This window comes from Danio rerio, chromosome 13, assembly GCF_049306965.1.
Source record: "Danio rerio strain Tuebingen ecotype United States chromosome 13, GRCz12tu, whole genome shotgun sequence".
NCBI lineage: Eukaryota > Metazoa > Chordata > Actinopteri > Cypriniformes > Danionidae > Danio > Danio rerio.
This window is the reverse complement of record NC_133188.1, coordinates 12,657,161-12,873,716: the sequence shown is the minus strand read 5'-3', so window position 1 is coordinate 12,873,716 and position 216,556 is coordinate 12,657,161. Positions and strand designations below refer to the sequence as shown.

The following is a 216,556-nucleotide window of genomic DNA, read 5'->3' as shown; positions in this document are numbered from 1 at the left end:
TAGTAAATTCATCAACACCTGGAAATGTTGCCTGGACCTTAGAAATATAGGCTATATAATAATATAATAAATATTAGTATATGTCATATTCATAAATAAATAATTTTTAATACATTTTGAAATATATGTAGCATGTACATATGACATTTGATTCCTCTGCGTACCACTAGTGGTACACGTACCACAGTTTGAGAACCACTGGTCTAGACAATTCGCTGTAGTTCACACCTATCATCAGAATGGGAAAGAAAGGTGATTTAAGTGACCTTGAATGCGGCATGTTTGTTGGTGCCAGATGGGCTGGTCTATGTATTACAGAAATTGCTGATTTTCTGAGATTTTTATGCACAACCATCTCTAGGGTTTGGGGAGAATAGTCAGAAAATGAGAATATATTTAGTGAGCGGCAGTTTTGAGGGCGCAAATGCCTTGTTGATGCCAGAGGAGGATGACCAGACTGGTTCGAGCTGATAGGCACCAGTAACTCAAATAACTACTTGTTACAACTGAGGTATCCAGAAAAGCATATCTGAACGCACAACACGTCCAACTTTGAGGCGAATGGGAGCAGAACACCACACCAGGTGCCACTCCTGTTAGCTAAGAACAGGAAACTGAGGCTACAATTTGCACAGGCTCACCAAAACTGGAATAGAAGATTGGAAAAACTTGCCTGGTCTGAAGGGTCTCGATTTCTGCTGCAACATTCAGATGGTAGGGTCAGAATTTGGCACAAACAACATGAAAGCATGGATTCATCCTGCCTTGTATCAACAGTTCAGACTGGTGAATGTGGTGTAAAGGTATGGAGGATATTTTCATGGCACACTTTGGGCCCATTAGCACCAATTGAGCATCGTGTCAACTCCACAGCATAGTTTAAGTAGGCTACTACTGATGGCTACTTCCAGCAAGAAAATGCGCCATGTCACCATCTCTGACTGGTTTCTTGAACATGACAATGAGTTCAGTGTACTGAAATGGCCTCCACAGTCAACAAATCTCAATTCAATAGAGCACCTTTGGAATGTGGTGGATTGGGAGATTCTCATGCACGTGCAGCCAACAAATCTGCTGCAACTGTGTGATGCTATCATGTCAATATGGACCAAAATCTCAGATGAAAATTTCCAGTAGCTTGTTGAATCTATGGCACGAAGGATTAGGGCAGTTCTGAAGGCAAAAGGGGGCCAACCTGGTATTAGTAAGGTGTACCTAATAAAGTGACTGGTGAGTGTATATTAAGACATGTATAGCAGGTTTGTATGTTCATACTCATCATGCACAAGTTAAGTTTTCAGTTTTGTTTTATTGCATATTTGACAAAAATGTACATGTGATGTAAAATGACTATAAATAATGTTTCCAAGTGAGTGACTTCAGCTCATCTTAGATGATCATTCTGAATTAACAAATCACATTTTCAATATTCAAGCATTCACATTTTCTGCAGTAGAAATACAACTTTTTTTTAAAAAAGTTTATCATTCTAGCTTTTATCATCAAATACTGAACGTGTCCACTTGCAGTTATTCACTTTCAGACTGAACACAAAAATGAACATCAAGGACCTCAAATACATTCAAAATAATGTATTAGTATAAAATTAATGAAAAGTCTTGAATTCAAAGGCCTCATGGTGTCAAAGTTCTCCGTTATTAGATATTAAAACAGTAATTATGAGACTATGTTTACACATGTATTAGTGTTGAAGTGTGCAAGCTCATTTTTTAAGGCCTACGCAAGTATGAAGCTTTTTTTACCCATTATTGGAGTGTTAAAGTTGGAGCTAAGTAGCCACATTATCTTGGTCACACCCTCCAAAACAATTCACCCTTATAAGTTTCAGTGTTATTCGGGAGTGTGTGTGTGTTTAATTCTATAAAAGTGTCACAGGCACAGCCATGTGAAATGTAAACAGTTCTCGGCATTTCTTTTGACTCCAAAAGCCAGACTCCAAGAATCCAAATCGTTCTGCGATCCGAGAACGAGAATGAGTTTGCGATGCAGTTCATTCTGAAAACACTCTTACTGGGCAGAGGAAAGCCAGCTCTGGATCCTAACTGGCCAGAGAATCTGCCTATCATTAAAGTGCAAGCATATATGGCCACTATTTAATTGAATGACCATGTTTGTATGATCAAAGGCGACTTTGTTATTGGTCACGAGAGAACGGCGCCTCCCTCAGCAGCACATTCTGTTAAACTGGGGATGTCAGCGTTCACACTGAGGTTTTGGGGGACGGGTCTTGAGGACACCCTTTGAGTGGCTTTGTTCTCCTTCCACTTCTGTAAACTGGAGGAATAGTCTTGCGCAGAAAGTCTCTCTATTTTCTGTGCTTTCACCAGGTCAGACGGACAAATAGTGTTAGAGAAGGCACGAGACAGCATCCTGTGACACAGAAAGAAATAAAAAATATATTGCACCATCATTAACAATCACACGTCTGCAATAAAGTTAGGCTAAACTCAAATTAAATGTGTAGTTCACCCAAATATGAAAATGTCCTCACCACTTACTCATACTAAAGTGATTCTAAACTTTATGCATTTATTAGCACGAAACAATGTTGGAAAAAAGCAGCCACTGACTTGAATAAAATTTAACAAAAAAAAAAAATTTAAAATGCTATGGAAGTCAGTGGATGTTTTTTCCCCAGCTTTCTTGAGTACATATATATTAATAATAATAATAATAATAATTTGTTACATTTATATAGCGCTTTTCTGGGCACTCAAAGCGCTTTACACAATGGGGGGGGGAATCTCCTCATCCACCACCTGTGTGCAGCATCCACCTGGATGACGCGACGGCACACCGCACGCGACCGCACACCAGCTGATTGGTGGAGAGGAGACAGAGTGATGAGATGCCAATCATGATATGGGGAGGGTTAGGAGGCCATGATGGACAGAGGCCAGTGGGCAGATTTGGCCAGGATGCCGGGGTTAAACCCCTACTCTTTTTCGAAGGACATCCTGGGATTTTTAACGACCAAAGAGAGTCGGGACCTCGGTTTAACGTCTCATCCGAAAGACTGCGCTCACTGAGCAGTATAGAGTCCCCGTCACTATACTGGGGCATTAGGACCCACACAGACCGCAGGTTGGGTGCCCCCTGCTGGCCTCACTAACTCCACTTCCGGCAGCAACCTAGCTTTCCCAAGTGGTCTCCCATCCAGGTACTGACCGGGCGCAGCCCTGCTTAGCTTCAGTGGGCGACCATGTGAGAGTTGCAGAGAGCTAGCTGCTGGCAGTGTTTAACAGAAGAAGCTCAACCAGGTCTGCAACAAGTGAAGAATAAATAAATGATGACATCATATTCATTTCTGAAAATGTGATCTCTAGGGAAAGACAATTAGCTCTACAGTTGTCATGGTAACACAAGTACAGATCTTATCTATTTAGTGGAGAAAGACTGAAAACTTGTTTGACAAGGATACATTTTAGTAACATTTCTCAAATGACAGAGGCGTACCACTGCTTTTTTAATCTCTAATCATGCCGAGTGTTATTCAGGTTCCTTCCTTTACTGTGAATGATGCATGCAGCACTTTCTTAGAAAGTAGCAAAAATGAGAGACGCCAAAAGTGTCAGGCTATTATACACAACATGAATTTTGAGAATTTAAGAAATTCTGTGAAATTTATCATACAACTTTATTTAACATTATAACAGTAAAGGAATACAATCCTGTCGATATTTACTCTTCCTCTACTTGTTAGAAACCTGTTTGTGTTTCTTTCTTCTGTTGAACACAAAATAAAAAACGTTGGAAACATTTCTTCCATAGTATTTGTTTTATCGACTTCCATAGTATTTGTTTTATTCCTACTAATTAAGTCAATGGTCAAAAGTTCTTATCATTTTTCAAACTATCTTCTTTTGAGTTTAACATAAAAAGGAAACTCCTGAACATATGGGGTCACTAGAGGGAGAGTACATTTTCAAATTTGGGTGAATTGGGTGAATATCCTTTTAAGATAAAAAAAGCCTGGCAGAAGATTTAAAGTTTGCTCAATACATTTTCAAAATTCAAAATTTTATAAATATTTATAATTATAAATGCTGCTCCTCTGATGTGTGAAATGTACATCTGGTTAACATTTATTTAATAAAAAGCACAATTTAAATACAGTATACTTTCTAGAACTTTAACTAAGGAAAAAATAAATAATCATGTTCACAGATTTACATTTTTCAGGATAATCACTGATAATAACAGACATAAACTATATATATGTATATGTATGTGTGTGTGTGTATAAATACACACACACACACACACACACACACACACACACACACACACACACACACACACACACACCAAATTTCTACCTTGCAGTCAAGAGAAATCTGCAGATTTTGGCAAGAAATTCACTGAACTTTATATTTATTACAACAGTGAAGGAATAGTTCACCCCAAAATACAATCCTCTCAATATTTACTCATCCTCTACTTGTTTGAGTTTCTTTCTTCTGTTAAAAGCAAAGGAAGCAGCTATTGACTTTCATAGTATTTCTTGTTCCTAGTATGAATGGTAATGGCTGCTTTTTTTTTTTTTTTATAAAAATTCTTCCGAATATCCCGTTTTATGTTCAACACAAGGAAGACATTCATAAAAGTTAAAGTTTAGGACTATTTGATTGTGAGTAAATAGTGAGGACATACTGCTTTTAAAATAAATAAATAAAAACTTTAATTTTAATGGGAAACTGTTATTTTTTTATGTCATTTGATATGTGCTTCATTATCCACTTATTAAGTGTGACGTGTATATATATATATTTATATATATATATATATATATATATATATATATATATATATATATATATATATATATATATATATATATATATATATATATATATATATATATATATCCATGCCTAATATGCGATGGCCAGAAAGTGATTAATTTTTTATAAATTGTTAAAATGTTGGTGTTTGAGATTCCAGAGACTAAAGTGTACACCATGATTTTATATCAAATTCAATTTAATGTGTGATTACTATGACTAAAAAGTGGAAACAGTATTCCATACGTTACGACTTAACAAGCAGATAAGTATGGAAACATACAATACTGCACTCTTGGTGCATGCTAATGTGAGCAGAATTGTAGCTGTTGAAATGCAGCCTTTACTGCAGCCACTGTGAGCCATGCTTCACTCTGGTTAAATATATATTATAAATAGTCTTTATGAGTTAATAAATCATTTAGTAATTTTGGTTTTATTTAAATTAATCGGCCAGTCAAGTGTGTCAGAAGTGAGAAGTCAGAGGTGAGTTTTTTGCAATGCTACTGTGGTCATATGACTGGTATGCGAGTAAACTATTTCCAGGATATGTGTAATACCTTGGCAGCAGGGCCAGGACTGTGGTAAGCACGCATACTAAATAGTAAAGCGGCTCAGACATCATTTTTGTCTCAATGCCGTAAGGGTTTGTTGGAGAATTGCATGTGACGCATGTAATGCTGAACAACAGGACGAACGCATAATAGAACAGGCCACTGAAGATCAGCAATGAGGCATGTATCCAAGTCTGCAAAAATCACATAAGACAAGCATTAGCAGAACATTCACAAACAAAGACATTGTTACAGTGGTACCATTTGCAAATTGCTTATGCCAAAGTGTCTAAACAGCATTTGTTAGAGTGGTGTGCAATGGGCTATATGCACAGCTAGTGTTTTTCAGCCAATGATGAACTTCGGGTGAGAGCTTTATGTGACTATATTCAATTTCATAAGGTTCCTTTTACAGCATAGATGTTTTAATGTAATTTAAATATAATCAGTTAAATAGACTTAAGCATTCATTTAGCTGTTCAAGCGTAAAACAAGACAAAAGACTGTTTAAATGAAAGTATCGTCTTTAGCAGCAGGCCAGCACGGAAACTCCATTGAAAATACAGGGGTAAAATTAATTTCCCTATTTTAAAGACATGGTGCGGAAAAATATAATTTAATGCAGTGCTTTTTGTTTGGTCTGAGACCCGATTTATATCGTATCTCAGTCAGGCAGTGATGACAATTAAACGCATATAGCCCATTTGGCTGATGAGGAATACAAGCAATCAAAAGATATTTTGTCTTTCATGTACAGTTGTTAGGAAATTAGTTTGTAGCAATAAGATTTCACCATGGGTGAAGAAAGATGTCAGATTTACAATATTGGTCAAGGGTTTTCCAATAACTACATGGTAACAGTTTAGTTTGGTAAACACATTCACTTAAATCTTTGGCTTTCGATTAAATAAACTCTTTATTTGAAATAAAGCTATTAATTTATTCATTAATAACTAGTAAGCTAGATGTTATAACAGTTTGCTTCATATATATATAGATATACTGTAGGATAAAGTTAAAAGATGTAACCATGATCATGCCGAATAAGTAATTGTCGAACATGTGCTTTATCAGAACTAATATATAATCGGGCTGCACAATATTGGAAAAAAACTAACATTGCAATACTTATTTTTTCCTGCGATATTGAGTACAGTTTCACCAGATGAAATGGTTTGGTAGCAGAGTGCATCTGCATAAAATACAATAAACCAATTACAAATATTGATAAACACAGTAAAGCAAAATACAAGTGAATAAACTTTTTGGGAAGTCTAGCAATATTCAGGAACACAAATTGAATAATTAAATGTCAAGTATAAAAGAATTCAAATAAATGTTTTTATAGTTACAAACAGTATTTCTTGTGCCTGAATGATTTACCTGACTTGAATTGTTCACACAGTCACAAGCCTCTAAAAACACTTGCAAATGACAAACATTTAAAAAACTTTACAATTAAATGAACGTTTTCAACTGTGGTTCCTGCTCAACTATATTCTTGATTCGACATTGCAGATCCTATGATGTGACTATTACAGATGCAAACATTGCGATATCGATGCTGAAACAATATAATGTGCAGCCCTAGTTTATATGCAGCTACTTTATATGCAACTAAAGTTATAAGTGAACATGTTTTCACATACTTGTGTTACTAATTAAATAGAAATAAATAAATAGTCTTTTATGCATGCTAACTTTGTATTTTTTAATTTATTATATTATATATTGATTATTACAGTAAATATGCAGTAAAAACAGTCATATTGTGAAATAGAAATGCAGTTACTGCAATACCTATCCAGTCTCCAGTCTAATTTGATCTTCAGAAATCACAGATTTGTTGCTTAATAATTTTTTTTTATTATATATTAAATTGCTTTACAGATTATAAACAAATCTGGAAATAAATAGATTAATATTATTCCAAGAGCAAGTGTGACTGACTTACCAATGTGCGACTCTCTATGACTTGATGCAGGAGGATGATGAGGAGAGCAGAGCCATTGATTGGAGAGGCAAAGGAAAACACCCCAATATCAGACCCTGCATACGCCTGCATAGCATATAAAAACAATACGATGTGTTATATCTCAGTAACGCTCTGAATGGAACAGAATTACTCGAATAGATAAGCAAGAATTACAAATACAAAACTGAAACAAAATCAAACAAAAACAATCTTAATGTACATTTAAAATAATACAATCTTCAATTTAATTCGGGAACAATGCAATTAAAATGGCAGAATTGGTGTGACGTCAGATAGAATTTCATTTCAGGAGTTTGAAACTGTTAGTACAAAAGTTAGCTTTTTTTTTTTTTACTGGTAAACATCTTTAGTCTTAAGTTTAATCTATAAATAGTCAATGCTGATTTTGGGACTTGTGGAGCTGAGCATCAAAGGATTTACTCTTCAGTGTTTGGACTTTCAGCAGTGAAAATTAAACCACACCGAACTGAACTTCAACTCTTAAAAACTAAACTGACACAGTTTCAATCTACTAGATGTTAAGCTGCTTTGACACAATCTACATAGTAAAAGCGCTATAGAAATAAACAAAGATGAATTAATTAAGTAACAGGTAGGTGTAGCTCTGAGGCTCTGCCTACTCCAACCTGGAATTATTCTCTGGTTGATTTCCACTATTTGTTCTGATGACATCACACATAACTAAAAACATTAAACAAAAGTGATGCATTTTAGTAGACACTAGTGTCATTTTAGGTATAAACGATACTGGCACTCTAAATAGTCCTTTATGATGCACTCTTGTCAGACTGCAGAACATGAACCCCATTTCACACTGAAGGATCTCAGCAGTCATAATGTCAGTCGACAATCAAGACACAGCTAAAACTAACATACAAAAAGACTCATCTGAACTTGTCTATCCGTTATGTATTCTGAAATGGTACTATATTGTCAAAATTATTTAAAAATTAAATGTTTAACATTAAAATTTATTACAGAATCTGTCAGTAACTTTTATATGTATTTGTTGTGTATTTGCTCCATCGTAACATCTAAGCAAGTCAGTTTGCTTCAATTATACAGCTGGCGCAATAAGGTGCAAGGGGTTTTTGGTGCGATGTGTTGCTACCTAATTTTCCTGTTTGTGCCACGTTGTTAAGATAGTAAATCCATTCGCACCGCTTTGTGGACTCATGGGTGTGTCGGTTGAGAAAGGGGGTGTGTTAAGGCACAATGTTGGCTAGTGTTGCTATTTTGAGGAACTAAAATGTTACAAAAATTATTATTTTCTACATAAAAAAAAAAAATCTACCTCCATGCCTTCATCTCAGGGGCTTTTTCAGGTTATTCATGACAATTTGTATTCGTATAATGTTATTTTATTAGCAGTGTTAGTTATTATATGCATATTTATATTTAATTTAAATAAAAAAAAGCTTAGGTTTGTCCATCTGTTGGGTTTTGGACCATATGAGGCATAAGAATAGGACATGTGTTTGATTATAGCTCCACACTTTGTTATTATTGTTCATTTATTTGTTTGCTGGAAACTAAAACTGAATATAGAAATGCAGATGGTTTGTTTAACTGTTTTCTCACTAGTGAAGCATTCAGTTTTTCCACTTACAAAGTCTGCCATGTAAATAGCAAATGCGCCATGACTTTTAAAGGGAATAGGAGATGAGACTCTGACTAGAACTACAGATAAAAACTTTAAAAAAGTATATCAGGGCATTTAAATGAAGAATTTGACAGTGACTTACAAAGTAAGGTATGAAGAAACAGACAAGGCTTTGGTAAAAGGCATCGAGAATGTTCAGCCAGAAGGTTGTTGGAAGATAAGCCTGAAAACCACACAAAAGTCATCAATATTTTCAGACCATATCTAAAACACCTGATGAGCTGAACATGAAAAACAGAAACGCTGTGTGTGACAGAATGACCACCTGTGAGTTTTGTCCAGACTTGTAGAGATCGGGCAGTTTTAGGAGCGTCTCTGCAGACACATCTTTATCCAGCACACCGTATACGAGTGGAGGAACAGAGGTGAAGAGCAGGTTGAAGAAAATTAGGACCCAGGAGTTGGTCATGGTGCTGCCTGAAAATCCACAGAAAAACTGGTACCAGAACAGCAGGTTCACGTACATCTACATAAACAGAGAGGAAAAAAAGAAGAAGAGGAACGAGTCAGGACTGCAAGATAACGGCTGTATGAGGAACTGTGTAAATTTGTGCATTACCCACCACATTCTTATAGAAGAAATAGAGGATCATGTTAGCCAAACGGGCGTAGCACCAATGACCATGAACCAAAATCAGCTTTCTCAGGAACTTGAATCGAGAGATGGCAAAGTCACTGGACATCACTGCCTATATATGGACAGAAAAGACAACATACACAGTTAGAGATGCTTTAACTATAAATGTAACTGAAAGGATCCAAACTAGGTAGGATGGTAAGGTAAAGTGCATTTTGTTTCTCTTTAAAATAAGAAAATGAACTCATATGAACTTATATGAATTCATATAAATAAACAGATCACCCCCCAAAAAGTGCTAAGTGAAAAACCTAAGTGGTTTCAAACCGAAGATATTTTGAAAAATGTTTCAAAAATGGTACAGAGTACAAAAAATATTAAAGTTAATGGTTACCAACATGCTTCAAAATATCCTTTTTTTGGGTTCAATTAAAGAATGTAACAGTAACAGTTAGGCAGTAAAATGTGATTTATTTAAATACATATTATTAATTTAACATCTGGATAATTTCCTGAAGAAAAGTAGAGTGGATTCTTCACAAATTAATTTTCTGCAACTACAAAGAAACAAACATGTTGTGTTGTGTGTTTGTTTATCAAGAAAATATATACAAATGTCCAGTTAATTTGAAGACTTCATAAAGAAATGCAATTTAAAATGAATTTATGAATGTGGAAATGCAGTGAAACATCAACATTATTGTATGCAACACATTTGTTTTGATCAAGAATTACAGTAAGAACAGTAGTGTGATTCAAGCTCAAATTATATTATGAAATCTATCTATATAAATCTTGTTAAACAAACATTTAAATGTCTTAATAAAATAAGTTTAAAAGTTTATTTGCTGGTTTTAATGGTTTTGAAAAATTTCCTTTTTGCTTTTGCTTTTTTTAAAGTAAGCATCACTAATAATGAATGCATTAAACTTTAATCCATTAATCAAGCAGTCTCAAAAATTCTCAAAAGTATTGTATATCACTCAAAAAATCTGAGTTGGTTTTTTATAATGGTTTAAATTAAATTAATCTTTATTTCTATTGAGCTTTTTACAATGTAGATTGTGTAAAAACAGCTTAATGTGGATGTAGAAAACTGAATAAAACTGCATAATATAATATGACAATAATACAAAATATTTATGTGATTTCTGAAGGATTATATATTACAAAAGATGTCATAATATTTCACTATTTGTTGTATTTTTAATCAAATAAATGTTGACTTGCTAAATAGAAGAGATTCTTTTAAATATGCTAAAGCAAGAGATTCTTTTAAATATGCTACAGCAGTCTTACCAACTTCTGAACTGAATTTTGTCATAATTAGCCAAGATTAATAATGCAATTACACATTTATACATCATCCTGTGGATTGAGGTTTATCCAGCTCAAATTAACCATCATTAATTGCAAGGTATTAAATTCTTAAAGCGATAGAGCACCTAAATATCTAAATTTACTCACCGTTTATTCATTCTAATGTCTGATGAACACAAAAGAAGATATTTTGAAGAATGTTGGGAACCAGCAGCCATTGACTTAATAAGAAAAGGAAATACTATGGAAGTCAATGACATTCTTTGAAATATCTTCTTTGGTGTTCAACAGAATAAATAAAGCCAAAAAGATTTGTGAAAAGTGGAGAGTAATAATGTTTATAATATGAAACTAGTTTTCAGCTTGTACCTGCATGCCCTCCTGGCCTGAGATCCCAACGCCAACATCTGCCATCTGAATCATACTGACGTCATTAGCTCCATCACCTACACATCAGAATCACACATTTCGGTTTGTCCCACAATTTACACCGCCAACCTGATTTCGCCAAGTAGGACATGTTTCTAAATAAACATCTATGTCAATCAACCAGAATTAAAGTATACTTTACCATTTATGTTAAGTTTAGGCTTAAGGTTAGGTTTATGCACTTCTACGTGAGTGTTCTACAACTATTATAATAAATAATTTGCAGCCTTTGTTGGGTTTAGGGTTAGGGAATAGGTATGGATTACATTTTCAAACAAAACTGATGTTCCAGGATCAACATCGATCGCGTCGTACTAGGCAAAATCATGACGGGCCAATTTACACTGATGCTCAACCTTCATTAGACCCCTCGCTGCCCTCTCTCACCTATAGCCAGGGTCATAACCTCAAGCTTGTCTCGGACCAGCCGAACTACTTGGCTCTTCTGCAGGGGAGTCGACCTGCAGCAAATGACTGAGCGACAGCAACATGTGAGATCCAGGAACGCCCCCTGCAGCTCCTTCTGCAGAGCATAGTCCAGCGTACGGCCATCGATGACCAGCACACAGTCAGAGATACAGTCTCCTTCAGGCTCGTCTGCCTTTGTGACCTGCTGGACCTCAAGCTGCAACTCCTGAAGTCGAGCCTCACATGCTTCCTGAGGGACAAACAACACAGAGGAAAAAATATAGTATAATATATACAGTTGAGGTCAGAATGATTAGCCCCCCTGTTTATTTGTTTCCTCAATTTCTGTTTAACGGAAAGAAGATTTTTTAACACATTTCTACACATAATAGTTTTAATAATTCATTTCTAATAACTAATTTATTTTTTTCTTTGCCATGATGACAGTAAATAATATTTGATTAGATATTTTTAAGTCACTTCTATACAGCTTAAAGTAACATTTAAAGGCTTAACTAGGTTAATTAGTCTAACTAGGCAAGTTAGGGTAATAAGTTATTATATAATGATGGTTTGATCTGTAGACTATTGAAAAATTTTGCTTAAAATAATTTTGACCTTAAAACTGCTTTTATTCTAGCTGAAATAAAACAAATAAGACTTTCTCCAGAAGAAAAAATATTATCAGACATACTGTGAAAATGTCCTTGCTCTGTAAAACATCAATTTGGAAATATTTGAAATAGAACAAATATTCAAAGGGGGACTAATAATTCTGAATTTAACTGCATAGTTGAAGTCAGAATTATTAGCCCTCCTGAATTATTACTCGTTACCCTTTTCCCCAATTTCTCTATAACAGAAAGAAGATTTTTTCAACACATTTCGAAACATAATAGTACTAATAGGTAGGGCTGGGTGAAATCAAAATCTCAATTAATTGAACATTTTAATTGGGTTATGATTAATGAATGATTATTTTCTTTTTTTTGCACATATTTACTGAAGTTTTTTACAGTAAAAATTCTCACTTTAAATAAAGGGTGCATTGCTGGATTTTAAAATAATTGAAGGTATCACACACTGCCTATATTCTATGATTATTTATTAAACATCAATGTTGAACAACTGAAATTAAAACAAAAATGGCCTAAAACGAGCAGTCACTTTTCTTACAAAAGGTAAAAAAATAACTTGTACCTTTGGAAACCAAACAAAATATTTTTTAATGTTTTAATGAAAATTAAAATTAAGCAGTATCATTTCTAAATAAAGTAACCCTTGTATATCCTGTAATTAATATTTTATTTTATAACATTATAATATAACAGTGCATTTCTTGCATCTTCTGTAAACAAATTTAAACATTTTCTGTAAATATTTTAATGTAAATAAGAATTTTAATGTAATGGAAAATATTCCTTCTTAAAGCATCTCTGGCACAGCTTCCAATCACCATCAGTGTAGTGCAAAGTAAGGCTTGACTAAAGATCTAATGTGGCTTCAAAGTGGATGCAGAAGTGTAAATTAGCCTTAACTGCATGCCTTCTTTGTGAGGTTTTGAAAGTGTCGGCGTTGGCCACGGTGAGGCGTATAGACCGCATGAAGGACCATATGCTTGACCATATGCTTGCGCTTGACGCAGAAGTATAAACAGAGCGAGGTCATAGGACTCCACACACAGTAGGGAAATAATAATTGACAAGGAAAAATTTGATCGATTATAGGTTCTCAATGCTAATTTAGATTATTTTTAGATTAATTGCCCAGCCCTACTTAAAACTAATTTCGGATTTCATTTATCTTTGCCATGATGACAGTATATAATATTTTACTAGTTATTTTTCAACACACTGTTCAGCTTAAAGTTACACTTAAAGGCTTAACTAGGCTAACTAGGTTTACTGGGCAAGTTAGGGTAAATAGGCAAGTCATTAGCTGTTTCCATCGATGTGCATAGATTTTGAAAATGAAAATGTGCATAAATACATTTGCACGTAACTGATAAACTTTTTGTTCAGTAAGAAAAGATGCACATAAACTAGGATGGAAACACTTTTACCGAAAAAATTCCAGTATGTAAATTCAAAAAAAGTGATGTGATTTTATTATAAGAGATCATGTGATATGTGTGAATGAACAAACCAGCAGGCTGAGCACACTGCAAAACATCTGAAACGTTGTTTTGGTCATTCTAAAAAGCCTTAATCACTTCACTATTAGTGTTAATATATCATTCATTGTTCATTACTTGTGCATTACCTGTCGGCAGTGTCTTCTAAGGCGCAAGTCATTTATTAAATAAAGAAAAATTGATGCAACTTCTCCTATCGTAGCAAATTCTGTTTTTACTGATGATATTTGGCGCCAGTTAATTAGAAAGTGACGATTTAGTTCTCTTGGACTTATTGGATGGAAACGCAGCTTTATTCACACGTCTTTTATGCAATATTCCAGTTTTGCGCATAAATTTAATTAGCATCTTTGGATGGAAACAGCTATTGTTTACACGATTGTTTGTTCTGTATACATTAAGAAATACTGCTTAAGGGGGCTAACAATGTTAAACCTTGACTGCATAATAATGTATTTTTTAGGGGGTTCACTTTTATTGATAGGACAGTGGAGATTTACAGACAAGAAAGCGTGGGGAGCAGAGAGAGGGGAAGGATTGGCAAAAGACCTCGAGTCAGGAATCGAACTCGGGTCTTCGTGAGCACCCAGGTGGCATGTGCTGACACACTAACCACTAGAATATTGGTGACGACGGACAAAATGAAATAAATATAATTTATGTAATCGCTAATTTAAAAAAAACCTTCTTGTTAAGTGTTTTCAGCCCTGTAGACTGCTCTTTATGTTATTGTTGATGTTCTGAAATAGGGACTTTCGACTACAATGCGGGACTATTGACTGTATCGTTTGTTATTATTTTCTTGGTTCTGTTCACTTTCATAATTTGAAAAAAAAAAGTTTAATGCATCTCAACAGTGAGTAAAACGGTTCACTTATTGGTCAAAGTACACCTGTTCATGTTCTTCTGCATCACCATCAGCAGTTTATCTGTTGTCGTGACACTTATGCAAAAAGGCATGTAGTCAACATTCCAGCACAATCTGATAAATGATGTCTAAAATGCAGTTTAAGCGGGAATCAACATCATCAGTGCATAATTCCTGCAAAAACATTGACGAGCAATTGCACAACATTTTAAGATGAAGAGGGTGTTCTCTTTGATGTTCAACTGATTATTAATGTGCTCACTGAAAGAATCATACACCGCTGCTTTATGTAACATATGCAAATTTCCTGTTTTGTATTATGACACCGCTTGATTAATTGGGACAGACAGCTTTCTCACCTCAACTAAACCACTCCTGACTTTTATTTACCAACTTATTCAGATAATCTCAAACACATTTATTTATAGAAAGGAAGAAATAATAAAATGCTAACACAACACTGCTTTAGTATTCATACAGTTCTCATTAGTTTTAAAATTCTGAACTTTAATTTTTACCATTTCATCAAGTTTTATTTTGTTTTGTGCTGTCAAGTAACTGCACTGAGTGGCCAATGCTATTTATAGCAGGGTAAAAATACAGCTGTTGCATACTTGTAAACCCTCCTGTTTTCCCAAATATTTTCCTACATTGTACAATTCTATCACGTTCTCATCCCGTGAAGTATTTTTTTCTCTATTTCTCCCATATTTTATCTTTCTACACTCAAAAAAACATTTTTTTTAGTTGTTCAAACTACTTATTAAAAACTTAAAATAAAATAAAAAAAGGTTGAAAAAACACAATTCTTGAGATTTCATTGGGACAACCTAAATTTTTTATGTTCAATCCACATAAATTAGTTAAAAGTGTTAAGTTAACTTAATCGATTTGCGTTGGGACAACATTAATGAATTGTGTGGAACCCTGCATTTTTTACAGTGTACAAAGAGTGGCAAGAAACATTACAGAGCCAATACTCCCTATATGCAACCCATATCGCTGAACCACCAGCGGACGCCCTTTGTTCTTAAATGTAAATCTTTTCAGTGCTTTAAATTTTATTTAGACATGAAAACACTTAAAAATAAATATAAAAACATTGGGATTTCCTTTCTTTCTATTACAGACACCGTTGCCCTTCTTAACAATCCACAAAACAGTCAGTTCATGTAGCCGCGTGTGACTGTTTGAACAGACATAAACACCTATTAATAATAATAATATCTGAATATGTCAATCTTGCTGGGTTTTCTTTTAAAGAAATGAGCATAAAAAGTTAGGAAAGCAATCGAATACTTTCATCATAGATGTGTGCATTTTTAAAGTGACACCTCTGTTATTTAATGTAATCAAACGAACAATCAAAGTAAGATATTAATTTGCTGCTCTTTAATCAGAATACATTATACAGTGAAGGAAAGGTTAATGAGATTTGATAACTTGATTCAATTTCTTTATATTAGCTATTAATTTTAACTATTATCTAATGCATAATATTTATTCTATCCTTTGTTTATAATAATAATAATAATAATAATAATAATCATAACTAACCGTTTCGCCTGGGGGGTATCCCATATTTTTTATAGTGTAAAAGCAATTAATTTATGAAGCAAAATGTAAACATGCAAACAATGACGGAATATTGCAATGTCAGATGCTGAAGGATACATCAATGCTGACTTCAAAATCAGTTGACCTTAAGAGATGTAAAGCAGAATTTAGATACGGTTGTGCTATGATGTGTTTCAGCTTTGGAATGCTTTCAGATGCAGCCATATTTTTGTATTAGTACACCACAAAGACACAAACATTTGAAACACATTGTACTGTATAAACTTCACATGTCTTGCTTTGCACTAGTCATGAATCTCCATTCTCAAGGAGCTGAGATGGTTAACTACCAATGTGCCATTAGTAAAAGAAAAAGTAAAAGAAATAAATGTTGGATAAATCCAATGACTCTCTAACTTCTGTTTGTTCCAACTTACATTTTTCAGAGTGATGCTCTGTTCTCAAAATATAAGGTATTTGTTGTGGAGTGAATTAAAATATTATACATGTTTTACTGCTGGCAGTTAGCTCCCTGCAACTCTTACATGGTCAACAACAAGTACCTGGATGGAAGACCACATGGGAAAGCTAGGTTGCTGTCGCAAATGGTGTTAGTGAGACTAGCAGGGGGGTACTCAACCTGCATTCTGTGAGAGTCCCAATGCCCCAGTATAGTAAAAGGGGACTTTATACTGCTAAGTGAGCGCTGTCTTTCGGATGAGACGTTAAACCGAGGTCCTGACTCTCTGTGGTCATTAAAAACCTCAGGATGTCCTTCGAAAAAGTCTCGGGGTTTAACCCCAGCATCCTTGCCAAATTTTCCCACTGGCCTTCATGGCTTCCTAACTATCCCCATATCATAATTGGCTTCTCTTCTCCACCAATCAGCTGGTGTGCGGTCTGTCGCTATATGGCTGTCGTTGCATCATCCAGGTGGATGATGCCCACTGGCTGGTGGTGAATGAGGAGATTCCCTTAATGTGTAAAGCACTTTGGGCCCTATCATACACCCGGCGCAGTGTGGCGCAAGGCGTGACACAGTAGTCTTTTGGTAGTTTAAGCTTGGCGCAAGTGTCGTTTTGAGGCTTTGCACTACGCTGTTTAAATAGCAAATGCATTAGCGCTCATTTTTGCGCCCATAGGCGTTCTGGTCTAAAAAGGCGGACCGCTGGTGCGTTGCTATTTTGAGAAACTATAATAGATTTTTCATTAGACCAAAACTAACCCGGTCTAAACTCCGGCGCAGAGTTGCGCCTCGCTTACGCACTGCTTAATACGCACAAGAGAGCAATAGGCAAATATCTTTACATATGAAAAATTTAAATATTAAGAATATATATATAGGATATAATAAGAATAGATATAGGATATAAATATAAAGGATTAAAATATTACAAAACATATTATTTTTTTAACTTACATACATATATAAAAACCACTGCTTTTATGTCTTATTCATCTCGGGAGGCTTTTTTAGTTCATTCATAACAATTTGCTTTTGTATAATGTTATTATTATTAGCAGTATTATTTATTATATCCATATTTATATTTGTTTTATTAAAAATAAGCTTAGATTTGCCCACCTGTCAGGTTTTAGACCATATGGGGCACAGCATGTGTTTTAGGATATAACTCAAGTTTTTGAGCACATTTTGCTATTATTATTCATTTATTCGTTTGCTGAAAATTAGAACTGAATTTAGAAATAGTTTTGAAACGAATATTTGCGCTTAACAAACAAAAGTAATTATTTATAGACTAATTGATATCTGTGCGTAAAGGTTTCCCTATCCAAGAGCGAAAGTGAAAGTGATCCATTATCTCTCATTCTAACGCAATAAATGCTCTGTTTAACAGTTTTCTTGTTTTCTTTGGTTTCTAATCTGTTTGCTTGTGAAATGCTCATTTTTTCCACTTAGACTTACTTTACGTCCTGTAAATAGCGAATGCGCTCTTGGCGCAACGCAGCTGACTCTTAAAGGGAATGGGAGATGAGACTGTAATTGGTTTATTCTTAAAACACACCTATAACTCATTAAGAAAATGAACTCAACCCTTTTAGACCATGCGCCAAAGCGCAAGACAGATTTCCCGTCCTTAAATTAGCAAAAACACGTCCTGACACGCCCTGAAAGCATTTGCGCCCTGCGTTTTGCGCTTTGCACATGGACCGTCAAAATAGAGCCCTTTGAGTGTCAAGTTTTATTTAAAGAGTCACCTACTTGACAAATGTTGCACTAGTCTGATGTGTTTATTTTACAACAATGTAATTTTAGTCTGGAACAAGTGGTCAGTTTGTTCCAACTATTTATAAAAGTAATATATATATATAATTTCCCTACAGTTACCTTCATCCAACATGTCTATTTACCTTGCTGTCACAGTTGGCCATCAGTATGTGGTCTGTGGGTCTGAGGAGTTTGCAGGCAAAAGCAATATTAATAGCAGTCTCTTGTTTGTCCCCTGTGAGCACCCATACTTTGATCCCAGCTTCCTGAAGAGCCTCAATAGTCTCAGGCACTTCCTCCTGCAGGCGGTCTACAATACCCGTCGCCCCTGTAAGTCAATAGTGAGTTAGCCTAGGACAAACAACATATTAAAAGATTCCATTGATGTCCTCATTGTCTTCATTTCTCACCCAACAACGTGAGATCAGTTTCCAGTCTCTCAGCAGATTCAAGCAGAAGCTCCTCTCTGTTTTCAATGCTGGTTTCAGCATACTCGTGTCTCTTCATCCAGGCTTCGTATTCCTGCTCTCCCAACACCTGTCCATAATATCCCAATGATTACCACCAAAATTTGATATCATGTTAGAGACATTTTAATACATGCTGTCTATGCAAAAAAGATCATTCAAATAAGAGAAGTGAGAGTGAAAGACGTACTTTTTTAGCAACACAGAGAGTGCGCAGTCCCTCTCTTGCATACTGGTCCAGGTGTCTCTGCGTCAGTTCCATAACCTCCCTGGAGAAATCATCTTCAGCTGCACGCACGCACGCACAGGCACATACGCACACGCACACACACACACGCATGCACGCACGCACACACGCGCACACACGCACACACGCACACACACGCACACACGCACACACACACACACACACACACACGCACGCAAGCCAAACTAAATATTTATGGTTTAACAATGGTGGGACAATATTGCATCTGAATGTTTAACAAGCATGACAGGACAATAAACGATATCGATAATAAAGGCAAGATAATTCTCCCTCAATAAAACAATAACCCATGTTCTATGAATGTTCGATGTAATGTTTACACACCAATGCGGAACTAAACAGCGCAGCTATTTGCGTCATCATTCATGCAAACAAAACTGAGTTCAGGTGAGTTGGCGGAAGTTAGGGCTGCTCGATTAGGATTATTAAAATCATGATTATATTGGTCATAATTGTAAAAACGATTATGTATTGATTAAACAATTAAGTCAAAATTATTAGCCCTCCTTTGAATCTTTTTTTAATAAACATTTCTCAAAATATGTTTAACAGAGCAAGGAATTTTTCACAGTATTTCCTAAAATATTTTTTCTTCTGGAGAAACGCTTATTTGTTTTATTTAGGCTAGAATGAAAGCAGGTTTAAATATTTTAATTATATTTAATTATATTTTATTATTTAATTATATTTATATTTATATTTAATTATTTATATTATAATTTTGATTGTCTGCAAAAGAAACTACTGTTATACAATGACTTGCCTAATTACCCTAATTAAGCCTTTGAATCGTAATAAATGTAATTTTAATGCTTGGTTGTGTTTATAAGATGCAAAGCAATGTGTGCTCATATTTCACTTGAAGGAAATCAGGTTATTTTTTCATAAATCTCACTTTGATTATACACAGCTACTCAGCGTAACGTGAAAACGACTGATATATTTCCTAGTTCCTCTGAAATGCCCGTCCTCAATTGACTCTGATTGGTCATGTGTCATAATGTGCTGCGATTTGCAGATCAGCTCCACGTCATGCCCACTCTCTAAAATAAAATCTGACAAGTGTCTGTAACGAGTGAAAATGGGGTGCGGCTCCTTTAATAGAGTTTGCAATTGTGTGTGTGTGTGTATGTGTGTGTGAACTGTCCGTAGACGCGTGTAACATGAGAAGCGCATGTGCGCGGGAGCGATGTTTATTTTTATTTTTCTCTAATGCTTGGATGAGGTTATTTTCTTTAATATACAGTGATGCTGTTGACAGAAGAATAAAGCACAAGATGTGGGATGCGACCTGTGAGAGCCTTGATTGATTTTTCTGCTGCTACACGAGTTAGGCGAGCTCTCCTGTATTTTTAAAAAATGTTACACGATGTCTTTCACATATATTTGGAATATGCATGTGTAAGTAATATGAATCATTCACATATCTTTTGTGAGTTTATTGTCTGAGATGTAAAACGCATGAAAAAGCTGCCTATAGAGAGACATGCACGCACTGGTAAAGTGTGTGTGTGTGTGCACAGCAATTTGACTGATAAATATGAATTTGTAGCTAAATTGTTATCGGTGCCAAACAGTGTTTACCATTGTTTACATCTTAGCTACAGCATACCGTTAAGGCTAGACACTGTACATGTCATAATCAATTTTAGCAAATGAAAACACAAACAGATTGTGGCTCAGAGTTTACAGCTTCTGCTTGTTGGAGCTGCTTATTCTTTGAAGAGATTTTAACCGAATCCAGCACTGAACCAGCAGAGATTCTGGAGCTGTTTTGTTAAATCATGCTTGCTGTGTATTTTATAATTCTCTGGAACATAATTAATATTGAACTGTAAGCACTTCTGTCTTTGTGTCGTGTCCTTTGGAAGCCCAAATACAGAAACAGACGAAGCTCTGTGGAAACAGCAGCATTTGGACGTGTTTTAGCTCCCTCTGCTATAACATTACAGCGCCTCTGGCCACGGCCCTTAGCTGCGCAGTGTGTGTGCGCGGTAAAGGTACGTTTGTGATCTCACAAGGCCCGGAAGTATTTTTTTGTAGTCCCCAAAATTCGTTCATTGTAGGCTTTGCTAAGCTAAATCTGTAAAAACCAAGATCTTTGCATTGAACTTTGAGCATTTTACATTCAGAGATGTTGTTTATGTTTACACAGCTGCCTTACACATCAACTAAAGTTTAAAATATGATATCGTAGTGGACTACCCCTTTAATCAGAATACTGGTACCTTGAAAAATATCTAATAAAATATTATTTACTGTCATTGTAGAAAATCTTTGTGACTTGCTCCCTGAAGCCCTGCCCACTGTTTCTTGAACCTCTCTGATGCACACATTGAAGGCCACCCACATGGTCCACAGCTGCACCTTATCACTCCAATCATCAGCCCCTTTAAGTAGTGTGGCTTCAGAGTAGCAGTATGCTCTGGTCTTTCACTGCTCTGGCCTCCTCATGTGTTGGTGTGGCTGTGCGCAAATTTGAGTTATGCTTTCTAGTGTTTATTTACGAAGTATTGCTTGTATATGCAGTTTTAAATTAGTTTATTATCAACGTTGAGGAGAAATGGCTAATTCCCTTTAAACCCAGGTGAGCAAATATGTACATTTTCTACCCCATTAAAGGTTTCTTTCTCATTATGTAGTTAATAACAAAAGATATACTACGTGTTTTTGGCTGTGAGACGTAGTTTGGACTAACTTGTCGGCGATTCTTCCTATAGTAAAGTCATGCAATGTGAAAGTCCCTGTTGCCGATCCATCTTGCAGTGTAAACAAAGCAGCGACGAAATGCCAGCCCAGATAGTCATGCAGTGTGAAAACATCTGTGACAGGACTACTTTGAAAATCATGCAGTCTGAACACATGCGCAACAGCATGCCATCTTTCACGCTTTTAAAAACATGAATGACTTGAATGTACATCAATGACTGATGCGCATCCCATGCTGCAAACGTTACATTACAGTACATGCTTTTAGTAATATTCACGTTAACCTGAGATTTGCAGATTAACAAATGTAAAAGGGGCGGTATATGATGCAATAATCGTTTTATCTCGATTAATGATTTTCATAATCGTTAGAAGCCGAAATCGAACTTTCGATGAATTGCACAGCCCTAGCGGAAGTCAATGATTTTAGATTATAATAAAAAATAAAGAAAGAAATATATAACACATCACTCTCCTCTATAAACAAGTATATGGATTAGCATTAAGACTATGGAAGCTTCAGAAGAAGAAATACTACACAATGCCATAATACAGCATTACAGAATACAGAATAAAATATAAAACTACTCTGAAAAAAGAGAGTCATATACACAGAGGATGGCTTGAAGCTGAATAAATTATAGCGTAATTTACATTTTGGGGTGAACTATTTTTTAAAAAAAGGGAGCATCTTGATCAGAGATGCCCAAATTAGGGCACACAGGCCAAAGTTGGCCCATGGTAACCTTTGATTTGGCCCACCATCCCATTTAAGAAGAGAGCAAGGACAACTGGGATGGTTTAGAGAATGTCATTTCATATTTATTCATTCATTCATTCATTTTCTTTTTGGCTTAGTCAATTTATCAATGTGGGGTCGCATATGTCCAGCATATGTTTTACACAGTGGATGCCCTTCCAACTGCAGCCCATCACTGGGAAACATCCATACACACACTCATACACTACAGACAGTTTAGCTTACCCAATTCACTTATACCACATGTTTGGACTTGTGAAGGAAACCAGAGCTCCCAGCTGCCACCAGGCTGCCCCTATTTCAACTTTAATGTAACATTTTATAAGTTTGTTTTATTGTTAAGCTACAAATAAGCTAACCGTTTAAATTTAAATGGTGTAAATAAGTCAGATTTAGTTTAAAATGTACATGCTGCCACTTGACGGATAGAGGACAATTCAGAGACTTTGGAGAGCAAATTAAGGCAAAGGCAGATTCTGCTTTACTAATGTACTCAGCATTGAACTACAATGTGTGATAAATGTGATTGTTTATTTTTTTTAATGCAATAATATATAATAAAAATTTATTAATTAATTAATAGGATTCAAAGTAATGTTTTCCCTTAATTTATAAATGTTTTTAAATTACCCATGGCAACTTTAATGTAAAATAGTTTATTATATCTATCTTCGGCCCGTGGCTCTCAATGACATTTGGTGTTTGGCCCTTTATGCTAAAAAGTTTGAGCACATCATTGCTGCCCTTTAAACGGAACGCACAAATGCTCTTCCTCGTGAGCTTTTGAGTATACAGTTCGAATTGAATTGAATTGAATTATACAGTTAAAAACTAGCCTACAGCACCATCTGCTGTTAAAAACGAAGCTCAGAATTGTTTCAAGAGAGAATAGTGATGCATTTTTAAAATCTCTAAACTGAATTCTCAAACAATCTTGCGCCACAGCTCTAAGTATCATATTAACAGATGACGTCATAACTGCTGTTTTCCTTTTTTATGTTGTTTTTGATCTAAACCCACTTATTGTGGGTGGTGTCAAGCTGCTAGCTAAGAGTATACCCCTGCTCAAGTATTACATCGTTTCTTAGAGTATTACCAGTATTACCTTAAACCTAACACTTGGCAACATCGAAAATGCTGATGTTTTTGTTGTCCTGTGAAAAACTATTTTAGTAAAGCAAGAACATAACCTCACTTACCTTGTTTAGCTAGCTCCATAATGACATTATCTGCTCCTTTTGTATAAACCACCACCTCTCCAGTGAGGGGATGGCGCACCACCACAGACATCCTCTTGCGGGCAGAATGAAACGGCAGTACGTGCAGCAGAGAGATAGACAGCGGTCCGGTGCCAGGAACGGCCACGAGGACTTGCTCTGGGGACCGGCCCAGCAGAGTGCATCCGTAAGCCTTTGCTGCTTGCACCAATGCCGCCTCATCGGGACTCTCCGCCTCGTACAGCAACTCTTCTTCCTCATCTTCATCATCGCTCTCAGACTCATCTGCAGCGTTATCTTTGGCTTGTTTTTTGTCCTCCGCATCCTCGCCCCATGCCCCGCTGGACGACAGAGCAGGAGGGATGAGAGCTGGCGGAGTGTCTGATGGAGTGCCAGAGAGTTTGACAGGAGACTCTAAGGGTGTGACGGGGGTTTGTGGGTTGCTGTTTGGGAAGTAGGAAGCCGAACGCCCCCGGGCGAAGAGTTTTTTGGTAAGGCTAGGAGGAGTATCTGTGTTTGTATTTGGAGAATGGGGAAAGCGGGGCAGACTCAGCTTCTGAAACATGGCCTTCATCTCCTCTAGAGAGCGCAGCGGGGTGCGAACCACAGGCATCTGAACCTAGTATTACAAAATAAAATACACATACAAGGATCACTTTTGCAAGCCATATACAAGGCTACACAGGATCTCTATGAATACACTTTGACCATTTAATAAAAGCACAGTAATTTAATTGTTTGGTTTTAATTACGAGGTTGGTGCTCTTGGTTTGCTTGTTCTGAATCAAATCAAAATAATACATTAATACAAGCTTACGTAGAGCTGGCATTGGCAGCATTGGCCAAAGTGCTAATGAGGATGAATTTTAAGATGCATTCTTAAAAAATCGTTTTAAATTTCCTCCAAAAATCGAGGACTTACCAAACTCACTCTAGTTCAAAAAATGAATGAAACAGATGCTAGTTTGATAAACTAAATTCCTGAGTGTCAAATTATCTATTTAATAGTCATTACAATCACATAAATCAAATATATTTATTTAATTAAAGTGTTTGCAAGTCAAAAAATGCATTTACAATTTCATTTAGACCAAAACTAAGGTTAGAATGAGCTTGTATGCATTATTATGCAAACTGAAAATCAGCATTTTATGTGTACTAAAAAATATAAAATAAAATCACATTAAATTATTATTCTTTTTTCAATCTTTACACTGGTGTTGTTGCAATTAATAACGAGATAACCAAAACTGAAAAGTCTGTCATCCTCATACTCACTCTTCACTTGATGTTTAACACAAAATAAAATACATTGAAGCAAGCTGGAAACCTGTAACCCTTAACTTCCATAGTACTTGTTTTTCCTACTATGGATGCCATAGTATTTTCATGCATTTTCAGCATTCCTCAAAATATCTTCTTTGTGTTCATCAGAAAAATAAAACTCTTAAAGGTTTGTAGCAACATAAGGGTGAGTGAATGGTGAGTAAATTATAATTTTCTATCTGCTAGTTTTTTTTTTTTTTGTCTTTGAACCAGTTACATTAAAGGATATGACCCCTCCTTTAGTTTACCCAACTGTAACTTCATGAGGAACATGGTTCTTTCGGCTGGGTCACACCTCTCGGTTTTGGTAGACCATTTAGGTCTTTAGGTTTTGTTTGCATATGAAACAAGCTATACAATTCATTAGGAGAAAGATATGTTGTTAAAGAAAGTTAAATTAGGGGTCTCTTTAAAATAGTTGGAAACTACCGCTCTAAAATATGTTGAGGTGTGTAACACTGTGTCCTAACTACACAAGACCCAATGTGATGCTGGGATGTGTAATATTTCTCTGGTATAATGTGTCATTATGCTTCTATTTTAGAAAATGTTTTTTTTCTGTGACGTCACAGCTGGAACAACAAGTCAGAAGCATATTTTAAGTGACATTCATAGCTATACTAATAGTGGAAGCAGATAGTTTAACTTTGATCTTGAAAAAACTAGCAAACATGAAATACTTAACTTTTATTATATTAAGGAGATTCAACATTGATTAATTAGATTATAAACAGTGTTGCCAGATTGGGCGGTTTTGATTTTGTTATTGGGGGTAAAAAATGACATAGGCGGGTAGTGAAAATTTGGGTGGTCAGCGCCAGCCCCGATCTTCACTTACAAACCTATTATGATCTCCCAAAGAGATGCCATAGCCCCGTTCTTCACACACAAACGCTTACAACAGTTGTGATCTCCCAACGAGACTACAGTAGTCTACAGATTGTTGGGTGGTGCTTTTTGGTTTTCAACAGGTTTTAGATTTTTGTGCTGGATTCAGTCAGCTACATCTGGCAACACTGATTATAAACCATTTCATTGAGAATGCAGAACGCTATTCTCAGGTATTTAAATGTTTCTGTTATCTGATGCGAACTGGCAAATTGCTTGTTGCTGGAATCTTGTCACTTGTTGTTTGGACATGGTGTAAACCATGAGAGGTGAATGATTCACCACAATTTCAAGACTATAGCTGAACATTAGGAAATATATGTATCATACCACATGTCTTGGTTGAGAGGGTGAAGAAACGACTACGGTGTTGCAGACTGTCAGAGCAAGAAAGAAGTCCAGGATAAGTGAGATTTCAGCAGCGTCCGGTCGGAGAGGGGAACGCATGGGAGACGACAGTGTGCTGAGCTTCATATGAAGCTGAGGGTCTGGTACAACGGCACACTCCTGAGGAGAAAACCACAATTAAATACACCAATGCACATCCATACCAGTAGGCACATGTCACCTGCTGCATCATGTACAAGAGAGCCAATTACTCCTAATAAACACATAGCCTTATCTTTAAAGATTGACATTTACTTGCGTCATGTGATCTGCTAATACAAACATTTGTTTCTAGTAAAAGATCCACTGTAGTTGTGTGCAATAATCCTTTATACAATGGCAAGGAAAAACACATAAAGGGAGAGCAAAAACATTTTTTTGTATGCAATGTATACAGGTAAAGAAGGTACTGAGGACGTCATTATTATGTTGGCTTGAACAAGCTAACTTACTGATATATTACTTAAACATATTATTATTATTATTCTGTCTTCTGAGATAAACTCTATCTCCTCCTAAGGCTTTAATGCTACAGTACAAGCCCCAAATTGCTGTGTTCTGCGTTGCAGTTTGTGCTATACTTTTTCAATTTTGGAGGTAAAAAAAAAAAAACCTGACCTGCACTTGAAGCCCTTAACAGATATTTTATAAGCTGCTGCTTCTTGAAATGCTTTTTTTTTTTTCATGCTCTTACCCTTTCTGCTCCACCTGGGTGCATTCTTTCAATCCTCACTTTGGCAGAAGCACAGAGAAGACATAAATCAAATGCAAAGTTGTTGGTGGAGCTGTGACTTCTGCTGCCACTGTGCTTCCTGCTAACTGCATTTGGCTCTCAGTGCTGCCATGGTATCTTTCTTAAGCTAACATCAAAGTTCGTCAATTACTTTAGCTAGTTTTTCCTGATAATATACTTCTTAAGTAGCTGTTGACGTGAAATTGACCAAGGTTATTGTTAAAACAATTCTGAAAATTAGCTATGTGTGATAACATGCCTCGTGGTTCCATACCAAAGAGGGAAGAAATTACTTTCGCGAACGCTCACGTTTAATCTGCCCAGTTGGTGGAATGAACTCCCTAACTGCATCAGAACGGCAGTAACTCGCTGTTTTCAAGAAACGACTAAAAACTCAACTATTTAGTCTCCACTTTACTTCCTAATCTGCAATTGCCTCTCTGGATATACCACTAACTGTACTCAAAAAAATAAAAATAAAATAAAAATAAAATAAAATAAAATTTTTTACTAAATTACTAAAATATTACTAATACTTTCCTTCTTAGTCTGTACTGACCTGAAACTTGCCTATAGCACTTATTCATTGTTGCTCTTATAGTTGTGTAAATTGCTTCCTTGTCCTCATTTGTAAGTCGCTTTGGATAAAAGCGTCAGCTAAATGACTAAATGTAAATGTAAACATGCAATGACACAAGGGGAAAGTAATGAACTACTGAAATGACTTTAACAGTCTTTAAATCTTGGCTGCTCTGTGGCTCTCCTTTATCAGCTTTGATCTTTACATGTTTTTTTCCATTGGATTTAGGTCAGGTGATTGTTTGGGAAATTCGAGCAGCTTTATTTTCTTTTCTGAATGCAGTTAAGAGTTTCCGTGGCTATGAGTGGGATTATTGGCTTGCTCAAATGTCCACTCTTCTTTCATCTTTAACATCTGGGCTGCGTCCGAAATCACCAACTACTCAGTAGGTTCTGCATTTGAATTTAAACAAACTACTCAGCTGTTCAAAAAGTATGTTCAATACAGTGTGAATGTCAGTAGTATGAATAAAACTCGGGACGTACTACTTCTGCCATTTTGTCATGCTCACATGACCTACCCGTGTCACCTGGGTCACTTCACTCCCATTCATGAATTCATGAAGTAGTAGGTCATCCAGGTACTTCGCGCATATTGATTTTCGAATTCTATGAATTCGGACATACTGATTTTAGCGTACTGAATAGTATGGAAGTATGCAATTTCAGACGCAGCCCTGGTAATGTAAGTGTTGAGACTGAATCAGCTAATACTCATTTACACTGACGAGAATAAGGATTACTTTCTAATTATTGAGAGATTTCAGCTGCTGTCTGGGATTTCCATGCATTTTTACACCTTCCATTCTTCATGTGTTCAATACTTTTTCTTGTTGTCATTTCATTTTATTACACATAACTTTATTCATTCATTCATTCATTCATTCATTCATTCATTCATTCATTCATTTTCTTGTAGGCTTGGTCCCTTTATTAATCTGGGGTCGCCACAGCGGAATGAACCGCCAACTTATCCAGCAAGTTTTTACACAGCTGATGCCCTTCCAGCCGCAACCCATCTCTGGGAAACATCCACACACACACACTCATACACTACGGAAAATTTAGCCTACCCAATTCACCTGTACCGCATGTCTTTGGATTGTGGGGGAAACCGAAGCACCCGGAGGAAACCCACGCGAAGGCAGGGAGAACATGCAAACTCCACACAGAAACGCCAACTGAGCCGAGGATTGAACCAGCGACCCAGCAACCTTCTTGCTGTGAGGCGACAGCACTGTCTACTGCGCCACTGCCTCGCCACATAACTTAATTTCTAAACAAATTAGTTTACTTTTATTTGTATTCGTGAATTACTTTAGTTGTTACTGAAATCTGGCGAAAATTAAAAAGCACCATTAAAATATATATTTCACTCTCATTCATTCAATACTTTTTCAACACACAAGTTTTTGATAAATTGCCACGTTTCCATTAGGGCTATTTTGAATTTATAATTTTAATTTGCATAATTTGAAGGGCAATGGAAATACATGTGCCTGTTTGTCTGTGTAGCTATAATATTAATAGATGACTAATACAGAGAGTAATAAAGCAATAAAGACATGGGAAAGTACACCTGCACAGTAAATGTCTCTTCTCACCATGGTGCTGCTGAAGGCTCCAGTTGTGTGTCTGCGGAGCGTGTCGTGGACTGAGTGTGTGTCAGACTCCGCTGTTAGGGTATTGAGGGACACCGAACTGCGATTACAGCTGAGTGATTTACAGCTCAGAGATTTCTTGCTAGTGCGTGACCTCAGGGTGAGAGAGCGATCGACGTCCCCACAGGCCTGATCCTCATACTGTTCCAGAGATACAGCTTAAGAGTAACACACATACATAAACAGACATGAGCATGAGACTATTAGAACTGAAACCCTACACCACTCATATCTGATACTAACCGGATCACTAGAGTGCAGGGGTTTCTAAACGCCCTCAAAAATAATGATTTTTAAAAAATTTAATCTACATTTATTAAATTGTGAATGGATATATAGGAAAATAAACATAACTATTGGTAAATGTTTAAAATGTAATATTTTATGATTATTTTAAATCATATTGTTAAGTTTGACATTGTCAATATCAGTTTTAAGGGTAATGGAAACACTTGATGTGTTTGTGTGTCTTTGTAACTAAGTAGTAAATTAATAAAGACATGGGAAAGTACACCTGCAACACGGAATGTTTTGAATATTTTATATCATTATCGGTGTTGCACATTGAAATTGGTAATGTCAAAATTAACATAACTAATAAACAACATAATAATAAACTATTACAAGAATATTAATTTTTAACACATTTACAGAGAGTTGTGATTATAGTATGATATTAACAACCACAATTAACTATGCAATTGAATGTTTTAAAACATAATGTTAAGTTTGACATTGTCAATATCAGTTTAAAGGGTAATATAAACTCTGGATGTGTTTGTCTGTCTGTGTGACTATATTATTAGTAGATGACTAAAAAAGAGAGTAATAAAGTAATAAAGACATGGGAAAGTACACATGCACCACGGAATGTTTTGAATATGTTATATTATAATGGGTGTTGCACACATTAAAGTTGGGAATTTCAAATTTGACATAATCATATAAATTATTAATAAATTATTACAAGAATAATAATTTTAAACACATTTACCAAGAGTTGTGATTGTAGAATGATATTAACAACCACAATTAACTATGCAATTGAATGTTTTTAATCATAATGTTGAGTTTGACATTCTTAAAAAACGTTTTGGAACATATTTGACCACATAATAATCACTTCAGAAACCATTAAGGTAAACGTAATAATAATAATTAAACAAACTACATAATTTAATAATAAATGATCAATGACATCAATGTTCATTCACATGTTCAATTTACATATGACAATGCATAAATCAGTTAAAGGTGCTGTATGTAAGTTTTTGACTCTTCTAAAGCATAAAAATACCATAATATGTTTGCAGATATTTAAGAAACATGCCAAGTGAACATTTTTCTTTATCTGAAAACCAATACTCAGCTTATAAGTCAGATATCCTGCTTTGAAAATGTGTTTTCCGTGTTTAACCTGCCAAATGCCAGTTTAGCCAATTATATTTCAGCACCCAGGTTGCCTTGGTGGAAAACCGCAAATTTCTTTCTTTCTTTCTTTCTTTCTTTCTTTCTTTCTTTCTTTCTTTCTTTCTTTCTTTCTTTCTTTCTTTCTTTCTTTCTTTCTTTCTTTCTTTCTTTCTTTCTTTCTTTCTTTCTTTCTTTCTTTCTTTCTTTCTTTCTTTCTTTCTTTCTTTCTTTCTTTCTTTCTTTCTTTCTTTCTTTCTTTCTTTCTTTCTTTCTTTCTTTCTTTCTTTCTCTTTCCAACCAAGGCTCTGGAAGCATGTATCCGTGACCTCCAGAGGACAGTAGCAGACTCCAAAATGAGAATGATTCAGTTCAACATGAGGTTATCAATTAGTAAATAATATACATATTACGAAAGTAAAGATTAGCTGAGCAGGTTACAGTAACCCTGTGTCCTAACAACACATTTTAGTGACATGATATGCAGCAATTTGGCTGTTTGCACCAGACGAAACACAACAGAAATTTAAATACAGCCATTCAGAAGCCATTTTAAAATATCAATTCGAGGTGTTGGTTAAGACAAAAACTCATTTTAATATGGAAAATATTCCTTCTATCGCGTGCTGTTGCTTTTATTTAGAACACGATTTATATCAGCCTTTAATCTCGATCATCAGACTCGCTCCTTTCCTCAACCTGGCAACTTGCACTTACGTTTGTTTTGATCCAGGAGTGCAATACCTAGTTCAACCACTGGGTATCAAAATTACATACTGCACCTTTAATCAATGCAATCAATCTGATTAATCAATTTATGAATGTTAAGCTTGACAGCAGAAAAAAAGCATTCTGTTATAACTTTAAATCAACTACATTTTGTAAATGCATTCAAATGTATATTCAAATTAATCAATAAATAAACCCAACATTCGATAATTTACTCATTTTTAAACTTATGAAAAAAAATATCAATTTATGAATGTCAAGTTCAAAAGCTTTAACATCTTTAAACATAAACTACAAATACAAAATGGTGTATGTCAGGGTTCTGCCACTCTTTTCATATAAATTCTTGTTTTGGTGGCAGAGTCTGGACACTAGTCATGTCTAGTCCTGTCCTGTAGAGCTCGGCTCCAGTTTTCTGGGGTCGAGCACTTGTGCCTCGGACGCGCGCGCTCTTGTAGTCGTGTTTGTGTTGTTCTATCAGCGTCGCGCTGCTTTATTCTCAGCGTCTTCGTCTAGTTGCTTTCGGTTTTGGTTGATGCTGAGATGAAGCATGCGCGTTGCATATGTGTGAGCGCACAGTAAGGTGTTTCTCTATCGTGCGCTCGTGTCTTGCATCTGTTGTCAAAGCACGTGGCTCTGTGTTTACATTGTGGTCACGTGCTTTTGTCGTGTGCTTCAGTGTTATGCTTGAGTTGTCATGAACATGCGGTTAATGAGTTCTCTCATTGGCTGCATGTTCTTGTCCTGTTTTATGTGAGCTCATGGCTTGTCTTGTCTCTGTCATGCGCTCTCCCGTCTATTGTCTTGTCCCACCCACCTTGTTATCCTGTTTGTAATTATTATTTTCACCTGTCCGCCTGTCTGTTTATTGGTTTGTCTTTCCTATTTATTCTACTAGTGTGCTCTGTTCTGTGCTGGTCTCCTTCCCTGTTGTATGAGGTCTGCTGATTTCTGTTCTACAACATTGGTTTAAAGTAGTGTGTCTTGCCAAGTTCCAGATCAAGTCTAGTTGAGTGTAAAATATAATGTCGTGTTTTTCCACACATGGGGAGATTTGAGTTTTGTTTTTGTTTTATTTTTCAATAAATTCTTCATTTCCTGCATTTGGGTCCTCGCCTCCTCTTCATCCACCCCCATACCCTGACAGGTGTAAATGTGTTAATATTACTATTATAATAAATATTTGTTTACTTATGCATCTATTTATGTAAATCTTAAACATGGTAAGTTTAACTAAACTAATTTACATAATTTAAAAAGTTAAAATTATTCATATGAAAACAAACAAACAATACAAACAATTATATAAATTTTCATCCATTTATATAATAGATTGTTAAATCAATTGCAGTTTTACATCAAATTCTTTAAAAAGTATGCATCCTAAAACTCCGCATTTATAATGCCTTTAGTCACTGACATTATCTTCAGCAGCTATTGCTCTAAAACTCTAATGCTGGATGGCTGCTTCTCCCTCAGGGCTGTCTATGCTAATGAAGGTGAATAATGGGTGGGAATTTCCCTCTTTAATGCACGTACAAAGAGAGAATATCAATCAAAGTTTTTCTGAAGAGTGATTATAAAAATAATAGAATTAATTTGTTTTTACCATCAGAGGCTGGCTATATTCACACACTGCATAACAGGTCCCCTTTAGAGGAAGGCATTCACCTTTTTTTTTTCAGAAATGGCACATGCACAAGATCAGTGTGGTGTATTTGAATGCTGTTGTGAAAAGCACTGACCGTTCTCATGGTGAGGATACTCGGTTCCTGCAACGGTGCAGCGGCGGAACAGCATGCGGTTCTCCGTGAGGGTTCCTGTCTTGTCGGAGAACAGGTACTGGATCTGCCCCAGGTCTTCGGTGATGTTCAAAGCTCTGCACTGCACTCCAGTGTCCAATACTGGGTTATACAGATCTAAATCATTCTGAATAAAATAAATCTGCCCCAGCTTCACTATCTCTATCGACACATAGAGGGAGATGGGAATCAGCACCTAAAACACAGAGAAAAATGTCAGATACTCTAGGTACATACTTCAGTAAGCTTATAACTAAGGCAAGACGTTTTGTGGTCCAGGGTCACATTTTTTATATTTTAAAGCGTTTTAGTTGCATAGACTTCTTCAGTCCTGAAACACAGAGGAGACAGAGCTGTCTGTGTAGCAGGTCTGCATTAATGGAACACTTTGTCCCTTGTTAGAATGGCTCCATCATTATTTATTTTGAAATCACTGCTAAAAATTTACTTGTTCAGCTTGGCCTTTTAATATTTTTATGACAGTCTTTTCTATTGCTTCATTTTTAAACATATTCAGTCATTTCTCTTGTATTTTTATTTTTTTATTTTTTTTATTTGCCTCTATATTTTACTCTGTCTTATGTACAGCACTTTGGTCAAAATGTGGTTTCAAAATGTGCTTTATAAATAAATGAATTTAAACTTGACTTCCAGGGCGATTACTGATTACAGAATTTAAATATTGGGGTGAAAAATGCTTTTATGTTCAAACCTTTTTATTGAATTTGAATAACGTATTATTAGTAATAAAAGTTGACTAAGATTAATACATGGAATGTCTTGCTAGCTTATGAAGTAACTAATGCAAACAATCTCAACCTGTGTGGAAACGCTCCTTTTGAAGCTTTTTTTAAATGTATTTTGTCTGATGTTTGAGAAAATATAAGGGGTCATTACCTTTATCAATTATTTTATTTTTTTATACTTTTTTTACTGAACTGTACCATAAAAAAAATTCAATAATGTGACAACACAAAACTACTTTTAATAATATTCAAATAGAGTGAGAGCGATTTATCTTCGTTGGTGAACATTTAGTTTCATATAGGTTTTCTTATTTTATATGAAATTATGAATAATATTATTTTCTAAATGAACTTGATGGACATTTCCAACAAATGGGGCACTGAAGCCTTTCACCCTAAAGCCTGATTTACACTCGATATATTTGCTAGTTTGCTTGAGTGTGTGCGGCTTGTGTGACGTCATCGTGGAGTTTGCGGAAGTTTGCTTTGGGTGCGCGCAACATGATTTTGGTTAGCGGAGTGCACAAGATTTTTTGAGACTGGAGTGAACAGTTTGCAAAATATAAAACACTTTGAAGAGATTTTATCTGAAACAATTACAACTGTACAGACATCTTTATAATCCGTCCATGCGTGATCATACGGAAAATATGACCAATAATTCTTGGCTAGAAATTGCAACAGTCGTGGGAAAGGAAGGAAGTTTTTGTAAAAAAGATAAGAAAAACTTGAGGGATAAGTCTGTTAAAACCAAAAAGAGAGGTCATGGCAAAAGTGGAGACCCATGTGATTTTAATCAACAATTACAGAACATGTTTTTCAGACATTTATAGGTTTGACACTGATGTATATATTACAATTTAAAATAAATACAAAATTTGAATAGCTACAAAACTAAAATGAAGTAACAAAATTATTTCTTTGGAAAAGAACTGGAAATAACTGGAAAAGAATATTTAAACCTCTGTAAACCATCGGTTTACAATATATTGATGCCCTGTTTTTCTAGACTTTTTGTTTGTGATAATGGTCAAGAATGTAAAACCATTATTGTCTTTTTAGCATATAAGTAGAGGACAAACTAGCCAGACAGTAATATGTGAATTGTTGAGTGGGCTAAATCTATATAAAAAAAAAATCATCAGTATTTTTTAGTAAGTGTACTTTTTTGGATTTTATTCTTGCCATAATTAAAATATATTTGTAGAGCAACCCATGTTTTGTTGTCTTTAATATTTAAGTTATATGATATAACAAAATTGAACAAAAGAAATATGAACAAAAGCAAGTGAAGCATCAAAGTTTGATTTTTAAAATCTTGAACGGTTATAAAATCTAATCTAATCATTAATATAAATAATAAAAATAATTAGTTTAAAAATCTTGAATGATATAAATGATTTGAGGTAGTTCTGGAAACTTCTTTCCTCTGTTTATCCGTCTGATTTTACGGTGTGTTCCTTTTGACCACCTCCTGTTCTTTTAAAGCAGTGGTTCTCAAACTTTTTTTACCAAGTACCACCTCAGAAAAAAATTGTCTCTCCAAGTACCACCATAATGACCAGTATTGAAATAAAGTAGCGTAGTTGGCCAAATTAAGCAGCTACAGCACTGCACAGTTCGAGACATATTCATTCAACAAATTTATATTCCATACAAAATATGAAGCTGATCAGTCGGTTCTTATCAAATGACTCGCTGTGCGGCATTCTGAAAAGTTACGATGTTTTCAACTGGGGACGTCTGGAATATGCAAGCGCATCATGCTGCAGTTCTTACTCATTTTGCTAGCCTGTGGGTTAAATTTTGCCACTTAAGTGGCACTTAAGATGTAACACGAGAATGCGGTCATTTTTCAAAATAAAAGATTTTTCAAAATAAATGATCGTTCTGACTCAGATCATCAATAAAATGGAAATAATTCATGATTTTTTTTGTGGGGCCTGGTACCAATTGATCTATAAACCGGTGCCGGTCTGTGGCCCGAGGGTTGGGGACCACTGCTCTAGCACGAATCTCCTCTGCAAGCACCAGGCACCTCTTTCTCTAGTTCTGCGCCAATTGAATTGATTTTTAGCAGCTGATGGCACGGTGCACTAAAGTAAACATTTCAAGCACAGCGCGTTGATTGTAGGCTTTAGAGAACAGCCAATGTTGATCATATCAGTGTTATCGTACGCATCAAATTATTCAAATTGTATTATTATTTTCTTTCATTACTCAGTGATTCCACCGCGTACCACTAGAAGCAAGCCTGCGTACCGTCCCACTAGTGGTACGTGTACCACAGTTTGAGAACCACTGTTTTAAAGAATATCACATCGGTGAACGTGTCAAGTATAAAAGCCTTGTCTATTTCGTGAGGTGCGCGCACAATCAGTGAAGGTCTGCGACAAGGCATAAGGCAAAAGTCTATATCAGCCTTAAAAGATGACAAAACTTCATTTTATAGTTGTTCAAAAAATTAAACATGTACAAAAATCTGAGACATAAGCTTGCACAGCTTCAGTCACATGATCTTGAGTTTTAAAACTAAATTTTCAGTGGAAACACCATAGTACATGGTGACAAGTGACAAAATGTTGCAGTGACAAAATGTTCCTATGTTTGTAAAAATATGTAGTTAAAACCAGAAGTTTACATACACTGTATAAAAAGCACATAACCATTTAAAAAAAAAGTCTGATGTTAATGTGACTTTTCTCTTTTAGGTAAGTTAGGATTATCAAATTTGTTTCTGTTATGCTTAATAGCACAATAATGAGAGAGATGTTTTTTGAGAAATTGTTATAAGTTTCTTAAAAGTCAAGTTTACATACAATAAGATTATTATGCCCTTATTTTGACACCATCTTAACTGTGAAGTATGGGGGCGGCAGCATCATGTTGTAGAGTTGTTTTCCTGCAAGGGGGACTGTTCTACTTCATAGCATAGATGGCATCATGAAGAAAGAATATTATGTAGAAATACTGAAGCAACATCTTAAGACATCAGCCAGGAAATTAAAACTTGACCACAAATGGGTCTTTAAAACAGACCATGACCCTAAGCATACTGCCAAATTAGTTAAAATGTGCTTTAAGGACAACCGAGTGAATGTTTTGGAGTGGCTATCACAAAGCCCTGAGCTCAATCCAATAGAAAATTTGTGGGCAGAGTTAAAAAACTTTTGCGAGCAAGACCAACAAATCTGACTCAGTTACACCAATTCTGTCAGGAGGAATGGGCCAAAACTACTTCAAACTATTGTGAAAAGCTTGTGGAAGGAAACCCAAAACATTTGACCAAAGTTATACAGTTTAAAAGCAAAGCTAAAAAAAAAAAAAACAAGGAAATGTATGTAAACTTTTGGCTGTCTAAAAATTTATTTAAAAATTCTCTAAAAATTTGTCTCATTTCTCTGCCATTTAGCAAATGTAAATAATTTAGGTAACCCTAACAGGCCTAAAATAGGTCAGTGTTACTGACCAGGTAACCAGGTCAGTGTTTTTACACGTTTCATTTTTTGAACAACTATAAAATAAAGTTTTGTCATCCTTTAAGGCTGATATATACTTTTGCCTTATGCCTTGTCGCAGACCTTCACTGATTGTGTGCGCACCTCACGGAATGGATGAGGCTTTTATTCTTGACGTGTCATTTATCATGATTTACCATCAGACAAAAATGGCTATGTTCCTTTTTTTTAAGAGTGTACTGTAAATTTCTGGTTTTAACTGTATATGGATGAAAATAAATGGTCATATACTAAAATAGCCACTTTTAAACTAGGTCTAAGGTATCATTAATGGTATTTTTAATTGATAAGAGCTGTAATACATTAAAAATGTCACACCATGGGACACTTTTGAGTTTTGGCTCAATAATGTAAAAAAAAATCTAATAACAAAGCAGCATTTATAACAATAGATCCAAGAAATGTTTAACCATTTACTGCATTCCAAATGATGACAATACTAATTACATTTATTTTTGTCCTGTGTGACCGTGAAAAATGCACTGTCATGACAACATCAACAACCCAGTATGATGTTTGTGAAGATGTCAGGAATTCCTCATTATCACTCACCTGCAGAACAATGATCATAGTCCAGAACATGTAAAAGGCCGCAAGCGCAGGGTGTGTGTTATCAGGAATCATGAAGATGGGATCCTCCAGCTCACTTAACCAAAGACCGTGACCTAAACATCACAACCACATGTTCACTAAACCCAAGAAAAGTTTATTCAGGTTTAAAAGCTGTATGTGTATGTCGACCGTAACACTGACCGATAGCAGCAATAAAGCACATGAGCAGCAGTAAAGCGACGCTCCAGAGGACGTCCATGTTGAGTCTGCGCTCCAGTTTACTTCTTTTATAGCGTGGCCCGCTGTTATTCTGCATTGCTTTTGTCTCATGACCTGCAGACATGCATATATAAGCTCTTTTATTGCTCTTTATCTTTTAACAATAGTCTTATATCATATCTGAGTTTGATCCCTGAGCAAGAAGATGGAAAAGTGACCTGCATAGACCACAATGCCGATGACAGTCTCAGTGTTTCTCACAGTGCAGCTCCTCAGCAGAAGGTTTTCGCTGTGAAGTCCAACACGAACTTTACCCGGATGCTCCCTGTGTATACAGGAAACAAAATGTCACTATTGTGTTCGTTCAAATAAGCTCAACAGAGAGTATTGGGCCTCGTGTTTATCACTTACAGATTATCACTTACAGAGATTTTTTGTACTCACATGAAGCCTCGGAAACGTCGCAGGTCATTGTTGGGATTTTCACACTCAATGCGGCTGCTGAAGTTTTCTGGAACAAATTCGCATCCCTGAGGGAGATCACATGGGCATAGACTTTACACAAAATTTGCTCAATGAGGGCTTTCACTAAAGTATTTATGCTAAACCATCTAATAAGTAATTATGAAATAAATCAAAAATTAACCACTGGCATTTATGTAACACAGCAGTTTTTATTAAAAATTAGCTATGCGAGCAAGATCTTATTATTTGTTAGTTTGTGTGTCCCCAATTTTTCAATAAAATAACTTAGTCTCTCTAAAAAGACCTCTTTTCTTCTCTTGTATGATGTATTTACTTTCTACAGGTTTTCTCAAGTAAAATTTCAGACCTTTAAGACCATTATAAATGAAATTTCAGACTTACACAAGGCTAAACGCTTTTTTAAGGCCCAGTTTAAAAATTTAAAAACATTTTTAAAAATGTTATTGTAAGGAAGATAATTAAACCATATTGGTAAATAATTAAAAGTATTGGTAAAAATGCTTTTGTTAAAACTTTTATTGAGATGGAACATTAGTGATGGGATGGGTGTTTGCCTGATTGGGTGTAGCATTAAACCGATATAGGAAAATTAAGACCTTTTTAAAATGATTTAAGACCAACAAGACAATATTTCAATAAATTTAAGACTTTTTAAAGCCTAATTTTTTTTTTTTTCAAAATGTATGACTTTTTAATACCCCTGTTACTAGTGAGGGCTAGCAAACAAAAACCCTCCCATCATTTCCAAAAGAGAAAATCAAGATTCACTCGTTTAAAAAGCTGTTTCTTTCACATGTACAGTACATCACAATAGGAAAGAAGGTTTTTGCAACTTTTGTTTGCCAACTTTTAGAATGTCAGTAATTATTAAAACTATATATTTTTATTTTCATAATGAGCGCTCTTCTTTGTGCCTGACATAAAAAAAACTAAAATTATCTTCTACATGAAGTACTGTACACTATTTTATATATATAAAATCAACAGATTTAAAAACAAAACACACTGACCTTATAAATATAACAAAAAAGCAAGTCACATCTGACTGTAAACCACACACTAAGGGCCCTATCATACACCCAGCGCAATAAGGTGCAAGATGTGTATTTTTCCATCCTTAAATTAGCAAAAGTGGATTCGGACATGCCCGTTATGCTTTTGCACCATGCGCTTTAAGCCTGGTTCATACTTCTGTGTCAAGTGACTGGCGTAACCCATGGTGCATGCAGCGCGCGTAGCTTTGCATTTATACTTCTGCACGCTGTTTCGGTTGTTCTGCAATAACACTTCCGAAACACTATTTGGCAATGAGGTGTTAATGTTCCTCTGTGTCGAGTTTCTTCGCTGGTGTTTTGTTTTTTCTGAACGCTTCCTGAATGTACAAGCGGCTCAAATTCGCTTATTTTGAGGCACGGACTGCTTTAACACAAAAACTCAAAACAAAACTTTCCATCTGGAGCTCCTTCACGGGACTCCACACTTGTAAACAATCGTTCCATCTGGCTCGCGCAGCTATCGGTCCCAGACTCGTCAGCGCTACCAAGCCGACAAATCACAGAGCTTGCACTACTTGTCGTTGCGTCAGCTTTGAAACGTCACATTTTGATAGGCTAGATCACAGGTGTCAAACTCAGTTCCAAAAGGGCCGCAGCTCTGCACAGTTCAGTGCCAACCCTAATTAAACACACCTGATCAAACTAACTGAGTCCTTTAGGCTTGTTTGAAACCTACAGGTAAGTGTGTTGGAGCAGGGTTGGAACTAAACTGTGCAGGGCTTCGCCCCTCCAGGAATTGTGTTGTACAGCCCTGGGCTAGATCATTAAAATAGAGCCTGGTATGCTTGGATGGGTGTTTGCCCGATTAGATAGCTTTACATGGATAAAGGAAAATTATGATCTTTTTAAAATGATTTAAGACATACAAAACAATATTTAAGTGAATTTTACTTTTTAAAGCCTACAATTTTTTATTTAAAACTCAATTCAGACTTTTTAAGACCCTACGAATACCCTGTAACTAGTGAGGACAACAACAATCTAATCAAAATCAAGATTCACTTGTTTAAAAAGCTGTTTCTTTCACATGTACATCATAATAGGAAAGATGATTTTTATAACTTTAGTCTCATGTCGACGTTTAGAAGTTCTGCAATGAGTAAAATTATTTATTTCTCATTTTTATAATGAGCCCCCTACTTTATACCTCACATAAAAATCATCTTCTAGAAGAACTACATTATTTATATGTATAAAATTAACAGACTTGAAGACAAAACACACTTAAAAATCAAAAAACAAGTTGCATCTAAATTGCACTAAGAAAATAAACTAAATGAAAAACACACACATATATATATATATATATATATATATATATATATATATATATATATATATATATATATATATATATATATGTAGTTTACTTTAATCCTTAGGATTTAGTTGACCTATATTTACAAATGTAAGTGAAATTTAAAACAATTAAGCTGTCCCCAAAACACCTCAAGAATTTTGTTGTTTCATGTAATTTTTAATAAGTAGTTTGAAGAAACAGCAAACTTAATTTTTTGAGTGTATAAAACAGCAAAATATTGTAGATGCATTTATTTTAATAAACTTTTTAATGAAAATAGTCAGGTCTAAAGTGAAACTAAAAGTAGCAGCCTATGTGAAGTGCACTACACAAACACACATTTAGCATGTTGACTGAATAAGACACTTTAAATAGCCAGCAGAACATTTCAAATGATCAGAAATGCTACTTTTAAACTGTAAAATTTGGATCATTTATGGTGCTGAAGTTGCTCACCTGTTGTGTCAGGTCCCGGACCACCTGCCTCTGTTTGAGGTTGGTTTCTCCATCCAGGTTGGCCGTCTCAATGTGACACACTCCGTTCGAATCAGACGAGTGCAGCAGCACCATATCAGCAGGAATGATCTCATTACAGCAGAGACGAACCAGATCCCCGACACACACCTCTGCCCAGCGACGCTCCACATATCTCTGCTGCTTTCTTCAAAGCAAACACATAACACAGTTTAGCTACTCATATTTGAAACATTATATAAGATGTGTCAACATAAATGGCTCTACAGAAAAAAATCTGACTGTTTACCAAGGATGCATAAAGTGAGCCATAAAAAAATGTTAACAGAGCACTACTTCCGTAATTGTTCTGAATTTCTCAAAAGTAAATTTAATAAAAGGATATCTTCAATATTAGGCATTTCATCAAATATACAGCGATTAAATGTTAAAAGTATGATGGAAATGGTCCAATTTATGGTATGACTTTACTTTTGTTAGTTTAAAGGTCCTGTGATGTGCTTTTAATTGTGCATTTTTTATTCAATGTTTTACGTAATCTCAACTGAAAGTTGAAATCAGGGCTGGACATATTGTCCACCTTCACCCTTTTGAAAAACAGCCAGTAGCATATGTTTTATAACAGCTCTACCAGTGAAAGTGAGATCATTTTAGTGTGTGTGTGTGTATACTGTTTATTCTATTAGAGCTCATTTTATATAAAAAAATTAATGGATGAAAACAATTTACGATTGAGCCATTAAAATGTCATTCAGTGAACAAAAGTTGATATAGAAAAGAAATATTACAATATTCAATCATAATTTAATGACATTTAGGGCTCTATTTTTACGATCTAGGTGCAAAGTATAAAGCGCATGGCGCTGAATTATTAAGGGTGTTTCAGAATCCACTTTTGCTATTTTAAGGATGGAAAAATATGCTTTGCGCCAAGGCACATGGTCTAACAGGGTTCTGTTTATTCTCTTAATGAGTTATGGGTGTTTTGAGCATCACGTGCATTAAACCAATCAAAGTCTCATCTCACAATCTCTTTAAGAGTCAGTTGTGTCGCACCATGGCACATTTGCAATTTACAAAATGGACTTTGTAAGTGGAAAAATTGAATGGAGAAACGGAACACTTCACTAGGTGGAAAACAGAGACCATCTGCACGAGGATAAATAATGAGCATCCTCCATTTGGCCTCTTTACTTTACAACTACTCTTTACATTTTTACTTTCGTAGATAAGGAAACTATGTAAACTCACTCCACTGAATACATCCATTAGCCTATATATTTAATTTAGTTTGTTAAGCACAAAGATTTGTTTCAAATCAGTTTCTAAATTCAGTTCTAGTTTCCAGCAAACAAATAAATGAACAATAATAACGAAGTGTGGTAAAAAAAAACTGAGTTATATATAAACACCTCCTTTTTTGTATGCCCCATATGGTGATGCATACGTCTCCAAACAGGTGGACAAATCTAAACTTGTTATTAAAACAAATATAAATATGCATAAAATAAATACTACTACTACTACTACTACTAATAAAAACATTATACAAATGCAAATTTTCATTAAAAAACTGAAATCCATCTCAGATGAATGCATGAAAGTAGTGTTTTCATATATGTAGTAAATTATTAAACATTTTAATCCTTTCTTTTTTTCTTTTGTAAAGAGATTTGTGTATTGATGTACATCCTGTGTGTATTAAGCCTTTGTACCTGCATAAGCGCATAACTAACATGCTCTGCGCTGGACTTTAGACCAGCCTTTACTATTTCAGTTCTTCAAAATTGTAACGTGCCAACAATGCGCCTTAACACACCTCCTTTATAGACTGGCACACGCATGAGTCCACAAAGTGCCCCATATGGATTTACTATTTAAACAACATGGTGCAAAATGTGAAAATTGTGCTGGTATATAGGTATGGATAGCGCTGTTCTGAAAATAACAACAAATCATTGTGTTGGGTGTATGATAGGGCCCAAAGAGTTTATAAATTGTCACTATTCTTTAAACGACAAGTTTTTACACATTTGGCAGATTAGAAGTTTTTTTTTAACCATTTGAAAAAAATATACAAAAATAAAATTTTATTATGGTCAATATGATTTTATATTTTTTAATAAGCACAGGTCAGAATAAATATAGCATTTTGTGCAATTACATATCTTGATATATTGTGCTTAATAAAGACAACTAATTATTTTCACATTATTTTTAAAAGATCAGAGTTACTTGCATTTAATACGCTTTGTTTTTTTAATAAGTACAGGTCAGAATATGACATTTCATGCATTTACATATCTTAATATATTATGTTTTCCTTTATTTAAAACATCATTACTTTACTTTTACTATAATGTAAAACGCTTTATATCTATTAAAGAATGCATTTAAATTTAAATTCATGCAAACACCAAAAAGAAGAAGTTATATAAAGGCTCAGAAGGGTTTATTTTGGGATAACGATTGGCTAAATATTATTCTACAAAATCTGCATGGAGCATAAAAAAAACATTAGAAAATGTGCCAGGACCAACAAATGCAGTTTGAATTATTTGATGTTTGACTGCATGTCTAACCAATTCAATACAAATCCCTAAAAACTATTCTATTATTATTAAAAACAGCCCTCACATTATTGATGCCACTGAAAACCGGTCTTGCCAGTGATATAACTGGCTGTTTGCAGAACCATTGTGAAACAAAACAAAAAGTGTTCGAGGTATACCAGTAGCATCACACTTGACAAAAACATTTATGCATTTCCAGTAACGCTTTGTTTCTGTGCATTGATGTGCGACTTAAGCATGAAACCCATAGAAATTCTAATATTACAGCATTATGCCTACTGAACTGAACACATGGGCTTGACTGCCATAGTAATCAAGCAAACGCTGCGCTTCATTGTCACCCATAGCAACAGCTCCATAACAGTAAAACTAATATGACCCCCTGCGGCAAGACAATCACACGGGAGCCTTTTAAAACGGAGCCACGTTAACGGCTTAGTTACAGCCAGATGTCAGATAATTCAACATTGTGGTATAATATTTGCCGGGACATTAAAGCAGGAAAGCAAAATATAAACACACACACAAACACACAAGCACATATGAAAGTTCACACTCTTTGCTGTCTATAGTAGCAACATGCGACAGACCCAAAACTATTCAGGCTATTTTGTGTACAGCAAAAGCATCGGCGTTGATATTTGCACATACAGTACCATTTTTGTCACTTTGCACCACAGTTTTAACATAAACTAAAATGATTGTTTTTATTGTTGTTTAAATTAAACAGGTAAGATGTCCAATAAATCGGTAAACTGAAACGCCAGACATTTTAAATGCCAGATTCATTTCTGTGTTCCATTAATAAATCCAACGTTACAAACTCATATATTTACATATTATTACTTACACATTTACATATTGCTTGTTGCTAGCCATAATTTAGCAATGTTTATCATTTTTGTATTGATTATATGCAATTGTTTTTACAAATGAACAAGATTTATACTAAAGTTTATTGTGGACTGTTTGAATAAATGCTTCTTAAAATATGATTTGATCAAGTACTGAAATCATATTGGTTTCATTTATTGATTAATATGGCAAAAATGCACATTAAATGTGGTAGTTTCCCACCAAGCAATTTAAAAGACATTCTAATAGCCGTCCAAACACAGGCATCTTGGCTAAAACGAGGCTAAATTTGGGCTGTCATTGAATATCTTATAGACACCTACCAATAATCCAAAAATAGACAGGAATGACACCTGTGAAGCCAGTTTAACTTGTCTATTTGATGACTAGTCTATTTTGGGACTAGATGTTGATTACATTTTTACTGATGGGCCAAATTTAATGTTTTAGCTAAGGTTTTTACATTTGATTGACAATTACTTACTTACTCTCATGGTTGTTTATATCTAAGCTGATATTTATCAGCACCAAATTGCTGTTTCATAACATCAGATTTTTTTTTGAGGTGGGTCATTAGCCAAACGCTCAATCCCCAACCAAATAACCAGGACATACACACATAGACTATGAAGAATTTAAATTACCCAATTCACCTATAGCACATGTCTTTGGACTTGTGGGGGAAAACGGAGCAGCTGGAGAAAACCCACGCAAACACAGGGAGAACATCAAGGCTCGAACCAGCCACCTTCTTGCTATGAGCCAACATCATCATGTCACCCTTGATTGGCTATTGTACATTTTAAACTGTCCAATCCAAACTAGGCATGGGACGATAACATTTTTTAAAGTATACCGCAGTTTGGAAAAGTCAAGGTTTTAAAACCGTCAAAATTTTCTGTAATATCGTTTCTAGTTTTTGTCTGCAAAATATATATAATAAAGAGAAGGATGAAGTAATGTTATTACCCGTTAACTGTAAACGTTTCTGTTCAGAACAGTTAAAGTTAATATTGTTTTCTTTTTTTTTGTTTCTGTTTCTGCAAAATGTCAATAGTTTCTGTTTTTCACTTCTATTCCTTGAACTGGTTCAGAGCCCTGATTAAAATATTCTTAAACATACATGGTAAGAGTATATTTTTATATGGGGACATTAGTTTGGTTGTATTGTACCTTTGTAATTTGCAAAATAGTCTTAAAAAAACAACTTGAAAGAGAATCGGGAGAAAAATCGTGAATTGTGATTTCCCCAGAAAAAATTGTGATATGATATTTTTTCCATATCGCCAACCCCTTACCTAAGGTATGTGTAATATTTTTATTTACATTTCTGGTTTGTTTTTTTAGGACAGCAGCATCTCCAGCAGAAAAAAAATAAATCAAAAAATCAAAAGATGCCGTTATAAATTGATTCATGATTCATTTGAATTTTTTAGCCTGACATGTTTACTACTCCAAAATATTCTAGATTTTTTTCAAAAAATAAAATATATTGTTTACCCAGACATTTAAAAAGAATGTATTTTAGAGCAGTAACCACAATACTGTGATACCGTGAAACTGTGATGTTTTTATGCAATATTATCATACCGTCAGAATCTTATACCGGCACATGCCTAATCCAAACGGATAGAAACTGAATGCAACTCAAATGCATACATCTTAAATTTACACCCAAGTATCGTTTTGGTATGTCAATGTAATTCTGAACAAATACTCACTTTTCTACAAGTACACATTACAAATCAATCAAACCGAACAATGTGCTATTGTTCACTATATCACACACAAAATATCCAAAGATCAGACCTCTGATTAAGAGATTTTTCTTCAATTATAATAGGCAAACAGAGTTCAATAATAACTGTACTTCAAGTTAACCATTAACCAGAGCATACATTAATAAAAAGATGACGTGTGTGGGTTACAGCCCGAGATACGGGTTGGAAGAAAAGACACACGCGAGGTAGCCTGAGCCCAACAGCTATGCTTTAGGCCACACAATTTCAAGCAATGCAAATCCAAATGTCCATCTTTAACATGCAAATCCAAATGTCTATATTTGAAGCCAACATTTCTTTCATTTGACACAATCTATGAAGTTACAGAGCCACACTTCTTTTAAGACTTGTTTCAACACTGATTTGAGAAACAAACCCACGTCGGGATCAAGAAACTCAAAAGAAAAATACCTCAGGCACAGCTTAATATGGTGCTCAAAACAAAAATCTACATACTGTATAACCACTAGATGCATATATGCACTGCCATGATTCACTTACAGCACATGGTTAAAGCCCAAACTGATGTAAGCAGCTACAGGTTGTGTTTGTTACATCTATATTCTCAATTGTTTTACCTGTCATACACATCGCAAAAGCGGTTATTGACCTGTTGGTCAGACTTCCTCCGACGCTGGTCCTCCCAGAGGTCTTTGATAGCAGTAATAGACATCACAAAAATAATAGGAATGATCGAGATCTCCGGCTGGAATGCATTCACAATAGGCACAAAGTTCAACGCGCTCAAGAAGACGAAGTATACATTGGCAAAACGATGGAGTTGCTCGAAAAGATTCTTAGGGATGAACGACAGGAAGGTGTATTTGGTCGTCCGGACTTTATTCTTGCTGTATGACTGCTGTAATTCCCTTAGCTGTTCGTCTTCAGTCCAACTTGGCAAGATAACCCTTCTGCTTTTGGTCAGATCTTTAGCTGTACCTCCTTGATCTCCGTCCACTGATTGAATCATGGCAGCTGGACTTTTCCGCTCCAAAGACACTGTCTTTAAAAATGGTCCAGCCAATTCTGGCAGTTTCTCAATCCCAATCATGTCCAACAGGTCTCACCATCACTAGTTAAATTCATGTTTTTGATTCAGTCCAAGCCAAGATGTGACACCTGAGAAGTGTTATGCTCTTAAAAACCTTTGTCTCAACTCTAGTGTATGTGTATGTGTATGTGTGTGTGTGTGAGTGTGGCTGAGAAACCTGTAATGATCTATAACATACAGATTGGCCGCTCCTTATCCAGGAAACACTCCCAAGCATCATAAACAAACTAAACTGAGACTTTTATGAGTCAGAGGCAGCTTTCAGACCGAGAAATCCAGGAGCTAGTAAATAAATGACCAGTTTGTAGTGTGACGTTTATCTCGGATGGAAAATGCAAGCTGTACCTATAATTTGAGGATCTCTGGACTTTTGAAGCCCAGGTTGATATTGTTATTATTATTATTACCATAAAATTGAATGCATTACTTTATCAAGGCTGCTTTTATTGCATGTTGTAGCTATGTGAGATATGAGATATTTTAGTATTTTACAGTGGCCTAAGTCAAACAGAGACAGAAGGGAAGCAATATGTCCAATGTCAGAGGTCTTTTTACAAGAAATGCTTACTTGTTAGGGGATGGGAGGGGCTTAAGTATGACTTCACAGACTTTCACAACTGCGTTTGAAGTTTCACATCAAGACACTAGAGCTCATTAAAAAAAATACCAAAGCACTGTTCCAGACACAGAAATGTCTTTACATGGAAGACGGTAGAAGAGTACAATCCAATCCAGCTTCTGTAAAGTCAACATTTTGGATAATTTGTTCCAACAGACTTCTAGTGTTTCTAGTGAGGTTGAAGACACTAACCCTTACCCTACTGTGCAGAATAGTAGATCTACATGAGCAAACGTTAGCTCATTCGCAAATAGTAACTTAAACCAGTGGTCGGGGGGATTGGAGAGGTGGTTGCTTGGTGATTTCCAAAATTCATTTTATTAAATTATTACAATTACCATGTTTTGATTTTATGGCACAAGGTTAAAGTTTCTCACACCTTTACGGCACTTACATACATTAAAAATAAATACAGGCCACAACTGAACATGAAGGATGGTCTCCAAGTGGCGTTCTTGCAATACACCCTTCATCCATTCAAAGCTCTTACTCTTTAGGGTAAAATTATTGAAGGGATTAGGACATTTCATAATCAAACAGTGACATAAGGCTCTTCTCAGTTGTCTTGGCTAAAACAAGGATAAATTCGGCTGTCCATGAAAGCCTAATAGATATTTATTAATAGTCCAAAAAGTGTAGACTAGTCAATAAATAGACAGGGATAAATTACTACAAGTGTGAAGCCTGTCTAATCTCTGTATTTGATGAATATTGCTAGATTTTCCCTGACAGCCTAATTTAAGCTAAGAAATGTTTGGATGGCTATTTTATATTTAAACACAAAAACAAGCTTGCCGGGACAGCTCTTCTGTCTTTTTTACCTTTTGTAAGAACTAACCATAAGGGTTAGGTGCCTGCTGTCTCAGTCTCATCAAATGGTGGTCGCTTGGTGATTTCCAAAATTCATTTTATTAAATTATTAGAATTACCATATTTTACCCATAACCTCCAGAAGTAAAAAAGTAGTTACTAGTTAAATTAAAAAACAACAACATGCGAATAAATAGCCACCAGCCTTTCCATTTTTGTGGCCCCTGTGGTGTTTACGTTACATTAAAGACACAGCACATTATTTTTATGGCACCAAGTTAAACTTTCTCACACCTTTACGGCACTCACATACATTAAAAATAAATACAGGCCACAACTGAACATGGAGGATGGTCTTCAAGTGGCATTCTTGCAATACACCCTTCATCCATTCAAAGCTCTTTCTCTTTAGGGTAAAATTATTGAAGGGATTAGGACATTTCATAATCAAACAGTGACATAAGGCTCTTCCCAGATGTCTTGGCTAAAACAAGGTTTATATATTTATAATCACCTCAGAGGATATTGGGGGTCAAGAGACATTGGCATTGTAATTTTGGGTGTCGTGGGCTGAAAAGTTTGGAAACCCCTGATTTAAACCCATACTTTCTTAATGGAATGCTACTACTTTGACTGTAAGTTAGAAGTGTTTGGCACTTGGTATAACCCTTTAGAAAGTTAAAATGATAAATGGGTTAACCCACAGTCTTGAGGACATAATAGACAAAGGCACACTGCAGCTAGTAATTCTTCAACAAGTCAAGTGCAAAATAAATGTCGTAGGGGAAACAATAGGAGCAAAAGAGAATCATTAATTCTAACAGTTAAAGTCCTCAAAATCATACAAGGAAGTTTTGAATAATATGGAAATTATGCAATGTTATTGGAAATGTGCTCCTTGTCAGGGAAGGGCAGTGCTTTGTTAGTGAATCTGTGTCAATAGAAAACACTTAATTAAGACAATAATAATTGGATGTTCTATATGTTGACTACTTATAAGACAAGTTTTGACACATAACAGATGTCAGCTGATAACATATCATCGCTGGTCTGATGAGCAAGTATGTCAAATTAGCACTGGAGCCTGTCAGGAAGCTAAGAGAACCAGTGTGAAGTAAAAAAAAATGTGATGAAAGCAAGGCAATAATTAAGTCAAGAAGCCTCATGTGCTGAGCTCCAAACAGAATAAATCCTCATCAGAAGACCACTTCAGAAATAGAACACTCATGTCCGCCTTTCTGAAGAGTCGTTCTCCAAAGTGCTTAAAACTGGTGACTTAATCAGCCCTTCAGTATGAAGGATGCACACTACTGACATGATTCTTCAAATGTTTTAGGGCCCTATCATACACCCGGCGAAATGTGGTGCAAGGCGCGATGCAATACTTGTTTGCTAGTTTCAGCTAGGCGCAAGAGTCGTTTTGAGGCTTTGCGCCACGCTCTTGAGTCTTTAAATAGCAAATGCATTTGCGCTCATATGTGCGCCCATAGGCGTTCTGGTCTGAAAAGGAAGGCGTTCTGAGGCGCACTGCTGGCGCATTGCTATTTTGAGAAACTATAATAGATTTTTCATTAGACCAAAACAAACCTGGTCTAAACTCCAGCGTAGAGTTGCGCCTCGCTTACACACTGCTTAATAGCCTACACACAACATGTAGAGCTATACGCAAATATCTTTACATATGAAAAAATTTAAATATTAAGAATAGACCTATATATATAGGATATAATAAGAATATACAGTTGAAGTCAGAATTATTAGCCCCCCTGAATTATTAGGGCCCCTGTTTATTTTTTTCCCTAATTTCTGTTTAACAGGGAAGATTGTTTCAGCACATTTCTAAGCATAATAGTTTTAATTACTCATTTCTAATAACTGATTTATTTTATCTTTGCCATGATGACAGTAAATAATATTTTACTACATATTTTTCAAGACCCTTCTATGCAGCTTAAAGTGACATTTAAAGGCTTAACTAAGTTAATAAGGTGAACTAGGCAGGTTAGGGTAATTAGGCAAGTTATTGTATAATGATGGTTTGTTCTGTAGATTATCGAAAAAAATAAATAGCTTAAAGGGGCTAATAATTTTGTCCCAAAAATGTTTTTTGAAAAATTAATAACTGCTTTCATTGTAGCTGAAATAAAATAAATAAGACTTTCTCTAGAAGAAAAAATATTATCAGACATACAGTGAAAATTTCCTTGCTCTGTTAAAAATAATTTGGGAAATATTTAAAAGAGAAAAAAAAAATCAAAAGGGGGCTAATAATTCTGACTTCAACTGTATATAGGATATACATCTAAAGGATTAAAATATTACAAAACATATTATTTTCTAGCCTACATAAATATGAAAAACCACTGTTTTTTTGCCTTCTTCATCTCGGGAGGCTTTTTCAGTTTATTCATAACAATTTGCTTTTGTATAATGTTATTATTATTAGCAGTATTATTTATTATATCCATATTTATATTTGATTAATTAAAAATAAGCTTAGATTTGCCCACCTGCAGGGTTTAGACCATATGGGGCACAGCATGTGTTTTAGGATATAAAGATTTCCCTATCCAAGAGCGAAAGTGAAAGTAGATCTATTATCTCTCATTCTTGCGCTTTAGATGCTCTGTTTAACTGTTTTCTGTTAAAAAAAACAAACAAACTGTTAACTGTTGCTAGTGAAATGCCCAGTTTTTCCACTTCCGCTTAATTTACGTCCTGTAAATAGCAAATGTGCTTATGGCACGACGCAGATGGCTCTTAAAGGGAATGGGAGATGAGACTCTGATTGGTTTATTCTCAAAACACACCTATAACTTATTAGGAAAATAAACTCAACCCTATTAGACCATGCGCCTCGGCGCAAAGTGGATTTTCCCGTCCTTAAATTAGCAAATATAATTTATGACATGCCCTGAAAGCGTTTGCGCCCTGCGCTTTCCGTTTTGCGAATGGACCGTCAAAATAGAGCCCTTAGAGTCATAGCTAATTTAGTTGAGCTTTAGCTTAATCATGATTTCCTAAAAGTTTCCAGTGAGTCTGAAGACCATGATTAGTTGGTTTTCCAGTGTTAAATTTAGAGCTAAATTTAGAGGAGCTAAATTCTGGAAAACAATGGTCCTCAAGGAACAAGTTTGGACAGCCCTGCAATACACCTTTCATCCTTTAAAAGCTCTTATGGGGTAAAACTACTGAGGGGATTAGGACACTTCATAATAAAACAGTGACAAAAGACTCTTCTCATTTTTTTTCTATGCCACCAAGCAATTTTGAATTTAAAAGACATCTAATAGCATCTAAACAAAGATGTCTTTGCTAAAACAAGGACAAATTTGGCCTTATATACATTTATCAATAGACCAAAAAAATGTAGGCTACTCATCGAATAAACAGGACTAAATTACTACAATGTGAAGTGTCTAATCAGTATATTTGTTAGACGTGTATTAGAATCTCACTGACAGCCCGAATTTTAGCCAAGACAACCATGTTTAAATGGTTTCTTGACATATTTTAAACACAAAAATATGCTTGCCGGGAAATTCTTCTGTTTTCCATTTTCCGATATAGAGTAATGTTTATATCTTTATAACCACCTCAGAGGATATTGGGGGTCACAAATCACTGGATTTGTGTACAGGAACTGAAAAGTTTGGGGACCCCTGACTTAAATCAATACATTCTTAATGGAATACTACTGCTTTGACTATCAGGTAAAAGTGTTTGGCACTTGGTATAACCCTTCAGAAAGTTAAAATGATAATAAGTTAACCTTCAGTCTTGTGGATAAAATGGACAAAGATACACTGCAGCTAGTAATTATTCAACAAGGCTCTCTTGTAGGATCTAAACATAAGGGTTAGGTGCCTGATTGCTCGGTCTCATCAAATCTAACTAACTGAACTAGCAGCAGGCATCTTGAGTTTCCAGTTACAGTTGTGATGCTTCTTCATAGAGGCTGGTTTAGTGTTTAAGTAATTAAGCCCAACCTAATTTTAGTAATTAAGCCCAAATTAGAGGACAAAAAGATTTCGTATTTCTTCTGAAGGACAAGCAGACTGGTCTAGTCTACAGGTGCAACACTATGCCAGAGAAACACTAAGTTCATAAATGTTTCTGTTTTGTTGTTTAGAAATAGAAAAATGTATCCTCTATTGTCCTTTACTGGCTAACCATTACTCTGTAGGTCATGTTTCTAAAAAATACAATAAACATCACAGATGTGCATGTGAGCGATCATGTCATGGGTTTCTGGATTACACAATGAACCATTTTTTTCAGCTCAGCTTCAATAAAAGATAGTGAAGAAATTTGGGCTGAAAGTTACAGTAGGTTTTCATAGTCCACTGAGTTCCTCTAACTCTAACTTCTCTAAAAAGATGAAGATGTTTTCTCTAATTATATCACCACTCTAAAATGCCACTGTCACAAGACGCAAATAAAGCTGAAGCCATTCCATTTTAATTAAAGCCAGAGGCTCAAAAAAACAGCATGGATTAACTATGGATCACATGGGCTGTTACCCACATGGTTTTAACCATGAAAATTTATTTGATAAAAAAAACAACAGCTGCGCTTGAGTTTGAATAGAGTGAACTGTGATCAAAGTAACAAAATGAAAAATACCTTACTGATGGCAGAGTGTTTCTACAAGCTTGTAAACTTTGCCGAACTATAAATAGTATAGTCATAAAAGCATTGCGCAATAAGAAAAACACAATGTATTCACTGGAATTAACAAACACTGCGCATCAGTCTATGAGCCTCTCAGTTCTTAATCTGTCCTTGATTAGAAGAACACAAGCTTCTCCCACATGACATTTAGTAGAGCTGTTAAATACATTCAAGAAATTATTCTGCACTAAATCTGAGATTTTCCAAATGCATTCAAATTCTTTCTTGAACCAAATTTGAATCGATCTGATTCGATTGCATGACAGTAATCAGTTTGTTTCAGTTTATACCGCCAGACAGGGCTTTATGCTTGCATATTCTGCTTGCCTTCCATTCCTTATACATATCACCTAAACCTAAAATAATAATTAATAAAGTTAGAAAGGGTTTAAGTGAATTCCAAGAGTCCTTATTAAGAGCTGTATTTAAGTTTACAGCAAATTTGACAACTTATGACACATTTGATTTCAGAGATGCTCTTTTTTTTGAGAGTTTTAGAGTACAGTTAAAATCTAATTAAGAGCGCCATCTGCATAAGCTAGAATTTATTCCTGAAAGATTCGTTTAGGATTAAAATCCTGCCAGATGTATCATGGTCGCAGATCAAAAAATAATAAGAGTAAACATTGCAGGAAAAATTCTAATACGCAAAAGCGAAAACTAAATGCAGAATAAGAAACTTTTCCCCCTCTTTTCCCCTTCACTCTTATTCTTACATTCTCAGATTGCGTTTCCAAAAGATTCAATTCAAGCTTTATTTAAATCACGTTGAGATTAAGTCCCAATCCCCTCGATTTGTGCCTTCAGATGAAGAGGTATGGGTGTCCCAATTCTACTTAGCTTGATGGCGTAGGGCTAAATGGAAGGGCTAGATACTCTTTAAAACTGAGATTTTTAAGTACCACACTTAAAACCAAGGGGTATGAAAATTTCCCAAAATACACCATCTAAGGGCAGCATGGAAACAGACAAAAGTAAGGAGAAGCACAAATTAGTATTTTGCGTCATTATCACAAATTTTTAAAACAAACTAGCATTGGTTTTAATACATTCACAACCAAAAAAAAAAAGCTAAAATAAAAAACGCTAAATTTCGCTAGCTGTAATCCATAATAATAACCCCTTTATATAGTAGTCCCACAATATTCTGACACTTGAACACCCTGTCAGAAAAGTCTGATGGCTGGGAATGAGCTGTTTACAGTGATTGCTATAATGTTAAGGCTGTTTTCGAGTGTTTAGATGAAAATGGCCAGGGTGCAAATGCACAGTACAGTTACGATCTTATTGCCACATTAGATCATTATGATAACATAATATGCCTTCAGTGATTTCCTGAAGATAAATACCAAAAAGAAAGTTTAAAGCAAAAGCTCACGATGACATATGATGACATGTGCACGTGTTGTAATGGTGTCCCATTTCTCAGGGGTAAATTTTGAAACCCTTCCCTTTCACACTCACTTTCAAGGACTAAGTGCAAGGGGAAGAGGTAGGGGTACAAAAATAGAATTGGGCCTAACAGTTGCTCCTTTAGCCAATCAGATGAATGGGGATTGGACGTTACTCCAATGCAACTTGTGGCTGTTCAGTGTGGCAGGCAGGGATGCATTTGTTTCCAGGAGTTTCAGATAAAATAGACACCTGTCAGTAGCCCCTTTCACACAGTGATACCGGTAAATATCTGGAAAATTTCCAGAACGACTTTACCGGTATATTCAAAAAAGCGCTGTTCACACAGACGAGGACGTTACGGAAATTTTCCGGAAAAGAGCATTCACACATCCATTCCAAAATACCGGTAAATTCTGACATCATTCACCACAAATGAGCTTTAAACGGCTGCGCTTGTATTTGTAAACATTTGACTACATTACAAACTCTGTGGATGATCAATATTGTGAACAACTTTCGCAGGATCACTTTCGCATGTCGAGATGTTCATAATATGTGCGTGTGCAGACGCTCACAGGCTGTTTCACAGGCACACGCAAAGCTTGAAGGTAAACAAACAACGGCTTATCGTAAGCATCTCATCGATGATTATTTACACAGTTGGCATTAAGAATAACATATAAACGTGATCTGACTAACTTCTAGCAGCTAAATGTGTCTGGAAAAATATTCAAAGGCTTTTATTCACACAAACCGCGCGGACGTAAATGCGTCTGACTGTTGTGATTGGCTAAAGCAGGCGTCTCACGTCAGCACGTTCTAAACGTGCACGCGCTTATTACGGCAATCTTCCTTCTGCGTTCACACAGCGCAGCATTCCGGCAAATTGCCGGTAATGTTACAACTTTTCTCTTCCGGAAAATAGCCAGAACGAATTTACCGGTATTTTCAAAATGGACCTGTTCACACATACAACCTTTCCGGAAAATTGCCGGCAATTTTCCGGAAAGGTCTGTATGTGTGAAAGGGACTTGTGATTGCTCATTTGGCAGGAGTTTGATCCCATGGATTTGCATTCAGAAAATCAAAAAAATTGATACAGAATGATTTATCGCCACAGGTCTAGTATTTAAACCAAAATGATTGTTTTTAAATGAGTAAGGCTTGTGGTGGGAAAAAAAAGAAAAAAAAAGGTATTATGTGTAGTGCAGTAAAGGAAGTTGAGAAACTCTACACTGAAAACCCCCACATGGAAACAGAAACATGCATTTATAAAACCGCAGATAACCCGATCACACCAGATAAACATGAAAGAACAAATACTGACCCGCTGTAGACATGCGTCAGCGTGTTGTTTATTTTCTTGTCATAGCGGTATCGTCTGTAGTCCTCCATGGCATCTTTAAAGGCAATAACGGTAAGCACCACTGCCAGGGGGATCATGGTAATCTCCTTCTGAAATGCTTCAACAGCTGGGACCCAATTGAGCAGCACCAGGAATAGGAAGTACAGATTTGCGGCTCTGTTGCAAGAAAACAAAATGTGTCATTAACTCTCACACACAAAAACACACAATGAAATTACTCAGACAATGATGTATTCAGCTCAACATCTGACCTGTGAAACTGCTGGAACAGATTCATGGGGATGAAACTGATGAGGGTGTATTTGGTTGTCCGGATGCTGTTGTTCTGGAAGCCTTTGGAAAAGCTGCGGTACTCTGAATGGTGCGTGTCCCATCGTGATACCACCACCCTTCTCTTCCCACTGAGCCGCTGAACCTGAGGGTCCTGAGCATCCTGGCTACTCTTAGGAGGAAGTGATGAAGGAGAAGAGTACCAGCCTCTCCGCCTGTCTGTGGATATCAGCTGCAGGCATCGGTGTTGAACCCAGCGGAGCCGCTCCATGAGGACAGCAGCAAGACGAAATAGCGTAGTCCACGTCTGCACTACAAACAGACCTAAACAGGCAGAAAATTACTATAAATTTGAAGAGCATTCAACCTGATAATTCTCCATTTAAAAACAACAACACAAACAATAACAGCTGAACAGGTTTAACTTGCAATAAAAAAGTGAAGGCAGAAGTTCATCTTACTTCCCTGTGCCAAGGGAAGAGGAAGGAGTTGAAATAAATGAAATCTTATATATCACACTGGACAAAAACCATGAGGTTTAGCTTGTCTGAAACGGCTGGGTTGGACATGAACTGAAAGAGGGATATGGTCTGAAATTGAGGAAACAAAGTCACCACTCAAAAAAAGTATAGCAAACAAAAATGACTACCTAAAAGAAAAAGCATGAAAGAAAAAGTGAATAGAAGACAGTACTGTACATATGGTTTGTAAACAAGCCTTAGTTGAAGACCTTTCTAGCTTAATCTGTAACTATTACATTATTTGCTAATTACAAGCTTTAACCAAGATTCAGCATGCTTTACAGTAGATAAATGTGTAGGATTTATATTAAAAATAAATACAGAACAAGAATTTCATCGAGACATTGTGGTATTACACACATTCATTGAGACATTGTGATATTACACAAACGCATACAGTTAATTTTTGATTTAAGAAATTGTGGTGTCAATAACTTACTGTGCCATTGGCATAAATACTGATAAATATTATAGTTAGGGTTCGGATAAGGGCTTGGTTAAAAGCTACTGCATGTAATTATGCATAATATACTGTTACTACTAGGGCAGGGCAATATGGCAATAATGCGATCTCAATAATTATTTTCCATATTGAACGATACCAATATACAGTTGAAGTCAGAATTTTTAGCCCCCCTGAGTTATTAGATCCCCTGTTTATATTTCCCCCAATTTCTGTTTAACGGAGAGAAGATTTGTTCAACACAATTTTCTAAACATAATAGTTTTAATAACTCATTTCTAAGATAACTCATTTATAAGACACTTTTATACAGCTTAAAGTGACATTTAAAGTCTTAACTAGGTTAATTAGGTTAACTAGGCAGGTTAGGGTAATTAGGCAAGTTACCGATGATTTGTTCTGTAGACTATCAAAAAAATATAGCTTAAAGGGGCTAATAATTTTGACCTTTAACTGGTTTCTAAAATTTAAAAAAAATGCTTTTATTCTAGCCAAAATAAAAAAATAAGACTTTTTCCAGAAGAAAAAATATTATCAGACATACTGTAAAAATTTGCTTGCTCTGTTAAACATCATTTAGTAAATATTTAAAGGGGGGGGCTAATAATTCTGACTTCAACTGTATATTTCAATGTAAGTTGTTAATGCTTCCAGATTTAAAAGTGCATCCCAACAATAACTGAAGCCACAAAAATTAAGAGTCCATTAAGCGGCATAATGTATTTTCGGACGATATATTTTTGGTGGGCAAAATATCAACACACTTCCAGATTCTATGTGGTACTATGGTAGTATCGCAATCCTATGGCTACAAAATACTGGTAGTGCCACTGTAGTTTGTAAACAGTATTATGATTAATGGTTTATCTACCGTAGATAATGTTGCATGTGGAAAAGTCACTAAGTGCCCATGTTTGTGCAACAATAGACCACAACAATCACTTTAAAAGAAAGACTCATAAATCAACATTTTTAATTACTTTGGATTGTTACCTGATAAGACTGAAAAAATAGATGAAAAACACAAAATAGCAACAGGAAACATTGAAACAATTTTTGACCACTTCATATACAGTAGCCTAATTTTGTTGGAAAAATGCTCTTTTGTAACAAATTTCATTTGGTATAATTTGTATCTTTATTTTAATGTATTTTTGTTGGTCAGTTGTCTACAAAATAAACAAAAAGACTAAATAAATTTTTGGTGAAGTGGGGTCAGGTGCAAATAATACTTTTTAGCCTTAAGGGAATAACGAATTACATTCAAGTAGGCCTATTATAACATAAAATATTATATTTCTGACTTATAATTTGAGTTATGAATTACAGTATCACAGTACTACTTGTTATTGTGATACTTCAGCTGGTATACCGTAAGATCACTAATGGTATAGTGACAACCCTACCAGATTCCAATTTCTGCACATTTCTGCTGTTTGATTGACTCAAAAACAATACAGGGTAAAAAAAATCCGATCATTAATATTGTTATTGACAAATTTGATCATGATTCAATATAAGTATGTTTATAAACGCAGCCCTAGTTATTACTAAACTATGTGAGATGTGTAACAAGGACACTAAATTAAAGTGTTATTATTTATAACTGAAACATATTTTCTATTTCTAAATAATTAATTAGTTCACATGACACAAACATATTTGTTAGCGATAAATGCCAAAATGGCTTTATAACTGACTATGATTTGTTTTCACCAAATACTCTCATGGTTAAGATAAAACAGAGATTGTGAACACTTTCCAGCTAAGTTTTACCATGTTTTTACCATTTTACCATGTTTTTAAATTTTACCATGTCTTTAGTTTTACAGCATTAAACGCAATATCAAAAAAAAAAAAAAAAAACTCTATATAGCTTGTGCAGATATCTAGTCAGAATTTTTCTACTAAAACATTTCTCTGGCTAGGTTTATTTTAGTGTCAGCTTCTGAACATGCACATAGCTTAGGGTCTTGCCTACAAAAAGGTATTATACATTTTTACATTTATTTACAGTAAGTAATTGAAAGCGTGAGGGTGTTGTCACCTGATCTGGGCTAACCTTGATGTTCAGTTGTCACAATGGAACCTGTCTAATTTTAAACAGATAGTTAACAAAATATTCAATGGTTTGGGTCAAGAAAACGTGTAATAACGCGACCCTATCACGTGCTACTTGTAAGACGTTGTTAAAACATCGTAATGCTTCAAAACTTGAGTTGTTGGAAGATAAAAGTTCCATCCGGTAACGTTAACGTGCACAATAGATGTGAATCTGACGTTAACCTCGAGAGAGCAAGCGAAGTTCAAAGGAGTGTAAAGCCATAAAACCGCTGCAATCATAACTTTATATGAGATGCCTGGACAGAAAGCAAAGCAGCAGCAGCCAGTACATATTTAGGAATAATACAGCCGTAAACTCACCGTTGTCTCATGGAGTGGCCACATTTCAAACTAAACGTTAGGCTCCTGTACATTAATCCTGCATCAGCTTTCCGGTTAACGGTACACTGGTCACATTAAATAAATGGCCTACAGCGACCTAAAAAGGAGAACTTTTTGCTAACGTTACATCTGATCTGACGACCGTACAAGAACCGCGCGGGCGGCAGCCACTGACAGTCACCTACCACCACCCACCAAACATTACACTACTCATAACCTAATCTTCTGTGTGCACAATCATATTCAAATGAAGTAAACAAATAAAATGTTTTTACGTAAACATATACATTTTTATGATAAATAAAAATATTATTACAGGTTAGTTTTTTTAAGATAATACGACATGTTGGAAACCTTTTTTCGTGGAAAAAAAGTGTTCAGGTGCCTAAAATACACAAATTAATTTAAAATAAATGAACATTATTTATATAAATATATTTTAAATAAAGTCAGACAAGTTTCTAATATTAGATTAAAATCTTTAGGTCATAACAGGGCTTTGGACTTTTATTTTGAAATTTTAGTAGTTCATGTAGTCATGTAGTTCCGGGTGTCGGTAGTAAAATCTAACTGTGACAGCTCAGAAAAAGCCAGTTATACGTTAACATGTACATTTAATAGACATGTGAAAATGTTTATTAATAATTCCCAGAACGCACACAACAATGTGCAGTCTGAAGACGATTGAGAAGATGATAAAGTCACGTGACGCTTGATCAGCTGACATCACTGACGCCGAGGGAGTAGTCTGACAGCACAATGATCAAATTGCTCGAGAAATTACCGTCTGAAGAATGCCCTAAAGTAAGTATTTCATTTGTTTGTTCGAATTTACATTTCATGAAATGACAAAAATGCACAAATAGTAAAACTGAATCTGTTTCAATTTCAGAAGAAGCAAGCTGCGATTGATATACATTCGCTTCTTCATCAATGCAGACATTAAAGTTTTGTGAAAAATTCTTGCAGAGTTCGTTGTTCATTTATTATCAATTTACTTGTAATGCTATTATAAATGTTCCCCGTTTTTTAAAAGCTATAATTTAAGGAACAATTTACCAGAAGCGTACATTACCTGTCCCTGAAATAAAAAAACATAAATACAGTGAATAAAGTATTTCATACCAAAAATGTCTAAAATGGACTGATGGTTGATTTCTGTGAGCTGTTCTGTACAGGAATATGTCAATCATTTGTTTCTCAGAGCTTCGTTCTTTATTAAAACACTTTACACTGTACAAACCCTGGCATTGTCCTTGTCTACAGCTACAGCTTGTCTTACAGCTTTAAAAGTTTTGTTATGCTTATTAAAAAAAAAAAAGCTTCAGAAAAAGGAAGTTTAATTTTTTATCGTTCACATCAACTGATTAAAACATTAAATCATAAAATAATTCCACAAATAAACACTACAATTACCTAATACAAATAAAATTATAAGTATCCATATGTTACTGTCAGTCCTGACACATTTGCATTTAATTTAACATAAAATGCAACGTTTAAGGGTATGACTTAAAGGAAGTGACATCATCTGACAAGAAGCTGACAGTGATCATTCTATCATTGAATTGTATGATTTTATGCTTGTTTTTGTATGATTTTTTAGGACACGCTTAAATCAGGCCCTGTCATGTTTTTATAAGTGAAAACGTAAATTTTTGGTAGAACCTCCCTTAAGTAATTCTGATCTCAATCTAGAAACAGGATTGGACAAAACTGGCAGATTCGTAAAGTATTGATTTTGTTATAAATCCTTAAGGCAGCTGAAGCAAAGAGCACTTCAACATTAATGGAAATACACTTTAATCACCCCACTTTATTATTGTAATTATCCCTGATGATTGTTTTCTGTGTTTTTTTTCTTTCTGTTTATGTCGCTTGGATTTATATTGTGTTGTTTTTGTGAAGTGCTTTAATTAACTATAATACATCCAGACACTAACAACAATTATCAATAGAGACCTCCTTAAATAAAACAACCCTTTTTTTTTTGCATCAATTATATTCATTCATTCATTCATTCATTCATTTTCCTTCAGCTTAGTTCCTTTATTCATAAAGATTCGCCACAGTGGAATGAACTTATCCAGCATATGTTTTACATAGCAGATGCCCTTCCAGCCGTAACCCATACACACTCATTCACACTCACAATGCGACCAATTTAGTTTATTCAATTCACCTATAGCGCATGTCTTTGGACTGTGGGGGTAACCAGAGCACCTGGAGGAAACGCGAGCACGGGGGGAACATGCAAACTCCACACAGAAATGCCAACTGGCCTAGCTGGGACTCCAACCTGCGACCTTCTTGCTATGATGTGACAGTGCTATCCACTGAGCCATCGCACCGTCACATAAACAGTTGTATTTCATCAACTTACAGTTTATATTAGTCGTGTTTAAATATTAAAATTGAAATGTCAAGCATTCTAGATGAGCAAAGAGTGTATATTATGATCTCTAGCATCTTGACTTTAAACACTGAAGGCCTCATTTGTTTGTGTTTATTTGTGTTGCCAGCTCATACACAGGGTGGTGGATGAGGTGTGTGGACGCAGCGGGCCGAGTAGATCAGACTACAGTGACCGCTGGAGTCTGACAGAATGGCTGGAGTTAATGAACAGTCTCTCCTCTCTCATCCGCTTTGCTGTAGGAAGGGGCTGCTCGGATCAAGAGGTAACAAACACACAAATATATCCACCTTTTTCCACTCATGACAACTCAAATTATTTAAAATTATTGGTTGTGCTTTTGATTTGGGAAACTTCCATTTAAAAAGAAATTTAAGGAAAAGAAACAAATCACTTCCATTATCTACTATCACATGGTTGTGCTCCAATAATCCATATACATAGAGTGATAGGTACTGTATGTTTGGATTTTGACTTTTTATCTATCGTGAAAATAATGTTAAGCTTTATGTTTTAAAATGAGATCAGTATCACAAGCACATCTGTGGCCAAAACTCTTTTGTGTTCACTTTGTTTTTGTTCCTTCAGATTAGTTTCTCTTTATATTGCCTTTATCAGATATTCAACTTTTCTTTAATATTGCTGCAGAAATGCTTGTCTTGCAGTTTTGGGGTTATTTACACTCTGCTGAAAGTATGAAGCAGTGTTTCTTTTAAACACTCAGTAGATGAACTGTAAGGATAATGCCACTTTATTGCACTGACTCCCACAACTCTCACAAAGAATTATTGGTTCCCAATTATTATAGGTGGATACTCAGCAAAAAAAAAATTCCTACTTGGATTTTTTGTCTTTTTTCTAGCCAAAATATCTAAAAAAAATCCTTAATTAAGTAGCATTTTCTTGATAAGGAAAGCATATTAATATGTTTTAAGAAATAATGTCAAAATCCAGTGAGCTTTTCCTAAAACAAGCTTGTCAAAGAGAAAAACAAGATTATTTTGCTTCCCCTATTGGCAGATTATTTTGCTTGTTTTAAATAAAAACTTCATTTTGACATTATATCTTAAAACAAGACAATAATTTTGCTTTTCTACAAAATGTTTCTTGATTTAAGAATTTTTAGATATTGTAAGTCCTGTAAATGTTGAATTAGATTTACTGGTCGTCTGACTTTTCTTTGAGATTGATTAGGTTTGGTAGATGGATGAGGAACACACCCAACAACACATGCGGGGCAGAATTAGGCCAGTGTTCTCTACTCATGCACATTGAGAAACGAGCCGTCAAATTTTGTAAACACATAAAAATGAGTGACCCCACCTCTTATCATATTAAGGCCCTCAAAACCAAGAAATGGACATTGAAAAAGTCCTCTGATTTAGATAGTCCTGAAGTTACAAACCAACACAACAAACATGACTAACATCAGGCAGCATCAGGACATGAAAATGCTCATCCACAAAATTAAGCCCAATCAAATGATGAATGCACGAAAAGAGGAGTATCTGATTTACTGGAATAAAGCAGCCGGAAAACAAAGTAAACTTCAATGTTATTTAGACCTAAATAGAGATTATACGGCCGCAACATATCTGAGTGCAGTTAAGGACAGCCAATTAAGAATTACAATGACCAAATACAGGTTGAGTGCTCATAGCCTGACTGTAGAGACGGGCCGATACGGACAGAACTGGCAACCCAGAGAGCGTCACATCTGCCCACACTGTGCCCAAGCAGAGGTGGAGACGGAGGAATACTTCCTCACCCGCTGCACAAACTATCAGCACATCAGAGAAACATTATAGCCCAAACTACAGAGCATTTACCCACAATTCACGGAGTTAGACAATGAAACACAACTGCAATATTTACTAGGGGAAAAAAATTATTGAATCCTTCTAGTGGCTTAATACATTAATGCCTGTCACAAAAAGAGAGAGCAGACCAATTAAAACATCAGTGATGCGCATGTAAACACACACTCAGACACACACACATTATTTATTATTACTGTTTTATTCATAAATGTTGACTGTTAAATGTACAGTTTATTCTGATTTATTATTTTTATTTAGTTGTTATTATTATTATACTAACATATTTTATAATACCATACTATTAACTGTGTTTACTATGTTTTTTTATTATATATATATAGTATGTTCTTTTAATGTAAACTTTATAAATGCTTTGGCAATACATTTGTAACATTTGACATGCGAATAAAGCAAATATTGAATTGAATTGATTGTTTTGTGCACACGTCTGAAGATGCAGACACTGCTGAGTGATTTGGACCCGACACACACAGAGGCTGTTCTCCAGTGTGTGCGCTCCAGATTCGAGGAGATCCGACGGGCTTTGGTGGACAGAACCAATGGCATCTCTAGCACACAGCTACGTGACTTTAACTGGCAGTTAAAGGTACACAGAAAGCCATGCTTACACAAATCCATTAATGATAGCGATAAGAGGAGATAATTGATTTTTCCATTTGGTAGTGTTCCTTTCTTATTTCTTCCTCTCTTTACTTCTATCTTATTCTAGCTGGCATTATCAAGCGACAAGCTGTCGGCTTTAAACACCCCTCTGCTAAATCTCAGTCTGGACCTGAAAGAGAACGGCATTCAGAGATCGGTGAATATAGAAATGAATAAAGAGGAGCTGCAGACTCTCATCAGTGCGCTAGAGGCGGCTAATAAGGTAATGCTTAAAGAGTTACTTTGTGCCAAAATTATATAAATATATATAAAATATAAAATTTCTTCTTAGTTATATTATTTTATTATAATATTATATTATATTATTAACGGTGTAACGATACGCGTATTCGTATTGAGCCAATCGATACGAGACTTTCGGTTTGGTACGCATTGCAAACTGAACGTTTCAGACTAATATCTAAAAAGATAAAAGAGAATTAGTACAAAAATTCTGCAACGCTTGCCCAGCCTTCAAGCTCTTGTTATTGGCCCACTCTGCTAAAACAGAACGCAAATCCATTGGTTCATATCAGCTGTCAATCACTCAGTTTCGATGACAGGGTGCCACAGCTGTGAAAATGTAAAGGTGTGGATCCGAGAGAATGAAAACAACACTGACAGATTTAGTTTTAGAAACCAGCTAGAGTTACAACCAAGCGGCAACCTCCCGCTCTCCCTCAGGAAGCCAATACGGAAGTAACTAAAACTGCAATTCATCCGAAATTCCGCTAGTCCTGGCCGCTCCTGGCTCCAAAACAGAGCAAATTTCAATTGAGCCCACTGTTAGAATGGCCAACTTTACAGCAGAAAAAAAGGTGTTTACAGCCTGGTACAAAAAAAGATTTTGGTTAATACAGGTAATATTACCCTTCATGACAACCGTGAGGGGGGTGAATTTTTTTTATAACTCATCTGTTTCCTTTATATTAAGTTATATTAAGTTTGCATAATTAAGGGCGAGGTCACTTGATTGACAGCTAGGTCTCGCTGGTCGCCGTCACGTCACGTCACGTCACGTCACGTCAATCCTGCAGATTAGCCACTGAACTCGGCATATTTATCGTATTTCTGTGTTGTTTTATGTGGCTTTACACAGTCAACTGCCTCTGGACTTGTTTCCCACAATTATTAGATGGCATGGCATGCTGAGGGCACTTAATTGTGCTCACAAACCATTCACGTGGCCTCCGTTTCCCATGTGAGTAAAGTTATATACTTATATACCATCTCTATACATGTATTTGTTTTATTTAAGATCATTTATCGTTTATATTTATATTTAGAGCTGTAATGCACTCCAGAATCTGTCAGATTGATTAGCTGTAGGCTCTAGAACAGTCATCTGAAGCGTTGTCATACAGTGTTATGCTGGATTTTATCAATAGTCTTACAGTAACTAACACAGACTATATCTGATGTGTTTGTAAGTAATTTGCGTTTTCCTCCTGTTGAAAAACGTCATAAGAACAATGTTTAGTGGCTCAATGTATTACAGCAGTGTTTTTAAAAGTCTAAACACTTTATTGATATAGTATACAACCAAGCACAAGTGGTCAGAATACAAACGAGTCACAGGTGATAAAGTATTAAGCGTTCTCCCAAAGTAAAGTGTGTCTGAACCAGGTCCAAGCTAAATGCTAGCAGGTGTCTGTAGCTCCGCTCACTCTCCGCCTCTTTGCCCTTGTTTGGTATCCCGCCGTGGGTGTGATGACGCGTGACCAAAATGGCGACGGTTGGCCGCGCCTACTTGTGGCTTCTTTTGTGCTCTTCAGAAACCTATGGGTGTCGTCACGGATACTACGTCCATATATTTTACAGTCTATGGTTACAACTAATGACACATATGATTAGTGATCATTTGCTGAATGTCAATCCAGCATTTACACTTTTCGAAGAATGGATAAAAGACTTCCAGTGGTTAAAGTCCGCTGTGACTAAAGCATTCACCGTAAAGCCAGTGGGACGGAGTTTTCAGGTAACAGTGTTTGTCCCTGAATCTACACATTTTAAGCACGAAATGTTCTAATGTTGTTTAATCCTTCATTTAATCATCACGATGCTGTCAATCGTGCGACTGATACCGCGGTCACCATCCTTAAAGAGTATGCATTCACTGAGATGAAACTAATATTGCAGCTCATGAAAAGACCTGTTTTGCTATTAAGATGACGTATGCAAATAATAAGTTATTATATCGTCTGTGCAATATCAGCCACCACCCGTGAGAACAGCACAGTTATTATTGTTAATTCAGTTCATCTCATTCACGTCAAGCAGTGCGTGCAGGGTCGGTGAGCCTATGCAGATTTTTGTTTATTTGTTAATTGTGATTAGAGTGTTAATATATAATAGAGTCTGGTACTATAAAACGAGTAGTAACGGTGCTGGTCATTTTTTAGGTGGTTGCGACTAAATTTTGTCTGGTGCGCCTAAATTTTTGAAGTTATGAGCACCGATGCTACCAAGAAAAAAGTTCATTTCGAGCCCTGTTAGACCTTAATTGGTAGTAGTAATTTCGGGTTTTGAGAAAATGTTTAATGTAATAGAGCCACGTTACATTATTCCTTCATAAGCCCATTTCAGTGAGATAATCCCTGCGTTCAGATCCACTAAAATGGCAGGTGACAGTCAAATCCAGCAGATCTGTGCTGTCTGATGAAAAGGTGGACACTCATCTTTCTGAAATAAAAAAAATGACTTAAACATTGATTGAAACTGAGTTCCATATAAAAACTAAATAGTTATTTTCTTTTTATTTGTTTAACTGCTACATTATTACATTTATTTTTTATAGAAAGCTTTTTGGTTTTGAGTATAAAGAAGGATTTGTTTTATTTGCTGCTAAGCAGAAACCCCAGAAGTATACAGTAGCTCTATCACTGTTTAAAGTAAAAGAAAAAAAAACAAGATCATACTTTTATGATGTTAGTTTTAATACATTAAAAAAATAAAATCAGAGAAATCTTCTGGCTTTTTTTTTTTTTTTTTTTGCTGTATCAAAACATACCGAACCGTGACACCACTGTATCGTATCGAATCGAACAGTGATTTTTGTGAACCGTTACACCCCTAATATATATGAGCAATTCCATGAAAATGTCAACCTTGCCATGAAAAGAAAAATGTTTTCACCAAAATAGCGAAACCGTTCCTACATTTTTTGCGCAGGCAAGTGTTTTACAGTACTTTAAAAATACTTAAAAATGTCTCTGTCAATGTTTTCAAACTAATATATTTGACTTACCAAAGTCAAACAAATGGCAATTTCACATCCGTCACATCCATAACGAAAAAGTGTCACATCCATAACAAAGATTTTCCCTCAAAAATGCAAAAATTTCAAAATAAAATAAAATAAATCAGTTTTGTTCTATAAAGAGCCAACTCTTATCCTTTTGTTGAGAATTATTTATTTTGGGTTGTGCAGTTTAATTCACAGAATTTTTTATGAAACATGTTGTATACTGTAAACCCGCAGACTTTTTTTGTCACATCCATAACGCTTGTTTATTTTCCTCATTTAAAGTATAAAAATGTTCACAGATTGAATTTTTTTGATCCCATAACTCTGTGGTTAGTTGTTTTGGAAAATATAAACAGATGATTCAATATAATGTTAACGTATACTTTCTCTGCAAATTTATGTTTTGAATTTTTACTGCAAATGTCACATCCATAACGCTGGAATCAGCCATATATAGAAACCGAATTTCACAAAATTTGGGGCACTGTACAAATTGTGAATAAAATCTGAGTGCAATGATGTGAAAGTTCCAAATTTCAATATTTTATTCATCATAGAACATAGACGACATGTCAAATGTTTAAACTGTGAAAAATGTATCCTTTTAAGGGAAAAACAAGTAAATTTTATATTTCATGGCATAAAGATATTTCAAAAAAGTTGGGACAAGGCCATGGTTAACACTGTGAGGCATCCCCTCTTCTTTATACAACTGTCTGCAAACATCAGGGGACTGAGGAGACAAGTTGCTCAAGTTTAGGAATAGAAATATTCTCCCATTTTTGTCTTATACAGGCTTTCAGCTGCTCAACTGTCTTAGCTCTTCTTTGTCTAATGGGTAAAAGATCTGGACTGCAGGCTGACCATTTCAGTACCTGGATCTTTCTTCTACACATCCATGATGTTGTAATTGATGCAGTATGTGGTCTGACATTGTCTTGTTGGGACATGCTAGGTGTTCCCTGAAAGAGGCGACATCTGGATGGGAGCATATGTTGTTGTAAAACTTGGATGTACCTTTCAGCATTGATGGTGTCATTCCAGATGTCTAAGCTTCATATGCCATACACACTCATGCAACCCCATACCATCAGAGATGCAGGCTTCTGAACTGAGCCCTGATAACAACTTGGGTTTCCCTGTCCTCTTTAGTTTTCAAAAAGAACTTTAGGTTTTGATTAGTCTGACCCCAGAACAGTTTTCCACTTGCCACAGTTCATTTCAAATGAGCCATGGACCAGTGAAAACACCTGCACTTCTGGATCATGTTTAAATATGACTTCTTTTTTTACCTTAAGTCGGCAACGATGAATAGCACAGTGGATTGAGTTCAACGACAATGTTTTCTGGAAGTATACCTGAGCCCATATTGTGATTTCCATTATAGTAGCATCCCTCTTTGTGATGCAGCGCCATCTAAGGGCCCGAAGATCATGTGCATCCAGTATGGTTTTCTGACCTTCACCCTTATGCACAGAGATTGTTCTAGATTCTCAGAATCTTTGGATAATTTTATTAATTGTAGATGGTGATAACTTCAAAGTCTTGACCTCCAAGAGACACTGCCACTCTGAAAGGCTCTTTTTGTACCCAATCATATTGCCAATTGAGCTAATAAGTGAAATATAATGCAATTGCTTACTGCTACCTGTCCCAACTTTTTTGGAATGTGAAGCTGTCTTGAAATCCAAAATGTGCCAATATTTGGCCTGAAGTTTTAAAATGTCCCACTTTCAGCATTTGCTATGTCATCTATATTCTATTGTGAATAAAATATAAGTTTATGGGTTTGGTAAATTATTGCATTCCTTTCCAAGAGACACTGCCTCTCTGAGAGGCTATAAGTATCCAATCATATTGCCAATTGAGCTAATAAGTGGAATATTGGTCCTCCGGCTGATCCCTATATGTATATTAGACTTTTCTAGCCTCTTACTGCTACCTGACCCAACGTTTTTGGAATGTGTAGCTGTCTTGAAATCCAAAATGAGCCAATGTTTGGCCTAAAATGTAAAATGTTTACTTTCAGCTTTTGATATGTTATCGATATTCCATTGTAAATAAAATATAGGGTCACACTTCTATTTTGCATCTACATCCCAACTAATTCTCATTGGATTAAGGGGACTGTTAGGTTAGGGTTAGTGTAAGTTGACATGAACTTGCAAAATTCTTTATAGTCAGTTAAATGTCTGTTAAAGGAGCAGTATCAGCAGATATTAAGCAGACAGTCTACTATTACTCAAATGGACCATCAAAATAAAGTGTTACCAAATATAAGTTTATGAGATTTGTAAATTATCGCATTCCTTTTTTATTCACAAATTGTACAGTGTCCACACTCTTTTGGAATCGGCTTTGTGTTTAAGAAAATACACGAATGAATGATAAACTTTATTTATCCCAATGTCGTTCCAAACCTACTCAAAGTTTGTCTTCAATATACAAATGAACATCAACAAATTTGACAGATTTTTGTCCTTTGTTGAAAGTCACTTCACCCAAAACACCTGAAATGTTCCTAAAGAGATCAAAATCCACTTTTAAGAACTGATAAATGTGGAAGATTGAATAAAAACATTAGCTTAATCATAACGCCTTTACATGTGAGAACAAACATCACTGGAGAAACTCACTGGCTGCCACACAATAAGCAAGTGTGCTTATTTTGAGAGGGAGAAATAAAAGAACAGCATTCAGACAACTAACGGCTTTCAGAGAGAGAAAGAAATAGTTCAAATTAAACTGAAGAATCAGTCATAAAGTTTGTATTGATATTATTAGAATTAAGCTGGTCTGTAAGCTAACTTAAAAGAATCATACAGATCTATTGTTTTGTTGCATTGAAATGCTTTTGTTGATCTATCTATCTATCTATATTGTTGATCTTTCCATCAATTTAGATGATAGTTTCTTAGGTTTGTGCTTTTCCCTTCAAAGTGAACATACTAGTGCACCTCTTTATGTGCATATAACATAAACTTCAGAAGCAAATTAAGTCAGTATATTTTGTTATACATAACCTGCTAGGCATGGTCAAGGATTAGTCAAGGTTTAAAACCTGCTAGAAACTAGAAACCGCTAGTTGTTGTTTTTTAAATCCAGACATTTGAAAAGAATTTATTTTAGAGCAGTAATCTCAATCCTATGAAACCGTGATATTTTTATCCAAGGTTATCATTCATTCATTTTCTTGTCGGCTTAGTCCCTTTATTAATCCGGGGTCACCACAGAAGAATAAACCGCCAACTTATCCAGCACATTTTTACGCAGCGGATGCCCTTCCAGCTGCAACCCATCTCTGAGAAACAAGGTTATCATACCATCAGAAACTTATATCAGCCCATGCCTACAGTCTAACCCGCTAAATTCGACTATGCTGTTTCCATAAATTTTTAGACGCATTTTGGAATATCACACCCTCATTTACATTTATAAACTTTATCACATCGCAATTGCTTTCCCTAGAAATCAAACCCACATCCTTTGCATTGCAGCATATTTGAGCTACAGGAAGGCCAACACTTACCTTTTCTGAAACTGTGTCTTATTTTAGGTGGTGCTGCAGTTGAAATGACGATACCAACAAGTGCATTTCCTTACAAATGTGATTCTGTGCCATCAAACTTTCATAGAGAGGATGTCCTATCTCTGTATTAGGAGACAATATCTTTATGTGGCAGAACTGGGAACTCGTGAGGAGATAATGAACAGTTCAAAAGACTGAAGGTCTGAGGAAAAGCTCCATCAATATGAACTAGTGCTGACTCGGGAATTGCCTGTTTAGCCTTTTGAAGCTGAGGATTTTGGACACAAAAGAGAAAGTAAATAAATGTAAAAAAATCGTGGTTTCACCCCACAAAATGTTGCATCGTATTTCTAAATAAAGTAACTAAAAACAACGCACATGTTGGTTGTTGTTGCTTTTTTTTAATACATTTTTTGCAATGTACAGTACTGCTGTAACACATCTAATACCAGATCAGCAGATGCACTCTTGCCGTTTCTTTCATACAGAGTTAAGTGAATCTGCATTCTTTAAGTATGTTCCGTTTGGATCGAGCTTCAAGATATACTACACATGAAATCTGGTGTAGAGTTGCACGTTAAAGTGGATTAAACATGGGTGTTATCTTAATAATATGAATGTGATTTTGCCTTCATTACTGTCACATCACACCAGTAGTTCCATTCCCAGAAGAACATAAGATCATTGTTATATATATATATATATATATATATATATATATATATATACATACACACACACACACACACACACACACACACCGACACACACTAACACACTCATCAGCCCAGCCACTTTATTAGGTACACCTGTCAAACTGCTCGTTAACGCAAATTTCTAATCAGCAAATCACATGGCAGCAACTCAACGCATTTAAGCCATGATCACACTACACTCTTCTCCCCATAGACTTTACTTCATATACACACGCGAATGCGCCAGGCCAGAAATGCCAGCTTGCGCAGCAAGCTTTCGCAGTTCGCTGCGTTGGAAAGTTCAAGCTAGGTAAACTCTGACCTGTGAAATCGCATCACATGATTGCGTGAGATCAATCGAAGATCAAAACATGACCTCTCTGGACAGAAATTTTAAATATAGACCACCTTTTTTAATGTCTAAGCATTTTGTTTAATCCCGCCCCTTTTCGCAGCGGCATACAACAGATTTCCGCATGCACAAACTCTTGTGTGACCGCAGCATTAGGCATGTAGACATGGTCAAGATGATCTGCAGCAGTTTAAACTGAGCATCAGAATGGGGAAGAAAGGGGATTTAAGTGAATGAATAGTTGTAGGTGCCAGACGAGCTGGCCTGAGTATTCCAGAAACCACTGATCTACTGGGATTTTTTTACATCTCAAGGGTTTACAGAGAATGTATCTAGTGAGAGGCAGTTCTGTGGGTGCAAATGCCTTGTTGATGTCAGAGGAGAATGGCCAGACTGGTTTGAGCTGATAGAAAGGCAACAGTAACTCACATAACCACTCACTACAACCAAGGTTTGCAGAAGAGCATCTCTGAACGCACAACATGTCAAACCTTGAGGCGGACGGGCTACAGCAGCAGCAGAAGAAAACACTGGTTGTCACTGCTGTCAACAAAGAACAGGAAACAGGCTACAATTAGCAAATTATCACCAAAATTAGACTAATTAAGACTGAAAAACATTGTTTGTTCTGATTTCTGTCTTGATTTTTGCTGCGACATTCGGATGGTCGGGTTAGAATTTGTTGTCAACATGAAAGCATGGATCCATCTTGCCTTGTATCAACAGTTCAGGCTGGTGGTGGTGTAAAGGTGTTGGGGTTATTTTCTTGGCACAATTTGGTCCCATTAGTACCAATTAAGCATCGTGTCAATGCCTAAGCCTACCTGAGTATTGTTGCTGACCATGTCCATCCCTTTATGACCACAGTGTATCCATCTTCTGATGGCTACTTTAAGAAAAATAATGCACCATGTCATAAAGTGCAGACTGGTATCTTAAACATGACAGTGAGTTCACTGTACTCAAATGGCCTCCACAGACACCTGATCTCAATCCAATAGAGCACCTCTGGGATGTGGTGGAACAGGAGATTCGCATTATGGATGTGCAGCTGAAAAAATCTGCAGCAACTGCGTGATGCTATCATGTCAATATAGACCAGAATCTCTCAGGAATATTTCCAGCACCTTGTTGAATCTATGCCACAAAGGATTAAGGCAGTTCTGAAGGCAAAGGGTACTAGTAAGGTGTACCTAATACAGTGGCTGGTGAATGTATACAGTATATACAATTCCACAAATAATTCAGTCCAGCTTGATTCTTAAAGGGTTAGTTTGCCCAAAAATGAAAATAAAGCTATGATTTACTCACCCTCAAGGCATCCCAGATTTGCATGACTTTCTTATTTCAGTCAAATCCAAATTGAATTATTAAAAAAATAATAATAATAATCTCTTTCTTTTTAAAGCTCTACAATGATTAAATGAGAGTGCAGCTCAACATTAAAATATTTTTCTTACAAAAACGGATGGTTTTTCTACTTATTCACTCCACTATGGGCGGATGTGGTTTATTGGACTTGTTTTGGACTTCTAAAAAGACACACTCACCCCATGACATGACTTCAAAGAGCCAGAAGATTAAAAAAACTAACTCGGATTGAACAAGAAAGTATATAGGAAGCCTTGAGGGTGAGTAAATCATGAGTTTATCTTTATTTTTAGGTAAACTAACCCTTTAGGTCTAATATCTAATATCACATTGCACGAACAATGAAAACCTCCAGATTACAGCATATCACTGAACAACTGAACCAACCAATGCTAACAGGGTAACAAATCGATCCAGCAACTGGAATCTGAATTGACGTCACAAAAAACACCAACATGTTGTGCTTGGTAAGATATTTTATTTGAATTCATTCAAAATGTCCATGACTTAAAATAAAGAATCCTTCAGAACAACTGTGGTTGTAGTCTTGGACTTGCACACATACAGTACATACATACAGTCATTCAGTGATGATACATTCTCCTTCAACACACTACAGCTGAACAAGTGCACTGATCAATAGAGTGAGTGTAATTACAGAAATCATACAGCGATGACAGGACACTGCTTAGAAAATACTTGTATGTGTTTTTCTTCTTTTTTGGCATTTGCTGTTATTGGCATTCCCAATCCAAACACTATGTATGAGTGGTAAATAGGCAATCAAAACTTAAGTAATGATTTGATTGTGTTTGTGTATTCATGCTGGAGTGGTGCGAATATGCTTGGATTTTACATCGCCACTCATGAGATTGGCTTTAATGAAGTTAATTCACTCAATGACAACAACTGAGCTGCTCATGTCCAAGTTAGATTGTCACACTGAGACAATAAAAGAGCTGCAATGCAAGCTTTTATTTACATGCCAAATGCATTTTGTTGTAATTATTTAATCATGTATGGGATATTAACACAGGGCACTGGAAAAGCCCTTAAAAGTACCTTAAATTTTGACACGTGGTAACCTTGAGTAGTCTGTGTTTTTATAGAAAAGTGGAAATCCATCTATAATATGCCTGCACCTGCGTTCGTATGTCAAACCCTGTAGTTTTTATTTTCTTAAAAAGGCACAAGTTAAGCCATAAAGAGGAAATATCTGCCATTTAAGTGAGCTTGGGTCATATATAACTCACAGTGAATACATTTAAAGCTAAATGCAAAAGCCTAAGGTGAATATAGTGAGGTCACTTACTGTACTAATGTATATAAATAATTCTAACTATACTGTATGCCTAAAAGTCAGTGCCCGACTGTATCTAAAGTGACTGCTACATTTAGATAGTGTTTGTTAGGAATTCTGAATCATTTATTATTTGAATGTTATTAAGCTGCATATAATAAATCAAAACCCCAGTCTTTTAAACTAATAAATCTTGGTTTATATTAGGCCTTAGTTTGTTTGAAATTCAATGCTGCTTTGAATGAATTATGCAGGATTTGTTGTTTTATAAGAAGTTATGCAAAACATGATGACATCATTTATCTTTTGATACCTGATATGCTTTAATGTACAAATTTACATACTGTGGCCTTTGATCCCACATCCTGCTTGTCATCATGTGTTTTCATGTTGAGGTTTCTGGCCAAATGACCACTTTAAAGATGTGTGTTAGGCCACAGAATATCATTCATAGTAAAATCAATATCATAGTCATATTATACTAATTATGCCTTATAAACACTGTAACCAAGACCTGCTACACTGCAAAAAATGCTTTTCTTACTTAGATTTTTTGTCTTGTTTCTAGTCCAAATATCTGAAAATTCCTAAATCAAAAAGAATTTTCTAGACAAGCAAAACAAATTGTCTTGTTTTGAGAAATAATATGCCAATAATAAGTAAGTTTTTGGTTAAAACAAGCAAAATAATCTGCCAATGGGGTAAGCAAAATAATCTTACGTCAAAAAAAAAAAAAAAAACAAGATTATTTTGCTTACCCCACTCACTTAATATCGGCATATTATTTCTCAAAACGAGACAATATGTTTTGCTTGTCAAGAAAATGCTTCTTGATATAAGAAATTTTAGATATTTAGACTAGAAACAAGACAAAAAATCTAAGTAAGAAAAGCATTTTTTTGCAGTGTACTAAGCCAAAAAAAAAAAAAGATTTTATCTACAGTTTATAATGTGTCTGAACTGCGTTGAGGATTTCAGGGACAAACTTGACACAAGTATTACAATTCTGTGATCATTTTCTCAGTCTTGACTTATTCCAAACCTGTTGTAATTATTTATTTGTTGCTCACAAAAGAAGATATTTTAAGAACGTGGGAAACCTGTAACCACAGACTTTCATAGCAGGAAAAACAAATACTACGGAAGTCGATGGTAAATATTTTTTGGTCAATATTATTAGCCCCCTTAAGAAAATATTGTTTCGATTGGTCTTTGTGTTTTGATTTTAAAAAGCCCCTATTTTGGGTTTATGCAAATGACCTTCTGTGCAGTGTGTAACTCAGCACTAAGTGAATGAAAACATCCAGCTGAGGTTTAAATCTGAAAGTGCACCATGTTTAAAACTATGAATTCTTTACTGAAATAGTCGACTCAAAGTCAAATAAACGAATAATGTTGGGTTCGGATATTTTGCTTGAGTGCATTGACATCAATAAGGTACATCATCATATATGTAGTACCGGATCTGGTAAAACATGAACGCACCTTTCCCTTCAGACACTAGCGGAGCACAGGGGATCATGGGACTGATCATAACACGAAGATGACGATCACTGACAGATGGAGATTCAGCTGTGGGGAATAAAGGGTTAAAGTTCATTTTCACAATAACACACAGTATAGCCTAGTGCTGTATTTGTTCATGTTATTTTTCTTCTTTTTGAAACAATAACCTTTTCTGCATTCGTCGGCCGTTTGCTATTAAAGGAAGGAGCAGCGGAGACTATTATGTATGGGACTTTGTCAGTAACTGTTGCAGTTCTTATGAACCAGTTTCTTTTTCCTCTGGATCATCTCATCAACATGTAAGTGTAAGTAAAACTGTTGACTCTTTATGTGTTGTTTGCAAACTATGTGTTTGTGTGTTATGTAATCGCCCCTCACGGGTTTTAATCACTTATCAATTATAGATCAGTGCTTGTATTGTATTACTCAGGGTAAATCCTTATGGGGCTATTCACATATTGCGTCCGAAACCACGTTAAAGATGTAATGCGTGCTTTTTCCTTTACTGATTTAAATGTGTATCTGAAGTTGCGATCCCTTGCATTCTGTCTTTGCTATAGCCACTATAAGCTGTTCATAAACACACACACAACAATTTTCAAAATAGTTCAACTTTTGCCACTGTGTGGATTAATACGGAATGTGTCATTGTTATTACTTGGGGTTAGGTTTAAGAGTAGAGTAATATGCTGGTGTTTAACTGCATTCTATTAATGCATTCCTGCAATTGGCTCTAACATGCACTGTGTGCTACTTCATAACCATGGTGGGCGTTTCTCTCTGTCTAGCGCTGAACCCAGTCGACCAAATGCAACAGACTGGGTCATCAGACCAATCACAGCAGATTAGTTTCATGCTAAGGAGGGATTTGGGAACAAATGAATCGCTAAACAAATCATATGGGAGCCATTGGGATAATTAGGTAAAAATAAATGCATATTATAAGATGAAATCAAAAGTGAAGCACTGATGAAAGTGTTTTTTGACCTTGCACGCATATCAGACTGTTGTTGGAGACCCCCAAAACCAAAATCTGACCTTTTATAATTCAAAATAGAGGCTCTATAATGTTAGTAAAATGATGCAAATTTTGGTGCAAGCTGGCAACTGTTAAAAATGCTGGCAGAGAAGAAGCTGATATCACCTATATGCAAAAACTGAAAATGTATCAATAAAAAGTCGTAAGTGTTTGATCTGATACAAAAAGCAATGAGTTTTTTGTCTTTCTTTTTGGTAGAGTAATTAAATTTATCCCACAATTTTGTCAACAGAGTTTTCATCAAACTCAGAACATCCTTTTATTGGGACAGTTTAGCTAAAAATTAAAATTACTCTGCACTTTAAAAATATATAAAGAAAAAAAATGTTTAGTCAGTTATCAACTGGGGTCTGTTCTTTGTACGAGGAATACTCTAATAGCTGGATTTGGTTATTGATGATTTGACACGATCCAGGATCGTTAAGTTTTTCAAAACTCATCCAAGAGTTGTTGTCATAGCAAGAGGTCTGGTAGCTTAAACCTGCTCGGGAGCAGGCTCATTTTATATAAACAGAATTAGATTGGGTCATTTCAAGCAAAGGTAATACTGAAAGCATGCACAGAATGCTGATATTTTACTGATTTCGAGGATCGATAGATCTGCCTGTCCCAACACACACAGCGATCTCAGATCAGTTTATCCAGACATTTTAATCTGATTCACAAACTTGTCTGAAGAACTAAATTAGCCAGAGATCAGTTATCAAGTTAAAAAGATCTAGGATCTGTCAAATCATCTTAGATCATTTAAGCGAGCTACGAAAAACTAGACCAAGACTTGGTTCAACTATCAACAGTTTAGTAAGTGTTTAACTGACGCAAGAAAGTCAGACAAGTTTTGAAACTTGGAGGATGAGAAAAGGATCACAGAATTAAAATCTTTGGGTGAACTATCTTTTTAGACCTTCTAATTGTTACTTCAATCCTGTCTGAAACAGTGCTGCAGTGCAGTCATCTGCAGTCAATTTTCTCCCCACAGTGTAATTGTACTTTCTGCAATCAGTGACTGTGATCCTACAGAAGACAAGTGCAAAAATCCAGTGACCTTTTTAAGCCAATAGGTACTGCATAATACGCAGCTTTGGAAATTGGGTAGTCATTTTAACTTCTCAATTAAAAATTCTAATATACAGTAGATTAATATTCTATATATTTAAAGTAGAATCATTTACAGAACGCACCTCTTCCTCCTGTCTGACTGACAGTCCAAACCGCATGGAGAATAAAAAGGTCTGACCTGACGTGAGTGGCTGGTGCTGCTCTCTAGTGGACATAATAAAGCCAGTAAACTAAATTAAAGAAGGTGTAGGTGATGGGGAAGATCACGCGGGACCACTTGTCGATGGCGTTTACGTCCGTCAGGTCTGGGATCTTCACTTTCAGTTGAGCGGCTCGCCTCCTGAGTCGACTCTTTTTTGGTGCCAGTGGTCTCTCGATTGAGGCAGTGGGCCGACCGTAAAGGTCCCTACCAGTGAGGGGCTTACGGTATTGGATGCTGGCACTGTCATAAGAGAACATGGTGTTTCTTGGGTCCCCGAGTGCACCCAACATCTCTGCCCCGCTCAGTCGCAGATCAAGGTTTGTCAGGGGAATGCTTCCGTGAACATCAACCTTTATTAATAGGATACACAAAAACAGAATATGAGCAAACATGTTGACATAAACACTCAAAAATGTCTGTGATTTCAACAGTAAAATACTGTAACCTGGTTAATAGCCAGTTTCCTTAGAACAGGGGTGGCCAATCCTGTTCCTGGAGATCTACTTTCCTGCAGAGTTCAGTTGCAACCCTTATCAAACACACCTGTCTGTAATTAACAAGTGGATTTCAGGTCCTAATTAATTGGTTCAGGTGGGTTTGATCAGGGTAGGAGCTAAACTGTACAGGAAGGTAGATCTCCAGGAACAGGATTGAGCACCCCTGCCATATTATATATGGTGAATAACTAAATTATTTCCCAGAATTCCCCACATGACACTTTTTATGTTGTTTTGAAGACATACTGGTTCTTTTAGTTGTTTTCTCAATATTAGAGTTTCACGTTACATCTAATGTTGACAAATAATGTTTACTGCATTACTTTAATCTTATATGTGTTAGGGTGGTTCACACCTAGACTTTTGTTTTGGAACCTGTCTCGTTAGCCTAGTTAGCGCGGTTCGTTTGGCGTATGTGTAACCACCAATCGCGCTCAGATCCGCGCCAAAACAATCGCTCTGAGATCGATTGAAACGAACTCTGGAGCGGATCGATTGTAGTGAGAAACGATCTGAGCCCGGTTATATCACAGTGTTTTATGGATATGTAACAAAAGGCATACGGCTATAGGAAGAGAGAATTATGAGTTAGGCAGGTGGTCATTCAACAGACATCCCATGTCTCCCGGAAGTTTCATCAGTTTCCCACAAATGCACAGGGACTCCCAGATGCCCGCAAACGAGTGACAATCTTCCGGAAATCGTGCGTCTCCCTCCAGGTCCTCAAATACGTTGCGCACCCTTCTCCCCCCTCCTCACAGCATCCCTCCTAGCTCTTCCGACACGTCGCGAGCACCTTGTCAAACCCCACCAAACCCTTATTAGGGGTAATTATTAACTAATAATACGTTATTAGTTTTATTTTGACTAGAATAAAAGCAGTTTTTCATTTTAAATGTCTTAAAAAATATATAGTCAAATATTGAGTGCTGTCATCATGGCAAAGATAAAATAAATCAGTAATTATATATGATTTATTGGAAAAGTTTGGAAAAAATCTTCTCTCCGTTAAACAGAAAAAAAAACCAGGGGCTGATAATTCAGGGAGGCTAATAATTCTGACTTTAACTGTATACAGTTTTTTTGGTGCACAAATGTGCTCTTGAAGCTTTGTATGATTATAGTTGAACCACTGAAGTCACATAGAATGTTTTGGACAATGTTTTTGCTTGCTTTTCTGAAAAAATATTTTATCTGTGTAGCTCTTGGGTGATTGGAACAACATGAGGGTGAATAATGAATAAATTAATGAATAATGAATAATATAAATTTTTGGGTGAACTAACCCTTTAAAGGGCACATAGTTTACCCCTTTTTTAAGATTTAATTTTAATATTATGGTTCTTCTGAGTGTGCCAATTTAAGTTCAGTTCAAAACAGTTCAGATTTTTTTTTCATCATAATGTGTTCAAATGTGTTATTTTCGAGGCGTGTACACAGGTCGCTGTTTTAGGGGTGTGTTGCTTTACATGAAAATCAGTTTCGACTTACCGCCCAACTTAACAAGAGGGCGGAGCCAAGAGCTCCCCCGCTCTGTGTTTGGCAAACGACAGGCAGACACAGAGAGATGCAACATGAGTAAGAGAAGCAGCATTTAGCCGTACATGTACAACTCGTACACAGACCAAGCAGAGACTACAAAATCATGTGTCTTTGCATAGTTTTACAGCCAACTGCTAGCCATGACACGGAATACCAGACACGCACATTCACATGTTATTTAAAATGAAACTATTCAGATGGAGCTCTGTGGCACAACAGAAATATGAAGTGTCCCAATTGTGGCTGGGCGCCGTGGACAGCCGCCGGCTGAAAGCACCATTGTGTATATCCTGAGAAAAAGCTCGCACTTTCCAGCTGCACCTAGTTAAGATCACAGGGAGCTTCTGTGACCGTGAGAAAAAAGTTTAAGGTAGACGCAATGAAAAGTACACATTTGCAAACCTACCTACAAACAAACTAACTTACAAACAATAATTCCGATTACAGCGATCATGTGGTTAATGTTGATCTTGTGTTGAGCCCAATGAGCCTTACATCTAAAACTAGAGCAAGGGTGTTCCTTTAGTGATATCGGTTGACTCTCACACTGAAAATGGCGAACGTGAAACAAAGTGAGGATATGATCGTGACGTGCGGCTGTCAATCAATATTGGTGGGCGGGGGGACTGCACTCCTAAGTCAAGTTGCGGTCAATCTAAAAACAGCTCCAATTGGTCCACCGTTTTTATGTTGTTAAATTGAAAAAAAAAAAAAAGAAGAACTGTGTGTGTTCATATCACCCCAATATGACGGTCTATACACTATACTTACACACATGTCTGTCGAAACAGCTTGAAAAGTATTTTTCACAATATGTGCCCTTTAGATCATTCTTATTACAAAAAGCGCTATGCATGAAGACATACAGTAAATAGAATTCAGTAACAATTACAGTTTTTACTAATGAGCATAACTGTTTTCATGGCTGATCAGATTGAGTACTCACTTTCCTAGGCTTATTCCCTACTTCATCAGGGGTGATTAAGCAGTGAGCATTATTTTGTAAAAATAATAGAGATGTCCTGAGATTTTGTATCAGCAGTATGAAGCTTAATTCATTTTAGGGATGTACCAACACTGATACTGCACTCGTGTTCTTATATTTAAAAAAAACTGGCACCAAAAATACAGCTTGTTTACAGCCAACAACATAACATAAAAAGAACAGAATGGAGGTTAAATATGTTTGTAAATGTACTGAATTAACAGAATGATATAATGACATATATAATGATGACATAAATTCAATAATTTTGCCTTTAAAGCTGCTGTGAGCTGATAAGTGAAGAGTGTGGAGTGGATTAAGTGCACAGTAGCACAAACACACTAAAGACACTTACAGCAAAGCTTATAATAATATATTGGAAAGTCCAGGGGCACAACCAAAAAAAATAAAAAAAATACATTACAAAATGTGGATTTAGAAATAACTGTAAAAAAAAATAATAATAAAATCACCAGGAAACTGCCAGTAAATTTCACTGATACAATGAAATATCCTATAAATAGACTTTATCTTTTATTCCTTCATTAATTTTCTTAGTCCTTACAATAATCTGGGGTCACCACAGCATAATGAACCGCCAATTTATCCAGCATATGTTTTATGTTAAAGGACTTCCAGCAACAACCCTACACTGGGAAACACCTATACGCACTCTTTCAAACACATACACTATGGCCAATTTAGCTTATCCAATTCACCAATACAGCATGTTTTTGGACTTGTGGGGGACGCCGGAGCACCCGGAGGAAACCCATGCCAACACGAGGAGAACATGCAAACTCAACAAAGAAATGCCAACTGACCAAGTCGGTGCTCAAACCAGTCACCTTCTTGCTGTGAGGCGATCGTACTACCCACTTCGCCACTGTGATGGCCCTTTATCTTTTATTTAAAAAAAAAATTTTGAAAAACAGTTAGTGCATCTTAAAATAAACATAAAAAGAATAATATGACCCACCTGAACTTTGTTACTCTCCAACCGACTCTTCTCATTGTTGCTTTTTGCAGCTTTTTCTGCCACTTTCTTCTGCAAGTGTGGTCCACGGCCGAAGAATATGTAGTTGACAAAGGCGTACTCGAGTAAAGCCAAGAACACAAACACAAAGCAGCCCATCAAATAGATGTCTATGGCCTTCACATAAGGAATCTTGGGTAACGTCTCTCTAAGATGAGTGTTGATTGTGGTCATGGTCAGAACGGTGGTGATTCCTAAAGAGAGCCAGTGAAGCTTATTTAGAAATAAGTATGGTCTAACACACAAGCAATAACAAGCAATAGATTTGTGGCTCTTAAAGATGGTTTGATGTGGAGACCCCGCACAAACACACAAATATAAGTTGGATTTTCATGTTTTATGGAGACTCAACACTGATAAAATAATTTTTTATAAGGCACACACTATATATTCTGTCCAATTTTTTCAACCTTACCTGTAATTTTCCTCACGGGGACCAACATCAAAAATGACTGGTATTGCTATATTCGTGGGGACATTTGGTATTATTACAGTTTTTTCTTAAATGCTAAAACACATTTCGCAAACGTTTCCTCCATGTTCCCCAATTTCTAAACACAACATCATTTTCTAGAGCTACATAAACACAACCATACCTTCTCGCTTCAAAACTCAAACTTTCACACCAAAAGAGCAGATCGAAGCATTCATAAATGTAAACTCTATACACATCATTACACACGACAGCAAAACAATTGAAAACATAATGCTCAATTTGTGAGAAGGTACTTTGTTTCATAACTGCCAATGCATATTTTTAGAAACTCTACAGTAACAGATCTTCTTAGACCTGTGCAGAGTATTGGGCATTTAGATTTGTGAGTTTCATATGAAGAGTATAAATCTATAGAAAATATTTAATGCAAAAACAGAATCTATTGCACACAACACTACTCTTGAAAACATGATCAGGGTGTAAAGTTTTTATTTACTTTATTCACACCACACACACACACACAAACACACGCATACACACACACACACACACACACACACACATACTTACCTAACAAACCAATGAGGACACATGACTCAACACCCTACCTTTGGGGACTACCCTTTCTGAAGGGTCTAGAGACAAAAGAAAGACATGACTGCACTACTAAAAATGTGCTTATTATGAATATCAGTTGATATTTGCAAAAAAACACTTCTATAAAGACCTGACAAATTACCTTCAAAATGAGGACAGTATTTTATAACTCACCTTTGGGGACATGTACACAAACTCCGGTATAGTCACACTTTGAGGACCGCAGTTATACACAAACTCAGGTTAAAGAATACTTTAAGGACTCAGTTATCTGAATATTTCTAATATAATATTATTAATAATTATAATAATGTTAGTGCAGAGAGACATATGATAAAGTAAATAAGATCACTGAAAATAGACAATTACATTTTTTTCTTCACAAATAACTCAATCTGGTGTCAGAAGGTCATTTGGTGTCAAGTATTTTTTCATGAAATGACATATTTCTCTCATAAATAGTATGTGACAGACAGCATGTTAGCAGAATAATACATACAAACTAATTTTAAAAAACAGTAAGGGAGAAGTAAATGGATGACCTTACAGTGAGTTTATGAAGCTCAATGGACACATTAATATCCAATGATATGAGAAGTGATGAAACTCTACTGATAAGTCATATGATGGTTAATGTAGTACACCTCAAATCCATTCACACTAAAACCCATACTGTATAAAACAAGGGTTGTGAAGTTCAAATTCATATACACTACCTACTTACATGCGCCATAAGACACGTTTCTCAGTGAAAACAATTACTGGGAAAGTCTTTATACAAATGATCAGTTGAAAGAGGAGTGTCTATAATTAATTTAGTTTAGACTACAGTGGAAATACACACATTTGAGGACTCTGTTGATACACACACACACTGCTTTAGCTACACTTTGAGGACTCTGGTGACATACACACACACCTTTGGGGACACTGGTGATACACACACACTGCTTTAGCTACACTTTGAGGACTCTGGTGATACACACATACCTTTGGGGACTCAGTTGATACACACACACTGCTTTAGCTACACTTTGGGGACTCAGTTGATACACACACACCTTTGGGGACACTGGTGATACACACACACTGCTTTAGCTACACTTTGAGGACTCTGGTGATACACACATACATTTGGGGACACTGGTGATACACACACTGCTTTAGCTACACTTTGAGGACTCGGGTAATACACAAACACACCTTTGGGGACACTGGTGATACACACACACACACACACACTGCTTAAGCTACACTTTGAGGACTCTGGTGACATACACACACACCTTTGGGGACACTGGTGATACACACACTGCTTTAGCTACACTTTGAGGACTCTGGTGACATACACACACACCTTTGGGGACACTGGTGATACACACACACGCACCTTTGGGGACACTGGTGATACACACACACTGCTTTAGCTACACTTTGAAGACTCTGGTGATACACACACACACCTTTGGGGACACCTACAATGATACACACATAAGAAACAAAGATGCATTAATGTCCTGTTTAGATGAGAGAAGGACCCCCGCGGATGACTATTTCTCTGTGATAGAGTTTTATTTGTCCATGTTTTGTATAGTTGAGTGTGGCAGGTCTGATCATAGTCACATAAGTGATAATCAACAAGGTTACATTTGTATTTGCTAAAATCTAACACAATGTTGTGCTTGGAATAATCCTGTTTATTGTTTTCTGAGTTTCATTTTAACACAGTGTTGCCGACTTGTTGCAGCCATGGCTCTAAATGTATTAGATTTTTGACTAGACCTACAGACAAAACTATTGACTGAGCTCAGTAAAATGTTCTTTGATTATTTATTAATAATCTGTTTAATAACTAAAGCCAAAACAAATGGTAAAATAGTAGTTGTAAATTTATGTAATATGGTTTAAACAATTAAATAAAACATTTTAAATATATAAATATAATATATTTAAAAATAAATAGGTCATGTTTTGAATAACACCCATGTCCATGTTTATCATTCCATCGAATTAAACACAAATAAAACAAACATATTTATTTCAGGGTATATACAGAACTTCTTAAGTTGAATTTAATACCTTTTACTACCTTTTTTAATACCTTCAAAAAAAATGTAATACCAGCACGACTTAGAGCTGCAACTGTAGTGGCGTAAATTAAATCTTTCTAAATGCAATAACATATTGCAGATAACATATACATTTAAGTAAAGCAGAGGGATTAATCTAGATGTCACAATGGGCCTTTGTTTATAGTTTTTAATCAATGTTATGCATGTCATTAATATCAATAGCCGCTCTTCTAAGAACAGTTCAGTACGGTTACGGTTGTTTCTCCACTGAGCCTGGATCAGTGCGGCACAATTACAAACCGTTCTCAGCACGGTTAGACAATCGTGCTGAATCAATGATGACAATAATACTAACAAAGAATTACATTTGTCATTATCATGCTGCCTTGAATGTGGGTTATCTGCTATATAAAGTCCAACTGTTACTTCATGAAGAATAAATGTATAGTTTACATCAAACAAAAATATGTTTTTTTATATGCGAGTTAATTTAATGAATAATATTTCTACAACAAAACAAACAAAAGATTATAATAAATCATTCAATTCAAGGCTGAAAGCTGCAAACAGTCATCAGTAATTAAATAGAAAAAGAATATACATCTCAAAAAAAAGTCTCACTTCTGCCACTCTTTGCAAGTATTGATTTTGGTTTGTGTCATTGTAAATGCTCACACTAGTTATGAGCTGATTTACATTTTTCTGTGTTTGTGGAATAAAGCAGGCGAGTCAGCCGACCCAATAAATGAGCAGGCAGAGCAGGATTCTCGCGATGACCAACAGCGCAATGCGGTTCTTTGTTATGAGCTGCAGTTTCAGTGTAAACTTAGAAGGCCTGCTTCTTTGGCGATGATGTGTACAGTATTAGATTTTACATTTAGCGGACATTTGCGCTGAACACGCAGTGAATGCAACGCATCGAGATTCGGCCACCTTCTCCGAAAACACTCGACCTTGGTTGGTGGATCAACATTCACCACATGATAGTGGTCATCTGGGCCATTATTTGTAACTTTAGGTGGGATTTGCAAACCTGTGTACTTTTCACTCTTCAGGCGTTTGCAATTCCTGCAGTCACAAAAGCTCCCTGTCACCTGACAGCGGAAAGCCTTAAGTGATTGACGGCTAATATGAACCGTTATAATGGCAGGGAAAAGCGATTCAGCACATCTTTAGAAAAAATCTAAGCAGGTTGCACTACAACCATTATATGCAGTCGCACACATGCTCCCAAATATATTATGAGGTTGCATAGCTTAGTTTTTGGGCGCATATGCAACCAGAATAGTCACAATTTCGAGCCCTGGTGTGTTGACGTTGCGGCTTTGTTGCCAAGTTACCATACAACCTCACGATATCGCTCCGGTCCTACTCTCAACATTTAAATAAATCCACGCAAATTTTAGAATAAAGGCCTGCACTCAACACAAACTGAAAATGTATCTAAAAATCTAAAAATGTATCTTGAGCTCGAAAATGTAATACCTCGTCAGATGACATTAACTACTTTTTAATACTTTTTAATGCCCTTAATTTTGACTAATTTCATTTACTACCTTTCACAACCCCCGATATTCTGGGTATTTGACAAATCAGTAAATATATGCACTAAAAACAAATTTAAAAAGTCCATAGGCTTCCTTTACCCGTAGGCAAAACTAAAATAGGCTATTAGTAACAAATATAAATAAAAGATGAAAAACTTTTTGTGAAAGCAAGAGATAATCTTGTGAGAATGCTATTATAAAAGGAGTCTCAGGTGACCAACAATTGTGCATTACTGCAACACCATTTATTCCAGAACATCTGAGCCACTTTCATTTCTAAAGTTTTCATTTTTGGTTTTATTTTATTTTTTTGAGTCTATTTAAAGCTGCAGTAGGTGATCATCTTCAGAATCATGTGTTGTTGTGCTGGTCGAAAGTCTCTTCACAGTCCAAAAGTAAAGATTAAAGAAAATGATCTAAATGTGTTTATATGTATTTTTATATTCTGGGTAAGGCATAAAACTAAAACATGTTCATCCAATTAAATATTGTCGGGCTGACAATTCTCATAATTCTGATAAGTAGTTCAAACTGTCAGCAAATGTAGATTTGAACCACTGGGCATCTCTTCATGCAGATTCACCATTTGCGTGTGGATGCGTGCATGTGCGCCGCGCGTTTATGTGCAGACGAGCAGTCACAGTTGCAAATCAAATGCTGAATAAAAACCTGTTAAACTCCTGAATCAATATTGGAGTGAGTTTTGCACGCTGGAAGAAAAATAATACCATGACTGAAGTATTTCTGTTAGGCAGGTCATGTTCTGTGTTAAACTCTTTTAGTCACACAGAGCTGATGTAGATTGTGTTGTTATGAATGGGTTATCTGCACAGAAGTGTTGTTCAGCCACTGAAATCTCCCCGTGAAAGATTGATGCGACTATTTTCAGCTTCATAAGGTCCTTTTACAGCGTTGATAAAGTAGATTTATATTTAGTTTAACAACAAAACATCAGTAAATAGAGCTATTCGGCCTAGCCTACTTTACTGAGCTGAAGATGCTTTTGTATTTATATTGGGTCATTTCTGAACAATGACAGCCTGTGATGCGCTCTTTATATTGTTCACCACTACTCTGAATATTCATGTAGCATGCAAATATGGTTTAGTAATAAGTGTAATTCCTGCACACCACCGGCCAAACACTAGCTACATTTCTAAATGGTGAATGACATGATCTAGTGGGTTGTCCACTGCCATCTTTATGATGAGCATTTGTGTTTTAGGAGGTGTGGCTTTGGATGGCAGGGAAGGGACTGTGTTTCAAAGATATTATGCCAACCGGTTAGCATTTTGGCAGATCACCTACTGCACCTATAACTTGTTTGTTAATTAAATCCTGTTTTGTTATTTAGCCTATTATTTTTAAGTAACAGTGAAGTTGCATATTAACTTGATATGCAAAGAATGGGAAATAAATTCTTTTTGACATGCTGATTTTGGTAAAAATTGTGAATATAGGTAATACTCGCCTTGCAATTTTAAAATCATTGTATTTTTTTTCCTTTGAGCAGGCAATTTTCAATTTAAATGATTGCTGCTGCAGTCTGAAAGTGTCGGTTAGGCAATGCTGACGGACACAGCTAAAGCTGGACAAATTACAGTTAATTGATTATTAATTCTGATAAGAATAACATCAACAACAAGATAATATTAATAATAAGTCTTTTATTTAAAAATGAATTTAACACATGTAATAGGTCTACATAAATGTGAAACGAACCAAACATCATCTTTAAAATAGTCAGGCCTCAGCTCTCTGTGATATCTCTCCCTATCATCGATACACAACACTAGTGTCAATCGGCACAACCCTATCTTGTAGTAAACATAACTCCAAACTGCAATATGGTCATTTAAATGTCGTTCGCGCATCGACGTTCAGGGGGTCGAATCGAGATCGCCATCTTTTTACGATTAACTATGCAGTCCAACTATCACTTGCCAGTAATTAACCAATCTTTTATAGTAAAATCTGTATGTGTACTATTGGTCATACTGTATGAATTAACTCCAGAATATCTGGCATGTGAAAATACATAATTGAGCTATCCTTTCATCTTTAAATAAATTGCTTTAAGACACAATTGTATGATGTTATATAGTTAGAACAAGATTACATTTTAAATAAACCTGCCAAAGGGTCTGTCTTACCTTGTTCTGGTTACTCTGCCCTGTTCACTTAGCAGCAAATATCACTAGATAGGCTACCTGGTGCCTGAATGAAAGGGTTACCGTCTTATTCCCTGATCTTCTTGCTTTGTCTGACTGTTGTGGCTCAGTTTGTTTGTGAGGATCACTCATCTTCATGTTGTCCAAAGCAGGTGAGGAGACAGAAGCATTATGGGACTGGATGTCAGAAAAAAAACAGAGAATATCGAAATCAGAAATATTTGTCAAGACAGAACAAGTATATTCTTCTATTTCTATATTCAGGGTTTCTGCAGATATCATAATGTCAAATTTAAGACGTATTAAGACCTTTTTAAGACCATTAAGTATTAAATTTAGGACCTATATCGCAATATCAAAAACACGCATACACAAAGAGATCAGAAGAAGAAGAAACAGACAGTAAAATCTGACAAATAAACAGAGAAGTAAAAAGCTTCTGGAACTAGGTCATATCATTAATATCATTCAGGATAATCGCTTTTAATTATTTTATAATTAATTATAAAGATTTTTATAACCATTCAAGATTTTTTAAATACATTTTTTATCTAAATGATGCATCACATGCTTTTGTTCATATCTCAGACAGTTCTACCCATTAAAGTTAAATATTAATGGCAACAGATCTTGGGTTGCTCTACAATTATATTTTTTATTAAGGCAGAAATAAAAACAGAAAACAAGTACACTCACTAAAAATATTGAGGTTTTTTATTTTTTATTTTGCCCACTCAACAATTCACACATCACTTTTTGGCTAGTTTAGTTATCACCAATAAAGCCTAGAAATTGGGCATCAATATACTGTAAACTGATACATATATATATATATTCCTTTCCAGTTGAAGTCAGAATTATTAGCCCCCCTGTTTATTTTTCCCCAATTCCCGTTTAATGGAGAGCAGATTTTTTTTCATCACATTTCAAACATAATAGTTTTAATAACTCATCTATAATAACTGATTTATTTTCTGTTTGCCATGATGACAGTAAATAATATTTGACTAGATATTTTTGAAGACACTTCTATACACCTTAAAGTGACATTTAAAAGCCTAATTAGGTTAATTAGGTGAACTTGGCAGGTTAGGGTAATTAGGCAAAATTTTGTTACTTAATTTTAGTTTGTAACTTGTAAATTGTTTTAAATTTGAAATTGTAATATAGGTCTATACATCAGTGTAAAACCTATGAATGATGGAAAAACATATTCTGTAATATTAAAACCAACTCGGTCTCCACTTTTGCATGGCCTCTTTTTTTAAACAAACTTATCCCTCAGGTTTTTCCAAACTTTTACAAAAATGTCGTCCTTTCCCACTGCTGTTGCAATTTCTAGCCAAAAAGTATTGGTCATCTGGTTCTACTTCTCCCTATGATCACGCATGGACTGATCATAAAGAAGATGTGTGTATAGGGCTGGATGATATGACAAAAATTTATATCACGATATACTTCTTAATTTCGGTCGATATGATATAATTCCGATATCGATATGGACAATATTAAAAAGACATTAAAAAACTGCCAAGAACGCACACAATAGATGTCTGTACCTACAAATATCTGCAAACTGAATTTGCAAAGTCCATAATACCTCCAGGCTCTTATAACTTTTCTTTTAATAAAAAGGTTTAAAAAAATTTTACTTGTTAACTTTTTCAAATGTTCACTCTCTTTATTGTATTTAGCCTTTACAAACAGACATATATATATATATATATATATATATATATATACACACACACACACACACACAGGGTTTTACATTAACACCCGGCAACACGCCAAATTCAGGTAGATTTCAGCTTTGTCGTGTTAGACAGTCACTCCCACAAGCCACTTTGCCTGGTTGAAAATAATTTTTTTTCAATTTTGTAGTTTTCCTAAAAGCAGGGTTCGACAATATAAGGATGACCCAATATGCGTGCAAATGTGATCTTAGAATCAAGAAGTAAAATAATTGTGATCATGTGAGCAGAAGAAAGCAAGTGAATACCAAATGAGAGGATGATCATTAGCCACGACAGATTACTGTAAATATTTTTGATACATGACAATAGTTATTTTTTAAAAGTCAATTGCTTTTCTTTCTTTTTTAAGAAATCTTTTATTAATTAAAAAGTATAGTATACAGCTATATTTTGCTTGTTTTGACACATTAAAAATTTGTGTCTAAGAAATAATTATTGTTTTGTATGGTTATAGAGATACATTTGGTAAACCGTTAATTTTGAGCTCTAAAAAAAGTCATGCTAGTCGTGCAAACACTATGAAACCATGACTCATTTGCTCATGCTCATTGAGCAAGCTCATACTCGACACACAAAAAGTGAAATGATTGAGAACACGTGGACATAACACAAAATTTAAATCAAGTAATTTTAGCATGTCAACGTCAAACTTATGCATATAAAATATATTTTTCCAACAACAAAATTGTGGATAGTGAAAATGCAGAGTGGCTAGTAAAGTTGGAAATCTACTAGCCACAGTGGCTGGTGATCAAAAAAGTTAATGTCAAGCCCTGTGCATATATATATAAATATATATATATATATATATATATAGTTTGTTCATTCACATCTGTATTCAGGGCACACTTCAGGGCAAACTTTCTGCGACGTAGCTAACCAACTGCTGTGCTAAGCGATGGCAGCGTGTCTGTGATGTCACATGCGTGATGACGTACATCATGCTCTTTCTGATGGCTGAGCACTGACCGTCACTCAGTGACAAATGATGCAATCTAGGGATGTAACGGTATTGTAAATACCGTCATACCGCAATATTAATTTTTTCCGATATTACCGTAGTCGCATGACTCGGTAAAACTATAGGTCTTCTGAGAAAATTTGCTCAGGCGAATGAAGCGAACGGGAGGTAGCGAAAACTACAATTCCCATCAGCCCAGGGGTTGCCATCATTCTTTGCGGTCTGTTGTCGCTACAGATCCAGTTATGCGGAAATGAAGTGTGCTGCTAGAAGCGAGGATGAAAAAGACCTGAAAATGATCGAACATAAAGTGGGTGTTGTCGCCGCGCGCGTACTGAATAGCGGTGTTGTCGCGCACGTTCTGATTAGCTGTGTTGTCGCGCGCGTACTGTAAAGCGGGGAGGGGGGGTTGAGCGCGCATACTCAAGAGCTGTGTTGTCGCGCGCCTACTGTAGAGCGGCACGGAGGGTGTGTTGCATCGCGGGGGCACTTTTGATCATTTTGGAAGGGAACTTTCTATCCAAGACTAAAAAGGGCATGTGCACTGCGCAGGTTGAGCCCTATGTGTGCACGTGCCTGCAAGTTGGGGAATACGACTAATAACATTCATGGGGACTGCAGAACACAGCACACTGTTCAGATTGATGCAGACATTGACTTGTACCGCAAAGAGACCTCTATCTCACTCACGACTTGTTCTCTCAAGTGGGGGAAAGACAATGCACAGCGTTACCCACTGCTGTCAACCTGGGCCAAGTCATATCTCTGTCCCAGAAACCTCAGTCCCAAATGAGAGGGGTTTTTTCTGTTGCAGGGGACATTGTAAATACCCAGAGATACCAGCTTTTACCAGATTATAGTTATATGATAATTTTCCTTTAAACCCATCTCTATCTAAGTGAGTGTGTGATTAAATGTTGAATGTGATGAGTTTTCAACAATACTAAATTGAAACTTTATTTTTTTTACATGGTTTAATATTTTTTTGTTATTAAAATTGAAGTTCCTGTTTCAAAGCTTACAGATAGATGGCTAATTTGTATGTCATTGACACTTTTGGCACTTTTTTGGAGTATTTTCATAAGTTTTGTTTTTCCTGTAAATGATTCAATAAATACCGTACCGTGACATTCATACCGAGGTATTACCGTACCGTGAAATTCTGATACCGTTACATCCCTAATGCAATCTATAAGATCTTAAAAATATAATTATTTTATATATATATATATATATATATATATATATATATATATATATATATATATATATATATATATATATATATATATATATATATGCAAATTTATATCGAAATACCGGAAATGAGTTTAAAACTCATATCACGTTACTGAAAACAATTCTATAGCGATATATATTGATATCGAATCATTGTCCAGCCCTAATGGGTGTATGCATGCATCAAGTTTATATATGCGCAAGTTTCATACATGTTTTGAACATAGTATAGGTTTATATGCGAGTAATTTATATGCTCGTGTTGATAAGCAAAGTTTTATTTAGATCCTACACGGTGCCTCATAGCCATCTGTGTCGGGTAGGTGGATGGTGAGGCGACAGGTTGACTTAAACTTAAATGATGCCTAATCTTCTGTCATTGCTTCTGACTCTCAGTATGTTCTATCGGGTGGAACAGATTTGATGTGTTTCCGCTGTTAGTCGGCAGACTCGGCACCACTCTACCGCACATTTTGCAGAGCACCGAAACTAAACGTTTATCGAAACTTAAAAAGCTGAATCACTTCCACACCACTGCATTCGTCTTTCCTCTCTCATCAACTAATTTGTCTGCATTCTTAGTTGTGGAAGCTTGTTCATTCACATCAGTATTCAGGGCACACATTTTGTAGCATTTTGTAGCATTCTGCGACGGAGCAGCTTAACTAACTTCTGAGCGCTGGCAGTGGCAGCGTGTCTTTGATGTACGTCATCACGCAAGTGACATCACGCTCATTCTGAGCACGAAAAGTCATTCAGTGACAAATGATACAAGGTATAAGATCTTATCTATAATAAAACAGATGTATGCAAATGTATATCGAAATACTGGAAATGGGTTTAAAAATCATCACTGTTATTGAAAAAAATCTATCGCGATATATATTGATATCGAATTATTGTCCAGCCCTATGTGTGTACAGTCATACCTGTTTCAGACAAAATCTCTTCAAAGTGTTTCATATTCAATTCAAATCAAATTTGAACCGCACGAACTGAAAAAACATTTTGTGAGCTCTGCCAGCCAAAATCATGTCGCGGCTGGCAGACCTCCATAAACACAGTGATGACATCACATTTACCGCGCGCACTGAGTTCAATAACAGAAAGCTGATTGGCAATTGTCGGTATAGGGCATGTCGGTCTTATTTGTAGTTGTAATAACGCAATTTACAATTGGACTAGTGAAATAAAGAACTACAACACCCTGAAAACCTAGCAACAACAACAAAAAAAGAATTTAAATGAGTTTTAGATGTAGCGTTACATGGACATCGCAAAAATAAGACCTGTGCAAAAACATTTAAGACTTAGAACAGTGAATTTAGGACTTTTGAAGGCCTTAAATTTCGATTTTTTAATTTTAGAAACCCTGAATATTCCTTCTGACCAGACTTTCTACTTATACATGTCAGTCAGTATTGCTATTTTGACTGTCAATATTACAGAATAAAGCATCCGTATAATTATGGTTGAATTTTATGTTTCATAATATAGACAATTGGTAAGTGAACCTACTGATTTCTGTAGACTCATACTACTGAGCCCTACTCACCATAACCAGAATCTCCATAATTGTAGGTTATATCTTCTCCTGGAAGTATGTTGCACACAGCAAAGATATGATTTTCATTTTGCAGTTAGGAGCTTTGTGGTCATCATTTACAAGTCTCCCTAAAGACCCATCTTCTTTCGATGCATCCATGCTGTAAAACATAAAACAATCACTAAGCATAAAATACAAACAATTTTTAAAGTTTATACATTTAAGATGCACTATTTTTTTTCTGTGACCATCTTCAAAGAGGTGTTAACAATAGCCGAGTATCGAGAATTAATTCTATTTTAAAACTTGTTAATTATTTCACTAAAAACTACAGATTTGATTAGAAGTGTTAATTTACATTTCACTTCTCAATTCCTGTAATATATTTTTTATGTCTGTGAGGAACATTTTTTATGAAATTGCAATCAAATATGGGAACTGATTGTAATCAGAATGATCAGAATCAGAAATACTTAAATTTTGAGACGCATAATAAATTATTGGCCATATCAATATCAGCCGATAAATGCTATTTTTTTATGTTATGGTCATCAGTCTGATATCAAAATATGGCCGATATTTTTAAGCTGATAGATTACAGAATTGCCTGCCTTGCACATGCGTGGGTCGAACTTGTTCAGAGTTGTGCAGTGCTTGGACATTATTGTTGGGTGATACACAATTTTCATATCATCCACCTTTGAGATCACCGATCATGATACTATAGCATAGGCCAGGGGTCACCAATCTTATTTCTAGAGGTCCAGTGTCCTGCAGGGTTTAGCTCCAACTTGCCTTAACACACCTGCCTGGGTGTTTCAAGTATACCTAGTAAGACCTTGTTTAGCTTGTTCAGGTGTGTTTGATTTGGGTTAGAGCTAAAATCAGCAGGACACCGGCCCTCCAAGAACAAGTTTGGTGATCCCTGGCATAGGGGCACGGCAGTGTTATGTTTGCTTATTTGCTCATTTATTTAACCACATCTAAACATATTTAATAACCTTTCGGCTAATCATACTCACCACCCAAACTTGTACTCAAGAACAAAATCCCCTCTGAATAAAGCTTCAGTGGTGAAAACTCATCCTCCTAAACAAAAGACGTTCATTAGCTGCATTTTGTTGAAAATTAATTATCATTGGTTCATAATTGCATTTTTTGAGTTTGCATTAAATTCTACAGACTTTTGTGTTTTTATTTGAACTAATTGTTCTACTTGTCCTGTATGCTTCTCAAGCTTTATGAGAAGTGTCATTCATGTCTTTTCAGGTGCACTCAGAGGGCAATCGCCTGTTATGTCATGTCATTCAGCTTTTAATTGTTAGCATGATGTAGGCCTTTGAAATAATATTTATACAATATAGTTATAATGACATGTATAGATGATTAAACCAGTGTGTTTAAACTAGTTTTAAATTTGTTTGTTTTTGTAGTTTGGGCCAAAACAAATGTTTGTTGCAATTTTAATAGTTTAAGTTCATTTGATTGACTATTTAAAAATCTGTGGATATTATCAATGCATTTATTGGATAAAATAAAATTGCTACCTTTTACTGTAAAAAGTCCCCATCCCCAGAAGTGATTAAGGTTACACAGTCATATATATAAATGTGTAAAAGGTGAAGCACTATGAATATATATTTAAAAGAAAATATGTCAAATAAATGATCAGATCTCTGTGTGGAGCACTGGCTGTTGTCAGACTCTATGTGCAAACAAAAATTTCTCATAATAATTACAATATATAGCTAAATGTATTTGAAAACATAGACATACTATTGAAAATTAATACTTTAATTCATTAGAGTCGTACTTCTGTGGGTATTTTGGTTAAAGTAACCTAAAAGTAATACAAAAGTAGTGTAATGCATTTCTGAGATATTAATATTGTCATGTAACCAATTACAAAAAAAGAAATGGCAGTAACTTTTAATATATATATACTGTAATGCATTTCATTTTGGAAGTAACTTGCCCAACTGTGTTCGCTATTGTTTGTTAGCACAAAGATTAGATATTAACGGGGATTTGGAACAAAATTGTTTATGCACAATGGGCTCTCTGCACAGCTAGAGTTTTAAAGCCAACGATAAACTTCCGGTGATAGCTTAATGTGGATATTTTCAATTTCACAAAGTTGTTTGTACATCATCAATGTTGTAATGTAATTACAATACATTCAGTTAAACAGACTAAAGCATTCATTTAGTTGTTCAAGCGTAAAATTAGATGAACGATGGTATAACCACTAGCGCCGTCAGTATAGCAAAAGGCTAGCGCAGATATTCCATTGAAAATACTGGGTAAAGTCTAAATCGAATACGTGGCCGGCTGGTTTGTGCTATGCACATCCATATAGCAGCATTTTTATGACACTGTATAATAGGCGACGCGGTGGCACAGTAGGTAGTGCTGTCGCCTCACAACAAGAAGGTCGCTAGTTCAAGCCTGGGTCAGTTGGTGTTTCTGTGTGGAGTTTGCATGTTCTCCCTGCATTCGCGTGGGTTTCCTCGGGGTGCTCCGGTTTCCCCCACAGTCCAAAGACATGTGGTACAGGTGAACTGGGTAGGATAAAAATTGTCTGAAGTGTATGAGTGTGAATAAATGTGTATGGGTTTCTTAGTGATGGGTTGCAGCTGGAAGGGCATCCGCCGTGTAAAACATATGCTGGAATAGTTGGCGGTTCATTCTGCTGTGGCGACCCCAGATTAATAAAAGGACTAAGCTGAAAAGAAAATGAATGAATGAATGTATAACAATAATGAATATTTTTACAGTACTGTGACGGTTGGGTTTAAGGTTGGGGTGAAGGTAGGCTTTAAAAAATAAAATGTATTGGGTATTTTAATAAATAGCAGCATAAATAATACTCAATACAACTACTGTTTTTACGTTACTGTAACAGTTGGATTTAGGGTTGGGGTGGGGATAGACGTTAATAAAATACAACAAATGTGAAATTGAAGAAATAATATAAATAGTTTTCGTTAACTTTCGGCTGCAACCATATCTGATCTAGCAACAACCAAAATACAGGGTAAAAAAACTGTCATATTTTAAAGACATGGCGGGGGGAAATGGACTTTAATGCAGTGCTTCTTGTCCGATCTGAAACCCACTTCATATCATATATATAACAGGTAGTGAAGATTACTGATTTTTAAAGAGATCAGATCTTAAACGTGACAATTTTGAAATGGAAAGATGTCATTGGAAGCCATTGGACTGCCTGGCTGAAAATTAAAAGTCTGGTAATCTGTAAAATATTTTACAACATTACAGATACATTAAAAACTAATTTAAGTGTGTGTGTGGTTTGCATTGGTTACTTTAACAATTATAATAGCAAAAATAATTAATGTAGTGCTTTGTTGTATATACACATGTTCAGAGTTAATAAATGTTTCAACCCAATTTAATTGCAAAAGTATGATAAAGTACAACAGGTAACACTTTAAAATAAAATTAATGGATTAAAGTCAACGGTGAGAAAAAAAGCCAGATTCATTACAGTTACTGTGTTAATATAGGATAAAATAATACAACTGAATATAATTAGTTATTATCCCCATTTAGTAAAACGACTAACTTTAGTAAAACGATTGTAATCAGATTACTATAATTTTAACACATACATCAGCATTAAGAAATGATCATCACCTAAGATTAACATTAAACTTTACCAATACTTTTAATTAACTAATGTTTACTATTGAAGCCTTCTTGCACAGAGTTAACGTACAGTACAACTGACCTATAAATATTTTAAATTTTAGTAACAGTTTCAGTTAATATTTCAACCTGTAGTAGGCCAGATGAACTTGAAAATATTATTGAAAAACAATTAAGTCTCTTAGAATGTTGCACTGTTAACAATACCACTGCAACACAACATGGATTTTACTAAAAAGAACTGTAAAAGTTTACATAATAAATAATTATTCAATGTATTTTGAGTTCCCATGATGTCAATATTGTACATGTTCATTATCAGAGAGATAGAGTGTTTGTGAGTATAACTTACCTTTGTAATTGTTGATGAATTGCACTTGCAGGTTTGTCACTTTTACAACAAATGTAATGTTCTGCATCCTCTTGAGGTATTTTACGCTTTCTGTTTTTTCTTAATCCCAGCATGAAGACAAAGGGCATGTTTCCTATAAAGACTTTACGAAAAAATAAATATAATAAATTATATTATACTAATAAATAACATAATAATAATAGCATAATACATTTTATATATTGTCTATTGTTCTGCTGAACCCAAATGATTTCACATAGATCTAGTAATGTACTTCTATCTAAAAATTTAAATCAGAAATTAAATCATAATGAAATTAAAAACAGAATAGGTAGGGTGTAAATCACATCCAAGATGAATTATCCTATATTCGTTAAACAAAGCTATAAATACATTGTTATTTAGACTGAAAACAGGGCTAGACCCACATGAACCATTTTCATGTTTTTGTAACTTTACACACCTCAAAATTATATATACTTTGATATAATAAAGACGTTATATATATATATATATATATATATATATATATATATATATATATATATATATATATATATAATGTTCTGTGCGTTTGGGCAAGCTAATTAACATCATTAAAAGGCTTATTTACTTAAAGTAATTTAAAATAATCACCATATTAAACAAAAAATAAAGATTTTATTTTTGGGGCAACCACACAAGCACACGCAAGCACTATTTTGATCAACAGAAATGTAGTGTGTTAAACAGTATACAGCTAACATTGCTATTAAATACATTTCAACAAATATAATCGACAAAGGAATATAAGCACTAAACATACATCTTACAAAGGCAATGTTTTGTCGTGTAAGCAGTAATTATGCATTTAAATACATAAATTGATTTACCTGCTCTCCCAGGAGAGATGAGTTCACGGGAAAAGGCGTCTCCAATTGATTGCGTCATTAGCACGTGTTTGCAAATGCCGCGCGTTCATGAGTTGAATGAGGCGCTGTGAGGGATGTGTGCTTAACACACACACACATACACACGAACAGAGGGGTGGGGGAGGGAAACTGCAGCAGGTTCAACTTGGAGTTTGCAAAATGTATGCATCCACGTGTTGAAGTGTTCACATATTTGTTTTATGTTGAACATGCTCTTTTCATTTGACTTTTTTTTTAGAAAACCTGATTTTCTTTGATTATGGTGCACTTTAATTTAATCTCCAAATAAGTAAATAAATAAATATATATGTAATAAAAAATAATTATAAAATAAAAAAATATATATATTTTTAAAGTAAAAAAAAAGTGAGGGGAAACCTGATAGGTGTTGTAGACTTGAATTACGTTAACAAACTAATTTTATATTATTGTCGTCGTCATCATAGTCATAGTCTCTACCCCAGGGCAGCTCTCACGAGGCGTCTGTGAGTTGACAGTGGGGGATGGGTGCTCAAGACACACACACACACATACACGCGAACAGAGGGGTGGGGGAGGGGAGCTGCAGCAGGTAACACACTTCAACTTGGAGTTTGCTAAATGTATGCATCCACGTGTTGAAGTTTTCACATATTTGTTTCACATTAAACATGCTCTTTTCATTTGACTTTTTTTTTTAGAAAATCTGATTTCTTTGATGGTGCACTTTAATCTCCAAACAAATAAATAAATTATATATATATATAATTTATTAATTAATAAAAACAATTGATATAAAAACAGAGATTCTTAGCGTTTTAACACAATCTTAAGGCATGTTTTCAACATGCTTCCTGATCCATCAAACATGTTTTTATTACTATATATATATATATTTATTTTTTTTTTAAGTAAAATAAAAGTGAGGGGAAACCTGATAGGTGTTGTAAACTTGAATTACATTTACAAACTAATTTAATATTATTGTTATAGTCGTAGTCTACCCCAGGGCAGCTCTCTTGAGGCTTCTGTGAGTTGACAGTGGGGGATGGGTGCTTAAAACACAAACACACACACACACATACACGCGAACAGAGGGGAGGGGGAGGGGAATTGCAGCAGGTAACACACTTCAACTTGGACTTTGCTAAATGTATGCATCCACGTGTTGAAGTTTTCACATATTTGTTTCACATTAAAAATGCTCTTTTCATTTGACTTTTTTTAGAAAACCCGATTTCTTTGATAACAATGCACTTAAATTTAATCTCCAAACAAATTAATACATTTCTTTATTTATTATCTATTTATTTATTAATAATAAACAACTGATATAAAAACAGGGATTCCTGATCTATCAAGCATGTAGTTTGTATTTCTTTTTTTTTACTATATATATTCATTCATTCATTCATTCATGGGGTCGCCACAGCGGAATGAACTGCCAACTTATATAGTAAAAAAATGAAATACAAACTACATGCTTGATAGATCACATACACATTTTTATTATAGGTTTTTTAAGTAAATAAAAGTGAGGGGACAGCAGACCCTCAATTAAACCTCTAAACACATGTGATCGTACTAATTTGAGCTTCCAGAACTGGTTTGACACAGTATCACCAGTGATAAAATCAAGTAACTCACTCACTCACTCACTCACTCACTCACTCACTCACTCACTCACTCATTCACTCACTCACTCACTCACTCACTCACTCACTCACTCACTCACTCAGTATCCTTCAGCATAGTTACTGATTTATCAGGGGTCGCCACAGCGGAATGAACTGCTAACTACTCTGGCATGTTTCCTACAGCGGGCCCATCTGCTACACCACTGCCTAATCCCTACCCCTAAACCTCACTCACTGACTCACTCACTCACTGTCCTTCAGCATAGTTACTAATTTATCAGGGGTCGCCACAGCAGAATGAACCGCTAACTACTATGACATATTTTTCCTACAGCGGGCCCATCCGCTACGCCACTGCCTAATCCCTACCCCTAAACCTCACTCACTGACTCACTCACTCACTAACTGTCCTTCAGCATAGTTACTAATTTATCAGGGGTCGCCACAGCAGAATGAACCGCTAACTACTATGACATATTTTTCCTACAGCGGGCCCATCCGCTACGCCACTGCCTAATCCCTACCCCTAAACCTCACTCACTCACTCACTCACTCACTGTCCTTCAGCATAGTTACTGATTTATCAGGGGTCGCCACAGCGAAATGAACCGCTAACTATTCTGGCACATGTTTCATACAGTTGGCCCTTCCGCTACGCCACTGCCTAATCCCTACCCCTAAACCTCACTCACTCACTGTCCTTCAGCATAGCTACTGATTTATCAGGGGTCGCCACAGCGGAATGAACCACTAACTACTCTGACATGTTTTATACAGCGGGCCCATTTGCTACGCCACTGCCTAATCCCTACCCCTAAACCTCACTCACTCACTCACTCACTCACTCACTATCCTTCAGATAAATTACTGATTTATCAGGGGTCACCACAGCAGAATGAACCGCTAACTACTCTGGCATATGTTTCACACAGCGGGCCCATCCGCTACGTCACTGCCTAATCCCTACCCCTAAACCTCACTCACTCACTTCAGCATAGTTACTGATTTATCAGGGGTCGCCACAACGGAATGAACCACTAACTACTCTGACATGTTTTATACAGCGGGCCCATTTGCTACGCCACTGCTTAATCCCTACCCCTAAACCTCACTCACTCACTCACTCACTCACTCACTCACTCACTGTCCTTCAGCATAGTTACTGATTTATAAGGGGTCGCCACAGCAGAATAAACCGCTAACTACTCTGGAATGTTTCATACAGCGGGCCCATCCGCTACGCCACTGCCTAATCCCTACCCCTAAACCTAACTCACACACTCACTCACTATCCTTCAGCATAGTTACTTATTCATCAGGGGTCGCCACGGCGAAATGAACCGCTAACTACTCTGGCATGTTTCATACAGCGGGCCCATTTGCTACGCCACTGCATAATCCCTACCCCTAAACCTCACTCACTCACTCACTCACTCACTCACTCACTCACTCACTATCCTTCAGCATAGTTACTGATTTGTCAGGGGTCGCCACAGTGGAATGAACTGCTAACTACTCTGACATATGTTTCCTACAGCAGGCCCATCCGCTACGCCACTGCATAATCCCTACCCCTAAACCTCACTCTCTCACTGACTCACTCACTCACTCACTGTCCTTCAGCATAGTTACTGATTTATCAGGGGTCGCCACAGCGGAATGAACCGCTAACTACTCTGGCATGTTTCATACAGCGGGCCCATCCGCTACGCCACTGCTTAATCCCTACCCCTAAACCTCACCAACTCACTCATTCACTCACTCACTATCATTCAGCATAGTTACTAATTTATCAGGGGTCGCCACAGCAGAATGAACCACTAACTACTCTGGCATGTTTTATACAGCGGGCCCATTTGCTACGCCACTGCCTAATCCCTACCCCTAAACCTCACTCACTCACTCATTCACTCACTCACTATCATTCAGCATAGTTACTAATTTATCAGGGGTCGCCACAGCAGAATGAACCTGTAACTACTCTGGCATATGTTTCATACAGTGGGCCCATCATTTTCACTCACACTAATACACTACTGCTAATGTAGTTGATCAGTTCCACTATAGTGCATGGGTTTGGACTGTGGAGGAAACCTACGCAGACACGGGGAGAACATGCAAACTCCACACAGAAATGCCAACTGGCCCAGATGACACTCGAACCAGCGACCTTCTTGCTGTTAGACAACTTCTTGTCGGCATAAACCTAGCCATAACTGTAAATTATTCTCAATATCAGAGAGGATGATTAGTCGTACAACAATGATGTAGAAGCATGTAACCCTCAATGTAAATCAACCTTAACATAAAATGTGAACTTATTCATCAATCTGATTGACTAATAGAAATGTTGTTCCAGGTTCAACAGGTCAAGGGTGTCAAACTCAGTTCCTGGAGGGCCACAGCCCTGCACAGTTTAGTTCCCAGCCTGCTTCAACAAACCTTTAGGTTTCAAACCATAGACATTATAATAGAAAGCTAAACGCCTCATGGTCCGCTTCAGTCCGTTGTTCCGATAAGTCTACAATGGGGAAATCCGGTTATGACTGCGCTATAAACAGAGGCAACTGAACAGAGGAGCTGCTGTTTTGCCTGATATAAAATATAAGAACAATGTATTTTCTTAACTGATTATAATTTTATGGTGTCAAAAAAAAAAAAAAAAACGTCCTGGCAGGTCTGTTGGAGCTAAATTCAGCAGGATTATGGCCCTCCATAACCAAGTCTGGACACCCCTGGTTTAAAGTGATCTATTGTCTGGGTTGGTGTTGTATATCCAATTTAAACTAGCTTGTAATAAGCTGCCAGTACATTTCCTGTTATTTTACAGACGTATTTCTCTAGATATTATTTCTTATACACATATCATTCAAATACTGAAATGTCAATAAAAGTCACTTTGTTAAACTGTAGAGTTGAATTTTCAACATCAAAAAAGTGGACAGAGCAGAGATCAACATCCCATAATTAATTTTGTTATGAGTTTAGTTTTTTGTAATGCATATAGTGTATAAATGGCTCTAAATAGCTGTCCCACAGTAAAAACTCTTCATGGTAAAACGGTATAGTTGTTGTACCAAACATTGAATTAGTTATAATAAAGTTCTACTTTTCAAGTTCATAAAAGTGATATCAAGGCTTGTTAATGGGGCATCTAGCTATCTATTATAATGTCTGTTTCAAACAAGCCTGGAGGACTCAATTAGTTTGATCAGGGGTGTTTAATTTAAGTAAAGCTGAACTGTGAGCTGTAGCCTTCCAGGAAGAGTTTCACACATGTGAGATGTTGATCCAAGAACATGTTCCACTAGGTGAAATCACAATATCTGTGTATTCAGCACTCTCATTATGCAAAAAGCACAAGTTTAATAGAAACAGTGAATGCAAAGTAAGGCAACTGAAACTTCTGTCAATGAGAGACTGACTGTCTTCATACAGAGCTCAGTCTGAGGCCTACCCTCTGACCAGGCTGATCAGGCTCTTTCATCCTCCTCATCCTCCTTCTTTTCCTTCCCTCTTTTCAGGTTGTCGCCATTGTTCATATCTAAATTTGTAACACCTGTGTCTATTCTGGCTCATATTTTGCACATGCAGCTGTGAAAAAAATAATACAGAACTGGCACACAATCATACAGCTATCGTATCATTCCAAGTGTTTTATTTGTTTTTTACTGTCACTCTTTTTGTTTGGTGTTTTGTAACAAGAGCATCACAGTGCAAATCTGTTATAGTGGGCACACATCTGTTTAGACTTTTGTGTAAAGAGTGTCTGAAACTGCCTGAACTTAAGTTATTACAGAAAGACCATGGCTTTATTCCATTGAGAATTTGGCTGAAAAATATCAAATGCATGTAGTATTAATACATTATTATTATCAGTGTTGGGTAAATGATTTTTTAAAAAGTAATGAATTACTACAACATTAAAGTTGTATTTACAGCTCTTCCAGAATACTTATTAATATTTCTTGAAACTAGTAACTGAACACACAAACAAATATCCACAAATACACTACAGCAATGGACTTGTAGTTTTGTAGAATTGGTGTTAATAAGGTAAGAGTGAAGAGTTTCAGTGAGTCTGTGTCAGTTTTCACGTTTAGTGTCTGAGCATTTAAAAAAGGCTGTAAATTGCTTTTCTACCATATCTAAAATGTAATTAAATTACTCAAGAAGAAATGTAATCACTTCACTCAATACTATCAGAATCTCTATAAATCTCAGTGCATAGGAAATATAAATCAAACACTTTTTATTCTTTAAATATAATTTAAAACTGGCCTTTTAGCTTTCCTAACTTAAACAAATACTTTATTATCAACATGTTATTTAGATAACAAACAGAACTCTGGAAAAAGTTGAACATATAAAAAGTTTCCAAGTGATTTAACTATATATTATACACAGAACTGGCAACTGTCTTAATTCATTGTTTACATTTGAATGAAATAAACAGGCTTGAAGTATTTTTTATTTTATTTTTTTACATTTTTTAAGTTTTAGAAAAAATATATATTCATTTTGTGATTTCGTTACAGTAAGTTAACTGATTATTTTGGACTATACTCCCATCACTGATTATATTTATCTTTATCTAAAATGTAATTAAATTACTCAATAAGAAATTTATTCACTCATACTATTTATAATATATATAAATCTCAGTGCAAAGGAAATATAAACAATACACTTTATTCTTTATAAATGATTTAAACCTGGCATTTTAGCTTTCTTAACTTAAACAAATACGTATTAACATGTTATTTAGATAAACAGAACTCTGGAAAAAAAGTTAAACATGTATACAAAAAATTTCCAAGTGATGATACCATTTATTATACACGGATATACATCAAATTATATATTATATTCCGCCTAATTTCCTCCCGGTTGGACTCGGAGCTCCTCTCCTCCTTTCGTTCCCGGGCAGCTGAGCTCTTTGTAGCCGGAGGGAGCGTAGCTGCGGGCGGGGGAGGTGCGCGGTGCGGTCGCTGACAGTGTAGGACAGACAGACAGTTCAAAGAACACACAAACCAGGAAAACATTTGATTCTGTTGCGTGTCGCTCTCGCGGGCCGTTTCGCGCTATTATGCCACAGTATTTCTCGGATCTGCTACTGTACCGCCTAAACTAAGTTACATACTGTACTTCCGTGTTATCTGTTCCCTCGGGCATACAACGCGATCTGCGCAGAAACAGTACGATTTAAACTTAGAATAAAGTACCGTGCTTAAGGACACCAAATATAAGGCTTTCTTGACGCAGTTTGGTCATTTTCATTTAAATACTAATTAAAGTGCAATTTTATTAATACTGTCTCTATTATTCTGTGAAGTAACCATAGTAACTTGCTGCCGCCATCTTTATTTTTACGCACTTCGCCTCTGATTCGTCAGATCAATAGGGGGCGTGGCATCCTCCTTGTATCTTTCTGATTGGCCAGATCCCAAAAGTGTGTATCATTGCGTCATTGCAGTTCTCCTAGAGGGCGCTGTGTTATACACACTTTTGGGGTGGGGGGATACACACTTAGATACACAAATCATGTAAAAGTGCATTTTGAGGACAAGTGAGATTTTAAGCCAGGACACCATTTTGAAGCATGCTGAATACTGCTATATGGTCAGACAAATGAGGACCAAGAAAAAGTCCTCATTTGTCAAGGTGGTCCTCATTTTACTGGTGTGTACTCTGGCGAAAGTCCTCATTTTGGACATAAGCAAGTACACACGCGCGCGCGCACACACACACGCGCGCACACACACACACACACACACACACACACAAACACACACACACACACTTATACACCACAAGCAGTGTGTGCCATCATGTCACTGAGCTGCATCGGTCCACATCACCTCATCCACATCGCAGGCTATATTGTCTTATGCCAGGCACCGTAGGAAAAATGACGTTGTCTCAAATTATCACATAAATGTGATGTGCGGGCCCAGGATGGTGTTGTTGGCGGTCCAGGAGGATGTCTCTTAGCTCCTCTAGGTAGGTGAGGAGATGTTGGGTGTTGTAAGATCCAAGGACAGCATGCTGGGGGACAAGCCAATCCAAATGCATGCCCACACAAAGAGTAATACTGACATGGTCAATGACTGTTTCTCACATCTCGTGCGTAATGATGGTGCGAGGTTGTCTTGGGGGGACCTTTTTCTCTCCCTCATGGACCTTCTCCTCTCCCTTGTTGGCCTCTTCCTCTTCCTCGTTGAGCTGCTCCTCTTCTTCTATGGCCAGCTCTTCTCCCTCCTCTGACGTGAATTCCTCTTCCCCTGACTCTGCCTTCATCCATTGTGCTTGCTTTTATACATGTGGTCACAGCATTAGCAACAAGTGTCTTACAGTTTATTACAATGGCTATGACAGTTTTTTTCAATACATCTAACAAGTTTCCTAAACTCTTAACGCAGTTAGCACAACATCCGTCTTTGTTGGCTTTGTTGCCACACTCGATTTCTCCAATGTGTTGAGCTTTTTCCCATCACATGATCATACTGTATGTTCTAAAAGAGGACTCTTGAGACTTTTGGAACAGTGAGTGCATCAAAGAACTCCGTCACCAATACACCAATCCAGGTAAGGTTATGGAATACAGTCATTACTGTGCTATACACAGTGTATTTTGCAGTAAACTACTCTTTAAACCTGGAGTTCATTAGTATATAGTGTAAATGCTGTACTGTACTGCGTATCTACAATGTTTCTTCTTTCAGAGAGTCATGGAATTGGAGGCCAATCAAGTCCCACATGAAATTATCTATGTGGATGAGGCTGACTTCAACTTGGCGAAAAGGCGTCGCCATGGAAGAAACTTAATAGGCCAAAGGGCCACAGTTACCATGTCAGGCCAGAGAAGAAGAAGCTGGGCAAATGCAGAAGATCGGGCAGAATAGAAGATTACTTCGCTTCATTTTTATTATAATTGCTGTGCTTTTTCTGTGTGAATATCTTGCAGTGATGTCCTTTTGCAAATAAAGTCTATACTGCAGCAATTCTGTGTCTGTATTTTATGTTTCTTCATATAAACTGTACATTTTATAAAGCTACTCTGAGATGGTAGTTTTTTTTTTGTATTGAATTTCAGCATCAAAAATACAAAATTCATGCATTAACTAAACCCAACAAAACTAAATAGTAGAGTGGCTTCCAATATAAGGGCAGAGCTGACACATAAAATAATGCAGTTTCTGTAATGTCAGCTGATGATAGTGTTTTTATGTTCAATGTGTTCTGATTGACTAAATGTTTCTGTTGGAAGAGAGCATGTGTTAGTGTTTTCAATCATTATTTGATTTTGAAACATGTTTACAGTGTTTTGTTAGACATGGTGTATTGTGTTAGTTTATTATTGTATTTTAAAAAGTAGTTTAGAGGTTTAGTTTACAATGTGTCATCTCGAGCATGAAATGAACTGTTTTGCCAATTGTGTGTTTTAGGTGTGTTGGTGCGTTAAGAGTTTAGCAAACTTGTTAAATGTATTGAAAAAACTGTCATAGCCATTGTAAAAAAACTAAATTTTGAGTCGCTGTGTGTAATGAATGATGGTAGGTGTGTTCATTGTGTTCTAATATTGCTGACTGTGGCAAGGATTTTGCATCACATTTCATTTGAGAATATGAGCAGAGCTCTTTTGCAACTTGTTTTAGCAAGTAAAAATGTGTTTCGATTTATGAGAACGGAGGATTGTGTTTTGTAAATTTTGTCTTCATGTGAAATGTGTTTATGATATTGGAAAATGATGGCTAGATTTAGTAAATGTGTTTAGACAACTGGTCATTTGGTTTAGAGGATTGGCTTTTGTGTTTTAGCATTTGAGAAAAACTGCAACATACACACACCTAGTGCAACTCTTGCAGCTGAAGCATCATAGTTGATCCAGAAGGAGACCCAGGACAGGATGGTGATCAGGGTTGAAGGCATGTAGGTCTGCAGGATGAAATATCCAATGTTTCTCTTCAATTTAAAACTGAGAGACAGACGAGGATACGACCCTGAAAGTGAGAAATTGAAGTATTGTAAGTTCACAAAAACACATTCAGATGAATTCAGAAAAGAATCTTGGGTCCATGAAGGTTCCAATAGGTCTTCTGCAGTATTTGGGATGATTGGGATGCAGTTCAACAGACGATTCATCTGAAAAATCTACTTTCTGCCACTTTTCCAATAGATCATATAGAAGTCAAGGTATTATTACCTTGCTTTTACAACTGGGATTGACCACAAGACTTTTGTCAGGTAGTGTATATAACATACTTGGAAAGTTACAGTCAGCTAAATGTGGGTTAAAAAAGCATCAAATTAAAGAGTCAGCAGATATTCAGCAATCTACTAAATCTCTAATGACTGCTTGTTTACATATGGTTGCAAAGATACGTTTAGTCAGCAGAATGTTTAAAGGAGATGATCAAAATAAAGTATTACCCTAAAGACATTGATTTACAAGTAAAATCAAAGAACAAATGTCTGTGACTCTCTTATACAAAACCATGCCTTTTAAAAGATAAACATGAACAACATTACAGCTAAGCATGCAATTTTTAACATTCTGTGCTGAAAAACAAACAAAACATTTGCAGCAGGACTCTATTTTGTTCGTGTGAAGGTAATTTTGGCATAAAGTGAAGGACAGAGGAGGGCTGACTCATCTCGAAAAACAGTCTATTCATCTCATGGACATGCAGGGAGCGCACTGTACCTGTGGCGAACACCACTTTCTTAGACAGTGTTTTATAATCAATAATAGAGAATTGCGGCAGCTCGATGTTGTCCACCCCCGTCACCGAACTTCCTCCCTGCCAGTAGAACTCAATGTCATCTGTGGTGTATCCATCTGAGAGACAAAAGAGGGACAGAAAGGCTCTCAGGAATACACAGATCTTCACAAAAGGTTTAAAGGGAAAGTGTGCTCGATCACGTTCCCACAGTCATGTGGTGTAAATCAGCATGTGATTGCGGTGAGAACACAGGTCTAACTGACACGATTGTCCCTGCAGACTCACAGCTCTAATCTCACAGTCCTGCAGAACATTAAAGCTTAATTAGAGGATGAAGCCTTCTGATAGTCAATTCTCCCTGTTCTTCATTAAGCTCAATCAAAGGAAACATCAGCCTAGAGTGACTGAAGCGCAGCCGTAATCCTCATGCTGGTTCCCTCTTTGCTGTCTGCAATGCTCTCTGAATTTTTCAATTATTATGTTCTCGTCTTTCTAATGTTCGTGGCAGAAATTGAAATTAAATTTGATGCTCCAAAAATAAACATTTTTGGCATGTTCGGCTTCTTCTGTGTTGACTATACAAATTTAAAGTAACATACTGTATGCCACGTACACGCTACAGTTAGATATGGCTGTTAGTTCACCTTACAGTGATTAATCCTGTTTTATACATAAACAGTTCTGTAAAGTGTCAACTACAATAAGCAACCAAATTAACTTCCGGACATGAAGTTCGTGACAATGCCGTTTACAATACTCTGCACAACGAACTGAACTAAACGAACTGTTAATGAAGCGTTAATACATAATAACGTGGAAACGCATTAAGTGCAGGCGGTTTTGGCCCTAACGATCTTCCATATATCAGAGCGGTCTCTCTCTTTCAGAATGAGATACAGTTTGAAGTCAGAATTATTAGCCCCTCTTTGATTTGTTTTTGTTTTGATTTTTAAAATATATTTCCCAAAAGATGTTTAACGGAGCAAGGACATTTTCACAGTATGTCTGATAATATTTTTTCTTCTGAAGAAAGTCTTATTTGTTTTATTTCAGCTAGGATAAAAGCAGTTTTTAATTTTTTAACCCCAATTTAGGGTCAAAATTATTAGCCCCTATAAACAATATATTTTTTCGATAGACCACTGAACAAACCATCGTTATACAATAACTTGCCTAATTACCTTAAGCTGCCCATTTAACCTAGTTAAGCCTTTAAATGTAATTTTAAGCTGTAGAGAAGTGTCTTGAAAAACACCTAGTCAAATATTATTTACTGTCATCATGGCAAAGATAAAATAAATCAGTTATTAGAAATGAGTTATTGAAATTATGATGTTTAGAAATGTGTTGAACAAATCTTCTTACCGTTAAACAGATTTGACGAAATAAATGAACAGGGGGCTGATAATTCTGACTTCAACTGTACATTAGTGTTGCCAGATCCAGAAAAAAAATCAGTAAATTAGACAAAATGATCTTGGTAAATCCAAATTCTTCTTCTTAGGCTGCGTTTATTTTATAAAACAGTATATTTTCACATTGTAGAATGAAAACTCCCCTCTGCCATATTGTTTTTGATGCATTTCTGAAAAAATTTTCTCTTTCCACACTTTATAACTTGCAACAAAATGCTTGATACGGAACCGTTCATGCTCACTGAGTTTGCCAAAATTTTGCAGACATCTGTTTGTCCAGTCTAACAGTGGAGTGGTCATATGAGAGAGGCTTGTTGAATCAGGTAATGCTATGTAATAGTCCAGAAAATCAGTCAGAGAGCAACTGTGGATCGCTGCATCTATCCACTTGTTAAGTGTGACGTCACGCGAAGGGGCTTCCAAATCCAAACGCTCTATGAAACTGAACGGGGAGACTCATCAAATAATAATAATAATGTAATAAAAAATGTTTACAAAGTGATGTAATACTTTCGAAAATCACAATAGCAATACATATATATATACATATATAATATATCCATGCCTAATATCCAATGGCCAGAAAGTGATTCATTTTTTTATAAATTGTTAAAATTTTGGTATTTGTGATGCAGCAAGTCCAGAAACCGGCGTGTACACTATGATTTTATATAAAAATCACTTTAATGTGTGATAGGACTAAAAAGTGTTCATAAACGAATAAATTCAAATGAGTAGCGACTTGGACCCGGAAACAGTATTCCATACGTCACCGATACGTCACGACTTAACAAGCGGATTCTGGAAAACTATGAGTCAATCTTGGGCCATATATACTTGCAAAATAAAATAAAGTTTTGCAGTTTGCAAATCTCCAAAAGCCAAGCAAAAATACATTTTTGAGAAATAATAAACTGAAAATTAAAGAACTGCAAAGGGAAAAGTTATGAGAAATTAAAATGAAATTTGCAAAATTTAAAAAAAAAACTATCATTTTTTCTATAGCATAGCATTTCAAAACCAAATATTTAAGGAAACTTGGCCTTTTAGGCCAGGCCCAGACCTACTGGGCTGTAAGAACATCGTACAGTGTCTCCAGGTGATGACGTTGCTTAAATGGAGGCAGGTCTGGGCCTGCCGTTAACACCCAAGTTCCCTTGACTCTGCCCCCTTGTCAAATCAGGGCCACAAAGTGAAACGCGCAGAAATGTGAAGTGCAAAGTGAAAGCAGCATCGGTTGACTAAAAAGTAAATCAAAATAAGCAGTGCAAATGACTGGACAGGTTTTGTAAAGGCTATGCTATAAAAAATGTTTTGCAAACATTTACAGTTAAAATGCAAATATATATATATATATATACGATATAGAATCGTCTATACACACAGTATATATATATATATATATATATATATATATATATATATATATATATATATATATATATATATATATATATATATATATATATATATATATATATGTGAAGTGACCTTCTTGCTGTGAGGCGACAGCACTACCTACTGCGCCACTGCTTCGCCCATTCTTTGTTAAATCAACACATAATGATAATTTTGGGTAAGTCAAACTGTGTATAACATTTGCAAACTAAAAGTACAGTAGGCATATTCAGCTACAGGAACTGTACATATTAAAGTTCTAAAAGCAACTAATATTTTTGGGGGGATGTTTTTTAATCAATTTAATACATGTTTTACTTTTTATTTTTGCATGTCCTTCTCGTAAATTCACTAGAGGCCACTGTGTACATTTCTGTGAGTGTAAACGTCAGGCTCAGCTATATAGTGGCAAAAGACGTCATTTCACCCCGTATAGTTTCATTTAATACACAAAATGCAGCCATACATTGATTCAGGCACATATTTTACTGCTCCCAAAAAAGTAGCCCTGGGAAAATATTCCCAATGAGCCTCTGTTGCATTCATTATTTTTTATTATTTTTTTTATTTTTTAAAAAATTGTGACAAACTGAAATTTACACTTACGCTTAAGTTTAATGTTTTGTTAAAGGGTCAAGAAACCCACAAAACACATTTTTTAAGATTTTGTAAGTCATATATGGGTCCCGTGTTGCCAAAAACACTGCTAGGACACACAAAAAAGTGAAAAATTGGTTGTTTTTGTGTTATTTTGAGCAAATTTGCTCAAATTTTGAAGCTACATCACAGCCATGAGATCATTGTGTAAAATCCAGCATGAAGACTGGATGTCTGTACTGGCCGGTCCAACGTAACGTCGTTGGGTTTTCAGCATTTATTCATGAGAAACACTTGGTTTGAACCAATCAGCGCGCTCTATTGTGAATGAGATTCAACTTTATTAATATGCATGATATAACTTCAAAGACTCTTTTACCTGTTTACAGTGTTCAGTGAGAAGCCCCGGTGTGATGCCAACTGTAATTAAAACCAGTAAAAGAATTGTTCAGAGACATGGGTCGTCAGTGTTGCGTTTATAAATGTGCCGCAATGAAGGTTTTTTTTCCATTTCCCCATGATGAGAGCACAGCTCGCATGCGGACCCACATTTGTGGATTACAGTGGTCTGCTAACACGCAATAAAAATATGTTTGTAAGGAACAGTTTTTACCCGAGAGCTTTTCGCATATGGAAATGGGTTTGCTGCTCGTCTTCTTTTTAAAAAAGACACAGTTCCAGTTGATGTTGATTGTCCTGTCTCTATGAATTTGGTAAATGTGTGATCAGTGTTCTTTGTTTATGTTTATTCAGATGGCTAAGTTAGTTAGAATTGTTAGCAGTACTTTCAGTTTTTAAGACATACCTTAACTGCACATGGGTTTAAGCATGTGTACTTTGTTTAGAGTGTTAATAATGCAATTAATGTGTTAACATGTATATTTATTGTGATTAAACCCATGTAAGCCACATAGTTTAAATGTTAATATAGTTCCTACGATTATAAGCTTAATCATCTCTTAATTAATGTAATGTGTTTACATGAGCTTAAGTCTCAGATATCTCATTATAATCACATTTTTCACAATGCGATGATAAGTAAATGATGACAGAATTCTCCTTAAAGAACACCCTATTTGCCTAAACATTGTATTTTTGGTCTCAGTGAGCCTTATATCTTGTCCTGTCCCATGGATGAAGTGAATGTGGTGCAGGTGACACGTTGCTGTGTTAAAGTGACATGGTTTGTGTCGGCTGTGATGATGCTGTTGAGGTTTCTCCTTCATGCTGTGATATGCATCTCAGTGCTCTGACATGACAGCAGCCTCACAGGGCTACAGCTGTCTGCCCAACAGAGCAGACACCCAATTACAAACACTGTCTGTCACACCCAGAGAGACAAAGTGCAAAAGAGATGGAGAGCTGGAGTTGAAAGTAGCCAAGAAGAAAGAGTGGCAGAGAGTGAGAGAGTCACAGCGGCTGAGAAAGATGAAACGCTGAGATTAGTCAGCACAGCCTGCTTCTCCGCAGGTATTTTTATGATAGATGAGATGATGCATTACGATTACACAAGTGATTGCGCCAGTTTTGCTGCATTGTTGTGAAATTGTTTCTTGTACTGCATACAATGAAGATACTCCAGCTTCTTTTTATTGAACATTTTGATTTTGAACAAAGCTTGAGATCCACTCAACAAAATATGTAAAATAAAATAAAAAAGTAACATTGTATTGATAAGTACAAACTCAGGATTGAAACATAAATGATACAGTCTCTCTCAATTTAACCAAAATTGTACAGTTTTTTTTTTTTTTTTTACTGGGACCATTTTTATTGGCTGTGGTGTATTCCAGACTAATAATGTTTAGTAGATAGAGCCTCCAAGATAGATCAGTTGGACCAAATGGATCCAGCCATAATTTCAGGATTGTTTTTTTTTTTGCAGCAGCAGAAGCAGCAGTAGCAGTCAGAACTACTGACAAAGTGCTTTTTTGGTTTATGTATAAGGAGAGTGATGAATCGTTCAGTAGAGATCTGCGCGGGACAAAATTTTGAATCCCGCTCCCGCCAGGTTTTAGCCCAAACTCGACCGCTTCCGCTTATATTCAGCATTTGTTGTCCCGCTGTCCGCCTCGCCCCATTTTCTACCCGTCGGCCCCGATCCCGCTAAAGAGCAGGGGGGAGAACAAAATCGAAATCCACCCAGCTATACAGAGTCCAGACAGCCTATAACAAGCTGTCTGTATAAACACACACACACACACACACACACCTCTCATTCGCGCGCACACACACACACACACACACACACACTCACACAGCAACGAACAAACAAGCTAAACACAGCATCGCACTGGGAACGATATTGCTAGACGGCCTGCTCCCGTCCCAAATTAAACCTGTTACCGACCGCTCCCGCGCTTAATTCGGAAATTTATTTCAGCGCCACAGAAATCTGGTTGGGTCCCGCAGCTTGCGCGGGACAGCCGTGGGAATGCAGACCTCTACCGTCCAGCATAAGAAAAAGCAATGGGTCCCAATACATCTGAGTTTCCATTAGTTCTGATATAAAGTCTCGTCCCTTGGTCCAGAATAATGCAATTTGGGGACATTCCCAGAACATATGTATATAAGTACCTTGTGTAGATACTCCAGCTTCTTTAAGGAAAGTTTTAAGTTCAAACTTAACATATAGCATGTTAGAGAATGTAAAGTGCTGTGCTTATAGCTTGTTTGCAATCAGAAAATTGGCAAGGAAGTAAAGAAGAAGCCATAGAGAAAAGTCTATAATTTATAAGCTGTCTACTGAACTGAAATATCTGCAAAGTACCCAGAGGTCAGCTCTCCATATACGACATATTAGGGAAGTTTTTGGTTTCAGACGCAACATTAGGTTTCAATTCAAATAGGCTTCATCAAAATTGGACAATAAAAATATGGAAAAGGTTGCCTGGACTGATGAATCTCGATTTCTTGTGACATTCAGAGTGTAGGGTCAGAATTTGATCTGTTTTTGTCAGGCTGCAATGGTGGTGGTTTATAATGATGGACATTTTCTTGGCACACTTTGGGCCCCTTAAGCACTGATTAAATGACACAGCATTTCTTAAGTATTGCTGCTGTCCACATCCATCCGTTTATGACCACAGTGTACCATTCTATGATGGCTGCTTGAAGCAGGGCAATGCACTGTCACAAAGCACAAATGATTTCAAACTAGTTTCATGAATATGACAATGAGTTCGCTTAAGTCAGTGACTTCCACAGTGACCAGATGTCAATCCAGTAGAGCAGTTCTTATGTGTGTTTAATGGGAGATGGACATCATGAATGTGCAGGAACTGTGTATAAAAAATATGGACTAAAACATCTGAGGAATGTTTTCTTTGTCTTATTGAATAAATGCTTCAAAATAAAAGTTCAAGCATAAGAAAAGTTCTGAAGTTGAAATAGGTGTCCAATCTAGTACCAGTAACTAGTACCTACAGTAATAGTGAACGATGAGTGTATTCAAGCCTCAAATTACACTTCTAACCACAAACCACTTTTGCACTGGCATTTGTGAACAAATATCATTACCATGATTTCAGCAAATTGTAGAAATTATAGTGAAACATACATTCACCGGTCACTTTGTTAGGTACATCTTACTAGTACCGGATTGGACCCACTTTTGCCTTCAGAACTGGCTTAATCCTTCATGGCATAGATTCACCAAGGTACAGAAAAATTTCCTCAGAGAATTTGGTCTATATTGACATGATAGCATCACACAGTTGTCAACCACATTCCATAGGTGTTCTATTGGATTGAGATATGGTAACTGTGGAGGCCATTTGAGTACAGTGAACTCATTGTCATGTTCAAGAAACCAGTCTGAGATGATTCATGCATTATGACATTGTGCGTTATCCTGCTGGAAGTAGATGGGTACACTGTGGTCATAAAGGGATGGATATTGTCAGCAACAATACTCAATGCTAAATTAGTACTAAGTGTGCCAAGAAAATATCCCCCACACCATTACACCAGCACCACCAATCTGAACCCTTGATACAAGACAGGATAGATCCATGCTTTTATATTGTTGACACCAAATTCTTACCCTACAATCTGATGCTCACTGGATAATTTCTCTTTTTCAGACCATTCTCTGTAAACCCTAGAGATGATTGTGAATAAAAATCCAAGTAGATTACCAGTTTCTGAAATACTCAGACCAGCCCACCTGGCACCAACAATCATGGCATGTTTAAAGTCACCTTAATCACCTTTCTTCTCAATTCTTATGCTCAGTTTGAACTGCAGCAGATCGTCCTGACCATGTCTACATGCCTTAATGCATTAAGTTGCAGTCATGTAATTGGCTGATTAGAAATTTGTGTTAACGAGCAGTTCGACAGGTGTACCTGATAAAGTGGCCGACGAGTGTATGCATGGACATGCAACCGTTAGTTGGCTAATGCTGTTTTTATTATACACGTTGCAGACAGTGTAATAAACATGATTGTAAATTAATTGCTCTGCACTAAAAACCACTGGCACAAAGAAAATAAGCTAAAAATTCATTACACAGTCACTTTTGGAGTCAGATTTACTAATAGTTTGCATAAGCAAAAGCCTTTATCTGGCATTTAAAACACTATCGTCAGGGTTTACCAAAGACGCACAATGAAAAATTAGCAACTAAAAGGTGTGGATACAGTCATTTTTGTGGCTGCATATGCACTTTTAAGATTTCCCTTTGACTTCAGCATTTATATAAAAAAAGTATTCAAATGAATCCTGCAATATGATTTACTAAGGCTTGGACTAGTTGATTTATGATATTTGCACTTCCTTACAGAAAGTAGAAAGTGAGCACATTAAGCACTAATCTGCTCCATTGAATAAATCTGGCACTTGGTGTAATTTCATCTGCCACAATACTATAATGACTTTGAATAATCTCAGCTATTACTTATACAGTACATGTAATTAATTGTGATATAAAGTCAAGCAACAATGATATATAGCATAGAAACCCTAAATAACACTCACAGCTTTCAATCTCCAGCGTGCAGTTCTGCTCATCCAGTGGGTATCTGCGTAAATCCATCATGCATGCAGCGGTAGTCGTTATCCTACAGATTTGAGGCAAAAAACAACACAATGTTATTACAGTCATGCAGTTATGAGGCCTACAGAAGGGGTCAGTAACACTGTCACGAGAAGGGATAATTGGCAAGAGAGTTGACTGTATTTTAATTAAATGAAGCTGACACACTTAAAACGCAGTAGTTATTCTTAACCCCAGGTAAGCATACTCCTGCTGTAGGTTGTCTGTAGGTCGTCTGCTCATACTGCATGTAGAAAATGTACATTAATTAATTATGTATGTACTCTGACCTGTCCACCAAGTTCCCTTTACATGCATAAACACACACACTCACACACACGCACACTCACGCACATACCAGTACCTGACTATATTGTTGTTGTTTTTGTTTTGTTTTGTTGCTTTGTATTTGTTATTTGTTGAAGTTTTCTTGTACTTGTATGATTTTTGCATATTCTAATAAAAAAAGAAAAAAAAAGAAAAAGAAAATGTACATTAAAAAACATATGCCTATTAGGATAAACTGAGGAAAATGTGTATGCACTAACACTATGCAGAAACAATCACCCATACACTTTCTATTGACTTCATCAGGGGTTGCCAAAGTGGAATGATCTGCCAGCTACTTTGACTCGTTTTCCAGCAGATGCCCTACCCACCACAACCAAGAACCCTCAGTGATGGAAACCACACACTCTCCCATCCACACACTGGACCAAATTAGTTTAGTTCTAATTCTATTATACAGCATGTCGGGGGAAACTGGAACACCCGGAGAAAAGCCACGCAGATATGGGAGAACATGCGAACAGAAACGTCTCCTGCTCCAGCTGTGACTTGAACCAGCGACCTTCTTAATGTGAACCAACTGTACCAGCCGCTTAGCCACTATGATAAAAACACATTTACCAACCCAGGCTCATTCTGATAACGTACCTCTATATTCATTACTGGAGAGTGCCAAATGCGTCCCAGGAGCTACGTTTTTGTTTTTTTTTCTGCAGTTTTTGATTGCTGCGTGTGCATTTTGAGATCTCAAATTTCTCTTGCGAGTGCCATTTGCAGCTGCTCTTCTCACGTAAACCCACCAGAAGCCACTTGTGGCTGACTGTTTGACTGATTCAATGACTGACTGACCGATCAACTGACCCACCCTCCTCCTTCCTCAATCCCAATCCAATTGTGTTGATTGACCTGCCCACCCACACCATTTTAAAAAGCAATTCAGAAAAATAAATACTCATCTGATTTTTAGCATGTTTTCAGATTTTACCACATTCTCTCCCTGTTATTTACTTGTTTATTTTATTTTTTGGATTATGTTTTTGTCTTACTTGCTTTCTGGAACCGTTCTTCGCTGGACTTAAACCCTGTCATTTTGGTCAACTCCTCTCTGCGTTTCAAGTCCATCAACGTACATGGTGAGCTACTGGACAAGCTGGTAACAGCGGGAAAGTCATCCATACAGAGGTAAGCGGTCAGCTGGTAAGCGTGAAAAGGAACGATGTCATACCACCCCGTAGCGTTTGTTTTAAAGATGAAATGCAGCCATATGTACTTCTGGCTATGTTTTTAGAGTGAGCCTATGTTGACATTTACAGAATAAATTCCAGCATGTGTATCAAAAAAGTAATGTGGTTGTGTTTTAATCCACATTATATCACACGTTATAACAAAATAGGGAGAAATGAGACTCCATTAATGAAGAAATCAGGAGACAAACCACGTTGCGCATGTGAAATGTTGCTTTCGTCATTCTTTTTACCTATAATATTTTTATTTTCGTTTTTAGTTTGTACACACTGAAATACAACATTTTACAAACATTTTTTACAACAGTAACCTTGCTGCATTTACAAATCATACAAAATATGAGGATATATATATTGATATTGAATACTAAAAAACAAACAAACAAACAAACAATAAAATAATACAAGTAAAACTGCTCCTCTTTTTGTCATTAATGGTAATTTATTCAAACATGACAATTAAAATCATACTGAGTTCTTGGTACAGCAAATAAATATTGAGGAATGTATCAATACAGAAATATAAGACTAGAACTGTATTGTCCACCAAAAAATATTCATCAACTTCTTCCTCTGTTATTCCACTTCTTTGATTTAACTAATGAAAGACTCTAAATATTTTCAAATACACGCTGTTTAGCTTTTAGTATACGAGTTATTTTTTCAGTCCCACTTTATATTAAGTGTCCTTAACTACTATGTACTTACGTCAAAAAATAAATACAATGTACTTACTGTGTTTATAATGTATTTGAGAACACTTGTGGTGCTTTTGAGTTGGGATAGGGGTGGGGTTATGGACAGGTTTGGTGGTATGGGTAGGTTTAAGGGTGGGTTAAGGTGTAAGGGATGGTCAACAGTGTTTTTACAAATGTAATTACAAAAGTTAATTACAGATGTAATTAGATACAGGTATTTAACCAAGCTTAAGTACACAGTAAATACATGTATTTACACAATAAGTACATTGTAACAAACTATTTGTTCCTGTGTAAGTACATATAAGTTAAGGTCTTTTAATATAAAGTGGGACCATTTTTTCTAATGGCAGGCTTGACAACATTCGTCTTATCCATTGAGAAGCGTTTGGTCTTTGCATCTTTGTCCATAGCAAAGCTACACATCTTTTGGCATAAAGTAAGCTGAGGTCTATAAATACTTGTTCGCTTCTACTATACTTTGAGTCCTCTGGGTATAAGCCCAGTAAAAAAAGCTTTGGGTCGAGGAGGATTTGTTTTGAAATGATCTTTTCACTTATGACTCTTACCTCTTCCCAAAATAATTTAATCTTTGTATACCGCCAAATACAGTGAAACAAGGTTCCTCTAGCTTCCAAACATTGTGTACAAATATCTGGTATGTTTTCATTCTATCTATTTAATTGCACTGGTCCATTTATATTGTATTTATTGACATAATGTAAGCCTTTGTGCAGGCTTCTTCCCAATCTTCATCCGAAACTATTTCATTTATTCATTTTCTTGTCGGCTTAGTCCCTTTATTAACCTGGGGTCGCCACAGCGGAATGAACCGCCAACTTATCCAGCAAGTTTTTACGCAGCGGATGCCCTTCCAGCCGCAACCCATCTCTTGGAAACATCCACACATACACACACTCATACACTATGGACAATTTAGCCTACCCAATTCACCTATACCTATACCGCATGTCTTTGGACTGTGGGGAAAACCAGAGTTCCCGGAGGAAACCCAAGCGAACGCAGGGAGAACATGCAAACTCCACAAAGAAACGCCAACTGAGCCGAGGATCGAACCAGCTACGCAGCAACCTTCTTGCTGTGAGGCGAACGTGCTACCCACTGCGCCACTGCGTCGCCTCATCCGAAACTTCGGACAGTAAATTTTTCTTCTCTGCTTTTAACTTACAATATGAATGTTCGGGTGAGTTCATTGTCAGCAAACCATAAAACTCTGATATGATACCTTTTCTCAGAGTATCTTTTATCTGCATGTTTTCTAAAGATGAAAATATATGTCTATTAAGATCATTATCTTGATTTGCTTTAACAAAACTTCTTAATTAAAGATATTTGAAAAAAAAATTCTAGTAAGAATAAATTTAAGCCTCAACTCTTCAAAGGACATCATTCTGTCTGAATCTATCAAGTAAAGATCATGAATCATTTTAAGTCCTTTCGACTCCCACAATTTGCTTTGGTCATTCTAAAACCTCTTAGCCAAAGTCTGTCATCAAACTGGTTTGGTATTATTACCTTCCAGAACTGTCTTGAATGGTTGCGCTCCTAAATAGTCGTCTTATGCCTCTAAAAGCCATTATGCGTTCATTGTTTTTTATCTTTGTCTTCTGAGGCGTAAGTTATTTATTATTTATAAAATAAAGAGTCTCCATTTTCATTCATTCATTTTCTTTTCGGCTTAGTCCCTTTATTAATCTGGCGTCGCCAAAGTGGAATGAATCGCCAACTTATCCAGCATATGTTTTACACAGTGGATGCCCTTCCAGCTGCAACCCATCACTGGGAAACATCCATACACACTCATTCACACAAATACACTATGGTCTATTTCAGCATACCCAATTCACCTATACCACATGTCTTTGGACTTGTGGGGGAAACCGGAGCACCCAGAGGAAACTCATGCAAACACGGGGAGAACATGCAAACTCCACACAGAAATGGCAACTGATCCAGTCGAGGCTCGAACCAGCGACCTGCTAGCAGTGAAGCGACAGCACTAACGACTGCGCCACTGCGTCGCACATCAGTGTTCATTGAGATTGAAATGTGATGAAAAATAGAGATAAGAAATATTGTTATAGTAACACTTGTGACTGCTTTGGGAAATAACGATTCGTCGTAGAAATCATGGGATGACTGATTAAAACGGGACTTTAGTCTTTATTTCAGCAGTCATCACAGAGTAATGAACCGCCAACTATTCCACTATTTGTTTAACACAGTGGATGTCCTTCGAGCTGCAACCCAGTACAGTGAAACACCCATACACACTCATTCATACACTATGGACATTTAGTTTATTCAATTCACTTATAGTGTATGTCTTTGGACTATGGGGGAAAATGGAGGACTCGGAGGAAACCCACGCCAAAATGGCGAGAGCAAGCAAACTCCACACAGAATGTGGCCCAGCTGGGACTCGAACCAGTGACAGTAGCAGTATCATTATCTTTCAACTACTGTATGTTTATACTGGTAGAAGGGACAGTGGCACAGCGTTTAACCAGAAAAAATAACAACATCACTTCATGAGCAGAAGGTCACTGACCCCTGTTCCACAGCAATCTGTGTCCAGATGTCAGCGCAGGTAAGTGAAACACTGAAGCTGTACATTTCCCAGCAGATGGTGTTACAACCACCTGCTTCCACCTGTAATGAGATTTATATTCAAAGCTATGGCTGCTCAGGAAAGCTTTGCAGCGCTTTAATTCACGCTGAACTAATATCGATTGGACAAGCGCACATATACTTCATCATATAGCCAAACAACAAATGCAATCAACTTCCAATCAGCTGCCATTTAGTGCAATAGACGTAGCAAGTAATTGGCTGGTAATACACACTAATGTTCGTTTATATTTCTTTGACGTGTCATTTAAATGTTCTCCAACAAGCTGCTGGATAAACATCACTGCAAAAATGCATTTCATCCTTCTTTATCTCTCTGTTTAATTGCCTTAACAGCGTCTCAGTCATGTCTGCAGCCTCACTTTGGAATGCCTCTGGCTGGATCTTAATTACGCTGAGCTTTAATTAACACAAAAACACACACGCGGTGGCCTTTCAGTGCGTGACTGCTGTTACTTTTAGGCAACTTATGACAAAACTGCTGCTTCTTTTTGCAGTCCTGGATGAGACTGTTTGGGATGTAAACGCTTCTTTTTTTTAAACCAGTGTAACAGAAACACACAGTATAAAATACACATATATCCACCCCAAAAGAATCACAATTTATTTTTTCCATTATACTCAGTATTGTTATTCTGAGTAGCAGAGATGGCTATCTGAACAGTGATCATATGTATTTATAGCCACACACTCATAGGTGCAAATAGAGCAGCACATGTCCATACCTGCAGGCATAGTACATTAGATATAAATTATACAGTACTGAACAAGATGGAGAGAGAGAGAGCGAGAGAGCGAGAGAGAGAGAGAGAGAGAGAGAGAGAGAGAGAGAGAGAGAGGGGAAGAGAGGGAGCATTGGCCAGACAAACTACAGTATGCACTATCTAGGACTTCAGGTTTCCATTTGCAGAAGGACATGAATCTGGACCAAAGCTCTACAGTTCGACAACTTCTTTCGCATTGGCGACCTAAAAAATATTCAGACGTAATGCTGTGACTGACTGAAAGATGATATGATGATAAGTAACATAAATACAAATTAATTCAAAAACACACTTACATACACTATTGCAGTACAATGTTGAATACATAAGAGATGTTTCATGTTTCTCTCCATTACACTCAGAAAAGGTGCAACAGTGTTTATGATGAATAGTGTTACTATGAAATCCATAAATTTTTACTTAAGGCATTGCATTGCAATTGGTTTACAGTTGATATTTTGCAAATCACTTACAGTGCATTTGGAAAGTATTCATAGCACGTCCGTTTTTTCCACATTTTTTCATGTTACAGCCTTATTCAAAAACGGATTAAATTAATTTATTTTCTCAAAATTCTACACACAATACCCCAAAACAACAATGTGAATTTTTTTTTTTTGGAAATTGTGGCAAATTTATTAAAAATAAAAAACCTGAGAAATCGCACGTACATAACTATTTACAGCTTTTGCTCAATACTTTGTAATGCATCTTTGGCAGCAATTACAGTCTCAAGTCTTCTAAATATGATGCCACAAGCTTGGCACACCAGTCTTTAGGAAATTTTGCCCATTCTTCTTTGCAATACCTCTCAAGCTATATCAGGTTGGATGGGAAGCGACGGTGTACAGCCATTTCCAGATCTCTCCAGAGATGTTCAATAGTATTTAGGTCTGGGCTCTGGCTGGGCCACTCACGGACATTCACGGAGTAGCCACTCCATTGATATTTTGTCATGGAAGATGAACCGTCGCCCCAGACTGAGGTCAAGAGCACTCTGAAGCAGGTTTTCATTCAGGATGTCTCTGTACATTGCTGCATTCATCTTTCCCCTTATATCCTGACTAGTCTTCCAGTACCTGCTGCTTAAAAAAGCCCCACAGCATGATGCTGCCAGCACCATGCTTCTCTGTAGGGATGGTATTTGCCTGGTGATGAGTGGTGCCTGGTTTTCTCCAAACGTATTGCCTGGCATTCATTCACTTCAAAGAGTTCAATTTTAGTCTCATCAGACCTGAGAATTTAGTTTCGTATGGTCTGAGAGTCCTTCAGATGCCTTTAGGCAAATTCCAGGGGGGGAGTGGCTTCCGTCTGGCCACTCTAGCATACAGGCCTGATTGGTTCTTCTGTAAGGTTCTCCTCTTTCCACAGAAGAACGCTGGAGCTCAGACAGTTTGACCATCAGGTTATTGATCACCTCCCTGACCAAGGCCCTTCCCCCCAGACACTCAGCTTAGATGGCTGGCCAGCTCTAGGAAGAGTCCTGGTGGTTCCAAACATCTTCTACTAACGGATGATGGAGGCCACTGTGCTCATTAAAACTTTTAGAGCAGCAGAAATTTTTCTGTAACCTTCCCCATCCTTGTGCCTTGAGACAATCCTGTCTCGGAGGTCTACAGACAATTCCTTTGTCTTCATGCTTGGTTTGTGCTTTGACATGCACTGTCAACCCTAGAACCTTATATAGACTGGTGTATGCCTTTTCAAATCATGTCCAAACAACTGAATTTACTACAGTTGAACTCCAATTAGGCTGCTGGAACATCTCAAGAATGATCAGTGGAAACAGAATGTACCCGAGCTCAATTTAGAGCTCCACAGCAAAGACTGTGAATACTGATGTGCATGTGATTTTTCAGGTTTTGTTTTTAATAAATTTGCAACATTTTCAAAAAATATTTTAACACATTGTCGTTATGGAGTATTCTGTGTAGAGTTTTGAGGATGTAAGTTAATTTAATCTATTTTGGAGTAAGGCTGTAACATAAAAAAATGTGGAAAAAGTGAAGCGCTATGAATACTTTCCGGATGCACCGTATTCAATATGTAGTCAGTATGGAATTATTTCAGAAGAAAAACATTTGCTGTTTTACATCTACATGTCATTTCATAGTTATAAGGTTTTTGTTACATCTTTTTGTTAAATTTTGTTAGCAGTGGTCTGAATGTACAGTAGTGCTGAGGGCATTTTGCTAAGGCTGCAGTCAGCTAATGATGCTTATTTAGTGTGAATTAATTTATTTAATAATTTTCGATTATTTATTCATTCGTTTACTTTCCTTCAGCCTATTAGTCCCTTTATTCATCAGTGTTCGCCACAGCTCTGACATGCACACACATACACTATGGCCAATTTGGTTTATTCAATTCACCAATAGCACTTGTCTTTGGACGGTGGGGGAAACGGCAGCACCCAGGGGAAACCCACACGAACATGGGGAGAACATGCAAACTCCACACAGAAATACCAACTCACCCAGCCGGGACTCAAACCAGCGACCTTCTTGAAGTGAGGCAACAGTGCTAACCGCTGAGCCACTATTGATATGTTGATATGTGTTTTTAAGTTTAATCTAAGGTTTATTCCTTTATCCAACTTTTTATAAACAATAGGCTTTAATTAAATCGTTAACATTTCAAACTTTTATTATTATTGTTTTCTGGTGAAAAAAATTCCCAGTATAAATAAAACAAAAAAATGAAAACAAACATTTTTGGGCATCATCTACCATTCATTACATTGAGTTCTGCCTTACACAGTATGACAAGTGCATTAGGGAAGCATTATGTTTTTCTAAAAAGTCAAATCTTATAAATATACTGCTTTTAGGAGCCCCAATAGTTTATAAATTATACTTATCTAACATGCAATACATTATCACTTGTCATTTGTCCTGGAGCATTAGCCACAATTATTTAAAATGAGCATAAAAATTTGATGCAGCGACACATTACACCATATATTTCTGTAGTCAACATAATGATTTACAAAAATGTGTACATTATAGTAAAATATAAATAAATTAATAAATTAATTAATTAATATAAATGTTTGTGCTCTTGTGAGTAGGGTTTTGGAAAAAATAGTGCAAATTATGGCGTCAGTAATATTTTAGGGTATGAGAAAAACAGTACTTTTATTTTTACAATAGTTTGTTCTGGTTCTTAAATCTCAAATCTGGCTGAGAAGTCTCTCTAGAGGTGATATATTGAGTGATCACATTTATTTTTTCAATCTAATGGTCACAGTTGAAGACCAAACTCCAAAATAACTTGTTTCTGTCAAGCAGGCAATGATATCACTAATAATACATAATTTTCCTAGCTGACTGTGAGGCTGCAGGCGGTGCACACATCATTACATTCAGATCCAGTCGGGTTCAAAAATAAATGCAGTCAGGTCAGACTTGGGTCTATTTTTATTGGTCTGTTTGGTAAGTTTTTTTTCTTAAAAAAAAAGAATTCATGCACATCAGGCTTTGATAAAAAAATGATTCAGGTAATGTACTGTTTTTGAAGACCTCAAGTTTTGACCTTATTCTTTCAAGTACAAGCCCATGGAACTTAATTGGCTTGAGATTGTGGTCTCATTCACTTTCATAGATTTTAAGCTGTACTGGCAATTTTTTATTATGATTTTTACTTATTGTCATAAACACAATTGTTTTAATGCAAGTAGTTTGACAATTTATTGCTGTTTGTTAGTCGTAACACCCACTGTAGAAATTGCACAGCATTTCTTCCACATTAAGGGCTGAAACTTTTAATTGAATTATTTGATTGAATTGATTACTAAAAATAATCGATTCAAATTGTAGTAATTGACGTTTGGTATAATAAAACATCCATATAAAGCATCAATTCCTGGACCGGTAAACAGAAGAGCGGTTGTTTGATGGCGAAAAGCCATGGTATCAACAGACCAAGAAGAAAAGTGACAGAGTGAAGGAAAAAAGTAAGACAGCCAGAGTAAAAGCAGAAATAACTTAAATGATAAAAAACTGCTAATAAGTAATAAAAAAATTAATTGGTGTGTCTATTTTGTGTGTAACACATTAAATGTTGCATTTTAAAATACAGACTTATTTTAACATTCGAACAGCATACAGAACATCTGCAGTATTTCCAACATCATAGAAAATAGAAAAACTAAATAACAAGAATAAAATAAATAGGCCTGTCCTAAATATGTTTACCTATACACACTGACTGAATCCTTCTTAAGAACCTGCATTGGCTGTTTTTTCCAATCATATGACTTTTTCTTCTGATAAATAAAAATAGGAGGCAAATACCTCAAAACTAACCATATAATTTTATTAGCTCACATTGCTAGTTTTGTGGTGAACAAATTATCTGTGCATGCCATTAAGAAAAAAAATGGTTTGACATTGTAATCTTTAATTGAAATCTGAAAATGCTCTTCCTGTTTTTTTGTCAGTTAAATTGTCAGAATACGTATATCTTAATCATGCTGCTTGTGCATGTTTGTTGAGTAGAAAAACAAGTCACACCCACTGTTGTCTCATTTAATATTCTGTTTCTTTAGAAACTGAATCACAATACACCCCCCCCCCCCCCCCCGCCCACCACCCAAAAAAAAGCTCAGTTTCTAGTTCATGGGAACATTAGGTACCTTGATTGCTTCACGGAAAATATACATTTAACTATTGACCCGCTGTAACTCTTATACCACAAATCTCTGTCAATGTTTTTAATTGAAATCATTATTTTAAAGATTATGTCATAAGCATTTGATTATTACCTTAGAGCTTGTATGCTTTCATTTTCTGCATTTCCCTCACAGCGAGGTGAGGGTGTATTTTGAATTAGTTCAATGACAATGAACTAATGTTTTTTTCAATGGCGAATGTTTTTTTTTCTTGTCATCAATCTAAGTTTCAGGAAAAACAAATAATAACCCCTTATTTGGTATCAGAAGTGGCTTATATGAAAGGCAAAGGCCTCTAGATAAGAGCTGTAATCGGGCCATAAAAGTTAGGCCCGATAGAGTCCGAGCCCGACGGAATTCGGCCCGAGCCCGATAAATACATTTTGATTGACAGCTTTTTAAATCGCGAACCCGTTCATAGCCCGACATTATTCAAATGTGCACAGGCACACAGCTCTTTTGCCTTTTTTCAAGTATGATGAGCCGTTTATACGTGTTTTAACAATTTATTCATGACAAACGTAGGCTATAGGCCACTTAGAAGTTGGAACAAAGAAATAAAATAAGTCCTCTGTAACATCTCAGCTCTAACTACATTTTTAAATTGGCCAACACACCAATAAAAAGAAGTCTCCCTAACAAATTAAATTAAAATAAATTATAAATAACGAAATTAAGATAAAGGCTCTGTGGGATTTGTTTCGCCACTTCTCTTCACAATCTGCCATTAAGGCGATGATGAAGCTAAATATTAAAAGATTAATGCTAACATTAGCCTATAAACATTATCTACATTGTCTACATAATGATTTTATGATTTATTTAATATTTTGTTATAATTTGAAAATAGTTTACTCATCAAGATTAGGCTATGTGTTTTTGTGGAGGAACATTACTGAATCCACTATGAATGTCTTTAGCGCAGTTCTGACCCGACCCCGTCTAAAATGATAGAAATTAAACCTGGGGTCCCATCGGGTTCGGGCAAAGATCTTCAGCTCTACTCAGATTACACTTAATTTACCAAAAAAATATGATCATGCCTTGATTTTTAATTATTAAATTAGGACAGTAAGGTCTGACTTTGCTTAGACAAACACCTTGTCACTTAACAGAAATAATGTAAATTTAAAATTTAATGTAAATTTAGAATTTAAAGTCATGAAGCAGATGAAAAAAGAGTTAATATTGTGTATGACTCCAATAAGCTTGAACGACTGCATTTATACATCTCTGCAATGACTCAAATAGTGACTCGTAGGCGGGGGTGGGGGTGGTTGTTAAATATCAATGAATTCATACCGAATTAATTAATTGTAGGCCACCGTTTTCACTACCTGACCCACATGGTCTTTGCTTTACCCATAACCAAACCATAGATAAATAGTTACAAACAAATAACCACCTGTCAATCACTTTTTTTTCTGCGGGACTCTGGCATGAATAGGCACAGTGATCTGTGTTGTTCTAATGGCTTTTTCCACATCAAGTGGAGGAGACGAGAGTTCGGTTGGAGTTTACTGTAGTGCAGTTTCACTGCAAAATCCTCACTGTGCGCGCGGATTTAGGAGACATTTACGCAGAATGCATCTTTGCACCTAAAAATGCCAAACGCAGCACTCAAGAACAGATAAACATTTGTTATGTGAACTTGCTGAAGTAAAAAGCCCGCAATGCTTTCCCTGCCTTTATGCTCTTCTTATTGGCCCACTGCTCTAACTGAACGCGAATGATTGGTTAATATCAGCCGTCAATCATTCAGTCAATGCATTCTGCCTTCAGATGACAGGAGCTACAAGCGCGAAAATGTGAAGCGCTGAAGATGAGAGAATGAAAATAACACTGACAGATTTACCGACAGTTACTAATAATGGCACATCTTATTAGTGATCATGTGTTGAATGTTAATCCACCATTTACACTTTTTCAAGAGTGGATAAAAGACTTCCAGTGGCTTTAAGTCCACTATGAAAATGACTAAAGCCATTCACTGTAAAGTCTGTGAAACGGGGTTTGCAGGTAACAGCGTTTGCCACTGAATCTACACATTTTAAGCATGAGAGGTTCTGTATAATCCTTCATTTAATCCTCACGATGCTGTCAGCCATGCTAGTGGCAGCTATATGTAACATTAACACAGCTCATGAAAAGACCATTATTGCTATTAAGATGACATGCAAATAATAAGTTATATTTCAATATAAATGTGGGGCAGGGCGATGGATCAGCATCGTGTAGTTTGTCGGCCATTGGCGATGGACGATGGCATCGTCTATCGGCACAACTCTACTCCTGTGGTTTGTAATGAAATGGGCACACAAATGTCTTGATACCTTAAACTGTTGATGTTGCCATCCACTCTGCAGATCTCTTACATGCCCCTATAATGAATGTAACCACAAACCATGATTTTTCCTTTACCAAACTTGACTGAATTCTATGAGAATCTTGGGCCCTTGGGGGTTCCAGTAGCTCTTCTGCAGTATTTGTGATGATTGGGATGCAGTTCAACAGATGATTCATAGGAAAAATCGACCTTCTGCCACTTTTCCAAATGATTAACTAGAAGTCAACTGAGAACGATGGCAAGATTTTTGTCAGGTAGTGTATAGTAGCTATTTCATTCATTTACATACAGGTTTTATAGTTTATATAGCCTAGCTACCGTTTGCTTGTGTGTTTGGTGTGGAGTTTTTTTGATTCGTAGATTATGTAGAGAACTAATAATAACTGATTTTCCAAACAGAAAAAAGGTTGGTTTGTTGCTTGTACGCTAACTCATCAAAACTATATCTGTTGAGTTTATCATTGAGCGGTGCTGCACATACTGTAGTTTGTCTAATATACATGGCTGAAAAAGTATACTTTCCGCTTTCCGTGTAAAAAATTAACAGTAAACTGGTATTTTCAGGCATCCAATGTACTGTATTTTTGAGGAATTTTCTCAAATCTTTTGATGCCTGCTACAGACCTGTACATACTCTTATTATTAAAACAAAATATAGAATATACTTTTGAATCTATCTTATCTAATCTAATTGTACTAGTGCTTGCATGGATCATTACATTGTAGAATTAAACAATAATGAAAATCCAAAATGAATAAAAACATTGAAACATGAACACAAGAATATTAAGATAACTGTTTCTTATGTTAATGAGGTTTAAAGTTGTAAAAGGTAGGCTTATGTTGTGTATGTAAGAGAGAAAGAAGGGTAGAAATCCTTATTGAGAGTGTGTGAGTGCATAAAATATACATACACCATATATTGCTATTTATTACATTTATAAACATGCTTTTGTATACCTTTATTTTACCAGCCAAGCAACTGCTATTGAGATGAATGTGAATGTTACTGTATAGCCACTTCCAATGAGGACAGAGACAGTCTCATCTTTCTTTGGTAAACAAAGCCTATATTCACTGACTTAGACAGGATACGCATCTCTCGTCGGCCTCTAAAATCTAAAAATGCAACATCAGGACAGCCAGGGGAATAGAGGCAGCCAAAAATACAGCCTACACAAGCAGACAGAGATAAATGTATAGATACAAGCAGGCAGAAGAATCAAGCATTAATCTAACGTATATACGAGAGAGAAGAAGAGAGACAAAACAATACAGTATGCACACATGCAAACACACACACACACACACATACACTGACCTGAGGCCGTAGAGGACAGTCCCATCAGGATGCAGACGGATCATGCGGTTCTTCACTGTTACCCCGTGAACAAAAGATTTCTTATCATTTATGAAGTAAGTATCAGGCACCCAGAGCTGATCCGCCACTCGGTTATCCAAAGTAAGATTAAGAGGAATCCCTGTGTAGGACAGACGCTTGTCTCGCCAGGACTGCTGGAAATACATGGTAATGGTGTAGTCCTGAAAACACACAAACACAAACACACAAAAGAAAAAAAATTAATGTATGAGAAAGTATTTGAGCTCTTCAGCTGCACTTAAAGGATTAGTTCACCCAAAAATAAAAATTCTGTGATTAATTAATCGCCCTAATTTGATTTCAATCTCTAGAGACCTTTGTTCATCTTTGGGACATCAATTAAAATATTTGAGATGAAATCAGACAGCTCTCTGACCCTCCAATAGAAGTGGGAGAAAAGAAGTCAATTCATCTATGTATGTAAATCTTTCTCAAGCTACCGTGAATCAATTCTCAAAAGTTCTGAATTGATTCCATATTCAAATCATGACAGTGCGAGCATTCGTGGGTGTGAGCTTGAACATACTTACATCATACATGCGCTGTCTAATTCATTTCAATTACATTCAGAGCTTATTCATGCTGAATATACAGTGAAAATGAAAATGAAAACATCCACTAAATTAAATTACTGTAAAAATGCATCAGATAAATATTTCCTTTAAAGTTTTTTGCTCAGTTCTTATCAAAACTGCTAAACTGCTTAAAAAATTACAGGATTTGAAATTTTTAATTACCAAATTCATAAATGACATCACTGATTTGGTGAAAAAAAACACACAAAATGGCGTGTTTTCAATATAAAAAGTAATTGTGAGCTGGATTTGTTTTACCTTTTCTCAAAATCTTGGACACATGAAACAACATTGCCTTTGATACATTGTTTTAGATTTTTTGTCCCTATTTTAATGTTGGTTTTCCCCACTGACTTCCATTATAACCACATTTTTTGACTGCAAAACCATGACACCATATAATCATGCACTTGGTTCATGGTTTTCCCTGTTGGGAAGATGTAAAATATGTAATTTTTTACTCTTGATCATCAGTTGGCACCATTAACCCTTTAGAGCATGTGCAAAAAAGATTTTATATGGTGTGTAACAGCAAGTTAAATTGTTTGTACGTGTGTCTGAGTGTGAGAGTGTCCTTTGCGCAGTTACCTTGATGTGTCTTAAAAAATCTAAATATGCATCTCAGCTCTCAGAACTACACGGAGTAAACAAAAACAAAGACTGTGTGTTTATGCTCCATCAAATGTGGTTATAATGGAAGTCAATGGGGCAAAAAAAGCCTCCAACAGTAAATTAGGGAGAAAAAAATTACAATTCAACAATGCATCATAGTCAGTGTTGCTACTAATCATTCACATGTCCAAGACAAATAAAAGGTAAAAAATATCCAGTCCACAATTACTTTTTAAATAAAAAATTTTGTGTGTTTTTTTTTCACAAAATCAGTGACATAATTTGTGAACTTGGCAATTAAAGGGTTAAAATCCTGTAGTTTTCTAAGCTATTTGATCAGGACTGAGGTCGCTTAACAGATTTATGCCCAAAAAAAAAAAAAAAAAAAAAAAAAAATATATATATATATATATATATATATATATATATATATATATATATATATATATATATATATATATATATATATATATATATATATATATATATATATATATATACATACATACAGTTAAAGTCAGAATTATTAGCCCCCCTGTTTATTTTTCCCCCACTTTCTGTTTAACGGAGAGCAGATTTTTTCAACACATTTCTAAACATAATAGTTTTAATAACTCATTTCTAAAAACTGATTTATTTTATCTTTGCCATGATGATAGTAAATAATATTTGACTATAGATATTTTTAAGACACTTTTATACAGCTTAAAGTGACATTTAAAGGCTTAATTAGGTTAATTAGGTTAACTAGGCAGTTTAAGGTTAGGCAAGTTATTGCATTCAATGGTTTGTTCTGTAGACTATCGAGAACAAAAATAGCTTAAAGGGGCTAATAATTTTGCCCCCAAATTTTTTTTAAAAAACATTTTAAATTGCTTTTATTCTAGCCGAAATAAAACAAATAAGACTTTCTCCAGAGAAATAAATATTATCAGACATACTGTGAAAATTTCCTTTTTCTGTTAAACATCATTTGTTAAATATGTAAAAAAGAAAAAAAAATCTAAGGGGGGCTAATTATTCTGACTTCAACTGTATATATATGCACAAAATGTTCTTGGATCTTCCTATAATTACAGTTGAACCACTGAAGTCACATGAAATGTTTTGACAATGTTTTGGATCCTTTTCTGGACTGTTGCTATATATTGAGGGGCAGAGAGCTCTCAGATTTTATTGTAAACTGTGCTCTTAAGATGAACAAAGGTCTCAGGAGATTCCTCCGGCATGAGGGTAAGTAATTAATAACACAGTTTTGGGGTGAACTAACCTTTTAAATTCATTTCCTTTTTACCACGTTGGACCCTCTTATCTCTCCCCCTGATATTTTGTGGCATAGATTCTAGGCCAAGGTGCTGGAAACTTTCCTCAGAGATATTAGTAATATACTGTAGTGATCTCACCATTATGTTCAAGAGATCAGTTTGAGATAATTTAGTCCTTGTGAAATCATTCAAAATAATTCAATACACACTTGCTTTACACTTGCTCAAATATAATCTTCTATTATCTTGTGTTTTACAGCCTCCCTGAGATCATTTCAGCAGAAAATTAAAAGAATGTAAGTCAAAAGTACATATGAAGAGTTTCGTTGCAAAACGAGATATACCCATTTTGAGAAATGTCGAGTATTTGACATTATTATTTAAGACATCAACAGTCAAGGTTATCCACAATTTTTGCACATTAAACTATTACTTGAGCTCAGTGAAGACCAGGAACACGATATTTTGAAATCCAGGATATTTTTTATTTTTATTTTATGTCCATAAATAGTTCATAAATAGGTCAAAAACCATACTAAAATGCAACATATTAATCTTAACATTGTCAAACATCTTAAATTGGTAAAAAAAATAACTATACATCATAAATATATGGAATAATATATACAAAGATTGATTAAAAATAACAAGATCCTGAGTTAGTTTTGGCCTGAACAAACACAACACAACATAACATAACTTTTTTTGTTTGTTTTATTTTTGTAAAACGCTATATATCCACCTTAGGCTATATTCTACTACAGTAATACAATGAAGAAAAGCGAATGAATCAATGTTTTGTTTGATAAGTAAGATTAAGTTAGTTAGATAAACGACTTGTAGCTTGTTACAGAAAGAGTGGAAGGCGGCTCCTTACACCGCTGCTGAAAAACAAACCTGTATGATCAGAGCGGGCAGAGCCGCGGTGTCACAGTGCATTGAGTCTGCGACACAAGCTCACCTCACCCTGTCATATTTAATGAATTATTACACTGTATAATGTATAATAATAATAATAATAACAGCTTATTTATTGGCTGTTGTAAAAAGCAAAATTGTTTATTTTTCTCTATAACAACCTGTGCCCTTTATGTTTCCTAATAATAAACCAACAACAAAAAAACGTGAGGTTTTAGGCTATAAATAATAGGTGCAACCTCATAAATAAATCTTCAGATAGGCTACTCAGCTACATGTAAGAAGTTATTTTAAAAAATAATTTTACAAAGGACACTTGGAAATGTAGCCTTGCAGACAGGTCTCTTGTGATGGGGAGGAGCGCAGGAGAAAAGGTGTCCCTGGCCTTCCTTTTGACATCAGCGAAGACTCGCTCTCTGCTGCATTTGTGTATTGTTGACAGACACAGGAGTATTTTATTCTGGTCCACTTTTGTAGCGTTTTTATACATTTTTGGAAAGTTGAAGGCTTCATCTTCTATCACTAAATCAATGAGCAAACTCGGAGCACTTCACCGGTAGTGACTCTCTTCCCAGGGGATGCTGAGCTCGCGCAGAATCCTGAACATTCTATATCCGTTATATGGCACTTTGTAAAGAAACTGGTCTGGTGGAAATCGCGTTTTGTGAAAAAATAATTTTTTTAGTTAAAAAAAATGTACATAAAAATGGCCTAAAATGTACATTCTTAAATGTTATTAATGGCAGCAATTCACACATATAGATCAAGGTACATCTGAACAGTGATTTCCAATAATAAAATCCAAATGTCAAAAAAAGGATGTTTATCATGTTTTGCAACCAAACTCTTCATATATATATATATATACAGGCAAAACAAAAGTGGCTCCTGGTGATACACTGATGACTTAAGAAGTGATATTATTGGTGCAAGAAACAAAATATTATTTACAAAATTTTTTACATTGGCAAAGTCTCAAGTGCAAACATTTCGTCAATAATGGTGTAGTATGGATGCAAACTCACCCAGAAGGTAAACTGTTTATGAGAGAGGATTAGTGTGCTTAGTTGTTTAATAAAATGGTACTTACTTATTATGTACTTATACTGGATGCTGAGACCCATATAAAAAATTAGCAAACAAACAGCATCGCCTCATGTTTGAGTTAGCTCTCACTCATCCATAATAAATACAGAACTCAGGACCATTTGCAGAGGCTGTGGATTAATGAAAATAATGCCATATAAAATGTTCAGTTTCTTGCACAGACTAATTGTTCCACCTTAAATAACCTCAATGTATCATCAGGAGCCACAGGTGTACATTTTGTTTTGCATGTATATGTTTTTTTTTACACCCACAAAGAGCCAATACGACCAGTTTCAGTTAAAATATTATTTTAACGTTATACTGACTGGCCTGAGGAGGAGTAAATTAACACCAAATTACAATTTTTAGTGAACTATTCTGCAAACACTAAAAACAAATGCATGCTTATTAGCAAACGGTAACACTCATTGCCATAAATAACACAAATAATACTAAAAATGATCATTGCTCTCCATCTCATTTTTGTTTCTGTCTGCATGTTTAACCTCAGACAGGACATCTGCTTCACTTTCTGACATATCAAAGAGGATGTCAACCACCTCCAGGCTGAACCTCCCCTCAGAAAAGACCTCCTTCACCCAGTTCTTCCTCAACCGAAGGTCATACAGCCACCGCCTCCAGATGTGCAAAAACACAAAGCATTATCTAAGAAGACAACCTCTCCACTGCCGACTAAACAACATAATTATAATGACTGTGCTGCCCTGGAGCTTCATGCTTCAGAGTATATGGAAAATAAAGCTGCGTTCATCATTGCTTTGAGGTCAGGTTAATCAAGGCAAAGTCTGCACTAATCCACATATATCTGAAAAACCCTTTCTCTGTTTTGGCCTTGCCGTACATACTGAGACAGCAGTTTTGTCATTTGAAAAATGAGTACTGGTATGAGTAAAAGTACATTTAAAAAAATGTCATCTCATGTTGTATCAGGGCTCCAGACTGTGACTAAATGGTTGCACTTTGAAACTTTTTTCTGCCATTGTGAATAAACTTTGTTAGAGTTCGTGCTGGCACTGCTACTAATTTGGCAAACTGATAAGCAATGATATCCTGTTGCATATGAAATACACAGAGAATGAAAGAGTGCTACTTGTTTAAAAAGTGCAGCACAGATTTCATGAGAAACAATAGACTTCAAGCACTGAGATAAAACCACAAATGAAACTAGTTTAAAGGGCAGCTATAATGAAAATCAACTTTTGTAAGCTGTTTGGACAGAACTGTATATAGGTACTGTATGTAACGTGTCCACAATCATTTTAGAGTAATATAAACACAACAAGTGTCTTTAAAAAAAAAAAAAAAATCCTGACGTTAAAATAAGATCTAAATCCCAGTGATTTTGAGGCCTATTGCAACGTGACATAGGAGTGTGGTTTTCCCTGCTCACCGAATTGACTGACAGACGCCATGTTTCTATAAGAACATGTTTACACATGTCCATAGGACATTTGGTACACAAAGAAACTGGGATTAAAATATTTGTTACAACTCTCTGTGATTTGTATAAGTTTTATATGTATAAAACACACCATATTTGTAATAAAGACAGTAAAATTGTTATGTAATTCTTTACTACAATCGCCACGGCCGCATTGTGTCTTCTTAGATAATGCTTTGTGTTTTTTTTTCAGCTATTGTGTGAGACTCATCATTTCACAAAGGCTTGAATAAACTCCACCAACTCCAAGCATCAAATAAACTTACTTGGTATTTTTGATTAGTGGCCTTATTTCAGCTTCATCCAAGTCTGTCTCTCAGAAAATGTATAAAGGATAACTGAGAGAACTGCCCAACAATACAATTCATATTTCAAACATGGGTTTTCGCTCAGAAACCAGCTTTGAAACAGTGTCTCTTAAGAATCTGTATGTGTTGGGACTAACTGAAAAGTCAAGACTGAAAAGGCTGAAAAACACTTGAACTCCATCCCCCAGTTGCCATGTTTCTCAGCTGAATAACAGGTGAACAAATTAAGTTGAGATTCCATTAAAGCAACAAGATAAGTGAGAGTGAAGGTTAAACAGACAAAGTGGATTTGCTCTGCTTTTTCTCACAGACACTTACGAAAGGCTATAAAATAATCACAGCATCTATGTCTGATTTGAGACCGGGTGATGTTTTAAATCGGTTGATGGGAAAATAAAGCTCGATGCAAAGCAGATATAAAGTAAACTGTATGTAGCTTTAGTATGTTGCCATGTAACCAGCACAAGGAAGAACAAGAAGTTGACTAGCTTGAGTTACAACTAAATTATAAATAGCCTATATTTTATGACCACCACTCACCATTCATCTCTCTCACTCCTTCTAGCTAAAATAAATCTCTCCACCAAATCAGTTGAAAAGATCTACTCTGTTTGTTCAAATATATTTGACAACTGAAGTATCATTATTTTCCATGTGTATATTTCAGAATAGGGCAGGGCAATTATTTCAATTAATTCGAATTTACATTTTTAGACGGTTTAATTTTGTATTAAATCAAGGTATCGTGATTTTTTTTTTTTAATTATTAGATAAATTATAATTGCGCTTAGGTCCACTCTGTATTACTCTGCCTGACTGCCTGTCTGGGTTTAATTCATGGTAGTGACGGACTGAACACAAAGACTGGACAGCCTAATCAAACCCAATGCATGAAGTTGTGGGCATGCATCACAGAACTGGTGCAAATACAAGCACTTAGGTGTCTTAAGTTGTGTATTTTTCATTTGTTAATAACTTTGCATCAAACGCACTCTGGTCCACTCTCTCTATTTAGCCTGACAGACAAACTAGAATAAATATATATTATTTTACATTAGACACGCATTTGGTGCTTGTATTTGCTCCTGCTATATGTCCACAACTTCACACACTGGGTTAAATTAGGCTTTACAGTTTCTGTGTTCAGTCCTTTACTTTCAATGTATCTTTTTAAGAAAATGGCAGCAGCATTACAACCTGTCATTCAATCAAGAAGACAAAACTTGCAAAAAAAAAACCTATTCTTACAACCAGTGCCCCTTCTCAGAGGATGTTCAGTGCAGGTGGGAACATTATAACCTATCATCACAGAGCATCTCTAAAGCTCTCTAAAGTAGACAAGCTGGTCTTCCTCTCAAGAAACCTGTAAAGAACAGCTACATGTGACTTATCAACAACATGCTTTGTGTTTGCATGATGCAAGCAAAGTGTTTTTTTTTTTACTAATTACATTTTTTTTTACTGTTGTAAATTTGCTTAACTTTTTGAGTTGACGGATGTAATGTTTACATTGATTAAAATGGTTATTTTCTCACTATCCATTCAGAACAGAAGTATTTATTGTTTATTTCAAATTGCACAATATTTACTTGTGACCTGATATACTTTTGCAACGGTATTTAACTCGTGAATTTGTTTTACATTTATTTACACCTTGTTGACCAATTTATGTATGGCATGGCCATTATAAATACAATGTTCCTTAATCTGATGGTTTTTCAAGTTACTTATAAAGAGAATGTTACTTCAGTCATTTTGTTGTAATGTTTTAAGTTGACAAGTTACACAATAAAAAAAAAATTAAAAATCTAAATCGTGAATCGATCAAACTTTATGAAAGAACCTAGATTTTTTATTTTTCCATGTCGCCCAGCCCTATTTCAGAATATATCACACTGTCTGTCTTCCTGTTTGTACAGGTATGTGTGTTTTACAGGGATATGGGTGTGACATAGTTGTACTCTATTAGGGTGTTTTACAGGGGTGGTTTACAGTAATATTTACACACCATGGGCTCCATCTAGGTGCAAAGTCTAGGGGTCCTATCATACACCCGACGCAATAAGGTGCAAGACGTGTTTTGTGCGATTGTTGCTATTTTGAGACCAGCGCAAGTCTAGTTTTCACATTTTGCACTACGTTGTTTAAATAGAAAATCCATTTGCGCCACTTCGTGGACCCATCGGTGTGCCACAACATGAAAATTAGGGTTGCACTGATCTCAAAATAGCAACAAATCATGCAAAACATGTCTTGCACCTTATTGCGCCTAATGTATAATAGGACCTTATGTGTACCTATAATTTTAAATGCTTAAAAATCACATTTAACAGGAAGTTTTGAAATTGAAAATTTGCCACAGATTTCCTGAGGGTTGGGTTTAGCGGTAGGGGAAGGGTCTGGCCATGTTTTTTGCTGTATAAAATGGATTGTCCCAGTAAACCATATATAGAAGTATGTGTGTGTTTAAGCATCAGGCACAGACATGATGTGCTACAGCATCAGAGCAGAGCTCATTAAAATGCACAACCTTTCCTAATACAGTAAAAACTTTCCATTTAATATTAGAGCCAAGTCCGAGGGTTGGAAATGGACCTAGAAACATTTCTAGAGAATTTTTGCACTTACTTAAACCCCATAACTTGTCTTTGACAGAGAACAATTGAATATGTTGTATAAATGCATGCCATGGCAATCAAATTTTATTTAAACATTTCATTTTCATAGGAATTTGAATGGTGCAACAGATCACAATTTGAGTTAAGTTGTTTGTACATTTTTATACTGTCAATATTACCCAATTGATAATTAATGAAGGCACAAAATGGCAAATTTCAATTTGAAAAGCTTTGATTCATTCAATCATTCTTTTTTTTTTCGGCTTAGTCCCTTTATTCATCAAGGGTCGCCACAGCAAAATGAACCGCCAACATATCCAGCATATGTTTTACATAGCGGATGCCCTTCCAGCTGCAACCCATCACTGGGAAACACCCATACACTTTCATTCACGCACATATATTACAGACAATTTAGCTTACCCAATTCACCTATAGAGCATGTCTTTGGACTAAGGGGAAAATCGGGGCACCCAAAGGAAACCCACGCGATCACAGGGAGGACATGCAAACTCCACACAGAAACTCCAACTGACCCAGCTGATGCTCGAACCAGCGACCTTTTTGCTGTGAGGCAACAGCACTACCCACTGCACCACCACACCGCTATGATGATGATACTTTTAATCAATTAATATTCTAATATTGTGTGATTTTCACAGAGATGGGTTGTGTCTGGAAGGGCATCTGCTGTGTAAAAACAAGCTATATAAGTTAGTGGTTAATTCTGCTGTGGCGATCCCGGATTAATAAAGGGACTAAGCCGAAAAGAATGAATGAATGAATGAAAGAATATTGTGTGATGATATAAAAGGACTTGAGATGTTTAAGTTTCTCTACTGAGCAGAACAACACGTCTGTACTGCAAAACCTCAGTTAAGATTCTTCTCACAGAGCACACGCACAATGTCCAGGCCAGGCTGAAGATTTGGAAATGCCTATGCAATCACTTCACAGCATGCCTCTGGGGTAAAAAAAAAAAAAAAAAACATACAAAAAAACATTTTTATTCTAAGATGATGAACTGTGAGTATGCATGATCCTCAAACTGAATCTTGCCATGGCCCTGCTCCACCTGGAATTAACATTCATTTAAATGCTTTCTTTAACCACCCACAGTTTCATTATTGAAACTTTCTTTTTTATTTCTGGTGAGATCATGCTACATGACTTTGCAGTATAGGATGCTTTTCATTTATTAAAGTCTGTTCAATTTATTCATGTTTAAAAAGTGTAAAAGAGAACTTGAGCTGTTGGTATCAAGACTTTTGCCTAAGCAATGTCAGACCTTACTGTCCTAATTGAATAATTAAAAATTTTATTTTGGTCAAATAAGTTTAATCTAGAGGCCTTTGCCTGTCATATAAGTCACTTTTGATACCAAATGATCTACTAGAAGTCAAGTTATTATTTGTTGTTTCTAAAGGTAGGTGAGATAGGTGACAAGACTTTGTCAGATAATGTAATAAAAAACAAAAAAGGAAAAAACTTATAAAAAAAAAAGATTCAATTGACAAAAACAACTTTTGATATAATAAAACGTACTTCATAGGGTCCAATGCATTAGGAATAATAGTATCTGTCATAACCTTTTCACTTTATTTCACATACATCCAAATGTCGAAGTTTTTCTTATTTTTTTATTTAAGAAAATACAAAAATAATTACAATTAAAAATGCTTAATTTATAGTAGCTTATTCTTGTGATATTAAACCTGCCTTTACTCCAGTCTTAAGTAAGCACTAAGCATTATTTCTCTGCAAATAATTACTAAACTCATTTATTGAATGACGATAAAGTTGAGTTCTGAAAGTTATTTCTAGAGTACTACAAATGATTTCATTTCAAAATATCGAGACACATTTCTTTCCCATATGACTTTATACATCCAGTATCAATAAAACACAACTGCTTACCGTTGCAGCCCCATAAAGATGACAACAGGTAAGTGTATCTATGTGAGCGTGGCAGAAAAGCAGAGAAAGCGCAGACTGAGACAGAAAGAGAGAGAAATGTGAAAGAGAGAGGATGAGTGCGCCTCAGGTTCGCTTAGGACAAATGCCTCCTTCAGCTTCTATTATTAGAAACAGCTGTTGCCCCTGACAACCGCTTAAAATCATCACTCCGCCACCTCAACTTCTTCACAGAGCAGCCTGACAGATGCACACACAAACACAAACACCAACACTAATGCTAAAGCAGACCAGCGTCACACACATAAACGCAGGCCGCACCTATCGCACCTCTATCTGACAGCGCTGTCTGAAATGAACTAATTTCTCTGAGCCCATCACTCTGAAGACATCACAGAGGAACAGGAGAACAGAGGCTCACTTGAGAGGGACTAAAACGAGATTAAAAGTAGAGAATAAAAGAAAATAAGAAAATTAAACTAAGAGACCAAGCGACATGGAAAGCTGTGAAGAAAACACTAGCTTTGGTTTGGTTAGGCTGCAGCATTCAATCCTACGTTCATTCAGACATTATTTATGATATCTCTTTACAGCTGAGAGCTCCCTCATCCTCCATAGACAGCTACGTTTTCAAGATGTTCAAAAGAAGAACTTGACTTACAGTACAGTTATTTTGTCACACAAGTTTCCTTGGAGCTACAGCTGATTGCAGTTAAACCACTAAGGTCGCATGTTATGTTTTGACAATCATTTTTCATTGTTGTGTGGACTTTAAATGTCACTGGCAGTGTTGGGTTTAACTTTAAAAAAGTAATAAAATACAAATTACTTCTGGCAAATTGTAATCTGATTACATTACTAATTACTTCATGTAAGACGTAATCAGATTACCAATTACTTTACTTTGAAGTTACTTTGAAAACAAATAAAATATACCTATAAAATACAATATAAACTGCAGCTCTTTCAGTCATTTAATATTCACTGAAAAACATTTAAAATGGGTTTAAGTCAGCAGCTTTATATATTTAAAAGACTTTATTCGCCCAAAACTTAGAACTCTATCATTATTCACTTTTTTTCCAATCCTGTTTGTCTTTAATTTTACACAAAAGAAGACATTTAGAAGAATGCTGGACACCTGTAACCATTGACATCCATAGTATGAAAAAGCACTGCAGTGTTTGTGTGTTCTGTGTTTGTCTGAAGTAATTAGTCTACCGAAATGTGTACATTCCAAAGTATGTAGCTGATCGGTCAGTTCTTGTCATGTGACTCGTGGTTTTCAACTAGGCTGGGAAATGCGAGCATGCACAATATACACTCTCAATATGCGCACGCGCACAAAAGAATTGATATGTGAACAGCCCCATTAGCAGCTTTACTTCTCTTCACATTCAGAAGAGTACATTACTCCAGTTCCTGCACAAAAATTCAATTTAGCCTGTAGGCTAAGTTGGACCTATGTGTCCTGCTTGGTGACGAGTATTGTCAAAGAATGAAATCAAAGTAATGTCTGTATTTGCACTTGAAGAAGCAACCACTTTCGTCAGCAACCATTTCAGCTCTCATTTTCCAGCAATTTAAAAAAGCATGCTCATTAATTGACTGTGCAGTGGACAATGTGACTGAAAAGAAGCATTTTTTCTTCTAAAAACTGTATTTGTAATGTAAATAACACAGTTACATTGACTTTAGTAACTGTAATCAAATTACACACTTTTAAAATATAATGCGCTACATTACTGTGTTGCTCAAAAATGTAATTAGAACACAGTAACATCCAACTCTGGTCACTGGACTGTTGCTGTCTATGGAGGATGAGGGACCCTTCTTTGCGATCTGATAATACCTTATAGTTTTACCCTTTAGCAGTCACAAGACTAGAACCTCGGGTTTAAGGCGACACTCATCTCTCTTCACAAAGGCAAACAAAACTGACATCCAATCCTTGCACAACCGATAGTTGTATCTGTTATCTTTCTCTTTTGGCAGTATCCTTTTTAAACTGAGATTTTGGAAACCAGATCTAAATTTAGTGAGAACAGTCAGGTCGGGTAGAAAACTATTTTAAGCAGGAAGTGGGTTAACAAAGGCTGAATATACGGCTGGAGTAGACGGTGCGGAATTAAACCTTGCGGGAGCAGGATTAAAAAATTTGTGCCACACAGACCTCTTTAATGAAGTATATTATGAAAGTTGAAAGCAGTATTCATTATTTCAACACGATAAAACTACTGAATTTGTTTTTTTTTAGGCATAACGTAATTTATGTTTATTGGCTGTAAAAAAAAAAAAAGTATCCTAAATAAACCACATGAAACTTACCAAAATTGTGAATCAGACATGCACCGTTAACAATGTTTGTAAAATTATACAGTAGTATTTAACTGTAATGTGAACTGTATTTTACTGTAGAACAGTTTTGCGTTATTTTACTGTATTTGAAAGTTGCATTGTGAAAATTACTGTATAACGTATACAAACAATTCTGTGAATAAATATACAGCAAGATAAGTGGTGCTATGAATGTAAATACAGTATTTTTGCTGTAATATATTTACAGTAAGTTACTGGTGAACAGCTGCCAGTAAGTTACTGTAGATCAGAGGTGCTCAAACCTGCTCCTGGAGATCTACTTTCCTGCAGATTTCAGTTGCAACCCATAATAAATACACCTGCTTGCAATTATCAAATGCTGTTCAGGTCCTAATTAATTGGTTCATGTGTGTTTGATCTGGGTTGGAGCTAAACTCTGTAGGAAGGTAGATCTCCAGGAACAGGGCTGAGCACCCCTGCGGTAGATTCTAAAGGAAATTGTTAACAGTGTGATTTATTAAACCCTTCTAAAACGAAAAAAAAAACATAGCAATTAGCATTGCAGAATGCAGAAGATTGAAAATAGCTACTTCCATAAATATTCTTGTAATACCACATTATTTTAAAATACCAAATAAAAAAGAAGTCGAACTGATGAATAAGGATTATCTGTAGCACAGTCCAATGCTCTGAAAGTCTTTGTTTTAATATTTTTGATGGGATTGGATATGTACAATGTATTACCATTAAAGTCAAAAGCACAACACACTCTAAATGCCCATAGTAAACACCCCAACTTGACACAGAAGTCATCGCTGAAGTTTTTTATTTATTTTTATTTTTTGCTGTACAAAAGTGTCCTTACAGCTTTGTATAATTACAGTTGAGCCAGTAAAGTCACATATGTCATGATCACGAGCGATCTTACCACCAGAGATAGCTGGAAAACATTCAAACTCACATAGGACTGCTGGTAAATTGACTACAAGACCCGGTCATGCACCACACACACACACAACCGATTCCTGATCCTGACTGATTGCACACACAGCTGATGCTGCTCAAGTACTGATTACACACACATATATACAGCTGACTTGTTACAGTCATGTCAAAGCAGTCAGTAAATCAGCATACTATCATCTCAAAAACATAGCAAGAATCAGATGCTTTGTTTCTAGTGAAGATTTAGAAAAACTTGTTCATGCTTTTATCAGCAGCAGGGTGGATTACTGTAATGGCCTCCTCACTGGTCTTCCTAAAAAGACAGTCAGACAGTTACAGCTCATCCAGAACGCTGCAGCCAGAATTCTGACCAGAAGCAGGAAATCAGAGCACATCACACCTGTCCTCAGGTCTCTACACTGGCTCCCAGTTACATTCAGAATAGATTTTAAAGTATTATTACTGGTCTATAAATCACTAAATGGCCTAGGACCTAAATACATCACAGATATGCTCACTGAATACAAACCTAACAGATCACTCAGATCTTTAGGATCATATAAACTAGAAGTTCCAAGAGCTCAGTCAAAGCAGGGTGAATCGGCTTTTAGCCACTATGCCCCTCGCTGCTGGAATCAGCTTCCAGAAATGATCAGATGTGCTCCAACATTAGGCACATTCAAATCAAGACTGAAAACACATCTGTTTAGCTGTGCCTTTACTGAATGACCACTGTGCTGCGTCCGACAGATTGCACTATCATGTTTTTCTCTTCTTCTTCATTCTTTTATATCACATTTTACCTGTTTTTATGTTTTGTTTTGTTTTTACGCATTTTTATTATTTGTTTTTATTTTTATTTTACTTGTTTCTTTTATTCTTGTTTATGTAAAGCACTTTGAATTGCCACTGTGTATGAAATGTGCTATATAAATAAACTTGCCTTGCCTTGCCTTACAACGCATTTTCCTTGCCATGCTTTACTGTGTTTTTTATCCTTGCTTTGTTTATTTGTTTAAACCTGTTTGCTGCCTGCCTCTGACCATTCATTCATTCATTTTCTTGTCAGCTTAGTCCCTTTATTAATCCGGGGTCGCCACAGCGGAATAAACCCCCAACTTATCCAGCAAGTTTTTACGCAGTGGATGCCCTTCCAGCCGCAACCCATCTCTGGGAAACATCCACACACACATTCACACACACACACTCATACACTACGGACAATTTAGCTTACCTAATTCACCTGTACCTCATGTCTTTGGACTGTGGGGGAAATCGGAGCACCCGGAGGAAACCCACGCAAACAGAGGTGCGGATCCACATGCAGGTTTATTAGCAAGGTCAGGCCAGCAATGGTCAACACAGGGGCAAACAGATGTATGCAGGCAATCCAGAATCGTAGTTAATAGGCAAGCAGATGGTCAGGGGTGGCCGAAGCAGTGGCGCAGTAGGTAGTGCTGTCGCCTCACAGCAAGAAGGTTGCTGGTTGCAAACTCCACACAGAAACGCCAACTGAGCTGAGGATCGAACCAGCGACCTTCTTGCTGTGAGGCGACAGCACTACCTACTGCGCCACTGCTTCGCCCACCTCTGACCATCTGCTTGCCTATTAACTACGATTCTGGATTGCCTGTATACATCTGTTTGCCCCTGTGTTGACCATTGCTGGCCTGACCTTGCTAATAAACCTGCATGTGGATCCGCACCTCTGTTGTCAGTGTCACATCTCTGGTTACAGCATGCAAGATTTTGATATTGTTCTTGGTTTGTGACTGTTTATGTCAATAGAGGGTCAGAGAGCTCTTGGATTTCATCTAAAATATTTTAATATGTGTACTGAAGATGAATGAAGGTCACAAGAGTTTGGAATGACACGAGGGTAATTATTATATTATAAAACCTTTTGGCTTTTGAGAAACATTAAATTAGCAGCAGTACATTATATCTTTTAACACAGAAATGTCTAGTTATTTGGATATTTGTGAACAGTATCCATAAATCTGCACTGCCTAAGTGACTTCAGCAGAAAAGGATCTTCATTTCACATGAAGCTTTTATATTTGTCACTATTTTTAAAGGACTTTCACCGATGAATAATTTACAATAATGCCAGCAAAGTAAAAGTAAAGTATGTTTTTGAAAAGTCCACACTATTCAACAGTAAAAACCCCAGAGTCATAGCAAACTTAACAGGAATCCTCACGCTGCAGTCACGACGTGTTGAGTGAGGCCAGCTGAGGTAACCAGCAGTGTACATTAACAATCAATGCAGGAGCGTCTGAGAGCTGCAACGAAGCTGTGACAGCGCTGAGAACAGCTGACCTTCTGCAATATTCTTATGGGAGCTGCAGTAGATTATCTTCCAGTTTAACGCCGTTTCCCAAATTGGCTATTTAAATTCGGCTTTTTCTCAATTCTCCGCCAAATCACCTTTCTGTTCTCGTGATAAGGTTCCCGGGGCTCTCTGAACTTGTGATTTTCTGTGCTATAAAAAGCAAAGCAACAGAAAGCACATCTGTCGATATCTGACGCCTCAGTCGCAAAGTGTTATGAAAATCATGCCAGAGTGTTTGTGTGTGTTCATTTCAAACAAACAAGGGAAAATAGGATGAGAGAGTTTGCGGGGAGACAAATGAAGCTCAATATCTAATTTTCTTAAATCACTTGGGATGCACTGAAATTAAAGTTCTGGTTGATTGCAATAAGGTGTCAATGGTTTTCATTTAGTGCCCAATAAATCACTGTTATTAAAATCACTGTGCTTATAAAATCTAGAAAGAAATAAAGAGTTTTAAATGCTACGGGTCAACAATTTTCACAACAACAAAAGGTTATTAGTGACATTAGTGTTTTATATGAGCATTGTGTGAAAGGTAATCTAAATCCAAAATGAAATATCCAATATATGACAATAAATTTTAAATTAACCAATAATAATATATATTTTTTAAAGGAACATGGTGTAACGTGCTATTTCTATTTCTACCTAAATCTACCTAAATCTACAAAAGTTTAACTTTTGTAGGTGCAACTTCATGTAGCTACTAAATTTAGGATGATTCAGTGACTTTAACGCCCCATTCACAGGGGGTTTCGGCGTCAACGCTTAACAAAGGGCGTGTCTGAAGTTAGGGTTGACGCGATCTTGATAGCAGCAGCAGCCAATGAAATTAGTCAGCAATCGGCTACTGTCTGGTGTATTTAAATACAGCAATCTGATTGGCTGACGCTTTTGTCTGTGCTTGAAAAGTTGAGAAAGTCCCAACTTTCTGCAGCGAGCAATGCCACTGAAGTGGCGCCAACGGATCCACGATGTAGTTAGGCAATGCCTGATGTCACACATTCAAAGTGAATAGGGAGAGTTGAAGCTGACAGTAATTGTGCAGTATGTAAGTTTGATACACAGTGGTTCAAGGTTCTAGGCATTGCACTACTTGATCAAAACACATTTTAATCCGGCTCACGCAAGTAAAGGTTGCCAGATTGACACGAGTGTGCCTGACTATTGAGCCTAAAGGCTGATTTGAACTGTTTTGTGACTAAAAGCAATGACACACTATTGAAGAAATATTCTCCATACTAAAAAAAAAAGTTTTTGTCATAACCAACACCTGTAATTTATATTTTAGAAGTGGCTTCTATTTCTCACAGGTAAACAATGATTACTTCAGGTACACCTCATGTGCTTAATTTAGTATTAAATGCTAATAACGCGAGTCTAAATGCCATTTTACGTGAAATTTATTGCCATACTACTGAAAGCAGCAGCAGATAGTTCACCTCACATTTTGAAAATAAAATAAATCATTTAAAAAGTTTGCAGTGCAGTATTATGTAGTTTTGAATGGCTGTATTTAAATTTTGATCATGTTTCGTCTGGTGCAAACAGCTAAATTGCTTATCACTGCAAACCTTGTCACATATCGTGTTGTTAGGACACAGGGTTATCTAATGTTTACCTTCGTAATATTTTTATTATTGACTAATTAACCACCTCATGTGAAGCTCTGAATCTGCGTCGCATTTTGGAGGCTGTTACTGTCCACCAGAGGTTACATTTCAGTCGTGGGCACATACTTTGAGAGCCTTGCTGACTGAATGAATCAAATACGCTGTTTTCCATGAAGGCAAACTGAGGTACTGAAATATAATTGGCAGTGGGTGGGTTAAAAGAACCAAAACAATGACAGACGTTCCTGCACACATTTTCAAAGCAGAATAACTGACTTTAGCATTGTTTTCAGATAAACAAGAAGGTTCACTTAGCATGTTTCTTAAATATCTGCAAACCTATTATTTTATGCTTTAAAAGAGTCAAAAACTTACAGCAACATCAAAAAAGAATTCTGACTTCAAATTCATTTAGATTACAACATAATAAGGATGTAACAGATCACGGTTGATCCATGACTCATATAAATCACAACCCACAGTTCGGAACACACATCATCCGCAAAATAAATACATTTTTTACTTGAAGATTAATCCTAAATTTACAATGATCTCAGAGAGATTGTCTCTTGTGCCATTAAAATCACATGTATGAAAGCATTTACACTTTCTTGTCAAATATAATGATGACGGAAGAATTTGTGGTAGGTTATTTGGGATGTGGTGGGTTTCTTACTGTAGGTTATTAAAGGTGTTTGCTGTCACTACTTGTTTAGCCTGCAATAATGCATTTAGTGCACTGCACGATTGATCATTCAGAAGATAAAGATCAGTCTCTCAACACCCACGCAACATAAATTATAAATAATAGTAATTTGCGTATGTTTATTAATCTTCGAATCGCTCCATTCAAATTTGTGTTTGAAAAACATATAAACCAAGAAAGAGATTCAGTCTTATGAGTTAGTTACAAGTTACAAGCTACAAACAATTAAATAACACAGAAGTACTGGGATAACCGTTTATAGGTTAGATACAACCACTCATGTTTATGATAAAGATTAAAATCACCATCATATGCATTTAACAATGCTCAAAAAGGAAAGTTGTAGGCAGCAATTACATTATTTAACCAAAAGGTAGCAACAACCAGCCATCAAAAATATGGAACTGAATAATTCTTCAAAAATGATCCATCTAGCAATGAAACATGAAGTACTGTGAGTGAAAAACTAAATCATTTATTGAAAATGAGACAAAAAATATGGGTTGTACAAATTATAATGTTAGACTTATACATTTTGCGTTTTCAGCAACAGTAGCAACAGTAACTTCACAGTACTGAATATTTTACAATTTATTTATATTCAGCTGATTACTTCTGTATTTTATTTGTATTAAAATAACAGGTTCTCAGTTCTGTTTGATAAAAGCATCGTCTCGCTGTACGTTTTTTGAAACAAATGGAAAGCAAATGACATTTCTCTCCTCTCCTTTTTGGATGATCTGAAAAATGGTCCGATCCGTGACTAAAAAACCATAACATGATCCGAACCATGAGATTTGTGATCCGTTACGCCACTACCACATAAATCACTTTTTTTTCTGTAGATCAACTAGAAAGCAGCTCCTTTTAAATGCTAATCTCTACAGAGAAGCAGGTTAGATAAGGCAACATTATGACTATGACAAGACAAAAAGACATGCAAGTGGAGCTATCTCTTTGCCTTTTATAGTTGTATCCTGTGACATCATGTCCTGTTAATGTTTTGTTAGATGTCTTTGTTTTATGTTGTGTTTATAGTTCTTACTTGCACTGTAAAAACGCCAACTTTCAAAAAGTCCTCTGAACAAAGATTAATAAGTTAACTGAATTTAAATATTTTCATTTGAAATGCTGACAAATAATAGTTAGTTTGTTCAACAAAAATGGTGCTTCAATGTGAAAAACTTAAAATATTTCGTTGAACTAATACAAAATTCTTAGTTTTGCGTTGATGCGTGCCCTTCTTGTTGGCGCATGCGCCTTATAAGCTTCTGGCGCATGCGCAATTTACTTCCATAGCTCACTGCAGGGGGTACCTGTCACGTGCGCGCGACAAAACGAACCATCTTTCTTTCTGCGGAGCTACGTGTCAATCGTTTTCATAATCGATTGTATATAATTGTATACATGTTTTTTTGTGCGATGTGCTACCCATCTGACTGCCCGATCTATTTTACCAGTGTATTAATGATGTGAGAGACCGTGATAGAGCGGTTAAGAGTAGTGGTGGGCACAGCGAGGCTTCGTGAAACACTGAAACAGTCGAAGCAAATGTTTTGAAGCTTCGAAATGTTTCGAAACCTCACTCTACAGTGACATCTGGTCATTTTTTTAATATATATTGCACCGAAACAGCTTCAGCAAAGAACGATTGAACAAATTGAGGGATTAAAGCCCACTTTGTGAAAATGGAATCCTTCAAGTAACATAGTACAGTGGTTAAGGTGTCAGACATCCATGCAGGAGTAGTAGGTTTCGAAGCCAGTCTGTAGCAGTTGTTTTAAAATGCTTTAATACCAGTTGGTGATGCTTTGCTCTTGTATCGTTTTGTTTCAACATTGGTCTGATATCCGAATTAACAATTTGTGAATAAATATGTCTTGTTTTTGTCTTAAAACTGGGTTGTTGCTAGATCAAAAACGGTGGCCTGAAGTTATCAAGAATTATTTATATTATTCATTAAATTTCCCATTTATTGTATTTTATTAATGTCTACCCAAACCCTAAACCCAACCATACTGTAAAAATATTTATTATTGTTTTACAGTGTTACAAAAATGATGCTAAATTGATGGCGTAACTGTAGCTGTATCCTATTTAGGCTACACAAAACAGAAACATGATTAAAATACATAAAACCATGATTTCAGAGTATTTGTACAAGTCGGGATTCGAACCCAAAACATCATGCTAAGCATAGAATCAATAAGCAAATCCACAGTGCTCTAAGCCATATGAGACAGAGATACTTTGGAGACCTTGGCAGTCAAATTAGGATTCACCAGGTCTCGAAACGTTTCTAAGCTGATCGATGCTTTGAATCGCTTTAGTCACGTGACTAGGTGTTTCAAAACACTTTAGTCACGTGACTTGGGTGCTTCGGATCATGCTTCGGTGCAGTGATTCGAAACACTTGCGCTTCGGGATCTCGACACTGTGTCAAAACATCAGTTTCACGTCAGCCATCCCTAGTTAAGAGCAGGCCAACGACGTTTCTGCTAAATCATAGGTATGCATGTCTTTTTTGTTGTCATCTAACGTTATATTATTTGATATGTTGGCTTTGATGTGCGCGTGTATCCTAATACGGAACTATTTGTTATAATTTAGCCGTGAGTTACTTGTTTCGTGCACTTGGTTTTGGCTATTTACATCAATAAAAGTTTAGAGTGAATGTATTTGAAACAAATAGCGATTTCAATCGAGTCATTTGCTTTAATAACTCACGATTAATACAATGAGTATCATATAACATACCAGATCAGGTATCCAAGTCAAATATAACATTATGTCCTGTTTATCTAGATTGCTGTCAGCATTGCGCACATCATAACCTTTTTTCCCTTCGAACCAGAGCCAGTGGAACAAACGGTGACGTGTTTAACTGTGTAATTTGTGTGAAAATCGTGTGATTTTCATGTAATTCATTGCTTGATTTGCTTGTATATTAGTTAGCTCGACTAAATGTCTATCATATTCAGACCAACTTGCTTTAACAGTCAGCTAGCTTTTATTTACAAAAAAATATAAAGGGCTAAATATATATTTTTCTTTCTTTTTGCTCAAAAGGACTGAAATATTGACAATGACATAATTCAATGCAAGATTTCCTTGAGGAGGTGAGACTTGCTATCATCAGTGAAATTTGACGGTCATTCACCAGCAGATGCAAGAAACCTTTTCTCTTTGCCCAAAAGAAGTTGTTGAGATTTAGCCAGGAAGAAATTAGAGAGAAATAACCTGGACTTTAAGGAAGAGGTAAGTCACTATATTGCAATTGCTTTGGTTTCATTCAAGGTAGTAATGATAATGCTAAAAATAACAAACAACATTATTATTATAGGTAATTCAAAATACATCTGTATTCAGCATTTGAACATTTAAATATTTACATTTACAAATATATATATATATATATATATATATATATATATATATATATATATATATATATATATATGTATGTATGTATGTATTATGTGTAAATATTAATATGTATGTTTTTTTTTTGTATATTGTAGATCTGCACAGAGTTTTCTCAGATCTGTAATGTAGATCTCCTGAGACAGTTAATCGAGTGACTTGATAAATATACAGCACCTCTCCTGAAACTCTACAGAAAAGAAGGGATTCAATGGGTCCAGAAATGGATGAACCAGCGCAATGAACTTGTTTTACGCAGCGGATGCCCTTCCGGCTGCAACCCATCTCTGGAAAACATCCATACACACTCATTCACACATACACTACGGACAATTTTAGCCTACCCAATTCACCTGTGCCACACGTCTTTGGACTGTGGGGGAAACCGGAGAACCCAAAGGAAACCCACGTGAACGCAGGGAGAACATTCAAACTCCACACAGTAACGGCAACTGACCCAGCTGAGACTCGAACCAGCAACCTTGGTGGGAGGCGAAAGCACTTCCTACTGTGCCACTGTTTGAATGTTTTGAGGTCTGTTTTTGGACTTTATGTACTTTGTTGACAAAAGTGCAGTACACTTTAAAGACTGTTTTAATGGAGTGGCTTTTAGGGTTTACTCTGATTAGATGATTGTATATTCACCTGGTTTGAGTGTTTAGACACACTAATAGCTTGGTTTTAGTAAGGTTGCCAGTTATTTTATGTTGAGGCAGTGTACAATCTTTTCAAATCTGGAAACATTCAGTACTAGTTGTGTACAAACTACCCCAATGCTGAACACGGCTAATGTCAAATGCTGATTTTGTATGCAAATGTTTTGGATTGTGATTTGAACACAGTTAAAAATAAAAAAAAGTGAATTGACTATTCTTGTGTATTTACTTTGAATCCTAAAAATTAATAGTGAATGCATAATGAATCAGTTTGTTTTATTTTGTTCAGTAAACTAAAAAAATCTTGTTGGGTAAACATAATCATTTTTGTTCAGTAAACAAAAGATCTTGTTGAATAAACGTGATCATTTTTGTTCAGCAAACAAAAGATCTTGTTGAGTAAACATGATCATTTTTGTTCAGTAAACAAAAGATCTTGTTGAATAAACGTGATCATTTTTGTTCAGCAAACAAAAGATCTTGTTGAGTAAACATGATAATTTTTGTTCAGTAAACAAAAGATCTTGTTGAATAAACATGAAAACTTTTGTTCAGCAAACAAAAGATCTTGTTGAGTAAACATGATCATTTTTGTTCAGTAAACAAAAGATCTTGTTGAGTAAACATGATAATTTTTGTTCAGTAAACAAAAGATCTTGTTGAATAAACATGAAAACTTTTGTTCAGCAAACAAAAGATCTTGTTGAGTAAACATGATCATTTTTGTTCAGTAAACAAAAGATCTTGTTGAGTAAACATGATCATTTTTGTTCAGTAAACAAAAGATCTTGTTGAATAAACGTGAAAATTTTTGTTCAGCAAACAAAAGATCTTGTTGAGTAAACATGATCATTTTTGTTCAGTAAACAAAAGATCTTGTTGAATAAACATGAAAACTTTTGTTCAGCAAACAAAAGATCTTGTTGAGTAAACATGATCATTTTTGTTCAGTAAACAAAAGATCTTGTTGAATAAACATGAAAACTTTTGTTCAGCAAACAAAAGATCTTGTTGAGTAAACATGATCATTTTTGTTCAGTAAACAAAAGATCTTGTTGAGTAAACATGATCATTTTTGTTCAGTAAACAAAAGATCTTGTTGAATAAACGTGAAAATTTTTGTTCAGCAAACAAAAGATCTTGTTGAGTAAACATGATAATATTTGTTCAGCAAACAAAAATATGTTGTTGGTTAAACAAGGAATTCAACAAAATATTTTAAGTCGACTTAGATAACTCAAAAAGCTGTGTGTGATCGGTTGCCTTATTATTTTATGTTTATTCAACTTTTTTTTTTTACAGTGTGTTTCTAGTACCTTGACTTTGCCACAAGGGATGGACCTGCAGCAAATGCTAACTATCTCTGTGCTGAGCCTCTCACCACTGTGTGTCCTTCCTGAAAGGCTTCCCGCCTGATAAAATAATTAATGTATGACAAACCATCACAGAAATGGCTTTTGTTCAAAACCACTATCCATAATTCACAAAAAAAGCTTTTTCCAGCATGGGGAATGTGACACCTTGTCATAACAGACGTGACAAACTCATCTTTAGACCGGGAATATCCTAGAAAATCCCCAGAATGTTTTCACAGGGGGGGAACGGACAAGGCTGAAACTTATTTCAGCATGCAATTTACTATTATTCCTATACACCTGTTCTGTCTTTTAAAAAAGAAAATGACTGGGACTAAACCCATCACCATTATTACAGGAAAAGAGGGATTCACTAATATCCTTAATAATTTACTTTAAGGGCGTCCTAATATGACCTTTTTAAAAGAGGTAAAATAAGTCAAGTTTAGATCTGCTGTATATCATGGATAATTTAATATACTCTGCACAAGCAAAAGCGTGTTTTTGTGTGTCTTTTAAACGTAAATGACCTGTTGACCCTGCCACATTTTAGTCAGCCAAAAAACATAACAGAAGAGGTAACTGTGGGCTCTTCTTGAAGATTAAACTGAGTGAATTGTTTAATTATTTGTTTTTCACATGTAGTTTACATGTTTTTATTATCCATGACTGACCTATAACGTTATATATGGCACAAAATAATAAAAGACTGTTCAGGCATGTTATGCTCGTTTAATGACATCATGTTCCGGGAAAACTGAAATTGTGTGGTGGACGTTGGTCACAGTAACTTTTATTTCCTGGTTTTGTTCCGGGAATTATTCATTTCCAAATTAAGCACTGGTTATAAGGCCCTGTCAATATAAAATCTTGATGTTTTATGAGCACAGACACAAAATGTGCACGCATAAAGATTACTATCAAGCTGCCAAACACATTATTAGAGTTACATTCCCAGAAGAAAAATCAGAACTACAATCAGCGACTTTGAAGGATTTCAGAAGCAGTGCTTACTGATTAAGAGAATATCTACCTTTGGAATGGACTTTGTCTTTACTGCAGATTTACTTTGCAGAAAAAATAGACAGTAAAGACAGTTAAGTGTAAAAGCATTATAGGACCCCTATAATTTTTAATAGAAATGAAAATGAGGCTTCGGTAACAGATGTATTGTGAGTTTAATAGATTGTTCAGTATTCAGCAGACAAAACTTCCACAAACTTTTTCAAAGTTACATTATTGGTTTCTTGCCATTGTAAATACAAGAGGTCTATCCTTGACAACCCATCAGTCACACAACATCATAAGACGTCAATATTGGGTTAGGATTAGGTTATGACTACAGGTGACCAAAATTCAACGTCTATCCAGCGTCTAAGGACATTGTTATTTTGACAATCAATTACGCCGTCAAATTACGTTAATATTTGGTTGATTTTAGGTTGTGTTAGAAAGTGACCAAAATCCAACCCAAGGTCTGATAGATGTCATAGTGGTAACTTCCACGTAAAGTCAAGGTGTAACATGATTAAACGTTGATATTTGGTTTATTTTAAGTTGATTTTATGTTGGACATTGGTCATTGACTTCAGCCTGACATTGGGTTCTAACGTCAACCTGATTTCATTTCCAAACAAAATCCAACGTCCCTGCAACACTGGGGTATACTGGGGTACAACGTCAATATGAGGTCATGTTGACACCCTGTGCCAACGTAAAACCTTCTTATTTTCCTTAATTGCTTTTTTAAGTTTATAAAATGGTTAAAGATGAGACTTCTCAATATGGTTTTTGCATCAAACTGAAATACCAAAAAATGATTTTATATATTTCACAAGCATATACGTAAAGTGTCTAAGTATGTGTTTCAAATCACTTAAAAAAATTAAACCTAAAACTATGGGTGAAATAATGTTGTAATACAATGTACAGTACCACTTATGTAAAAATGAACTAACATACTTATTCTGGGCTGAACTGAAAACTGTAACTGAAAAAGCCTTGATCTTATAAAATGCTATTATACTTATATGATTAAAAAACAACTAGCTGAGAAATGGAGCAGCTACAATCTAAGCTACATCCAGTACTTTTTAATGTGCTCACCTCACCCCACCCCTAACCGTACCCCTCACAGTGACGTCACTAGCTCCACTGAGTGCATTGTGTCTAACATTGCATCACTGAGATATGCAGTCTCAGCTTGCATCATCAAGGCTGCATCCAGATACTATTGGACAAATGAAAGCAAAATGATTTTGAATTAAATGTAATAAGTATATTGGGGATTCACTGAGATGCTCAGAAAGTTCCTTAAAATGATTATTCTTCTAAAAATGGCAAACATTATTGTGTTATTCAAGAACATTTTCATCTTTGGTCCTGAATAACAAGTTTCATTATTATTTATAATATATCCACATTAGAGTTTCTCTAAATAAAAAGAGTTTAAAACAAGAAGAATCATCCTCTAAATGTGTTGAAAATCATCAGGTCAAAAGGGCTGAGAATCAACTGATTTGCAGGGAAAAAGCGCGTGGCTGTTACCACAGAAACATCATGCTAGAAATAAAATTGAAGAAATATCATATAAACTTAACAGATTTTATCCAGCAAATTTTAAAGTGGGATTTATGTAAACTGTAGTTTTTGTAATGAATAATAAGGAGATCGCTTTACACTTGTTTTGGCATTGTGCATGGTCAATGTTCAGTGTACTAAATGTCTTTTATTGTTGTGGGAATATGTAATTTTTGGCTTTACTATGTACCTTAGTCAAAAAAAAAAAAAAAAAAAAAAAAAAAAAAAAAATATATATATATATATATATATATATATATATATATATAATTTACTTAATTTACTAACAAAATTTTACATTCATAAATGTAAATTTACTAATGTAAATTTACTAATAAGAAACTAAATTTAAGATATTGATGACTGGATTATGCTTATATATTAGTGGTATCAGAGACTCTCTAAATAAAAAAGCCCTACACACTTTAAAAATTTGCAAATTAGACAATGTATTTATTTGATTATTGCATACACGATAAAAAAAATCCAACTTACCAATTGTTAGGTGGACATATTTTTGAGCTCAAAGTTGAATTTACCCATAAAAACAATTTAACCGCATGTTTGTTCAGTGAAAGTAACAAAATGAGTTGAAGACACTTTGAATTTTGATTTCTTTGTTTGAGCATTTACCACTGTAAAAAAAAAGTTGAGTTAACTTAAATTTTTAAACCAACTGGCTGCAAAGAAATTTAGAGTTTATTAAGATTCAGTGGTTGAAGTTGTGCCAAATTATCCCATAAAGTATACTTGAATTAAAACAGCCTTTTCAGTTAACTTAAAAAAATAATTTGGCAAATTTTTATTTAAATTTTAAAGTTAACTCAACTTTTTTTTTTACAGTGTACAATGTGTATTTTTTGTACTGTTAAAATTTTATTATAAAAAAAGAATGAGAAAAACTGCAGTGACTTCTCACTGAAACCAGCACAAACTACAAACTACAGTACATCATAAATATTAAGCAGTCCAGTAGCCATTATAATCATCTTTATCATAATTTCTATTTCAATGTTACATTAGAATTTGTTATTTTTACACAGTGATCACTCCAACCAACCCCAACCTGTGGGTGTGCATAGTTTATGGTATCTTAGTGCCTTCCATCACAAAATTGCTTATTCTGTCCATCTTTGCTGACTCAGAGTAAAGGATTATGTCCCTTCAATGCCAAAACAAATCACAATGCAAAATGGACACAATATCTCTCTGATCTTATAGTCAGCTGTGCTTCTATATAATCAAGAGAGAAAACAACCCATAGCTCCTTCCTAAAAGCACTGTAGTCTATTCACCCACTTTATTTATCACTGTAGCCTTAATGGGGTTGTGTTGACAGAAATGTCCCGTTCCTTAAAAGCCCACCATCTATTAAACAATCAGAGCAGCATGTGGACTCACCATGTTCACTTCAGAAACCATGTCGATACTGGAGATGTCGATACTCATGCCAACATCAACCGGAGGACCTGCAAAAAAATTAAAATAAATAAAAACACAAACAAAACAAAGCAATCTCTTTCACACATTGTCTCATCACAGTCACATCCATCAGTGAAAACAGAAAAGGGTTCATGAGGTTAAATCAATAATGTCTATACCTCCAAAGTCAGGCCTGAGGCGGATGTCGTAGCCTTTGAGTAGTTTATCCACAGTGACTTTGACGTATGACATGTTGCTTGGTTCGTTTACACTGAGGAAGATATTTCAGATATTAAAGAAACCAGGTGTAGCAAAGCCAATACAGTTTGAGCAGTAGTTCAATGGGTCTCCTAGCCTAGTTACAAGATCTCAACCTGGCCAAGATTCTGTAGCTAGTCCCTCAGCCTGGTGTTTATCTAAAAGTGCCCAAACCTTTCTGAAATCAAACAAGCTGGGGAAACCAGTTAATTCATCTTGTTCAACATGGCTCTGAATGGTATGCAGGCAGACAAATCATTCAGATACGGTCTTACCTGTGCGCTGGTGGACTACGACCAAGCGTCAAAGCCACGAGCACAAGCAGACAGAAGATCCCCGCACGCCACTGATCCCCGGCGATCCGCATCCCTCTCATCATCGACCGACAGGCACCTGCAGCCCAAACTTAGTCTCAAGAAGCGCTCCAGCAATTTCAACTACACAGCAACGCATGCGCGACGTCTGGATACTACAAAACGCAAAGAAAAGGGCAACTCTATCGAAGAGCCAAGTGGCGGCGTCCTGGTGTCTGTCGCGCTACCCGGTGCTGACGCTGCTGGCGGAGCGTATCAGTATGCCGGTCAGATCCCATCGCTGGCGGGTCACTGGACACGACAGCTCATGGCAGTACTCTGCGTGCCTTCCCTGGGCAGAAAAAGCAGCTGAGCGCTGAGATTATGCGCGCATTCCGTCCGTGCAGCTGCAGGACAATGATTCAGACGGAGCTGAGTGCGTGGTTTTTGCATGAGGAGAGTGTGTATGTGTGTGTGTGCCGTGCACCTGAACGCGCACGCCGACTCAACACCTCTTTCGCGCCATCTTTCAATTTGCAGGGCATCACGCGCCCGAGATGGGGTGAATTATTTGTTAGAAACTCGGAAAACGCATTAAAACAGCGGAGACTTCGAAATAAACGCATTAATATCTGTAGACTGGTGAAATAATTAATGTGCCGGGAAGGAGCGGGCGTGTGACCGTGGATGAGAGGAAAGGAAGGATAATAGTGTAAACTAAAATAATTTGGTCTGAATTTTCATATGACACCTAATCTGTTATATACACAAACACATAAAAAATACTAATTTATTGTAGATACTTTGTTTTTAAGCAAACTACAGTAAAGTGTTTCATACTGTATTTATTAGGCTAGAGTATTTAAAACACTTTGTTAATGAATGCTACAGCACACTGTGGTATCATCACCCAGTGTGATCTGATAAACTAATAAATATTGTAGTACACTTAAGTTTTTACTGAAAACTATGCTATTATTTATCATATAGTTGTAAAAAAACCTGATCATTCTCACAGTATTGGGTTATTTTTTATGCCTTTAGTTTTTTTTTTTTTTTTTAAACAAAACAATTGTAAAAGTAGCATGTGAATTTAACTTAACTATAGTATGGTATTACATAGTATGTATTCAGAAATACAAAAAAGTGTTTACTATAAATTTTCTACACACACATCTACACACATAAACTTTTTTCTCAAGAGTATGTTGGATTAAAACAACAAAAAATAGTAATTTCTGTTGTTCATATTCCAAACTGTATGATTTTGTTATTTTGATTTTTGAAGAATGCATGGTGATGTGCTCTATAGTGGCATCCTGTGGACTGCAAATGAAATGATAGTTCTGTTCAAAGCTGCAGAATGCTTTCTCTGAAAGGGTGTGTGATTTAATATAGGATCTTTATCATACATGTCATACTTAAGTTTATTAGATCCATGTCACACAATGTGATTTGTTTTAATCTTATAAGATTAATGAAGTCACAGTCAGTTTTCAGTGTGTTCCGCACTGTTGGCATCGGTCGGACCCCATCAAAGTCTTTTTGACCGACTGTGCATGATAATTCAACGTCTGCTGGCATTAGTAAAACAAAGAGCTCTCATTGTTTGTTCTGTTAACAGTTCAGTGCACGAGAATAAAAGTAAAAGTGGTGGAAAAATAATTCAGACAGAAGGCTGTTTTAAGTTATTCCATCAAAAGGCAAGCACACAACAAAACTTTTTGTTGGATTTTGCTGTCACACAATGGAACTAATCCAGTCAATCACAAAACAGATGCTATAAATTGTAAAAGCTTGCTGTGCCTTAGTGCGAGCAACAATTGGGAATTGAATTTTAGCAGTTGATGACGTGCGCTATGAATGTTCTGATCACACCGGTGTGATCGAACGCTTCAGGGATGTCAAGGCTGATTACATCGGTGTGATTGTGCACACAAAAGGGTTAAGAATGAACAGCCTAAAGCCTCTTTCACACATACAAACCTTTCCAGAAAATTACTGCCAATTTTCTGGAAAGGTCTGTATGTGTGAACAGGCCCGTTTTGAAAATACCGGTAAATTCGTTCTGGCTATTTTCCGGAAAGAGTAGTTGTACCATTACTGATAATTTGCTGGAATGCTGCGCTGTATGAATGCAGAAGGAAGATTGCTGAAAAGAGCACGTGCACGTCTAGAACGTGCTGATGTTAGACGTCTACTTTAGCCAATTAGAACAGTCAGACGCATTTACATCCGTGCGGTTTATGAAAATAAAAACCTTTGAATATTTTTCCAGACACATTTAGCTGCTGTATGTTAGTCAGATAACTTTTATATGTTCCTTTTTAATGCCAACTGTGTAAATAATTATCAATAAGATTCTAATGATAAGCTGGTTTTTGTTTTCCTTGAAGCTCTGCTTCCTTCAGTTGCTTGACGTGTCGCATGTGCCCATGAAGAGGTTGGTGAGCGGTAGCACACACACATATCATGTACATCTCGACATGTAAAAGTGTTCCTCCATATGTTTTCATCGAAGTTGTTCACAATACTTTTCCATCCTCAAAGCTTGTAATTTAGACAAATGTGTACAAATACAAGCCCAGCCATTTAGAGGTCATTTCTGGGTAATGATGCCAGAATTTACCGGTATTTTGGAATAGATGTGTGAACAGTCACTTCTAGAAAAATTCTGTAAGATCTTTACCTGTGTGAACAGCGCTTTTTTGAATTTACCAGTATAGTCGTTCTGGAAATTTTCCATTTATTTACCGGTATCACTGTGTGTAAAGGGCTAATGACACCAGTCAAAATTGATCACCCTGCAGCCCAAAACCGGTTTCTCATTAAAGCCAAGCAGGGCTGAGCCTGGTCACATAGGAAAACTAGGTTGCTGTTAGAAGTGGTGTTAGTGAGGCCAGAGGGGAGGGTGCTCAACCTGTGGTATGTGTGAGCAGGGCCGGAGCAAGCTGAACTGCCGCTCTAGGCAAAGGACAGTCACGCCACCCTCAACCGCAACACTCTCTATTCTGCCGCCCTAGACGCGGATATAACGAAGGGCGCGGGTGGTGAGGGTAGGGTCGGGGACGCAGATATAACTGAGGGCCTGGTGTATAGTGTTGCGGACGCCGCTATCTCTATTCTACCACCCTAGACGTGGATATAACGAAGGGCGCGGGTGGTGAGGGTAGGGTCGGGGACGCGGATATAACTGAGGGCGTGGTGTATAGTGTCGCGGAAGCCGCCGTCTCTATTCTGACACCCTAGACGAGGATAGAACGAAGTGCGCGGGTGGTGATAGTGTCAGGGACGCGGATATAACTGAGGGCGCGGGTGGTGAGGGTAGTGTCAGGGACGCGGATATAACTGACGGTGCGGGTGGTAAGGGTAGTGTGGCGGACGCCGCCCTCTCTATTCTGCCGCCCTAGGCGGCTGCCTAGGTCGCCTCTATGGACGCCCTGGCCCTGTGTGTGAGTCCTAATGCCCCAGTAAAGTGAAAGGGACACTATACTTTCAATATGTGCGGTCTTTTGGATGAGACGTTAAACCGAGATCCTGACCATCTGAGGTCATTAAAAAAAAAATCATATGGCACTACTCGTAAAGAGTAGGGGTGTAACCGTGGTGTCCTGGCTAAGTTCCCTCCATTGGCCCTTACTGATCATGGCCTCCCAATCATCCCCATCCACTGAATTGGCTCTATCACTGTCTCTCCACTCCCAATAGCTGGTGTGTGGTGAGCGCACTAGCGCCGTTGTCTTGTGGCTGCCGTCACATCATCCAAGTGAATACTGCACACTGGTGGCAATTGGGACCTATTTGCTTCTAATAAAATGTAGGTTCTCAAATTCATACGAACTTGTACAGTCTCGTATATTTTCCTATGACCAGAGTGTGTCGCACAAAGGTTTAGTAGTGAATCTCAAAATCTCAAAGTCATAATCAACAGAACCAGCTTGAAAAATTTTAACTTTTCTCAAGAGATCAGACAGAAATATGACACAATAGAGAGTGTTTCTCTGTTGCAAGTAAACTTGTAGTTGAAAGTTTCTGCTAAATAACAATATAAATAACTACATGGCTGTCAAGTCATCTATTTTGCCTGACAGGAGCTAAACTGCATGTCAGGTCCTGCGGGAAGAAGATTTATTGTTTAGTGGTGCAAAGACTTTGAGACAGGATGGCAGGCTGCTATATTTTCATCCCCTCTGGACATTACACAGTATGCCTGGATGCTCAGCGATGGTGTAAACTAGGCTTTGTAAAGTCCTGCAAAAAAAATAATAAGTAAATATCCTGAGATATCATGAAGAACAGAGAAGGTATAAGAAAGAAGTTTTTTTTTGAAATCTCAAGTGCACAAAGTGCAGGCTGGGAACGAATTAGGTCTTGGCACAGCAAAAGAATTTATGTAAGAGGGTACTGAAGCGAACAGTGTGCAAAAGAGGAGCTCAGTTTGATCCGTCGACAATAAAAATAAGGTTTCATACAGCAATACTGACAATACTGAAGCCAGTTTTAGTAAACCTAAAGCATGTGGTTTCAAATTGAGCAGTATCTCCTATAGAGTTGTAGGTCACTGATAAGATAATATCGATATCTATTTAATCAGATGATAATGATATTGGAATAATTGTTCTGCGATATTTACAGCTGCTTGCTTTTCTCTATGACTATGCGTAGTAAATGTTGCATGTGATAATACCACATTATAATGTTTTTACTTAAAACACATTCATAAATTCAATCTAGTGTTTGAAATAACTCATTCTGTAAGATTATTAGTCACACTGTATCAATGAAGGCATTTAAATTGTCTGTTTATTCAGCAATGCTATGGGGATCCCTGTGTTTCTTCTTCATGGGTATTTGGAGTTTTGCGCAACAGCGTTTTCTGGACTTCAGAGGAGATTTACTACTGATCACAGAACTGTGCTTCCCTGACAATAAGTGCATGACAACCACAGCTTTGCTCATTTGCAATTTCATTTTGATTAATCACCCAGGCCTATACTTAAAATCACCCAGGCCTATACTTAAATGTAGAATTACATGGATAAATACATTCAATATAAGCAAAAACTCATACAGAAGGTGATCCCTAAATTCACAACTCCTTTTAGCTGTGCATCAATGGATTTGCTCTTCAGTGTTTGGTCTTTCTGCAGAGAAATTTAAACCACACTGAAGTGACCTGTTTCAATTTACTAGAACTTCCATATTAAGCTCCTTTGACACAATGTACATCGCAAAAGCTATATTAAAATATAGTTGAATTAAACTGAAAAAACAACTCCTTTTAACTGTTGTTACTAATTTCCCAATCCCTTATATTAATAATTTTGGTATTGCATAGGGTTGCTACTTAAAGGTGCAGTAGGTGATCTTCCACAATGCTAACAGCTAAGCATAAATCTCTAAATAACAGTCCCTGCCGTCTAGAGCCATGCCTCCTGAAACACGAGCACAGCAAAAGAACCCTATCTCATGTTTTAAAGGCGACAAGTGCTTGTCCGGCTGCGTGCAGGAATTACACTTATTATTAAGCCAAACTGACATGCTATTTCAGAGCGAATATTTAGAGTTTCGTGGTAAACAATATAGGGAGAGACTAGGTGGAGTAGCGGTATTTACTTGTGTTTTGTTCAATTATTCATTCATTTTCTTGTCGGCTTAGCCCCTTTATTAATCCGGGGTCGCCACAGCGGAATGAACCGCCAACTTATCCAGCAAGTTTTTACGCAGCGATGCCCTTCCAGCCGCAACCCATCTCTGGGAAATTGTGTTTTGTTGTTAAACTAATTAAAATCTACATCATTGATGCTGTAAAAGGGCCCTTATAAAACTGAAAATAATCACATCAATCTTTCCCCGGCAGATTTTAGTGGCTGAACAACACTTGAGTAAAGATATAACCCATTTGTAACAACAACATCCAACGTTACAACAGCTTTGCGTGAAGCTAAAATAGTTTTAAAACAGAAACCTACCTTCTTAAGAGAAATCCTTCAGCCATTGTGTCATGCTTTCTCCAGCGTGCAAAGGTAACTCCAATATTGATTCAGTTTTTTTTTAAAGTTTTGATTCAGCATGTTTTTAATAATTGACTAATATCATGATTAACATATCATAATTTACATAAGTATACTGTCTGTCAGCAGATGCAGATTTGAACAACTGCGCAGCCTTTTGTACGCGGAGCTGCGTACAAAAGGCTGCGCAGTTGTTTAAATCTGCATCTGCTGACAGACAGTATACTTATGGAAATTATGAGAGATGCCGGCCCGACTCTATTTAATTGGATGAACATTTTTTTGTTTTATGCCTTACCCAAAATATTAGAATACTTATAAACACATTTAGATCATTTACTTTAATCATTACTATTGGAATGTGAATAGACTTTCAACCTGCACAACAAAATATGCTTCTAAGTATATAGAATATATAGAAATATGCAAATCTAAATTTTATGCAGACACATTTTCGTATGATCTGTCAGCGAATGAACCTACGCAGCATCCTGGGCACTTCATGATGTCACTATTGACCTTATTTATCTCAACCGGGCACAGCCATTGGAATCTTTTTGGCTTGAGACTTCAACTGATTTTTAGATGTTAAGAACAGCTTGCTATGCTGCTTGAAGTTGCAAACTAATATTTGTTATTATATTATTGTATTTTTTATGTATACTCATGAACACACTTGTTTATAGAGCAGGTAGTTTGACCATTTTCTGATGTTTATTATTCCTATTCATCTCTCCCATAGGCAACTGAATGGGAAGTTCTAAAACAATGACAAAGATGAGCGCACTGCTGCATTGCAAAATAAGGTTAATAGAAGGTGTAATGCATTTCTATTTTTTCAGTCTTTAACAAAAGTTTATGTTGCATCTGACTAACTAGAATGCAGACATTCTGTGCACAGCTAGCATTTATAGCAAAACAAAACAAACACACAAATATATATATATTAAGTTGGGAACAAGAGGGCCCAGGTGTTCCTCGTTCCTCTCCAGGACGACGCTGATAGCTCCATAGGATACTCGTCACACTCCCCTAACAACCCAAGCCCCTGTGATGCACAATGAAGTGGAAGTCCTGGAGCGCGAGGAACCATCTCGTCACCTCGGCGTTTGTGTCCTTTGCCCTGGCCATCCACTGCAGAGGTGCATGATCGGTAACCAAGGTGAAGTGGTGGCCAAGCAGGTAATATCGCAGCTCCAAGACTGCCCACTTGATGGCAAGGGCTTCTTTTTCTACCGCAGCGTAGTGTCTCTCGGCTGGGGTCAGCTTTCTGCTGATGTATAGGATCGGATGCTCTTCACCTTCCTGAAACTGTGACAGAACAGCTCCTAGTCCTGTGTTTGGTTGAAGCGCTCAACCAGGCCATCTGTCTGGGGGGGATAGACAGTGGTTCTCAACTGCTTCACCTTCAGCAGCCTGCAGAGGTCAGCCATTAGCCGGGACATAAAGGGGGTAGCCTGATTGCTTAGGATCTCTGCGGGGATGCTGACTCGACCGGAGAGCAAGAAGAGGTCCTGGGCGATGGCTTTGGCAGTGGCTTTCCGAAGGGGCACCACCTCTGGGTACCGGTAAGCGTAGTCAACAATCACCAGGATGTGCTCATGTCCCCGGGCAGACTTAGGCAATGGCCCTACCAGGTCCATCCCAATGCGCTCAAAGGGCACCTCAATAATAGGTAATGGAATTAGAGGACTTGGGGGAGGTGTCCTTGGTGAGGTCTGTTGGCAGGTGGGGCAGGCCTGGCAGAACCACTTTACATCTGCCTCTAGTCCTGGCCAGTGGAATCCGCTGGTACGTATTGGCCACCCCAAGGTGTCCTGCCATGAGATGGGAGTGGGCCAGCTCCAGTATCGCTTCAGTCTTGGATCGTGGTACGACCAGCAGTAGTTTTTCCTCCCCCCTCCGCTGTGCGACCCAGTAGAGCAGGCCATTCTAAACAGCAAAGTATGGGAGAGGGTGGGGACCGGGCTGAGTTTCTTTTCCCTCTATGACTCGGACTTTGGTCCAGCGATGTTTCAACCTATCATCTCCCTGTTGTTCCTTGGCAAATGAGCCCCCTCCCGAGACCTGCTGAAAGACATCATAACACAGGTTAGTATTATGAGAGGGGGACACACCATCTCTCACGCTGTCTGATGCCAGAAGGACGGGTCGCTGACAAGGTCTTCGGTTGGGCTTTCTACGGTGACGGCTCCCTCTGGGGCTGGCAGGTTTAGAAGCGGCGGCTATCAGGCGCTCTAAACCTGGCCAGTCTCTCCCAAGGAGCACAGGAACTGGCAGATCTCTCACCACTCCCACCTCGACTGGCCAAGCATCAGGGCCGGCTGAAATGGTTACATGATGAGCAGGGACCTGACGGGTGTCCCTGTGGACACAGGTGATAGGCAGGAAGTCTTCGACCCAGTTCGGGGGGCCAAAATCCGTGCGTGTACCAGACTAACCGCACTACCAGAGTCGAGTAGGGCCCAGTATGGTCAAAATTAGTGCGTTAACGCATGCGATTAATTTTAAATAATTAACGCGTTAAAAAAAATTATGCAATTAACGGAGTTACAGTTTTTTTTTTCTTTCTGTTGTGGTGGACGTGTGTTCAACATGCAAGAAATGTGGATAAGACCAAGGAAGCACTTTTTGAAGGCAAGGTTTAGTAAAAAACAATTAGTCGCATAACCGGTTATCCAGAGTTTCAAGCAATTTCGGGTGTTTAATTTTTAACTTTCGACTTCTGTTGTAAGTTGATACCGCATGGTGAAACAGAAAGAAAATCCTCCGCATTTTGTGACATAATAAAATCGCTGCTTAGGCTACACGGTAGACTTTTAATAAGATTATAATCTTAATCATATTAAAATCGGAGTATTGGTGTCTTTTGTAAATGTACTCAGAATGTCTCTAGTGAAGTCGCGAGCTGTCAAAAACAGGGCATTACTCTGCCTTTCAGCATGAGCCCTCCAAGTTTAGCGTGTTTCCTCATTAAAAACAACAAAAGCGTTTGCTTCGCGTTGTTGTGTCAGAATCCTTGTGAAATACAGTAATACTTTAGAACGCTTAGTTTAAGCAAATTTGATGAACGCGATCATGTGTGTTGAATCTGAAGGGAGTCGCTCCAGCGCGTTGTGTGTGTGTCTGTGTGTATGTCTATCAGGCCCGTTGAGGGGTGTCAGGGGTGGAGTGAGCAACGTATCTGAGTAGGGTAATTAGTTAATTTTTTTTAATTGATTGACAGCACTAATATATATATATATCTTAGCTGGTTGTTGACACTTCAACAGAATTACTCTGACAATTTGCGCAAAGGGTCATCGCCGTGAATTAACAATTTAATTGATAAAGCATAGATCATTGTGAAAAACGTGACTGTAATTCGATTTAAATTAAGTGTTGCTTTAGTCACACCTAAGAAAAAACCAAGTCATGAATGAGCAACTACACCTGAACGCTGCATGCAAACACACGTAAACATCACATCAGCCGAAACAAGAGCAAAGAATCGATACTGGGTCACATTCACCTGCTGCTCCTCACAGCGAGAGTCCATCACGCTTTACTGAGAAGTGGCTCACACTGTGAAAACCACAGAGAGCAAATATAACGGCACCTTGAGAGATACAGTGAAAAAAAACCTTCCTCATCATTTACCTGCTGCTGCTTCTCATTCTCTTTCAGCAGGCTGTTGTGTTGCAGAGACTGAGACATCAGACCTCTCTTGAGGATTTACACTATAAAACTGCAGGTTCACAGTAAGGTCGGTGTCAGTTTTCATCGTCTTTCATGGCACCTTTTTGACAGGTTTTTAGTCATCAAATGAAGATAAATGTGAACAAAAGGCACTTTTTATAGCTGGAGGTCTAGCATTTTACTTTATGTCAAGATTATGTCAATCAAACTGTTTTGCATGCAATTCTGTCTAAATAAAAAAAGAGAGTTAAACATACTGGATGAGCAAGTGCTTCTGTTATAAACCAGATGATGGCGGTGATGCTGCACCTTGTACATTTGTACATGACATTGTAATGAAATAGTATTGGGACAAGGGGGCGCTATGGAATAAATAATGTCTTTTTCACAATTAAAGAAACATTCAGATGCAATGACTGAGATGAGCAGAAAGTATAAAAATAGTGCGGCCAGTGAGTTGCACTGAATCAAATTAAAGTTTAAAAATGGAATAATTATTTTACACATCATTAAATTGTAGGACTTGGAGAGAGTTTGTTAAAAATAGCTCAAATAATTAGAGATGCTTTAATGTTTCTGTAATAGCATTTCACAATTTATAAAATTTCACATTTCACACTGTCTATTTAGAGCAGGGGTGCCCAAACCTTTTTTTATGAAGGGCCAAAAACCAAACTTGATTGAGGCTAGTGGACCGAAGATAAAAAGAGTTGCCATGGGTAATTCCTAATTTATAATACATAAAAAATGACTAGAAAACATTAACTAATACAATTTTTTACATGTGATAATGAACTTATTTAATGAACTTATTTACTTATTTATACCAGAATTACACTCTGGTTGCCTTGATTTACTTGCCGATGTCTTTTGCATAGTCCTCTATCTGTCGAGTGACAGTATTTATATTTCTAAAAAAAAATGATTTATTTACAACATTTAATTGAAACATTTTCAGTTTGTTTGTTTTTTGTAGCTTAGCAATAAACAAAACAAAAAAAAATTACGTCAAATTAATAATGATGATCTCTGTTAAAGGCATTCACCCCAACCCTTTCCATTGTACTCTCAGATAGGATGTTGGGCCAAATCAAAGGTTACAATGGGCCAACTTTGACCCGCAGGCCCTACTTTGGGCATCTCTGTATTAGAACATATTTGTTTTTATCCCACCAGAATAATTTTGGATTCCCTTAAGAACCTTGGTTTGTGAACAGTTCCAGGGATCTTTCCCCTCATTCTTTCTAGTGTTTTTAAAGTTCAGACAACCTCAATAAAGAAGAGGAATGAAAAGTTGAGAAATGGAAAGTTTTGATCAAAAATAACCATTGATGCCAATAAAATATTTATTATTTATAAGTAAAAAACAGTTTTACTTATAAAAAGACCTGTTGATTAAAAAGTTATTTAGGCAACTAATACTTCTAGAACGTTTACTTTATTTCCAGCAATTCTGAATTTATATCTCCCGAGTCCCAAAACTGTAATTATATCTCAGAGTCTTGATGATTTTCATCTATTTTTCTCACAATTGCAAATCTTTATTTGTTGCAATTTTGTGTTTATATCTTCCAATTCTACATTTTATTTATAATACGGTGCGATATAAATTTGCAATTGCACATTTCTAGGTTGAAACCGAAAATGAGTATTGTAAGATATTACTCACAATTATGCAATTATAATATAATAATATAATAAAATATTTAAATTTACATTCTGATCTGGCCTGTCTAGAAAAAAACAAATACTATTTATAGGTTATTGGTTTTCATTTTCATCAAAATATAATTTTTCATGGCTCAGTGGTTCTCACCGTGTTTGTGTAGGTTTCCTCCAGGTTCTCTGGTTTCCCCTACAAGTACAAAGACATGTGCTATAAGTGAATTGGATTAACTAAATTGTCTGTAGTGTTTGTGTGTGAATGTGAGAGTATATGGATGTTTCCCAGTACTGGGTTGCAGCTGGAAGGGTCTTCTGTATAAAACATATGTTGGATAAGTTGGTGGGTCATTCCGCTGTGGCAATCCCTGATGATTAAGGGGACTAAGCTGAAGGGAAATGAAAGAATGGAACTAGTTTGGAACAAGTCAGTTGTAAATAAATGATGACAGAATTTTCATTTTTGGCTGAACTATCCCATTAATGCTTTCTATTGTTGTTGTCATGATAAAAGCAGTTAATCCCAATGGTACATTTTTTAATGGTAGAATTTTAAATGGAATTTGTTGTAGAAGTAAAGATTTTTTAACAAGCTTTGTGCAGACCATTTTATGTTGTCAAGAGCACCACTCAACTCTTTTGTACACCAAGTTCTACTGAAAAAAAAAAAAAAAAAAACTGAAAGGGGGTTATATTGCTGTGGGCTTCATTATGGGCTGTCAGTTTTGGATGCTTCTGAAATAGCCAAACAAGGAGGTGTTAGAGCAAGGTATCTGCACAATTTTTCCCATGTACCGTACATACATCTAGACAGAATGCTGAGCTTAAAAGATAATTGTGTACTCGGCTGTGTTTAATACTTCAGCAAAACATGCCACAGATGGGACATTTAGAAAGATTACTGGTTAATGCTTAGGTGAAAAATAAGCTTTGTATTTATTTATTTCTGTATAAACAATAGTTCACACAAAAATGAAAAATTATGTCATAATATACTTACCCTTAAATAAATGCGTATGCACACACATACTGTACACACTGTACACACACACACACACACACACACACACACACACACACACACACACACACACACACACACAGTCAATTATTTTGTATGGTCAAATATTTATTTCCAAACTAACTAGTTAATGTCTATACCAGGGGTCTCTAAACTAAATCCTGGAGTGCCGGTGTCCTGCATAGCTCCAACTTCCTTAACACTCCTCCCTGAAGTTTCTAGTATACCTAGAAAGAGTTTGATTAGCTGGTTAAGGTTTGTTTAATAGGGTATAAATAGGGTATATTAAAAATAAGTAAATAAAATATGTAGGGGTAAGGACTTAGTTTTTCAGTAACCTGGGTCAAGAGCTCCTGAACTGTAAGCCGTTACAAAATCATCACGTTTAAGGTCTGTTTTCTTTATATAAACATAAAAAGTGGGTCTCTAAATGTACAAGAAGCACTGCATTAAATCACATTTATCTGCACCATGTCTTTAAAATATGAACATTTATTTTACCCCAGTATTTTCAGCGGTTTCTGTTTTTGTATTTTTAACTGTTTATATTTTATCACATTACAACATTGATGCCGTAAAAGAGACAGTTAAAAATTTAATAAAAGTCACATTAACTGTTCACCACAATTGGTCTGAAGAAACACTAGCTGTGCATATACAGTACCCTATTGGGGTTGGAGCTGAAATATGCTGGACACCGGCCTCCAGGACTGGGTTTGGACACCCCTGGTCTATACTGTTTGTATATATTTATGACTTAAAATTGTCTTTTGGTCATCTCAGATAACATTCAAAAAACGCTTACTGCTGCTTGTTCAAACCACTCATTTAAAATTAGCTGAAAAAAAAACAATTCTTGTTATTTCTTTGGCCAATTTTTTTGTTTTATTTTCAGTCCACTTAGTTTGGTAAACCATTAAGTTAATTTAAGCATTTTGTGTTTGGTCAACATGAAGGAATTGTGTTGGTCCAACTACCTGGTTAGGGAATTAGAAGTTTCTAGCATGCTTTGCATGGGATTGAATTAAGAGAGGGAAATATTGACAATAAAAGTAATGTAATGTAGCTGTTTAAAGTTATTAGAAAGACTTGTTAGAGTTTAATCTTTACTTTAGTTTAAAGATTTAGAAGATTTTCATGTAATGCTTTGAGTATTGAGCTTACCACCTTGCAGAAGCACTCATGCTTTGTGTGTTGGCAGCCTAATTAGCAAATATGCAGTTTGTTGCTTTGCTCAGTGAGCAATAAATGTCCTAAAATTAGTTTAGAGATCAGTCTCAATCAACTTTATATGTAACACGTGAAATACGCTTAAAATGGCTTTTTTGGTTAATTTAAGATAACTTCAAATAAAACTAAGAGACTTCAAAATGTACAACACACAATAAACATGCATGATATTGTCAGACCTTTGAGTTTAAGTTAGTGATGGTGAAATGAAGCTTTCTGAACCAGTAAACCGGTCGACTCAATTGTATAGGAAAAAGGTTTGTTACTCGAAGCTTTTCAAATCAGTCCTTAATGAGAACTTCTGCTGGTTAAAGGGAAAATGGCACTGTTGCAAAAATGTCAAACGTTCACAACTGACCAACTCATTCATGAAGTAATTCAACAATAGTTATATAAACAAATCACTCAATTACTGTAGTTTTTATATATATATATATATAAGGTATGTTACATTACACTACAGATGACCGTAGTAAAATTCAAGGTATTCAAAAAAAATTTATGTTTATCATATTCCAACTATTCTTACACCCACTGATTTGTTAGAATCAGGGATCAAACCAGCGATTCCTGCGTGAGAGGCGAATATTCTAAGGAGGCGGTTATCGAAGTGAGGCTTTTGGACTGTACTCTTCAGCTGGCCTCTATTACACACTACTACAATATGCTGTGGCCTTCTTTAAAAATTGTTGTACTGTAAATAATACACTTTAATATGTTTTTTATTATAAATTACTATTGTATTTCAGTTGTATTTTAGGTGCTTTGAAACAGTAGAAATGTATGTAATCGATGTCTAGTCTCTCACTATACACTTTGCTAACCCACAATTGGGTGTTTAAACCTTTGAATCAAAATTCAATGCAGTCACATGGGTAAGTTGTGACATATCGGTAATGTCTGGAATATTGTTTCCGGGTCCAAGCCACTTCTCATTTGAATTGAAAAATGTTTTGTTTATGACCACTTTTTAGTCCTCTCACACATTAAAGTGAATTTTATATTAACTCATGCTGTACACAACAGTTTCTGGACTTGCTGCAGCACAAACATCAATACAAATTTTTAACAAATAAATTAAATAAAAAATAAAACATGTATCACTTTCTGGCCATCGAATATTAAGCATGAATATATATATATATATATATATATATATATATATATATATATATATATATATATATATATAWAWATATATATATATATATATATATATATATATATATATATAAATATATGTATATATATATATATATATATATATATATATATATATATATATATATATATATATATATATATATATATATATATATATATATATATATATCGATCGTGATTTTCAAAAGTATTACATTGCTTTGTAAATGCTAATTATTACCATTTGTTAAGTCTCCCTATACAGTTTGATGGAGCACTTGAAGTCAAAAGCCAATTCGCGTCACACTTAATAAGCGTATAGGCAAAAATGGAGCTTCGGATGTCACTGATCATGTGATTATGGCAAAACAAATCCAGCTCCGGTACACTGCTTCACTGCAAGATGTATCATTTATTTATTTTTGTTTAAATATGCTTTGAAGCCTCGGTGCAAAACATCACATCACTAGTTTAAGATAAATAAAAATACAAACGTATTAATCAGATTGCACTAACTCAATTGCATTTAATTGAGTAAATATTTTTTTTAGTTGCTGCTGAACAAATGTATTGGATGGAAATCTTACCCTCAATTAAATTGAGCTCATCCAGTGAGCTATTTTTAAATGAAATCTAATACGCTAATAAACGAAAACTGCAAATTAATTGGCATATATACAGTGGAAGTCAGAATTATTAGCCCCCCTGTTGTTTTTTTCCACAATTTCTGTTTAACGGAGAGCAGATTTTTTTCAACATATTTCTAAACATAATAGTTTTGATAGTTTTCAAGTCAGTTCTATACAGCTTAAAGTGACATTTAAAGGCTTAACAAGGTTAATTAGTTTAGCTAGGCAGGTTAGGGTAATTGCATAACGAGGCTTTGTTCTGTAGTCTATCGAAAAAAAAAATAGCATAAAGGGGCTAATAATTTTGTCCTTAAAATGGTGTTTAAAAATTTAAAACTGATTTTATTTTAGGTTAAATAAAGCAAATAAGACTTTCTCCAGAAAAAAAAAAAAAAAACATTATCATACATACTATGAAAATTTCCTTGCTGTTAAATATAATTTGGGAAATATTAAAGAAAAGAAAAAAAATTAAAAGGGGGCTAATAATTCTGACTTCAACTGTATATATAAATTCCCACCCAGAATGTAAACTGTAAGAAAAGATTGGTGAATTACACAAAATAAGCCTTATATTTTCAGGCAGCTCTTAGCTCGACATGTTGTTGTGTGGTGGTTTGTTTTATATGGAGCACCATGCTCTGCAGGCATTGACTCTGTATAAAGGCCCAGTGGGTGAGGTCTGGACGTCAGGCCTCTGGCTGTTCTCTACATGTTCAGCTTGCGTGGCTTCAATAGACGAGCACACAGACCCCCATGAGCAGCTCTGTAGGGTCCGAGTCGAGGTGAAGATGTGCTGTTCAGCGTTCTAGATCCCATGTTGAGTTTAAAGGACAAGTGTTGTGTTTGTGTGTCATAATCTGATGTCTCTCATGCGTTGGCAATGGTTGAGGGGGATGGCAGGTCTAGCTGTTTCTATGGCGACAGTGCCAATGGTCTGTTTAGGGGTTGTCTGACCCTACTTGAGACAAGCCATTATTGCAGGCATACAGATACACGCATGCACATGCATAAATCATGATTCTGCTAATATTGCTGCTTCTGCTGTGATCCTACATCAAAAACTGTTTTGGATAATAGATGGGATCTGATTAAATTGTGCCCCGGCTGGAACAAATGGGAATCAACTCAATTTAGGATGGCAAATGAGTGTGTGCGTGCTTTCCCCAAAAGCTTCAGATTGATGTTTGTGCCTGTTTCTAATAGAAACTGTTTTTTTTACTCTTTAGTCAAACATCTCCATCTTCAAATAAAGGATTAAGGCGCATGCTTTATCATTCCTAATAGTGGATTGTAAGTAAATGAGACTCCTAGTCAAGATGAATTACTCTGCACGTAATACGAAATCACTCAAGCAACACCGTGCCATGTTCTCACCGCTCTAAATACACCAGCGTAATTACTAAACTGTCTTGGTCTAAACGAATGGAGGAGTATTGCGAAATTTAGACCTGGGTCCCTGAGGTTGTTAGTCAGATGGGACGGCTGCCATATTGCCTGGCTGGGTTACATCCAAAAAAAAAGAATCATCGAGGACACGTCATAGAGAGGGCAATGGAACTGAATATATGAGCCAAATAACTACATTTAGGATGTAGTTTTTTTTACGGTTGTGTGTGACTAATTAAAGCACATTCTTCCATGAAGCCATTATTATGATTAGGATTATGAGTAGGATGAACTGTAGAGTTATAAAATGCGCCCTTGACTTGTGAGTCAGTTCTGTCATCATTTACTCACCCTTGTGTCATTCGAGACACGTATGAGTGTCCTTTATTCTTCAAAGCACAATAGGAGAAAATGTAAAGACTGGATTTTACAGCGAACAGAAGCTTTTAAGCTTCAAGGACACAAAAGCACCAAGGATCTTAGAAGTGGTTGACAGGACTCAAGATACTTTCAATAAGGAACACACAGAAGTGTACGTCATGAAGCCAGACAGAAATTTCTGGCATTTATTCATTCTTTTGTGTGGCATCAGTGGTCTACTTAGATGAAGTGAGCATTGACCTCTCAAAAATAATAATACAAAAGCTGTCGCTGGGTGCAGTACGTTTTCAGAATGTACACCTTTACACTCAGGTATACTGATATGTACACTATGTACTAATATTTACCTTCAAAGAAAATGTTTGCTATTGTATCATTATTTCTGACAGAGCAGTATGTCAGAATCCACTAGGGATTCTAAATAACTTGGCTTCACTTTTTAGGATGAACACGTTTGACTTCCAGCATTTAACCAGAATTAAACACACTGAACTAGTAAATTAGCTGTGTTTTTGTTACATTACACAAACTAAAATTGAAAATATGCTTTATGCGAACATTGCATAATTTCATATATCTAATAAAAAAAATCCCTCAAATTTGCACCTGGCACCTGTGAGTCACCTGGCACATTTAAAATTCACATGTTTGACATTATTTGTAGAGACTTGATCATTATGCTGCAGACACTACATGAGGCTTTTGTGCATTTTTTTGCATACTATGAATTGAGGACTATAGCCTTCCGGAGACACCTCAAGGGGCTGCTCCCAAGAGGCAGATATTCCTTGAATTGCATAAATAGTGAGAACAGATTCTTAAAAGGGTGGTCGACTACGAAATCATATTTTAAACTACAGTTGATGTGTAATGTGTGAACATAAACAACATCTCTGAATGTAATACACTGCCATTTCCACAGAACTTGTTCTGTTTCTGTATTTGGGCTTCCAAAGGACACAACACAAAAAGAGAAGTGCTTAGAATTTAATTAAAGGGCCTGACGGATGTGTGTTTTTGTTCCATAGAAACTGCTGACATCCATCAAATAACTGCAAAAAACAAACAAACATACAAACAAATATAAATCTCTTACAATTGTACTAATGATAGTACACCAGCATTTGCCATTTAAGAGGTATTCATCATTGAAAATTGTGATTTTTAAGAATTCATTATATTTACTCCAAAAATAGCCTAAAATTGTCGAAAAAATATTTCTACTTAAGAAATGATCTCAGTATATTCATGAATAAACAACAAACTGTCATATTTATTCTATAATTGATCAAAAGTGAATATTTATCAGCAAACAGTCTATTCTGACTGCCGAAAGCATGATATGAAAACATTAGTTTTGCTTTTCTACCTTTACCATAAAGTGTCCAATCCACCATTTGGTTAAGCATGTTTTGGAAAAATTATTACACACCAAGCACATAACTTTGTAAAGTTAGGGCTCTTACAGGATAATATGTAAAAAAAAATATGCCTACCTTGCAAATTTTCAGCAAAAACAGCTCACATGGCAGGAGTGATTTCTTAGTTTTTGACTTTAATGGTGGAAGCAATGTGTTGACGAGTGCTGTTGATTGAGTTAGTGAAAACTAGTGGATTTTTTTTGCTATAACATACTTTAACCAGATGGTTGAGATGGCTCAATCACAGGCACGTGCATACATAGGGCTCAACCTGTGCAGTGCACATGCCCTTTTTAGTCTTGGATAGAAAGTGCGCTTCCAAAATGATCAAAAGTGCCCCAGCGACGCGGCACACCTTCGGTCCCGCCCTTCAGTAGGCGCGCGACTACACCGCTCTTGAGTACGCACACGATAACACCGCTCTTCAGTACGCGCGCATCCACTCTGCAGATCTGCACCCCCGCTCTTTCAAAAATTTATCCTGCACATGCCCTTTGGACGGTCTCTGCACGGGCCTGCTCAATCAGGTTTAGTTAAGTTAGGTACTTAGGTTAAGATCTTATCCTCTCAATAAGATGTATTCAGTCAAAATATGGTCAACCATTTGGTTCAGCAGGCAGTTAAAGACAGAGCCAGAGCAAGCTGAACTGGAGCTGTAGGCAATTGATGATCAAGCCTACATAAACCCGAAAGAGAAAACAGAAGTGACCAGTTCACGAAATGACTTGTCAGCCTCTACGGACTTGCCGGCCCTGGTTAAAGGGCATATGAAATATGTAATTTTTTATGTTAGCAGAGTAGAGATTTTTTTTTACAAATTAATCATGAGGCCTTAAACCAGGCCTTAAAAATACACTCTACACCACCCCTTTAAATAACTTATCTGCTTTTAATTTCCAGTGATTTAAAGTAACTCATTACATATTCTCAAATTATTGTAATTGAGCAGTTTTTCTCAGGAAATGTACTTTATTGAAGTAGTTTAAAAAATTTTTTAAATAAGGGCACTTGTGTCAGCACTGTATCGGTACTTTTATTGAGCTATTTTCATTCAACCTGCTGTCACTAGTTTATATGTAATTTCTTTTCTTGTCTACAGGGGTTAGCTAAGTAGCACTAATTTGATCAAATAACACATAAAATAATCACATCAGACAGTCCAACCCTAGGATGAGGAAGCTTTATGAATGCAGCAAACATTGTACAATGTGGAAGCATTAAAATTATCCAAGAAGTCTCAAAATCAATACAAGCAACGAGGCTGAATGTCACTGATGAGAAGATGAATGATGCCTACTCTATGATCACTGAAATTACCAAATAGACCTAAGCTAAATCTAATTTCACTACAGAAAGTTAAGTGTTTTGAATACATGTTAAAGGTTTATATGTTTTATGGTTTGCAGTGCTAATTGGTAGGCACTCATTGCTTGTTAGTCAAGGGTGAAAGAGAATAATCATTAAAATTTTAGATTTTTGCCCCTTAGGTTACACATATTTTGCTCCACATTTAAACCCTGTCAGCGTATTATATGTGCATATTTCTGTCAGCATATTATATGTGCATATAATGTAATGTGTTCTCACTTCAATCTCAGTCTAAATTTGTAGTTCCAGTTTCCCCAGCCTGATCTCATGAGGAAAATTAACTATTTTATGTTTTGTCAGTTTAGTGGCTAATGCAAGAGTTCATACGTAGCTGATGATTGATTATAAAATGAGTTTGGCATTCTGTCTCGGGAGAAAGCCATAAGCTCATAAGATCCTTGAGCTTAGGGCTCACCCCCGTTTGTAGGGCGAGAGGAGAGTTTGAGCTCAAGTAGATCTTGAGAATTTCCCCTTCATTTAGAGCTGATGACAGATTATAAATTGCTATAGATACTGCTGGTTTATAGCTCGACTATAGTGCTAATTAGATTGATCAATTCACTTATGACATATATTTTTGAACTGTGGGAGGAAACCGGAGAACCAGGGGAAAACCCACATGAGCGTGGGGATACATGCAAACTCCGCACTTGAATTAGCGACGTTCTTGCTGTAAGACAACAGTGTTAACCACTGGGCCACCGTGCTACCCTATAAAGGGAAATGTGGAGAAGTAGGGGTGGATTCTTCTAGGCGAAGGTCTGGTTATTTATAGTGAGTTAGGAATCATCCGATTAGTGAATCATGTGTTAATGCGGGACCAGCCGTGATCAATCATGAGCACGTGATCCTCCCAAAATTAGTTTATGAATAAACCTCACTTCCAATAAAATCACACAAGTTCTTTCGTATGAACAAATACGATTTAAAAAATGAGACGTGGCACCCAACCCCACCCCTAAACCCAACCGTCATTGCAGATAAGTAAATTGTACTGAATTGTATGAATGTTCAAATTCTACACTAAATCAAACAGTTGTGAAATGCTGTGAAATCTTGTTTATTTCCCCACAGTCCAAAGACATGCGATATAGGTGAATTGGGTAAAACTAAATTGGTTGTAGTAAATAAATGTGTGTGAATGAGAGAGTGTATGAGTGTTTCCCAGTGCTGGGTACTTTTAAAAGAGATGCCTTTTCTCATTCTTTGAGTAGTATTTAAAACATATACATGTACATATACATGTATAAAACATATTCATTGTATATGCACTACATATTTTGGCAAGTAACGGTACATATGGTAGGAACCTTCTTATTCTAGAAATTATCTGTAAGAACCATTTTACGTCCATCAAAGCACAGACAAATAGATTTAAGGACAGCTTTTATCCAAGTGCCACACGTGAATTGAACATGGCTGGAACCAGTGGTTGAAAGAGTATTGAAAAATCATTCTTAAGTAAAAATACCATTGCTTGGCTAAAACGTAATTGCCTACTTATCTAGTGCAAGTAGAGTAAAAGTACCTGTTGCTAATATTACTCAAAGTATGAGAAGATTATGAGTAGACCTTTCAAAAGTACTCTAGAGTAGTGAGTATTACGTTGTAAAAAGCGTTTACATGTAATTTGTGGATGTGTGTAAACATAACAATCTGTAGGGCATTTAGTTATTGGCCTGCATGCACACAACGTCATAAGTCGTTAATATTAGGTTAGATTTAGGTTGTAATGTCAGGTGAGCAAAATTCAATGTTTAGCTAATGTCCAAGGATTTAGGTTGTGTTGGAAAGTGACCAAAATCCAACGTGGAGCCAACATCCTAAACCAACATCATATTAACGTCAAATACAGACATTTATTCATCAGCTATGGCAACCAAAATCCAACATCTGATAGACGTCACCTTAGAATTAAAAGGTTCTATCTGCATTCTGAATGATTTTGAGATAATTAGCTTTAAAGTTTTTGCATTCCATAGCAAACAGTATGTGTGTAACGTTTGTTTTTTTTAAATAAAAAGTCTTAAAATGTAAACAACTTATAAAAAAAAAAACATCCCATAATGTAAATAAGTTTTCATTTAATAAGAATACATCAATAACTTAATTTTGACAAAAATGTCAGACAGAACCGTATAATTCTAAGGTGACGGGATGTCATAGTGGTAACATTTACACAACGTCAAGCTGTAACATCATTAGACAATTGAGATTTGGTTAATTTTAGGTTGGCCATTGGACATTGATGTTGGCCTGACGTTGAGTTCTGACATTAACCTGATTTTAATTTTTTCATTTCACAAAATGCAACGCCCCCATGACATTGGGGTACAACATCAATCTGACGTCATGTTGACGTCTTGTGCCAGCTGGGTGTTTAAGGCCATTTTGGTCATCCTACAGTAAACATCTGTCATCTTCTCATCAGTGACATCTAAACAGTCTCTAGTTCTGCATGTAAAGATTTTGGACATCTTCTTGGACACTTTGAACGCTTCCAAACAGTTTGTTGCAATTATAAAGCACCTGTGTCTTGAGGTGGTTCATTATGATGCGATTTACTTTCTATGTATGATTTGATTGGACAGGAATCACAAGACTTCTCAGTCAATCCACATAGACAAAAAATAAAAGTAGAGAGTGCAGGTTGAAGGAAAGTAGTGGAGTAAAAGTACAGATACTGCACTAAAAATGTACTCAGGGAAAACGTAAAAGAACATATTTTTAAAACTACTTAGTAAATGACAATTTCTGAGAAAAAAATAGTCAATTACAGTAGTTTGAGTTTTTGTAATTTGTTACTTTACACCACTGGCTGAAACACACACACACACACACAAATTGACAATTAGGAATGTGCTAATTTTCCCAGAGATGGGTTGCGGCTGAAAGGGCATCCGCTGTGTAAAAACTTGCTGGATAAGTTGGCGGTTCATTCCACTGTGGCGACCCCGGATTAATAAAGGGACTAAGCCGACAAGAAAATGAATGAATGAATAATTGCGCTAATTGGATGATGGGACTTTTTTTTATACCACTCACCTTATGTAGTCATGAAGGTCTTGTCTGTAGGGATTTTTTTTTGTCCTGATGCACTTTATTTCCATCTGTATTGCAGATGTTTTTGCACAATATGTAATTGCACTGAAAGGAGTTTGAATCTCACTATACTGGTATAGTGACAATAAAGTATCTATTCTGTTCTTCTATTCTACTCGAGTTATATTTTTTAGTTCTCTTTCCACCTCAGCTAATTTCTTTGTGCAAAGCTTATTAATAAGGGCAAAATAAGAGATTACATTTCGAAAGGAAGCTTTGTTTTATAAAAACTGCTGGTATTTTGACTTCTGGAAGCTTGTCCAGTTTTAGAAATGCCTCAATTCTGCTTTATTTTATAGCTGAGCCTGAAGCAGAGAGATATTGCTTTGATCTGTGTTATTGAACTGACAGTTGAGTCATGCGTCCTCACTCACTTTTATGTCACTTTTATGCGTGTTTGCACGGGCAATTTTGATCCTCATAAATATGTGTAATTCCCACTTTTTTTTTTCCACTGCGAATGGACATGTGTATGTGTTATCAAGCAATGCTTAAATAAATCTATGAAGCCCATTTGTGCTGTTAGGATTTCCAAGGTGAATAACACTGTGTACTTCATGGTGGGTGAAAAAGGTTTTCACTATTTTCCATTCCTTCCAGCTAGAGTGATGGAAATACGGTAGGTGTAGCAATTCCAAATGTCACGAATGCTGTATATTTACTGACCCACGACCTGCAGCACTCTTAGCATGAACAACAGACTCTTAGCAGTTCAAGTTCATGCTGGATCCCAATGCACCTGTCTGTGTATATATATATAATTCAAGTGTTTGGTTTCGTGTCCTTTTAAGAAAGATAAAGGCCAAAAAGAAATATGAGTCTTGAAGGAGGGGAGATGAAATGGAGTTCAAGAAAACCTCTGAAAAGAAATACTTCAACCCATGACCCCGAGGTTCCAGATGTTTTAGAGAAAGTTTTCCAGACTGCTCATGTTTTGTGGATTTAAAAACACCCTGTAAGATTAAAAAGTGATGTCGCAATGTAGAGGCTGCTATAAAACACTGAAGTCAAGCATCATTCAAGAACCAAATGTTACATGAATAAGACATGAGAGCATCTGGGACTGTGTCAGGCCAAAAAGCTGGACCCGCACCTCTACAAGAGAACACACAAGACAAACCACTTACTTTTAAAATCCATTCGCATCTGAGTGTGTCCTTTTTTGTGACATGGCAGTGTGCATATTCCCACTGGAGAACGTTTTGCCTTATTACAAGCATAAATACTGGATTCCCAAATCACATCTCTCATGAAAATAGATCTCAAGGACGTTTTTGTGATGACCTTCTGAGTAGCCAAGAGCTGTAGTATGTTTGACCTATTGAACTTGTCTCTTGGCAAATGTGGCTGGAGCTGTTTTTTATATTTTTAATTAATCAGAGTTGATCACAGAACATAAATGCACCATTTGACTTTTTTTTTTAAATGTAATAAATTAAATACATCAAATTAATTCTTTATTTGACCAAAGTTATGTTAAAACTTTTATCACTAGCCCTAAAAAAATTAATTCGATTAAATATATAATGTGTAAAAATGTGTTTGAAATTTGAAAGTAAGGGGCTACATGGTCACGCATTGTTTAGCACTGTTGCCTCACAGCAAAAAGATCGCTGGTTTGAGTCCCGGCTGGACCAGTTGGCATTTCTTTGTGGAGTTTGCATGTTCTCCCTGTGTTTGTGTGGGTTTCCTCTGGGTTCTCTGGTTTCCCCCACAGTCCAAAGACATGTGTTATAGGTGAATTAAATAAACTAAATTGGCCATTGTAGAAAGGTTCTTTGTTGTGGGAAAAAGAAGACAGGGTCGGCATTAAGGGAAGTGACAATTGTAACTATTATTTTCAATGTTTTAGCGACAGCTCCCATTGTGCTGGTTGTCGCTCAGCTCTCGTCTCCCGATTGGTCATACTCGCTCCTTTATGAAGGTGTCTCTCCGGCCCAATTACTAGAGAAAACAGGTGTTATTAATTATTTCTGATTGGGCTACTGACCAGCCGCCGGTGTTTCCACTCGCTCTCCCAACTTTCTGGGTGTTCGGCCACGCTCTCTCCCCCACAGCCATAATGTACAATGCATCTGGAAAGTATTCATAGCGCTTCACTTTTTCCACATTTTTTATGTTACAGCCTTATTCCAAGATGGATTTAATTGATTTATTTCCTCATTAATTAAAAATAAAATTTTGTAAAAAAATCACATGTACATAAGTATTCACAGGCTTTGCTCAGTACTTTGTTGATGCACCTTTGGCAGCAATTACAGCCTCAAGTCTTTTTGAATATGATGGCTGTTTCTCAATTCCAAGAACGCAGAGAACAGACTTAATTGCGTTCTTGTGGAGACCGGTCTTGCCAGGTGTCCTCGGAAGAACGAACTCAGTAGACCGCGAGGGCAGAGAACGCGTCCTTTGAGAAATGGGATGCTGCGTTCTTCCTGATGGTCATGTGACCTTCACGTGTTTTAAATGGAAATTATTTAAACATTACAGCACTCATACAACGATTTATTGTTTTTCCCCTCTTCAAAATATATACTTTGCATAAAACATTAGAAATATACTCTGCACAATATAAATAAAACAGATTTTAATACGAATTTCAGCAAACAAATGTGTTTATTCCTTTATTAAGATATTCATGTTAATGTTTACTTCCACCGTTTCATTTAGGGAAACTCCTGAGGTAAATAAGTGATATCTCTAAACTTTAATAATAAATCTAAATAAAATGCAGCGCATCCCACCTCCAGTCGCAATGACTTCTGGGACTTCCAGAGCGAGTTCGGTGCTCAAGTCAGCATCAGTGCGTCCTCGATATCAAGAACACATCCGGGAAGTTTCACGCATCCTCCGTACTTGCGGTCTTGAGTATTGGAACTGAACTTAGGCAGCTGATGATGACGTTTCACGAGAACATGAGGACGCAAGACCGCTGAAGAATGCATATTGAGAAACAGCCAATGCCTCAAACTTGGCACACTTGTCTTTGTTAATTTTCGAGCATTAAGCACATCAAAACGCGCAAAATGCTCAATTTGCACGTATCGTGCCACAGGATGTCTATTTGCTCCTTTGCATTGACTTAACATGTAAATCACTTGCGCTTGACGCTTCTTCCGCATCTGGAAGGGCTGGACGGGGACCAAAAAATTAGCCCTGGCATTTTGGGACAGAGCGGCCCACTACATCAATCAAAATTCAATTCAATTTTTCAATTCAATTCAGCTTTATTTGTATAGCGCTTTTACAATGTAGATTGTGTCAAAGCAGCTTCACATAAATGGTCATAGTAACTGGAACAGTGTAGTTCAGTTTTTAGTGTTTAAGTTAAAATGCTCCCCGTCTGTGCACGCCCTTGAATATGTTTACCAACTCCCACTCTATAAAAGCACAAAAGCCATTAATTAGGAAATAACCAGAGTTCACAAATTAAAAACTTTAAAAATTTTATTTATTATTATAATAAAATTATAATCCACACTAGAAGTCCATCTTGTGAGTGCCTGTGTGTTTTGAGGAAGCCTTTATTAAATAATGAACTTAAAAAAAACTGTCTGCTGATGCACACAGTTAATGTGAATTAATAAAATAAAGATAAATATTTCAGATGTGTCAGAGACCCTTAAATTTTTTTTTAACTCATCAATGAAACATCAAACATCGCTAAAAGATTTTACATTGTCAATCAAATGAACTTGAACAATTAAAAAATGCAACAAATATTTGTTTGGGCTCGAACTACAAAACTGTAAAAAAAAGTTACTTAAGTTGCACACTAGTTGAATGTATAACTGTCATGTATAAATATCATTATAACCATATTGTATAAATAATATTGTAACTAAGCCTACATCATGCTGACAATCAAAAACACAGTGTCATTATATCTCATGCCATTTTTTTCTCACCGAGTGCATCTTAAAATACATGTATGACACTCCTCATAGAGCTTGAGAAGCATACATTCTTTATAATTTGTAAAATAAAGACTTGCAGGAAACAGCATAGGAGGAAGTTGCCGCGGGCCGTGGTGCAGATTAAAAGTAAAAAAAAAAAAAAAAAAAATATATATATATATATATATATATATATATATATATATATATATATATATATATATATATATATATATATATATATATATATTTTTTTTTTTTTTATATAGACAGGTAGGTAACTAGATAGAATAGACAGGAATATATTGATTTGTGCCTAGCTGCATGTTGAGGTGCAGACGCAAAAGGCAAATGCCTGCTCGCCGCTTTTGCTCTCCCGCGCATGAGAAACATGCAATAACGCTTCTGAAACAATAGTTGGCAGTGAGGTGTTCATGTTCTTCTGTGTCGAGTTGCTTCGCTGGTGTGTTTTTTTCTGATCACTCCCTTAATGTACAAGTGGTTCAAACTCACTCATTTTGAGGCAGGAAGATGCGGAAGTCCAACAATTTTAACCATTGGGTAAACACAAAACAAAACCGTGTGCTCTTGACGCAGTATAAATCAGCCTTTAGACCCTTCACCCCCGATTACATAGCTTAGATGGCCGGCCAGCTCTATGAAGAGGCCTGGTGGTTCCAAACATCTTCTACTAACGGATGATGGAGGCCACTGTGCTCATTGGAACTTTCAACAGCAGAAATTTTTCTGTAACCTTCCCCAGCCTTGACACAATCCTGTCTTTGAGGTCTACAGACAATTCCTTTGTCTTCATGCTTTGTTTGTGCTTTGACATGCATTGTCAACACTGGTACCTTATATAGAGAGGTGTATGCCTATGCCTTTTCAAATCATGCCAAATCAACTGAATTTACCTCAGGTGAACTCCAATTAAGTTGCTGAAACATGAATGATCAGTGGAAACAAATGTACCTGAGCTCAATTTAGAGCTTCACGGCAAAGGCTGTCAATACTTATTAAATTTGCAACAACTTAAAAAAATCTTTTTTTACATTGTCATTATGGGATATTGTGTGTAGAATTTTGAGGAAATAAATTAACTTCTGAAAGCGCTATGGATACTTTCTGGATGCACCGTATGTGTGTAAATGAGAGTGTATGGGTGTTTCCCAGTACTGGGTTGCAGCTAAAAGGACATCCGCTGCGTAAAACATATGCTGAATAAGTTGGTGGTTTATTCTGCGGTAGCAACCCCTAATAAATAAAGAATAACAATAATATTTATACAGCTAGTTTTGTTCTTCAAATTTGATTGGCTAGGCAGCATTCTAAGAGAGATTCATTTCAGATTTAATTCAAGTCAAGATCTTACAGAGGCATAAAGTGAATCTTCTTGAGTGAGTCCTTTAAAAGAAATCATTAAACCAAATAGTAAAAAAAAAATGTTGATACATTCAAGAACTTAACAAGTGAACAGGTATTTCTGAAATTGTATACAGTTATGAGCAATTCCATTTAAATTTCAACCTAGTCATAAAAAGTATCCATCAAAATAACAGTTAGATAAAGGTTTTTTGTGTAGACTTGTATTTTGTAGTACTGTAAAAATACTTAAAAATGCCTTTGTCAATGTTTTCAAACAATTATATTTGATTAACCAAAGTCACACAAGTGGCAATTTCACATATGTCACATGCATAACGGAGAGGTGTCACATCCAAAATGAAGCGTTTTCCTCATAAATGCAAAAATGTAAAATGAAATAAAATCAATCATTTTAGCTCTATAGTGAGCTCCTTTTGATTAGCATTGTTTCTGTTGGGTTGTGTGGTTTAATTCACAGAATTTCTACAAAGTATGTTTTACACTGTAAACTCACATCCTCAGCACATGTTTATTTTACTCAATTAAAAACTAAAAAATGTTTACAGATTGATATTTTTCTGATCCCATACCTCTGTGGTTAATTGTTTAGGAACAATTGTGGTTAGTTGTTTAGGAAAATATAAACAGATGTTTCAATATAATGTCAACCCAAACTAATTTATGTTTTGAGTTTTTACTGCAAATGTCACATCCATAACTTTAAAATTGCTCTTATATGATTGTAAATCTTTTTTTTTTTTAAATTACAAGGCAACTTATCCCTCCCAAAAAGAGTCTACAGGAGAAAATAACTCAAATGAAGTGAATGCAATTCCGGACAATGAGTAGAACTGAAAGGTCCCCTGAAGTGCACTGGAATGCGCAGCTTTGTCTGATGTGTGACAGTTTCAGCTGAATCATGAAGACGGGGCAGGACATATCAAGTAGCTCCTTTGAGCTTAAAAAATAGCCAGTAGCATTTGTTTTTATCATAGCTCTGCCAGCCAAAATTGTTGAGCTAAAGTGCATCAGACTCATGACAGACAAAGTCTATAATAGGAATGCTGACGCTGCCTGACCATTTCTCTGTTTTAAAATACAGAGTTCATTGTGATTCAAATATATACCACAGTTTGTTCCATTTATAATATAGAAATTTGTAATTGTGGGGTAACAGACTTACTGTACTGTTCAATGTAGGGCTGGGCCCAAAAATGGTATTGGTATTTATTGACTGAACACCATAATGATTAAAAACAAATTTGGTATGAAGCGCTGTAGTTTCATTAAAATGTTTCTGCTTTAAAGGAATGCCAATAAGCTTTGGTAGGGCTGGCCATGTACATTTGCATTTATTACTTATTAAATACAAACAATAAAACAGAAAAGTAAAGCCTAATTTCTTCTGCTTAATAACTATCTTAATGATTTGGACATTTTAAAACAGCACTATGTTTTGTCAACAACCAGCTTCAAAAATGGAGAATTAAACAATTTTTAATAAAGAAACCAGTGATTTGTATGCGTCCTCCTGGAGTGTTTAAAACATATTCTATTAATTTAGCAAACAGATTGAAGAGTCTATAGCTAAAGATTCTAGGTTGAGCTTTTATTTTTAGTTTTTTTTTTTAATTCGAAAAGCAAAAACCATGCAATGAAATGACTGAGCAATAATTTACCAAAAGTAAAAATGCATTAATTAGTAAAGTCATTAAAAACACACACAAAACAAATAACACTAATGCAAGATTAAAAAATCAATAAGCAAATAATATAAAGTAAATATGTAAAAATATGAATATAAAAACGCAACAAATACTGGGTTAATGTTAATACCCAAACACAAACTTTATTATATATTGTGCAACATGCATTTGTAAAGTCTTTATGCATAGTATATCTTGTAAAAAAGGAAAAAAAAATAAATCGTTGAATTAATGGTGTAATGTTTAGGTCATTTTTGGTTAAAGATGCTCGAGGGTCATGTGACCATCAGGAAGAACCAGGGAAAAACTTCTCTGTTCTCTGTCCTTGTGGTCTCCCGAGTTCATTCTTCCGACTTAACCTGGCAAGACCGGTCTTCACAAGAGTGCAAGTCTGTTCTCTGCATTCTTGGAATTGAAAAACGGCCACTGTTTTAATTCATTAATTCTCTTCTCAGTTTATTCTTAGTGACAGTGAAAAACTGTATCCAAATACAGATAAAAACCTTTGAATGAGTTGGAAATATTCACTCTAAACAATTCTTTGGTACATAAACTTGCCTGTTTTGTTCCACCACTGATGATGAATCAGTGTTCTGACAAACTCAAATCTTCACAGCGGATCAGAGAGCATTCATATTCAGAGCTGCCTTCCAAGTAAAGACTTTTCTGTTCTGACGTTCTCCAGTCCTCTCCTGTTATGAGTCAGAGCCACTAGATTATTGGACTTTGCAGTGTTTTGCCACTGTGGAATTCAAAATCCGTTTGAGATCGCAATAAACAGAAGTAACGATTAAAGTTGTTTGTTTGCTCGGAGTTGAGTAATGCGAGAAGAGTCCTTCATATCCGCTTTCAAATCAGCTTTAGGGAGATGTGGATAAAATGACATCCTGAGGAAGCTGTTGATTAAACCATGTTGATGAAGATGCATGTAGTTATCTTCACTTTCTCACTCTCTCGTCTTCAAAAGAGCTGTGGATTTTCAGCTGAAATCTCTATCAGCCCCGCACTCTTTTGTCACCAAACCATCATTTATTTAGTCTGATGGCTTCAAAATGGCTTAGCACAAATGGGCACGACTTCTATCTATAGAAGTCTATCCCTGACTCCATTCATCCATCTGTGGGCTTCGTGTACATCCATTTCTGCCACATGCCTCAGTCGGTCGACTAATATGGAGAACTAAGCCCAACCTAAAAATGAAATGAAGGAGGATAAATAAATAAATATACTACATTATCCGTTCACAAATAAAATGTAATTACATTTTAATTAATCAATTTATTATAGAGAAAGGACGGAAAAGCTGCTGTTAATGTTCTCAGAACTCAACCTCCAAGTAGAATCTCCAAGTAAATCCACTTTAAAATTGACATTTGCTGTTTGTACAAACTAGGGCTGCACAATATCTCATTTCAGCATTGATGTCACAATATGATCATTCACAATGATCACATTGCAGAATCTGCAATGTCAAGTTTAGCTTTAGTTTATTTATCCCTCTGGAAAATTGAGTGGAATTATAGCTGAACAGAAATATTGTTGAAGTTTAATAGAGTGAAATACCTTTAAATAATTTGTGTACAAGAAATGATAACAATGAAAATATGTTTCAATTAGTTTTCCTATAATGAAGACTATGCAGTTTTATTTGCTTATATTTGATTTTATTGAGTTAGACTCACCAAAAAAAAAATCTTTTATAATACAACCAAATTTATGCACATTACCTGGCCCACAAGATCATCCCAATCAATAAAAAATGATAAGTTCTTTCCAAATTGAACTATTTAAATTGTAATGTGAATGGGACCCAAATGCAGGGTTTATCAGGTGAATTGTCAGGCAAGCAACAGTTAACACAGGAACATACAGATGTATAAGGGCAATCTAGAGTTGTGGTCATTACATAGGTGAATGGTCAGTACAGGCAGGCAGCAGGCGATGTGAACAAACAAGGCAAGGGTCAAAACACGGCAAAGCAAGGCAAGAGAAACTTGTCGTAATATTCAAAGTAACAGATAAACAAGATTAAGGACTGGAGTGTGTGGTTGTGCTGTTTATAAAGTCCATCTAATCAGTTCATGATCAGCTCCCAGCTGGGGTGGGGGGGGGGGGGGGGGTTGGGGGACTTAATTGTTTTATGTTCAGTCTACTTAAATTTGTAAAAACATACCAGTTAACTTAATTCCTTCATGTTATCCCAACACAAATCTGTTGTGTGGAGGCCAGTGTTTTTTACAGTGTATTTTTTTCCTTCAGTAGAACATTTTAAAAAATTAGGTAATAATAATAAATTATGGCGGTTCATTCCACTGTGGCAACCCCAGGTTAATAAAGGGACTAATCTGAAAACAAAATGAATGAATGAATGAATGAATGATAAATCATCTCATCATACACGACCAAAACATAAGCAGTATCTGGCTCATATTCACAATCTCAACTATATTCTCAAAACTATTGTTTCCAGTGTCTTCAAAATCAGTATTATGATTCCTGACTACTTAAAGCACCAAATCCACTATCCACAAATCCACAAGCTATTTCATAATTTGCAAATAATTTTACTTGTTGTAGCTGGTAAAGGTGCCATAGAATGAATTGGAATGTTTAATAAATTGTTTTCTGATATCTACCTTAAAATTATGTGGCTTATGTGGCTAAAGTGGTTGAGAATTCTCAACCGTCTGCCACATTTTGTCTTTATTTTATGCACTGTGTTTGTTTTAAAGTTATCTGTAGCTCAAATGATGCCATTCTGTTTTTGGCTTTTCACATGTGTGGTGGCTTTGAACTGTTGAAACACCCCTTAAAGTGCTTTTTCAGATGCGAAAATAGCAGAAAAAAATGAACACGGTTCGATTTATTTTATGAAAGACAAAAATGTTATGACAGACAAAAAACAATACAATTGACACAACGTGAGGTCGAATTTATTTTTTAGCATGTGAAAATTACAGATGAAAATTTCAGATTCAGTGTGCAATAACCATTAGGCAAGTACAAAAATTCCAAAGAATTGGTGTTACAATCTTATCTCTAATCTTAGAAAACCAGTAATTACCACTATAGGATGAAAAGCTCTGTTTTACCTTATTTGGAAAACCTGTGAGTAATGATTAGCTCTGCTCTCATGTTCGCACCAGAGCTCTCTATATTGCTAATGTTGCTGATACTCACACAGCAATATGTACTCTGAAATTCACATGTGCCAAATAATCCTACTTCAGTTGTCAAAACTATTTGAACAAACAGTATGAACAAACTTAGCTTTGTCAAATTACAATCGTTTCAACTGAAGTTTAGAAGTGGTTCGTGTAGCAAGTAAGCTGTCCATAGCTGCTCTTGAGATTAGTGGTGGGTCGTTCTTGAACGATTTGTTCATTTTGATCAAATCCTCAAGGTGACTCGGGAACGTTCGAGGTTACAGAAGTAACCCTTCGTTCCCCGAGGAGGGGAACGGAAGTGCCATGAATGGGAGGATTCGGATCAGAAGCCGCTTATCTGGAGAGTATTGAACGGGCCAATGAATGAAATTAATTGGCAGCGTAAGCTTGCGCAGGTGTGCGACATCTGCAATCATCTCAGCATATAAGCACACCTGAAGCCAGCAGACGCCATCGTTTTAAGCTGAAGAGACTTTCAAACAGCTAAGGGACAGTCATTATGGCGACGGAATATGGCACTTCCGTTCCCCTCCTCGGGGAACGAAGGGTTACTTCTGTAACCTCGAACGTTCCCCTTCGGTTGGGGAACTTCAGTGCCATGAATGGGAGAATATGGAAAGCGCCATAATGACTGCACCTTACCAACACCACCGATGAGGAGATAGTCAAGCAAGCGTGACGCACCCACATCATGGGGGGCGCGGTCCTCCAACGTGTCCCTGGCCCTAATTTATCCTACTTCAACAGAAGTTTTACGGATTTAGATATATTTTTTGGGAAGTCGTGAGCATCTAGATAATTCTAGGAAATACGACAGTACGTTGGGAAGCGTGCAATCCCGATAGGGAGGACGCTGCGGAGGCCATCCGTTACCCAAGGGGGGGATAGATGGCAGAATTTACCTATGGACTAGCCCTAAAAAGGGGGAGTACGCATAGCAAAGAGTGGTTAGCGGAGAGGGAAGACACGGGTCCGCCCAGGGGGGGGACTTAACCGTGGCGGAATAAGCATATGGGATCGCCTAGTGGGGATCACGCATAGCAGGCACCTATACCCAAAACGCGGGCTGACCAGCGGGCAGACCTACAACGTAGTGGGCCAGCAAGTGACTCCTCCGCTGAGTCAGTGCTGGGGGCCACGGAGGAATCTGCAGGGCTCACCTGACGGGGAACTTTACTGACAGATAAAAAAGGCGCACGTACCTCCGTGTTAGGGAGAATGGCGCAGCAAGCGTGTTTCAACACCCTACCGAGTTGTCTCCTCAATCACCAAAGGGTTACCTAATATCCTTGAGGAAACCGGCTCCACTCGCAGATTGTAAAACCTTGCAAATGTGTTGGGTGTCGCCCAGCCCGCAGCTCTACAGATGTCTGTTAGAGAGGCGCCGCGTGCACGCGCCCAAGAGGATGCAACGCTCCGAGTGGAGTGTGCACGTACTCCCGGGGGACACGGCTGACCTCGACTCGAATAAGCGAGTGAAATGGCATCCACAATCCAGTGGGATAATCTTTGTTTCGATACGGCACTTCCCTGCTGCCGACCGCCATAACAGACAAAGAGCTGCTCAGATGATCTAAAATTCTGAGTACGGTCCACATAAATGCGCAGAGCGCGAACTGGACAAAGTAAAGAAAGGGCTGGGTCTGCCTCCTCCGGGGGCAGCGCTTGCAGGTTCACTACCTGATCTCTAAAGGGGGTGGTAGGAACCTTGGGCACATAACCGGGGCGGGGTCTCAGGATAACGTGAGAGTAATCCGGCCCGAATTCCAGGCACGAGTCACTGACCGAAAATGCCTCCAGGTCCCCGACGCCTCTTGATGGAGGCCAACGCAACCAGCAGAGCTGTCTTCAGGGACAGAAATCTTAGAGATACTGATTCGAGTGGCTCAAAGGGATCGGATCGCAGACTCGTGAGAACGAGGGCAAGATCCCAAGAGGGCATGAGAGGGGGGCGAGATGGATTAATTCGCCTAGCACCCCTAAGGAACTGGATGACCAGGTTATGCTTTCCCACGGTGCCGCCAGCTACCGCGCTATGATAAGCGGAGATGGCGGCCACGTAAACCTTGAGAGTGGAGGGCGACAGCCTGCTGTCCAACTTCTCTTGAAGGAAAGAGAGCACAACACTAATCTGGCAATTTCGGGGGTCTTCTCTGCGAGAGACGCACCATTCAGTGAATAGACTCCACTTCAGGGCGTAGGCGCGCCTCGTGGAGGGGGCTCTAGCCTGAGTGATGGTATTAACCACCGCAGTCGGTAGGTTACCTAAGTCTTCCTCGCGTCTAGGGACCACACGTGGAGGTTCCAAAGATCGGGGCGAGGGTGCCAGATGGTGCCCTGTCCCTGAGAGAGTAGGTCCTCTCTCAAAGGGATCCGCCAGGGGAGGGCCGTCGCGAGGAGTGAGAGCTCTGATATCCAGGTCCGGTTGGGCCAAAGGGGCGCAACTAGCAGAACCTGTTCCTCGTCCTCCCTGACCTTGCACAGAAACTGCGCGAGCAGGCTCACTGGGGGAAACGCATACTTGCGCATGCCCCGAGGCCAGCTGTGGGCCAGTGCATCCGTGCCGAGAGAGCCCTCGGTCAGGGAAAAAAACAACTGGCAGTGAGCGTTCTCGGGGGAAGCAAACAGATCGATCTGGGCCTCCCCGAATCGCGCCCATATCAGCTGAACAGACTCGGGGTGGAGTCTCCATTCTCCAGGGCGTAACAGCTGTCGTGAGAGCGCATCGGCTGCACGATTGAGCGTGCCTGGGACGTGAATGGCGCGCAGCGATTTCAGCCGCGGGTGACTCCAGAGGAGCAGACGGCGGGCGAGCTGAGACATGCGGCGAGAGCGCATACCCCCCATGCGGTTGATATACGCCGCCGCCGCCGTACTGTCCGTCCTGACCAGCACGTGTTGCCGCTCCAGCACCGGTAAAAAGCGGTGGAGAGCGAGGAACACTGCCAACAGATCTAGGCGATTGATATGCCAATGCAGCTGGGCACCCTTCCAGAGGCCCGCAGCCGCATGCCCGCGACACACGGCCCCCCAACCCGTGTTGGAAGCGTCTGTTGAAACAACAACATGGCTGGACGCCTGTCCTAGAGGCACACCGGCCTGTAGGAACGAGGGGTCGTTCCAAGGGCTGAGGGCGCGGCGACACAGCGCAGTAACCGAGACCCGGTGTGTGCCCGCGTGCCATGCGCGTCTGGGGACCCGATCGTGAAGCCAGTGCTGAAGTGGTCTCAAATGGAGCAACCCGAGCGGCGTGACGGCGGCTGCGGATGCCATATGCCCCAGGAGCCTCTGAAAGAACTTCAGTGGGACCACTAGTTTGCTGTCGAGCTCCCTCAGACAGTTCAGCAACAGGCGAGCGCGTTCCTCGGAGAGGTGCGCTACCATGGTGATCGAGTCCAGCTCCATCCCGAGAAAAGAAATCCTCTGCACGGGGGCGAGTTTGCTCTTTTCTCGGTTGACCTGAAGCCCCAGTAGGCGGAGATGCCGAAGCACCTCGTCCCTGTGCATAATCAATTGCTCCCGCGAGTGGGCTAAAATCAGCCAGTCGTCGAGATAACTGAGTATGCGAATGCCCGCGAGCCGAAGGGGCGCTAGGGCACCCTCCGCGAGTTTGGTGAAGACCCGCGGAGACAGAGAGAGCCCGAAGGGGAGGACCTTGTACTGCCACGCTCGACCCTCGAACGCAAACCGCAGAAATTGGCGGTGGCGTGGAAGAATGGAGACATGGAAATACGCGTCCTTCAGGTCTATGGCTGCAAACCAATCCCGAGGACGAACGCATTGGAGAATGCGCCTCTGTGTGAGCATTCTGAACGGCAGCTTGTGCAGACAGCGGTTCAAAACGCGCAGATCTAGGATTGGCCGTGACCCACCGCTCTTTTTGGGTACGATGAAGTATGGGCTGTAAAACCCACTCTCCATCTCGGCTGGAGGAACCGGCTCGATTGCACCCTTCGCCAGGGGGGCAGCAATCTCCTCTCGCAAGACAGGGGCGGACAGGGGGTTGACCCTGGAGAAATACACGCCCGTAAACTTGGGGGGCCGTTTCGCGAACTGAATCGCGTAACCGAGTCTGATTGTGCGTATGAGCCACCGCGAGGGGCTGGCCCGCGCTAACCAGGCAGGCAGAGCCCTCGCTAATGGAGTCATCGCTACAATCGCTGACGTACCAGCGGTGGGGCAGCGCGGAGTGGGTGTGCTGATCCGGGAAGCACGAGGGTCCCGCGGAAAAGCTGGAGGAGAGCGATTCGCTCTGGCTCCGCACCCTGACTCCGGAGAGGGGGCTGGAGGGCTGAGGGAAGGGAGACCGTCCCCCCAGCGCTCGTGAGCCACTGGCGAAGCACATAGAGTCTGCGAGCCGGAAGGCAGCGCGTCCCGGACTGGCAGAACTCGTGCAGTCACATCCGGGGAAGGGAAAAAGTGCTCTTTTACTGATGTTTTGGTGGCACTGAAAAGTACCGTTGTTATCGGGGCCCCGCCCTCCAGCGGGGAAAGAGCAAGTTTCCTCTTCTCCGGATGGCCTGTCTCAGGGACGCTTCACGGTCCGTTTACCGGACTTAACGGCGCCCTGGGCAGGAGGGGCTGCCTGCTTTCGAGGTGAACGCCGCGCCCGCTTGGCCGGAGGCACAGGCGGGGGCGGGGCAGCACTCGTTGGCGGGCGCCCTCGGCGAGGAACAGCGGAGGTGGATGGCTCGGCGGGCGGAGCGGGCTTACGGCCACGCCGATAGATGACATTGCCCATCGCATCCGACTGTTCTTTCACCGCCTTGAATTCCTGGGTGAATTCACCGACGGTGTCGCCGAACAGGCCAGCCTGGGATATGGGCGAGTCAAGAAAGCGAACTTTGTCAACGTCGCGCATATCGGCCAGGTTTAGCCAGAGGTGGCGTTCCTGAACCACAAGTGTGGACATCGTCCTCCCCAGCGCACACCCGGCGGACTTAGTAGTCCGAAGAGCATAGTCGGTCGCGGTGCGCAGCTCATGTAATAAGCTTGGGTTGGACCCGCCCTCGTGCAGCTCGGCCAGCGCCTGCGCTTGGTAGCGCTGGTAGGTGGCCATCGCGTGCAAAGCAGAAGCAGCCTGGCCCGCAGCCTTATAAGCTCTGGCTCCGAGGGAGGCAGACAACCTACAGGCTTTGGACGGGAGGCGGGGCAAACCCCGCCACGTAGAGGCGCCGCGCGGACAAAGATTGACCGCGATAGCGCGCTCCACTGACGGGATCGCCTCATACCCCCTGGCAGCTCCGCCGTCAAGGGCGGTGAGGGCGGAGGCACTCGCAGCACGGGCAGAGAAAGGTGCCCTCCAGGACTGCGTGAGCCTACTGTGCACTTCCGGGAAGAAGGGGACGAGAGGCTTCGAAGGCTTCGCCTTCTGGTCCTCTACGTAGCACCCATCTAGTCGGTCCGGCCGCGGAGCTGGGGGATAAACCATCTCCAACCCCACGGCCGAAGCAGCCCGGGAAAGCACGGCTAACATGTCCGCTTCAGGATCCGATTTGACAGCGCTCACCTGCCCGGAGGGGGCGAGCGGGTCCGGATCTTCGTCGGACAGTGAAAGCCCACCCTCCGATGCCGCGGAGGACATCTGATCTCCGGTGTCAGCGAGTGTGAGAGCTACCATCTGGTTAGACGGATCACTCTCACCACCAGAAGCTTGGATGGAGCGCCGTGAGGAGCGAGAGGTCCGCGAGCCCGTGGGCGGCGGATTAGCTCCCGCTGAAACCCTCAGATCTGCCCGAGCGCCCGCTGCTTTTTTAGAACAGGAGGCAACTGGGGTGGCTCGCTCTCTTGCGAAAGTTAGCCGCGATCTTAGCTGTGCAACGGTCATGGCATCGCAATGACGACATGAACCGCCCGCGAGCACCGCATTAACATGCTGGACCCCCAAACATGCAATGCAGTGATCGTGTCCATCATCCGGAGACAGGAAACCCCCGCATCCAGAAACGCACAGTCGGAGCGCCATCCTGAAAAGGACGTGCTGCACGACTGTGTTGCTCTTTTAGGAAAGTTGCAACTATACGCACCGCTCTGGAGGACCGGACCCAAAGAACCGCAGGCAAGGGAGTAACCCAGCTCGACCGTCTGCCACCGCGAAGACCCACTCTGGACCGGGAGACACACTCGTTCGCTCTGAAGTGCTGATCAGCAAGAGGAACCCTCATCGACTCACTCAGAAAGGATCTGAAGCGAAAAGGATGGCGTCTGCTGGCTTCAGGTGTGCTTATATGCTGAGATGATTGCAGATGTCGCACACCTGCGCAAGCTTACGCTGCCAATTAATTTCATTCATTGGCCCGTTCAATACTCTCCAGATAAGCGGCTTCTGATCCGAATCCTCCCATTCATGGCACTGAAGTTCCCCAACCGAAGGGGAACTATGAGTTCTCTCAGGGAGTGATTTGTTCATCCGCGCGTGCGCACATTTGTGCAGGTGGTATCGTTCATTTCAAGTTTTTTGAGTTGTTCATGGCGGAAAGGCAGAAGCCAATCATAGTTTAGAGCCGGAAAAATAATTGATCCGTTCATCTCTTGAGTTCTCTATCGGGTTTGAGTCATTCGTTCCTCACAGGCCAATCACATGCATTGAGAGCCAGAAAAAGAATTGATCTGTTCAACTCTCGAGTGCTCTATCGAGTTTGAGTCATTCTGTCACGTGATGAACGAACGACTCAAGAGCCAGAAGACTCGAAAGGTGAACTAATTATCATGGCTCCTATCGGCCCAGACTGTGTACATTGGTTAAGATTATATGTGACTGTCAGTGTAACGTGAACGAATCGCTGACATTTGAAGACATGAAGAGATGAGCTGAGGAAAGAGACAACAATATCTTCATAGACAAAAAAGCAGGTAAACATTGAATTATTATTTTCTCCTTCTTATAGTATTCTATTTATGACTTATTTGTTGTGTGATCAACCTTTTGAGCTAGTTGTAGATGCAATTCGTAACATTTAATAATACTTTGGTAAATTAAATGAATGAAATGACTTTGAAAAAGATTAGTTCATCTCGATGAACGAGACTCAAAGATTCGAGTCAGTAAAATGATCCGAACTTCCCATACTTGAGATGTGTTGTGAATGTACTATAGGCTAAATTATAATTATTCCCACCAAAGGGGTGACAGAAGTGTATTTAGAGTTGTTTGTGTATTGAAATACTGGCATGGATTAATATCAACCTCCATGCAAACAAATGTGTTTTATAAAGTTTATTATTCTCTCCCTCTAGAAAAATGACAATAAGAGCTGTGTGATATGACATGATGCATAAATGTGCATTTGTCAGCATTGTACATGTGTCTATTGCCACATTGCAAACACAATATGCACATTAAATTAACAAAATATACATTTAAACAGACCTTATGCTAAATCATGGTGGTGCTAAATAAACTTAGTTCGTCTTAACTGTATTTTGTGTACTGTCAAGCTGTTAACAGATAAGATGGTGTTACATTAACTTACCCAAGAGCTAGTTTTCAAAATAAGATTCCCAAATGCATATGGAATATAATAAGCTGTGTAATCATACTATGAAATGATATGGTCAAACAAACAGTACTGGGGCTGTGCATATTAATGTACCAATGAGGAGCATCAAAGTCTGTGCTTTGTTTGGTTTGGCCTGTTTTCCACTAGGATTTTACACTATCATGATTTACATGAGACAGAGGAAACTGTGGTGTTTGAGGCTCATGGTATTTTCATGTAATGAACTCTTATTAATCAGTGCCTATATCTAGATTTTCCTTTTATGGCACCTTTACTTTTTTCTGTGTTTCATGAATCATCAAGGATCACGGTTTCTGCTAAAAACATTCTTTCTTGTTTTACCCATTGATTTTGAGTCATCAAGGTGCACACACATATTACGAGTGAAAATTAACACACACACACACACACACACGCACATGCACACACACACACACACACACACACACACACACAAAGGCAGTGGGCTGCCATTTGCTTCCAGCACCTGAGGAGGAATTATGGTTTCAGTGCCTTGCACAATTGCACATCTGTTGTGGGTATTGAAGGTGGAAGAGAGCGCAGTTCATTCATTTCCTCAATATTCATTTCTTGCTGGTTCTGGAAATTGAAACGGCAACTTTTGTGTTCCACCTCTCCAACCATTAGGCGACACACTTAATGCACCAGATCCCCAACTGTTTCTCTTTTTTCAGTAAGGTAAGTGATTCATTTGTTCACATAGTGTACTGTGAACCTAGTATGAATCACAGGTCCCTACAGTGCCTTCAGCTGTCTGTTTTCATGATCTAATGACTGATGTGATGTGAATCTAGGCAGATGAGCGTCTTTGCTAAAGAAATGATAAAAAATTATATACAGTATATTATTATTATATACAGTATAAATAGTATATATGTACAAATCCACATGTTTACTGTATGTGAATATGGATTCACTGTTTTTTCTTTATTCTCCAATAATATATATTTACATGTCTAAGCTATTTTGCAACAATGTAAAAGGGTGGTCCACTATAATATCATACTTTAAACTTTAGCTGATGTGTAATGTAGATGCGTGAACAACACAAACAACATCTCTGAATGTAATACGCTCAAAGTTCAATGCAAATGGAGACATTGGCTTTTACAGAGTTAGCTTAGCAAAGCCTACAGCAAAACAAAGTTTGGGGACTACAAAAAATTCATCTGACTTAGATCACAAATGCTTTAGGTGCCGCCCATTCACCACGCGCACACACCCGCGTAATGAAGGCGCATGGCCAGAGGCGCTGTAATATTATAGCAGAGAAAGCTAAAATGGCATCCACACTTTGCTATTTCCACAGAGCCTCTTCTGTTTCTGTATCTGGGCTTCCAAAGGATAAGACACAAAGAAAGAAGTACTTACAGTTTAATTTTAATTATGTTCCAGAGAGTCATAGAAAAAAAAACAACATAGCTAGAATTTGACAAAGGAGAACTTCCAGAACCTTTCCCAGTTCAGTTCTGGACTTAGCTAAAAACTCCTCTAAGAAGCAGCAGCTCCAACCATAATTGAAGAAGCTGTGGATTGTGAGCCACAACCTGTACATATTTTTATTTGTTAAAATTGATCTATTACATGCACAGACAACAACAAATCCTGTTTGGCACCGCAAACCATTTAGCTACAAATTCATGTAAACACCCACAATTTTCATTAGTGCTGAAGTGTTTCTCTATGCAGTCGCTTTCCCTGATTTCTACATCTCAAATAACTAACTCTAAAAAGACATGTAAACGTTTCATGGTACTTACACATGCTTTTAACCTGAATATATATGAAAGACACTTCCCACTTAAATATATCTGGCCCAGCTCTGGTCCACACAACCAGCTTTTGCTTGGCCCACATGCCCCGGTGAAGACTGGACCAAGTCTGACTTCCAGAAAAAGGATATACATTGACCAAATCTGGACCAAGTCTCGGCCAAGTTAATAACCCATAACTGGGCCTACACTCGGCCAGACATGTTGGTGTGTCACGACTGCAATGAAATTGATAAACCCATGAATCATTGCCCTTTGGGTGCACTGTGGCTTTTTCCAGTGACCTGATTGGTAGAATTTTTTTTTCCTTTATTCAAAATAATTATAATGTATTTTAAATGTGGGTCAAGATAGGCCAAACTTAAATGGCCCACATATCCATTATTAGTATCTGGATCTTTGCCATCTCTGTCAAACCCAGGTCATGTTTGGCCCACATGCTGAATGCTAGTGACGGATGAATGCCTGCTAAGCCAGCTTTATGCCAAATCTGGGCCAGAATGCTTTGCTACCTGGGTTGGCAGATTTTATTTCAGAGAGCAGGCGTGAGGTTCATCTGAGTCCTTTTCATTTTCTGTCTTATTCAGGCTTAAATTGATATGGCTAACAGCTACTCTGACTGACAGTATTTACACAGCAGCTTGATGCTTTTTCTGGTGATCTGGAGCTGATCCACGAATCAAAGCACATTATGTTAGCTGACCAATCAGAGCCTCTTGAGGCCGGGCCTTTTGGAGGAACTAGGAAATGCTACAGCTGTTTTCATGTTAGCAGAGTAGCTGTAAATAATCAAATGTAAGATATATGAAAAAATAACATTTTTTTTTGTTTTGTTTTTTTTTAAACAAATGAAGCATGAGCACACATTGCTTTGCATCTTATAAACACAACCAATCTTTAAAAATTCTCTGATCAAGTATTGGAAATCTGGCCCTATCACACAGTTTCAGACTCGATCGGAATCGGACGTTTCCTCCCGATCAGGATTATTGTCTGTTTTTTTTTTTTTTTTAGCACATCTATAGTTATGCAGTGGCACAATGTTAGACCTCTTTCTTGACTTCACACAGAAACAGCAAAGCATGACATCACTTTGTTGCAGAGACGCTATTGGTTAAATGCCTTTGCAAACACTGTGGGACTTTTATTATAATTTTTTTCGTCTACATGCCTGCCATGTATTTTAAGTTGAGGTGTTATTTGTTTTTATACTAGATTTTTTTTAGATTTACTGTTGCACTGAAGTCCAAAGAAGAGAAAAAAGTGCAAAGTCTACAAGTGAAGTGTTATTTATTACTTGATTGTTCAAGCTACTTCACCAAAGTTTGCTGGTTGTTAACAGAGTTGTTGAATGTTAAAATACGGTTAATTAAATAGGCAAAAAGGAACATTCTGGATCTGTTTGTTCCCTCTTCTTTGTTCTTTTTTATGTATAATAGAAGTATCAGATCGGGTTTCGGTATCGGTAGATACTCAAAATCAAATGACTCGGACTCGAGGGCAAAACAACCTGATCGGGACATCCCTTCTCTGTACCACCCCTTTTAGTCAAGACACTGCAAGGGAATGAGGTAAAAGTAGACAACCTAATAATCATACTTCCTCAGTTAATTGATTGATTCCATTTAGTTTCATAAAATGTTAAATATGCAAATGAAATGAGGCTATGAGGATTGATGAATGATCTGCTACTGAAGTGAAACTGAAAAAAACCTTTGACAAAACATCTACAGTCAGAAATTGAAAAACTGCAGCAAAGAAAGTACTTGAAAGGGTATTATCTATGGGATTTTTTTAACATTAGACTGGGGGAAAAGTTAACGAAAAGCCCAAAATGTCAAAATTGTCATGTCCTGTGATTTTTCCTACACTCTCTCGCTTTAAAGATTATTAAATTGCAGTGCTATTATCAGTACTAAAGCAGTCAGCAAAGCAGGAGATCTGAATGTGCACCGTAAGCCCAAATAGGCGTTGATAATCCTCTGTAAACTCTATAGCATCAGAAAACATTTCATGTGTGTGTGTTTGTGATGAGGGACACTTCTTGACGTTTCACTTTATCAGCAGTCCTGACAGTGGCCATCTGTGCTTCTTATCCACTACACAGCTCTCCTGGGACAATAAGCAGAGGAACAAATGTTTTAAGTGTGCATGTTTGAGTTCACACTGTGCCTGTCATATTAATGTGTGTCGCGGCATTTCGCTCTCTTCAGGAGGTTTATCAGTTCAAACAGCCCAATGCTCCTTCACGCATCTTTTTCCCTCCTGTTTGTAAGACACAGTTGAGAGGAAAGGCATCATGTACACATGACTGGAGGAACGTCTCTGTGTGTGTTCAGGGCATCCCAGAGGACACTGATACCCGTTATTATTTGAGGTGCTATAAAATCCTTTTTACACCTCCACTGTCTGGTCAGCATGACCTTCGGTGTCTGGTGGAAAGCCTGTGGAGCTTATAATGTTGAAATCCACATTCTGAAGTGAATATAATTGTTGTGCACAGTGAGAGATTAAAGAGCTTATTTTTGATCATCAGTTTCCAGCCAATCAGAGAGCACTGTTTCCACCTCAGAGTGAAAAAGAAAATTATGAAATTTCATGTCACAGTTGTGACATTTCTTGCAGTTTGGACTTTATTTCTCACTTCCACACTGCCAGGATTCGGTTATTCTGACCTCCAACGAGTGGTGGACAGCCTGTACTCTCAAGAAAAAACAGATAAAAAGCAGTAAATGGGCAAGTAAGTTTTTGAAAAGAACACTTTTGTAGTTTTCAAATATTGTTATGTACACTTTTACTAACATCAGAGTGCATAAAAAACCTTATAAAAATGTTTGTCACATTTGTGTTATTTTTTGCAAAGCGTAAAAGAGTCCTATCAGTTTATATTTGGCTACAGTGCTCAGCATAATTAAATAAACCCCATTTTAAAAATGAATATTTTTATCCATTTCCTTAGTGAACACATTAATGTGCTTAAAAATTAGAACATTGAGGGAAAATCCATTTATTTCAATAATTTTTTCTCTCATAAAGTGAAACTTGTGTGTTATATGAGTTAACTACACACAAAGTGAAATAATTCAAGCCTTTTTGGATTCAATTTCAATGATTATGGATTAATTATGAAAAAACTCAAATCCTGTATTTGACAAAATTAGAATATCATGACAAAGTGTACACTCCTTGTGTCTCAATCTAGTCCGCTAATTAATGCAAAGCCTTGAAATAGTCTCAGTCTGGCTTAGTAGGCCTTCAGAATCATGGGGAAGAATGCTGACTTGACGATTGTGCAAAAGACCATCACTGGAACCCTCCATAAGGAGGAAAATTCTTAAAAGGAAATTGCAAAATAATGTGGATGATCACAGAGTGCAGTATCTAAGTATACTGTATTAATAGAGCGTTAAGACTAAGGGATAAATGTGGCTGGAAATAGTGCACAAGTATGACAGTAGCCTTGAGAGGATTAAGGGTGATTGAGGCTGGTATCAGAGCATCAAGAACAAAGACATGAGCTACAGCTGTAGAATTCTATGTGTCAAGCCACCCCTGAACCAAAAACAACGTTAGAGGCGTCTGTGCTGGGCTAAAGAGAAAAGTACTGCTCTGTCGCGCAGTGGTCCCAAGTCCTCTTTTCAGATGAATGCAAATTTTGTATTTCATTTGGAAATCAAGATCCCAGAGTCTGAAGGAAAGAGACATAAAAGTCAAGCTGCTTAAAGTCTAGAGGGAAGTTTCCACAGTCAGTGATGGTTTTGGACAGCCATGTCATATGCTGGTGTGAGCTTTTTTGGGGATAATGATTTTATTTTCCAGCAGGACTTGGGACCTGCACACAGTGTCAAAGCTACCATTAGGTTTAAGGACCATGGTAACCCTGTTCTTAGTTGGCCAAGAAACTAAACTCGCCTGGCTTAAACCGCATTGAAAATCTATGGGCTGTTGTTCAGAGGAAGATGAGGGAACAGAGACCCTGAAATGCAGATAAGCTGAAGGCCAATATCAAAGCAACTTGGGCTACCATAACAACTCAACTGTGTCAAAGGCTGATAGCCCCAATGCCACACCGCCTTGATGCTGTAAATAGTACAAAAGAGGGCCCAACAAAGTACTGAGGACATAAGACAGTACATTAACACACTTTTCAGAAGGACAACTTGTGTTTAAGATCCTTTTTTATTGGTCACATGAAATATTCTAAATGTGTGAAATACTGGATTTATTTATTTTATTTCACCTTTAATCCAAATCATTCATATTAAATCAAATAAGTGCTTTAAATATTTCACTTTGTGTGTAGTAAACTAATAAAACACACAAGTTTCACTTTTTGAAATTAATTAGTTGACTTTCCCTCGTTATTAAGTGCTTTTTGGTACATACCTGTATAGGCAATCTGGTGCATTTGAACAAAACAGTTGTATTACACAGATATATTAATTAAAACACTATTTCAGTCACCAAACATATTTAGAACTTGACGGATAATATAATTATATTTAAGCAAAATATTGTAAACAAATTACAACCTCCAAAATTTAAACTCAATTTTAACATTTTTCTTTGCTTCTCTTGATTCTTTGTCTAATAATTAATGTGTTTGTTCCACTTAAATGTGGCTGTTTACATATATTCATACATAGAGTTCTGTCCAAACAGCTTCCAAAAGTTGATTTTGCATCATAGGTGGCCTTTAAAGAATGCCATTATGCCTGTTGTTGTAGGTTATGTCATTCCGTTTTAGTGTTGGTGTGGGGTTTGTACTTTTGATCTAGGCTCTCTAGTTAATTGAATTGGTTGTGTTTGCACTTGGGTTTCATTCCATTGATTGGTTCAGTCTGTTTATTTAATTCCTTTGCTTCTATCAGTTTACTGTCTGTTCTCATTGTGTATATATCTGCTCAATGCCATCTATTTTTTCTTTCTTTTTCAAATGAAGTGAAAAACTAAATAAACTGTTGTTTTTAAACTTGCCATGTACAGCACATTACACCAGGTTTTATGTCAATGACACTATGTTGACATGGACACCAATAATCTGATTTTAGTTCAATTAAGACAAGTGTCTACCATTTAAACAGCAATTTTTGATTAATTTAATTCGATTTAGGTCGTAATCAGACAATGTAGAAGTTGAATTAAGGGTGCTTTCACATCTGTGGTTCGGTTCAGTTGGTCCAAACCAATGGAAACAAATTGTAGCATTGTAGCATTTTTCTGCTGTTTTTGGATCCTTTTCACACCAGACTGACTCTTAATGCGATAAAGATAGTACTCTGATTAAGAGTTAACCGTGTAAACAGCAATTTTTTATTAATTTAAAAGATTAAAGGGTCACAAAACACCAAAACACATTTTTTGAGCTGTTAACAGTCATATATGTGTCCCATGCTGCTAAAAAACACTATTAGGACGCATATATTTTACTAAAAAGTGAAAATTAGTTGCTTTTGCGTTATTTTGAGCAAATTCGTACTTCCAGTTTGAAACGAATTTTTGAAGCTGCATCACGGCCATGAGATCTTAGCGTGTATTCCAGCATGTAGACTGGATGTCTGTACCTGGCAGTGCCTTATTATGTGTCTGAGTGTGCTGCATTAATGCATGAGTAAGGCTTGGTTCAAACCAATCAATGCGCTCTATTGTGCAACTTCATTAATATTCATTAATGTTACAGTGTTCAGACGGCAGAGAGACGCCACATTGTGTTGCCAAAACAAGCGTGCAGTGTTGCTTTTATAATTTGCTGCAGTTAAGTTTTTGTTTTTATTTTTTCTCTGTGAGAGCGCAGCTGGACTCACATGTGGATTACAGTGCATGCAACGCGCGACAACAATACATGTCTAAGGAACATTGTTCACCCAAGAGCTTTTCTTATCTGGAAATGGTGAAATCCGGATTTGCTGCTCGTCTCCTCTTAATAAAGACGCGGCTCTAGTTGGTGTTGATTGTCCTGTCTTTACAGATTTGGTAAGTGAGCGACCAGTGGTCTTTGTTTATTCAGATGGCAAAGTTAGTTTGTATCAAACTAACTATTACACGGAGTGTAAACATGTTAGCACCACAATCAAATTTACCGTTGTGTAGGATTTTCACTTTCTGACAGGAATAACACACATGGCTTTCTGATGCTACCTGCCGAGTGCATCTAAGTTTCTTGGAAATGCAGAGTTTTTTATTTCTCTCATTTGCTGTGCGGTAACAAACATTGCATAAAAAATACATGCTTAGAGCAGTTCCTCGAATCAAATATCTCGTTTGTTGAATGAATTGCCTGTTTGAAAGAGCCAAACTGCAGTTAAAGTCCACAATTTAATAACTTGTCAAATAGTTTGATTACTGATGTCCATGTAAACGTAGTCACTGATTGCTTTGGTCTGAACCAGTTAAAAAGAACCAAAATGCAGTCATGTGACAAAATCCACCTCACTCATTGGCCAGATGTTATTGAAAGTATTTCTTAAACTGTTTTTTGATTGGTCAGAATTATCATGTGGGAAAATGTCAATGGAACTTTATCAAGTAAACAAACCGACAGACACAAAATGTCGCTTTTCACTATAGAGGGAAGACTGCGCTAGCTGATTGTATCCCTGGTCATAGTATACTATATAGTTTGTGTACATCATTTAAGACAAACTATACATTTAGAGAATAAAGTGTGGCTGCGGTTGGAAAACAATGGTTTAATGCATTGCAAATGGTGAAGGTGCGTCGCAAGTTACTTCAGGAGGTGGAGTGAATTAATTTAGCTAAACTGCGACATGGTAATTTTCCAGAAATATTACCAACGATCCATCATCCAATGTTTTTTCCTCTCTCTCTGTTTAAGATTGTTGGTAAAGCGCAGTCAACAAAAATTGTTTCTCCACATTACATAAAAAAAGGACATTGGACTATGACAGCTGGATTAGACAAAAAAAGTCACAGTACTTTATGCGGTTGGGTCTGTTCTGGTTCAGATCATGTTCTCATCACAAACTAACCACTCCAGGGTTCATTTGAAAGTGTACATAGACCACTTCTTTAAGAAGGTCTTGGTGTACTTTTTTGGTCAGCTTTTAGTGCGCACTCAAATGCGATTGCTACATTCACAGCTGCCCAATTGGGAAAACGAACTCCAGTGTGATTCAAACAAACTAAATAAGCCAGGTGTGAAAACACCCTAAGACATGAAGCATGCAGTTTTAGTCACATTATTGAAGTGCAGTAAAGACATGTAAACACCTTAATCAAACTATAACCGTCATGTAGGATTTTCTGTACTATTTAGTCTATACACAGACGGCGGTTTGACACTATTCTCTGCATCTACCAAGTCGATGAAGGACCACAGACACCTGTATCACAAAATATGACAGTTTTTGTTCCCCAAACGGCGTGCGGTATCAATTTCTTTTAAAACTACTCTCTTCCAGCAGTTCATACTCGCATCCATTATCTCGTTTGTCACAGAAAGAATGCATGAAATGTAACTAAATGAAAGTGAAAGCACCAGACTGCAATTAAATTCATCAAATTAAAAATAAATCACCTAAAATTACATGAAACATAGTCACTGACATTATTGGCTTGTATATTCTATATGTTCCCAGTAAGCACACAACATCAAAAGACGTTAATATTAGGTTAGATTTAGGTAACGTCAGGTGACCAAACTTCAATGTCTTTCCAGGATCTAAGGACAACGTTATTTTGACGTCCAATAACGATGTCAAATTACATTGATATTTGGTTGATTTCTAGCTTGTGTTGGAAATTGACCAAAATCCAACGTTCGATCGATGTCATAGTGGTATTGTCCACATAACGTCAAGGTGTAACATGATAAGACAATGATATTTGGTTGATTTTAGGTTGGACATTGGACATTGACATCAGCCTGACGTTGTGTTCTGATGTCTACCTGATTTTCATTTGCAAACAAAATCCAACCTCCCCATGACATTGTCAATATGACGTAATTTTGACAACCTTTGCTTGCAGAATATAATGTGAGACCTGTGCTGGAGGCCAGTATTATTACATTTTGTTCTTCTCCTCTCACACAACTGGCATCACAAGACCTAAAATCGTAACTCACCAATTGAATTAACAAATTTTGCTTTCTCTCTTTGTGTTCAACAGAAAAAAGGCATGCTGAAAAAGCACAAGGGGGACTAAACGACAAAACACTGAAATAAACATAATGAAGTTCTTGTGTCTTACTGATGTATTTTCAGTGAACCAGAATAGTCTTTGTGGGGCTTCATAATTGATGCAATCTCTGTATGAGTAGGTGTGTGTGTCTGGATGGTGAATAAACTGGGTGTATGAGGTCAGTGTGACTGTGTGACTCATCAGGTGAAGCGTTTACTGATCACCATGGCTCCCAAAATGTCAGACCCAATCAAATGCTAAATAGCAGTGGCGAGTCTTTCAGTATCCACAAAACTAAGCAGGCAAGTCACAGATACACAAGCAGGCACAAATATATACAGTGTGCAATCAGTACACATGACACAGCGATTAAGACACTCACGCTCAAAGATCCTCACAAACCAAGATGCATGTCACAATTAGCCAAAATGTCCATGTCCTCGTGGGTGTTTGAGTGGGAGCTGAGAAGTGAGAGGATCTGATGGTCATTTCTTCAAAGCATATGAGTCAGCCCAGCACTTCAATAGTTGTTCCCGAATGAATTATTTGTCCCCCAAATCAATGAGCCAAGCACTAACGCAGATCAGCTCACCTGTCAGTCTCGTGGATTCGCAGCCTGCAGGCGTTCAGCACATCACTGTTCATCTGCTCTGTACAGTACAGCACACTGTAACCCTGCTTTAGCACAGACAGGAAAGCCTGCTCTGCGCTTTCATACAGAGCCAGGCTGTCGGAAACACTTTAGGTTTAGGTTCACTCCGGGATACTTGTTAGATTGAATAATATTTAACTATTCTTTGCTAATTAACATCATTTTGTTTGCAGAAGTAGTAGGAGTAGCATGAATTCTGTCATACCAAACTCCAGTAGCTTCCGATGAAAATAGTGAGGCCCAAAGCTCTTTAATTAAACCTGAATAAATTCATTTTTATTTTATGTTTCATTTATTACAATCAAATAAGTGAACGTTTCTGACATTGTTCGCATGACTCTTTGTGCGTTCATCCGCTTTTTGGACAAGTTTTTCACTCAAATAATTGTAGTGAAATCAGCTCAATTTATGCTCTATATTAATGATCAACTAGAAAAGTAAAGTTCGTGGACAAACTTTATGGTGGCTTGAGAAAGCCTTGTCTGAAAGTTTGAAGTCATTTTAAAAATGAAATAATTGAAGTAGTTTTTCAGAAGTCTGAAACTGTTAGCTAAGTGGTTGCTAAAGTGTTCTTAATGGTTGCTAAGGTATCACTAGGCAGTTTCTAGGGTGTTCTGAGTGGTTGCTAAGGTGTTGCTAGGTGATTGCTAAGAGGTTTTAGGTCAGGGGTGTTTAAAATGGGTCCTGGAGGGCCAGTGTCCTGCATATTTTAGTTCCAACCCCAATTAAACACACCTGAACCTGATAATTAGGCTCTTTGTAGATATACTAAAAACTTACAGGTAGGTGTGTTGAAGGAAGTGGGAGCTAAGCTATGCAGGACACCAGCCCTCCAGGACCGAGTCTGGACACCCCTGTTCTCGGTCATTGCTAAGGTGTTGCTAGGTGGTTGCTAAGATGTTCTGAGTGGTTAGGGGTGGCTAAAGTATTGCTAGGTGGTTGCTAAGGTGTTGCTAGGTGCTTGCGAGGGTGTTCTGAACATAAACATACATTACAATGGTTCTAGTATAAATTAGCATATTGCTAGCATCTTTCTAGTATAAACTAGCATGTTGTAACCAATTTAGTATGAATAAGCATGTTGCTAGTATGATTTGTATGCTTGTTAGTATGTTTTAGTATGATTAGTAAATTGTTAATATTGATTAGTATGTTTCAAATATGGATTGGTATGTCTTCAATGTTTGTAATATGCATTGGTATGTTATTTGTATGTTCGATGTAAAGTCAATGGCAGTTTTTTATAATAGAAGTCATTGGGACAGTTGCTAGGGTGCTGTAAGTGGTTGCTATGGTGTGGCTATAAGTTGAAAGGTCATTAGTAATTGGCAGATTGGTAGTCTGAGGTAATTGAGCATAAACTTAAGTCTGAATGACAGTCTGGCACAAAGTTATGAGGTCACAAAGTTTGGTCCAATGTTAAGTCAATAGGACGTTTGTGAATTTCTGGGTCAGTTTTGAAAAAAAAATGTAAGCCTGATCAGTTGGAAAAGATATAGCAACTTGATTCAGTATAGTTTAGAGGTTTGGAGTTAGTTTGGTGGTTGTAGAATGAATGGTCTTGGAGGAGATCCGTTCTTAAAATAGTTTAAGAAGAAGAAGGAGAGGGAGGAATAAGTTTATTTCGTATAACAGTCTGTTGTGTTTCTCAAGCCACCATAATAACACGTTATTAATAATTATGAATTTTCAGAATTAACTTATAGTTAATTTAACAAAATAAACATAACAATAACTTTGCCCGCTTGTCTGAGCTGACTCTTTAATTGTTTTTTTTTTATTATTAAGAAAGGGAATTAATTACACTTTTTGTAAAGTAGATGGATAGTTTTAGAAGTTTTATTAAACAGCCCCTATTATGAGTTTTTGAAAATGAGCTTCCATGCAATGTGTATTACAGCTCTAATGAAAGTAATATATCCAGCTAAGGCTTAAATTTGAAAGTGCACCGTGTTTAAAACAATTGATTCATCTGTATACACCATAGACAATTGCCTTCAGATGACCCCAAAGATGAAAGTCTAAGGTGGTCAGATCGGGAGACCTTGGGGGGCCAATCAACTGGCCCACAATGACCAATCCACTTTTCAGGAAACTGTTCATCCGAATGCTCGGACTTGACACCCATAGGGCTCTATTTTGACTGTCCAAAGTGCAAAGCGCAGGGCGCAAACGCATTAAGGGCGTGTCAGAATCCATATTTGCTATATTAAGGAAGGAAAAATCCGCTTTGCTCCAGGGCGCATGGTCTTACAGGGTTGAGCTTATTATTTTAATGAGTTATAGGTGTGTTTTAAGAATAAACCAATCAGAGTCTCATCTCCCATTTCCTTTAAGAGCCAGTTGCGCCGCGGTAGCGCATTTGCTATTTACATGGCGGACTTTGTAAGTGGAAAAACTGAGCATTTCACTAGAGAGAAAACAGTTAAACAGAGCATCTCCAGCGGGAGAATGAGAGATAAGCCTCCTCATTATTTACTTTCGCTTTCACTCTAGTGGATAAGAAAATGTGCTGTATGCACAGAAATTCATTAGCCTATACCTAATTAATTTTGTTTGTTAAGCGCAAAGATTTGTTTCAAAACTATTTCTAAATTCAGTTCTAAAACATGACAGGTGGACAAATCTAAGC

At 36.9% G+C, this 216,556-nt stretch overlaps 3 protein-coding genes and 2 long non-coding RNA genes across 9 annotated transcripts; 2 read left to right on the top strand and 3 right to left on the bottom strand.

Moving 5' to 3' along the window:
* Positions 1 to 1,289: 1,289 nt before the first annotated feature.
* Positions 1,290 to 60,833, bottom strand: atp10d (ATPase phospholipid transporting 10D). Of its 3 annotated transcripts, none has more exons than XM_005156574.6 (23): positions 60,627 to 60,833; positions 57,200 to 57,542; positions 56,910 to 57,104; positions 41,807 to 42,011; positions 38,954 to 39,039; positions 38,728 to 38,834; positions 38,492 to 38,623; positions 38,291 to 38,403; positions 33,418 to 33,670; positions 29,480 to 29,694; positions 26,507 to 26,683; positions 23,945 to 24,581; positions 19,199 to 19,296; positions 18,952 to 19,078; positions 18,685 to 18,869; positions 11,732 to 12,002; positions 11,285 to 11,361; positions 9,582 to 9,707; positions 9,284 to 9,484; positions 9,101 to 9,181; positions 7,314 to 7,418; positions 5,366 to 5,553; positions 1,290 to 2,391 (listed from the first exon to the last, which is right to left on the bottom strand). In XM_005156574.6, exons 2-23 carry the CDS (start codon positions 57,487 to 57,489, stop codon positions 2,163 to 2,165), a joined length of 4,098 nt encoding a protein of 1,365 aa, XP_005156631.2. In that variant the 5' UTR covers positions 57,490 to 57,542; positions 60,627 to 60,833; the 3' UTR covers positions 1,290 to 2,162.
* A 539-nt stretch (positions 60,834 to 61,372) lies between these two features.
* On the top strand, positions 61,373 to 72,696 carry commd8 (COMM domain containing 8). The gene is given in 5 exon segments (NM_001077718.1): positions 61,373 to 61,451; positions 63,170 to 63,325; positions 65,335 to 65,487; positions 65,611 to 65,766; positions 72,347 to 72,696. Coding segments are annotated over 5 exon segments (531 nt in total). The 5' UTR covers positions 61,373 to 61,406; the 3' UTR covers positions 72,368 to 72,696.
* Positions 72,697 to 75,199: 2,503 nt separating this feature from the next.
* Positions 75,200 to 163,088, bottom strand: gabrb1 (gamma-aminobutyric acid type A receptor subunit beta1). Of its 3 annotated transcripts, XR_012389195.1 has the most exons (10): positions 162,652 to 163,088; positions 162,298 to 162,389; positions 162,098 to 162,165; positions 133,941 to 134,161; positions 119,897 to 119,979; positions 111,488 to 111,622; positions 110,631 to 110,783; positions 83,847 to 84,097; positions 76,801 to 80,193; positions 75,200 to 76,752 (listed from the first exon to the last, which is right to left on the bottom strand). XR_012389195.1 is itself a non-coding variant. In XM_002664133.7 (9 exons), exons 1-9 carry the CDS (start codon positions 162,753 to 162,755, stop codon positions 79,846 to 79,848), a joined length of 1,455 nt encoding a protein of 484 aa, XP_002664179.2. In that variant the 5' UTR covers positions 162,756 to 163,088; the 3' UTR covers positions 75,200 to 79,845. The 3 variants fall into 3 exon arrangements, 1 of the variants encoding a protein (XP_002664179.2); XM_002664133.7 differs by having other exon boundaries at positions 75,200 to 80,193; XR_012389196.1 differs by lacking the exons at positions 75,200 to 76,752; positions 76,801 to 80,193; positions 83,847 to 84,097 and adding exons at positions 84,621 to 84,909; positions 108,508 to 109,092.
* LOC110438991 (uncharacterized) lies at positions 90,205 to 101,233 on the bottom strand. The gene is made up of 5 exons (XR_012389198.1): positions 101,126 to 101,233; positions 100,254 to 100,395; positions 97,252 to 97,318; positions 96,239 to 96,389; positions 90,205 to 90,903 (listed from the first exon to the last, which is right to left on the bottom strand). It is a non-coding gene; the product is annotated as an uncharacterized lncRNA (long non-coding RNA).
* LOC141377148 (uncharacterized) lies at positions 155,050 to 156,973 on the top strand. The gene is made up of 3 exons (XR_012389197.1): positions 155,050 to 155,191; positions 155,752 to 155,940; positions 156,204 to 156,973. It is a non-coding gene; the product is annotated as an uncharacterized lncRNA (long non-coding RNA).
* Positions 163,089 to 216,556: the final 53,468 nt, after the last annotated feature.

Bases quoted from the DNA above. Each gene is read 5' to 3' on its own strand.
- gabrb1 (XM_002664133.7), bottom strand. From the start codon at position 162,755: ATGATGAGAGGGATGCGGATCGCCGGGGATCAGTGGCGTGCGGGGATC. The intron at 162,390-162,651 runs GTAAGACCGTAT...TATCTTCCTCAG, and splicing joins CGTAGTCCACCAGCGCACAG to TGTAAACGAACCAAGCAACA. The intron at 84,098-110,630 runs GTGTGTGTATGT...GGCTCTCTTTAG, and splicing joins AGCTGCAAGAGTTGCACTAG to GAATCACCACCGTTCTGACC.
- atp10d (XM_005156574.6), bottom strand. From the start codon at position 57,489: ATGGAGCGGCTCCGCTGGGTTCAACACCGATGCCTGCAGCTGATATCC. The intron at 5,554-7,313 runs GTAAGTCAGTCA...TGATTTTTGCAG, and splicing joins TCATAGAGAGTCGCACATTG to ACTTGGATACATGCCTCATT. The intron at 2,392-5,365 runs GTATTACACATA...TCTGTGTCACAG, and splicing joins GTCCTGGCCCTGCTGCCAAG to GATGCTGTCTCGTGCCTTCT.